At 32.6% G+C, this 288,358-nt stretch overlaps 2 protein-coding genes across 2 annotated transcripts; one reads left to right on the top strand and one right to left on the bottom strand.

The window, feature by feature from the left end:
* Nucleotides 1-78,638: 78,638 nt before the first annotated feature.
* Nucleotides 78,639-87,340, top strand: LOC114328676 (uncharacterized). Its single transcript, XM_028277594.2, has 2 exons — nt 78,639-79,112; nt 86,489-87,340. The coding sequence occupies exons 1-2, from the start codon at nt 78,802-78,804 to the stop codon at nt 87,273-87,275; spliced, it is 1,098 nt and encodes a 365-aa protein (XP_028133395.1). The 5' UTR covers nt 78,639-78,801; the 3' UTR covers nt 87,276-87,340.
* A 2,003-nt stretch (nt 87,341-89,343) lies between these two features.
* Nucleotides 89,344-234,272, bottom strand: LOC126885878 (uncharacterized). The gene is made up of 4 exons (XM_050652671.1): nt 234,266-234,272; nt 232,176-232,404; nt 101,802-102,000; nt 89,344-89,637 (listed from the first exon to the last, which is right to left on the bottom strand). Exons 1-4 carry the CDS (start codon nt 234,270-234,272, stop codon nt 89,410-89,412), a joined length of 663 nt encoding a protein of 220 aa, XP_050508628.1. The 3' UTR covers nt 89,344-89,409.
* Nucleotides 234,273-288,358: the final 54,086 nt, after the last annotated feature.

Below are 288,358 nucleotides of genomic sequence, written 5' to 3'. Positions count from 1 at the left end.
CCTATAGGATGAAAACGTACATGTTTCCTGCCTAGAGTTCGCGTTCGTTTTTTAATTATTAACAATTTAGTGCAATCAACGCAGAAGCTCCCCTTTCACTTACTATGACTAATCATCATTTGAACTACATTTTTAAAAATTCGAGTAAAATATCATCTTTCCGAATACCTATGTAAGAAGATGTTTTCTACGGACAAAATTTTTAAAGTTATTGTAAATGTTTATAAACTAGTATTTTTTACTATATTAGATAATTTTTTATCTTTTCTTAATACATTTTGATAGGATCACTTTTCTACTTTCATTTGCCATAAGCAGAATTGTCCTATCTTCATTATTTTCTGTCATTTGTTATTGCAAAACAAAGGTCTCTGGGATAAAAAAATAGAATACCTAACTTTTAAACTAATTAATGGATCGGTCTCAAATTTTGGGAGTTTGTTAAGTACCCCAATACCCAACTTTGAGTAAAGCGAAACACTAGTTCTAAGTTAGTTATAGGAAAACTTATTAATAAATAACGATTTTCAGTTATTTTGCAGTTTACGAAGCTACAAATTAACTTTTTGATTTTCAAAAATCGTCATTTTGAAGGTTTTCAATGTTCTAAAAAAATAAATTTTGTAATTTTATGTCAACTATTTAGCTTTTTAATTGAGTGCAAAAAATGGAAAAAATCGCGTTGATTGCACCAAATTGTTAATAATTAAAAAACACGAACTCTAGGCAGGAAACATGATGTTTTTCATCCTATAGGTCAAGTCCACAATAACTAAAAAGTAGTCAGCTACCTTGATATTAATTTCATTGTCCCGAACATGGTCTATTTCTTGCGTATTTCCCTGGCTGAAGTATTATATCAGTGCGACGATACGAATATTATCTCCTTGTAATAATTCAGTTTGAAAATCCCAACTCTAACTCGATTTCCCACTGGTAATCTTTAGTTTCTGCAATATGTGCAATATTGATGTGATCAGTCAATTCACCGTCTTTGCGGAGCTTCTGGCGGCCCAATAATCACTAAATTTATGACTTCAGTTTTTTTGGATGAATACTGTTAGGTTTAAGATAACAGAATGCTATGTTTGTTTTATTTTTGATATGAATGCAATTTCTTTTATTTAGAAACGAACGCCCACTTCTATTTCATTGATGGATGAATGATGAATATACATATTTGTTATTCGATTTTAATTTTTAAATACAAATATTTTTTTGTACAGTATTTTTGCCGCCCCAGGGGCGTCATTTGATAGGGTTAGGGGAGGCGGTTGCCCCCTCCCCTGAAACTGAAAATGACTGAAATTTACAAAAAATACTTTCAGTTTTCATCATTACATCATATAATATAATGTATTGTATATTATATAATGCTTGCCCCCCCCCAATCAAAATTTCAAGCCCCTGTGCCGCCCTCTCACAATTTGCCGCCCTAGGCAGCTGCCTATATTGCCTAATGGATAAAGCAGCCCTGTACAAGCGTCTACCATTTAGTACCGTTACCGTTATTTGTACATTTTTTTAGTTTTTAAAAATGTCTCAGTTTTGCTTTATTTGCAATAAACTTTTAAGTGAAACTAAAACAGTTGTGGTTGATCGTGGAATGCCAAATTTAATCGAGGCTAGTGTCGAGAGAGGTGATGAGTTTATTGAGTATTTAAGAACTCAAAAATCCGTTACAATACACGTGAATTGCAGAAAATCATACATTCGGAAAACTTCAATCGCTGCAGTGAAAAGACAACGTGAGGAGGAACAGGTTAGTACTTCAAAAGTATAAAATACCGGTATAAAAGGATAAATACCGATACTTAACTTTTGTAAAAAATACGCGAAACAAGAAACAAGTACAACTATCATGTCTTCCTCCAACATCAGCATCTGCTTTTCAACATTTGTATCGAGTATATTATCAAGTTCAAACATGGCTAGGCAATGAACTGAATCCAGAAGACTGGGGTTGGAAATTAATAGATAATACTCTGGAACCGATTAAAACCTTACTCCCACCTGCTCCAGAAAAACTCCTTAACACTATTTTTTGCAATTGCAAAATAGCTTGTAGTGCCAAATGTGGATGTAAAAAAGTCGGGTTGCTGTGTTCTCTAGTGTGTACCAACTGCCAAGGTCAGTCTTGCTCAAATGTCCAGTTTAGTACAACAGAGGACGACTTCTGTGATTTTAATGAAGAGACCAATGACTCAGTCACATTTGGAAAATTTTTGAACATCCAGCAAGAGGAAGAGGAAGAAGATGAAATCGAAGAAGACTTGATGTTGAAATAGACTTTTAAGAATATGAATCTGATTAAAATATCTAAAGAAATCAAAACAATAGTTAACCTAATAATCAATAGCAATATCAATCATCAATATCAATAATAAGGTAATATCTAGAACTTGACCGGTATTGTTTCCTTAAATTATCCTAAAATTGTCCAAACAGTTAGTGGAGTAGGCCTACAGGGGAAACCACGGTAAAAAAACGCGCCGAGTACACTACCTCACAGGTGGTGTGGAAACGTGTGCATATCATGTATAATGTGACTCTTTGAATCGCGATATCTCAGGAATGGCAACTCTTAGGAAAAAAATAGTAAGGATTATTTTTGTAGAGAATTTTAAGATCTACAACTTTGGTTTAAAGTTTTTTTTTTGATAAAACTTACTGTTTTCGAAAAAAATCCAAAAAATCTCAAATTTTGACCTTTGACCCCGAATAACTTTTGACGCACACATGGGATCGATGGGGACTTTTTAAACTTTATTTGTTATGGTATACCCTAGCTCTCCATCAAAATTTGGCTCTCCGGCAATTTTGGTTATTTGAAATGTCTATATAGACCGGGTTATATTTTAACACGAATTTTCAAATAAAAAAATTTAGCCTGGGCTCATTTGGGACAAAGTTAGCCATATGTTTTTTTTTAATTTACAGCTAATTTGTTTATAATAATTAATTATCTCATTAATGCCATTTTAAAGAATGGGATTTGTATTTTTTCTTAAAAAATTTGCACAAACATTATATCTTCACAGCACCCTCTACGATTTTTCAAAAATGTAGTGAAAACGATTAGTACTAGGGGAAATCTACAAATCCAGCGGGTTAAAATACCGAAAAAGCAATTTCAAACGAATATAATTTGCTGTATCTCCGGATCAACTCAATGGATTTTGATCTTTCTTTTTTTAATTGGTATGTAATTTTTACGTACATTACAAATATGCAATTTGTTTATAAATTTATTAATTAACAAACAGTCTAATTCGTTTAAACAATTCTTGAAAAAATATTTTTTTTACAAAAATCTATTTTTTTAATCATAGTATCATTAATGATCACAGAAAAAGTTTCAAGATCACAAAAAAGAAAAAAGTAAGGTAATTTATTTATTAAAGTATACCTTACTTTTTCTATGATGAATAGGGATAGTATGATTAAAATCATGAACTTTTGGGAAAAAATTATTTTTTCAAAAATTGTTTAAACAAATTAGACTGTTTATTAATTAATAGATGTCTAGACAAATTGCATTTGTAATGTACAGAAAAATGGCATACAAATTAAAAAAAGAACGATCAAAATATATTCATAGTGCAGTCACTGAAGGTTTTCATCTCCGATTTCGTTGAACCTCCATCGATTTTCATGAAAATTGGTGAGTAATTAGAGGATACCTCAAGGAACAAAGGTGACATGATGCCAACTTGCGCTTTTACCCTGGGGGTGGATGCCACCCCTTCTCGGGGGTGAAAATTATTTTATTAAAAATAATACCATAAGTCGATGGAGGGACAAATTATAATCAAAATTTGTTATATAAAGTTATTAAAATAAATTAACACTTTTTGAGTTATTAAAGACTAAAGATTTTATTTTTTCGTTAAAAAATGCATGTTTTAAATCGGTTTTTCACGTATAAATCAAAAACTATAAGCTTTTACAAAAAAGTTATTATTACTGAAATTGAAGATATTAAAAAATTGAATACACTCCTCACATAAAGAACTAAACTAATGTTAGTTCAAAGTGAGTTATTGGCAATTGAATGTGTATTTTTTTCGACGAGTACTCAAATCTAAGTATTCAAGCTTAAATAACGGGAAAACGATACAATGTATAAAATATTCCTGCTAAACATTTGTCAAAGTACTTCGGAATACGTATCAAATGAGTTTCAGAACAAGGTAATAGCGTCCAAATTAAGCAAGTTATAATGAAAATAAAAGAACCGTTTCGAATTTTCTAGGAAAAAGTGAAAAATAAAACATACGCCATTTCCACAAAAATTAAAATTTATAGTAATGCTTACAAGAACTTCTTTATATTGGCATAAGTAATGTTTTCGATAATTTTGACTGGTTTAAAATGCATAATTTTGAAAAAAAAGATATAATTTAAAAAATCATACTTTTTAAAATTATTGTAATTCTCATATTCTTTTGATAATAATTCCAAATTACTCAATATACGTAAAAAATTATATATAACCAAATTTTAGTTTTTTTCTATGTCAAATATTTTACTTGTTTACTATTTCTATAGGGTAAAAAATAACCGAGATAGATACGTTTAAATCTTTAATTTTGTTGTGGGAACCTTGCAACCGGGGTCATTTAACTTCTTATTTTTAAAAAAGTAAGGGGTTTAAAAGATAAGGTTCAACGTGCTTAAATAGCACTTAAAATTAACTTTTAAACAGTTCTTAGATGAACCTGATATCGCAAACACGAACGGAGTTATTAAAAAAAAACAATAACATTTTTTGGAAAAATTTTTAAAAGATAAATTTTGAAAAAATTTTGGAGCATAAATTTTAACGCTATCAACATGTTCGGGGGCTCATTTGATAGATATTTTTAAGTACTTTGACAAATGTTTAATAAGTTTATGTTATAAAATGCATCAATTTCCCGTTATTTCAGCTTGAATACTTATAGTTTTTTACTCGCCGAAAAAAATATACATTCAATTACCTATAACTCACTCTTAGTTAGCATTAAAAGGTTTTTCTAGTAAGGAGTTTATTTAATTTTTTATTAGCTTCAATTTTGATAATAATAACTTTTTTGCAAAAACTTACACTTTTTGGGTTATTGATGAAAAATTGATTAAAAACATGCATTTTTCTCAAGAAAAATTAAAATCTTTGATCTTAAAGAACTCAAAAAGTTTTGATTTATTTTAATAACTTTATATAACAAATTTTGTTTGGAATTTGTCCCTCTATCAAATGATGGGGTTATTTTTAATAAAATAATTTTCACCCCTGAGAAGGGGTGGCATCCACCCCCAGGGTAAAAGCGCAAGTTGGCACTATGTCACCTTGTTCCTTGAGATATCCTCTAACCACTCACCAATTTTCATGCAAATCGATGGAGGTTCAACGAAATCGGGGGTAATAGCTCATATCCACCTTCAGTGACTCCACTATCAGTAGATCCCGAGATATAGAAAATGATAGTAGTTTTAAGTTGCTTTTTATAGTTTTTGAGCTCGTGCACTTGTTGGCTCCCAGCTCCCCCTTCACTTACCACGACTAGTCACCAATTAAACTACATTTTAAAAATTCGTGTAAAATACCAGCTTTTCTAATGTGTAACATGACTTTTTCTACAGATAATATTTTTAAAGTTATTCTAAATGTTTTTAAACTACAAAATTTCACAAATTTGGCATTAGGATTTTTGACTATATTAGATAATCTTTTTATCATTTTTTTTTAGTACATTTTGATAGTATCAGTTTTCTACTTTCATTTGGCATACTCAGAATTGTCCTATTTTCATTATTTTCTGTCTTATGTTATTGCAAAATAAAGGTCTCTGGGAAAAACAATAAGAATATCTCTTAAACTAATTGATGGATCGGTCTCAAATTTTGAGGGTTTGTTAAGTACCCCAATGTCCAACTTTGGGTGAAACAATAAAATTCTAAGATAGTTTTAGTAAAAGTTATTAACAAATAACGATTTTCACTTAATTTGCAGTTTGCGTAGCAACAAATTAACTTCTTAACTTTCAAATAATCAGCATTTTGAAGGTTTTTATGGTCTAAAAAATTAAATTCTGTAATTTTATGTCAACTATTTAGCTTTTGAATGGGGTGCAAAAAATCGAAAAAATCGCGATTTTTGCACTAAATTGTTAATATTTAAAAAACAGACGCGAACTCTAGGCAGGAAAGAGGTAGGTTTTCATCCTATAGGTATACAATAACTAAAAAAGTAATCAGCTAGCTGGATCTTTGAGTGTCCTGAACATGGTCTATTTCTAGCTTATTACTCTGGTCTAAAAGGAACACAATAACTGCAGAAATCAACAGACGTATTTATGTAACAAATAGATGATTGTATATTATATTATACTATGGTTTAAACAAGCTTTTAACATTAATCATAGTCACAAAAAGAACGAAAATATTGATATACAGATCTCTTATCAAGCCCGTACTCACTTGCGCCACAAACGTGGACGATGACAAAAAGCGATAAAGAACGTTTATGCTATTTTAAACGTAAAATCAGCGTACAGGAAAACGGATTATGGCGTAGACGTTATAATTTTTAAATAAAAATAGACGGTTTCGATTTGATTCAATTCGAGTCTCGGACTGTCAAACTAACGTCAGAACGTGTGTGTATCGATCTGTAATTTAGTGCCGAAATTTTTAATTATTACTGTAAATACTAGTTATCAAAATTATTTTTCGCTCAAATAGTGACTAATAACAATTATGTTAAGTGTTGATTATCAAGAACAAGCTGTGGCTTAGGTCAGTAAGAGATTTTTTACGTAATAATCTTCCAACTTAAACACATTCAGTGTGAAACTGTCAATAGTTTTTCACGGTTGCTCTCCGGCCCCAACGGTTAGGCAACCAGTATTGCAGTGATGTATTCCAGGTTGTCGCTTATTTCCAGACATCCAAAGCGTTAATATAAACAAATTCAAGTTAAAAATAAAATAAAATTTTTATTTTTCATTCAGTTGCAATGCGAAGGCAAAACAATCTTACTTTTCAATTAGAATACGGAGCGCAGTCCAGTCCCTTGAATCGCGATTTTCGGCTCTTATTGGAGCCTTCATCGGAAGGAACGTAGGCTTGTTCTCCAAATTCAAGTTACTTTTGACTACATGAGTAACAATTTAAATTAATGTTCCCCCACTGTTAGCAACACCATGTATGGACCCAATTCTTCCAGTAATCTTACTAGTTCATATGCAACTGCTACAATGACTAAAGCACGTCCGAGGTATCCTAAAAAGACCGAAGCTATTTTAATTCATGCAGAACCAAATTTAGTACTACTGGACTATGTCAAGGCCATAGGTAATATTGTTAATCCGAAAAACATCTGCTTATCCTCAAGAATTTCCAATAACAGAATCTGTATCTACCTAACAAATTCTGAACTTGTTAATCAAATTATTACTGAACATCCTACAATTAAAATAAATACAGTTGAACTATCAGTACGGAGACTAGTAACCCCAGCTAAAAGGCTTATAATCTCCAACGCTTGTCCATCAATTCCACACGACATCATAGAAAACATCTCAAGGATCTAGGTCTACAACTCGCGTCACCAGTGTCATATCTAAAACCTGGAATCCCCGGTGATGTATATACCCATATTATGAGTTTCTGAAGACAAGTATATTATGTCACTCCATCCACGGAAAACTTTGAGTTCCAAACTTTAATAATAATCCCTTTTGACAACAACTCTCACAGAATATTCCTCTCTACCGATAAAATGGTATGTTTTCTATGCAAACAACAAGGCCACACAGCAAATAATTGTCAAAGCCCTCCTAGAAATCCTTCCCTAAATGAACAATCGTTTGCTACTGAACCCATCCCCACTTCCCCAATATCAAATAATGACACACTATCAAACCCAACAAATAATCTAGATCTTAGTCAACAAATAAATACAGTCGATGTTCCCATTACTTCCATAACCCCAAATAATGATTTTCTTCCCCCATCCACCAGTCAAACGAAGTCGTTCTGACATCAGTAATACAAGATCTTTAGACACACAAATTTCTGAAAATACACCCACTAAAATCAATGAAATGCCCTCACCAGATGTAATTGTTCCCTCTAAGCATAAAGCCGAAAGATCTAAGAAAGACTCACCGATAAGTCTAAATTAACTAATTCCACAATTCACACTATCCAAAATCTTTTTCAAGAAAATCCAGACTCATTTTCCCTTCCTGTTGAAAGTGTTTCCTAGCCTTCCTTAAAAATACACTCAAAATGTCCAAGCACTCCTTGACGATATGTCAAAAATATACCCCTCACTTGAAGACAGAACAGCGAAAAATAGATTCACAAGAGTCACTAAGAAAATTAAGAAACAGTTAAATATAGACAACACAGAAATAGAAAGTACAACATCTCAATCAATCAATGATGATAACGATTGTCTCTCAGACTCTTCTTTGACTTCCTAAAGCCATTACTTTCACGCTAGTTCAGTGGAATTTCGATGGGTTTTACCCTCGCTTAGAACGCATACAACAGCTAATCAACAATACAGAAGTCGATACCATTTCCTTTCAAGAAACTAATTTTAAAAACTCTCATAAACGAGAGCTTAAAAGCTTTGAAGGTTACCATTTTCTTCGAACAACATTTACTAGAGCAAGTGAAGGAACCTCTATTTTCGTGTCTAACGATTTATTTTCTTTACATCATATTCTAACCACTAATTTGGAGGCTATAGCAGTAACCATCTGGTGTCCTGATAAAATAACTATATGCAGTCCACCTAACTATAACCTCACTGAAACCGAGTTAGATGCTTCATAACCTAATTAGTTTCTTGAAAGACATTCAATTATTTAACACAATATGATCTTTTATCTTTATAATCTCCTCCTGTTATTCAAAATTCAGTGATTAATAATTAATCACTATAATCAACAATTAATAATTATTGTAATAATTAGTTGTAAGTCTCTATATTATCTAATAATTTATGCCGAGTCACATAAATTTAATTAAAAAAAAATTCGAGTCTCTTGCCATCGCCTGATACGTGTTTCTAGGTTTACCCTTTATCAAAGAGGGTTTGCAAGAAGATTGAATTGAACCAAAACGCACCGACTCGTTGGTAAATATATTTAAATATTCTACCAAAGTATGCCTTTAGTGACCTCTTACGGTGTAATTTTGAGCTTTTCTTCTTTTATAGTGAACCTATTATTGATAGGTCCATCAAAATAAACGGGCTGCTGTGGCTAGGCCACCTAGAGAGATGAACGACATGAAGCCATCAAAATACATTTATAACGATAGACCGGATGGAGTGAGGAAAAGCAGTACTATTTATGAACCAGATGGAAAACGACTTAGTAATTAGTAGTTAGGCGATAAGGCGAAGGATCGGAAGGATTGGAAGCTGATTCTAGAACAGGTCAAGACCCACCGGGGGTTGTAGAGCTAATGATGATGATGATGGAGTAGTAGTTCCTACAATCCACACGATTTCTTAGAAACTGGATTACTGTTTTCACCAACATCTGACTATTAAAGCGGTCCGCTATTTAGGATTTTCCATTTTTATTATTGTCAGTGCGTTCCTGCTTATGTGAATAAATCATAAGGTTTTGATAGCAAATAATATCGTTTATGGATTTCCGTCTTACGCATCTTGCGACCACATATTATCTAAATTTAGTGACAAGTTTGCGGGTTAAATAGCAACGATTAGACTTCAATGTTTTTAAACGCTTTTCTTTAGTTCAATCGTTTAGACGTTAACTTGACTGCCTTTTCTTCAATGCAAATAAATGAAAATTTGCAGACATATGCATTCCCGGGAACAATACACGAATAGTCAATAAATTTTTTTTATGATTATTAATTGTTTAAATAAAAAAAAAACGATTTTGATGGAAAATGTATTTCTCTTGTTTTTTACAATAAAGGAAATTAAAACTTTTGCAGATTGTAGCTAATTATATGAACTATACATAATTTCACTTTTTACGTTAATTGTTTACATTATGCTTCACACTATGAAGGGCGCTACAATAGACACATGTCCAAAATGCAACTTTTACAGGAGAGACCTTTAAAGTTTACTAATTTCTTCCCAAATCGAGTTTTTTTTTTATTTTTTGTTATTTAGTAATTTATTTAAGGGCTAAATAAATAAATAAAAAAATTTAAAAAAAAACACGATTTAGGAAAAAATAAATAAACTTTAAAGGTATCTCCTGTAAAAGTTGCATTTTGGACATGTGTCTATTTTACCGCCCGCCATAATAAACAATAAGTTTCAAATTTTTTGCTGATTCCGACCACTTTTCATGTTTGTATATCATTATGTTTATAATACATACAGTGTGTCAAAGGATGGGTGCCGGACCGATTTTCATCAGTTAAAACAAACATTCTTTTAGTTTAACTGAGTTTTTGACCAAGAAATTAACAATACTGTATACAACTGTACGTAATTTGTACTAAATTTACAATTAAGATGCAGTAGAAATAAACAAACCAAGACACGTTAAATGCTACTAGGAGTTAGGAGCACTCCCGAATCATGATTTACAATGTATAAACTTTGGGAATCATGAGTTGGGATTTACAATGTATAAACGTTGTAAATTATGATTCGAGAGTGCTCCTAGTAGCTTTCAACGTATCTTGGTTTGTTTATCAACGAAACCTTTTCGTTTATAAATTTGCAAAAGTCTGTGTGTTATTGCGTTGCCGCTCCTGCAATACTTAGAGCAAGTGTATCGATGGATTGTTATGTAGTTTTGCTTTCTGAATCCAAATCTGAAAACGGCATTTCGATACCTCTAACCGTCTTCGAGATAATCGACCTCAAACTCTAAAATGTGACGTCACAATCCGGTTATCTCCTACCGATGCACTAAACGTCAGCTCAAATGGTTGATTAGGAAGTAGGCTACTTTTTTTTAAATCTCGATTTGTTAAACATAACATAGGTTATTATATAAAATAAATAAGATGTTCAAAAATACAATTTGAGTATCATATTTTAAAAGCAATAATTTATTAACAGCTCTAAAAAGGTTTATACCAGTATACGCCCTCCCCTTTATGATAAATGGACTGTTCCATTTGCTACGAAATATGAAATTAAAATATACCTAGTCGGTTCGCTAAACTCGACATAACGGGTTAGTCATTTTAGTAGGTAATTTTTTTGTTTTTTGAGAATTTTGCCGAAATTGGCAAAATTACTAGATATTTAGTAATTATTAACTATTTAGAAATTATTTTTTTGTCGAATTGGCAAAATTATTGACTAAAATCACTAGCCAATTGTGTCTGAGTTTAGCGAACCGACAGTACATGAAATAATATTGTTTGGTATAAAAAATTATGGTCTGATATGTGCAATTACATCCTTCTAATGGAAAAAAATATTTGAAGATTTTCATTTATAACTCTTTTATTTTTAATTAGACGAAGAAAAGTTATTCTTCATAAAAAGCTCTTCGCATGTTCTAAGATTTATGATGCAACCATCATATATAAAATTTTATTAATTTTATACGAGGTATATAAAAAATATTAAATTCAATCAAGAGTAAACTACCTTTATAGTTCATAACATTTAAATTATAATGATATAATTGCACATTAAAACATAATTATTAATTCTAACCTACTTTTCATAATAGCAATTTTCCATATTATGAATTAAAATACGTAAATATACAAAGTTTTCGTTATTTTCAACTTGTTTCTACTACATCTTGATTGTAAATTTAGTATAGATGTACTGTGCATATTATGTATTTCACGTTTTTCCAATTATAATGGAATTTATTTGTAAGTATACTATGTTTTATTAATTTTTACCATATTCTCCGGCTAACCCGGATTTTCGATTACCCGGATCGGCCGCGGTCCCGATTAATCCGACTTATCGAGGTTCCACTGTAATACAAAATATTTTATTTTTACAATGTATTAATTTATTATGACCTCTGAGTATGTGTTAAATAAATATGTCAAAATGTCAAGTGTTCTATTAATGAATATTTTGATTCGCTATGTATGTAAGAGGTATCACACTCAGAGATAGAGTACGAAACGAAGACACATTGAGAGAGCTAGGCGTTCAGGACGTAGTGAGATGGACAAGAGCGCGACGACGCATGTGGAGGGACCACGTAGATCGGATGGACCCTGAACGTATGGCGCATTGGGCGAAAACACAGAAGCCCAACACCAAGCGACCCATAGGAAGACCCAAAAACGATGGTACGAGAGTTGGAGCTCCGGATCGCAGCAAAGACTGTAACAGAAGAAACAGGACATAGTCCTATTACAAGAAGAAGAAAGAAGAAGAAGAAGCTATGTATGTTTATTGTATTGTTCATAATCCGCACAAGTCCAATTTTCCAAATTTTTCTTACCTACATATCTTTTTGCGTCTCATAGTCTCTAAGCATATACCCGAACTACTATATTCCCTAAAATGACGCTCAATCCTAACTGCAAGACGCAAGAGTCTCGCAGGCTTAGTCTTGTTCTTGCTTAGGTCTTGCACGGTCAGTCTTGGTCTTGGTCTTGCTTAAATAAAGCGGTCTTGGTCTTGGTCTTGCAAAAACTCAAAAACAAGACCAAGATCGATTTTGGGCAACACTAAATATGAGTAATAGACCAGTGCATCTAGAACAAAAAACACCGGAATAAATGGATTTTTAAATACAGTACCTATCCTTGAATTGTCAAGATGGCGCTTGTGGATGAAGTTAGCAAGGAACTAAATAAACTCAACAAAAGTGATTTAATTCGTATAATTATCGAAAAAAAAAAAGTGTCTGATGATCTAAAAATAAGTGACAAAGTAGTGAGATATCTGGAAACTACTGAAATCTTGGACTTTTTTGATGCTGACAACGAAAATATCGAAAAAACTGGTAAGGGCCACACAGAACCGGTGAGTACAATTGCACTTAAATGCGACCTAAAAGTAGCAAAAGTTGAGTTAGATGCGTCAAATCGGATAATAAATGAACTTGAAAGAACGATTAATAACCAAGAATTTATTATTCAACTTTTAAAAAGCCAAACTAATTTTGAGGTTAATAATATCAATAAGGGAACTTCTCCCAACAACACAAAAAGCGACGTTGCCACCTTCAATAATAAATCCTCAAAAGTAAAACACAATGAAGCAGGTAAACAAGAATCTTTTTCACATAATATCACAAAACAACAGGTTGCTACTGCTGTTCTTGAAGCGAAGACCGCTACAAAAATGAATGAGATTCAAAATTTAAATAAAAGTAAGAATAAATGCATCAAAATTGTTGGAGACTGTGACACAAGTGAAGAAGTTTCAGCGGGTGATAGGTGTGGGTATATGCCACAAAATATAAAAATCCTATACCATGGACAATATTCAAGATTATTTGAAAGTAAAGTTTCCTGGACGTGAATTCTCATGCACCTTATATGAAAATAAAGTTACTGGAACCAACTCGTTTAGAATTACAGCTGATGCAGATCTTCATGAACAATTATTTATGCCCACAACATGGCCTAAAGGTATTGAAATCAGTGAGTATTTTTTTCGTAGAAGACGCAATTTCTACAAACCTTCTAAGTTTAATGGATCCACTTCACGAGGACGACATAACTCTTACCGACAGAATTAACGATGCTGTATCCTACAAGTTGTGCCATTTAAATGTACAAAGTTTAGCAAATAAGAGACATTTTTTAAATACGTTTTTAGAAAAATATTGTCCAAATATATTTTGTTGTTCTGAACACTGGGCATCTTCAGATAAATTAGAATCATTAAAGCTGGCAAACTATCATCTTTTAGGAAGTTACTGCCGTCATCAGAAGTCTCAGGGTGGTGTTGCGATATTTATCCGTAGTGAGTTGTATAAGTACTCTACTGTAATTGAACCTTTGTCACAATACAATGTAGAATTTTCATTTGAATGTGTAGGTATTAGCTTGTAAGATGACCGTTGCTGCGTGCTAACAATATATAGATCGCCCAATTGTAGTATAGAAACGTTTTTTAGGTGCTTCTCTCAAGTGTTAAGCAAAGTACATAATAAATTTAAGCAAATAATCATTTGTGGTGACTTAAACATTAACGGGCTTGTCAATACCACCTATCTAAGATGTTTCTCTGATCTCCTTGAAAGCTTTCAGCTAAAATCACATATATCAGTGGCAATCCGAATAGCAAAATACGGTAATATAATAACCAAAACATCTATTGATTACATAATAACTAACTTAGATTTTCGAACACTGAATATATGTATAACGGATCCAGCCATTTCTGATCATTCAGCTCAAATACTAAAATGGGAACTAATAGAACAGTCAGTTACAACTGATGAAAAAATGTCTGTATATTTGGCCAATATATGTGCAAATAATGATTTATATTTAGCCAACTTTCTGTAGCAGAATTTAAATATTTATTAAGTAAAATCGATATTGATTTCTCAAAATTTGTATCGGTAGATGAAATGTTCAAGTCCTTCTGGGATGAACTAACATATGCATTTAATACAGCGTTCCCATTAAAACGTGTTAAACCAAATAACGAAAAACGTAAACATAACAAAGTAAAGTTTTCAGTTGAATTAGAAAATGAAATATCGGAACTTAAACATGATAACTGGGCCCTGATTCTAAATCAAATTTTGACCAAAAACAAGTCGCTTTCAATATGGCGACTGTCGAAATTATTTGACACGGAGATGAATGAATGGCCAAAAGCGAGGTTAGGTTTAGTTTAGATGTGTTTTGTTTATTTCTTGCAAGAAAAACTAAATCAAAAGGTATTATAATATAGCTGGGTTTAATTGAAATTTGCTTGTTTTGAGGAATTAGATAGAATAGTATTAAATTAGAAATATAATAATTGAGAATGTCCACAACATGAATCATCAACTCAATGAAAGATGTGAGGTAATAATCTGGGAAAATTAGTAAAAAACAAGGAAAATTAATTACCAGCTATTTTATTGCTGGACATGCTGAAATCAAATCTTAAGATTTCCTGTATTAGTAATATAGCTGTGCAAAGTCCACAGAAAGTGTGCTATTTTGTTTATAAACAAATTAGCGCTCCGAAATCTTTTTTTTTTATTATTGCTCTATAACTCCGAAAATTTTAATTTTAAACCAAAACACTCACATAAAAATTGACAGTAATTTAATTCTGCACATTGATAATTTATTCCAATTTCCTTCGACGGAAATTTTTTCGAAAAATTCGGGTTTTCCAAACAAAATCTTTAATTTTCAACTAAAATTTGAGGGAAGTAATTATTTATCAATAATTAAATAATTTGGTGACAGTGACATAAATCTTTTTTGTTATGAGTGTCTTGAAGATATGAAAATTTGTATGTACAAAGAGGACCGGAATTAAAAGGTATCTAATGGTTCAAAGATTAAAATCCTGTTGTTTATAACTCTGTCGCAAATGCCGGTCAAATTTGACCGGTTATACCTGGAATCACTCCTCGCAATTCAATTTGTTTTTCTTCGAAAAGGACACAGAAGCCGTGCTCTTTTGAACAGCGTTAACTTAATTTAATTTAATCTAATATTTTCTGAGGGGTTCTATTTGTTTATAAGCCAAAAAATTGTTTCTTTATAACATTCCTGAGACCGCTCAAATGGTCCAATTTCAATCATGTAAGGTACGTTGAATAGGTATAGTGCTTTTTTATATGAAAATCATAGTTATTATGGTGTATCATAATCTTTCTGGTTATTATTTCGACCGAAATTTTTTAATTAACATTTTAATTATTGCTAAACTATTGGTTAGATTGTCGCCGGTCTCCTGATATACAGAGAGGGGCTAAATTATGGAATAAATTCATTTTCTCTAAAATGGACGATTTTAGAGAAAAATCCCGAAACAGGTCGATTTTTATTTTTAAATTAAATTTCTTGGCATATATTTCAAACTAGTGACGTCATCCATCCGAGCGTGATGACGTAATTATTTTTTTAAATAGGAATATGGGTTCGTGTTGTAGCTCATTTACAAAGGCGTTCAATTCTCTATTCAGTATTATAAACATTAATATCAATATTTATACAGGGAGGCCAAAAAAAATTTTGAATTAAATTAATTGACGCAAGAAGAAGAATGCATGTAATTTATTTAACTCAAAATACATTCTATTGCTGCCAGAAAATAGAAAAAAATGTTTATTTTGCAAATAAACATTGCTTTTAGCTTAAATTAAAAGTTCAAACTGCCAATAGGTAGGAGGGAGGCTGTTTGTGATTTAATTTAAGCGAAAAGAAATGTTTATTTGTGAAATAAACCTTTTTTTCTATTTTCTGACAGCAGTACAATGTATTTTGAGTTAAATAAATTACATACATTCTTCTTTTTGCGCCAATTAATTTAATTCAAAATTTTTTTTTGGCAACCCTGTATAAATACCTAATGATATTAATGTTTATATTACTGAATAGAGGATTAAACGCCCTTTCAAATGACCTACCACACGACCCCTATTCCCATTAACAAAATTATCGATTACGTCATCACGCTCAGATGGATGACATCACTAGTATGAAATATATGCCAAAAAATTGTAATTTAAAAATAAAAATCGACCTCTTTCGGGATTTTGCTCCAAAATCGTCCGTTTTAAAGAAATGAATTTATTCCATAATTTAGCCCCTCTGTATAATCTACTATAATAAATCTTTCATGTCTTCAATTATTTAATTATTGATAAATAATTAGGTACTTCCCTAAAATTTTAATTGAAAATGGCAGATTTTTTGGGAAAACTCGGATTTTCTGAGTAAAATTTTTGTTGAAGGAAATCGGAAAAAAAATAACTTTGTGCAGAACTAAATTACGGTGAATTTTTATTTGAGTGTTTTTGGCTCAAAGGAAAAATTATAGGAGTTACAGACCACTAATTGAAAAAAAAAAAAGAAGATTTAGGAGTGCTAATTTGTTTATAAATAAAATAACACACTTTCTGCGGACTTGTCATACCCCATATTACTAATATATGCAATCTTAAGATTCGATTTTAGCAATAAAATAGCTGGTAAATAATTTTTCCCAAAAATGGTACTATTATTTCGATAATTTTCCCAGACTATCAACAAAATCCAAGAAACCGAAGCGCCAACCCAAATTCTGAGCAGTCTCAACATGATAAGGTTAATATCCCCAGTTGCTGTCATGGCGGTGTCGAAATGAAATTGCGACTGTCGAAATGAATTAGAATCAGGCCCCTGGATTAGAAAAAACTCTAATATTATCAGCAACGAAAATTATAGACAATAAAAACAAATGATTAACCACAAAATTAAACTTGAAAAACAGAATCATTTCTCAGATTTAATTAATAACTCCAGTAATAAAACGAAAACAATGTGGCAACTAGTAAACACAAAAGTAAATAGAACGAAGAGACTTGACCTTACAAAAAAACTGGAATACAATAATAGGCAATTAGAGTGTCCTAAAGAAATATCTAATGTTTTTGCTGGGTATCTAATTGAGTCCGTAGAATTAATAGTTCCAAAAAATGGTCAATGGAACAAAGATTTATCACTTTATTTTTACCCAATCATTGAATACGATGTTTTGGAAGTAATCAATTCATTTAACAACAAAAAGTCTACAGGATTTGATGACATGCCAGTTTCACTCCTAAAGGAATGTTCATCACAATTAGCTCCTTTTCTAACCGAATTAATTAATTATTCAGTGAGTACCGGAAAATTCCCCGATATTTTAAAAACTTCTTAAGTAGTTCCGGTTTATAAGAAAGGTTCAAGAAACTTATTATCAAATTACAGAGGCATATCTATTTTAAGTGTTATCGCAAAAACTTTTGAAAAAGTAGTGTATAATATAATTGCGTCATTTCTAAGTAAAACAAGAATCCTTAGTAGTAAACAACACGGATTTCGACAAGGACGATCATGTGAAACAGCTACAGTAGATTTAATTCAAGTTATTCATGAAAAAATAGATCAAAATTTGTATACTTTTGGAATATTCTTTGATCTCTCGAGGGCTTTCGACTGTCTTGATCCAGTATGTCTAAAAGAAAAACTTATAGCTATAGGCATTCGCGAACCGGTCAACTCATGGATATATTCGTATACAACTAATAGACCACTTTTTGTGTCTATTAATAATATTTCATCGGACATCTACTATAGTAAATTAGGAATACCCCAGGGTGGAATATTAGGTCCACTACTCTTTTTACTTTATATAAATGATATGCCTGAATATATCTCAGAAAAACACATATTCATGTACGCAGATGATACCACCATACTTGTTTCAGCGGAATCCTTCGAGTTAGCACATTCTAAGGTCAAGAGTGTAATCTTGTCATTTAAGAACTGGTGCTACCGAAATAATTTGGTAATAAATATAGATACAGTCGGAAAAATGAAAGAATACCCATGAACGAACATATAAAACACGCTGTATTTTCCTGTCACCGTGTCACAAAGAAAATTGCCCAGCGCAAGTACAAGTAATAATAATTATTACATGTACTTGCGCTGGCCAATTTTTGTGTGACACGGTGACAGGAAAATACAGCGTGTTTTATATGTTCGTTCATGGGTATTCTTTCATTTTTCCTACTGTAAGACAGTATGTATTCAGTTTTCTTATGGTGAAAGAAAAATAAGTAAGTACTTCTGCGTTCGAAATTACACACAACGTGATTATTAAATTAGCTGATAGTACTAAGTTTCTTGGCACAATTGTGTACAATATCTACTTTAAATTTTCGTGAACACGTAAACAATACCTGTTTAAAATTGAATCGAGCATATTTCGCGATATTGTCGTTAAAGGACGAAGTTACTGTAAATGCGTTGGTTGCACTATACTATTCTCAAGTGTATTCCATAATCAGTCAAAACATTATTGTTTGGGGACAGGCATCGGAAAGTTTGAGAGTATTTGTCCTACAAAAACGAATAATTCGAACAATATTTGGTTTACGCTTTAGAGACAGTTGTCGACAATGTTTTAAAAATAATAACATTCTTACGCTTGCTTCAATATATATCTATAAGTTGTTATCACGCACGTTCAATAAGTTAAATGATCTTAAAACAGCAAACGACTTACACGCATATAACACAAAAAATGCCAGGATAATATATCTTCCCCGTCATATTCATACTAATTTTAGAAAATCTCCTGAATATGCAGGCTCCCTACTTTTTAATACACTACCATCTAGTTTTAAAAATTTTAATTCACTAAGAACTTTCCAAAAAAATTTAAAGCAATTCTTAATAAGCCATGCCTTTTATTCAGTACATGAATTTACAGAATTCTTAGCTCTAATTATTTAGAAGATGTCCAATGTCTGGGGCGAATTTTAATTTTTATATTGACATGATTAAAATTTATAGAATAATTGTTGGCAACTTATTATGTATTTGTCTTGTACTATCAGTACCGGCGCTAGGGTATAAGGCGCCCGCCTGCAAATCTAGCACAGGCGCCCTTCGGTTTCTTTTAAATTAGTATTTTGTATAGTACCAGCAGAAAAATGCTCATTTTGGCGCCCCCCAAACAGGGCCGCCCGCCTGCAGTGCATCCCTTGCAGGCCCGTTATCGCCGGCCCTGTGTACTATATATTATTTTTGTTTGTAATTGTAGTGTTATAAAAGTTATAATGTTTATTGAATTTTTATTGTATTTTTTTTTGTATTTTTTATTGTATTTTTTTTGACATGCCCTATGCATACGTGTATGTAACCAAGGGTCAATAAAATATCTATCTATCTATCTACCTATCGACTTACAACTTTTGCATTGTGTTGTGGAAGACGTCAGAAAAAAGTCTACAATAGAACAATCTTCTTCTTCTTAAGGTTCCATCTTCTATCGAAGGTTGGATATCTACATGGCAATTCTGACTTTACTTATAGGTACCAGCTCTAAATAGTTGGCCAGAGCTAAGACTAAACCGTTTTCACTTAAATTTCGTAACCAGGAGGTTCGTCTTCTTCGTACATCTCTTTTAGCTTTTATTTTGCCCTCTATAAGCAAACGCAGCAGACTAAACTAGGACCTCTTACTATATGACCGAAATATTCAAGCTTCCTCCTCTTAACCCTTATCCGGGCAAGGTGGGTCCAACTGGCCCGAGACGCCAATTCTTTTATCATAAACTGAAAAAATTTTTTTTTTGAATTTTATGCATCACTGAATTTGTTTAGAAGTATGTTTCCTTCAACATAGTCATGAGCTATTCAAAATATTCATTATCATTTTTGAAATTATTGCGTCGAAAGAATTTTTTCACGCAAAGGGGCAACACGGGCCCGTCGGGCCCGTCGGGCCCTATTTGTGTTTATACCTAAAGTCTAAATCTTTGTTACAGAAGTTAATCTGGCATTCAGGTAATGTTTTTGTGAAGTATCTAAACGACTTTTATGATTCCGGAAATCTAATAATAAAGTCTAAACGTGTGACAAACAATGTAAACATCTCTTTGATGTGAACATCAAAGAGATGCTTACAATATGTGTTCTACTCTAAATGAATTTTAAGAACTGATAATCATTATTGGAATGCAATATTATTGTTAGGTAGGCACCTATACATATTTTGAAATAAATAATGCATCTGCTATCAGTCGTTTGATATCGATGTTAGTGTCGACAACTAAGCTCCTAAAATTATATTGAATTAGTGAAAGTAGATAGTGCGAATAATATGTCCCGAAAACTATTATCAGCTGCAGAACTGCAAGATATTGCTAATAATTTATGGGATTCCGATGACGAAGAATCTCCTGAAGTAGGTGGCATTGAAAGTGACTCTGAAATTAAAGATCATCTTTCGGAAGCAAGTGAAGATGATGATCAGCAAGTAGTATTGAGTGATAATGAAGAAGAATGTGTAGCTACAAGTTTCCAGATTTCAGAGTGTGTAATTTTTGAAACTGAGGATGAAAAGAACTGGAAGCAAAGGGTAAGAAAGTAATGTTAGCCCCTGGTCAAAGTGTAGATGATCCTCTTGATTCCTTTTGTGTGTTTGTGTTCGAAAAAATTGTGAACAAAACAGTGAAGAGTACAAATAAAGAAGCCGAAAAAGTCCTGGGCATAGGGAACTGGAAATATTGCGATTCTAGGGAGCTATATGCCTTTATTGGACTAGTTACTACTAACTTCAGGTAGATCGCACTCTCGAGGTAGACCGCAAACTATAGTAGCACCTTTTATTTAATCTAGACAATTTAAATTAAACTTTAATAAAAAATCAAAAAAGAATATTAGAAATATTCTGTAAATATGAATAGTACACTCAAGAACAGTGGTGGGCCCAACGGACCCGAGTTGCCCGGTTACGTAAGTAAAATATGTTGTCCGGATAAGGGTTAATTATTGTCTGACTTCAATATTGCTAATTTTGTCTACCCATAATATTCGTAGCGTTATTAGATAACATCAACGCTCAAAAGCTTCCACCAATTTCTTAATCTCTAATAGCTTTAATATCCAGGCTTCAGATCCATAGAGCAGTAAAAACGTAGCAGCGCAACAACTTTATCCTTTCAGATCCATTCTTAGGTCTCTACTACATAATAGATGTTTCATTTTCACAAATTTTGCCCTAGCTATTTCTATACGGCTTTTAATCTCTTGTGTCTGTTCTACGTTTTGACTAACCAATGTTCCTAGATATCTGTAATTATCTACCCTTTCTATCTGGATATTATTAATATGGAGTAGATATCTATCTGGATATTATTAATAGAAACATTCAAGAACACAATGCAAAAAGTCTATGAATGATCATCCGTCTATGAATGAGACAGTAGGAATCTCAAAAGATTGCGTGGGTAATATCCTGCATACAATTTTGAGCATAAGAAAGCTGTAGGCGCAATGGGTGCCACGTTTGCTCACTAAGGACAACAAGCACAATCATGAGACCATTTCAGAGTAGCGTCTGAGACTCAGCGTAATCCAAATGAGTTTCTACGTTGTTTCATAACCGTTGACGAAACATGGTTCCACTGGTACACCCAGAGACCAAGGAACAGTCGATACAATGGACGTTACCCCGCGAATGTTCTCCGAAGAGGGCGAAGACCATCCTATCGACCGGAAAGATGATGGTCACCATTTTCTGGGATTCATAAGATATGATCTGATATCAACTTCCTGAAAAAGGACCAAACCGGTCACAGGGCTTTCCTATGCCACATTATTTGGCCGATTCGATGCCGAATTGCAGCCCAATTAAAAAAAAAAAGTACTCTTCCACAGTGATAACGCACCGGCTCACACCACCGCCGCGCTGTCGCCATGGCCTTTGTCGAATTTGATTACAAACTGCTGTTCCATCCACCGTATTCTCCAGATTTGGCCCTGTACGACTTCTTTTTGTTTCTTAACTTGAAAAAGTCGCTTGCTGGGCAGAAATTTAAGTCGAATGAGGAGTTCATCACCCGAACGGAAGCCTAATTTTCAGAAAATGGAGCATCGCTTCTCCACTTTTCCAAAATTTTCGTTTTTCTTTTGAAGGTTAAGTACTTATCGGACCACTCTAGTATATATATTTCCTTTATTAATATGCTTATTTGTGCCGTAATATCCAATAAAATAAGCAATTTCATTTCTTTAATTGTACGATCAACGTGGTCTAAGCATGCTGGGACAAGGGTCGATTTAGGGTCGGCTCAAATTGAAAGGGTAAATATTTCCCAGTCGTGACGAAAATTTTGGAATAATTAAGCGTCTTTTTGGGATAAGGAAACAAACAATCTTTGCAACAGCGGAGGAGGACTGACTTGCTACTCTCCGTAACCTGGGATGTTGTTACAACTGGTTTATTATGGTTGCAGTCAGAAGGTTGGCATGTATATCAAACAAACACTCTTTTGACTTTTTGTCTAGCTTTCGGAATTGTTTGATCTCTTTGCCAAGACTTTGTAATGTAGATAAAACAAACATGTAAATATGTTTACAAAATATTACAATGTATTAGTGCACTTACTAGTCGTGAAATTATTTAAAAAAGCTTGACAGCACTCAACATTTATCACAGAAATATTAAAAAACAAAAGATAATGGACAAAATACATTCTAAAATTTAGTGAGCATAATTATTTTGTGTGTTTATTTTGTGACATATTTGGAACATGTATTTCAACTCTGCTACATATAGAACAGAAAGAAAAAAAATCAGATTAAAATATAATGATATGGTCTTAATATTGTGTTTTTTCAAACTACAGAGACCCATAAAGGGTGTTTTTGAAATTCAAAACTGTCTTAATGTTATGCAACCTATTATACACCAGGTGTATTTTGAATAACAAAGAAGTGTTTTTATTTTTATTGTTTTCCAACTAAATAGCAATAAATGTTACTAAATTTATCTATGTTTGACTTTTTCTATTTATACCAGAATTATTAAATTTTATGTAACACATTTCCAAGAAAATATGTTTAGAGTGGTTTGTTTCTTTTGGCAAAATACAGGAACCATCAAAATTGAACTCATGTTTTAATGTTAACACATGTTCTGTTAGTGCACATGCATTTACTTTACTAGTTTTTGTCACTCCGAGGTGCGACAATCCTATTGTGGAAATTACGGAGGTTTCGCCTATATACACGTTGTTACAATTGAAACAAGGTATGATATAAGCAACATTCAGAGATTCCTGTGTTGTGAAGGGTCGCCCTTCCGAAAATGGACGATTTGTTTCGAAAATCATCCATTCTCAGAAAAATTAATTTCTTTCATAATTTTGCCTCTTACTGTATACATCTAAATTTCTTTTTTTAATATGCTTATCTGTGCCGTAACATCCATTAAAATAAGTATTTCATTTCTTTAATTTTACGATCAACGTGGTCTAAGCATCCTGGGACAAGGGTCGATCTAGGGTCGGCTTAAATTGAAAGGGTAAATATTTCCCAGTCGTGACGGAAATTTTGGAATAATTAAGCGTCTTTCTGGGATAAGGAAACAAACAACCTCTCTAACAGGGGAGGATGACTGACTTGCTACTCTCCGTAACCTGGAATGTTGTTGAATTGTTTATATTAGATTTTAATTGCCTTCTTTAAAGTGAAGATGTCTTTAAAGACATTGTTATAATTTAATTAAATTCTATTTGCTCTCCATCCCTAAAGGTCAGGTATAATTGGTTGTAACTCAAAGAAGACGTTTAAGGGTACATTAAACACAGATATTATCATTTTATTATACAGGGTGTGATAAATGTTTAGATTTATGTTTAGCCTTTGTAGACTATGAAAAAGCATTCGATAGTGTCGAGATATGGGCGATAGAAAAAGCTCTAAATAACAGCAGAATAGACTACAGGTACAGGAAACTCTTGCATAACATCTAAAAAACAGCAACTATGACAGTCAAATGGGAAAATAAAACAAACAAAACTAATCCCATAGAAATACGTAGAGGCGTAAGACAAGGAGATGTAATATCCCCGAAACTCTTCACCTTAGCTCTAGAAGACGTCTTTAAAGAGCTGGAATGGGAAGACATGGGTATCAACATAAACGAAAAGAATCTCAATCACCTTAGATATTGCGATGATGTTATCCTTATTACAACCAACCAAGAAGAACTAGCAACAATGCTGACTCAACTAGCACACGCATCGGAGAAGATAGGATTAAAAATGAACATGAGTAAAACCAAAATCATGACAAATACAAACGACAGAATAAATGTAAATATAAATAATGTCAATATTGAGGTGGTTGACGAATATATATATCTGGGTCAAATAATCAAAGCTAATAAAGAGAACCAAACAATTGAAGTAGGTACAACGAAGAATCCGATTGGCGTGGGCAGCATTTGTAAGGTTAAGATGGATACTAAAAAGCACAAAGATACAACAGTACCTAAAAACCCGTGTATTTGACCAGTGCATCATTCCTGTTCTGACGTATGGCTCAGAAACATGGACATTAACAAAGGCCAACATAAACAAAATTGAAATAACTCAGAGAAAAATGGAAAGATCCATGTTGGGAATAAAACTACAAGACAGAAAATCAATCAAATGGATAAGAGAGAAAACAAAAATAAAAAATGTAACTGAACATATAATAGGGTTAAAATGGAGATTTGCGGACCACAATGCGAGACAAGAAGATAAAACATGGAATGCTGAAATACAAAGCTGGAGACCGTGGACAGGAAGAAGATGAAGAGGAAGACCTCAGAGGCGATGGAAGGACGATATTGTAAAAGCTGCAGGAACTAACTGGAAAAACGCAGCCAAGGACAGACGGAAATGGAAATATTTGGGGAAGGCCTATGTCCAAAGTTGGATAGAAATGGGCTAAAAGAAGAAGAAGAAGTGAAAAAAGAAGTGGGTCGGTCGAATATTCCGCGAATTAAACATCAGATCAAAAAAAACTGAAAAACAGGTGTTCAATATTTTTCAAAAATCTATGGAATGACACCAAACATGATTCCTCATAAAAAATAAGTAGCTTTTATAAGGAACATTTTTTCGAATTGTTGCTAGATGGCGTTATAATCGGAAAAAATTATTTATATAATATCGTACATTCTACAAAACCCTTTGTCGTAGTGAACCCCTTTGTCTTATTCCATTTCCTGTATCTATAGATTCCGTAAGTTGTCCATCTATTGCGTCTTCCATCATGTCGGTTTCAATTGTTTTTATAATATCCATAGGGTTCTTTATTATACAAAAAAGTATTACACCTTTAAGCCTTACTCTGTCAAATGTCTTCTTTAAGTCGGTCAAAGGGTGTAAAGTTGTGTTATAGAGGTAGCACCTTTTATCGGAACGACCACATCGAGCGTCATAGACGGGAGATGGTTCTTGATAACTGGTTCTCATAAGACAACGAACTCTCACTTATGGCTCCACGTGCCACACCCCGGGCAACTGCATTGGTCTGCAGGCTAAACTAAGTGAGGGTAGCCAGATATGGCGAAAACTCCACCGAGCGTTTGCCAATATAAGCAATCCCACACTTGCTGACCAACGGCTTCGGGCGGATGAGTTGGTGAGTGGAAGGGCACTCTTTTGTCCTGGTGCTAAGAAATTGGCACCAAAGGCGAATGAATCAAGTAAATGATCAACGGCATAAGGATACAGAAGGCAAGGAGAAACCACTGTATTAAAGATCCAATTGGATATCTCTAGTACAATCATCATGGCAATGAGTACTAAAAGAAAAAAAGAAACTGATCATGGGAATCGGAGCCCAAGATCCGGCAGGGGAGGAACAGATAAGGACTCCCAGATCGTTAACCGGCGAAACCCTTGTCAAACACCGAAACAAGACAAATTAAAATTAGCGAAGGCAAAGATAGGTACGTGGAATGTCAAAAGCATGTATCAGCCGGGTAAAATGCATAACATCCTCCAAGAAATGAGAAGACTGAATATAAATATACTAGGAGTAAGCGAAACATGGTGGCCTAACTCAGGATGCCTTTCGACCAAAACCGGTACCTTATATTATTCAGGAAACACTGACAACCAACATAGACGTGGAGTAGCAATTATTGTCGATACAGAAGTCAACAAGTCAATAGAGGGTTTTGTCCCAATCTCAGAAATAGTGATGCTACTACAAATAAGGACATCACACACTAAACTAAATTTGATTCAAGTATATGCACCAACGACGGATGCAACAGAAGATGAAGTAGAAAAATTCTACCAACAAATTGAAGATGCACTGAAAATGACAAAGAGCAGGGAAATCACGGTAGTTATGGGCGATTTTAATGCAAAAGTCGGCAAGGGAAGTGCTGGAACAATAATGGGAGATCAAGGACTAGGGAAACGTAACGATAGAGGTGATCGTCTAATACAATTCTGCCAAGAACAAAATCTAATAATCACAAACACGTTCTTTAAATTACCTTTGAGACGGTTATATACATGGCGCTCACCAGCAGATAAACCGGAAAAAGTGGTAAGAAACGAAATCGAATATATACTGATTAAAGAGAGATATCGTAACACCATCAAATCCGTTAAAACATATCCAGGAGCAGATGTCACATCAGACCATAACCCACTAATCGCTAATGTCACGCTTAAGCTTAAACGTATTAGAAAACCCCAAAGAACTCCAAATATAGATGTTAGCAAACTGAAAGAAGTTGATATAAAAAACAAACTTCAACAGAAAATATACGAAAACTTGGATAAATTAGATACTAACAACTACGAGGTAAACCATCAGTGGGAAACACTAAAAAACTGCCTACTTGTTCCATGCAAAGAGATATTAAAAGAACCGATAAGAAAGAGGGACAACTGGATGACCGACGAGATACTCGGCATGATGGACCAACGAAGACAAGCCAAGAACAAAGACAATCACAATTACAAAATAATTAACAATGAAATCAGAAAAAAGATAAGAGAGACAAAACAAACTTACTATGAGGAAAAATGTAAAGAGATAGAAGATCTTCAGAACAAATATGATCTATTCAACCTGCATAAAAAGGTTAAAGAAATGGCAGGGCTGCAAAAAAGAAACCACAACACAACTCGTTTAGACAAAAATGGAAACACTATTATAACGACTGACGAAAAGCTAAAACGATGGAAAGAATATATGGAAGAGCTTTTCCACGACGAAAGAGGAAACCTACAAGACATATCTTTCGAAAACAGGGAAACAAGTGTAGAAATTACAAAGGAAGAAATATTGTATGCACTAAAAAACACCAGTAACGGAAAAATCCCGGGGCCAGATCAATTGCCTATTGATATTCTTAAAATAATAGAAAATGAGTACATAGATGTGCTCTTAAAGCTATTTAATGAAATTTATCAGTCGGGTAACATACCCAATGAATGGTAGACCTCAACATTTATTTGTCTCCCAAAAAAGAAAAATGCTAGAGAATGCACCGACCACCGTACCATAAGCCTGATATCTCACACACTTAAAATGTTTTTAAAGATCATTCATAAACGCATTTACCAAACACTTGATATGGATATTGAAGAAACGCAATTTGGATTCCGTAGAGGCGTAGGTACCCGTGAAGCTCTTTTTGCATTCAACGTACTAATCCAGAGATGCTTGGACGTGAACCAGGATATGTACGTCTGTTTCATAGATTACAACAAGGCTTTCGATAAAGTCCGCCACAAACAGCTAATGGACGTCCTCAAAGCAAAACAAATACAATACAATGACCTTCGAATTATAACAAATCTATATTATAAACAGCAAGCACACATACGCATTAACGAACACACATCAGAAGAGTTCGAAATTAAAAGAGGAGTGCGACAGGGGTGTGTATTGTCACCACTACTATTCAATGCATACTCTGAAGAAATTATGAAAAGAGCTCTTGAGGGAGAAACAGCAGGACTAAAGGTAAATGGAACGCCAATTAACAACATTAGATATGCGGACGATACTATCATAATATCAGACAACCTTACAGACCTCCAAAAGCTAATGAACAAGATAGTTGAGTATGAAGAAGAATATGGATTATCAATAAAAATCAAGAAAACTAAATTTATGAGGATATCAAAAACCCAAAATAATGATGAAAGCCTGACAATTAAAGGTAAAACTTTAGAACAAGTAGAAAACTATAACTATCTTGGCACAATAATTAATAACACAAACGATTACTCCAAAGAAATCAAAGTTCGAATAGAGAAAGCAAGAACAAACTTTAATAAAATGAGAAAGGTACTTTGTGCAAGAGAACTGAAATTAGACTTGAGAGTTAGGCTGGCAAGGTGTTACATTTTCTCGACTCTGCTTTACGGGATAGAAGCATGGACTCTTAACGCATCGACTACTAAAAAGTTGGAAGCATTTGAACTGTGGGTGTATAGAAGAATCCTGAAGATATCATGGACCGAGCATATAACAAACAACGACGTCATGAGAAGAGTCAACAAACGACTGGAAATATTGGAAACCATCAAGACACGAAAGCTGCAGTACCTGGGGCATGTTATGCGTAATAAGAGATACAACATACTTCAGTTGATTATACAGGGGAAAATCCAGGGCAAGAGAAGTGTAGGAAGGAGACGAATTTCGTGGTTGCGTAACTTGAGGGAATGGTACGGATGCACATCAACCGAACTGCTTAGAGCAGCAGCATCTAAGATCAGAATAGCCATGATGATTGCCAACCTCCGTCGCGGAGATGGCACGTGAAGAAGAAGAAGAAGTCGATCAAGCATAGGAATGCGGGTCTATTGTATTCTAATACTTTCTCTGTAGGCTGTTTTATGTTGATTATTGCATCTGTACACAACGATAAAACGAAGATAACTCGAATATTTGTGTCACCTGATGAGAGGTTATAAATACGCATTACTTCAAAATATAATGCAAGGAAAAATAGAAGGAAAACGGAATCCAAGCCGTAGAAGAATGTCATGGTTGCGGAATTTGAGAGAGTGGTATGGCTGCACCACCAATGAGCTCTTTAGATCAGCTGCAAAGAAGGCCAACATATCCTTGCTGATTTCTAATCTCCGATAGGAGTGGCACAAGAAGAAGAAGCAAAATTTCTGGTCGGCCTATGGGGGAGCGGTACGACAAGGAATAAAGGCTTGCGGAACAGTGATACTCCTCCATAGATCTCTACCGGAAAAGCGTTGAAGCCTAAAAACGGTGTATTAGGCCCGGGTAATAAGACAAAAATAAACCCTGTTCGTGACACTCAAGCAGCCAGGGTACTGAAGCGTTTTTTCGACAAGTAATAACTATAGGAACAAATTGTAACTATTTCCTGCGTAGGATCTGGCGGCCATTTTTATTTATAAACAATTAACTGTCAAAAAATGGTATTTTTCCCTTTTTTTCAAATCAATGGAAAACAGTGAAACTTATGGTTTTTTTAGTACAAATATCTTTGAGATTATGGAAAAAGCTTTAAAATGACGTATTACAAAGTTTGATATACTCATTTATTGTTAATATAATTGCGAAAAAAGGTCGGAATTGCAAAAAAAAATTATTTTAGCAATAACTGCTGTAAAAATTAGTGTACAGGTTTAAAATTTTTGTCAAATGAGGGTTCTTTAGTGCTTAATATGTGATAAAAATTTCAAAGCGATTCATTCAGTTGTTTAAATTTTATTCGAATTGTTTATCTCAGTGAGCATTTTTTTTGCACTAACATAAGTCAGAAAAAAATGACGTTAGAACCATTCCACAGGTGTCAAATGGAAGAGCATGAACTATATTTTCAACTTGGTTCAAAAAAAGCGAACAAAAAAATGCATTTATTAGTAATAAATAATTATGCAAAAGTATCGTAAATCTTTCCTTGTAAACTTTTTGAATAACTTTTTCCAAAAAAATTAACTTTTTTACCCTGTTTTAAGTGCACAACTACCAAGTAATGCTATTTATATCATAATTGATAAAAAATTGTAATAAATATATATAATTTCTTATATAACAAAATAAAAAGTTTATAAGGAAAGGTTTATGATACTTTTGCATAATTATTTATTACTAATAAATGCATTTTCTATTTGCTTTTTTTAAACCAAGTTGAAAATATAGCTCATGCCCTTTCATTTGACACCTGTGGAATGGTTCTAACGTCATTTTTTTCTGACTTATGTTATTGTAAAAAAGATGCTCTCTGGGATAAACAATTTGAATAAAATTTAAACAATTGAATGAATCGCTTTGGAATTTTTATCGCATATTAAGCACCAAAGAACCCTTATATGACAAAAATTTCAAAGCTGTACACTAATTTTTACAATAGATATTGCGAAATTAATTTTTTTTGCCATTCCGACCTTTTTTTGCAATTATATTAACAATAAATGAGTATATCAAACTTTGTAATACGTCATTTTAAAGCTTTTTCCATAATCTCAAAGATATGTGTACTAAAAAAACCATAAGTTTCACTGTTTTCCATTGATTTAAAAAAAAGGAAAATGCCATTTTTTGACACTTAATTGGTTATAAATAAAAATGGCCGCCAGATCCTACGCAGGAAATAGTTACAATTTGCTCTTATAGGTATTACCTGTCGAAAAAACGCTTCAGTACCCTGGCTGCTCGAGTGTCATGGAAAAAACCTTATTACCCTGGACTATATATGTTACAGTTCAAGTTGATTCTCAGTTAGAGTTGACTTTTCCTAGTTCGAGTCAACTCCAACTGAAACGGGCAGTAAAAGTTGATTTGAAAAATTTAAATCAACTTTTACTAGTTGAAGTTGACTCTTCCTAACTCTTGTTAGTAAAAGTAGATTATATGATGTAGATTATACAATTTATACGAGTATAATCTCACGTGCATTTTTGATGAGTATGCGTCTCTTTGTTTTGACCGATTCAACTACTTATTAGTCCAGGCTGTAACGCCGCCGCCGTTAGGTAAATTATTCTGATTGGTTTTTTTTGCACAAACTTACTCAAACAAATACATCCTTGTAACAAATACACAGTGTCAGGCGGTACCGCGGTCGAAAAATTGTTTAACCAATTTTTGTTAACCAAATTCACAAAAATAATTTTTATCTACTCTACCTCATATTATGTATAAGTATTTATTGTGTGAAAATTGTAAATATAGATAGCAGTACATGAAGGGTTTAAAGTGTGCCTGAAGTAATAATGTATTTTAAATGGGATTTACTTTAGCACACTTTCATATAATCAAATATCCTTAACTTTCGCCTTGTCATGGTGACCACATGTGAGCAATAAATTACAAAAAAAGTTTTGACAGTTTTGTGGTTTGACAGAAGTTTGAATTTTTAAATGTCAAAGTTCTAAAAAATTGTAAAATAGGAATGTATTCCAGTGACGAAGAGTTGCAGTTTTTTTATTTGTTTTTTGGTTGATAAAATATTGTATGAAATTGTGCGTGAAGTACTTTTTGCGCACTTAGGCGATCGATGTATAGCACTAGGCCCGCTCGTGCTCTAAACATCGCGTGCGTGCGCAAAAAGCATACTTCACGAACTGTTTTATAAATAACTAAGTATTTCACCCCGGACAAATTTTTTTAGATTATTTTGGTCATTCGGAGCAAAAAAGGTCTCTTGTAATTTTTCTCTAAAATTGATAGTTTTCGAGTTATACGCGATTTAAAATTTCAAAAATGCGAAATGACCATTTTTAAGGCTTAATAACTTGATTAAAAATATTATTATGAAAGTCAGAAAGTCACCTAATCAAAGTTTAAAGCCCGCCTACAAGACCCTGAAGAAATTTTTGTCATTATTTTATCACTAAGCTGTTATTTTTAATTATCAACAATGAGCGCTAAAAGTGTATTGAGGTGGCCGTCAATGTGAGTGCGAGTAAGATCCTCCATTCCGACCGTCCAATGGTGCATCTCAGTCGTACTCACATTGACAGCCGCCTCAATACGCTCCTAGGGCTCATTGTTAATAATTAAAAATAACAGCTTAGTAATACAATAATGACAAATATTTCTTCAGTGCCTTGTAGGGGGATCGTTAAAATTTGATTTGGTGACGTTCTGACTTTTATAATAATAATTTTTAACTGAGTTATTAATTAAGCCTTGAAAATGGTCATTTTCGCGTTTTTCAAATTTTAAATGGCGTATAACTCGAGAACAATAAATTTTACAGAAAAATCACAAAAGACCTCTTTTGCCCCGAATGACCCAAATTAATGATGTAAAAAAATGTCCGAAGTGAATTTTTTTGTGAATTTGTTTAAAAAAAATTGTTTAAACAATTTTTCGATTACGGTACCACCTGACACCCTGTGGATTCGTTATAAGGACCTCTTTTTGAGTAAGTTTGTGCAAAAAAATCGAACTGGAATAATTTACCTAACAGGGGCGACGATACAGCCTGGACTATAAATATTACGATTTGAACATAATATACAGTAACATTTAATTTCTAGAATCGATTGGTTGTGTAAATCAACTTTTACTAAATGGCATTGGGAAGGGTATAATTTAACTAGTTGGAGTCTACTTTTATTAGTAAATGTTGAATAAAAATCTTCATTTTAAAATTTAATATAAAATATAATATATAATATAAAATATAATCAACTTTTACTAAAACCAGCCGTTTGAGTCGACTCGAACTAGGAAAAATTAACTCCAACTGGATAATCAACTTGAACTGTAACATATATATAATTCTTTCAATAAATAACTTCTGTTCTTCTTATTTAATTTTAACTGTTGTATTTAAGGGGAAAGACACAAAATGTTTAATGTATTTTAAATGTAGTCATTTTTTTCGAATCCTGAGAAAACTAATAAGTATTTTTGAAAAATTTAAACGCAGAATGAAAGATTACTTTATTACCGAGTAAATGTAAACCGGTATTAAAGGTAAAAGTAAAAGGACCGAAAGTCCCTTAGAATAAAAAAAAGTTTCTTTTGAATGAGATACTTGAAATTAAAATACACACTAAATTTTCTTTTAGTTGTTCACCCCTGTATCTTATTAAAAGAAACATTATAAGTTTTCAGGGACTTTCGGCCCTGGATAATAACGTAATCTTTCATTCTGGGTTTAAATTTTTCAAAAACACTTATTAGTTTTCTCAGGATTCGAAAAAAATGAATTCCATTTAAATAGCATTGAAGCCGAAAGTTCGTACCCATCCCCTTAATACACTATTCTGAATATCCCTTTTTAACTGGACGTTTATGACTGTCAAAAGTTTTGGAGACATAATAACGTGACCCATTCTGGAATATCTGGAAAAAATTATTTACAATTTGCTGTCTGGCAAAAAATTTAAATGTGAATGTTTAAGTAGGATCGTTATTTATCATTCCATGATAAAAAATAATACTGACAGCAAGAGTGACAGGCAGTGTCAGGAAAAGTGATGACTATTTACTTTTTTCCTATTAAAATTAACTTGAATACCTAGTTATTTTTAATAAATGTGTTTTTAAAAAATATTATATCTATAGAATACAGGCGAAATCATTTAGCGTCAAAATGTTAATGTACTGTGTTTACAGGGTGACAATTTGAAAACTTCCCACCATTAATGTCTTCAGTCTTATAAAAACATGAGAAATTCGAAAGATAAGCTAATTTTCTTTTTCAAAGTGGTACCTTGGTGGTAATGATTCCAAAAACACGTTATATTATTTTTAGGCCCCATTAGGTGTCATAGATATTCCTTTCACGATTAGAGTGCAATAATCATTATAAAACAGCCTAACCAGGCAAAACATTTTGAGCAAAGTTTATTATAAATTGGTATTTTTGGAGAATGATAATGAACCTGATGAGAACTAGGAGGTTGACATCTTAAATATAGATCAGGACTATGTACAAAGTGATGAAGAGAAGCAGGTATCACAAGAAGTCAAAATAAGTAGGGAAAGAGACAGTAGTATATTGGAGAAGATGACCTTTCATTGAGAAAAGCTCCAACTAACTTGAGATCAAAAATGGCGAAAGACAACAGTTTTTATTGGTAGTAAAGATCAGAAGGAATATAAATGGTTTAAAATACAGTGCTCAACACTTAATAAGGATCAAAGTAATATTTTACGCACAAAATAGTCGCAGTTTGTGAAAATTTAATATTAATTAAAATAATATTAATACAGACTACTTTGTTACCAATTTTAAACGAAATAAAATAGATTTTGTTATTTTTCCTTTTTTACTATCGTCAGCAAAAAGTTGAATAGTATAGTAAATTCGTATAATTTCATTTGATATTAACCCATGGCAGTTTGGGTTCAGTTGTTTTAAATAGTGGAGTTCTTTTATAAACTATGCCTGGAACAGAACATTATGTAACGCCACTGGAAGAATAATTTCACACCAAACCGTTAGAAGAAGTTTGCATATGACTGACATAAGAGCAAGAAAACGTTAATCTCATCCAGTACTGCCCAGTAGTGATGTTGATTATAGTTACTTTTGAGTATTTGTTACAAATCGTTACTTTTGTATAAAGTAATCATTTACAGTATTCGTCACTTTGATTACTATGATTACTTTTGTTACTTTTGTATTTGAGTACCGGTAATCATATCGAGAATCGTATTTCTCAGGAATCTCATTTCTATTTTGTATAGGTATTGGTATTACGATATAACAACGACCTTCACCGATCTATTTTTAATCGCTGGGATACGATTGGTAGAAAGTAATCAAGTGTACTGGTTGTAGATACAATAGTCGTTACTCGCTCTGATACGATTGGTACGAAGTAATCAAAGTAATCAAAGTAGATACAATAGTTGTTGTTACTCACTCTGATACGATTGGTACGAAGTAATCAGAGTAATCAAAGTAATCAAAGTAACGATTTGCCTCTCTGTATAGTAATCGTTACTTTCGGTATTCGTAAGTAACGAGTACTTTGTAACGAATAGATACTTTTTCAACATCTCTACTGACCAGGAAACATCGCAGTTTGAAAAGATTATGGGCTGAAGAATACCGCAACTGGACAATCAACGAATGGAAAAACTGTTTATTTACAGATGAGTCTAGATTTCGTATAAACAATTTCGATGATCGTATTTTCGTTTGGAGGGAAAGAGGAAAGAGGTATGATGGACATTATGGTGTGCCTACATCTACTTTTAGAAGAGGCTCTATTTGCGTATCTATTCGGTAGGGATACACCGGTCACGGATTAATAAAGAAACAAACGAATCGGCAGGTCGATTGTAATATTTTAGGTATACCAGTAACATAAGCGTAGATCTCGGGTGCGTAGAGGGCCAATATCTATTTAATTATTGAATTTTTAGTAATTTTTTGATTAAAATTTAATAAACAGGATAATTTAAGGAAAAATAATAAGATAAATAATAAAATACAATGCACCCTTGTTAGAAATACCTTTCTTAGCAAAAACTTAATACTAACTTAGGAGTAAGATTATGCAAAACACCTGACTAGAACATTTTCTCGAGCAGATGCGAAGAGACTTCCTTGACTAAAAGAACAATTAGGATTTACCCGCAAGTAATATTTTAAATACGAAAAAATATATAGATTAGTGCCGATTCGATATGCGGTCTACCATCCAATATGCGGTCTACCGCAGAGTAACTAATTCGTTATGTGGTCTATCACAGAGTAGTTATTTCGATATGCGGCCACCACTAAATAATGTTAATGCATTCAGTAAATTTTGCAACTACTCGTATATACAGTATGGTGCAAATGAAAGGAATAAATTCTTTATTTCGTAAACCGATGACATTAGGGAAAATCCCGAAACAGGTCGATTTTTGTTTTTAAATTATGATATTTTGAATGAAGTAAAAGACAGACGTACTCTCAATCATTTATTGTAACTTCCGACGACCGGTTTCGCTCTCTAAAGTATGCAGAGCATCTTCAGGTCAACGGTTACAAGTAACTAAATGATTCGGTTACAAGGAGGTACTACCTCAGTATTCATTAACATGATATATCTGCTTAAGTTATGCTAACGGGATATGGTGGAATAGACGGAGAATGTTGCAAAGGTAAACAAGTTTATGGAATTTGGGAATTTTTGAGGGTGAAGAGATAGTTGGTGAAAGACAACCAACAAATCTGTACCGGTTTTAAAGATTTTTATTTCTATTTATTAAAAGATTTTTGTTTTTATTTATATTTATTAAAGACTTCTATTTATTAGTGTATGTGTTAGTGTAAGACTAACAACGTTTGGATCAAAACGGGTCGATATCTAATATGTATGTTAGATGTGGACGTGCAGCTGTAACCTAAATTGTTAAAGTCAATACTCCTTGATGTTTTCATGAGAGGAGTAGTGGTCGTAAAAAGAATGAAAAATCGGAAAGCTTAAAAATTGTAGCTAAAAGGGTATATTAGCAGTCATATAGTAATAACAGTAATAAATGTGAATTGATAGACAACAATGTAGGTACATGAAATTGAGATATAAATTAAAGGGTGAGAATTAGAGTAGAAAAGAAAAGAAAGGAAGGGATTAAAATTCAGTTGAAAGTAATTGATTGTAAATTGAGACTATGTATTATTGATATAAGCAGTGAAGAAACATTAATAAACTATTGAAACAGATAAAAGAAAGGAATAGTAATAAAATATATTTTGGGGGTATACCTACATTGTGTTTTAAAATCTGTCAATAAACCCATTCAACATATGATATTTTGGCATATATATCATACTAGTGTCGTCATCCATCTGGGGGTGATGACGTAATCGATGATTTTTTTAAATGAGAATAGGGGTCGAGTGCTAGCTCATTTGAAAGTTCATTAAATTCACTATTTAGGCATATAAACATTTACACAATTATTTGTACAGGGCGTGCAAAAAAATTTTTAATGAAATTATTTGACAAAAAAGAAGAATGTATGTAGTTTATTTAATTCAAAATACATTTTACTGTTGCCCAGAAACAGAAAAAATGTTTATTTCAAAAATAAACATTGCTTTTCGATTAAATTCAATGTTCAAGCCAGCTCCCGCCAGCCACCTGTTTCTTAGGAAGTTTGAACATTTAATTTAAGCGAAAAACAATGTTTATTTGTGATATAAACATTTTTTTACTGATTTCTAACAGCAATAAAATGTATTTTAAATTAAATAAATTATATAGATTCTTCTTTTTTTGTCAAATAATTTAAATTAAAAAAATTTTTTGGGCGCCCTGTATAAACAATTATGTAAATGTTTATATTAATAAATAGAGAATTGAATGATCTTCCAAATGAGCTAGCACACGACCCCTATTCTCATTTAAAAAAATCATCGATTACTTCATCACGCCCATATGGATGACGTTACTAGTATGACATTTATGGCAAAATATCATAATTTAAAAATAAAAATCGACCTGTTTCAGGATTTTTCCTTAAAGTCGCCGGTTTACGAAATAACGAATTTATTCCTTTCATTTGCACCATACTGTATAGTATCAAAATATAGCTCATTTTTTGACCTAGGTATTTTAATTACGGTACTGTCTTGGCATTTTAATTATTCAAGTGAAAGTACTTAATTACCCAAATAGGTGCAAAACCAAATTAGAGAAAGTATGACAAACTAATGCAATTTTAATAGGTAATTTAACTAAATGGGTCGACAAACAAATCAGGAATGCTATAAGAAACTATAAGGACATTTGTTATCTTCCAGTTGAATTTATTCTGTCGAATTGGTAACGCCTTATATTGTTAATTTTGTGAGAATCTGTTCGTGCTGTTTAACCGAAAATGCCAAGACGTGTTTTAGATGTAGATACTCTAATTTGTAACCTACATAAGTACTTTATTGCGGAAAAAAACAATGGTGGTCCTTTAAAATCGGTAACGTCTGTACAACAACGCGTGTGCGATGCTTTAGAAATTAGCGAATCAAAATTAAGATCTACAATTAAAAACGAGAATAGTGAAGTGCCGGAAAACGATCACCACCATACTCGCCTGTTATTAAAAACGAACAATATGTTAGAAGGACGAAAATTTCAAATTCGTAATATCATATATCAAATGCGTGCAAATAAGGAACATGTGACTTTAGGTACAATTTTACTTAAGTTAAAAGAGAGGAAATTTGGTGACATCGGCAGAACAAGTTTATGGCAAGTCCTACATAACATAGGATTCAAATTTAAAAAAGAGGATAACAGAAAAGCGCTTTGTGAAAGAAGTTCTGTTGTACACAAGAGAATTGAGTTTCTGAGAAAATAAATATAACATATTTAAAGAAGAAGGGTCAACTTTTGTATATTTAGACGAAACATGGATATTTTCTAAGGGTGCTACCAAGAGAATATGGCAAGATGACAACATAAAATCGATCAAGCATGCTAGTGGAGAAGGGAAGCGACATATAATTCTGCACGCGGGAGGGAAGACAGGCTTTATAGAAGGTGCTGATTTAATATTTTCGTCTACATCAAAAAACAGTGACTATCGTGACAATATGAACACGGAAATGTTTGTGAAATGGTTGCGTGAAAAACTTCTTCCCGGATTAAGTGAGCCCAGCGTAATTATTTTAGACAATGCGCCTTATCATTCAGAAATACTAAACAAAAGTCCAACAAATTCGTGGAATGTAGATAAGATTAAAGATATATATATAGACATATCTATTCCACAGCATATATTAAAGTCTGAGTTGTTACGTTTGGCAAAAGAACATGCAAAACCAAAAATCTTTGTGGTGGATCAGGTTACTGAAAGTTTCGGGCATCAAGTTTTACGTCTTCCACCATACCACTGCCAGTTTAATCCCATCGAATATATATGGGGAATAGCAAAATAATATTACGACAACCATATTGGGCCTAATGGGTATACAGACGAAGCGGTTTGGGAAACTTGGCGAGAAGCACTTTCAATTGCAACTCCAGAAGTATGGCGGAACTGTATATACAAGTGCGAAAAATTAATTGAGGATTGGTGGATTCGTGAAAATAAAATTAACGAAATAAGCCCAATCATAATAACAATTAACGGTGACGACAGCGATGATGATGACAGCGATGGCGATGATAGTGTGAACAATAACGACTAAATCATTTTAGTAAAAAAAATTGGTACGTATATTGACTTAATAATATTTAGCATTTTACTTAAATATTTGATGTTTACATAATGCCCTGCTGTAGGATTTCCGGATCCTTTTCAAGGCGTGATTTGTTTGAAATCGAAACTATTTGTAGATATTGTAGGTACATACGTAATATTATAATATTGTTTTTAATAATTTTTATTTTCGGGAAAAATACCCCATTATACATATAAACTATAAAATATACATGACTAACATAGAAAACATGCGATCTGATAAAAGAATAAAACAAGCTCAAATTAGTTTACAATGTCATATAAACGCTTTTTACACGCGTCAATTGACTTTAATTTAAAAACATCCAACGTCAATATATCACTTAAATTGATTGTGACTTTATAGAAAACCATTTTAGAGATTAAATTAAAACATCAACAATACAGCAACGTTTAGCCTTCTACCTTTTATAAGTTATAATTTGTTTTATTTTTATTATATTGATATTCATGCAACAATTAATATTAGGTATATTGATTTTTGGCTACGGATAATGAACTGTTATAAAGAATCACGAAATTATGTCGTTTAGGCTTCTGAGGCTATACAAACACCTAAAATTTAAAATTATTTGATTTATATAAGAACCTCTTCAAATAAAAAATTACTGCGCCCATGTGTAAATAGTTAAACTACAGCGGACCAGTAAATTCGTTCATTTCTTTCTTAATCCATGACCGGTGTAAGTCTACCGAATAGACTTATATCTATAGCCTAGTCACCAGATAATAACAGCATAGAACATGTCTGAGCCGCTATAACACGACAACAACTAAATGTGTTGTTGGGGAAAATCCTGTGAATACGCTTCACCAGTTAAGCAAAGCTGTGAAGCACATAATATGGGAAACTTTGCATCCAAATTTTTATATGCTTTAATTGAGAATATGCCTAATAGAGTAAGAAGATTAATTAGTTCACGAAGAGATCCAAAAAAATAATAGAATTTTTTATTTAAGTTTTATCGGTCAATTATCTCGTTATTTTGGATTTTGTAGAGCACAATTTTATGTTACTTTATTTCAATAAATTGTTTTTCTTGTTAAAATATTTTATTTTTGCTTTTATTATTAAAATATTATTTATATTAAATATATAATTTCTAACTATAACCAACGAAAAAATAATATGATCGACCTCAATAAGCTTTAAAATATTTGAAATAATAATAATTATGATCCTTATCAACTGTTGAGCACTGGATATCATAATATGTATATCACCCCAAAAAAATTTTACAGACTTATCAGAAACACTAGACTATACCCAAATAGTATCTAGTTTACTGATATAATCCTGGCTCCTGGCAAAATAAAAATTTGGAAATACCTACTTGACGAACAAAATAGTGCAATGGACGATAAAATCGTCCATTTTATCCCATCGTCCAAAAATTTTCTTTGCAAATTACAAAGGTCCTAAGTACAACCTAAATGGTTAAAAAACATTGAATAAAACAGCCTTGTTTCCCCCTTTTTTGTATTTATTTCTATTTTGCAGAAAGGGTAATAAATTAAGATATTTTAACCAGTCGAGTATAATAGGAAATTTAATCATTTTGTTTTTATTTTGCTACGAATTTGTATCTTTATTTTATTTTATCTTATTACGAAGAAAGTAGAAAAAAACGATATTTTTAATAAGTTTTAAATATTTTAATTTTTTTATTGATGTTCTGGGTATATTTGAAAGAGAGCATAAGTCAATTAATATTATTGAGGATATCACCTAACTCTTTCTGCAAAAATCCGAATGCCACCACTCACATCCAAAAATAGACGTTTTTTCACAGATTCGCCCTGGTCTATATTCTATAGTCTATATAATAGACAGTGGCGGCTCGTGGTAATTTAAAAAGGGTGTTCAATTAAGGAATGTAATTAGAGAAACGGTAAATAAAAGTCGCAGGCAATTGAGACACTGGCAAAAATTTTTGGGGAAAAAACCCAGCGGGATCTTAGCGGATTAGTGAAACTATTATACTTTCCTGCTTCTCACCACATTATATAATATATAATGTGGTGAGAAGCAGGAAAGTATAATAGTTTCACTAAGATCCCGCTGGGTTTTTTCCCCAAAAATTTTTGCCAGTGCCTCAATTGCCTGTGACTTTTATTTATTTATTTAAATATTATTTACTTATTGCATAGGCGTTCGTTAAAAAATTATCAATAGTGAGTTCTTCGCCTGTTTAAATGTTGTGGAATATTAACCATTTTTTATTATTTATGTATGGTAGGTATACAAATCTGTAACTAATTTCGATTAAATAATGCATTCATTTCCACACCACCATTGAGGTAAAATGCAAGGCGCTTTTTCCTATACCCAGAATCTAATCGGTAATTGGCGAACATCAATATTGGCGAACATCAATATTGGCAATATCTGAGAGTTGCAATTCATTTTTTAAATGAATTTGGGAAGATTCCGAATGCCCGTTTATGTCCACATTGTCCACGCTGAAGAAATAGTTTCATTCTTTGAAAATACTAAACCTGGAAAACAAAGCAAAGAATGTAGTTTATCACATTCGCACAACCACGAAGTTTTTTTATTTTGTTCAACTTTAAAGCAACATTTGAACTTTTTATTTTTTATAGCACATTCTTGTATCTCTTGTAAGAAGTCGATTTTCAACACTATTTGCATTTTCTTTTATAAATTCCACTGAATAAGACTCCATCATAAAACTATTAATATTGTATTTAAGATTTAACCGTATTTAACTAAATCCCTCAACCTCAACAGAAAATTCCAAACTGTGAACCGAAACGCTGCACTGGTCTCTGTGTGCCCTGCACAAATCCTCACTGTTTTAGATAGGCTAAATGCTTTTTCACCGATTTTAAGATTTCTCTTTCTAACTACAGCGGTAAGTTAGAACTGGCTGGTTCAATTTGAATTCTGCACCAGAGCATAGTAGTAAATATGATTAATAAATAAAGTTATATTTTAATGATTCTATGAGATTAAAAAAATATTTTAATAATATGATAATATTTCTGAGATTTAAAAAAACTGTATTTTAATGAACTTTTATTGGGTGTCCACTGCACAAGTGAACCAATGGAGAAACCGCCCCTGATCATAAACCAGACTGACCAGATAAAACAAAACAATATTTTCAATATCTACCTCAATCTTTATATTCTATTATTTTTTCCCTGTTTTTAATGCATACTTTCTGTTCTAAAATTCTTAGAGGTATCTAACGAATTTCCTTAAATTTTTAAGTGGAGCACCATTCTCTTTATTTCATTTCTAACTCCAAAAGATTATAAAGCGGCACTCTCCACCGATTTGTATAAGTTCCAGAAATCGGTCCGTCAATTACAATAATTTATTATCCCAGGGGAGAAGGTCGATATTTCAGATATTCAACTTGTTTCTATTTCCATTCACCGGAAAGAAGAGGGAAAATTTCCACTGGAAAAGCCGAAAAGAGGCCTAATCGACGAATCCTGAAAAAACCTCACGGGAAAAACATCCCGCCGGAATAAATATCTTTCGTTGGACTTATCTTTCCTTTATATTTCTCAGGGCGCTTAATTGTAGCAAACAAGTCTCTCATAACTACGAGTATGTATATTTACCTAAAATATTCACAAAAAAACAAAAAATAAGTCGTTTTAAATATAATGGAATTAAATTGGATGACATTTTGTCTGATTCTAGTCTTCAAGTTTCATCCGTAACCAAATAAGTTCTACTTTATACTCCATTATAATAGTGTAATCGTTTTATTTCATTTACAGTACCTATGCGGCAAAATAATCAGTACCTACTAAAATGAATATTGAAATGTTTATGATAATTTATATATTTGGTATACATGATATAGTCTTGTAAACATTATTCACGACGATGTTCCCGATAAAACAGATGTTAAAGATGCCCTCTGGCACGAAAAAATCTTTAATTCTAGTGTCCGCAATAGGGAACTTGCACTTTTTTTTTATTACAGAATAATGTTTAGTTTTGTTTAAAAATGAGATTTCCAAAATTTCACGCTTCAAAAACTCGTAATAACTTAGAAATACAAATTTAAAGTCTTCTGCGGTATAAAATAGTTCAACCGACCCGTTTTATTAGTTTTATTATTAGACCGGGCAGTATATTCGCCCCCGCTAGCGAAATTATTGCGATTCGATTTTTTTGCATAAGCTTACTCAAAAAGAGGTTCTTATAACATATTCACAGGGTGCCGGGCAGTGCCGTGGTCGAAAAATTATTTAAACAATTTTTTTTAAACAAATTCACAAAAATAATTTTTTCATTTTGAAAAATTTTTTTTAGATAATTTGGGTCATTCTGAACAAAAATGGTCCCTTGTCATTTTTCTCTAAAATTGATTGTTGTCGAGTTATACGCGATTAAAAATTTGAAAAATGCGAAAATGGCCATTTGCAAGGCTTAATAACTCGATTAAAAATAATTATTATGAAATTCAAAAAATGACCACATCAAGTTTTAAATCCTTTCTTCAAGGTCCTGAAGAGATTTTTGACATTATTTTATTACAAAGCTGCTATTTTTAATTATTAACAATTAGCGCTATAGTCCAGGATGCATCGTCGCCCCCGTTAGTGAAATTATTCCGATTCGATTTTTTTGCACAAACTTTCTCAAAAAGAGGTTCTTATAACATATTCACAGGGTGCCGGGCGGTGCCATGGTCGAAAAATTGTTTAAACAATTGTTTTTAAACAAATTCACAAAAATAATTTTTTCACTTCGAACAATTTTTTTTAAGATAATTTGGGACATTCTGAGCAAAAAAGATCTCTTGTGATTTTTCTCTAAAATTAATTGTTGTCAAGTTATACGCGATTTAAAATTTGAAAAATGCGAAAATGGCCATATACCTAACTCGACAACAATCAATTTTAGAGAAAAGTCACAAGAGACCTCTTTTGTTCAGAATAATCCAAATTATCTAAAAAAAATCGTTAGCAATGAAAAAATTATTTTTGTGAATTTGTTTAAACAAATTGTTTACCACGATAAATTTTTCGACACCGCCCAGCACCCTGTCGATGTCCTATTTTTGAGTAAGTTTGTGCAAAAAAAATCTAATCGAAATAGTTTCGCTAACGGGGGCGACGATACAGTTGGACTAAAACGCTAATTGTTAATAATTAAAAATAGCAGCTTTGTAATAAAATAATGACAAGAATCTCTTCAGGACCTTGAAGAAGGGGTTTAAAACTTGATTTGGTCACTTTTTGAATTTCATTATAATAATTTTTAATCGAGTTATTAAGACTTGAAATGGCCATTTTCACATTTTTCAAAAATTTTAATGGCATATAACTCGACAACAATCAATTTTAGAGAAAAATGCAAAGGAACCTTTTTTGCTCAAAATGACCAAAATTATCTAAAAAAAATTGTTCGAAATGAAAAAATTATTTTTGTGAATTTGTTAACAAAAATGGTTGAAACAATTTTTCGACCGCGGCACCGCCCGGCGCAATGTGAATATGTTATAAGGACCTCTTTTTGAGTAAGTTTATGCAAAAAAATCGAATAGGAATAATTTCGCTAGCGGGGGCGACGATACTGCCCGGTCTATATATACTAGTTATGATTATGTTTATATTTAGGTATATTCTTCTTCTCCTTCTTTAGTTTATTGGCCTCCACCTACTTGGGTATTTGACCAGCTCATCGGCGCGGAATAAGGAAAAATATTTATATTCTAATGACATTTACCGTATGTCATTGTAATAATATACAGCGTGTCTACTTAAGTTGGAAACATATGGGAAACTTTTTTGTTATTCATTTTACGAAAAAAAGTTATTCTTTATAAAAAGTTCTGCATGCTCTAAAACCTAAGATTCAGTCATCAGATATTAAATTTTGTCAATATTATACCAGGCATGTCAAAAAATATGAACTTAGTTTAAGAGTAAAGCACCTTTGTTTCTCTCAATATCAAAAAATTCTTATTATGAAAAGTTGTTTGAAAATAAAAACTAAGATCAAATATGCAATTACATGCTTCTAATTGGAAAAAAATATTTTCCAAAGTTTTCTCATTATTGATACTAACTTCGTTTTTATTTATTACACATACGATAACTCTTTTATTATTACTTTTACGAAAAAAAGGTATTCTTTATAAAAAGCTCTTTATGTCCTAAGACCAAAGATGGAACCATCAGATATCACATTTTATTAATTTTATACAAGGTATGTCAAAAAATATGAATTTCACTCAAGAGTAAAGTACCTTTATTTTTTACAATATTGAAAACGGTTATTAAAAAAGTTGTTTAGAATTAAAAACTATGTTTCAATATGCAATTACATCCTTCTAATTGAAATATTGTGAAATATAAAGGTACTATAATCTTGAGCGAATTTCATATTTTTTGACACACTTATTCGTATACAAATTAATTAAAGTTGATATATCATGGTTGTGTCTTAGGTTTTAGACCATACAAAGTTTTTTATGAAGAATAACTTTTTTTCGTAAAATGAATAATAAACGAGTTATCATATTTGTAATAATTAAAAACGATGTTGGGTATCCATAAATTAAAGAAAAAAAAAATTTTTTTTTTCAATTAGAAGCATGTAATTGCATATTTTATCTTAGTTTTTAATTCTAAACAACTTTTTATCATAAGAATTTTCGATATTGAGAGAAATAAAGGCACTTTGCCCTTGATTGAAATTCATATTTTTTGACATACCTCGTATAATTTTGAGAAAATTTGAAATCTGATGATTGAATCTTAGGTTTTGGGGCATGCAGAAGCTTTTATGAAGAATAACTTTTTTTCGTAAAATTAATAATAAAAAAGTTTCCCAAATGTTTCCAACTTAAGTAGACACGCTGTATACCAGTTTGTTGAGATTGGAGTTTGATACGGTTTTTGAAGGAAAGGGAAGAAGGTTTACTATGGAAAATAAAGCCATTTTGTAAAAGTACAAGTTTTCTATGAATAGTTCAAACGATCAAAAACACTTGTGACGTCATATAACTGTATTTTCTTTTGACGTTTATAATGTCTAATTTCAATTTATATACAATTTTGTTTACTTTGTTGGTACTGAATGTAAACATATAGTCCGATGACGTCACGACGCCTTTTGGGCTGGGTGGTATAATTTGAATTTTTAATCGTCTTTAGGGGCCAAACAAAAGACAAACAAAACTTTTTTTATCTTTGATACATGTTTTAAATTATCTGTTAAATTCTGTTGTGATTTCTAACATTTTTTTCGAATTTAAAATTTTATGCAAGTTCCCAATTCCGGAATGTCAGACGATGGATAAGTCTGTCTCCTTCTGCATTCTTTATATGTATCTACATATCAGGTGGCATTAGATCTGATGAGTGGCAATCTCCCAAAATGATCGAGCAGTGTTCGAAGAGACTCCCTGCCCGTGTGAGAAGTTGCCCCGTCCTGCTGAAACCGTTATTAATTTTAAGCTTGGACCGTTTTCTCGATCTTTTCGTATGACCGAAAATAGTACTCCACGATAAAAATTTTTTCTGCAAAACTGAGAACCATTCTAAAGCACCTAACATTATCACGACATTCACGTTATAACGACGCCGACGCACAGTGGTTCCAAATGATGAAAACGTGGTCATGAGTAAAGCCCGGATTATATGTTTTTTGCATATCGAAAACCATCAAAGATGCAATCAAACGCTTCAGGATGTGGACGAATTATGACTATTAAAGGCGTTTGACACTAGTTTAATTTTACATATTTGGAATATTTTCGTTTTTTTAACATGGATGGTTTGAACATATTTTCAACCGTTTGACATATTTTGGCATATTTTTAACAAATTTTAGCGAAACTTTTGTTGAATCGTTCACAAGAATCGTCGCAGACCTAGGGAAAAACCACCATCAAAATTGAATAGCAGGTAAATTTTTTCTTTCTTTAGGACCGCTTCTGGGTTCCAGGCAATGCGTATTTCCATTTATTTTACGACTATGATTTACGATTCATCATAATTTATGTTATGCCGGCACCTCAAGGTTATTCAAGCTTCAAGAAATATTTCCCATTCAATAATTGTCATTATTCAGAAGCATACAATAAAGTGAGATGCTAGTGTTGTATTATCGAGTGATTCTTAAAAATGTCTAAAGTGACTAAGTGACTAAACTATTTAGTGGCCTCTTGGATCAAAACCGTTCCAGAATTAGTTTTGAATGAAGAAAAATTGTTCTGCAAAGCATGTGCTAAAATAGTAAGTTGATAATAATAATTTTACAATTTTATTTGATATTTATTTTGCGAATTCGATTAAACAAGCTATTTAAATTGCTATAGTTTATGGGGCACATATTATTTTTATTGACAATGAATAAGAGGGTAACTCTTGTTTCATATATGGTTTTCTTTTGTAGATTCCATGTGAGAAAAAAATCCCAAATAACCCAACATCTCTCAACTGGCCTTCATAAAGGAAGATGGCAAAAAACAAATGATTGAAACAGTCAAATTTGGTGCAAATGTCTTTAGGTCAGGCACTTCTTCAATAGTCCAGGGCGCATCTGTTTTGAGATGGACGTTGAGAGGTGACTCAAATTTTTTTGCAGAAATTGCTTGAAAATAAATCAAATAATAATATTTGATTTATCCTCCCTCTCAAAAAGTTCCGGAACATTGTTTAAATAATCAAAATGTCAAAAATTGAAGGAAAAATTCGATTTTTTTCTTGGTTTTTTGATTATAACTTTAAAAGTGTTCATTTCCGAGAAAAGTTGTACTGACATAAAAGTTGCGTAATTAAATTTCCTACAACATAGAATTGGTTAAAAATTTAAAAAATAGTCACCCTAGTTGCAAAATAGCAATAATTGCGAAAAAACCATACAAAAACAAGTATTCGCATTTTACGTTTCTCAACCATTTATGCTACATTTTGGACCTTCATATTTCACCCAGGAAAACTTCATGATACAGTAAAACAATACTGTAAATTTGATTAAGATCGATTCAATAAATTTTGCAAAATAAATTTTGAAATCCAGCTTTCGCAAAGAAAATTCATTTTTTCAAAATGTTACAGGACTGAAAATAAAGCAAATAGCAAGTTGAATTTTTTTTTGCTTATAGAAGTGTACTGTACCTTTTATTTGCAATTTTCAAAATTAAAATCGATTAATTACCACGGCGTCAGAAAATTTTTGAATTAAACAATAATTTTTGGTGCTACGCGCAGGACAGCGGTGTTCGATTCATACAAGTTGATTTCCACCAAAATTTCTTCCAATCATTATCTAATATATTATTATGTTACTCTATATTTTGTTGTATTTTAATATTTTAATTCCACAAAAATCAAACTTATTTTATTATTGTTTGTGAAATATTGTTTAAACAATTGCATATGTTTAAATATAATAAACTTTTATTATTTAAGTTAAAATATATGAACAAAGAAAGTTTTTGCTAATAAAAGTGTTATTTCAAATGATAGAGTATGTGTTTTTATTTTGCAATAAACAAATTTATTTATTTATATCAAAATGTAATAAAAAATAAAATGTATCAATCATTGCCAAAGGTCATTGGAATGCCCAATCAGAGCAAACTATCCGCTGTCCTGCGCGTAGCACCAATAATTAATGTTTATTTAAAAAAATTCCTGACGCCGTGGTGTTAATCGATTTTAATTTTGCAAAATTGCAAATGAAAGGTACACTACACTTCTATATGCAAAAAAATTTTCAACTTGCTATCTGCTTTATTTTCAGTCCTGTAACATTTTGAAAAAATGAATTTTTTTTACGAAAGCTGGATTGCAAAATTTATTTTGCAAAATCTGTTAAACCGATCTTAATGAAATTTAAAGTATTGTTTCACTGTGTCATAAAGTTTTTCAGAGTGAAATATGAAGGGCCTAAGTGTAGCATAAATGGTTGAAAAACGTAAAATGCGAATACTTGTTTTTGTATGGTTTTTTCAAAATTATTGCTATTTTTCAACAAGGGTGACTATTTTTTAAATTTTTAACCAATTCTATATTGTAGGAGATTTAATTACGCAACTTTTATGTCAGTCCAACTTTTCTCGGAAATGAATACTTTTAAAGTTATAATCAAAAAACCAAGAAAAAAATCAAATTTTTCCTTAATTTTTTGACATTTTGATTATTTAAACAATGTTCCGGACCTTTTTGAGAGGGAGGATAACTCAAATATTATTATTTGATTTATTTTCAAGCAATTTCTGCAAAAAAATTTGAGTCACCTCTCAACGTTCAAATGTACTAATATTTTTACAGATGCGCCCTGGTCTACAACTACAATATCTTCATCTACAAAAAGTCAGGGTAAACAACAAGTATTCAATTCCGATTTAACCAAAGCTTTGCTTGCTGCTAATTTTCCACTTAATAAATTACAAAATCCGTGTTTTAAAACGTTTTTGCAAACATATCGCAAACATACTGTACCTGACGAAAGTACTTTAAGAAAAAATTATGTTACTGATGTTTATGTGGACATAATTAAAGAAATTAGGCAAACTATAAATAACAATTATATTATGTATTTTATAGTAGATGAAACGACGGATTCTTGTGGCCGCTATATGGCAAATTTATTAATAGGTTGTTTAAATGAGAGCGCCCCTGGTAAATAATATTTGATTGCTTGTAAATAGCTTGACAAAGTTAACCATGTAACAATGGTTAGGTTTATAAATGATGCTTTCATGAATTTTTTCCTTCCCGACATTGTTCCAACTAACAAAATCTTGCTTATGGTTTCCAATGCTGCGTCATACATGGTCAAAGCTGGCCAACAACTAAAAGTTTTATATCCCAATTTAGTTCATGTGACGTGTTTGGCTCATGGTTTAAACAGAGTGGTGGAAGAAATTCGAAATTCATTTCCTACAGTTAATAGTTTAATTAGCAACGTGAAGAAAATATTTTTAAAATCGCCTTTAAGGATTCAGATATATAACATTTTCTCCCTATAAAAGAACTAATCATTTTAAGTTTTGAAGAAACAAATATTGGTGCGATTTCAAAATGCAAATCAGTTTTAGAAAACAGGTCACTGCACAATGAGCTTTGTTTTATTACATTATTATTATGAATTTGTTTATAAAACCATCCTCAGTCTTGAAACTGAATTGCTTCCACTACAAAAGTCTCTTAATTTAATTCAGAAATTTAAGGAAATCGTCGAGAAAGTTTCTGGAAAAATTGGACAATCAAATAAAAAATGTATCGAAACTTTACAGAAAAATAGTGATTTAAAATTATTACAGGAAGCAAACCAAATTCTTTATGGCGATTTTGATGTTAATACCAATTTAAATGCGGATATTGTTAATGTTTTAAAATTTGCACCAATCACATCAGTTGATGTTGAACGAAGATTTTCAACATACAAATTACTACTAACGGATAGGCGACATAATTTTACTATTGAAAATATTGTAAAACATTTGATTGTGAATTGTTTTTACAAGAAGGAATAAAATGTCGAAACGTAAGTAATAGTAATAGGTACTAGGTAGGTATACATTGGTATATTTAGGTTGATTTTGTCAATATAATATGTACTTATCGTTATTTAATAAAACTTTTATACATTTTTTAATTCATGACTCATGAGGCGAAAAAAGTCCCTATCTAAGAATTTTCAGGTTTACAGTTGTTTTCTTATACTATCGTAGAGTCGTAATAAGCAGATATAAGGATCAGACTGGATGTATTCTGGTTCATAGCTCAGGAACAAGTGAGTCATGTCCGAGGTTATTTTGGCCGACAGAGAAAGCGAAAAAGAACGCGTATATTGCAAACGCTGTAAAACGTTTTGTAGTTTATCAATTTTCTCGTTGTAAAGCAGATTCTTCTTTTTTAAGTATGTAGTAATGTAAAATGTAAGTTAACTTAAGATTTATTAACAATAAATGCCTTAGATTTGTTAATGCATAAATAGTGAAAATATACTTGAAATAATCAAAATTTTGTGAAGATACATTCAAAAAGTACAAAATTTTGCATAATTCTGAGACTAATGTTTATTAATCTTAATACATAGTAAGAAGATACATAATCACTTTGGTTAGGCTACCTATAACTGCCTATGCGTTGCTGGGAGTTGTTTGTATGCAAAAGTGGTAAATGACGCATATTACATGATTCTGACGATTGTTGATTATGTATGGTTGGTTGTACATTAATAGGTTCTGAATATTGTAAAGATGTGTTTAAAGATAGGCACCTGGAATACACGCAGCTTATTTGAAGCCGGGAAGCTGGCTAACCTAACTCAAGAAATGTGCAGAATCGATCTAGATATCCTGGGGATCTCAGAAACCTGGTGGCCTGGATCCGGTAAATGCACCACAGAGAGCGGAACATTCTTTTACTCAGGCAATGACGACCGCGATCATAGAAAAGGCGTCGGGATTATGATAAGTAAAAAATTGATGAGAGCTGTCACAGAGTTTGTACCATATTCCGACCGCACAGCCTTGGTAAAACTTGAAGCGAAGCCAAATAATCTCAACATCATACAGGTCTATGCACCAACTGCAGATGCAGCAGATGAAGAGGTGGAAAACTTTTATAGTGAAATCAAAGAATTGCTTAAATTGACAAAGAAACATGATGTTAACATAATTATGGGAGATTTTAATTCCAAAATAGGGAAAGGCAGCTTTGAAGACGTAGTTGGACCTTATGGTCTTGGAACAAGGAACGAAAGGGGTGACCGACTTGTACAATTTTGTCAGGAAGAAAACATGGGAGTTACCAGCACATGGTTCCAACTCCACCTCCGTCGCCTTTATACTTGGAAATCTCCAGCCGATAGAGCTCAGAACATAATAAGAAATCAGATAGACTTCATTCTCATCAACGGTAGATTCAGCACAACTGTCAAAAGAGCTTGCACATATCCTGGAGCAGATGTGCCTTCTGACCATGTACTATTAGTGGCCGTCATAAAGATCGCTTTTTCATGCAAAAACAAGCCTGAAACTCAACAACAGATCGCATTGGATAAACTGAAAGATCCAATGATACAAGCAGAAATAAGTAATGAAATAAACACACAAATTCAAATATTGACGACAAACATTACCGAAGATCTAACACCAACATGGAATACGATTACAGGTGCTGTAACAGACATCATCAACAAAATCACGAGATAAAAAGACGTATTGAAATTGCCAGGTATACTTTTATAAAAATGAAAAAATTATTTTGTAATCGTGATATTAGTATTCATCTACGAACTAGAATGTTAAAATGCTATGTATTCAGTACTTTGCTCTACGGTGTTGAGTCATGGACTCTTAAACAGAGGAATATTAAAAATCTTGGAAGCTTTGAGATGTGGTGCTACCGCCGTATACTAAGAATAAGTTGGGTGGATAAAATTACAAATGAAGAAGTAATACGCAGAATAAATAACAAGCCAGAAGTTCTACTGAATATAAAAAAAAACTTGAATACTTAGGCCACCTGATGAGGGGACAAAAGTACACATTCCTACAAAACATAATGCAAGGAAAAATCCAAGGACGAAGAAATCCAGGCCGTAGAAGAATGTCCTGGATGAGAAATTTGAGAGAGTGGTTTGGCTGTACCACTAACGAATTGTTCAAAACAGCAGTAAATAAAATTAGAATCGCCCTAATGATATTCAATCTCCGATAGGAGAGGCACTCAAAGAAGAAGAAGAACAGACATCATGAAAAGCAACTTGGGGTACAAACCAAAGAACAAGAAGCAAAAATGGATGACAGAAGAAATACTATTACTAATGGATGAACGACGACGACACAAGAATCACCCAGATGGCAGCAATATGTATAAAAACATTAACAGGCAAATAAAAGCAAAGATAAGAATAGCAAAAAATGAATGGCTTAAGCAACAATGTATCGATCTAGAACATTTACAACGACAGCACGACGATCGGAATTTACATAAAAAGCTTAAGGAGACTGCTGGAATATACAGAAAACGAAGACCAACTATTATAGTTAATCAGGATAACCAGGTAGTGCTAGGTGAAAAAGAGAAAATTCATATATGGGAAAACTATATTCAGGAGCTCTGTCATGACGAAAGACCCTTTCGTGAAGCCATGAGTGAAGTTTATACAGACGACCAGCTGACTGGCCCTTCAATTACTAAAGAGGAAATAGAAAAGGCAATATTATATTCAAAAAACAATAAGGCATCTGGACCTGATGAAATCCCTTCAGAAATACTGAAACTACTAGATGAAAGGGGAATTTCAGCACTACATAAAATATTTAATTTTATTTATGAAACTGGTTGCTATCCTCAGCAGTGGTTGCTCTCTACATTTATTCCCCTACCCAAAAAAGTCAATGCAAAAAGATGTGAGGATCACAGACTCATTAGCCTGATGAGTCACACTTTAAAAATATTCTTAAAAATACTACATCAAAGATTATACAAAAAATGTGAATGGGACATCAGTGATTCTCAGTTTGGGTTTAGGCAAGGTTTGGGAACAAGAGAAGCAATAGTAGCAACACAGGTGTTGGTCCAAAATTGTTACGATCAGAGGAAGGACGTATTCCTGTGCTTTCTAGACTACGAGAAAGCGTTTGATCGTGTCCAACATCACAAGTTAATGCAGATCCTCAAGAAGCTTGATATAGACCAAAAAGACATAAGATGCATTGAAAACTTGTACTGGTATCAGGCAGCACAATTAAAAATAGACAATTCTATATCCAAATCCATACATATAAGAAGGCGTGTTCGGCAGGGATGTGTACTTTCCCCTCTTTTATTTAACATTTATTCGGAAGCCATATTTCAAGAGTCTTTGGAAGATGCAGAGATGGGAATCAAAGTGAATGGAGTATTAATCAACAACATACGATATGCTGATGATGCTGTCTTAATTTGCGACAACATAGCAGATCTTCAACAACTTGTCACTATAATCGGAGAATACAGTAAGCGAATGGGATTAGAGATTAATACCAAAAAGACCAAATTCATGATCATCTCCAGAAACTTGGATGCATTTGAAAACTCCACCATAACACTGAATACTAAGTCCATTGAGAGAGTGAGCAAATTCAAATACCTAGGAACGTGGCTTTTTGAAGACAGAGCATCGGACAGGGAAGTAAAATGTCGCATTGAGCAAGCTCGACAAGCTTTCGTAAAATTCAGGAAGGTACTGAGCTGCTCAGAGTTCGACCTTACACTGAGACTAAGGTTTACTAAATGCTACGTGTGGTCGGTGCTGCTATATGGCATAGAGGGCTGGACACTCAAAACGAGGGATATAAACAGATTAGAAGCCTTCGAAATGTGGCTTTATCGCCGTATCCTAAAGATACCATGGACGGCGAAAGTCACAAATGTGGATGTCCTTAAAAGAATCAACCAAGAACGTCAGCTTTTTGAAAACATCAAGAAAAGAAAAACGGCGTATTTGGGTCACATCATGCGAAACGAAAAATACCAGTTCCTTCAACTTATAATCCAGGGTAAAATTGAAGGCAAGAGAGGAATAGGACGCAAGAAAATGTCCTGGCTCCGAAACATAAGGCAATGGACAGGGATTACCGACATACAATCACTGATACACATTGCAAGAAACAGAGAGTTAATGGAAAATGTGATCGCCAACATCCATTAGTGGATTTGCATTTGAAGAAGAAGAAGAATATTGTACATCATAAAGAAAATGTATTTGTAATCAGCAATTTCAAAAGTCCCTCATAATATAAAATTTTAAAGAAATATGCGTTTAAAATAAAATTTTTGAATTTCTTTCGGCCATATTGGATCCGCCATTTTGTTAAAAAAGAAGGAATATTAGATTTGTAATCAGCGACCTTAAACTACAAAATTTGACAAAAAAATTTGCGTTTTGATTAATATTTTCAATTTCTTTCCGCCATGTTGGATCCGTCATTTTATTTTTCGGAAAAAAGAATATCAAATTCGTAATCAGCGATGCCAAAAACCTTAAAAACGAAAGTAATTCCGAAGTGTATAAACAATATACGATTTTAAAGGTTCATGACCACGTTTTCTCATTTGGAACCACAGTGCGACGCTAGGAAACCATTCAATATCTATGTTTCAGCGCATGACACATACAAATTTGAGGCATTTGAATTTCAGTACTGTTTATTCTGCCGCATAGCGTATTAATAAAGGTCACAGATTATCATGCACGAATCGTTTCCAGCAAGTAGCGTTTAGTTTCCGAAAAATATTGATTTTAATGGTTTTAAATATGAACAATTCACACTGTCCGGAACGTATCGTATCAGACACTTTGTAAAATCAGGTTTTTCGGAGACTACGCTACGTGCCGGAAACGATTCATGCATGATAATCTGCCACGACCTTAACTTTAACATTTATTTTATTTAGTTTTTATTTTAATTTATTTATTCTTAACACTATTTACACTAAAGCATAATTTATAAATATATATCCACAAGGAAAAATTTCCTATAGCTGGATATTAATCCATAATTTATATCGTCCTATTAGAGGCAAAACTCACTAACTACACTTTTCAGAAAGTGAAGAAAAATCGACTTAAAGGTACAATTTTTTAAATTCACCTGACTTGAATATTGGAATTTTTTAATGCAACTTTAAATAATAAATAAAAATAGATATTTTAAGCCATGTTTCGTTACAGGAACTTTGTTATAATCAATATTAGATAAATTTTTGTGGTTGATGAGTTTTTCCTCGAACACAATTATTGGATATTGATATCCTATTAGAAGTAAAACTCACTAACTACACTTTGTACTTGATGAGTTTTTCCATGAACACAATTATTGTATATTGAGAAGTTAATAAATCTGCCTTCATAAAGTATCATTACGTTGGGATTCAAAATGAAAGAAATAGGTAATGAATAAAATGTTAATAAACATAAATAAGTTTATACAAAACAGTTGCCTCCATACAAAATCACATGCGATAGAAACAGAAGTAATGTTATTGTTGAAATATCAACATTCATTTTTAGGCATTTATGTTACCCTTTATGTAAGCTATCTGTTACAAAGAAATTTAAACTAATATTCCTTTAATCAATCGCCGAACAGATAATGCACATAAATATAATATACAGTTTCAACAATACAATATAACACACAAGTCCCCTGTTTATTCGCAAAATAGATTATGTTACACAATTTATGTAAGCTCTCACACAGTTATGTTTACTAATGTATTGTTTGAAAGATCACTAAGTACCGATTCAGCCTTCCAAATTGCAAGGAAAAATTCACTAAGTGCAACAATAAGTTTAATGAATTTTACCCTGAAACCGAAATTCACAATAATGCACTCCAGATTGTAATGAAAAATTCACTTTTATTTAGGCCCGGTACTTAATAGTGCAATAATAAGTCTTAATGAGTTTTACCCTGAAACCGAAATTCCCAATAATGCACTTAGTGAATTATACCATAAATTATCTCAGCAATTAGAAGGGTTAGAGCCCCAGGTGACTTCTTCAGGGCTGGGCAGTATTGTATTGAGTTCAAATTGATGAAAATGTGAAAATCTCAAAAAAGTGAGTGAGTTTTACCTCTGATAGGACGATATAATAAATTTTAAATTAATATTCCCGACTTGTAGAGATCAAAAGAGGTGTTGGGCAGGGATGTATCTTATCCCCACTCCTATTCAATATTTATTCCGAGGAGATAGTTAAAAAATGTTTGGAAAATGCAAATGAGAGCATAAAAATAAACGGTGAGTTAACCAACGATATAAGATATGCCGATGACACGGTGATCCTTCCAGTAGCATAGATTAATTACAACAGGCAATGGAAAGCGTTAATTCAGTTAGTGATGAATACGGCCTGAGCCTCAACTTAAATGTAATGTTTCTCGATTACATGTTAAGCGTTATAAATGGTCGCCTTTGTCGCATTATCGCCTAAAGGATCTAGTGGTTACGACACAAAACTTATTATAGGGCAATCCGAGTTCATATCCCTGTCATCCCAATACTTCTTTTTTCAATATACCAATGTAATTAATTCTTTGTGTCCATCGAAAGTACACTAGATTTTATTCGGAATAGACTGAAAAAAAATATTGGGATGGCTGGTAAATGAACTCGGATTGCTCGATCAAATTTAGCGCCGTAGCCACTACAATACAACTAGACCATTTCGACGGTAATGGTTAAATGGATTATACTTCTGGAGCTCGATAACTTCTAAACGGCTCAACCGATTTTGATAAATAAACATGAGTTTGAAAGGTATTTATAAGTAGTATCTGATGTATACAAGGTCTAATATGACAACTAAAGGTATTATAGGATTTAATGAGCTTGAACCGTTTTTTTCCATAGGAAATAGATTTGATCATACTTATGAGGCCTATAAATTAAAAATTCGAATTTTCCCAGATATGACGTATGCACCGTTAGACACGTCTAGAGTCCTTCTACAAACCCTCAGTTATTCGCGTAATTCATAGGTTTTTCGGTTATACTGAGCCGTGCGTATGTCCGATTCTGACCGCTTAGATACCATTTGAAAGTTTAACTGAATCGCTATTGATGTGGTCTATTTGCGGTTTTCCTGTCTCTCGTTGAAAAAAAAACTCAGATCGGTGTAACTTTTCGACACACATACATACATACATTTCCTCTTTTTAAATTAGTCTGTACTGATTATCGGAGAATAGGCCATTTTTGGGAAAAGTTATTTACCAGCAATTTTATTGCTGGAATCGAATTATAAGATCCTATATATTATTAATATAGGTATGCAAAGTCCGCAGATAGTGTGCTACTTTTTTTATAAACAAAATGGCGCCCGAAAATCGTATTTTTTTCAATTATTGCTCTATAACTCCGAAGATATTAACTTAACAACAAAAACACTCAAATAAAAATTCACCGCAATTAAATTCTGCATAGAGATATGTTTTCCCCGATCTGCTTCGACGAAAATTTTCCTCGGAAAATGCTGGTGTTCCCAAAAAAATCTTTAATTTTCAAATAAAGTTTTAGATAAGTAATTATCTACCAATAATTAAATAATTTGGTGACTTAAAAGCCTTCTTGGTTTAGATTATAGTTCCAGAAGCTAGTGAAAATTGAAAGAAATATTTTAGCAACAATTTAATTGTTAATTAATAACTTACGGTCGCAATAATAACCAAAATAATTATGATACACTGATCAAACTTTAAAATCTTATAAAGATGAGATGCCTATTTAATATTTTGTCGACAAAATATAAATTTTTTATTTTTTTGCGCAATCTTTAAATGTTTAAAAAAAATAGTTCTAAACAAATTAACGTTTCTCAGAAAGTTTTGATTATATTCTAATTTTAAAAAATAGTTAAAATGCGTATTTCAAATATCATGAAAATGAATGCTTTAAAACTTTTTTGCAACCATTTGCAAAAAAGTTATGAAACAACAAAGTAAACATACGATTACTACGTCGTTTATAACTTTTTTAATTCTTTTAAAGCGTAAAAGTGAGTTTAAAGTACAAGCTAATTACTTACAAAAAAGATCGATTATTAGTTTAAGGATTATATTTTAAATAAAGATTATAAATATTTTTCTTTGTAATTTACACGCGCGAAAGTAGACTAATACAGTACCGTAGCTATGTATTATGTATTATACCCGTCCACATACACAACTCGCGCGAGTTTAAAGCGTGTCACTCGCTTCGAGTGAACATCTCCGGCTCTGTATCAAGCCTACTTTCGCGCTAAAAATTACAAAAAAAAACATTTTTAATCTTTGATTACAATATAACCGTTAAACTAATGTTTAACATTTTTTGAGAGTAATTACTTTGTAACATAAGCTCACTTGTAAGCTTTGAAACAATTAAAACAAATTATAAACAACGGAGCAATCGTATATTTACTTCGCAGTTTCATAACTTTTTTGAAAATGGTTGGAAAAATTTTTTAAAGCATTCATTTTCAAGACCTTTGAAATACGCATTTTAAGTATCTTTTAAACTAGAATATAATAAACAATTTCTGAGAAATGTCAATTTGTATATAACTATTTTTTTTAACATTTAAAGATTATGCAAAAAAATGAAAAATTTATATTTTGTCGACAAAATATTAAATAGGCATCACATCTTTATAATCTTTCTAAGTTTGATCAATGTCTCATGATTATTTTGGTTGTTATTGCGACTGTAAATTGTTAATTAACAATAATTGAATTGTTGCTAAAATATTTGTTTAATTTTCACCGGCTTCTGCAGTTATAATCTATACCAAGAAAGCTTTTATTTCACCAAGTTATCTAATTCTTGATAAATAATTACTTGCCCAAAAAATTGATTTGAAAATTTGAGATTTTGTTAGGAAAACCCACAATTTCCGGGGAAATTTTCGTCGGAGCAAATCGGGAAAACATGCCTCTATGTAGAATTAAATTGGAGTGACTTTTATTTGAGTGTTTTTGGTGTAAAGTTAAAATCTTCGGAGTTATAGACCAATAATTGAAAAAAACACGATTTGGGGGCGCCATTTTGTTAATAAAAAAAGTAGCACACTCTCTGCGGAATTTGCATACCTATATTATTAATAATATAGGATCATAATATTCGATTCCAGCAATAAAATTGCTGGTAAATAACCTTTCTTTGTACTTTATTAATTAGACCAGCGTATTATAACTATTTTTTTTTCAAAATTTAAAGATTTTGCAAAAAAACGACAAATTTATATTTTGTCGATAAAACATTAAATAAGCATCTCATCTTTATAATATTTATTAGTTTGATCAATGTATCATGATTATTTTGGTTATTATTGCGATCGTAATTTGTTAATTAACAATTGGATTGTTGCTAAAATATTCGTTTAATTTTCACCGGCTTCTGGAATTACAATCTATAACAAGAAAGCTTTGATGTCACAAAGTTATTTAATTATTAATTAATAATTACTTACCTAAAACTTTATTTGAAAATTCGAGTTTTTGTCGGGAAAACCCGCATTTTCCGAGGAAAGTTTTCGTCGAAGCAAATCGGGAAAAACATATCTCTATGCAGAATTTAATTGTGGTGAATTTTTATTTGAGTGTTTTTGTTGTAAAGTTAAAATCTTCGGAGTTATAGAACAATAATTGGAAAAAATACGATTTGTCGGCGCCATTTTGTTTATAAAAAAAGTAGCACACTATCTGCGGACTTTGCATACCTATATTATTAATATATAGGATCTTATAATTAGATTCCTGCAATAAAATTGCTGGTAAATAACTTTTCCATGAATTTTGCTAATTATCCCAGAGTAAATAGAAATTGAGTCAAATTTCTGAGCTCGGTAACTTTTGAATTTTACAACCGATTTTCAAAATTAGACATGCGTTGGAAAGATATTGATCAATACTATCAGAAACAGCAGAGGTCGAACTAAAATTTTCTAAATTTTTGGGAGTTTTGGGGATGAGAACGAAAAACAGAACAGCCCTCCTCGAATGGGGAGGGGTGTAAACCCACACCCTTGTACAAAATGGATGGGTGGCATATCGATTGGCTGATCTTTTCCTAAACTTTAAGATGTGGTTTGACCCTTTGACCCATTCTTCAATTTAGTCAGGTTGACAGAACCGAAAACTTTGCGTATATATAGTGTGTCATGTAGTGGGGTGTGCGCTACTGGCGATGGCGAGAACTAGAGTTCTCTGGTATTTTTAAGTTCCAACAATTTTGACCTTGATTGGGGGGAGGTGAAATTTCCTTATCCCCCTTGGTCCGCCACTGATTTCCAATAAAAATAGTAAATTGCATTAAGATGTCACAAGAAAATAGATGCAGAACAATATAAATAATGTATATACAACCATACAACGTAGAGTCAAGTATCTAAAAGCAATTTTATTTTTGTAATATGAAAACCGCTTTAAGACATAACTTTTAGCCTTTATAAAATAAATTTATGTCCAGTATTAGAACCCCTTTAACTCTTCTGTTATAAATTGTAAACAAAAATTATTGCCAAGGAATTCAAGTTAAGCACTTAAATTTAATGGCGCCGCTCGTATTTCGAAAAATAATTCCGACCATCTTTTGTCTTATTACGAAGGATTTTACGGCATCGTCATTTTTATTTAATGGTATTACCAGCAATGAATTCTGATACCGAATATAAGTTCTTAATACCGTTTTGCATTTATGAGGAAGGGCTAATTTTGTATGCGGTTGGACTAGGTCCAATCAGAATTAAGATTGATGTAGAAGAGAAAAAGCGTGGAGTTAGATCAATATTTTACTTCAATTTAGTTCAGCTTACTTGTATTTTAGTTTACTTTATTTCCAATCGTCAATAGAACCATGTTATTTAATATCGTCTATTAAACAATGGATTTGATTGCCTCGTGTAAAGAATGTTAATTTTCTGAACATTATTATTGCATGTTTAGCCTACTTTTGGGCTATGATTCAGTATGATTCAATAAAATTGTGTTTTGACTAGGAAAGTTTTGGGGTAGTTCTAATTCCTCTCATTATATATGGATTTTAGGCTGCTGAATCCGAATATGAGGTTTGCGGACAAAATTTCTTGCCGGAGCATTGAAAAAATCGCGAAAAAAGCGAAAAATTTCAGCTTTTTTCCGCTTTTTTGCACAAATCTCGAAAACTATTATCTTTTAGTAAATGGTCTGTTAACAGAAATTAAAGTTCTTAAAATTATCTACAAACATCACTATTTACTTTTTTTTTCAGACGAACCGTTAGGTCTAAAGTACAAGTTGAAAATTGCCAATTTTTAACGGTCTCGGCTTTTTACATTTCAAAACTTTAGTTTTTATTAGAATGCTGTCATTTGATAAATTTCTCCTAGTTTTCTGTACAAATAATAAATGTTAGTTCATAGGTATGGTATGTCTCTTGTGACAGCTTTCATGAGTCCATTCCATCCTAAGAGGCCGGGAATATCTCTGCTTTTTCCTTAGAGCCACAGAAGATCAGGCACAGATGGAGTCACAATTTCAGTTGGTGTGAACATTTCTTTCGGATCTGGTATCTTGATTTCTGATAAACCTTGAGGTTTTGCCCTTTTAAAATGAATCATTTGAACAGCTCCCTGACTTCCATAAATTTTTGCTTAGGAGCTACTGCATGTTTTGGTGCAATACAAGAAAAGCCACATCTGACGTGAAAAGTGTGGTATTCGTCGATTGCATGTACGTTAAAATCAGCGTTATCGTACACCTGCTGTGTAAAGCACGGCAGGTCAATTTTCTGCGGATCGCCTGCGAATTCTGACACTTCCAGGCGAACAGCTTCTGTATAGAAGCCAGAGGTCCTAACGCTTCGAGTCATTAAAAACCGGGTTAGTGTCAATAAAACGGTCATTATTAGGTTTGGTAGTTTTACTTATATCCAGAACTTCATTTCATTCCTGTAAAACCAGAGCTTTATTTCGTTCCTGTATAAAGATTCTGTTCAATGCTTTATAGGTATTCGGAAGTAAACAACACTATGTACGTATACTTCTTTCTTCTTCAAGTGCCGTATCCTAATCGGAGGTTGGATATCATCATCACTATCTTTACTCTATCCACCGCTGCTCTAAAGAGTTCTATATAACTGCATCTAAACCAGTCCCTTAAATTCTTTAACCATGACACTCTCCTTCCTATACTCCTTCCGCCTCTTATCTGTCTCTGTATTATCAGTCTTAGCATTTCATATTGCGGTCCCGTCATTACGTGTCCCAGATATTGTAACTGTCTTATTTTTATTGTGTTTATTATTTCGCATTCTTTACCCATTTCTCGCAATACTTCCGTGTTCGTTTTCTTCTGTGTCCATGCTATTTTAAGCATCCTTCTGTAATACCACATTTCAAATAACTGTAGCTTATTTATGTGTTCTTGCTTTAATGTCCAGCTTTCAAGTTTATATTGTAGTATCGAGAACACCTAGCATCTCAAAGCTCTTACTCTCAGTTCTAAGCTAAGGTCTTTGCTGCAGAGAACTGTTTTCATTTTTACAAACGCATTTCTTGCTATTTCTATCCTGGTCCTTATTTCTGTTGTTTGATCATTTTTCTCTGAAATCCAGGTTCCTAGGTATTTCTATTTATCAACCCTTTCTAGCGGTACATTTCCCAAATGTATGCTTGTTTGTATGTTTGTTTTCTTAGTTATTATCATGGATTTGGTCTTTTTTATATTCATTTTTAGTCCATATTCTTCACAGAAATTGTTTGTTTTGTTTAGTAGTAGTTGGAGTTGTTCAGCAGAGCTTGCCATAATCACGGTGTCATCTGGATATCTTATGTTGTTAATAGATCTTCCGTTGTATGTAGGTATACAACGGAAGTATGTGAAGAATATGTGAGTTTATACTATGTATACACTCACAGACAAAACTATGTTTCTATGTTAATGAAACGAAAAAGACCGTATTTATGAAACGTTAAATGCCATATTTTATGTTACTACTCTACTTCCGGTTTCAGTGGAAATACCCTCAACTTATTTAATTTAAATGGGATATCGTATATATTTTTGCAGATTTTATAAATATTTGTGATTCTTTATTCAGATATACCAAGTTTGGAAGAGAAATTTTTTTAAAACGAGGAACAAATCGCGAAAGTGCTTAATACAAAATATGGAGACACATAGTACTTATTGATCTTCAAAAGGCGTATTAGAGTTATTAGGAGTCCCATTAGCCAAACTGTGGCAAGTGCTATAAGACAAGAAAAAAATCACCGATTTACATTGATGGACTAAAAGAGCTAAACGAATTGCGTATTGGCAACTCACTATAAAAGACAGAATAAGGAATATCAGATCAAAGAGAGGATGAGTATAGACATCGACATCCTGGAAATTATAGAATGCAAAAGGCTGAAACGGTATAGCCATGTCAAAAGGACGATTGAGCAAGGATGACCAAAGCGAATATCACAGTGGGTATTCACCATTCGCAGGAAAAGAAGTAGACCAAGAAGATGGTAGACGAAAGAAGTAGAATGGTAGAACTATGGTTTTGGACTAATCACAACTTTTAAAAAACATGAAATTTTTTCAAAAAAGTAATTATCAAAACCTCAGATGGCTACACTTATCTCCGTTTATGCAGATAATATTGTACTAATAGCTAATAGGATAGGATATCTGACATCTGGTATGACAGATAGCATCTGACATACCAATATGCCTTACTATACAAGAAAAACCTTTAATCAGTATGTTTGCCAGTGTTGACTTACGGAGCGGAAACTTTATTGACAAGGAGAACAGTGCAAAAGATCTGCGTGTCTCAAAGGGCGATGGAGCGTGCTATATTGGGCGTTTCACTACGCGACAAGATCCCAAACCGCCAGCTACGACAAAGTATCAGGAATGGCTGATGCAGTAGAGAGAATAGCAACACTGATATGGAACTGGACGGGTCACGTGGCTCGAATTACAGATAACAGATGGACAAATCGGATACTGGAATGGAGACCAAGAAATGATGTCTACCAAAGCAGAGGTCGTCCACCATCACGTTGGACTGGTGATCTAAAACGTCGTCATAGGAATTAGATGCAAGAGGCACAAGATCAAAATAGATAGAAAATTATAAGGGAAATCTATGTCCAGCAGCGAACAAGCGAAGTTTGGATTTTTTTTTATTTAATAAAACTCCAACAACAGGAATCTTATGATTATTGCTATCTGATCAATCAATGATCAATAAGCAAGTTAGTTCTAACTACAAAATATTACAAAAAACATATCTAAGGTCATATGCAGCAATAATCCTTAGGCTCTAATACATAATGGTACTACTACTAACTAACGTTTACACTATAACCGCACTTTGCTCTGCTTTTTCATGTATCGCACTTATTTAACTTAGCACTAACTCAAACGGCTTCGTTCTCTTAAGTCTTCTTATCTGGTTGGCGTTGTCTAGGAGATCGATGGCCTCGACATTCACATGGTTGGAGAGTCTTTGCTCATGATTCTCGGCAAACTTACTTATTGTCTAACTAACCGTATTCATCTGGAGGTCTCGATGACGATCACAGTTTCTAAAGTACCATGGAGCGTTGACGATGTTCCTTAACACTTTATTCTGGTATCGTTTTATGATTTGGATATTACTTTCTTTTGTACAGCCCCATAGCTGTATCCTATATGTCCATGTTCGTTTAAGGACTTGCTTATACAATAACAATTTGTTATAAGTATACAGAGTAGTCGGACAAAACCACGAGGAAGCAGCAACTATGCTACAAAACTCTGTTGAACAAATTAACATCTGGACCAGGCGATGAAATCAGTATCAAATTGAATGAAACAAAAACTTCCCTCATTTTCCTTAGTCTCAGCATCCGTATGGCTTGCAAATTGTAGAAGCCTCGGAGGTGTAACCAGAGAAGGTTCCCATTGTTTTCAGTCTGGTGGGATGTAGGGTAGCGTTATGTTATTCTATATGCCATTAGAGTGAAAACTTAGTCTTTTGCTAGCAGTTGCCGCTAGGGCATCTATGCCATTTCGTTCGTTGCAATCCGGGACTGCACGCCGGGGTTTGTTTTGGTTGGATCAGAGAGAGCAGCATGTGTGCCTCCTGATGAGAGACTAATAAGTTTCGAAACCAGTAGAGGTGCTTGCTACACTCTCTGATTGGACTAGAATATGGTGCGGCTGTATTTTCGTTTTGCTCCGAAGCCTCGGAGGTGTAACCAGAGAAGGTTCCCATTGTTTTCAGTCTGGTGGGATGTAGGGTAGCATTATGTTATTCTATATGCCATTCCAGATTGACTATATTTTAATAAATAAAAGATTCAAAAACTCTATAACATCAGTGAAAGCCTACCCTGGTGCAGATATTAAGTCAGACCATAACCCACTTGTCGGTAAGTTCCGTCTGAAATTTAAAAAAATCCACAAACCTAATCCTATAAGATACGATCTCAAACAACTAAGAGATGATGACATAAAGCAAGAAGTACGGGAATATCTGAAGAACAACATATCCAAGTCAGAAGTAGTTAATGATGTTGACACAGAAATAAACCACTTAGAAAACATTGGGAAGGAAATATTAGACCAATACCTGCGACCGAAAAAGACAGAAAAGAAAAAACCATGGATGACCGAAGGTATATTACAGATCATGGACAGAAGAAGAGAATCCAAGCGGAAAGACTACGTTGCATATCAGTTTCTAGACAAAGAGATAAAAAAATCTGTCAGAGAAGCTAAAAACAGAAATCTGGAAGAACAGTGTGAAGAAATCGAGATGTTGGAACGTAAACACGATTCCTTCAACCTCCACAAAAAGATCAAAGAAGCAGCAGGCATCTATAAATCAAAAAGGCCGGGACACTTAACAGACGCTCAAGGAAATCCAATAGTTGATATTGAAGAAACAAAAACAACATGGATGAACTATGTGACAACAACATTTGAAGACGATAGGAATGTCACCATCACACAAAATAAAAATGACGATACCGGACCACCTATTCTCGAAGCGGAAGTAGAAGCTGCTATAAACAACATTAAGGAGGGAAAAGCCGCAGGACCAGACGAGTTCTACTCAGAATTTTTGAAAATTATGGATAAAGACGAAGTAAAAAGACTTACCTTGATCTTCAACAATATATACCAAAGTGGAAAAATACCCCAACAGTGGCTAAGATCAACTTTTATAACAATCCCTAAAAAACCCAATGCCAAAAAATGTGAAGATTATCGAATAATAAGCCTTATGAGCCATCTCCTGAAAACTTTTTTAAAAATTATACATAAAAGAATATATAAAAAGTGTGAGGAACACATGACAAACACACAATTCGGCTTCAGGGATGCATTGGGTACTCGAGAGGCACTTTTTGCAATACAAGTTCTCTTTCAAAGATGTAGAGACGTGAATTGTGATATATATGTGTGTTTTGTTGATTACCAGAAAGCGTTCGATAGAATAAAACATGACGAACTGATGAAAATATTAAATTCAATTGGTTTAGACAGCAGAGATCGCCGTATAATCAACAATATCTATTACGAACAAACTGCAGCTGTTAGAGTAGGGGATCAGTTAACAGACGACATAAAGATAAAAAGAGGTGTGCGACAGGGATGTATATTGTCCCCATTATTGTTCAATACATATTCAGAGCACATTATGAACCTAGCGCTAACGGACATAGACGAGGGAATACTTATAAACGGAGAACGATTGAACAACATAAAATACGCTGATGATACTGTCATTTTTGCAGACAGTCTTGAAGGTCTGCAGACACTTGTCTCCAGGGTGGCAGAAATAAGTAGCAGGTTTGGGCTTGATTTTAACATCAAAAAAACCAAATACACGGTTATAAGCAAAAATAGGATACCACCTGGCCAATTACTAGTTAACCAACAACCTATAATACAAATCACCAACTTTTGTTATTTGGATGCAAACTTAAATGAACAGTGGGACCAATCGACGGAAATTAAGATAAGGATCGAGAAGGCAAGATTAGCCTTCGTCAAAATGAGAAAAATCTTTAACAGCCACGATATAAAATTGGAAATAAAAATTCGTTTACTAAAGTGCTACGTATTCTCCGTTCTTTTATATGGCGTGGAGTCATGGACCTTAACTGAAGCATCACTGAAGAGACTCGAAGCATTTGAGATGTGGTGCTATAGACGCATTTTGAGGATTTCCTGGATAGACAGAGTTACCAACGAAGAAGTTCTACATAGAATGGGTAAAGAGCGCGAACTAGTCGTAACCATAAAACGTCGCAAACTGGAATACCTGGGCCATGTAATGCGCAATGAACAACGATATGACCTACTTCGGACCATACTTCAAGGTAAAGTGCATGGGAAAAGAGGTCCAGGACGAAGAAGAATATCCTGGCTGCATAACCTGCGAAAATGGTTTAACTTAACCACTACCGGACTTTTCAGGGCAGCAGTCAACAAAGTCAGAATAGCCATGTTAGTGTTCAACATCCGTAACGGATAGGCACCATAAGAAGAAGAATATGCCATTAGAGTGAAAACTTAGTCTTTTGAAACAAAAACTGTTCATGTCAATTTTACTAACAAAAGAGAACAACATATCCCAGTCAGTATAAATAGAAACCAAATACATTGTGCAAATACGGCAAAATATTTTGGTATGACATTAGATTCAAAGCTACGGTAGAAAGCGCATATCAAAAAAAAAGGAAGAATTAGAAATTAAGTTCAGAAAGATGTACTGGTTAATGGAAAAAAAACAAGTTTGGATGATGATGACTAAATTATAAAAAAAGTTTTTCTTATAGCCCCAATATTAACTGTCAGTACTATCTAAGTTGTTTTTTATATTTTTGCGAATTCCGGTATCGCAATTGTCTCAAATTTGTATTACTAAAGAACAACACGTATTATTGAGGACTCTGTATATTTTGTTAGAAACACAAAAACGTTTTATATGTTTCGTCAAGTAAATGAAAAGTAGATAGAGCTTGATCTGCTATTATCTCAGGAACAATTGTCAGCAAATGAGCCTCCGTACGTTATTTTTAATTTAAAGGGATAAAGTGCGTGGAGAAAAGGTGAGAAAGACAATTTGGCACCTATAGAAGATTACACGCTAATCACCTTCTAAGGGATTTGGGTAGAAAATCGTTTTAATCTTAAATGAGTCCCTTGTTTTCAGGTTTCCTGTTCTCCCTTCAAATGGGAGTTTTCTTTTCTACAGGGTGAAAAACTTCAGTCATATAAATGCTCAATTTACTACGACGACATATACCAACGGATTGGAAAATGAGATTTAATAATGAGAAAAGAGAAAGTAGTTTATATAACTTCTCTTTGTTCCTGTGAATCCTTCATTGTCGATATAATTCTTTATGTTTTTCTTCCAGTTTTTCAATCTATTCTCAAGTACTCACCGGAGAGACCGCAGGCGTTCGGATACAATTACCGTCTCTTTGCAAAGACAATGACGTCGACTTTGCAAAGTAACAAGACACTTACTCAACACACACACTACACATTACTCCTCTGAGTTAGTGATAAGTTATAGTCTAAAAAATCATTATGGAAATTGACTGGCCAGTTGGTTGTAAAAACCAGTGCCCATAAAACACAAAACACACACACAATCTACTCTCATTACCTTTTCTTTAATCGACTTTTCTTTTTTGTTCAATTTCGTTTTTTCTATCTATCCCATTTTATCTTGGTCTGTATGTTTTACTTTTCTTTTTGTATTTTACTTTTATTAACTTCTTAGTTACATTGTTTTGGTTTCTCCTCATTAGATGTCCGCACCATCCAATTGTCTGTACTCATTTTTTCCTAGTAGTGGTTCTTGATTTATATGATATCTAATTTCTTGATTTCTGTATTTATCTACTCTGAAATTTCCAGTAATACTTTTAAGATATTAGATTTTACTTATACTACTAATTCTTATCATACTACGAATTTGTAAACAATTAATGAAACTTTGTTTAAATAAAATAACTTGCTTTGAACAAAGCTTCCAATTGGTCACAATTGGTCTTTCCATGTTTTCTTACAGGTGTATTACTTTTCATACAAGTATATTTTATTGCCTTGCCATAAAATAATCTATATCAGACCGATTTTGTTCACTTTTATGTCTTATACATTGTTTGTATTCCTTCTGGAATAATATGTTGACAATCAATTATCTATTCCTTCTTTTTCTTCTTCTGTAAGTGCCGTCTCCCAATCGAAAGTTGGATATCATCATCACTATCTTTACTCTATCTACTGCTGCTTTGACGGATTATACTGAACTGCATTCAGTCCCTTAAATTTATCAACCATGACACTCACCATGTTTCTATACTCCTTCCTTCTCTTATATTTCCCTATAACGTCAATCCATTGCTACATTTAGTTAAAAAATATCATCTCCAGCAGCATTTATTTTTTGGTTCTAAAAGCCAGTTCTTTAGACATCCCTTATATCCTCTTTTGCATTGGCCTATATTGATTATACTAAACTTGTATTATACCCATATGTAGCTGGGCGGAGGTAAATTCCTCACCAACCAGTAAAAACATATAATCCGACAGGTATTTTCCTCACCAAATTTAAAGATTTCTATTAATCCTGTATCCTCACCAACTCACTCAGGTAATAAAATAAAAATAAAGATTTAATTTAAGAATGTCAATTATGAAAGCATCCGAAATCCGAATACAAGACATTAATTTCCTTACATTATAATAATAGTTTACAATATAGATAATATGCAAGACGTATAAATTATTATTTAATATTTATTATAATAAGACAGTCACTTTACAAAATCCATTCTAGTCGTTTGATTAGACTGATATCTTATTAATAAATTTACTACATTTTTCAATTTAAGTTTAACTTGTTTATTCTTTGATAGGTTTTGCAATATGCAAACTTTAAATATTAACATACCTGAAATTCTTTAATTTTTTCAAAGAAAATATATATGGATGGATGCGTATTACAAAACGATAAATTAAAATGCGAATGAAAAGATTCGCAAGCATTTCTAATACGGATAAAAGAAGAATTTGCCTCTCTCCACAAATATGGGGAGAATATGGCATTTTCGTCTATATAAGTTTCAACTAAATAATCAACATATCTATCTTAAATTTCATTTCCTGGTTTGCATGACATTAAATCAAACACAAAACAATCTGATACGTCTTACGGTTTTATATGTAAGGCCAAAAGTATGTTTGAGCCACGTGCCTCTTTCAGAATCATTTTTATATTCTGCTATTAAATCAAGAGACCAAGACATTTCTATAGGTACTATAGGTTCTATAGGTTTCAAGCTTAGTGTAGGTGAAATTTACAACCATGTATTTCAGTGTTCGGACACATTTCAATGATTGCATTCCTTTTCAAAATCTTCAAAAATTTTACTAGCATTAAACTCAATTTTGAGAGCTTTAAAAATTTCTGATTTTAACAAATAAAAAATATTGTTGTAAATTTCTGTTTTTTTGTTTGGCAGTAAACAGTATAATAAAGAAATATAATGCCCATTAATTAGCCCATGAATAATGACTAATTGCAATGTGCCATCCATATAATAAAATTCAATGTGGCTAAAAGTCTTATATTTGTTTCACAACTAAATACAATTATCTTACTTTTGACACAGTTTATAAAGAGAAAATATTCCCTCTTGGTTGTTTTTTGAGCACACCCCGTCACAAATTCTTGAACCTCATCAATATTGGAAGCAAGTCGACCAGGCATCATTTTTCGTCGATAATTATATATTTTTTCTTATGTAACTGACAACAATCGTAGTAATTGTTTCAGACAAATTAGCTGCAAGTGCTTGGCGTATAATTTTTGCTGGTTTTTCAATTCTCTTCGGCTTTACGTTTACAATAGTTAGAAACAATTTTTCGATCTAACTTCTGACCATCTGGTTCATGATTATGTTGTCGGCTACTTCTAGATATTGTAAAAGTTGCACCAATAGTAAAAAATTTCGCACTACAAGTTGTTTTATCCTCCAGAACACTTCTTCACTTTTTAAAACTTTCACTTTATAAAAAATAAAATTTTCAAATACCAATACCGCGTAAGGTTTACCGCGATCACTTTCTATTAAACATGCCATTTTTGTCAAAATTCCAATTGTGACTAAAAATAAAATACTATAATTAATTAATTAATTATTATAATTATAGGTACCTACTGTAATTTAACCGTAGATAAATAATTCAATTGAATGCCTTTTAGTAAAATCTACCTGAAATAACTGAAATAACCATTTTGGTCTTGGTGAGGAAAATACCTGTGGGATTATGACATACCCTTATAAACGCAGGCAAAAGATTATTTTGGTGAGGAAATTACTACACAAATGTAGCTGTATATATTGTACTTTGTTTAAATTTAACTATTTATTAGAAATTTATCTAAAAAAAAATGTGCAATATATTACAGGGTCATATCAGAATAAAATATCTTAATGCCACCCTGTAATCAACTTCTACTTTAACCCCTAGAACTGTTAATGAAGGACAAAGAGTCGTAGTCTAATTACATAAAAAGAATTCAAGAAGGTATAATTGGAGAAGACGGTTATTTATAGAACGACTTCTTTAACTTTTATTATACACACTTTTTCTTGTATTCTAACGAGTGTATTAAATTATTTTGTTTTCAGTTATAAAGTCATTAGAGTTTGGAGTTTTGGTTAGTCGAATAAAATAAACGGTAGGGTAATTATTGTAACATGTTTTTACTGTTTCTCTTTTCCAACTCTCTTTTATACAATTTGAAGCATATAATTTCACGCTAACGTCTAATGTCTATATACTCTATTCGCCTACAACCAATATGTAAGACCAATATAGACATATGCATCAGAAACAAGACCCGATACAGCCACAACACAAACACTTCTCTACAAACCACAAAGAAGAGAGAAAGAATTACAGAAAATACGCTGACAGATCGAGAGGATTCAAGACATTAGAAGACCATGTAACGTACATTGTATAAACGAATGGACAATAAATAAAAAAAGAATGGAATAACCACATAAGCAAAATGGAGGAGACGTGTGTGGTCAAAATAGCAAGAGATAATTCACCAATCGGTAGAAGAAGTATCGACCGACCGCGCCAAAGATGGAGTGAGAAACCTTCCATATAGGTATCAAACCCTCAATGAACAACCAGAGGGAGAAGAAGAAGACGAGGCTTATAAAGAGGGAGAAGAACAAGACCTACCACTCAGTCAGATAGTCAAGCGAACTAGGCAGACATTCACGTCATTGTGAATGATCTAGTGGATCGATGGTTCAAACCCTGCCTAGCAAACAAAAGCACTAACGTAGCAGTTTAAAATCTAATGGACCTACTACTTAAACGAGAATATGCTGGTGTATCCGATCAACAAAATTATCGATGATTATTATCAGTACGGCAAAATATTAAGGCTAGCGTCTTTGAGTTACTCACTTCATAGATCCCTACCAGACGGAACTGTAAATTTAAAACCGAAATATGTGGAACCTACAGCTACAACTTTATATGAAGATCTTCTAAAAAACTGCTGAATATGTCCACAAACAGAGAGAGCATACAGCACACCACGAGAAGGATCGAGGTCATGGGTGAAAACGATACGTATAAATATCTCGAAGTAAAGCAAGCACTCATTTGACCATAATCAAATAAAAACTGAGATAACTACGTAGTTTATACGAAGGGTAAAACAGCTGCTTCACACCATAAAGCAGCAGTAGAAATTTGTTTAAAGCACTAAACCCCTACGCATGTTCCGCGCTTAGCTATTCATTTGGTATTGTTAAGTGGACAAAAACGAATATAGAAAATCTTCAGCGAAAAGTAAGAACCGACCTCACAAAGGCACAAAAACACCATCCTAGAAGTGCAGTAGAAAGAACAACATTACCACGGAATTTAGGAGGAAGAGGACTTATGGATATAGGTAAGCAATTAGATAAACAGTTTGCTAATTTAGGAACTTATTTTCAGATACAGGCTAAGACGTCTACTCTACATCGCGCTATTTGCGAAAAAGATGACACAACACCGATCAAACTGAGGGAACCAGAAATGTGCATAAACCATCTGAAAAAGGACGGAAAAATGCGCACCTGGATTTTGTAAACCTCTGCACGAGCGATATTCCAATGAGGTCAGCCAAGACCATGTCGATAATACAGCGTCGAACTATTTGTTGGCATCAGGAAAGATGTTCCCTGAAACGGAAGGTTCATTACTCGTAATTCAGGATCAGGTTATACCAACTAAAAATTCAAGTCCAAAATGACAAAAGCCGATATGGATGTCAAGCACAAGAAACCATTCATCTTACCGGGGGCTGCCAGGCATTTGCTGCAAATGAATGTAAGGAACGGCATGACTTAGTAGGAAGATCATTCATCAAGAGATAACCATCAAATTGGGATTCCTTCAAACAAACCATCTCCCATACTATCAATACATTCCGAAGAGTATGCATGAGAATGACAACTACAAGCTATACTGGGACCGCACTGTGCTCACAGACCAAACAGTGGCACATAATAAACCAGATCTCGTATTAGTTAATCAATTAACGAAACAAACTACACTCATTGATGTGGCGATACCTAACAACAATAACCTGAATTCTAAATACACTGAAAAGATCGCCAAATACAGAGATCTGGAAATTCAAATAAGAAGACAAAGGAGAATGGAAAGTACCCAGACAATACTTAGGTAGATATTATTATAGTCTCTACTGCTGGAGTCATTCCGAAGAACCTCCTAGAAAACATAAAAAGCTGGGTCTGAATGAACATCTCGAAGACCATTAAGAAAGCCATACTACTCTCGACAAAACCGAAACAGTGAACAAAAGCATTCTGCAACTGAAAAAACCAAAAACAACACACAATGAATTAGATAAAGAAATATTACAACAAATAGAAAAAAGGAAGATCTTAAATAAATCTAACAAAAAGGGAACCGCAGAATATAGAGAACCTAATACGCAGATTAGAAAAGGAATCAGAAAACAAAAAAGAAAAGAAGAAGAAAAATTAATAACAACAACTATTGAAAAAAATAAGAGTATGAAATGCCTAGACCGACACTAGGACGACGTCAGATAATATCATTAATGGGAAAAGACGAAAATGAAATCACAACTAGAGAAAGCATACTGAAACGAATAGAAGAATTTTACACGGAACTCTACAGAACACATCAACAAGACGATGAAATGAGACCAGCACGGAAATTAATAAAAAATGTTGGATCGGAAATAATGCCAAAAGTAACAATTTCAGAGGTAACTACAGCATTGGGAAACATGAAGAGAAATAAAGCTGCAGGAGAAGATAGTATTACTACAGATATGATATTAGAAGGAGGTAAGGAACTCATTGCAATTGTAACTAAGCTTGTAGACAGTTGTTTACACCAGGGCAAAGTCCCTAAGAGCTGGAACAACTCTATAGTAATCTTATTACACAAGCAAGGTGATAATCGAAAGTTGGAAACTACATGCCCATCAGTCTATTGTCACACCTATTTAAAATACTCACCAAAGTCATAACTACCCGACTAACAAGAAAATTAGATGAATACCAACCATATGAACAGGCAGGTTTTAGAAAAGGCTATTCAACTTCCGATCACCTGTTAACCACAAAAATATTAATAGAAAAATGTAACGAATAAAAGTTTCCAGTTTTTATAGCATTTGTAGACTACGAAAAAGCTTTCGACACTATAGAACACGCGTCCGTAATAAACGAAATGCCAAATTATTGTAGAACAGACAGCAGATATATTAACTTAAAAGAAACTATGAACCAAGCTACAGCTACATACTACCTAAATGAAAATGAATACACGAACCCTGTACCATTAAACAGGGGAGTCAAACAGGGAGACACTCTATCACCCAAACTGTTCACCTTAGTTTTGGAGGACGTTTTTAAAAATCTAAATTGGAAATATAAGGGAATAAACATCAATGGCCGCTACCTCAGTAATCTACGATTTGCGGATGACAATCCTGATAGCTACTGACCTACAAGAACTGCAAACCATGCTTTCAGAACTACACACAGAAACTTCTAAAATAGGACTGAAAATGAATTTAAACAAAACAAAAGTCATGCACTCCGAAGAAACGATGACAATAATAAACAACAAAGTTATAGAAAAAGTTGAAGAATATATATACTTAGAAGAAGAAATAAAAAGAAGAAGAAAGTTAGCATGGGCAGCATTCGGCAAACTGAACTATATACTCAGAAATCAGCAAATTCAACTACATCTTAGATCTAAAGTTTTTGATGCATGCATTATTCCGATATTAACATATGGGGCACAAACATGGACAATCACAAAAAAGAATATGAACATACTCAGAGTCACTCAACACGCGATGGAAAGAGCAATGCTTGGCATATCACTTAAGGACAGAAAAACAAACACATGGATAAGACAGAAAACCAAAGTCACCGATGTGGTACAAAAATCACTAAAATTGAAATGGGAATACGCTGGACATGTAGCTAGGAGCGATCTTAACAAATGGCACAGAACAATTCTAACCTGGAGACCATACGAATACAAAAGACCCAGAGGCAGACCTCCTATGAGATGGACAGATGATCTGAAACGAACTGCCGGGAAAAATTGGCTACAAGTAGCGTACAACAAAAAACAATGGAAAGGAAGACTTGAAGAGGCTTATGTTCAGATGTGGACGTGAATGGCTAGACGAAGAAGAAGAAGAAGAAGACTACTCTCGACAGGCAGATGTGTACAAAAATTTCTGGGAGATATTCGTGCACACCAAGTCACCTAGGGCTCGATAACACGGAAACAGTCCCACCAGAGCTCAATCCTTTTGATACCATAGATACTTGGGGTGAGTGAATTTTCCCTTTAGAGGGAGTGTGGTCCGTATGGCTATATCTGGATAGTATTAATAAAAGCTGTATCGGACCGGTGGAAATTAATATAACCTTAAAATATGAAAATGTGACGTCATACTAATGTGACTGATTAAATTAATACAAAAAAAATAGCTTAGTAGATACTTTATTCCCGATAAAAGTCCCTGATGCATAGGCGCCCATACTTATGAGCAGGGGGGCGTGTTCCCTTGGCTTTTCGGATGCTTTAAACTGTATACTATTGTCATCCAAGATGTAATGTGCAACATCTTCACGTCTGACGCCCTTAACCCCCTAAAAATTTTTATATGGGCGCCCATGCGCTGATGTCAATATTTGTCAAATTAATGCGGACTGTTTATCGTTTGATTGAGTTGATATAGTTGATTTTTCAAATCAATGTAATTTTGATAATAATTATAATTAGAAATTGACTTCTTCTTCTTCTTCTTCAGTTTATTGGCCTCCACCTACTTGGGTATTTGGCCAGCTCATCGTCTCGGAACAAGGGAAAAATCCCTTATTCACTTACAATTTGGAGTTAGTACATTGTACAATTTGTTTCTTCTTTTTCTTCATCTTTTTCTTCTTCTTCTTTAGTTAACTGAAAATTTTGGTTGGTGTCGGACAAACATGACAAGATAAAAAAAATTTCAGGCTAGGGGCAACCTCTCTTTCCTTGTCTAAGGGGGCAACTGTCTATCAATACACAATCTTCTTTTTCTTCTTTGATTTAGGAGAAATTTTGAGTTGGCATGGGACAAATACAAAAACTTAACTTTTTTTTTCAACGACATTAAACTTTTTTCTCTCAAGGGCAACTGCCGACTACTACACAATCTTATTCTTCTACTTCTTTTTTAGTTTACTGGCAATTTTGAGTTGGCATGGGACAAATTCAACAAAGACACAAACTTTACTCTCAGGAGCAACTGCCGACCATTACACAATCTTATTCCTCTACTTCTTTTTTAGTTTACTGGCAATATTGAGTTGGCATGGAACACATTCAACAAAGACACAAACTTTGCTCTCAGGAGCAACTGCCGACCATTACACAATCTTATTCTTCTACTTTTTTTTTTTGAGTTTACTGGCAATTTTGAGTTGGCATGGGAAAAATATAACAAAACACAAACTTTTTTCTCTCAGGGGTAACTGCCGATCATTACACAATCTTATTCTTCTATATCTTATTTACAGGCAATTTTGAGTTGGCATGGAGTAAATACAACAAAGGCACAAACTTCTCTTATACAGGGCAACACCTGACCATTACACAATCCCATGTTGTTGCCTCAGATAGGTATAGTGAAAGACCCAGGTGATTACAGAATGTTTATATAGAGACAAAAGATTATATTATTCGGTTATAGGAATTATATTTTGAATTATATTTTCACGTGTACTTTTGACATATTTTTCAAATTATTTATAATATATTCATTTATGTTATTAATTTATTTTCAATATTTTACTTTCCTCATAACTTAATTTTGTGTATATTCAAAAAATGTATTAAAAGTTTAATAAGAACCAACTTTAATAATAGAAATTGACTTTGTATGACATAATTATGATAGATACTATATAGTATCGTATGTCACATTTTTGTTAATCAAATATTCTGTCAAGCATCATTCAATATATCATTGTAATCATATAATGTGTTTGGCAAACAAAATTTTTGTATCTGACGTTGAATTTGGCGAAAGATGAACGATACCATCATCGAATGTTCCTTCCATTCCTGAATCATGGAAGAAGCCAATCATTGGACCACTATTGTCAAATGCAATTTATGTGACGAGATACCTAACACGGTTCCATTGTATCAGTGTCCACAAAATCATCAGTACTGCATCGATTGTTTTGTTGATCTAAAGAGCAGGTATAAGGGATATCAAAAAAATGGGGCGACTTGTGTAGTATGTAAGGTAACTGGAGCTTTTACTGAAAGTAAAGTGAATGCGGATTTTTTGAATAAAATAAGAGCAAAGCCTGGCATTGGTAGACCCTACAGATACAATGCTAACCAAATTTTTAAGAATGGATTCAATTGTAACAGGTAAATATACACTTTTTTAAAGAATCTTGTTGAGAGAATAAACTATAACAAAATAAATTATTTTTTGAGCGGCTTTTCAAACGATTTCTGTTTGGAAATCTAAAAAACGACCAGTGTGACTCAAAATTTTATTATAACCTCTTAATAACCTGTTTAATCCTCCTATCCGTACTCCCTCTATATTAGGTCGTCCCCCGATCTATTTATTGACTTGAAGACTGAAGCAACACTAGGACAACAAACTATCCGAATTGGGATAAAATAAAGATATTTAATTTAGTCACTAAACAAAGGAGATTATCTATCATAGATCTATAAGGTTTTTGCAATAACTTTCAGAAAATGAACATGAAATACGGCGATACCGTGTAATTTTCTGTGTTAATACCGAATTACATGAAAATTTCGATTTAAGTTCCTCTTACTATCTATGTACTACACTTTTGGACTTATGCCGTTGGTTGCTTTTACTTGAGGGGTGAAAGCAACTCCTTTTGAAGGGGTGGAAAAACATTCGTTCAAAATAAGTCCAGAAGTGGATAAACTGAATAATTCTGAGCAACGTTAGTTCTGTAGTTTTATTTTTTCATTAAGTCAATACTTTTTGAGTTATTTGCGAGTGAAAATGTTCATTTTTCAACAAAAAACTCACCTTTTTCAGGTGGCTTTTCACAAATAACTGAAAAAGTAAGTATTTTATCGAAAAAAATAATCTTAGTAAAAATGTAGCTTATAAAAAACTAGAACTAAAAATGTAGCTTATAAAAAACTAGAACAGTGTATGTATGTATGAGTCTGTAGACCTAGTGGAGGCAAAGTTGTAGTTCATGAAAAGTAAGTTCCTATTCGTCAAATTCCAAATTGAATAGTTCAACGGAAAATAATAACTTTGAGGGAAAAATCATTAAAACTTTAAGTGTTAAAAAAACTTAATTTTTGTTTTTTATAGTCTCTAGCATCAAGACTAGGCAAGTTACGCTCAACATAAAATTGGTTCTTTTTTTCAAATTTCAAATTTCAAATGAAATTAATGACTGGTTGAAAGTGCTTATTTTTTAAGGGGCTGTAGTTAAAAAGGTTTAAGCGAGTCACTAATTACGAGTGTATGCAAATTTTGCACAGCCATATTTTAACCAGTTTTTGTCTTACAGAAAAACAAAAAATCCAAAATGTTCCGAAAAGCAGAAACTACGTTTTTTATTCGTTGAGATTTTTCGTATCACTAACACTTTTTAAGTTATTTTGAAAAAAAAGGCATTTTAGCCCAGTACCTAAATGACCGTTTTGAAGTGAAATTTTCAGGGTCAACTCTGAATTGCATGAAAATATGGTTTTAGGTTCTACTTACCTTCCATTTCTAAGTTGAACTTATGCCGTTGGTTGCTTTTACTTGGGGGTGAAATTCACCCCTTCTTGCGGGTGAAAAAACGTAAAATTAAAATAAGCCCGGAAATGTTTGCGCGTTTGCCCTGTAAATACGAGTAGTATGACCCGTATCCGCGCCAATGAAGAATATAAAATTCTTAATTGCATGTCAAAAAATGCGCAATAATTATGTCTCAAAACCTACCAAATTTCATTTGCATATCTCAACCGGTTTTAGAGAAATAAATAAATCGTCAGTTTATAAGATAAAAATTCAACATCTCGTATCTCGGAAACTAAGCATTTACCTACGGACATTACTCTGGGCTAATTAGCAAAATTCATGGAAAAGTTATTTACCAGCAATTTTATTGCTAGAATCGAATTATAAGATCCTATATATTAATAATATAGGTATGCAAAGTCCGCAGATAGTGTGCTACTTTTTTAATAAACAAAATGGCGCCGAAAAATCGTATTTTTTTCAATTATTGCTCTATAACTCCGAAGATTTTAACTATACAACTAAAACACCTTAATAAAAATTCACCGCAATTAAATTCTGCATAGAGATGTGTTTTTCACGATTTGCTCCGACGAAAATTTTCCTCGGAAAATGCGGGTTTTCCTAACAAAAACTCTAATTTTCAAATAAAGTTTTAGGTAAGTAATTATTAATCAATAATTAAATAACTTAGTGACATCAAAGCTTTCTTGGTATAGATTGTAATTCCAGAAGCCGGTGAAAATTAAACGAATATTTTAGCAACAATTCCATTGTTAATTAACAAATTACGATCGCAATAATAACCAAAATAATCATGATACATTGATCAAACTTATAAAGATTATAAAGATGAGATGCTTATTTAATATTTTATCGACAAAATATAAATTTTTCTTTTTTTTGCATAATCTTTAAATTTTGAAAAAAAATAGTTATAATACGCTGGTCTAATTAGTAAAGTACAAAGAAAAGTTATTTACCAGCAATTTTATTGCTGGAATCGAATTATAAGATCCTATATATTATTAATATAGGTATGCAAAGTCCGCATATAGTGTGCTACTTTTTTTATAAACAAAATGGCGCCGACAAATCGTATTTTTTTCAATTATTGCTCTATAACTCCGAAGATTTTAACTTTACACCAAAAACACTCAAATAAAAATTCACCCCAATTTAATTCTGCATAGAGGCATGTTTTTCCCGATTTGCTCCGACGAAAATTTTCCTCGGAAAATGTTGGTTTTCCCAACAAAATCTCGAATTTTCAAATAAATTTTTTGGGCCAGTAATTATTTATCAATAATTATATAGCTTAGTGAAATAAAAGCTTTCTTGTTATAGATTATAAATTCAGAAGCCGGTAAAAATGAAACGAACATTTTAGCACAATTCAATTGTTAATTAACAATTTACAGTCGCAATAACAACCAAAATAATCATGAGACATTGATCAAACTTAGAAAGATTATAAAGGTGTGATGCCTATTTAATATTTTGTCGACAAAATATAAATTTTTCATTTTTTTTGCATAATCTTTAAATGTTTAAAAAAATTGTTATAAACAAATTAACATTTCTCAGAAATTTTTTATTATATTCTAATTTAAAAAAAATACTTAAAATGCGTATTTCATAGGTCTTGAAAATGAATGCTTTAAAAAAATTTTCCAACCATTTGCAAAAAAGTTATGAAGCAGCAAAGTAAATATACGAAATCTCCGTTGTTTATAATTTGTTTTAATTGTTTCAAAGCTTAAAAGTGAGTCTATGGTACAACCTAATTACTCACAAAGAATGTCAAAAATTAGTGCAATGGTTATATTTTAATCAAAGATTAAAAATACTTTTTTTTGTAATTTTTAGCGCAAACGTAGGCCTGATACAGAGTCGGAGCTAAAATGTTCACTCGAAGCGACTGACACCCAGCATGCATTTTTTATTAAAAGTGTACATCACGCGGCTGGTCGTCGCTCAGAGTGAAAATTTTAGCTACAGTACTGTGTTACTCTACTTTCGCGCGTGTAAATTACAAAAAAATATATTTATAATCTTTAATTAATATATAACCATTAAACTGAGATCGATATTTTTTTGTAAATAATTCGCTTGTACTTTAAACTCACTTCTACGCTTTGAAAGAATTAAAAAAATATATATAAACACAGTAGTAATCGTATGTTTATTTTGCTATTTCATAACTTTTTTACAAATGGTTGCAAAAAAGTTTTAAAGCATTCATTTTAAAGATATTTAAAATGCGCATTTTAGCTATTTTTTAAAATTATAATATAATAAAAACTTTCTGAGAAACGTTAATTTGTTTATAACTATTTTTTTTAAAACATTTAAAGATTATGCAAAAAAATAAAAAATTCATATTTTGTCGACAAAATATTAAATAGACATCTCATCTTTATAAGATTTCAAAGCTTGATCAGTGTATCATAATTATTTTGGTTATTATTGCGACCGTAAATTATTAATTAACAATTGAATTGTTGCTAAAATATTCGTTTAATTTTCATCAGCTTCTGTAACTATAATCTAAACCAAAAAGGCTTTTAAGTCACCAAATTATTTAATTATTGGTAGATAATTACTTATCTAAAACTTTATTTGAAAATTAAAGATTTTGTTGGGAAAACCCGCATTTTCCGAGGAAAATTTTCGTCGAAGTAGATCGGGAAAAACGCGTCTCTATGCAGAATTTAATCACGGTGAATTTTTATTTGAGTATTTTTGTTGTAAAGTTAAAATCTTCGGAGTTATAGAGCAATAATTGAAAAAAACACGATTTTCGTGCGCCATTTTGTTTATAAAAAAAGTAGCACACTATCTGAGGACTTTGCATACCTATATTATTAATATATAGGATCTTATAATTCTATTCCAGCAATAAAATTGCTGGTAAATAACTTTTCCCAAAAATGACCTATTCTCCGGTAATCAGCCCAGACTACATATGTTTATAAAGCAAACGTTCATTATTTTTCATGTAGAATTACCCCTATAGGTTTGTCGCACTTATTTAGAAACACCCTGTACTGAGCAAGAACAAGGATAGTTGTTAAAGTATGTACCTACCTTTATTATTATCCAACATAAGCAAATGAATTAAAAAAACAGAATGTTAAGAAAACCTGAGGATATAGTTGGGTTTTAATTTCAGTATTTTATAAATGCTAGAATATTCCACAGGGTGTTGCGAACTTTAAGAAAAAAAAAAACAAATTTTGATTGGCCCACCCGGTCATCATCATCATCCAGCCTCAAAAGTCCACTGCTGAACATAGGCCTCCTCCCCTCGTTTCTAACCCCATCTATCCTGCGCCGCCCTCATCCAGTTTTTATTTACCTTTCTTAAGTCGTCAGTCCATCTTGTAGGCGGTCGACCGACGCTTCTCTTGTCTTCTCTTGGCCTCCATTCCAATAAGCTCTTCGTCTATCGCCCATCTGTCATTCTGGCTACGTGTCCTGCCCATCTCCACTTCAACCTGGCTATTCTCTCGATGACGTCAGTCACCTTTGTTCTTCTCCTGATTTCTTCGTTTCTGATTTTGTCTCGCAGAGTTATTCCTAACATTGACCGCTCCATTCCGGCAGCATTTGGGTGGGCAGCATTTGGAAAACTGAGAGAAACTTTTAAAAGTGAGTTACCCACATGTGTAAAGAGAAAGGTATTCGATCAGTGCGTCCTCCCAGTCTTGACGTACGGATCAGAAACACTTACCTTAACTAAAGCCTCGGCTACCAAACTAAGAGTCACGCAGAGAAGAATGGAGCGGTCCACCCGGTATACAATGAAAATTTACCTGTTTACCACAGTCATTTGTTTCGAGCTTCTGTCATATGTGGTATAATCCGTGTATATTAATATTATACACAGATTATACAACATATGACAGAAGCTCTAAACAAATGACAATCGATGAAAAGCCCTATTGTTAAAGAATAAGGCTATAGCATATTAAAAAAATCACTTAAATCGGACAACAGGTTTAGGAAATGTGGGTCTCCCGTTTTCTCTGACGCTCTGACGATCTTAGTAATACATATACAGGGTGATTGATTAGTAGGGTAAAGCTCAATAGCTCCGCTATAGTAATAGATAGCAATAAAAGTTAATAACAAAAATTTTAGCCACCTTTGAGCTTCACATTACAAAATTAGTTAGAATGTTACAGAGTGTTCGATAACACAGTGGCAGACCTAACTTATGTTTTTTTTTTAAATGGAACACCCTATATTTTATTTTATATTCGAAATCCTGTTAACTTCTCCATCACAAAAATATAAAGGTTTGTAATGTTATACAGGGTATTTACAAAGTTATAACCAATTTTGTATGAAAATCGTAACAAGTTCAACTCCCTGTATAAATAAAAATAAGCACAACAGCAATGGTTTATTAATTGCTGCTTAATGGTTTATTAATTATTGATATTGCTAATTTTCTTTATATCAAATACAGGGAGAGTCAAAACGCAAGTACATTATTTTCTCAGTAATGTTAAATAGAACACCCTATATTTTATATTATTATTGAAAAGTAACATTAACGTACTTTAATTTTTACATAACATTCCCTATGCCCAAATTTATTAGTTTTCGAGATATTTTCATTTTTCAGAGCAAATTATTTTAGGTGTTTAAATTTATCTAAATTTTAAGTAAGCCATAACTGAATTGTCAATTGAAGATTACCGATTATCAATCCGGTAATCAATGTAACACTGTAGCAAATAAAGAAATAAAAATAATTTATTAGTAATACATTTTACAAACAAAAACACAACTACTACATGCAACATTTTTTAAACAATTAGAAACTATCTTTTTATGTGAATGCAACAAATAAACAAAGAAAATTAGTAATAAATTTTACAAAAAAACACAAACACAAAATACAATATTTTGTGAAGACAATTAAACACTACTTTTATATGTAAATGTAACAATGTAACAAATAAAGAACCAAACATAATTTATCAGTAATACATTTTGCAAAAAAACATGTTTGAAAACATTAGGAGCTACTTTTCATAAAATATTTTTAACATTTAATTACATAAGGTGTTCAAAATTATCTCCTAACACATTTATGTACAAAAACGATCATTGAATGAGCTACTTACTCTACGGAGGATTTGTAAATTAACACATCGAAATACACTTTGTATTCTATTTTTCATCTCATCCCTTGTTGTTGGAGGTATTTTATAAACTTTATTATTAACGTAACCCTAAAAAAATCAGTCCAGTTTATTAAATTCCGGTGATTTGAGTGGCCACTCTACTAGTCCATTGAAAAATGAAAATATCTCGAAAACTAATAAATTTAGACATAGGGAATGTAATCTAAAAATTAAAGTACGGTAATAGTACTTTTCAATAGTGATATAAAATACAGGGTGTTCCATTTAAAATTACTGAGAAAATAATGTACTTGCGTTTTGACTCACCCTGTATTTGATATAAAGAAAATTAGCAATATCGACCATTCTTGAAAATTTTGACAATACGTTAAAAAATATGGCATTAATAAACCATTGTTGTTTTGCGTATTTTTATTTATACAGGGAGTTGAACTTGTTACGATTTTCATATAAAATTGGTTATAACTTAGTAAATACCCTGTATAACATAACAAACTTTTATATTTTTGTGATAGAGAAGTTAACAGGATTTCGAATTTAAAATAAAATATAGGGTGTTCCATTAAAAAAAAACATAAATTTGGTCTGCCACTGTGTTATCGAACACCCTGTAACATTCTAACTAATTTTGTAATGTGAAGCTCAAAGGTGGCTAAAATTTTTGTTATTAACTTTTATTGCTATCTATTACTATAGCAGAGCTATTGAGCTTTACCCTACTAATTAATCACCCTGTAGACTGTAGATATATTTTATATAGGTATAATTATTACACAGTAGTTAAACAAATACGTTTCATCAGTTTTTTTTATTTTAGATTAGATTTTTTATTTATTATATTTTAGGTTAGACTTGAGAGATGAGCCCAAAGTACAAAACGGTATAAACGTAACACTTGAAGGATTATTTAGACTTCCTACAGAAGAAGTGCGACTATTACTAAGTAGAAAAAATGGAATCGTCGACCGAGTTGTCTCAAAGACATCACATGTATTCGAAACCAGTCAAAACACTCTCATTAAAACTAGTAGCCAACGAGTATTACCACCACAGCAGTCTAAAGTTCCCATAAAATGTCCTCATAAACCATGCAAGAAAGTAGTTGCAACATCGACATTCGTCACTCATTTCAAACACGAACATCCAGATATTCCTAAATACAACGTTGAAAGAGGAAAAGAACTTTGTCTTCCGTGCGACGTGTCAAGCATAGAACACGACAGTAACCACTGTATAGCAGTGATAACTGTCTATGAGTTTAACAAAATAGATATAAGAAACTCACAAAGCTCACAGAGCGTTATAAAAACTTGCAGCAAGTTCAGTCAACACATTCCTATCAACTCTTTCTGGCTCATGGTGACGGGTTCTCCAGAAAAGAAATCGAGCCAAGCTTCAGCTCTTTTCTGGCTCTTTTGTCCATGTGAGGATCACTATCGGAGTACCATTGAACTTTGTTCAAAGTCGGATTCTATAGCATTCTCTACTTATTGCGAAGTGCATGTAACGGCACAGAATTTGATGTACAAAGACATCGCAGGTGAGCTAAATTGCTTAATGGTAAGTAAAGCATCGATAGGAGCTTTGCTGAGAGAAGGGCCAGAACTAAATTTAAGAATAACTGTACACTGAGTAAATGGTAGTGAAGTAAACAATTATTGTAATTTAAAATAAATAAAAATATCCATTAAATGGCATTCCGTTGTTTTTTTTTTCAAATCCCTGTTGAGCTACTTAAACTTTTGGACGAGGAAAGCATTACCTACTTGACCACTTTCTGTAACAAAATTTACAACGAAGGAAAAATACCAGTTGATTGGTTGGAGTCACTGTTTATAACATTACCAAAGAAAAGCACCTAATGCAGCGATTTTAGACTTATCAGTTTGATGAGCCATACACTTAAGATACTTTTACGTATTATACAAAACCGAGTATTCCTTCTATGCGAAAGTAGAATGGGTAATAAACAATTTGGATTTTGAAATGGTCTAGGAACTAGAGAGGCACTATTTTGTATGCGAGTTTTATTACAAAAAAGTTGTGAGTTCCGAAAGAACGTTTATTTTGTTTCATCGACTTCGAGAAGGCATTCGACCGAGTACAACATGATACACTTTTCGATTGCCTGCGGGCAGCAGTACTTGACCACTACGATATAAGACAGCTGAACTAGTTATATTACAATCAAGTAGCCTCAATCCAGATTAGAGACAGTCGTACTTAAAAACTAGCCATAAAACGTGGAGTACGACAGGGTTGTGTTTTATTACCCACCCTTTTTAATCTGTACTGTGAAGAAATCTTTAAGGCGGCTTTGGATGATAGACAAAAGGGACTAAGACTAGGCGGAGAAGTAATCAACAATTAACTAGTTTTGATGGGAAATAAGCCACAATTTTACTAAAAAAAATTATTTTATTAACGCTTCGACGCCCAAATCGGGTGTCGCTGTCAAAATACAAAAAATATTAATGAATTAAACAAAAATGTTGTTGCTTAGTAAAAAAATTCTTCTAATAATTTATTTGATCTGACTCATTTATATCGGCATTTAATTGCAAAAATGCCACAAGAAAATAGCTTCAGAACAACATTAATCAACAATATTAGATACGCTAACGATACAGCCATTCTTGCAGAAAAGATCTTTACTAGACTTTTTACAAGATCTTCAGAAACAACTAAATCTAGTCAGTGAAGCAAGTTATCGGAGAGGCCAACAGGTAAAATCAACTTGGCTAAAATCAACATTTCAAGGACAGAGTGGATGGTAGTTGGAAAGATTAATATTGATCAAGGTCTGCTTTCTCTTGCTGGAGAATGCCGGGTAAATCATTTTAAGTACCTTGGCAGCTGGTTAAATGTAAATTGTGACTCTGATGAAGAGATAATAACTAGGATCGAAAAAGCACGGAAGGCTTTTATGACCTAGAAACCAGTTTTATGTAACAGAAACCTGTCGATGAATATCCGCAAGAAGATCCTGAAATGTTATGGGTGGTTTATCCTATTGTATGGTTGTGAGACATTGACGTTAAAAACCACACTGCTAAATAAATTAGAAGCATTCGAATTGTGGTGTTATCGACGAATCCTAAAGATATCGTGGGTTTCGCACACTTCCAATGAAGATGTTCTTCAAACTAATTCAGAACGTCTGCTCATAAGCATCATAAAGAGGAGAAAAACAGAATACTTCGGTGATATAATTAGAGAACCTAAATACCATCTGCTTCGCCTTATAATACAAGGAAAAGCGGAGGGAAAGATATGGATTGGTCGAAAGGAACTGTCATGGCTGCGTAATATTAGACAATGGTGTGGCTCCACAGTAGAAGAATTATTTCGCGCAACAGCCGATAGAGAATGGTTTCAAGAAATTGTAAACATGATGACGGCCAACGTCCGAATACAGTCACGGCACCTAAAGAAGAAGAAGGAGAAGAAGAAGTTTATTTTTACCTTAAAATATTGCCTATTAGGATTTACGAAAGACGGTTATGATTTTATGTCAATACAGAGTACCACCTTTCGCTTTGGAATCAGCAGTACGCTCTCTGAATCGGAACAAAATCTTTCTGTCATGTTAGCAAAAGACGATATTAGCGACATCTATTAAAAACTCGCAAAATCCGAAGATCCGAAGATTTCTTACGTTTGAAATCAATGGTTCTCTTAATCTATTGAAGAAAAATATTGTCTTAATTTATAATAAACGATGAGTCAGGCACTAGAAAAAAACATTTATAATTTTTATAATAACTTACATCATCTGCAGTTTGAAATCGTCATGATCGAAGACAGATGAAGCAGTAGTTGTGGCTGATGCCCCAGCTCTTTCAGCACTTCCTCCACTACTCTCAATCAGCATGCGCTGATCTGCTAACTCCTTCTGTTCTCTTTCGCGTTCTCTCTCAGAATGTCGTTGTTGAAGAAGGTCATTGTCCAATTGTCGTATTTCCCACTGTTCTCGCTGCGATCGATGGTGTTCCTGAAAAATAATGAACTACTGGAGATGTTTTTCAAAAAGACGTATAAATTTTGTAAATGTTAGTAGTGTTCAAACAATTAGATATAGGGTAGTATTGTAGCTCTTTCTCTCTTGTTTCTTTACACTTCTTTTATTTAATAAAAACAATTTGAACTCTCCTTGTTTTGCTGCATCTACCAACTCCGTAGTTCTCTCTTTAAGACTTTCACGTTCCCATTCGAATTTTTCTAGGGTCAATTAATGATGTACCCCCTAAAATAGTCCTCATCCGGAAATCCGAATAGAGACCCTGTTTGCTTCATCGAGTATTTCTTAATCTTTTACCTCAAGTGATGCCATTATTTTAGTATGAATTTTGTTATATTGGAAAAACCTTTTCATTATCATAGCCTGAGAAGAATTTTGAGCAGTTGACACCTGAAAGTCTTTTATATCACCATTATATGGGGGAATAGGATTATAACGGCAAATATCGAAAAAATGACGTCATTGTGGTCGTGGAAGGAGAGTACACTTCAAAAATTTTCTCCCGATCTAAGAAGACCGAGAGAACCCCTGATAAAGTGGCAAGGGGAAAAAAGTAATAGCGTGAGAGAACTAGATTTCATCCAGTGATGGGGATTTAGTTGAACCTAGAACAGGGATGGACGCCGGTAAGCAGTGGCAAGGAAAAGATACCGGAGGCAGTGATGGGTTCGAAGCAATCCCCAGCGGGATTACAAAGCTAAAAAAAGATGAATGGTGAGCTGCAAGAACTGAGGGAGACGGTAATTGAGATGTTTAGTTTGAGTGACGTCGATATCAAAATCAAAGTTAAACTCAATACTGGGGGGTTTAGACAGGCAGCTCACCAGACTCGAGCGGGCTTTTATGAAAATCAAAAGGGGGGTAGTAGAAGTTTCTGGAAATGAGAAGAAGAGAGCTAGTTTCCTTCTGCACTACAAGCATGGGAACAGGTAGACAGGTAGAAGGTAGACATAAACTTGTGAAATGTCTAGGACGTTTCATCGCCGCCAGTTCATCGCCGCCGTTTCGATGCCGCCAGTTCATCGCCGGCCGTTTCGATGCCGCCGGTTCATCGCCAGTCAGTTAATCGATAACTGGTATATTTCCTAATTTTCGACCAATTTTCGACGGTTACATTTATTATTTATTTTTAGTATTAATTAGGAATTCTAGGAAATGCGAGATATGACCATTCCCTTTGCCATACTTAATCTTTTAATAGACTTTTAAACTTTTATAATATAAAATATAATTGAACACTACAAATTTAATACTGTTTAGTATCAAATGTAGGGGAACTAGAAATAGAACAGTAAATTAATATAATAATATTTTTTATCTATTTATTTGTCATAAGTTTTGAACTGAATTTACCGTCGTGTCGTGTCATCTCCCATAATACAAGATCAACTGACTAACTGGCGATGAAACGGCCGGCGATGAAACGGCCGGCGATGAAACGGCCGGCGATGAAATGGACTGGCGATGAACCGGCGGCATCGAAACGGCGGCGATGAACCGGCGGCGATGAACCGGCGGCGATGAACCGGCGGCGATGAAACGTCCCATTCCGAATCAAATATGTGCAGAATTTTATGAAGAATACGATGATTGGATTTCCAATGCGCTTTCATAAGGTAAATTTTGTAAAATTTTGATTTTTTTATTTTTGATATTCAATTACGCCCTTTAGCGGTGGACCTACAATTATGAAAATAATTTTCAGGCTTTTCCCGAGGCAACTTTTGTTATAAATATTTTTTCTCAAAGCTGTACTATAAACGGTTCCTGAGATATGGCCGAGAGCCATTGTTATTGGGACACCCGGTACATTATAATATGGTTACCAAAATTGGATTAGGGAACAATTTTCAAATACTTTTTCCAAATGCTTTCTCGGGTCGTGCAGAACTGTTATTACAAACAAAATAAAATATATACCAAAGAAACGATTTTCAGTTTAAGTTTTGGGTATCAATAAATTCCAGCGCCCAATTTCCATTGTCGGATTCCTTTACCGTCGGATGGGAACAAGTGGAAAACGTAAACGGTCGTTCTCCGACCTCCCTCCATATAGTTTTAAATTGAATCTGTCGACTGGATGTTTTCACTTTGTCTAACTTTAATCCCCTGGAAAAATAAACAGCCAAAGATCTGTGTCTGCCTCAAACTTTGAGTCAATGTTTGTGCGTATACAGTAAGCGACGAATGTAATATGTACGTAAATTTTTGGGAGTCAATTTCAATTTTGTGTGACTTCTTTTCGTATATCTGTAATTTTTGACGTCATTTGAGACGAGTAGGCATATATATGTAAATATTATTCTAACATAATCAACAAAAAAACTTTTGCAGAGAAAAAATCTCTTTATAAAAATGTTTTTCTACATTTTTCGTTTAAAAAAACTGTAGATATGTATATTTCCTGAGCTTCTCCAAGAGGTACTGGAAATAATTATGGGTCCCTTGATCGCAATATTTAGAGCTAGCCATGCTCTGTGATACATTCCCAAAGCTTGGAGAAAGGCAACGGTGGCGTTTATTCCCAAATCAGGAATAATATACAGTGCTAGTCAAAAGTCCGTACCCCCCCTCTTATCTTTTGAACGGTTTTACCTATAATAGTGAAATTTGGATGGAGGAAATTAACTGACGTAAGCTTCTTAACTAGTTATGACAGGTGACGTAATAGTGACAGATGACGTTACAGAGCCACTGTGACCGATAATTTTAAATGGGACCTTATGGCAAGTGATACCTCGTTTGAAAGGTATTCAAAATACCTACTCGGCCATACTAATTTTTTTGTGTTTTAGTTGATTTTGATTTTGGTGAATAAATTAAATAAATATAATATTGTAGCTTCGCATTTAATTAATAAAAATTCAAATGTACGCCTATGGTTTTTTTGTCAAAAAAGTTGACGTTTTTCGATTCTCTAGTAGTTTTTACGTCAACGTCAACCTTTTTGACAAGTAATCATAGGCGGAATTTTGAATTTTGAATTAATTAAATGAAACTAAAATTTTATATTTATTTCATTAATTCGTCAAAATTAGCTTAAACTTAAACAATATTAGTATGACTGAATAGGTATTTTCAATACCTTTCAAACGAGGTGTCACTTGCCATAAGGCCCCATTTAAAATTATCTGTCACAGTGGCGCTGTAAAGTCATCTGCCACTATTACGTCACCTGTCATGACTAGTTAAGAAGCTTACGTCCTTTTATTTCCTATCTCCAAATTTCACTATTATAGGTATAACCGTTCAAAAGATACGAGGGGGGGTACGGACTTTTGACTAGCACTGTATAACAGATTACATATAGCAAAATCGTACAGGCCTATAATAGACGAGAGCATTTAGCACAAAATAAATAATTTTTTAAATACAGCACCTAGAGACTTGCAGTTCTTTGCATTATGTTCAGGATGACGTCAGGAAAAAAGTCTACTATTCAAAAATGGGTGGAAATCCATAATTGCACTGTATAGTGCATAAAATGCATCCAAAATTGCATAAATATAAAAATAAAGTCAAAATTAGTATACTAAGGAACAAAATTTATTATTTGTGGGGTTTTTGGGGTCACTGAATACGATTACGCAATCAGAACTGACCCCCGGATCACCTGGTGCCCAAGATCAGTGCAAGAGACGTCATCTTCTGGAGTTTCGATGGTTTTCGGCATTAAATCGAGACAAATGGATTAGGTACTCACGGGTTTTAGGGGTCTAGTACTAACGTGCCATCAGAATTGACCTCCGATGTACCTGGTGCCCAGGGTCGCTACTAAGGCACGTTATCTTCTGGAGTTTCGAGAGATTTCGGCACTAAATTGATGCAACTGTACTATTCGGGGGGTTTTTGAGGTGGTTAAACACGAATATGCCATCAGAACAGACCTCTGGATCACCTGGTGCTCAAGGTCACTGCAAGGGACGTCATCTTCTGGACTTTCCAGGGCTTTCGGTATTAAATTGGTGCAAACGGATTACTCCGGGGGTTTTTGAGGTCGCCAAACACGAATATGCCATCAGAATAGACCACTGGATTACCAGGTGCCCAAGGTCACTGCAAGCGACGTCATCTTCTCGAGTTTCGAATGCTTTTGGTATTAAATTCATGCACACGGATTACTTACGGATTTATGGGGTCAATAAACACGAGTATGATATCAGAACTGAACTCCGGAGTATCTGGTGACCAGGGTCGCAACTAGGGCACGCCATCTTCTGGAGTTTCGAGGGTTTTCGGCATTTAATTGATGCAAATGGATTACTGGGGGGTTTTTGGGGGTCGCTAAACACGAATATGCCATCAGAATTGACCTCTGGAGTACCTGGTGCCCAGGGCCGATACTAAGTCACGTCATCTTCTGGGGTTTCGAGGGTTTTTGGCATTTAATTGATGCCAATAGATTTCTAAAGGGTTTTTGAGGCCGTTAAACAAGAATATGCCATCAGAACCGACCTCTGTGCACCTGGAGCTCAAGGTCATTGCAAGGGACGTCCTCTTCTGGAGTTTTGAGTGATTTTTGCATTAAATTGATAAAAGTGGATTATTTGGGGGTTTTTGAGGTGTTAGATATGAATATGCCATCAGAACAGACCACCGAATCACCTGGTGTCCAAGGTTACTGAAAGAGACGTCATCTTCTAGAGTTTCGAGGGATTTCGGTATTAAATTGATGCAAACGGATTACTTACGAGTTTTTGGAGTCGCTAAACACGAATATGCCATCATAATTGAATTTCGGAACACCTGGTATCCAGGGTCGCTGCTAGGGCACGTCATCTTCTGGGATTTCGAGGGCATTCGGCATTTAATTGATGCAAATGGATGACAGGAGGGTTTTTGAGTTCGCTAAACACGAATGTGCCATCACAGCCGACCCCTGTGCACCTGGTGCCCAAGGTCACTACAAGGGACGTCATCTTCTGAAGTTTTAAGGAATTTCGGCATTAAATTGATGAAAATAAATTACTCGGGTGGTAAACACTAACATGCCATCAAAACAGACCATCGTAGAACCTGGTGTCCAGAGTCACTGCAAGGGGCGTCATCCGCTAGGTGAGGTTTTCGGTACTATATTGATGCAAACAGATTACTTATAGATTTTTGGGGATGCTGAACACGAATATATCATCAGAACACACACCGGAGGACCTGGTGCCTAAGGCACGTTATCCTCTGGAGTTTCGAGGGTTTTTGGCACTTAATAGATTTAAACGGATTACTCATGGATTTTTGGGGATGCTGAAGACAAATACGCCATTAGAACAAACACCAGAGCACCTGGTGCCTAAGGTATATCATCTTATGGAGTTTAGAAAAATTTTGGTACTAAATTGATGTAAACGAATTGCTCATGGTTTTTGGGTTTGCGGAATACGAACTCTTCTATGTTGATCTATTTATTTTTTATTATGCGTTAACGTTATTAGTGATTACCTTAATCACAAGATACTCCAGAGTTCCTCATGTAAGTCATATTCGTGTTTAGCAACCCCAAAACCAAAAAATAATCCATTCTTTATCAATTTAGTATCGAAAACTCTCGAAACGCTCAAAGATAACGGGCTCTAGGCACCAGGTGCTTCGGTGTCTGTTATGATGGCGTTTTCGTGTTCAGGTACCTTAGAAACCCATGAGTAATCTGTTTTCATCAATTTAGTACCGAAAACACTCGAAACTCCAGAAGATGACCTGCCTTAGGCACCAGATGATGCGTGGGTTTGGTATGATGGTATATTCACATTGTTTTATCATATTTAGAAAGACTGAATTTTTATACACATTTAGAAAGATTATTTTTTTCACCTGTCAAATTCTGACGTTTTTGCTTTTTCAGCCAATCACCACGCGTCGTTCTAGCCAATCATTGAGTGTAATACTGATAAAACAGCCTCTTCCTTGATAAAACAGTCTCTTCCCTGATAAAACTTAAGGTACCCTAAATTTCACATAATACGTACATAATACATACATTATAACTTAGTATTTACTAATAATACATATTGGTTCACAAAATAATCTTTTCAAATACCACTCGTCCTCTAAATTTTGCTTGATAAATTTTTTCGTTTTCATACTTAAACTTCTTTATTTAGGGTAAAATCACTCAAACAAACCGAAATGGATAAAATCACTCGTCCTTCGGACTCGTGATTTTATCATTCGGTTTGTTTTCGTAATTTTACCAAATAAAGAAGTTTTCGTGAAAACAAAAAAATTTATCGATAAAATTTAGAGGACTCTTTAGCCCCTCTTTTTTTAATTCACATGTTCTTGCAAAATTTGCAGTATTTAGAATTATTTTTTGTCTTTTTTTTAATTAAATTAATAGTGTAACTCTTCTTCTTTCATAAACTATCCTAAGTATTACTGTGACTTCATCATTTTCTGACTTATAGGGCCGGTTGTTCGAACGCTAATCAACATTGATCACTATCAAATACCTAATTACTGTCACAACTGTCAATGTCAACTTTGGTTGAGTTGCCGAAAACATAATTATTGATGACAATTATGAAATTAGTTAATCAATTATGTTAATAATTGTTATGTTAATTGACTAAGTAATCTCATAATTATAATTAACTATGTTTTCAGCAACCCAACCAAAGTTGACATTGACAGTTGTGACAGTAATTAAATATTTGATAGTGATCAATGTTGATTAGCGTTCGAACAACCGGCCCTTAGGGCCGGTTGTTCGAACGCTAATCAACAATGATCATTATCAAATATTTAATTACTGTCACCAACTGTCAATGTCAACTTTGTTTGGGTTGCTGAAAACATAATTAATTATAATTATGAAATTACTTAATCAATTATGTTAATAATTGTTATGTTAATTGATTAACTAATCTCATAATTTTAATCAATTATGTTTTCAGCAACCTAATAAAAGTTGACATTGACAGTTTTGGTGAAAGTAATTAAATATTTGATAGTGATCATTGTTGATTAGTGTTCGAACAACCAGCCCTAAGGGCCGGTTGTTCGAAAGCTAATCAACAATGATCATTATCAAATATTTAATTACTGTCACCAACTGTCAATGTCAACTTTGTTTGGGTTCCTGAAAACATAATATGAAATTACTTAATCAATTATGTTAATAATTGTTATGTGAATTGATTAACTAATCTTATAATTTTAATCAATTATGTTTTCAGCAACCCAATAAAAGTTGACATTGACAGTTTTGGTGACAGTAATTAAATATTTGATAGTGATCATTGTTGATTAGCGTTCGAACAACCGGCCCTTAGTGTTGCAAAAAAAATTAATTTGGGATAATCAAATTAAATAGGTTTTAAATTATTTGTCCAATTGCTCTGAAATTTAGGGTATAATTTAAGTACCAGAAGTCTCAGCATTCCGTGTAATAAGAAGGTTCTAAGTTAATTTTTACATAAGTTATGAATATTTATAGAAACTCAAAATTTATGATTTTTTATTTTGCAATTTTCTAAGCAACCAATAAGGATAGACATATTCAGCGAACGCCATTTTTTCTAAGTTTTTTATACGATTTATGAGTTTCTTACTCTCAAATTTGTTTAATATGCTTAACTTTTTGGTAATAGACGAAAAAAGCGAAAATTTACCGTTTTTTGATTTTCATTTGTTTATAACTATGTACCTATATCATCAAAATCGGCTGGAGGATACATATAGGTTATTATTATAGATGTCCATACTACTTAAAAATTTTGGTTTCGGCCTGGAGGGTGTTGTGACACCAACAGGATATTTTTTTTCCTTATTTCTCTGAATTGTATACATTATCGAGGTTTGCTCTTTGACATCCTTTTCCTTTCACTTCTCTGATTTCCTTATTGAAATATTTATCATTTTATATTGATCTGGGTCATTTTTGCTTTTCATCAAGACTTGAGTTAATAATAAGAATATATCGTATTAATGACTTTGATAATACTATGTAAAATATGACTTTGTTATATTATGAGGCATTTGTCCTTCCAGCTTATTTTTTTAAATACATTAACTGAAGTCGTGTAGAACATTTTTCGAGATATTGTATATCCCTACCCCTACCCCTAACAAATGGGATATATGGAACTCGTTAGCTTTTTCAATAATAATTTTTTTACCCTTTGTAACAGGCCTCTTTCACCATTTTATTAACCAATTCTTTAGGATTTTTTAAAGTAATTTATAGATGAAGTTAGAAAAAGTTATCGGTCTCTAGATTTCTAAGAAAGAATCTTTTCGTGGCTAGCAAGAAATCTTCTGACGAAAATACGACAGACGGTTCAAGGATTTTGTCGGTTATTTGGGGATATGTTATACTCATTTCTCGATAGAAAGTCACTGTGCTGTAAATTATTAAGACCATATCGAACGAGACCAATTTACGCTGTTAGGTGTTTTCTTTTCTTTTAAGTTTGTTTTTGTGAAGGACAGTATAAAGCATTTTATTAATTCATTTGTTTTATTCTTAAATCTTTAAATAATTGTGTTTGAGAATATGCTGTGGGTCCTGGAATGCATCATAAATAAAAATTTGCAGAAAAAAAACCCAAAGTTTACTATATGTATAATTAGGCATAGATAGTTTACAGTAAAAATGGTGATTAGACGTCGTAATCATTAGCCTATATTTATCCACTGCTGAACGTAGGCCACCAGTAAAATTTTCCAGCTGTCTTGCTTGAGAGCAGCTTGTTACATCCAATTTTTGATGATACGCTTTATATCATTCGTCTATCTATTCGATTGTCGTCTAAGAAAGATGGCTTGCATTTTGTACATTTTTCTATTAGCGTTTTAATAACTTGTAGATGATCACTTTTTCCGTATCTGGAGCGGAACCCAGCTTGTTCGCAAGGTTGGTAACTGTCCAGTTTGTTCACAAGCCGTTTTGTTATTATCTTCATAGTGTGTATGTAGGGAGGGAGAGCAAACTAATAGATCTATAGTTCTTTAAGTCTGAAATGTTACTTTTTATGTATTGTGGTTCTTATTGGCTAGAAATTATTGGCTAAGAAATAAAAATTAATAAAAGACAAAATATCTGTAGCAATAATAAAAATAATAGAAAAAAGAGAATAAAGGTGAGTGAGCAGGGCAGGAAAATAATAACAACCAGAATTAGAAAACAAAAAATGTGACAAAAATTTCAAAAAATTTAAAAATAACAACTAGAAAAACAATAGAGATCGAAATATAAAAGTATAAGCAAAAGTTGTGCAAGAAAAGGGAGAAAAGTGGGACAAAATAAATGTTTCAATCATTTATTGGTAAAAAATATTTTCGAATTATTACCTTGATGAGCCAGATCTCTTTAACCTCTTAATGCACAATTTTTTTGAAACGGCCAAAAAAAATCAATTTATATTTAATGTAAAAAGCGATCCTAGTGCGAAGGTCAGCCCAATTAGTACTTGCATTTATTCGATTACTGAAGTATTCGTCACAAAACTGTCACTGAACGACCACAATTTCTGTTGGAATAATCGGAAGGTCTATGCGATAAACGATCATTTTTTTTTGTTGGAACGTATTTTGTTTAGTGCGCAGGAGCCTTATATACAGGGTGTTAGTAAATAAGTATGAAAAATTTTAAGGGCTAATTCTACATGAAAAATTAATACCAGTTTGCTCTATAATAGTATGGTATAGTTGATCCAAAAGATGGCATAACCCAGACATCCAAAGTGAAAGTTATCCTTCAACTCCAAATTGTTCTATATGGTCCACATAATGTCCAGAAAAAAGTCACACCATTTTGAGCGTCGGGTTTGGGGGGGGAGAGGGGGGAGAAATCGGTAAATTCGTAGTTTTTTAAGTTTTTCGCCAATATTTCTAAAACTATGCGGTTTAGCATGAACAACCTTCTATACAAAATTGTTCTACATTAAATTTGAAATAAAAAAGGCCCTATGCATAATCTTTCTAAAATGAATGGTTCCAAAGTTACGGAGGTAGTATAGTATAACTGGTCCAAAAAAAGGTCTAACCCAAACATCCAAAGTAAAAGTTTTCCTCCAACACCAAAATGTTCTATATGGTCCAAATACTGTTCAGTAAAAAGTTACACCATTTTGAGCGCCCGGTTTGGGAGGGAGATGGGAGAGAAGTAGGTAAATTAGTAGGTTTTTTACGTTTTTCGTCAATATTTCTAAAACTATGATTTAGCGTAAACAATGTTATATACAAAAATATTCTACATGAAATTTAAAACAAAAAATGTTGTATACATAATTGTTATAAAATTAACGGTTCCAGAGTTACGGAGGGCGAAAAGTCGAGGTTTTCGATACTTTTTATATTTTTTGGGCAATATTTATGATATAACCAGTGCTGTTTTTGTGACGGTACGCGCCGGTACGCCATACCGGCACCTCTTGGGACAAAAAATAAAAAAATCAACAAAATTACAGACAAATGCCTGAATTTTTCCCTTGCTCCCAAATAGCTTTAAAACGCCACTATTGAGAATAAATTTAAAAAGTTTTCCCGGGGGCGGACCCCCCTTATGAACAATCCCCAGACCCCCAGGAGCACTGCGTACCGGAACCATTGCGTACCGGAACCTTATATTGTTACAAAAACAGCACTGGATATAACTATACCAAAAACCCAGACATCCAAAGTGAAAGTTATTCTCCAACACCAAATTGTTCTATATGGTCCACATAATGTTCAGGAAAAAGTCACACCATTTTGAGCGTCGGGTTTGGTAGGGAGAGGGGGGAGAAATCGGTAAATATAAAAAGTATAGAAAACCTCCACTTTTCACCCTCCGTAACTCTGGAACCATTGATTTTATAGCAATTATGTATAGAACCTTTTTTGTTTTAAAGTTTATGTAGAACATTTTTCTATAGAACATTCCTTACGCTAAAGCAAGGTTTTAGAAATATTGACGAAAAACTTAAAAAACTACTAATTTACCGACTTCTCCCCCATCTCCCCCCAAACCGGACGCTCAAAATGGTGTAACTTTTTACTGAACAATATGTGGACCATATAGAACAATTTGGTGTTGAAGGAAAACTTTTACTTTGGATGTCTGGGTTAGGCCTTTTCTTGGACCAATTATACTATATTACCTCCGTAACTTTGGAACCGTTCATTTTAGAAGGGTTATACATAGAGCCTTTTTTATTTAAAATTTAATGTAGAACAATTTTGTATAGAAGGTTGTTCATGCTAAACCGCTTAGTTGTAGAAATATTGACGAAAAACCTAAAAAACTACGAATTTGCAGATTTCTCCCCCCTCTCCCCCCCAAACCCGACACTCAAAATGGTGTGACTTTTTTCTGAACATTATGTGGACCATATAGAACAATTTGGTGTTGGAGGATAACTTTCACTTTGGATGTCTGGGTTTGGGTCTAACTATACCATACTATAAACATATGTCAGCAAATGCTTAGTTTCGGAGATACGGGGTGTTGAAATTTTTATTTCAAACTGCCAATTTATTTATTGCTCTAAGACCAGTTGAGCTATGAAAATGAAATTTGGTGAGTGTTAGGAGGTAGTTATTACGAATTTTTTGACATACAATTTAGAATTTTGTATTCATCATTGGCGCGCCTACGGGCAATGGTCTGAATTTTTTTAAAGAAAAAAATAGTACGCCACTGAGATATTTCGAATTAAAAATTATTTTTAAATTCCACGTCTAATTTATGATAAAAAACCTTTCTTGCCTTTTTTTCATATGATGCACCGTTTTTATGCAGAAAAATAAAACATCTTGGCGCGTATTTTTCATTTCTGTATATTATAACACCCTGTATATTATATATTTTGAAAAATGAGCGAATCAGAATATGAATACGCAAATTTGTCAGAAAGCGGCTCACAAGGAAGAGATAAGTTGTAAGTAATAAGTACAAAAAGAATTATAATATTTTATACTGCAATAAGTAAGTGTTATAGCTTACAATCCCATGTAAATGATAAATATGAATAAAACAACTGTTTTTTTTGCTTTCACATTATTATTTTCAATTCTCAATTGCATTTGAGTGTGAAAAATTATAGTAATATTAAAACGACGCCGCTCGAATTATCTCGAGTATACACAGTTTGGCCAGTTTAGCGCACTCGCGCTTACACGTTATGGGGTTAATAATAAAATAAATACGACGAAGAGCTTACCTTGATAGCAATATCGTACTCCAACTGCCGTTGTTCCTTGCTAGACACTTTTCTTTCTTCTTCGAGAATTTTTTCTTTTTCCTTCTCTTTGGTACCAGTAGAGCTACCCGCCGCTGGTGGCGGGTAGGATATCCAAAACTGATGAGCCAGCTTGAAATGTGATACCGATAGCCACCTTTTAATATGAACCAGCTTTATACTGAAACAAAAGAAAATTTGTTATTTAAGGTTATCAAATTTTGCTATTTTACCTTTAATTCTGTTGTCTGTTTAATGTTATAGGTTAATATATTTTTGTTCATTTATTTAATGGATATAAGAATGAATATAATAGCCTAAAATAATAACAAACAATTAATTTAAAGCCAGTTTCGTAATCATTTTATGTTGTCTATAAATTAATTTTCTTATTATTTCTTACATTTATTATTTATATGAATAGCCACCTCTTTAAATGTATTTATCTATCCTTTTCCAATAAAATTTAATAGCTTAGAAACGTACATATTACATATACAATTTTTCCAGGTACCAAATGCTAATTATTAGTGTTTGTTATGGTAGGGGAGCAAAGTATGCTAAATGTGCAGTCACTCGAGCGCTTTGGGGACCTATTGGGTTGTGAAGAGTAGGTCCTAAAACCAAAAAAAGTTAAGTAAAGTTTTCTATTTTAGTGGGGACTTGTCCATTTTTAATTTAATTTTCCATTTCCGACAATGGTTTTTTTAGATTATAGCGCCATCTATCCATAATTCGAAAAAATATCTCGAATAAAAGTTGCTTATTTTTAAGTAAAGAATCCAAATCTGCAATAAAAATTTCTAGGTCCGATTTAAGATTTTAAATTAAACCCCCACCCCACTTCCGTGGGGGTCGTGTGTGGTGCCATTCGATAGATTTTTCAAAAATATTGAATGTGTATTTTTCAGTTTTTTGATCTGATGTTCATTTCGCGAAATATTGCGGGATTCGTATTTAAAATATTAAATTTACCCCCTCCCCTCTCCGTGGGAAGTCGTGTTTGGTACGATTCGATAGATTTTTGAAAAATATTGAGTACGTATTTTTTAGTTTTTAGATCTGTCATTCATTTCGCGAAATATTAGCTTTATTCTTGTGAAACTTTGGGACTCACCCATTTCCTTACGCCCCGCTCAAATAGTTAGATTTTTGAAATAAACACTGTTTTGCATGTACTTAACTTACCTTATCTTAATCTGACGATTTCGAGTTTTTTTAAGAATAGATTTTTTTCGGCCCCCCTTACCGAACTCCCCTGCATTAAGAGCCAATATGGTAGAGGTACATTTTCAGGGTACAAGGTTTCTCCCCATGTAATAATCTGACGCGCTCGAGTAACTGCAAAAATCCCCGCTTGGGCTCCCCTACCATTAACATAAAATATTGACTTTTTCTAAATGTTACTTATGTCAAGAATTAAACGGAATTGATCCTGAATCCTGACCTGACTTTATTTTGCCTTGCCAAAAACAATTTAGTAAAGTGCCGAGTGCTTTTTTAAATAGATATAAGGTGTTAAAAGCTTCATAATTATACTACTCTGATATCAATAAGTAAACAGATCTGGTTAATATTTAAGGAGGTTGCGTTCGTTCTTCCTGCTAAATCAATATCGGTATGGAACTTTTAATAAATAAATCACCTGAACGTTCTACACTGATAAACATCGCTTTTTGAATGCATACACCTCTTTTCTCGTGTTATAAAACCATTGAATAATGGAATAATTTAACGGAACAAAGTGAAATAAATCTGAGTAATTTACAGAAGTAATGGTGTATGCACACATTTCATTGTTTACGAAAAGCTTATTACAAAACTAGGTTTAGAGGAGTAAAAGCAAACAACACAATACAAGGTATCAAAAAGATTGGTCATAAACTATACCACGATACAATGAGTCGATTTGGCCTGACTTACGAACCCAGAAAAGCTTCTTCGTATGCCTCATCATTTTACCCTTGCAGGACCAACGTTTTATTTGACACAACGAGGACCAAGGGGGTCAATAAATGTTCGCACATAGTGACAATCGCGCTAATAACCGCAAAATACCGCAAAAGATGGAAAACATATTAAGTCCTGAGATAAAAAGAAATGAAACTAGTGGAGGTGGAAAGTTTAGCGATAAAAACCTATAAATTTACATTCTATTTATTGTTTCCCATCTTTAGACGTATCAGAGGAGTATGTAAACTAAAACTGTCACAGTGGCAGTTGCCAAACTCGTCCGATACGTCTAAAGGTGGGAAACAATAAATAGAATATAAATTTATAGGTTTTTATCGCTAAATTTTCCACCTCTGCTGATTTCATTTCTTTTTATCTCACAACCTAATATGTTTTCCATCTTTTGCGTTATTTTGCCGGTTATTAGCACTCTCATCAATGAATATTAATCAAAAACGTACCTACTTATTTCATCATCATCATCATGGTGCTGCAGCCCTTAGAGGGCCTCGACCTTCTCAAGCGTTCTACGCCATTCTGTTCTGTCCCTTGCCTGCATTTTCCAGTTGCCGACTCCGATCTTCTCGGCATCTTGTGTTACCCCGTCCATCCACCTCAACTTTGGTCTACTCCGTCTTCTCATTCCCACGGGTTGAGCTGTTAGAATCCTTTTTATCATGTTCGATTCAGGGGCTCGGGCTACATGTCCTGCCCACTGCAGGCGATTTCGCTTAATTATAGTGATAATATCTTTTCCACCAAACGTTTGCTTGTAGATATTCTGCAGTTCAAAGTTATATTTACGCCTCCATATTCCGTTCTCACAAACCGCTCCGAATATCTTGCGTAGTACCTTTCTTTCAAAAATTGATAGAGCGGATTCATCTGTTTTAGTTAGCGTCCATGCCTCTGAACCATATGTGAGAACGGGGACTATCAATGTTCTATACAGCCTTATACGAGTTTTTTGAGACAGACGTTTGTTAGATAAGTACTTTGATAGACCATGATAACACCTGTTTGCAATTATTATTCGCCTTTTTATTTCCTCAGATGTGTCATTATTGGGGTTAACCGATGTCCCTAAATATATGAACTCTTTGACCGCTTCGAAGTTTTGGTCATTGATGATTAGGTCTGTATCAACATTTCCAGCTCTTGTGTTTGTGTTGGTCGCCATGAATTTTGTTTTATTTTGATATATATGTAACCCCATTAGTTCTGCTGCTGTTACTAGATCGGTTAGGATTTCCACCTAGTTATTTATTAAAACTAATTTAAAAATAAAACTTTCACAAATGAAAAAGAGTATTCATAGACGTTAATGGAACAGTTAAAAGATAATAATTTATAACTAACCCGGAGTTTTATTATTCTAACCCTTAGAGGTTCAATTGGTTTAAACCAAGGTCATAAATTTAAACACACACACAACCTTTAGAGGGGATCAATAGTGTGTTAATTTTAAATCGCGACTGAATTCCATTGCTCCGTTACGGAAAGGAAGTTTGTTCATTTCAAAGCAAATAGTCTAGGCGCCAAATAGAGGTCACCGTGTCATTTTCAATTCTGATGGACAAACTCAACGGTTTCTTATGGATTTTGGGCTGCTGATTACGAACTTCGAGGGGGTATTTCGATCTGAGTGGTCAAAAAATTGTTATAAACAATTTAATTGTTTATTAATTGTTTATAAGGCTCTGGCTCATAAACTAAAAGAGATAAAAAAATGTTTCAAATAAAATTTGTTCCCTAATAAAAAACAAGGACACAACCGTTTACTAAACTTAAATCCGACAATTAGAACTCAAGATATTGTAAAATTAGTGCACAATGCAAATTGCAAATTGCAAAATAAGTATTTTTTCGAAGGTTTACCGATCGTAACTCGGCTTTTACGCATGCAGATGAGCCTTTTAAGGTGTGCTTTTAAAGCTTAATTAAGAGGCTTCCAAACAAAGTTTGTTAAATTATTTGATCTTCATTTGTTTTAAAGTTATACCCGTTTGAAGTTATAATTTTCTTTAAAAAATTGTACATTAATTTGTTTATAAAGGTTTCAAGCAAACTTGAGCTATAAACATTTATACTTTAATTAACAATAATGATAAAACAACTCAAAAGGAACAATTTGAGCTTACGAAAATGTTCGTAAGTTTATTTTTGGCTAAGATGTCGATATTTTAATGGCGCGCTATGAGGCGCAAGATTGGCTCACAGTCAAGTAAGTATGGTATTCTTCGACGCTTTATCGATCGTAACTCGGCTTCTACGCATGAAAATGAGCCAATATGTGATATCTATATAAAAATGGATCGGGTTCTTTTGCAGCATCATCATTGCATATAAAACGAGCATTTATGATGTGGCGGCATACACACAATTGACGGGACTTGATGATGCTGCAAAAGAACTAGATCCACTTTATATGGATATCATATAGATAATTAGACTCTGAAGCCTCAAAAAGTTTTAGTTTTACTGCCTATAAGAACAGACTTGTACCACCATGTAACTGTTAAAATTTCGCTAAGAACTTATGCAGATGTAAAAGAGCTGATATTCCCTGTATATCTCTATGCAGATTTGCAGATGCATGAAAAAAATGTTTGTAAAAATAGTATTAATAAATAATATCAACTTACTTTTTAGTTATACTTCTGAAATATTAGTTTTTAATGTTTTTTTCTCATTTAGTGCAAAAAATAGAAGACAATGTAAATAGAATGAAAGGTGATACGAGGTACAGTATGATAATTTAATTATAAGAATTATATGATAAAACTCTATTAGGATCTTCAAAAATGAAAAATTAAGGTAACGTATGTATACATAGAAATTATAATTTGCATCGAGAAATTAGCGCGTGAACCTTTACGCGGTGAGCCGATCTTGCGCCTCATAGCGCGCGCCATTAAAATATCGACATCTTGGCCAAAAATGAACTTAGTAACATTTTCGTAACCTCAAATTGTTCCTTTTGAGTTTTTCTATCATTATTGTTCATTAAAGTATAAATGTTTATAGCTCAAATTTGCTTTAAACCCTTATAAACAAATCAATGTACAATATTTTTAAGAAAATTGTTATTTCAAACGGGTATAACTGTAAAACAAATGAAGATCATGTCATTTAATAAACTTTGTTTGGAAGCTTGTTAATTATGCTTTAAAATGACATCTTCTAAGACTTATTTGCATGCGTAGAAGCCAAGTTACGATCGATAAAGCTTCGAAAAATACTTATTTTGCAATTTGCAGTTTACATTGTGCACTAATTTTACAATATCTTGAGTTCTAATTGTTAGATATAAGTTTGGTAAACGGTTTTTTCTTCATTTTTTATTAAGGAACAAATTTTATTGGAAACATTTTTTTTATCTCTTTTAGTTTATGAGCCAGAGCCTTATACACAATTTATAAACAATTAAATTGTTTATAACAATTTTTTGACCACTCGGATCGAAATCCCCCCTCGAAATTCGTAATCAGCAGCCAAAAATCCATAAGAAACCGTTGAGTTTGTCCATCAGAATTGAACATGACACGGTGACCCCTCTGGCGCCTAGACTAAAAGCCAAGATAGCGGTTTTGCGATTTTTGGTCAATATCTTTACAATTTTAAACTTTTTGTCAAAAATGATCCTCCTCCTCTCTATTGAAGTTGGAGATCAATATGGCAAATTTCTCTTTGTTCTACGCTTTATGAATTAAGTCATTCCCTGTTGTGTGGGTCCAATCTCTGATGTTTAGGAGCCAGGATATTTTCTTTCTTCCTATACCCATTTTACCTTCGATTTTGCCTTCTAATATTACCTGGAGCTGCTCAAATTCTCTATGGCGCATTATGTGTCCTAGATGTGACGTCTTTTTAATTTTGATTGTAATGACCAGATAAGGATGTATGTTCATTATTTCAAGTACTTCTTTATTCGCAGTTCGGCTGGTCCAGCTAATTCTTAGCATTCGGCGGTACATCTACATTTCGAATGAATTCAGTTTGTTGACGTCATACTGTTTTAATGTCCAGGTCTCACAGCCATATAGTAATAGAGACCACGTATATCACTTTAGTGTTCTCAATCTTATTGTGACTGATAGCTTGGAGTTACAGAGCATTTTACGCATGTTCATGAAACCAGACCTTGCTATTTCAATGCGTCTTCTAATTTCTTTTGAGTGGTCTAGCTATTTAGCTCTCTGCCCAGGTATATGAAGCTTTGGGAACTCTGAAGGGTGATATCATTTATTTGAATGTTGGGTGTAATTTGTTCATGGGGGTTCTTGTGGAATACTATGATTTTGGTTTTGTAAAATTTAATGTCCAAGTCCAGCCTGTGACTTTCTTTTGATAATACTCGTATGCTCATCAATATTTTTAGTTGGTCTTCTGTTTCCGCTAATACTACGGTGTCATCGGCATATATTACATTGTTAATGATGATCCCATTGACTGTGGCACCTTCAGGGGATCTTCAAGAGAAACTCTGATGATATGTTCGGCATAGACATTAAATAATAGAGGGGGCAGACTGCATCCTTGAAGCACTTCTCGCTCTATGTTTATGTAATTGGTGTTTCCGTTGTCTGCTCGAACGCATCCTGTGTGGTTCCAGTACACTGGCGAAGCGTCCATGTAACCACTGTTACCATTGGTAACAGTTAAAAATCTAGCAAATAAATATTTTATGACAATGAATAATTCCATTTACCAATAGAAATATATTATAATATTATATGTGTTAATAGTACCTACTTAATTCAGTAAATAGCCAACTACTCGTAGACACACGAAAATATTGGCGAGTTTATGTGACTCAGTTACACTTTATTATACTCTGTTACCTGTCTCATTTGTGGTTACAATGGTTATATCCTCGCTATCGCTCGGAACCGGCTAGTGTCTGAAAATTTTAAAGGAACGACGGCGCGTAAGCCCGTAAGCGCGCTGTGTATATCAGTAGCCCTGTTACCACATTTGAATTTGGTTACAGTACGTATAAAAAGTGTGCGGGCAGTTAACCATGGATGAGTGTCGCTGCGTAATCAATCAACTACTTGAAAAGTAATTCTCCTTGTATAATTTTGAAGAAAAAAATGAGATTATTGAAAATGAAAGACCTATTTTAAACAATTTAAAAAAGGAATAAAAAAAGTAGTTAGATATTTTAAATTTAGTTGGTACAGTGAAAATCCTTGGTTATGTGGTTGCAAGAAAAATATACTGTATTGTTGGCCATGTCTTCTGGTTTCTACAGAAAAAATGGGTGGACCGGGTTCACGATTTAAATAGTTTTAGAGTTTTAAAAAGGAGACATGAAATTTCTCCGTTACCTACATGTAAGATGTATACCCAATTTAATTCAGTTTGGCAAAACAAAAATTGAAAGTTCTCTTAACCAAGCTTTTAAAGCAAAGTTCTCCGTTACCTACATGTAAAATGTATACCCAATTTGATTCAGTTTGGCAAAACAAGAATCGAAAGTTCTCTTAACAAAGCTTTTAAAGCAAATATTGCTAAACATAATGAGTTTGTTAAAAAATAGATAGGTATGTCCTTAGCACACTTATAATAGATACCGTATGTTTTTTGGCCAAACAAGAATTAGCGTTTCGTGGTCATTTTGAGGGCGACGACTCTGAAAATCGAGGCAATTACAGGGAATTGTTAACATTAATTGCCAAAAAAGATCAAACATTTTGCCAGCATATAGAAACATCAACTGTTTTTTCGAGAGTTTCAAGTGATATACAAAATGATATTATTGAAGCTATATATTGTTCGTCCGCTATAACTTTTCCCATGCGTCACGATTCATTTTCAAACAAATTAAGTCAAAACATAAAGTGAAACGTACGTCGATGGTTATAGCACATAGTAGACAGTATACACAATGTATATATATATATATATATATATATATATATATATATATATACACATCGACGTACGTTTTACTTTATGTTTTGACTTAATTTGTTTGAAAATGAATCATGACGCATGGGAAAAGTTATAGCGGAGGGACTATATACATTTAGCCATATCTTCATTTTTTTAAATAAGACTTTTTGCATCTGGTTTAGGTAACACAGTATGTATTGCTTATTATAGCTATGTCATGTCCGTCCAACCCTACTTTACTCCAGGGAAATAAGGCAAAAATATACCATGTTCGGGACACTTGAGCAGCCAGGTTGCAAATGGGTTTTTTGGGTACTATATGTTTAATACATTATACATTATACAAAAATGCCCGTCACAGCTCGGACGAGAAATTTAGTGTGTCAAATGTGAAAATTAACAAATAAGTGTCAAAAATGGCAGTTTTTTCGTTTAAATCGCTACGGGTAAAAATAGTGTAATTAAATATCTTATTTATACTGTTATTCTTTTAGTAGATGAGCCAAGGTTTAAAATGGCAGTTTTTGAATTTCGGTTCGATCATTTGTTGCTTCAGAAATTGCAAAATAAAACTAAAATTTCGAAAATAAAAAAATTGCTTTAACTTTTGTGAAAATGACCTTACAACTTTCATATTGCACAAAAAGTTGAGACAAATAGTCCGTATAATGCACAAAAAAATTTAAGACGATTCGTCAATTAGTTTAAATTTTATTCAATTTGTTTATCCCAATGAGCTTTTTCTTTGCAATATTGTTGTTCAGAAAATAGTAATGTAATAGCAATTCTGTTAAAGCCATATGAAAGAAGAAAAGTCATGTTTTCAAAGTTTTTTAAAAAAATCATTAAAAAGTCATTTTTATCATTCCCAAAATATTTTACTAAAGTAGGGTCATTTTTAGTTCATAAACAATTTGAATAACTTTGTTAATATTGACTGTAGATTAAAACTACTTTGGGATTTCAAAATCTGGTATTTTTATACGAATTTTCAAAAAAAAACACTTTTGGCCTAGGTTAATTACAGTCAAAGTTAACCACTTTTTTTATTTAATTGACAGCTACTTTGTTTATAAAAATTAAGCAACCCAACTAGCGCCATTTTGAAGTGGAAGGTATATAGTTTATGTGTAAAAGTTTGAATAAACTTTAAACTTCAACAGAGTTGTCAATAAAGCTTTAAAAATAACATTCTAACGAAATCGATTTGTGGTCGGTAGAAATGAATATTAAAATCCGTGCACTCAAAAAATGAAACTGATTCTTCAAACATATGCTGCGATTAATATCTCCAGAGCTTGCTGATGGATTTTGATCAAAATTTTTTAAAATTGTATGTACTCGTAGTCTTGTAGAGTACGTTATGTACGTAAATCCCCACCTAACATTTCAAAATGTTAGGGGGAGTTCCCCTTATCACTCAGGGATATGAAAAATAGATTACGACCGATTCTTAGACCTACCGAATATACATATATAATTTCATAAAAATCGGTCAAGCGGTCTCGGAGGAGTATGACAACTAACACTGTGACAGGAGAATTTTATAGATGTAAATATACAGATGGGTATTAACAAATAGGGGTTGGTGATGGAAAAGTGTAAATTAAGGGTTGTATGTATTTTTAAGCCTACATAATATAAAATTAAGATAGACAATATTGCCCAAAAAATTTAAAAAAATATCAGGGGGCAACCCCCCTTATAACTTATGGGTATGAAAAATAGATTAAAACCTATTCTCAGTCCCATAGGATATACTTGTAAAATTTCATAAAAATCGGCCAAGCCGTTTCGGAGTAGTATGGTAACTAACACTGTTACAGGAGAATTTAATGTATATTGAAGTAACTGTGAATTATAGTATATTAAGTATGGAGAACGGTAAGGGTTTTATACCGATCGAAGACAATTGTTTGGAAGAGGAGCGGAGCGACGACTCCAATTATTGTCTGAGATCGGTTACCCTTAACGTTCGACATGCTTATAACGTTTTTTGCACGATTGATACCATTATAAATTATAAAATTAAACATTTTCGTCATATTGACTAGTTTCATTCATTTTATCAAGATAGATACTTTGGTTGTTAGGTAGTAACTAGGGTGCATAACAACAATGGAGAATTGAGTTTTTATTTAGTTGTCAATAATTTTAAGTACAATTTTGATTATTATAAATTAAAATATGAGCGAAAGTGAATTTGAAGAAATTGAACGGGCTTGGGAAGAAGGGTGTTCCGCAATTATTCCCGAAAAATCCAAAATCCGTTATCAAAATACCTACCAAAGTTTTAAAAAATGGTGCGAAGGCAAGAATTTAAGAATCGAAGAAAAGACTCTATTGGCATATTTCGTTCAAAGACATATGCAGTTGAAAGCTCCTGGAAGCCTCTGGGCAGAATATTCAATGATTAAATCCACCGTTTTTCTTTATGATGGCATTGATATTTCAACTGAAGTTTTCAACTTTGATCGCGTATTTGAAGAGAAAAAATGTTGGATACTACTAATGTATGCGATTCTGCAGGAGTTTCTGTTAGAAGTGAAACCACAGCCCAAACAAGTGGGATTTCATTAAATAATTTAACAAGTTGTACCATAAGTTTCAATATTAATAAATAATTCGTTAGTTTTCTATATTATTTCAAAAAATAAATTAAAATTAAGAGATTTTTTAACTCGACGGTAAGTGAATTACTTACCGTCGAGTTGGAGTACTTACCGTCGAGTTGGATTACTTACCGTCGAGTTGCTAGTAAATGTCACCTACTGACGTAAAATCTGTCACGGTAAACAGTCAAAAATGATCAATCGTGCAAAAAATAATAAAAGTGGCTAACTTTGACCGTAATTAACATAGGCGAAAAGTTTTCTTTTGAAAATTTGTGTAAAAATTCCAGCTTTTACTCTACAATACAATACATTACAATTACATTTACATTACAATACTCTACAGTCAATATTAATTTTGTTAGTCAAACAGTCAAACAAAGCTATTCAAATTGTTTTCAAGCCAAAAATGACTCTACTTTAGTAAAATGTTTTCGTAGTGACAAAAATTACTTTTTAATGATTTTCTTCAATAATTTGAAAACAAGACTATTGTTCTTTCATGTGGTTTTCACAGAATTTCTATATAATTATTGTTTTCTGAACAATAACATTACAAAAAAAGCTCTTTGGGATAAACAAATTGAATAAAATTGAAACTAATTGACGAATCGTCTTAAAAATTTTTTGTGCAGTATATGGACTCTTTGACTCAACTTTTTGTGAAATATAAAAGTCGTAAGGTCACTTTCGCGATATTTATAGCAAATTTTTTATTTTCGAAATTTTAGTTTTATTTTGCAATTTTCGAAGCAACAAATGATCGGACCACAATTAAAAAACTGCCGTTTTAAACATTGGCTCATGTACTAAAAGAAGAATACTATAAATAAAATATTTAATCATCCTATTTTTACCTGTAGCGATTTAAACGAAAAAACTGCCATTTTTGACCCTTATTTGTTAATAACTAAAATTCTCGTCCGAACTGTGACGGGCATTTTTGTATGTATAATGTATTAGGTATATAGTACCCAAAAAACCCATTTGCAACCTGGCTGCTCAAGTGACCCGACAAAAACCTTATTTCCCTGGAGTACTTCTTTTAGCACCTCGAAGGTCTTTCTATAATCGACAAAAGCACACATACAGCCGTTTTTAACTTCAAGATACCTTTCTGACTTATAATAATAACATTGATATTATTACTAAAATTAACGAAACGAAATAAAAAATTCAAAGTTAAATCCACAAAACATTTCTACTAAAAGGGTATGTCCAATCTTATTTATAACTAAAGCTCCATCTTATTTGCTAGTATTTTCTGGCATTATCCTTTAGAAAACTTAGGAAGGTCCTTTACAACTTGGGAATTCCATTTTCTCTGAGAAAGCGTAATCTCAGGCCACTCTTTCGGGAATATTTCATTTGTTTGAAGTCAAAGTATGCCTGGATATTTATCAGAACAACGTCCTGAATATAAATTAGGGGTCCTTTTCATTAATACTCCCCATCGCCAAGTCGGCTCTCCCCTTCAAAATGTCTTTCTGGGCCATCTACTGATTATTAATTAAATCAAGTATCAAAAAGTAACAGAGACTTTTTAAAAACTCTTTTGTTGTGGTGTATAAGATTAAATTAATTATTTTAATAATAAGATTATTATATTTGTTATTATTTTTAGCATATATTATTGTTTACGTTGCTTTGTTAATAACAATTTTTATCTTATAACTTAATGGTTATATGGTGGTAGGGGGTTGTTACCCCCGATGATGGGGTTGATTTGTTAAAACACTATTTACCAGAATATATTTATTTAAAACATTAAATACGACAGTAACCAGTTGGTGGACAACGTCTCTGATCTAACCACGTCGATGTCTGAATAATGAATAATCTCTTCTTTACTTTCTCCGCATCTATAAATAAATCGTAATTGTTTTGTTATGATTGACTACACCCGAATATGACCGTGAATTCCTAATAGTAACATAATTGCTGACTCCGGTGTTTTCAATCTCATTGCTTCGTTAGGTCCCTTTCGTAAGATGGAGGCCTGTTTAAAATCAAAGGCTGAGGCGTAAGCCTGTTTAAAATCAATAGATAATGTAAGACTAGATTTTGGTCATAAATATTGTTTTGTAATAATTGTAGAATAAAAAATTCATCGGTTGTTGTTCCCTGCCTGAAACTAGCCTGGTATTCTCCTATTATCTCTGATTCATAGGTTTGTATTTTAGTTCTTATAATTTTTGCCAGTACCTTAAGCCGGCCATTTACGGTACTGCAGTGTCGTTTGACAAAATCGTCGATGATATCAATTCTGCAGTACTGCAGCAGACAGGCCAGCCTCTGTGTGGTCAAATTGTACGATTTTGTAACCGTGTTCAGCTGCTCCCCCCCCCCCACTTGCAAAAATTAAAAAACAAATTGCGCTGATTTATGAGTTATTTATGAGCTCTCATATTCCGAACATTAAAAATTTTGAGCTTGTTACCCTGGGCAGGAATTTAATATTTTAGTGGGGGGAGGGCTGAGTAGCCCCCTCCACTACTTAAAAATAGGGATATTGAATCGATTTTTGCGGCAGAATTACGAGCTATTTATGAGCTCTCAAAGTGACATTGTTTCGATTTTTGAGCTCATCCCCTTCACCCCCAAACAACCCTTTAATTTAGATTAATTATTTGGCGACTACATATCGTTTAATAATTTATGAGCCCCAAAATACTAGCATTTAGATCATTAAATTGCAATTTCTTTTGTATAGTGCAGTCACTGAAGGTAAAAATCAACTATTACCTTTAATTTCGGTGAACCTTCATCAATTTTCACGAAAATTGGTGAGTGGGTAGAGGATACCTCAAGAAATAAAGGTGAAATGGTGACACCTTGCGCTTTTACCCTAAGGTGGATACCACCCCTTCTTGGGGGTGAAAATTATTTTATTAAAAATAAATTCAAAAATCGATCGAAGGACAAATTATAAGCAAAATTGGTTATATAAAGTTATTAAAATAAATTAATACTTTTTGAGTTATTAAAGATCAAATATTTTAATTTTCGTAAAAAAATGCATGCTTTAAAGCGATTTTTCATAAATAACTCAAAAACTGTAAGTTTTCCCAAAAAAGATTTCATTATGAAAATTGAAGCTAATAAAAATATTTTAAATTTCTTACTTGAAAAACCTTTTAATATTAAGTTATAGGTAATTGAAAGTACATATATATTTTTTTCTGCGAGTACTCAAATCTAAAGATCCAAACTTAAATAACGGGAAAACGATGCATTTTATAACATACACTTACTAAATACTTGTCAAAGTACTTAGAAATACCTATCAAATGAGCTCCAGCAGAAGTTGATAGCATCAAAACTTATACTCCAAAAATTTTTCCATAGTTTGAAGAGATATAAAACTGTATTATATCTAGTCTTTCAAATAAATACTTTATTTTTTAGGATAATAGGTTAAAGGGCTCCAGTTACATTGTTTTCGCAGTAAAATTTAGGCTTAAAGTGATGAGTTTATTCAATGGTTAATTAGCTTCAATTTTCGTAACGATTACTTTTTCGTAAAAATCTTACAGTTTTTTAGTGATTTACGAAAAACCGCTTTAAAACAGGCATTCTTTACGAAAAATTAAAATCTTTGATCTTTAATAACTCAAAAAGTATTGATTTATTTTAATAACTTCATATAACAAATTTTGCTTATAATTTGTCTTTCGATCGATTTGTGAAGTTATTTTTAATAAAATAATTTTCACCCCCGAGAAGGCGTAGTATCCACTCTCAGGGTAAAAGCGCAAGGTGGCACCATGTCACCTTTATTTTTTCAGGTATCCTCTAACCACTCACCAATTTTCGTGAAAATTGATGAAGGTTCACGGAAATGGAAGGTAATAGTTGATTTTTACCTTCAGTGACTGCACTATACAAAAGAAATTACAATGTAATGATCTAAATGCGCATATTTTGGGTGCTCATAAATTATTAAACGATATGTAGTCGCCAAATAATGAATTTAAATCATTTTAAGTACAACTCTCTCTTAAGCCGGGAAGATGGGGTGGTTTTCTTGCGAAGGGGTTGTAGCTCAATAATCTAAATGCGCGTGAATTAAAAGTTTATTGTTAGAATATATAAGCTATACGAATTATATCCGCGATAAGATGTATTTTAATTTTTCTCAGCATATTTCTCTTAAGTTAAATCGATTAAAGGGTTGTTTGGGGGTGAAAGGGATGAGTTTAAAAATCGAAACTATGTCACTTTGAGAGCTCATAAATAGCTCGTAATTCTGCCGTAAAGATCGATTCAATATCCCTATTTTTAAGTAGTGGGGGGCTGACTCAGACCCCCCCAATAAAATATTAAATTCCTGCCCAGGGTAACGAACTCAAAATTTTAATTTGCGGAATATGAGAGCTCATAAATAGCTCATAAATTAGCGCTATTTGTTTTTTAATTTTTGCAAGGGGGGGCAACTCAACACGGGTCAATTTTGTTGGATGCACTCTACAATTTTCATAGACAGTTTTGTCATCTTTCTTGTGAATTGGCAGATGGGTACTATATTCCATTCTACTTCTTAACGTGCCCTATCAAGTCCCCTTGACGTTGGCAATTAACATGGCGAAACTGTCTCATATATTCCATTACTCTGGCATTTTTTGTTTTCAGATGCAATTTGAGTTGAGTAAAACAAATATTGGATGTTTATTCCATTCCTTCTTACGATTCCTATTGTAAAAAATACCTAAAAATACCTATCTAAAAAATTGTGTTTTTTTCTATGGATGGTATACTATGTGCAACTACTCTCGCTACTTACATACATTCAAAAGGAACAACTTCTCACGCAGTGAGAAAGTCGGCCATTGCAGTCAGAAATATTTTTTCTCACGGGTTCTTCATACATATGATCGTCGTTTCTATGGTAACATGCACAATACAAACACAATTTTCTTTCTATGGATGCTATACTATGTGCAACTTCTCTCGCTACTTACATACATTCAAAACGAACAACTTCTCACGCAGTGAGAAAAGTCGGCCATTGCAGTGAGAAATATTTTATCTCACGGGTTCTTCATACATATGATCGCCGTTTCTATGGTAACATGCACAATACAAACACAATTTTCTTTCTATGGATGCTATACAATGTGCAACCTCTCTCACTGCTTACATTCAAAACGAACAATTTCTCACACAGTGAGAAAAGTCGGACATTGCAGTGAGAAATATTTTTTCTCACGGGGTCTCCGCCCGTTTTCCATCATACATATGATCGCCGTTTCCATGGTAACATGCACAATACAAACACAATTATTGTTGTTAAACCAAATGTGTTGAAGCAAAACTTACCAGAAATTACCTTTCAAAACAGTTCAAATATAACTGCTAATTATAATTTTAAATAAATAAAGTATATAAATATTAAGAATATTAAATACCTACAATATGTGTATATATATTTTATTTCAATTTAGGCATATAATATACCTAAAAGCACCTAATTTATTTAATTTTGAAGTTTGAACTCTTGGCAAAAACGCATCCACAGAAAATGTACAGTGTACAACACGTGAGAAAATGACATATTTCTCTCTCGCTTGATTTGCAGCACTCGCCTCGTGCCTCGGCTCGTACCAACAAACTTTTGTGCTCGTGAGAAATATGTCTTTTTTCTCTCTTGTTGTACAATATACTATTGTCAAACAAAATGTGTTGAAGCAAAACTGACCAGGAATTACCTTTTAAAACTGTTCAAATATAACTATTATAGCTAACTGTTAAGTATAATTTTAAATAAATTATAGTTATTAAGCTACCAATGGTATTATAAGGATAATAAAGCTTGAGGTCAATGGTGTATATACCGAGGGCCTATGGGCCGAGGTATATACTTTGACCAAAAGCGTTATTATCTGTAATACCTCTGGTGCCTTCAACATTTAATGTCCGACTTAATTATTCTTTATATGCAAAAACTTTGAATGAATTTTGAATTAATTAGTTTTCAAATAAGTACATTTACTAGCAATAATAGTCGTAACGTAATTGTGGTAACCTTAGTTTTACTTATTATTTATTATTTGTTATTCTTGGTTATTATTTGTCAACTTGACAGTATTTAACTAGATATTTAAATTTAATGCCCTTGGGCGTTATATCATATTTAACTGACTTCGAAATCATGTCATTATTTGTCAAATAATATACCAGTCGGACATTAAGTATATAAACTTTAAGAATATTAAATACCTACATTTTTATGTATTTTATACATTATACCTAAAAGCACCTAAATTATTTAAATTTGAAGTTTGTACTCTTGACAAAACCTCATCCATAGAAAAAGTACAGTGTACAACAATATGAGAAAATGACATATTTCTCCGTCGCTTGATTTGCGGCACTCGCCGCAACAAACTTCTGCGCTCGTGAGAAATATGTTTTTTTTTCTCACTTGTTGTACAATATACTATTTTCTTCGAAGGTGTTTATAAAAATCTTTCGTTCGAATCAATTATTACATTATGAAGTTATATTACATTATTATAATATAATATGGTTTATTATAAAATAATATAATATATATTATATTATTAGAAGCATTGTGCAGCATCGTATACAGTGATGAGCGCACTAATAACCGGCAAAATAACGCAAAAGATTGAAAACATATTAAGTTGTGAGATAAAAAGAGATGAACCCAGTGGAGCTGTTAAATTTAGCGATAGTAACTTAATTGACATTATATTGATTGTTTCCCACCTTTAGACGTATCGAACGAATTTGAGAAATGCCACTGTCACAGTGACAGTTTTAGTTGACATACTCCTCTGATACGTCTAAAGGTGGGAAACAATCAATATAATGTCAATTTATATGTTACTATCGCTAAATTTAACAACGCTACTAGTTTTATTTCTTTTTCTCTCACAATTTAATATGTTTTCCATCTTTTGCGCTATTTTGCCGGTTATTAGCACGCTCATCGCTGTATTAGTACATTCTTTCACGGTTTTTGCTCTAAATTTTAAAGAAGCGCTTGGATTGACATGAAATTTGGCATACGTATAGCTTACATGTCAAAGAAAAAAAAGTGATATTGTGCCGATGTGTGCTTTTGCCCTGGGGGTGACTTTCACCCTCTCTTGGGGGTGAAAAAATAAATGTCCCAAATAAGTCCGGAAATGGGTAAACTGACTAATTTTAAGTAACTTTTGTTGTATAGAGCTTTTTCGCCAAGTCAACACTTTTAGATTTATTTGCGAGTGAATATGTTCATTTTTCAACAAAATAACCACATTTTTAGACGGTTTTTCGCAAATAACTCAAAAAATAAGTATTTTGTCGAAAAAAACGTTTTAAGCAAAAATATATCCTATAAAAAATTTAAAAAAATGGTGTACGCGTTAGGTCTCTGGATCTCGTAGAACCAGAGTTATAGCCAATGAAAAATAGATTCATATTCACCAAATTTCAAATAGAATATTTCGACGTGAAATATCCAAAAACTTAAGCACTTTTTGGGGAGAACCCCTTAAAATTTTTTTAAAGTGTTTAAAAAAAGCTTTATTTCTATTTTTACTAAAAGTTTCTAGCATTAAATTTAAGCAAGTTACGCTCAAAATAAAGTTGGTCCCTTTTGTTTTGGCAAAAAAATCGGGAAGACCACCCCCTAATTAGCAACTTAAATGAAATTAATCGTTACCGCTCCACAAATTATTTTACTTATGTTGTTTTTATATGATCTGTAACTGTAAGTTTCATTGATTCAAAGTGCTTATTTTTGAAAAAATTTGGTTTCAAAGTAAAATTTTTAAAAATTTTAATTTTGAAAAATATGCTTGCCAGTTTATCCATTTCCTGACTTACTTTGGACGAATATTTTTTCACCCACAAGAGGGGGTGAAAACCACCCCCAGGGCAAAAGCACATATCGGCACAATATCACTTTTTTTCTTTGACATGTTAGCTATGTGTGTGCCAAATTTCATGTCAATCTAAACGGTTCTTTAAAATTTAGAGGTTTTGCGATATTTTACCGTTAAAGAACGGACTATATATCGTTACTGCTTTCTGAAATTTAAAAAAATTATAGAATATGTTTAAAGCCTCACATAATAACAGTATTATTACTCCAATATTGTATATTCCAATAAAAAGTATCTCAACTTTTACATTTTTGACGTTATTAGGTACATTTACTTGCACTGGTGATTGTACATCTTGTCATAAAAAATGTACACTTTCTCAGAAATATTTTTCGGGAACAGCAATAAACACAGACTTTGCATAAAAGTCTGTTTTTACCTCCCTTACAAAAATATTTTTTAAAATGTTTCATAATATTTATCATGTTCTGCCGACTACACTACGTTAACTTAAACATGGGAACAACTTTATGCCGAAGATATATTTCGTCATAAAAAAAGTTTACACTCTCTTAGCGGCATATTTCGAAAACAGTAATACCCTATTTACAGAGAACTTTGCTGTAAAAAGTGTAAAAAGTGAGTACATTTTTCCAATCCCAAGCCTGGAAACGTCTCCTCGTAAAATACGAGCAAAAATATTCAAATGTCTGAAAAAAATCTGTCTCCCGGATGTAATATTATAGGTTAGGGATATTGGATTTTCAACTCGGAAAAATCATTTAGAGGCTCTTCAAATTGCTATTTATAGACTTCTGGAGAGGAAATAATAAAAGACCTAGACGTATTATAAAACTCTATTGGTGAACTCTTTATCTACTATTTAATACCCTTTGATGATCTATTAATATCCATTTTATTAAAATTTCCATAATGAAAATAAGGTACACGAAAATGAAATTTGATCTAAAACTAAAAAAAGTTAATTTGTAAGCTTATTGCCCAATATACATAAAAACTTAACAGTTATTAGGTAATACCCAGTGATATAAAAATACCCAGGATAGAACCTATGAACAAAATTCTTGGGTTCAAAGTAGCCGATAAAAAGTAGCCGATAACATGACATAACAATGGCCGACTCTTGGTTTCCGGAATGGTTTCTTGATTTATCAACAGGAATGCATTAAATTATTGACTTACCTAATACTTGCTTAATCAGTGGCGTAACTAACGCCAATGCTACCAATGCAGTGCATTGGGGCGCAGGCCTTAGGGTGGTGCAAAAAACTGATATTCTGGAAAAATTTTAGCAAAAAAAATATGTTGAAGCAAAACATTCGTGGTATTTTATTCCGTTAGCGCCATAACAGACGGACGACTGTGGCCGGGCACTCTGTGGATCCACAAAAATACATAGTTTCCGATGATTGACCGTGGGTTCTTATGTGGAGTGGACGTTGCATCACAGACGAGCGACTGTGGTCGGCCACAAATACCCCTAGTTGATGATATAGAAAATAACTTATATTTCAATAATAACTTTTAAATTTCATGTTTCAGGGTCTCTATGAGTCCCAATCACAATCACTGCAGCAGTGGAGCTATGGTTTTATTTTCACGGTGCAAGTAGATGGCGCATAAATCGTTTAATTTTCGATATTTTTTTATTAAAATTATTTTACATGTACTTATTTTCATAATAAATGCTCATGCACATTTTTAAAACAATTGGTACAGTTCTTTTTATTTTAGAAATTAACAAAAAAGTATTAGAACGTTCTTTAAAGGTAAAATATTGCAAAACCTCTAAATTTTAAAGAACCGCTTGGATTTACATGAAATTTGGCATACACATAGCTAACAAGTCATAGAAAAAAAGTGATATTGTGCCGATGTGTGCTTTTGCTCTACGGATGAGTTTGACCCCCTTTTGGGGGTGAAAAATATATGTTTGAAATAAGTCCGGAAATGGATAAAATGACTAATTCCAAGCAACTTTTGTTCTATAAAGTTTTTTTCTCCGAGTTAATAGTCTTCGAGTTATTTGCGAGTGAATATGTTAATTTTTCTACAAAATTACCACGTTTTCAGACGGTTTTTCGCAAATAACTCAAAAAGTAAGTATTTGGTCAAAAAAAAAATCTTATCAAAAATGTAGCACGTAAAAAAGTGAAAAACATGGTGTATATGTTAGGTCACTATACCTAGCAGAAGCAGAGTTATAGCTAATGAAAAATAGGTTCATATTCGTCAAATTCCAAATCGAATATTTTAACGTACCATAATCAAAAAACGAAGCAATTTTTTGGGGAAAACTCATTTTAACTTTTTTAAAGTGTTTAAAAAATGCTTATTTTTGTGTTTTAAAAAAAATTGTAGCATCAAAAGTAAACAAGTTGCGCTCAAAATAAAGTTGGTCCCTTTTTTTGGTAAGAAATCGGGAAAATCACCCCCTAATTAGCATTTCAAATGAACTTAATTGTTACCACTTAACAAGTTTTTTACTCGCGTAATTATTGATCATATGATCTGTAAGTTTCATCGGTTCAAAGTCCTTATTTTTGAAACAGCTGTAGTTAAAAGGGATTGAACGAGTCACTTATCACGAGTGTATGCAAATTTAGAAGAACCGAATCTTATCAATTTTTGTCGTACAGAAAAATAAAAAAATACAAAGTATTCAGAAAAATAAAGCCGACTTTTTTTATTTATTAAGATTTTTGGAAATCTCTAACAATTTTTAAGTTATTTCGAAAAAAAGCATTTTTTTCAAAATTAAAATTTTTAAAAATTTTACCTTAAAACCAAATTTTTTCAAAAATAAGCACTTTGAATCGATGAAACTTACAGATCAGATAAACACAACATAAGTAAAGTAACTTGTGAAGCGGTAACGATTAATTTTATTTAAGTTGCTAATTAGGGGGTGATCTTCCTGATTCTTTTTTGCCAAAACAAAAGGGACCAACTTTATTTTGAGCGTAACTTGCTTACATTTGATGCTAGAATTTTTTTTATAAAAACAGAAATAAATATATTTTTTTAAACACTTTAAAAAAGTTGTAATGTGTTTTCCCCAAAAATGCTTCATTATTTGGATATTTCACATTGAATTATTCTATTTGGAATTTTTCGAATATGAACCAATTTTTCATTTGCTAACACTCTGCTTTTGCCAGGTATAGAGTATAGAGCCCTAATTTATACACCGTTTTTTTTTACTTTATTATAGGCTATAGTTTTGCTAAGAATATTTTTTTCGAGAAAATGTTTACGTTTTGAGTTATTTGCGAAAAACCGTCTAAAAACGTGGTTATTTTGATGAAAAATGAACATATTGACTTGCAAATAACTGGAAAAGTATTGATTTGGTGAAAAAACTCTAAAGAACAAAAGTTGCTTAAAATTAGTCAGTTTATCCATTTCGGGACTTACCTTGGACATATATTTATCACCCCCGAGATCGGGTGAAACTGACCCCCAGTGCAAAATCACACATCGGCACCATATCACGTTTTTTCTTTGATATGTTAGCTATGCGTATGCCAAATTACATGTCAATCCAAGCGGTTCTTTAAAATTTACAGCAAAAACCGTGAAAGAATGTACTATATCTGAATTTCGTACTTTTACGCTAGGATAGCTCCTTAATTTTACTTTCAATTAATTTTTTAATAATAATGTTTTTTAATAATTAACTTTAAAATTACTCTTATATTTCTTTGAATAATTTTTTTCTGATTGGATATGGCTTGTACAATGTCGTGTGTACTGAAATTGAAATAGTATCCCCTGGAAGTACGGAGAAATGTCGTTGTTAGTTTCGTTGGAGGTTGGGGAAGGGAAGAATAAGTCTGGGAATAGGGGCGCACGAACGAGGAATACTTGCATTGGGGCGCAGGTCAGACTAGTTACGCCACTGTGCTTAATACGAAATGTTACCTATTTTGCAATGTTTTTTAGATTAAAATGTGTCACCAAATAAAATATTTATTATTTATTAAATTCATACTTCGACTTCACGTCAGAAATTGTAAACAGTATGTGAAGTCAGTTCCGTCGTCTATCATATGCATGTAAAAGTATACACAGACCGCTTGGTAATATCGATCCATCGACAAAAAAATTATAACTAGAAGCTATGCAATAAATATTTCTTAGATTATAATATTGGAAGGTTAGAAATCATAATACTTCCACCAAGATATTAGAAAGACAAAGAGGAAAATCTATTAAATCGTTCAGTTTGGGTCTCACAGAGTCACCTAACTGTGAGTGTGGAAAAGAAGGTGATCTACTACATATTCTCCTCGAATGTTCCCATCAATCAGTAAATATAAACAAATTTTATAATAATCTTAATATTTTAAAAATTCCACTTCCCGTCTACCTAAAGAATTTGATTTTTTCTGAAGATATTAATACATTAAAAATAATTTACGAACATATCAAAAACTGTAAATATAAATTGTAGCAATATAATTAACCCTGTATTTAAGTAATTTTGTTAAAACAAAACAGGCATGTTTGTTAAAACAAAACAAACATGTTTGTTTTGTTGTTATTTTTTTAACCCTGTAGATTTAAGTAATTATTGTATATTAAAATTGAAAAAAAAAAGAACACGAAAAAAAAGAGTAAAAAAAGAGAAAAAAAAAAGAGAAAAAAAGGAAAAAAAACTAAGAAGATGTAAACCTCCGAGAAGTTAAATCGGGTTTATGTCTTAGCGTAGTAAAAAAAACAATTAAAAAAAAATTAAAAATATAATAAAAAAATAAATATATACAAAAAAATATTTACATCCAAAACAGTGTATTTATGTAGATAGTAGTATGTTAGTTTCTTATGTACATATATTTAGAGTTAGAAATACAGAAAAAATTCCTCTGATTGAAAAAAAAATTGTTTGTTTTTAAAATAAAATATCTGGCTAATTGGCTCAGCCAAGGCCATCAAATTCACACAAAAAAAAATATTAGATCGTCTTAGTATATCTGTACTTCTAGCTGTCCCATGGTGTCTTACCATCGATTTTCTAAGCCATTTTATCTCTTCTGTTTCCATAATTCTTTTGTTTTATATTATATTTTATGTTTATGTCATTATTGATCTGATACGCCAGTCAATGAGAGCAAGAATAGGATATTCTCCTAATTCTATCCTACTGCATGGAATTTAATGAAATTTTGGGCCTAGCCTCTACTTATCTCCTAATTCAAAGTCTACCCTATGCCGATGTGTGCTTTTATCTTGGGGGTTCTTCCCCCAATTTTTTTGGTTGAAATAACTACGGAATTCGTTAGAGACCCTCTCTCTCGTTCCATCCCTCCTTCTCGTTCCAAAGCGCACATCGGCATAGGGTAGACTTTGTTTCTTGAGCTATTCCCTACTTACTGTGAAAATATCAATTAAATCGATGTAGTAGGATGGAATTCGGAGCCAAAGACCCTCATTGACTGCCCTATATTTAGATATTTTGTAAAATAATAATTGAAGTATGAATAAATTACGAATGGTGCCGAAAATAATAAAATCGCCCTGTACTATATCTATTCTCGTGCAAAGCACAATGCAACGTCCTCTTGTCGTCGCCACCACCATCTCAATGACATTGTTCCAGGCGTAAAGGAGGGCGCCGAAACGCCATCATATCATATTATTCGACGTCGTTGAATGTGCACCAGGTGTAGGACCTTGTACGACCCAATTCCCCATCCAGCCTACTATCATAGTCGGCTTTGACACAAGAATCGAGTAAAAATTCAAGAGATTTCTTGTTGAGAACGCTGCTGGTGACAGGAATAATATTTATAGGTCTACTTTATCTTTCTTTATCTTTCTAATGGGCTTGTAGCTCTACTAAGAAAGAAATGAAGGCGGGTAAGGACTGTATCGCTTAAATTTATTAGAGCCGTGTTTTTTACTTATAAATATTACCAAGATCTTCATTGTGTATCTACTCAACTAGGCTTTTTTTCTTATATCTGTTTTTATGTTTTTATCTATTGATTGGAAATAACAGAAACTACACGAGTCAAACACTTCCCGAAAAGGGGGAAAAATTAATCTTAATCCAAAATCCCAAGAAGTTTGGACGAAATAAAATTAATTTTGTATTGGGACGTGTGTTGCAGAATGTTCACATACTGCTACAATACAACCCCTAACGCGTATCATGGCTACACACCGTTTGAACTGCTATATGGCAGTAAGGTTAACCTAACGGAAGACCTTACACAGGAGATTCAACCATGTTACAATATAGATGCCTACTATAATGAGTTACGGTACAAACTACAAAGCGCACACGAGAGAGCTAGAACCTTCTTACTAGAGCACAAAAAAGAGCGGTAAGAAAAGCATAAGCCCAAAGCAACACCACAACACTTTAAAATAGGAGACCTGGTCCTGGTAAAAAGGGAAGAGAATGGTAAGTTTGATAGTCTTTATGTACGCCCCTTCACAATAACATAGGTAAATAACGTTAATTGTAAGATCAGAATGGAAAACAGTAAAATCAAGGAAATACATAAGAATAGATTATATGCTTACAATCCGAGAACACAGTTAGTGACAAGTGAAACGGGGCCAATGTTGATAAAGAACATTTTTTTCTTTGTATTTAATTATTAGTTATAGGAAATAAATATTTAATTTGTATTGATTAATACGCAGTAATCAGTTGGTGGTCCTATCTGAAAATTTTCTTCCTTTTCCGAAGTCAGAAAATTTTGCCAGGAGGGGAAAGATGTATTGGGATTCACAGCATCCATTATTAAGCATCCAATTAAGAGCAAGACACATTCTTTTAAAATTTAAATGTCCTTGGTAAACAAACACACGTTTGTTTATTATAGATTTTACGTGACCCAGATTACTCCACACAAGTGTACCAGTTGTCAATCCTGCAGTGTCGGCGATTCAATATTACATATTCCTAATTCATGGCCAAAGCCGACTCAGCATAAATAATATAAACACTTTCTCTTTTATTTATATACACAGGAAATATCGGGAGGCATTCTAATTTCATTGCGTGATCAATTATCACTGATAGTTGAGATACACCAGAGGGTGAACGTACATTAGCACACCAACTCTTTACAGTCGTACTCCGAGTTGATAATAAATGAGTATACTGTGAGTAGTGTTTACTTCATCAACCCATATCGTAGGGGGTAACTACCCCCAACCACTCTGAGATGATTCAGAAGATGTAGAACTAATATTCAGAGAAGACATTATAAAAACATTCCCTACCATTTTAACCTGAGACTGACATGACAGAACGGAAGTCAAGACTTGCCAACTGACAAAAAGAGTGTGGCATAGTACCAACTAAATTGTATGTGTCTGTGATTAAATGAGCTATTAGATAGTTTTAAATGCGGAGAAATATAAGGATATCAGATAAGTGAAACATCAAGCAACATATCATTTAGTTAATAAGAGAACTGTAGGACAACTATATATAAAATAATTATTTAAATATAAATTAATAAACATATGCCGTTTATTCTTCTTTTTCTTGTTCCTCTTTATAAGCAATTCTGCCTGTTCATTAAGGATTTATGCCTCTACGGAAGGTTATCACTCCATATTTTGCGAAGTCGGCACATACTTCCTCTACTGATTGGTAATTTATCTCTTATTTTGACCACACGTGTCTCCCTCATTCTGCTTATATGGTATTCCATTCTTTTTTTCTATTTAGTGTCCATTCCTTTATACACTGTACGTTATATTGTCTTCTAATGTCTTCACTCCTTTTTCTATCTCTCAGCGTATTCCCTATAATTCTTTTCGATACTCTCATCTCTGCCGTTTACAGTATAGTCCTTGGGCCCACATATGAAATTATTATTTATGACCACACCGTCGAAACTTTTTGTACTTGTTATTTGGGTGGAGTCGGACAAATTTGGAGCTTGACGCATTATGGTAGTGGGGTGTTTGTCTGTCAAGCTGTCACGAAGTTGTCAATTTTATGCAAGAAAAAAATTTATAACCACATTGGTCATTTTATTTTAATCAATAGTTTTTATCATATAAACAGCGAAAACAATTTTGTCGGACAAAAATATTGGGCCATATGACGCGTCGGACACGCTAAATATGTCAAATTTATGAAAACAATAAACTTATTACCACATGGCTAATTTTAACAGAATCTGCCGTAAAACCTTTTTACAATAATGTGGTAACCTTGTCGGACAATTTTCACGGGACATATGGGCAGTCGGATGCGCCAAAGATGTCAATTTCCTGGAATTTTTATATTTATTACCACAGAAGTCATTTTTATTTTGTACTGTTTTTTTACATGTGTAATGCATATTGGATCACTTGTCGGACAAAAATAATGGGTCCAAAATTTTCAAAAAATTTTCCGAAATTTTCCCTCTTGTCCGAATTTTTTTTTGAAAATTCGAGAAAAATAACTACAGAACGATGTTTGTCATTGTTCAAGGAGTATGTACACAAATTTTCAGATCAAAATTTTTCCAAAATTTTCCCTCTTGTCGAAAAATTTTTTGGAAAATTTTGAGTACAACTCTACGTCACGCCGTTTTAAATGTTGTACTTAGTGCGTGTACCAATTTTCAGCTAAATCGATTCAAAAGTAACCGAGAAAAACTGTTTTAGATTTTTTTTGACAAATGCCTCCTCTTAAGGACGTCGATAACCTAATAGAATTAAGTTTTCTGTTCGTTTGCCCCAACATTTTTGTCAGACAATTACATTTTTTGTTTAAGATTATAATTACTGGTAACCTACTAATTTTGTCGGAAATATGGTTGTGAAGATAAGGGATGCACGAACCCAGCAAAGTTTAAAAGTATAGTTTACTAATAAGAATTAAATTTTTTGTCCGACTGTCGATTAGTCCCAATATTTTTGTCGGGCACTTAAATTTTTTTATTTAGAATATAATTACTTATAACCTCTTAATTTTGTCGGAAAAATGGTTGTAAATAAAAAAATTCCAGGAAATTGACATCTTCGGCGCATCCGACTGCGCATATGCCCCGTAAAAATTGTCCGACAATGTTACCACATTATTGTAAAAATATTTTATAGTAGATTCTGTTAAAATTAGCCATGTGGTAATAAATTTATTATTCTCATAAATTTGACATATTTAGCGTGTCCGACGCGTCATATGGCCCAATATTTTTGTCCGACCAAATTGTTTTCGCTGTTTATATGATAAAAACCATTAATTAAAATAAAATTACCAACGTGGTTATAAATTTTTTTCTTGCATAAAATTGACAACTTCATGACAGCTTGACACACAAACGCCCCACTACCATATTGCGCCAAGCTCCATATTTGTCCGACTCCACCCAAATAACAAGTACAAAAAGTTTCGACGGTGTGGTCATAAATAATAATTTTATATGTGGGCCCAAGGACTAGTAGTCTTTGTGTTGTAGCTGTATCGGGTCTTGTTTCTGATGCATAATATTATGTCATTATTGATCTTACACTGGCTTTATAAATTCTTGACTTCATCTCAGTGTTAATTAGTCGGTTCCATATTATATGGTATATGGTTTCACTATAATAGTGGTATTAAGACATCCTGTCAGTCTATTTGCTTTTTGTACTTGATTTCTCACTTCTTTGTCCAGATCTCCGTAGCTTGACAACGTAATTCCAAGGCCCAAGGTATTTTATTTCCATTACTTACCATATTGAATTTTGCTCTTAAATTAAATCTGTGGACTAATCTTTGCATACTATCTTCATCTTGGGCTATCAGTATTACTTCAGGGAAATAAGTCAAAAATATACCATGTTCGGGACACTTGAGCAGCCAGGTTGCAAATAGGTTTTTTGGGTACTATATACCTAATACATTATACATACAAAAATTACCGTCACAGTTCGGACGAGAAATTTAGTTATTAACAAATAAGTGTCAAAAATGGCAGTTTTTTCGTTTAAATCGCTACGGGTAAAAATAGGGTAATTAAATATCTTAGTTATACTATTATTCGTTTAGTACATGAGCCAAGGTTTAAAATGGCAGTTTTTTAATTTCGGTTCGATCATTTGTCGCTTTAGAAATTGCAAAATAAGACTAAAATTTCGAAAATAAAAAATTTGCTATAACTTTCGCGAAAGTGACTTTTATATTTCAGAAAAAGTAGAGTCAAAGAGTTCATATACTGCACAAAAAATTTTAAGACGATTCGTCAGTTAGTTTAAATTTTATTCAATTTGTTTATCCCAATGAGCTTTTTTTCGCAATATTATTGTTCAGAAAATAGTAATATAATAGCAATTCTGTGAAAACCATATGAAAGAAGAAAATCATGATTTCAAAGTATTTTTTAAAAATCATTAAAAAGTCATTTTTATCATTCCGAAAACATTTTACTAAAGTAGGGTCATTTTTAGTTCATAAACAATTTGAATAACTTTGTTAAATATTGACTGTAGATTAAAATTACTTTGGGATTTGAAAAGCTGGTATTTTTATACGAATTTTCAAAAAAACACTTTTTGCCTAGGTTAATTACAGTCAAAGTTAGCCAATTTTTTTTATTTAATTGACAGCTACTTTGTTTATAACAATTAAGCAACCCAACTAGCGCCATTTCGAAGATCAAGGTATATAGTTTATGTGTAAAAGTTTGAGTAAACTTTAAACTTCAACAGAGTTGTTAATAAAACTTTAAAAATAACGTTCTAACGAAATCGATTTGTGGTCGGTGGAAATGAAATATTAAAATCCGTGCACTCAAAAAATGAAACTGATTCTTCAAACATATGCTCGATTAATATCTCCAGAGCTTGTTGATGGATTTTTATCATAATTTTTTTAAATTGTATGTACTCGTAGTCTTGTAGAGTACGTTATGTACGTAAATCCCCACCTAACATTTCACAATGTTAGGGGGAGTTCCCCTTATCACTCAGGTATATGAAAAATAGATTACGACCGATTCTAAGACCTACCGAATATACATATATAATTTTATAAAAATCGGTCAAGCGGCCTCGGAGGAGTATGACAACTAACACTGTGACAGGAGAATTTTATAGATGTAAATATATAGATGGGTATTAACAAATAGGGGTTGGTGATGGAAAAGTGTAAATTAAGGGTTGTATGTATTTTTTAATCATACATCATATAAAATTAAGATAGACAATTTTGTCCAAAAAAATTAAAAAAGAAATGTCAGGGGGCAACCCCCCTTGTAACTTATGGGTATGAAAATTAAAACCTATTCTCAGTCCCATAGGATACACTTGTAAAATTTCATAAAAATCGGCTAAGCCGTTTCGGAGTAGTATGGTAACTAACACTGTTACAGGAGAATTTTATGTATATTGAAATAACTGTGAATTAAATAATAAGTGTGAATTAAATAATAAGTGGCTTACTTTGACCGTAATTAACATAGGCGAAAAGCTTTTTTTTTGAAAATTTGTGTAAAAATACCAGCTTTTGAACAAAGCTATTCAAAATGTTTTCAAGTTAAAAATGACTCTACTTTAGTAAAATGTTTTCGTAGTGACAAAAATTACATTTTAATGATTTTCTTCAATAAATTGAAAACAAGACTATTGTTCTTTCACGTGGTTTTCACAGAATTTCAATATAATTATTATTTTCTGAACAATAACATTACCAAAAAAAAGCTCTTTGGGATAAACAAATTGAATAAAATTTAAACTAATTGACGAATCGTCTTATAATTTTTTGTGCAGTATATGAACTCTTTGACTCAACTTTTTCTGAAATATAAAAGTCGTAAGGTCACTTTCGCGAAAGTTATAGCAAATTTTTTATTTTAGAAATTTTAGTTTTATTTTGCAATTTTCGAAGCAATAAATGATCGGACCAAAATTCAAAAACTGCCGTTTTAAACATTGGCTCATCTACTAAAAGAAGAATATAGTCCAGAAAGCCACTGCGCATCCGCTAGGAAAAATATTCTAATTCGGATTTTTTGCACAATCTTACTCAAAAAGGACCCCTTTTAACAAATTTGCATGTTGCCAGGACCAAAAGTTGGTAAAAAATTTTTTAAACGTTTTTTGTTTTGTTTTTTTCCTAAAATTATTTTTTTTTGCATGTAACAAATTTTTTTTTGGTTTTTTGGATCATTCCAAACAGAAAAGGTCTTTAGTGACTTTTCTCTAAAGTTGATAGTTTTTGACATATAAGCGATTAAAAATTGAAAAATTGCGAAATCGGCCATTTTTTACCTTCAAAAACTATGTGAAAAACTGAAAATTTGAATGTTGCCAAGGTAGGTAGATATTCTTTAAACATCGATTGATGAAATCCCGAAGAGTTTTTTGCAATACAATATTCAAAACTCCTTTGTTTTTTAATTGCTAATCAAGCGAGCGCGACACTATTTTCCACCGTTGCATGTGTATGCAGTATGGTGCAAATGAAAGGAATAAACTCGTTATTTCGTAAACCGGCGACTTTAAGGAAAAATCCCGAAACAGGTCGATTTTTGTTTTTAAGTTATGATAATATGACATATATGGTATACTAGTGACGTCATCCATCTGGGCGTGATGACGTAATCGATGATTTTTTTTAAATGAGAATAGGTGCCGTGTAATAGCTCATTTGAAAGGTCCTTCAATTCTCTATCCAGTAATGTAAACATTTGCATAATTATTTATACACGGTGTCCAAAAAATTTTTATTAAATTAAATCATATGGCAAATTGACAAAAAAATTAAATTATTGGACTCCCTGTATAAATAATTATGCAAATGATCTTTCAAATGAGCTAGCACACGACCACTATTCTCATTAAAAAAATCATCGATTACGTCATCACGCCCAGATGGATGACGTCACTAGTATACCATATATGTCATAATATCACAACTTAAAAATAAAAATCGACCTGTTTCGGGATTTTTCCTTAGAGTCGCCGGTTTACGAAATAACGAATTTATTCCTTTCATTTGCACCATACTGCATACACATGCAACGGTGGAAAATAGTGTCGCGCACGCTTGATTAGCAATTAAAAAACAAAGGAGTTTTGAATACTGTATTGCAAAAAACTCTTCGGAATTTCATCAATCGATGTTTAAAGAATATCTACCTACCTTGGCAACATTCAAATTTTCAGTTTTTCACATAGTTTTTGAAGGTTAAAAATGGCCGATTTCGCAATTTTTCAATTTTTAATCGCTTATATGTCAAAATCTATCAACTTTAGAGAAAAGTCACTAAAGACCTTTTCTGTTTGGAATGATCCAAAAAAACCGAAAAAAATTTTGTTCCATGCAAAAAAAATATTTTAGGAAAAAAACAAAAAAAAAACGTTTAAAACATTTTTGACCAACTTTTGGTCCTGGCAACATGCAAATTTGTTAAAAGGGGTCCTTTTTGAGTAAGATTGTGCAAAAAATCCGAATTAGAATATTTTTCCTAGCGGATGCGCAGTGGCTTTCTGGACTAATACTATAAATAAGATATTTAATTATCCTATTTTGACCTGTAGCGATTTAAACGAAAAAACTGCCATTTTTGACCCTTATTTGTTAATAACTAAAATTCTTGTCCGAACTGTGACGGGCATTTTTGTATGTATAATGTATTAGGTATAGTACCCAAAAAATCCATTTGCAACCTGGCTGCTCAAGTGTCCCGACAAAAACCTTATTTCCCTGGAGTATATTGCGTCGTCTGCGTAACATAGTATTTTTACTTCTTTGTTTCCCATTCTGTATCCTCTTCCTTTGTTGACACTTTTGATGATTTCATCCATGATTAAATTGAAAGCATAGCACTTAGTGAGTCTTATTCCGCTGCCTATGTAGGTATATGGGTTCTGTAAGTTGTTGTTTTGGTAGATCTTTTCAATAGTTTTATGATATCCAAGGGAATTACTCTATTATACGAACGATGGATTACATCTTTAAGTCTTTTTCTTCTTCTTCTACCTCTTTATAAGCAATTCTGCTTGTTCATTGGCGGATTGGGGATTGATACCTCTATGGAAGGTTGTCACTCCATCTTTTGCACGGTCGGCCGATACTTCTTCTACCGATTGGTGATTTATCTCTTGCTATTTTGACCACACGTGTCTCCCCCATTCTGGTTATGTGGTTATTCCATTATTCTTTTCTATTCAGTGTCCATTCGTTTATACACTTTACGTTACATTGTCTTCTAATATCTTCGCTCCTCTTTCGATTTCTCAGTGTATTTCCTGTAATTCTTCTCAGTACTCTCATCTCTGCCGTTTTCAGTAGTATTTGTGTTGTGGCTGTATCGGGTCTTGTTTCTGATGCATATGTCATTATGGGTCTTACACTGGCTTTATAAATTCTTGACTTTATCTCAGTGTTAATATGTCGGTTTCGCCATATAGTGTCATTAATGCATCCTGCCAATCTATTTGCTTTTTGTACTTGATTTCTCACTTCTTTGTCTAGGTCTCCGTAACTTGACAATGTAATTCCAAGGTCTTACTTCCATTATAGTATAGTTGATCCAAAAGATGGCATAACCCAGACATCCAAAGTGAAAGTTATCCTTCAACACCAAATTGTTCTATATGGTCCACACAATGTCCACAAAGAAGTCACACCATTTTGAGCGTCGGGTTTGGGGGGGAGAGGGGGGAGAAATCGGTAAATTCGTAGTTTTTTAAGTTTTTCGCCAATATTTATAAAACTATGCGGTTTAGCATAAACAACCCTCTATACAAAATTGTTCTACATTAAATTTGAAATAAAAAAGGCCCTATGCATAATCTTTCTAAAATGAATGGTTCCAAAGTTACGGAGGTAGTATATTATAACTGGTCCAAAAAAAGGCCTAACCCAAACATCCAAAGTAAAAGTTTTCCTCCAACACCAAAATGTTCTATATGGTCCACATATTGTTCAGTAAAAAGTTACACCATTTTGAGCGTCCGGTTTGGGAGGGAGATGGGAGAGAAGCTGGTACATTAGTAGTTTTTTTACGTTTTTCGTCAATATTGCTAAAACTATGCTTTAGCGTAAAGAATGTTATATACACAAATGTTCTACATGAAATTTAAAACAAAAAATGTTCTATACATAATTGTTACAAAATCAACGGTTCCAGAGTTACGGAGGGTGAAAAGTCGAGATTTTCGATACTTGTTATATTTTTTGGGCAATATTTATGATATAACTATACCAAAAACCCAGACATCCAAAGTGAAAGTTATCCTCCAACACCAAATTGTTCTATATGGTCCACATAATGTTCAGAAAAAAGTCACACCATTTTGAGCGTCGGGTTTGGGGGGGAGAGGTGGGAGAAATCGGTTAGTATAAAAAGTATCGAAAACCTCCACTTTTCACCCTCCGGAACTCTGGAACCGTTGATTTTATAACAACTATGTATAGAACCTTTTTTGTTTTAAATTTTATGTAAAACATTTTTCTATAGAACATTCCTTACGCTAAAGCATAATTTTAGAAATATTGACGAAAAACTTAAAAAAACTAATAATTTACCGACTTCTCCCCCATCTCCCCCCCAAACCGGACGCTTAAAATGGTGTAACTTTTTACTGAACAATATGTGGACCATATAGAACAATTTGGTGTTGAAGGAAAACTTTTACTTTGGATGTCTGGGTTAGGCCTTTTTTTGGACCAATTATTACTATACTACCTCCGTAACTTTGGAACCGTTCATTTTAGAAGGGCTATACATAGGGCCTTTTTTATTTCAAATTTAATGTAGAACAATTTTGTGTAGAGGGTTTTTCATGCTAAACCGCTTAGTTTTAGAAATATTGACGAAAAACGTAAAAAACTACGAATTTGCAGATTTCTCCCCCCTCTCCCCCCCAAACCCGACGCTCAAAATGGTGTGACTTTTTTCTGAACATTATTTGGACCATATAGAACAATTTGGTGTTGGAGGATAACTTTCACTTTGGATGTCTGGGTTTTTGGTATAGTTATATCATAAATATTGCCCAAAAAATATAACAAGTATCGAAAATCTCGACTTTTCACCCTCCGTAACTCTGGAACCGTTGATTTTGTAACAATTATGTATAGAACATTTTTTGTTTTAAATTTCATGTAGAATATTAGTGTATATAACATTCTTTACGCTAAGGTATAGTTTTAGCAATATTGACGAAAAACGTAAAAAAACTACTAATGTACCAGCTTCTCTCCCATCTCCCTCCCAAACCGGACGCTCAAAATGGTGTAACTTTTTACTGAACAATATGTGGACCATATAGAACATTTTGGTGTTGGAGGAAAACTTTTACTTTGGATGTTTGGGTTAGGCCTTTTTTTGGACCAGTTATAATATACTACCTCCGTATCTTTGGAACCATTCATTTTAGAAAGATTATGCATAGGGCCTTTTTTATTTCAAATTTAATGTAGAACAATTTTGTATAGAGGGTTGTTTATGCTAAACCGCATAGTTTTAGAAATATTGGCGAAAACTTAAAAAACTACGAATTTACCGATTTCTCCCCCCTATCCCCCCAAACCCGACGCTCAAAATGGTGTGACTTCTTTCTGGACATTGTGTGGACCATATAGAACAATTTGGTGTTGAAGGATAACTTTCACTTTGGATGTCTGGGTTATGCCATCTTTTGGATCAACTATACTATACTATTACTTGTTCAATACTGATACCATCAATTTCTATTTTGCATCTGATTGGTTCTTACTGATTACTATTGTTTTGTTTTTCTGAGATGAAATTGTCATATTGAATTCTTTTGCTCTGCAGTTTTGTTTGGTGTGATCGAGTAGCTCGACAGAACTGTTGCCGGTCCAAACCCGGATAAAGGAGGAGGGGGTCTACAGCCAGGTTAGCACCCTACTGATAGACGTTAAAACCATAGCTCATAGAAACAGGATTATGCCTCGGAACAGGAATCTTTAAGTCTGACTCTGTCAAATGCTTTCTTCAAGTCAATTAGACATAGAAATGCTGGTCTATTATACTCTAGTGATTTACGAAAGTATCTACGAAAACCCTGTTGTTCATCTGCTAAACTTATCCTCTGATTCATTAGTTATTGTAGAATTTTGGTTGTAAGTTTTAGGGTAATATTTAACAAGTTGACAACTCTGTAGTTTTCCGGCTGCTTTTTACCCCCTTTTTTGAATAGTAGAATTAGTTCGCTCGTTCTCCATTCTTCCGGTATTTTATTGTATTTTATGATTTTGACTACAATTAATGTATGATTTTGACAACTTATTTTATTAATGTTGTTCATTGTTATGTCATTGCTGCTCCCAATATTTCAGTAATTCGTCTGGTATTTCGCCCTTACTTTCTGATTCAGTCAATTTGTACTCTACGAGCTCCCTAGTGGGAAAGTTTTGGGGTAGTTCTGATTTCTTTCATTATAGATATACGGATTTTGGGCTGCTGAATCCGAATATGAGGTTTGCGAACAAAATTTTTTGCCGGAACATTGAAAAAATCACGTGAAAATCGAAAAATTTCAGCTTTTTCCGCTTTTTTACTCGAATCTCGAAAACTATTAACTTTTGGTAAATGGTCTGTTAACAGAAATTAAAGTACATAAAATTATCTACAAATATCACTATTTACTTTTTTTTTTCAGACGAACCTTTCGGTCTAAATGAAAGTTGAAAATTGTCATTTTTTAACGGTCTCGGCAAAACCCACTTTTTACATTCTAAAACTTTAGTTTTTATTAGAATGCTGTCATTTGATACATTTCGCCTAGTTTTCTGTACAAATAATAAATGTTAGTTCATAATATGAATATGGTATGTCTCTTCCCACAGCTTCCATGAATCCATTCCATCCTAAAATACCGAGAATATCTCTGCTTTTATATATGTGGCTTTTCTTGTATTGCACCAAAACATGCAGTAGCTCCTAAGCAATCCATTCCTCGGATAAAAAAGAAACCCGCGCCTGAGGTTTATATGGAAGTCAGGGAGCTGTTCAACTAATTCATTTTTAAAGGACAAAACCTCAAGGTTTATCATAAATCACGATAACAGATCCGAAGAAAATGTTCACACCAACTGCAACTATGACTCCATCTGTGCCTGATCTTCTGTGGCTCTAAGGGAAAAGCAGAGACATTCCCGGCCTCTTAGGACGGAATGGACTCATGGAAGCTATCACAGGAGACATACCATACCTATGAACTAACATTTATTATTTGTACAGAAAACTAGGAGAAATTTATCAAATGACAGCATTCTAATAAAAAATAAAGTTTTGGAATGTAAAAAGTGGGTTTTGCCGAGACCGTTAAAAATTGGCAATTTTCAATTGTACTTTAGACCGAACGATTCGTCTGAAAAAAAAGTAAACAGTGATATTTGTAGATAATTTTAAGTTCTTTAATTTCTGTTACTAGACCATTTACTAAAAGTTAATAGTTTTCGAGATTTGAGCAAAAAAGCGGAAAAAAGCTGAAATTTTTCGATTTTCCCGCGATTTTTTCAATGTTCCGGCAAGAAATTTTGTCCGCAAACCTCATATTCGGATTCAGCAGCCCAAAATCCATATATAATGAAAGAAATCAGAACTACCCCAAAACTTTCCTAGTCAAAACACAATTTTATTGAATCATTCAGTTTTTCTGTATTTATAACGTTACAAATTTAAACATGAAGCGAAAAAAGACAAGAGAATTAAAGAAAAACCACAAACAGTATAAAAGTATAATTAGAAGTTTTCTGGCTTATCAAAAAGTTTAAAATTTGTCAAAATAAACAAGAAGCCGAAAACCAAATACTTGTCTTGTGTGCCTCTAAAATAAATGGTCGTGCGAGTGGAGCGCTAAAGTAAACAGTTTATACACTAGTGGACTAGGCCAAAACGAGGCTTTATCCGTTGGCCATCTCTCAACCAAACTGGGGAGATATTAAAGGCTATTCGCCAGTTAACACCACACAAACAATTATTTCCAAGTCCTTTGATGCACATTTGCATGGGGATTAGTTGCCCAAGAGGAAAGTGTACACAACTAAAAAGCGAATGTTATTTTATCTAACTTATACTTATCCATGTAAATAATTTTTGTACACAATAATTGTTCCGGAGCGAAATCAGAGCTGCTGAAACCCTTCAGTCCACCGTCGGATAAAAAAATTATTAACAAAAAATTTTAATTTGATTAAACAAAGATTGTTTAATTAATTAGGTACTTATACAGTTTTCAAATGAGAATATTTTTATTTAGAGAGTTAACCGGTACAGGTGTGGTAAGTTTTAATAAAAAAGTCTACAACATAGGAAAAAATAATGTCAATTCGATTCGCCTTTCTGAGACACAACTGTCTAGTGACGTTAGTAATTTCTTTTTTGGGAAGTTCAGTTGCTAGACGTATCTGTAAATTACTACACAACCAAAATACCTGTTCTTAGCCAATTGTATTAATAGTAAACAGACATAAATAACGTAAACCTTACGCCAATCAATAATTATTTATTTACACCATTATAATTTATGGATAACAAATAATGAGAAAATTATTTATTGTACAAAATAAAAATATTTTGTAGAAATAAACTCCACAAAAGTTTATGAGATTAGTATACACTCCCACTATTTCTAATAATTCTTCTTTTTTAATGAAGATTAGCGAAACTTACGCGATGTATAGCACTAGCTCCGCTGTCGCTCGTGCTCTAAACATCACGTGCGTTCGCGAAAAAGCATACTTCACGAACTGTTTTATAAATAACTATATTATACCAAGACTAAAGTATCTTTAGGATTTGGTAATGCGTTAGTAAGATGGTTCTACTTGAGTTACTTAGGATTAAAAATAAAAGAAAATTGCTCTACTGGAAATTACCGATAAAATACTTTTTTTGCGTATAGGGGAGTTATCATCATCACTGGATCGACAGCCCTTTCTGGATCTTGGCCTGTTCCAGGATTCTTCTCCACTCTGATCTGTTTCGTGTTTTTTTTCTCCAGTTTTTTATTTTAAGGTTATTATATCATTTTCTATTTGTTCTAAACTTTTTTACCATACAACAATTTTGAAATGAAATTCGTCTAATACTACCTATATAGGGGAGTGCGTATAGATTTTCACTTCGGAAAAAATCAAACAAGATAGAACTTTTTGTAATTTCATTAAGAAAGGTTTAATAAACAACATATTAAAAAGTTCTACTCGAGAAGTGGGTGCTTCATTTTTTATTAAACAAATGAACTGCTAAAATAGATGTTTCTTTAAATACCTCCGAAAACATAAATTTTTGAAAAAAACTGACTTGGCCAATGAAAAATTCAGAAAATTTTACAAAAAAAACCTTATATAAAGATTTTTCTAAAATTAAATCTGTAGCTTCTATAATTTTTTATTTATAACGCTAAAGTCACCCTTCTCACAAACATTGGCGCACTGTAAACGAGCCTACGGCGAAGTGCACGATTGAGTTTTTTGTATGTAATTCTTGAACTAATCGATCAAATGAAATTTTACAAATTGAGCATGAAAGAAGAATAATTAAGCTATCTTAGAGTTATAATAAAAAGAAGCAAAATGTATGAGCATAAGTACGGTGTGGGCTGAAAGTGAGACTTACATGAATTTTATTAAAAATAATTTAAAAATGTGTAACTAATACAATTTTTCGTATAAAACTCTCAATTTTGCACAATTTAGCTTTCAATAACCCAGAGGCAGCTCTAGCCCATGTAGCGCCCGTGTGCAGTCGATGCCCTGGCGCCCTTTGGTAGACTTGCAGTCAAAATGGAATGGTCGAATAAGTACCTACCTAGTACATACTGGTACCTATATACGGTATTAGAGGGTATTAGGTACGCTTATAATGTAAATAAAAATCCATATGCAAATAGTGCAATATTATATGATATCGGGAGCCAATAGGTATTCACGGCGTCAGAAAAACCTACCCAAATCTGTTAAAAATATTTAATTAAAATTGAACTTTTTTATCTATGAGGTAAAGGTTGAAAATTGGTTGAGGAAATTTGACAGGTTTGAGTACACGAGTAAATAGTACTTTTAGGAAGGAACAAATTGTTAATATGGATAATCTTTAGGAGCTCTGACTCCGCTGAAAGTAGCAATAATTGTGGTAGTAATAAAAGAAAATATTCCTTTTAAATAATTTTAATTAAAAGAAAAGCTGCTTTACTTTATATTTACATGTTAACTTAAATATAATACTTAATCCGTCAAAGCTTATTTCGCAAAATTACCCCGCGACACGTGTACAAACGCATTTGAAAATGCTCGGCAAGTCCCAAGCAATTTGACCTTTATGGGTTCCACAACCGATTTCGGAATCACTGCCTGTATGTCTTCAAATGAATCAAAAGATTGCCGCCCGTCCGTTGGACAGACAGCCGGGCGGGCGGCTATCTATAAATCGCACTTAAGTGCCAATGTAATTTTTCATTAATCGTTTTAAAGCATATTTTAGCTTGAAACAAAGTAAAGGACCCGCTCTTTGGCGCTCGGCGCCCCCAAAATCCCGGCGCCCGTGTGCACCGCACACCCTGCACAATAGGTAAAGCCGCCTCTGTCAATAACCTTACTAAATGATGTTTCATTAAAACAAAATCTCAAAAATTTAATTCAAATGATACGACGTCTCAAAAAATGTAATTTTTTTATTAGAGTTTTATAGGTGTTTTTTTAAAGCTCAGGATGTAGTCTTTAAAATGCACTAAATTATTTTAGTTTAGAAATGAAATAAACTATTTCTTTTTGAGAAAATTAAGAAAAATAACAAAAATGTACCTAATACAAAAACCGAAAATTACCAGCTAAAAAAATGTTTATACAAAGTGATCAAAACTTTTTTCTGTAAAACTTATCTAAAATACATTTAATAATAGGCTTCAACAATAATAAATGTTCAACAAAAAAAATTTTTTTAGCGCTTATACAGTATGTCTGCGTAACTTAAAACCTATTGATAACTTTTTTATTATCAGTCTTACGAAAAAAAGGTATTCTTTATAAAATACTCTACACCGTATATAATCTAAGATGCAATCATCAAATATAACATTTTATTAATTTTATACGAGATATGTCAAAAAATATGAATTTCACTCATGAGTAAAGTACCGTTATATTTCACAATATCAAAAATTGTTATAAAGAAAAGTTGTTTGGATTTAAAAAATATGTTTCAGTGTTCAACTACATCCTTCTAATTAAAATATTGTGAATAATAAAGGCACTTGACTCTTAGAAAAATTCATATTTTTTACATACCTCGTATAAAACTGAAAAAGTTTGATATCTGATAGTTGTATCATAGATTTTAAAACAGGTAGAGCATTTTATGAACAATAACTTTTTTTCGTAAAATTGATAATAAAATATTTACAATAATTGTAGTAAAATGATGATGGGTATCCGTAATTTGAGAAACAATTGGAAATTTTTTTTTCGATTAGAATAATGTTATTGTATATTAAAACATAGTTTTTAATTTCAAACAACTTTTCATAATAGCATTTTTTGGAATAAAAAGGTACTTTACTCTTTAAAGAAATTCATATTTTTGACATAACTCGTATAAAATTGATAAAATTTGATATCTGGTGGTTGAGTTTTAGATTTTTGACTATCCAGAGTGTTTTATGAAGAATAACTTTTTTTCGTAAAAGCGATAATAAAAAAGTTTTCCATGTGGTTCCTAGCTACGCAAACATACTGTATAAGAGCTTCTGTATAAGAATTTTCAAATATTAATGCCATATTCGGATTCAGCATAACCAAAAACAAAATAGAAATATATTTGATCAAAGTAAAATGATGAATTCAACGATATTTTTAAATTATTTATTCAAAACAATTGTTATTGTTTAAACAATTAATAAACAACTAGCGGCCAAATCTGCGAGTAGAACTTTTTGCTTTAACATGTATTTTTTTATAGCCTTTTTTCTATTCGAAATGTCGAATAAAGGCCTCTCGAATAACATGTATATAAACTAACAAAAAAAGTTTTAGAAAAATATAAGCTTGTTTGAATTATTCCGAAACAATGCATGTTTTCGTTCTAATTGCACTCCCCTAGTATAACGATTTTGAACTTAGAAGTTCATTTTCTCTAACCTAGTGTTTTTGATATTTTTCGTGCGTAATACCGATCGTTTTTATTATTATAATCTATGAGTATCTTTAATATATGAAAAGTTTTATGGAAATAAAAAGTTGTTCAAATATTATCATCCTATTGATTATAACTTCGTCGCAAATGCTGGTCAACTTTGACCAGTTGTATCTCAGTCTTTTCCGACACTATTTTTTGTGAATTTAATTTAATCTAATAATTACTGAGATAATATATTTGTTTATAAGCCAAAAAATTGTTTATAACTGTAAAAAATTCCTGAGGCCCGCCAAATATACCTTTTGTGTAATGTATGTTAGATAGGTGGAGTGCTTTTTATACGTAAAAAAATGGATAACTTCTACGTTGTCTAATTTTTGTTGTACAAGATTTTAAGAAAGTTCAATTTAAAAAAAAATATATTGCAAAATTATTATGCAAAATCTATTAAATGGATTTTAATAAAATATCATGTACTATTTTACAATATTATAAGGATTTTCTAGACGAATTATAAATAGTCCAGGGCGCATCTGTTTTGAGATGGACGTTGAGAGGTGACTCATATTTTTTAGCAGAAATTTCTTGGAATTAACTCCTATAATAATAATTGAGTTATCCTCCCACTCAAAAAGGTACGGAACACTGTTTAAATAATCAAAATGTCAAAACATGAAGGAAAAATTAGATTTTTTTCTTCGTTTTTTGATTATAACTTTCAAAGTATTCACTTCCGAGAAAAGTGGTACTATCATAAAAGTTGCGTAACTAAATTTCCTACAATATAGGATTGGTTACCAATTTTAAAAATTGTCACCCTTGTTGCAAAGTAGCAATAATTGCGAAAGAACCATAAAAAACAAGTATTTGCATTTTACGTTTTTCAACCATTTATGCTGTATTTAGAACCTTCATATTTTACTCAGAAAATGTTTATGACATAATAAAAGAAGAACACAGTAAATTTCATTAAGATCGGTTCAGTATATTTTGCAAAATAAATTTTGCAATCCAGCTTTCGCAAAAAAATTCATTTTTTCAAAATATCGCAGGACTGAAAATAAAGCAGATAGCAAGTTGAATTTTATTACATATAGATGAATACTGTACCCTTCATTTGCAATTTTTAAAATTAAAATCCATTAACTTCCACGGTGTCAGGAATTTTGTTAAATAAACATTCATTTTTGGTGCTACGCGTAGCAATAATTGCGAAAGAACCATAAAAAACAAGTATTTGCATTTTACGTTTTTCAACCATTTATGCTGTATTTAGAACCTTCATATTTTACTCAGAAAATGTTTATGACATAATAAAAGAAGAACACAGTAAATTTCATTAAGATCGGTTCAGTATATTTTGCAAAATAAATTTTGCAATCCAGCTTTCGCAAAAAAATTCATTTTTTCAAAATATCGCAGGACTGAAAATAAAGCAAATAGCAAGTTGAATTTTATTACATATAGATGAATACTGTACCCTTCATTTGCAATTTTTAAAATTAAAATCCATTAACTTCCACGGTGTCAGGAATTTTGTTAAATAAACATTCATTTTTGGTGCTACGCGCAGGACAGCGGTGTTCGATTCACACAAGTTGATTTCCACCAAAATTTCTTCCAATATTTATCTAATATATTATTTTCTTACTCTATATTTTGTTGCATTTTAATATTTTAATTCCACAAAAATCAAACTAATTTGATTATTGTTTGTAAAATATTGTTTAAACAATTGCATATGTTTAAAAATAATAAACTTTTATTCTCTAACTTAAAATATATGAACAAAGACGTTTTTTCCAAAAAAAGTGTTATTTCAAAGGACAGAGTATGTGTTTTTATTTTGCAATAAACAAATTTATTTATTTATATCGAAATGTAGGTACTAAAAATTAAAATTTATCAATCATTATCAAAGGTCATTGGAATGCCCAATCAGAGCAAACTATCCGCTGTCCTGTGCGTAGCACCAAAAAATAATGCTTATTTAAAAATTTCCTGACGCCAGTGGTTAACCGACTTAAATTTTGTAAATTGCAAATGAAAGGTACAGTATTCTTCTATATGTAAAAAATAATTCAACGTGCTCTCTGCTTTATTTTCAGTCCTGCAACATTTTGAAAAAATGAATTTTTTTTTGAGAAAGCTGGATTGCACTATATATTTTACAAAATCTATTGAACCGATCTTAATGAAATTCACAGTATTGTTTTCTTTTCTTATGTCATATAGTTTTTCTGGGTAAAACATGAAGGTCCTAAGTGTAGCATAAATTGTTGAAAAACGTAAAATGCGAATACTTGTTTTTTTATCGTTTTTTCGCAATTATTGCTATTTTGCAACAAGGCTGACATTTTTTAAAACTTTTAACGAATCGTATATTGTAGGAAATTTAATTACGCAACTTTTATTTCAGTACAACTTTTCTCGAAAATGAATACTTTTAAAGTTATAATCAAAAACGAAGAAAAATATCGAATTTTTCCTTCATTTTTTGACATTTTGATTATTAAACAATGTTCCGGACCTTTTTGAGTGGGAGGATAACTCAAATATTATTATACGAGTTATTTCCAAGCAATTTCTGCAAAAAAATATGAGTCACCTCTCAACGTCCAAATGTACTACAGATACAAATATTTTTACAGATGCACCCTGGTCTAAAAAGTGCTACACTAAAATCACAATAAAGATGCACTAGAAATAAACAAAACAAGACACGTTAAGGGCCGGTTGTTCGAACGCTAATCAAAACTGATCATTATCAAATATTTAATTACAATTATATTTGATTAAGCGTACTCTTGACAGATGTCGCATTTTGAGGTTATGTTGACTGATTTATTTTATTATTTTGGTTTTAATTTAAAATAAAACATAACTAAACTCTTTCTGATGTTAATTTCTTGTTTTTACTTACAAATCAATAATAATAATAATAAGCAATTTTTAATAATTTAAGAGCTGCGGCTATATTTTAATTACTGTTTTACTTACAATCAATAACTGATTAGTGTTTTACATGTATTTTTCATGTCGCGATTTGATTCCCATCAAGAAAATTGATTACAATAAATGATTGGTAATAATCAACTTCTTGATTAGCGTTCGAACAACCGGCCCTAAATGTTACGAGGAGCACTCCCGAATCATGATTTGCGATGTATAGACATTGTAAATCCCAAATCATCATTTACAAAGTTTATACATTGTAAATCATGAATCAGAAGTGCTCCTCGTAACATTTAAAGGGTCTTGGTTTGTTTATTTCTAGTGCATCTTTATTGCGATTTTAGTATAATAGTCGAGGAAATGAAGCATTTTGGCTCGCAATTTTTTCGTCCAGCATGGATTTACTTGAAATTTTCACAGAAGGTAGGGAATAGTCCAAGGATCATTTTCTATATCATGCCGCTGTACGCTAAAACCTTGGGGGTGGTTGCCACCCCATCTCGGGGGCGGGAATTTTTTATTACATTTTAACTATGTAAATCGATGTAAAAAGTGATTATAAGAAAAACATATTTTTTACATTTTCTTCGTAAAACTAATATTTTTCGAGTTATTCGCGCTTGAAAGTAAGTTTTTCGATGAAAACATCGACTTTTTTAGAGGGTTTTTTGAGAATACCTCAAAAAATATGCATTTAATCAAAAAAACTGTAGATATCAAAATTGTATCTTTTAGTAACACAAACCAAACTATTTTTCTGTAATATCGCTACAACCAATACAAACCGAGATACAGCATGTTAAAAGTTAGCTTTTTTCGTCAAATGCGCAATTTGAAATATTAAAAGTAAAATAACGGAAAAACTTTGCATTTTTCGAGGAAAACTTAAATAACCTTTTTTCAGGTATACAGTTAAGGTTTAAAAAAAAAATACTAGAAAGATTCTAGTCTGAAAAGTAAGCGACTTATGACCAAAAAACGTCGGTACCCTGCTTTTCTCTATGAAAAAATCAGTGAAAACATCCTCCTAACTACCCTCCTGATTAAAAATTGGTCTTCACCTTTCTGTAATTCCTTTTATATTTGTATTATCAATACACCCAAGAAGTTTGATCTATTTAAAAGGACTAACTTTAGAAAAATTGGAGTTTAAAGAAAAATTAATTTTTTGGAATTTCCCATTTTTCACCTTTTACTACAACATATCTCCGAAAATACTGGAGATCGGAAAAAAATGATACATTACCAAATTGTAGCTTCTTTAATAACTAAAATTCCTTTGTGCACAGATTTTCGGTACAGAGAACAGTAAGCGAGATATAACTGTTTAAAATCTCTATTTACGAGCAAACTCCCCCTTATTCGATCATTTTAAACCCACCCTAATGAAAAACTGAGGGATCTTACGAAATTTAGTTTACACCGTCTTATAACTCTTCAAAAATCCTACAAAGTCATTTTTGAAAAATCTTTTCACCGCCAAAAATGAAGGAGCTATGTTTATAAAACGAATTTTTTTTTTCGAAAAATTCGGATAGTCCGCTTATGGATAATTTTCAATGTATGTATAATACCACAGAACCGGTTCGTATACTAGAAGATGACTAAAAAACTATCTGTATATTTTTGGATTTGTACGTATTTTTAAATTGGTATTTTTGTGTAAATAAATGTTTGTGTAATTCATTAATTCTACTTTTTTTCTGTATAGACCTATTAAAATATCTACTTATAAAAATTGTTATTAAGGGTGGTTTTTAAGGGTTGAAGTATTATCATATTATACCCTAAAGTATAAAACAATCATTATTTAACCAATCAAAACCAAATTTTACCCATATTAAAGTATACAATGTTTTTATATAATTTTTGACAACAAGGGGTTGTTTACACCCTTAAAAATAATCAACGCCCTTAAGCATGATATAGAATATGAAGTACAGGGTGAGATGATCCTAATCTCAAATTTTTATGTAAATCGATGCAAGCCGAAATTATTCTTTTAGGATAAGTAAATTTTTTATATATAGCTCCAACAAGTGTGGTTTTAAGGGTTGAACTATTATGATAGTATATCTTAAAGCATAAAACATTAATTATGTAACTAATAAGAACCAAATGTTGACAATATTAAAGTTTAAAATGTTATTTTATAATTTTTTAAAACTAGGGGTAGTTTTCACCCTTACAAAACCAAAAGCGTACAACGGCCCAATATAGAAAATGAACTAGATGGTGTAATGAGCCTAATCCCAAATTTTTGTACAAATCGATGCTGGACGAAAAAATTGCGAGGTTTTGCCATTTTTTCAACTTCATTTCCTCGACTATAAGTGCAATCTAAGTACAGTGGAACCCCGATAAGTTGGCCCCCGATAACCCGGAACTCCGGCTAACCCGGACCGATTTTTATCAGACAAACATTTCAACAATAAAAATGTATTGCTGTTACAAAATCTCGTGAACCTAATTCATTCATTTGGTGACGTCAATATACGAACGAAACGATTGATGAATCCGACATTACTGAAAATATCAGGGTGCAGATGGGACCCTGTCGCGCAATTCGCAGCAAATAAAATAGTCGTATGTTTTTGGCTTCATTTTATTTCGGTTATACATACGCATTTTCAAGGTTCACGAGGTTTTGTACCAACTCTATGTAATATAATATTTGAGAGATAATGGAACCGGATTGAACTACATATAACATAGTAAAAATGACTCATGGTACACCACATTCATTGTCGAAAACAACATGCACCTGTATTATCCTTTATTTTTTTGAAACTGTCTGTGTTAGCATTGTTTAGAAAAGACTATTAAAATTCTTTTTTTAACAATGGTCTTAGTAATCACTTTTATTAAATAACATAACATCAGAGACGGTATTATGTGTAGTAAAGTCGTATTATTGTTCGCTTCCGTTTTGTAATCGTTCGTAAATTTATTCAGATTTTGTGTTTGCGTGTCTTTTGTCTATAAGGGCAACAAAACGTAAAAATGTTGTAGTGACAATGGAAAAGAAACTAGAAGCATTAAGTAGAATTGATAAAGGTGAATCTTGCAGCATTATATTATGGTGTCGGTACATCTACAGTATCGGATTGGAAGAAAAATAGAACTAAAATCGAAGAATTTTTTTTTCAAAATGATAACAAAAGACAGTTTAATCGGTGCAAAGCTAATAAAGCTAAGAATGAGACTTTTGACGACGCTTTGTATGTCGTGTGGTTTTGTGTGGAATGCGAACGTGGTTTACCAGTGTCTGTGTGACAATTATAACGGAGTTTATCTGTAAGCATACCATATTTTATTAATTTTTACCATTTTCTCCGGCTAACCCGGATTTTCGATAACCCGGATCGGCCGCGGTCCCAATTAATCCGAGTTAACGGGGTTCCACTGTAGTTGGAAAACATTAAATAAAAAAAGGCTTGTGTCCTCCACTTTTTTGTATTTATTGCTATTTTGCAGTAGGAATAACAAATAAAAACCTTTCTAATTTGTCGTATCTCATAGAAAATTCAATTAGGTATATTTATTTTATTTGTGTACGACTTTCTTTCAAAATAAATTGTTTAAGTTATATCTAAGCAATCTTTACGAATACTATGTAAAATCTTCAATAATATCTATGGCACAGGTAATATCCCAAAAGATTGGCTAGTTTCAGAATTTATTACCTTACCAGAGAAACAGGGAGCAAAAAAGTGCGGAGAATATTATAGGCTAATAAGCCTAATGAGCCATACATTAAAACTTTTTCTTAAAATTTTACATCGTAGAATATACAAACTATGCGAAGAGAGAATACAAGACACACAGTTTGGATTCATGAAAGGCGTAGGTACAAGAGATGCACTGTTTAGTCTACAGGTTTTATTTCAAAGATGCAGAGATACGACTTGCGATATTTACACCTGCTTTGTGGACTACCAAAAAGCATTTAATACAGTTCAACACCGAAAAATGATGGATGTTCTAACAAAAGCCCAAATGCATGATAAAGACCGACGTATAATACAAAATTTATACTGGAACCAATCAGCCACAATAAGAACGAATCTTGGAGGTGAACCAACGGAAGCGATCCAGGTGCGGGAGCACGCCAAATAGAATTCTATTTTAGTGACGTCACGTTGCCTAGCAACCGTCGATTCTCCCATTATAAAATTCTATTTTGTGACGTCAGTAAAATAGAATTCTATTTGGCGTGCTCTGGGGCCAGATTCTACGAGGAGTTAGACAAGGTTGTATACTTTCACCTATATTATTTAACCTATATTCAGAGGAAATATTTAGTGAAGCCTTGGAAAATTGCGAACATGGAATACTTCTAATGGAGAACGCCTAAACAACATCCTCTATGCAGACGACACCGTTATTTTTGCAGACAGTTTGAACAGTTTACAGCAACTAATAAACAAAGTAAATGAAGTAAGTGAAACATTTGGACTTCAAGTAAATATATCAAAAACTAAATTTATGATCATCAGCAAAAATAAAATTAGAGACGCCCAACTACTTATCAATAATACACCAGTGGACCGAGTAAAACAGTATACAACTTGTACTCTGGGCTAATTAGCAAAATACAAGGAAAAGTTATTTACCAGCAATTTTACTGCTGTAATCGAATCTTATTATTGTACGTATTAATAATATAGATATGCAAAGTCCGCAGATAGTGTGCTACTTTTTTTAAAAAACAAAATGGCGCCCGAAAATCGTGTTTTTTTTTTCAATTTTTGCTCTATAACTCCAAAGATTTTAACTTTAGACCAAAAACACTCAAATAAAAATTCACCGCAATTAAATTCTGCATAGAGATGTGTTTTTCCCGATTTACTTTGACGAAAACTTTCCCCGGAAAAAGCGGGTTTTTCCAACAAAATCTTTAATTTTCAACTAAACTTTTAGATAAGTAGTTGTTAATCAATAATTAAATAACTTGGTAATGTAAAAGCCCTTTCCATATATATTATAATTCCAGAAGCCGATGAAAACTTAATGAACAGTTTAGCAACAATTGAAATGTTAATTAAAAATTTACGGTCCCTATAATAACGACAATAATTATGATGCATAAGAATAACTATGATTTTTTCATAAAAAGACACTATACCTATCTAATGTACTTTACAGAATTAAAATTGGACTATTTAGGCGGCCTCAGAAATATTTTAAAATTATAAACAATTTTTTGGCTTATAAACAAATAGAATATCTCGGGAAATATTAAACTAAATTAAATTTTGGAAACGTTATTCAAAAGGCAGTGGCAGGATACTTCTTTTAAAAGCAAAAACGTTTAATTATGACGAGCAGTTCCTGAGATACAACCGGTCAAAATTGACCGGAATTTACGGCAAAGATATAAACAATAGGATCATAATTTTCAAACCATTACCTTTTTATTTTTGTCCTCTTTCTCTACACCAATTTTCATATCTTTAAAATCCTCATAAAATATATTATTATAATAAAAACTATCGATAATACGTGTGAAAATTGACAAAAATAGCAAAATTCTAATCAAAAATTAGGTTGGAGAAAATGTAACCCTCAAAGTTCAAAATCGGTATACGTTAACAAAATGCATTTTCTCTGCTTCCCATGGAGCAATTTCCTTCATTCTTTTTTTGTTCCCTAATAACTCGAGTAGAGCCATCGAACTAACGCATTATTAAATGTCAAACCTGCTTTTGTTTTGTTATAATAGATTAATTTATTTATAAGAACAGAAAATTACATATTTTTTCCAGTTGTAGGCTTTTTTTAGATAAACTTACTACAAGTGTACCTTTTAAAGTTAAAAACATACATATTCTCATTTGAAAGCTGTATAATTATTTAAACAATTTTTATTTAAACAAATTAAAATATTGTGTTATAATAAATAAATTAATTTATTATAACAAAACAAAAGCAAGTTTGACATTTAATAATGCGTTAGTTCGATGGCTCTACTCGAGTTACTTGGGAACAAAAAAAGAATGAAGGAAATTGCTCCATGGGAAGCCGAGAAAATGCATTTTTTTTAACGTATACCGATTTTGAACTTTGAGGGTTACATTTTCTCCAACCTAATTTTTTATTGGAATTTTGCTATTTTTGGCAATTTTCACACGTATTATCGATAGTTTTTATTATAACAATATATGTTATGAGGATTTTAAAGATATGAAAATTGGTGTAGAGAAAGAGGACAAAAATAAAAAGGTAATGGTTTGAAAATTATGATCCTATTGTTTATATCTTTGCCGTAAATTCCGGTCAATTTTGACCGGTTGTATCTCAGGAACTGCTCGTCATAATTAAACGTTTTTGCTTTTAAAAGAAGTATCCTGCCACTGCCTTTTGAATAACGTTTCCACAATTTAATTTAGTTTAATATTTCCCAAGATATTCTATTTGTTTATAAGCCAAAAAATTGTTTATAATTTTAAAATATTTCTGAGGCCGCCTAAATCGTCCAATTTCAATTCTGTAAAGTACATTAGATAGGTATGGTGTCTTTTTATGAAAAAATCATAGCTATTATCATAATTATTGTCGTTATTATAGCGACCGTAAATTTTTAATTAACATTTCAATTGTTGCTAAACTGTTCATTCAATTTCCATCGGCTTCTGGAATTATAATATATACGGAAAGTTATTTAATTATTGATTAACAACTACTTATCTAAAAGTTTAATTGAAAATTAAAGATTTTGTTGGAAAAACCCGCTTTTTCCGGGGAAAGTTTTCGTCGAAGTAAATCGGAAAAAACACGTCTCTATGCAGAATTTAATTGCCGTGAATTTTTATTTGAGTGTTTTTGGTCTAAAGTTAAAATATTTGGAGTTATAGAGCAAAAATTGAAAAAAACACGATTTTCGGGCGCCATTTTGTTTATAAAAAAAGTAGCATACTATCTGCGGACTTTACATATCTATATTATTAATATATACAATCATACGATTCGATTCCAGCAATAAAATTGCTGGTAAGTAACTTTTCCCAAAAATGGCCTATTCTCCGATAATCAGCCCAGACTATTGGAACAATAGTAAATGAACAATGGGATCACTCACAAGAAATAAAATGTAGAAGGCTAGGAGTGCATTCAATAACATGGACAAACTCTTTAAAAGCCACAACTGTATTACGGAGTTGAATCCTGGACACTCACTAAAGCAATGGAGAAAAAACTTGAAGCCTTCGAGATGTGGCTATACAGGCGAACCCTAAGGATATCATGGACGGACAAGATAACCAACGAGACCATATTACGAAGAGTGGGCAAAGAAAGAGAGATGATGTATACCATTAAAAGGAGAAAGTTAGAATATCTCGGACACATAAGGAGAAACGGCACTAAATACAGATTACTGAAGGTAATCCTTCAAGGTAAAAGTATTCGGAAAGCGAGGAATTGGGAGAAGAAGAATATCATGGTTAAAGAACCTGAGGAAATGGTTCTCCACAACAACAACTAATCTATTTAAAGCATCAGTTAATAAAATAATTATAGCCAGAATGATCGCCAATATTCGAAACGAATAGGCACTAAAAGAAGAATTTCTAAGCAAGGAAAGTAGAAAAAACGATGTTTTTCGAAATTTTTAAATATTAAAATTGTTTTATTATGTTCAGGACATATTTGAAAGGGAGGATAAGTAAATTATTATTACTGAAGTTATCATCTAACCTTTTCGCAAAATCCGAATGCCACCTCTCCAGTGCCGGATTTAGGATACTTGCGGCCCTACGCCAAATTACCCCGAGCGGCCCCCGATAACTTCACGATAGCATAACATAAATGAAGAGAAATGCCACTAATGTTTATTATTTGAATACGGTATATAAATAGGCTGAAAAGATTTATTCAGTAATTGAATATTCTTGGTTTACAAAGGCTAAAATTCCAAAACAGCTTCAACAACAATTTCTATAATTTATAGAAAATATATGCCTAACTCAAAAAGTTAACAACCAGCAGTTATTTGTAAAAATATTAATATTGCTAAAATTATTAGGTGTGAATTCGAGCTGGAGGGTCAAATAATAGAACAAGTCATGGATTTTAAATATCTAGGCATCACACTATGCAGCTACGGAAAGCTCGAAACAGAAGTGGAAGATCAGGTGAATAAAGCAAACAGAGCCGCAGGTTGCCTGAATGAAACAATATGGAGAAATAAAACATCGAAAAAGAAGTGAAAGGCAGAATTTACAAAACCAATAATGACATACGTGGCAGAAACACGACCTGATACAGAAAGGATAAAAAGAATGCTAGAAACAGCAGAGATGAAAACATTGCGAAAAATCGATGGTAAGACGCTGTGGTATAGAGCTAGAAGTGCAGATATACGAAGGAGATGCAAGGTGGACAACATTAATAACTGGGTGAAAAGCAGAAGAGTAGAATGGAACGACCACATAAGCTGAATGACAACAAATAGAGTAGTAAGGACGGCGAGAGACGGTTCCCCAATAGGAAGACGATCAGTGGGAAGACCACGTGTTCTTCCAATTTTTTCCAAAAAAATTGCACTTACTGGAGGCTCATTGAAAAACAGACAGAGTAATGTCTATATAAAAAGAAGAAGAAGAAAATTATTATATTATACCTAAATAGCCCAGTAAATGAACGGGAAATACGGTGATACCCGATACCGTGGAATTTTTAGGGGCAACTCTGAATTGCATGAAAATTTGGATTTAGGTTCTACTTACCCTCCACTTCAAAGTTGAATTTATGCCTTTGGTTGCTTTTACTTGGGGGGTGACAGTAACCCCTTCTCGGAGGTGAAAAAACATACGTTCAAGATAAGACCTTCTTCTTCTTCAGGTGCCATCTCCGCTACCTAGGTTGGCAATCATCATGGCCATTTTAATTTTTAAGGCAGTAGCTAAGATAAGACCGGAAATGGATAAATTGACTGATTATAAGCAACTTTCATTATACAGTCGAACCCGTTTATTGCAATAGCCTTCGTGACATGCAAAATTATTTCTATATTCTAAATTCTAATCGATCATTGGTGGCTAATATATAATAACGTTCCGGGACCTCAAATTTTTATTCCTTTAAGCGGGATATTCCTATAAATGGTATTCTAATCCATATAGAGTTTTTATGTAAGTCAAAACTTTTCGAGTTATTTGCGATTGAAAATATTTATTTTTCGACAAAAAACTACGTTTTCAGACGGTTTTTCGCAAATAACTCAAAAAGTAAATATTTGATCAAAAAAACTATTTTTAGCAAAAGTGTAGCTTAGAAAAAACGAAAAGATTTGTGTAGTCGTGAAGTATATAGATCCATCAAAAGCAAATTTGTAGCTCATGAAAAATACGTTTTTATTAGTCCAATTCCAAATCGAATATTATTTCATCGTGAAATAACCAAAAAATTAAGCACTTTTCGGGAAAAACCCATTTAAATTTTAAAAAGGTGTTTAAAAAAGCTTTATTTTAACTGTATACAAAAGTTTCTAGCGTTAAGAATAAGCGAGTTACGCTCAAAATAAAGTTGACCCCCTTTTTTTTTTGGTAAAAAAAAATCATGAATATTTTCCCGTGTTTAGCTGGTGTTTTTTATAATCTACACTTTTGCTAAGAATATTTTTTTCGATAAAATATTTACTTTTTGAGTTATTTGCGAAAAACTGTCTGAAAACGTAGATTTTTTGTCGAAAAATAAACATTTTCAATTGCAAAGAACTCGAACAGCATTGACTTACATAACAAATTCTATAGAACGAAAGTTGCTTAGAATTAGTCAATTTATTTTAAACACGCGTTTTTTCACCCCAGAGAAGGGGTGACTGTCACCCCCAAGTAAAAGCAACCAATGGCACAAATTCAACTTTGAAGTGGAGGGTAAGTAGAACCTAAATTCAAATTTTCATGCAATTTGGAGTTGCCCCTGAAAATTACACTAAAAATCAGTCACTTACTGGGCTAAAATTAGGATTGCAGTTAATTGTTAAAGTTAAATAAAATTTGTTTCATTCGATGGGGAAAAGTACAGGTGACAAAAAAGACTAAAAAAAGCCGAGTTGAAAACACATTATAAGTAAAAGAACAAGCAAAATAATACGAATTGTAATAGTAATAGGCTACGGTACTGAAAAATAAAAATATTAAGAATACAAAAATTTAAATTAAATTAAATTAAAAAAAAGTTTTTTTACAAAACGCTGCGGCCTACTTTTGCCTGCGGCCCTAGGCCGCGGCCTAGTCGGCCTAGTAATAAATCCGGCACTGCACCTCTCACATCCAAATAAAGACGCTTTTTCACAGATCTGCCTATGTAAAATCCACCAATACTAAATTTACAATCAAGATGCACTAGAAATAAACAAACCAACACACATTAAATGCTACTAGGAGCACTCCCGAATAATAATTTACAATGTATATACATTGTAAATCCCAAATCATGATTTCCAAAGTTTATACATTGTAAATTATGATTCGGGAGTGCTCCTAGTAGCATTTAACGTGTTTTGGTTTGTTTATTTCTACTGCATCTTGATTGCAAATTTAGATAGGTACTATTTATTGCTTCTTAAAACCTATCACTTAAGTTTTTTAGGTGAACAATTTAATTTTTAATATTAAAAATTGTGTATTTTACATATAGAGGGGGCATATAATTTTACAAAGCCTAAAGTGGAGCATGGCACAAAAAAGGTTGGGAAATACTGCTCTAGACTAAATATTTGTACCATATAACAAAAATCGACAATAAACATAAACTACTACATACCAAAACAATGCTAACCTTCACAACGTTGAGTCGGAACAGTTTTAAAAATATTCGAGGATCAAATGTGGAGCGCTCTATTGTTTGGATAATCTACTTGGATAACTGCCAGCAGATGTCGCCCGATTGATCAAACGACGAAACTTTTGCCAAATAGAAATAACTTACGGAAAACTAAATGCACCGCTTTTGCATGTTTTTTACTTCAAAGGATGCTTTAGATTTAATAGATACATCATTGCCTACACAGTTATCCAGTATACCGACGAACATTTAAATTAACCAAAAATACTTAAAATTTATTATTCAGTTTATCTTCATCACTGATATTAAGAATTTACTTGTTTTTAATAATTCGAAAATAATAATTAGTCCAATTACTTCTTCTTCTTGTTCTTGTTCTTGTTCTTCTTCTTCTTCTTCTTCTTCTTCTTCTTATTATTATTATCCAGATTTAGCCATACGGCTCACACTCCCTCTAAGGGGAAAATTGACTCATCCCAGATACCTACGGTATCAAAAGGATTGAGCTCTGGTGGGACTCTTTCCGTGTTATCGAGCCCTAGGTGACTTGGAATGCAGGTGTATCTCCCAAAAATTTTCGTACACTTCTGGCCGTCGCAAGTAGTACAGCTTTCTGCATGGTCTTATAAAGATGTTCATTGAGACCCAGCTTTTTTATGCTTTCGAGGAGGGTCTTCGGAATGACTCCAGTAGTAGATATAACAATAGGTATCGTCTGGGTACTTTGCATTCTCCATTGTCTCCGTATTTGAATTTCCAGATCTCTATACTTGGCGATCTTTTCAGTAAATTTACTACGTAGATTATTGTTGTTAGGTATCGCCACATCAATTAGTGTTGTTTGTCTTGTTAATTTATTAACTAGTACGAGATCTGGTCTATTATGTGCCACTGTTTGGTCTGTGAGCACACTGCGGTCCCAGTATAGCTTGTAGTTGCCATCCTCAAGCATACTCTCAGGAACGTATTGATAATATGGGAGATGGTCCGTTTGGAGAAGTCCCAACTTGTTAGCTATCTCTTGATGAATGATTTTTCCCACTGCGTCATGCCGTTCCTTATATTCAGTTGCAGCAAATGCCTGGCAGCCCCCTGTAATATGTTGGATGGTTTCTTGGGCTTGACATCCATATCGGCATCTGTCGTTTTGAACCTGAGGGTCTTTGACGATATATTTCAGGTAATTTCTGGTTGGTATAACCTGATCCTGAATGGCCAGTAATGAACCCTCCGTTTCAGGGAACATCTTTCCTGATGTCAACCAATAGTTCGACGCTGTATTGTCGACATAGTCTTGGCTGACCTCATTGGGATGTCGCCCGTGCAGAGGTTTACCTATCCAGGCGCGCAGTTTTTCGTCCTTAGTAAGGTGGTTTAAGCGCATTTCTGGTTCTCTCAGTTTGATCGGTGTTGTGTCATCTACTGCGCAAATTGCGCGGTGTAGAGTAGATGTCTCAGCCTGCATCTGAAAATAAGTTCTTAAATTAGCAATTTGTTTATCTAATTGCTCACCTATATCCATAAGTCCTCTTCCTCCTAAATACCGGGGTAATGTCGTTCGTTCTACTGCACTTTTAGGGTGGTGTTTTTGTGCCTTTGTGAGGTGTGTTCGTACTTTTCGCTGAAGATTTTCTATATCCGTTTTTGTCCACTTAACAATACCAAATGAATAGCCAAGCGCGGAACAAGCGTAGGTGTCTAGTGCCTTAAACAAATTTTTACTGTTAAGCTGTGAACGAAGCAGCTGTTTTACCCTTCTTGTAAACTCAGCAGTTATCTCAGTTTTCATTTGCTTATGGTCAATTTTCCGTGCCTGCTTTACTCCAAGATATTTGTACATATCGTTGTCGCCCATAGCCTCGATGTTCTGGCCATTTTGCATATCGAATCCACCGGGCTGTACCTTTCCTCTGACTATATTCAAAACACGGCACTTGTCTAGACCGAACTGCATACTAATATCATTAGAGAATGTTTCTACAGTTTTTAGCATCTCTTCCAGGTGTTCTCGAGTGGAAGCCATTAATTTCAAATCATCCATATACAACAGATGATTGAGCTTCGCTACCACAGTATTATTGCTTTTAATGCTAAAACCTGAGTCAGTGGAGTTTAATAGCTGGGAAAGGGGGTTCAAAGCTAAACAGAACCACAATGGACTCAACGAGTCTCCTTGAAATAGGCCCCGGTTGATTGCGATATTTTCGGTTTTGATATTGTTTTCACCAGGTATTTGGAGGTGAATTTTAGTCTTCCAATCTCTCATTATATGCCTTAAAAATTTTTATTATTATTATTATTATTATTATTATTATTATTCTTCTTAGGAGCAGCAGCTTTTTTAACTTTTCGTGAACTTGCGACAGCCTTGGCTATCTTTGGCTAGGTGCCTTTGTTTTTTTCGTATGACTGCCATTATTTGATTTCTCGCCTTAGTTGGTGATTTTACATTGGCCTCTGCGGAATTCGGAACCGAGAGTGAAGATGATGCAGTTTTAGGTACTGACTTCTTCTTAACTTTCTTCGCCTCGGCCGGCTTTTTCTTTGTTTTTGATGCGGTTTCTTTAACCTTACTTTCCTTACAGATGTAGCCTTTTCGTCGCTAACAGAATGTTTGGCAGCGGCGGAAATTTTTTCGGTTTAATTGTTACTCCAGTTTCCTTTTTTTTTTTTTCTCCTGAACTGGGCTTTGCAGATCCAGGAGAAGACGATTAGGTAGATGCTAACTTGAAAGATCATGATGCTCATTTTCTCTTTGTTTGCACCAGCGATTTAGTAGTAACTGCAGCTTTTAAATATTTTTTACTGAATGGTATAACTTTTTCCGTATCTAGCAGCCATGAATATTTTTCCTACCAATTCCTCTTTTTCCGTCGATCTTTCCGTTGAGAATTAACTGCAGTATCCTGTATCTGCTATCTCTCATTATATGCCCCAGATATTCAAGTTTTCTCTTTTTTTATCATCTTCATTAAGTCACCTTCGCCTTGTCCTACTCTGTTTAAGACTTCTCTGTTTGAAATGCGTTAAACCCATTATATTCTGAGCATTCTCCGATATGACCACATCTCCAAGGCTTCTAATTTGTTCATCATGTTAACCTTCATGATCCAGGTTTCACATCCATATATGTAGTAATACAGGATACACATAATATTTTAGGAACTTGATTCTTAGTTTTAAATTCAGCTGAGAACTGCTCAGAATAGATCTAAGTTTCATAAATGCCGCCCTCTTGCAATTTCTATACGAGTTTTAATTTCTTCATCCGGATTTAGTGTCTCGTTTATCCAACATCCTAGGTATTTAAAATGGTTAAATTTTGTTATCGGTTCATTACTGACAATTAGTTGCATAGGCCTCCACGTATTGTTTGCTAACCACAAGTAACTTAGTTTTTGTTGTATTTATGCTAAGTCCGTTATTAGAGCGTTCTATATAGTGACTCGATCTATAAGGAATTAAAGATCTTCGATACTTTCAGCCATGATCGCGGTGTCATCTGCATATCTGATGCTGTTAATAGTTTCTCCCCCGATTCGAACTCCATTGCCCTTCCAAGGCTTCGTTAAAAATTATTTCTGATTAAACGTTAAACAAAGTTGGCGATAACACACAACCCTATCTGACACCTCTTTGAATGCAAATTTTTTCTGTTTCTTTGCCGTCTACCAGAATAGAAGCTTCTTGATTCTAATATAGATGTTGTAAAAGTCTCAGATCTTTATCATCTATCCCAATTATTTCTAGATATTCAAACAGCCTATCATGTTGAACCCTATCAAACTCCTTCTCAAAATCTATAAAGCAGACGTAAATTGGTTTCTGTACTTCCCATGATCGTTGAAGTAATGTTAGCATTGAGAACAAAGCTTCCCTTGTTCTCAATCCTTCTCTAAAAACGAATTTTTTGTTTCCCATGGTCTCTTCACATTTCTGTTAGATCATCATCACTAAAAAACAAAATCGACAAAATTCTTAAACCAAGAGGAATAAAGACAATTTTTACCCACATCAAAAACGATCATCTCTCGTCCGATCAGTCAAAGACAACATCCCAAATGAACAACAAGGGGTTTACGAAATTCCCTGTTCAGACTGCTCCCGACCTTACATAGGCCAAACCAACCGTAGAATCCAAAATAGGATTTATGAACATTCCATATCTGTTCGCATCACCTCTCTTTCTTTCCCCATTCTTCGTAGTACGGTCTCGTTTGGCTATCTTGTCCGTCCATGATGTGCTTAGGATTCGCCTGTATAGCCACATATTCAAGTTTTTCCTCCATTGCTTCAGTGAGTGTCCAGAATTTAACTCCGTAGTATATTATTGAGAAGATATAACATCGTAGGAGCCTTACTTTTATCTCCAGATTAAGGTTGCGGTTTTTAAAGAGTTTGACCACGTTGTTGAATGCACTCCTAGCCTTCTCTATTCTACATTTTACTTCTTCTGAGTGATCCTATTTTTCGTTTATTATTGTTCTGAGATAGGTAGTTATACTGTTTTACTCGGTCCCAACGGCGGATCCAGCAACCAATACCAGGATTCATTTTCGGTATGGGCTGTTACTTTATTTTTCTTCATGTACCATGTCCTTTCAGAACGTTGGTTACTATCATAGCTATCGTAATTTTATTCACTGCCACCCTAAATCAACCACGAAGTGCTTTTTCGTCCTGGACTGCGTTTGCCTTCTATTTTCACTTGCATAATATTTTGTAGCAACCTATATTTGAAACTTCTCATTACATGTCCAAAATACTCCACTTGTCTCTTCTTGATGCCTTCTATAATCTTAGTAGTCTTGCTGAGACGTTCTAGTATTGTGCAGTTTCGAATCTTCTTCGCCCAAGATACTTTTAAAATTCTTCTATAGAACCACATTTCGAAAGCCTCAAGGCGATTTAGGTAAGTAGATCGATTTTATTCACAGTCCAAGACTTGACACCATACAGTAAGTCCGAGAACACATACTTTGGAGAAGGAATTCTGTTTTATGTTTCATTCCGTTATTCAGTTGTCAACAGGACACAAAACTCACTATTTATTTTCAATCGTAATTATCTCTTTTTTTTAAGGCGACACCAGGCTAAGTCTCAAGAAGGGGGCAATTGATCCCATTGACCCCCCCTTGGATCCGCGCCTGCTCGGTCCACTGGTGTATTCTTGATAAGCAGTTGGACGTCCCTGATTTTATTTTTGCTGATAACCATAAATTTAGATTTTGATATGTTAACTTGTAGTCCAAATCTTTCACTTATTTCATTTACTTTGTTTATTAGTTGCTGTAAACTGTTTAAACTTTCTGCAAAAATGACGGTGTCGTCTGCATAGCGGATGTCGTTAAGGCGTTCTCCATTTAGGAGTATTCTATGTTCGCAATTTTCCAAGGCTTCACTAAATATTTCCTCTGAATATAGGTTAAATAATATAGGTGAAAATATACATCCCAATTGGTAAAGTACGGACCAAAAATATTACACGAGATGATGGTTCAAGTATTTAATAAATGCTTAAAAGGACAAAATATCCCTGATAATTGGAATGTTGGATACATCAGCTCAATATACAAGAAAGGGGATAAGCGCATATGCTCTAATTGCAGAGGAATAACTGTTACCAGCTCAATAGGGAGGTTGTACAGTCGAATAATAAAAGAAAGAATATAATCAGAATACGAAGACATGGAAGAACAAAGTAGATTTCGTGCAGGAAGATCGTGCACTGATAATATATTCGTTCTGTAGCAGGTAATAGAAAAACGGAAGGCAAGAAATATATCTATCTGTTTGTAGATTTAGAGAAGGCATACGATACGGTACCTTTGAAAAAACTGTTTCAAACATTGACGAAAGTGTCTTAGTAGAGATTATTTGGATTCTATCGAAAATATATACAAAAATGCAAGAAGTGTTGTTAAAGAAGAAAACTTTATATCTGAATCATTTCCAATAACAAAGGGACTTAAACAAGGGTGCTGTCTGTCTCCGACTTTATTTAAAATATATTATATTCAATCATCGCTAGAGCAGTGGAGGAAATAAGTATCCGGAATGGGAATAGACATAGTCGGTGGTAAATGTCTAACAACTTTGTTTTTCGCAGATAATCAAGTAGTCGTAGCGAATGATGAGGAAGACATGGACTACATGTTTAGAAAATTAAAGAAAGAATATGAAAAATGGGGCCTTAATTTGAATATGTCAAAGACAGAGTATCTTAAAATAGGGGATGATGAAGAAGATCCAGATTTAGAAATTAGAACCACAAAAACATGTAAAGAATGTAAATATCTAGGATATATAATATCTAAAGCAGGCACTACCAAAAGAGATATCGAAAACAGAACGCAGCAGGCCAAAAAAGCGGTTAACATTCTAAACTCTCTACTATGGTCTAAAGATATAAGACAAAAACCGAAATTGACAATCTGTCGTACCTTGGTAGAGCCTATTATGACTTATGGGGCAGAAGTTTGGCAGATCACGAAGAAAGATCGAAACAGAATAGAAGTAGTAGAAATGGATTATCTAAGGAGAACGTGAGGTACATATTATGTATATCCAAAAAAGATCACATCAGGAATGAAGATATTAGAAGGAAGACAAATACTGTATATTCCAGTGTATATAGAATTGAAATGAGACAACTAGTGTGGTATAGTCACGTAAAACGAATGAATGAAGATAGATGGCCAAAGAAAGCTTTAAATTACATACCACAACAAAGAAGAAGGGGAAGGCCTTCAGTTGCCTTCGAAGAAAATGTACGGCACATCATATGAGATAGAGCCATCAAAGACGACGAATGGATAGACAGAAAAAGATGGCGGTCGAAATGCGAGAAGCGGCAGAGGCTGTAGGAACCTCGCTTATAGATAGATAGAAAGTATACATCCTTGTTTAATGCCTCGCAAAATCTGGATCGCTTCCTTCGGTTCATCTCCAAGATTTGTTCTTATTGTGGCTGATTGGTTCCAGAATAAATTTTGTATTATACGCTGGTCTTTACCATTCATTAGGGCTTTTGTTAGAACGTCCATCATTTTCGGTGTTGAACTATCTCAAATGCTTTTTGGTAGTCCACAAAGCAGGTGTAAATGCCGCAAGGCATATCTTTGCATCGTTGGAATAATACCTGTAGACTAAATAATGCATCTTTTGTACCTACGCCTTTCATGAATCCAAACTGTGTGTCTTCTATTCTCTCTTCGCATAGCTTGTAGATTCTGCGATGTATAATTTTAAGAAAAAGTTTTGAGAAACAGTGTAGCAGTGTCTGAGAACTCAGGAGACTGAGATCCCGAAAGCCTTGAAGATGACGTCAAAGAGGACGTCGAAAGCTCGACCGAAAGAAGATCGATGCTGTTTAACCCGTAAGCCCAGTGAGTTTAATTTTAATATTAATTCTTGTAATAATATTGTCGGTTCTGTGCCACTAATTCTCATTGTCGCACTCTCATTTTCTCTAGATCTTCTTTGACTGCATCTTTCCACCTTTTTCTAGGCCGTCCTACAGACCTTCTTCCATCTGGCCTTTCCCAGAACACATTGTTTATAAGGCGATTGTCGTTACTGCGTATTACATGCCCTGCCCATCTGAGTCTATTAGCCTTAATATATCTGACTAGATTTATTTTTCCGAATAGAGACTCTAGTTCGTTATTGTATCTGCGCCTCCATTCGTTTGTCACGCTGTCTCTGCAAGGGCCATATATAATTCGAAGGATTTTACGTTCCCACACCAGCAATTCATTTACTTCTCTTTTTGTTAGCGTCCATGTTTCGCTTCCATACGCGACTGCTTGTCGTATTATGGTCTTATATATCTGAATTTTTGCACTTCGTGAAAGAACTTTTGACTTCATTAGATGTTTCATTGCAAAGAAAGATTTATTCGCGTTTCTACTTCTCGCTCTAATTTGTTGTCATTTGTGATTGTTGCTCCTAGATATTTAAATTCTTTAACCACTTCGAAGTTATGATCGTTTATAGTAATATTTTGCCTTATTCGCCGTCGTTCTTGTTTTGAGACGACCATTTATTTTGTTTTGTCTTCATTTATTTTTAGACCGATGTTTACTGTAGCTTCTTCAAAGCTTGAGAAAGTATCCTTAATTTCTAATGTTGATTGTGCTACTGCGTCTACGTCATCGGCAAAGGCGAGTATGATTTTTGCTCCCCGAGCAGTTATGTCTGGTTTGAGTTTTGGATACATTTTTGCGCATGACATATTCTAAGGTCAGGTTAAACAACAATGGGGACAACGGATCTCCCTGTCTTAGTCCAGAATTTACGCAGAAAGCTTTTGATATTTTCTCCCCTATTCTAACTTGTGCAAAGGAGTTACTTACACACATTTGTGTTACCGCAGCTAGTTTCTTTGGTACGCCGAGCTCGATCATTGCCTTCCATAATGTTGCACGATTAATTGAATCATAAGCCTGTTTGACGTCTATAAAGATCTGATGAACGTCCTGATTATATTCCCAATACTTTTCAAGCATTGGTCTTATTGTAAATATTTGATCAACAGTCGATCTGCCCGGCCTGAAACCACACCGGTAGTCACCAACTATTTCTTCGGCGTATGGTACTAATCTTTTTAATAATATCAAAGCCAATATTTTATACGTAGTGCTGATTAGTGAGATTCCTCGGTAATTCATGCATGATTCCTTCTTTTCTTCCTTGTGTATTGGTACAATAATACTACCACACCATTCTTTCGGCATCATTTCTTGTTGCCAGGCCTTTTCTATTAATTGATGGATTTTACTTATGAGTTCATGACCGCCTGTTTTAATAAGCTCGGCTTCAATATTGTCCAGACCAGGGGATTTATCGTTTTTAAGTTTTTACGTTTCGTCCTTTTACGTGTTTATGGCATGCGTAATTTCTTCTATGCTTGGTGGGGGTATCTCTAATTCGGCTGTTTGATACTCATGTTCTCCGTTGTTTCCACCATTTTCATTGTTTTCATCAGTGAAATTTTGGATATTCAAGAGCTCTTCAAAATATTCAGCCCATCTTATGTTGTCTTACCTCTCTGTAGAAATTTTTACTTTGGTTACGTCTGTGTTCTCCTTCTACTTTTTCAATTTGTTGTTGTAGATATTGTCTCTTTTTTTGCCTAAGTGTTCTTCTAGCCGTAGTCTCTCTCTGTGGAATCGTGTACGATTTTCTTCTGATGGGTTCGACAGATAATCAATTCTTCTTTTGTTTGTTTCTTTTAGGGTTCTTTCACATTCCTCGTCGAACCATTTTTTCTTTTTTGTTTTTTTCGTTCTTCCGATAGATTTCTCTGCTGCTTCTGTAATAGTTATTTTTATGGAGTTCCATCGCTGATCTACATCTTCCGTTTCATTTTCACTTATTTCCAAAACTTGAAACCTATTTCTTAATTACTGTCTTTGATTACTTAGTTACTGTCTTTGATTATTTTCTTCTTTCAGCTTCGCCACATTCCATCTTTCGATCTTTGTGTGTTTATCTATTGTTTGTGTTGAAATTCTTGTTCTCAGCTTGGCCTTTACGAGAAAATGATCTGTGTCGCTATCTGGCCTTCTAAAGGAAAAGGTGGTATAAAAATGATTTCAATAAGTCATGAATATTCTTCTTCTTTTTCCTCGCAGCACTACAACCCGAGGTGAGTCTTGGCTGACTGCAAAACTCGCTTTAGCCATGAATATGTCTTGTTAAAATTTAGAAACCTATCTCAATTTAGCTTCAAATATGGTATGCGCCAAAACAAAGGACACTGAAATCAGGAAACCTGTGAAATATAATCGCGTCATATGAAACAAATGACAATAGTTGTCATGGTATTTTTAAACATTGTTTATCCTAACAAACTGTAAAAAAGATTCGAAATTGTGCTTACAACGCAAGAAAAAATATTTATTATTGAGTATTATTTCCGCTCATACGGGAATGGATGATAAAATGAACCTAGTTTGTTAATGGTTGCCAATCAATTTCGGGAAGAGTTTCAGAAGCCTGCACGACTAATAAGGACTTGTTAAGAGTCGTTGCGAAATTTCGACGAAAGGAAGCGTTCTAACTCAACGCAAAAGCTGTACTGGTCGTCCAGATACCGTGACAACAAATGCGAATCAAGGAAGGCTATTCCAACAGGTGTTAGAATCACCAAAAAGAAGTCTCCGCAGAACTTCTTCTTTCTCATAATCCTTAGTGCCCTTCAGGGCGTCGGATAAAGCATCAGAACATCTCTAAAAATGAATTTGAGTGAAACGTCTACCCAAAGAATATTTAAGAAGATTGGTGGTTTTCCCTATAAAATACAGATTGGGTAACACTTGACAAGACAAGACAAGAAATCAAGAGTTGATTATTGTGCTTCAGTGTTGGCAATGGTTTATGAACAACCCCTATTTTTTTCTAATGTGTGGTTTACAAGCAAATGTCACATCCATCTGAATGGATTTATCAATCGACAGACAAATCGTTTTCTTGGTTTTGAACGACCAGACATCATTGTAGAGAAACCTCTTCATAGTGACCGTGTAACAATTTGGTGCGCAGTGTCAGGTAATGGATTATTGGGCCCTTACTTCGTGGAAGACGAGCGTAGAAGACCCGTTACACTAAATCAAGTGCGATATAGAGAACAAATTTTGACAACATTTTTTATTGATCTCAGACAATTCTGTGGTGCCAGAAACAAACAGTTTAATACCCAATGGCTCCAACAGGATGGGGCTACTTGTCATACCACAAGAGCATCCTTAGATCTGATTCGAGAAAATTTTGAAAATCGCATAATTTCCTGAAACACGAATTTTCCTTACCCTTCTCATTCACCTGCTCTAACAACTCTTGATGCTTACGTATGGGGTATGCTAAAACAAGCCGTTTTTACAGAAAACCCACCGACAACTATTGATGAACTCCATGAAAAAATTTTGACCTTTTTCAGAAGAATGCAGCAGCCTATTTTTAATAACATTCTTAGCAATCTTGTTAAGCGTTATGAGTACTGCTTGGAACGCAATGGCGAGCACTTTGAACACATTTTGTATAGACGCAAAACTTAAAATTCGCATTATTTAAAATGTTGTTATTTAATTATTCATGTTTAATAAAGCTTTAGTTTTTCAGTGTCGTTTGTTTTGGCGCATACTGTATTATAATAAACAGAAAATATAATAAATAAAGTTTGTCTTGAAAACACAAACCTTTGTAGTACTTGAAAATAGGGAGCTTGTTTACTTACGAGGAGGTACAGACGAAAAGGAAGGTTGAAATGTAACTTTCTTTCTTAACTTTTTAATTAGTCCTGGGTTGTAAGCCGTCTACAATTGTTGCATGTTGCAAACAACTGTTCAAAAGACTTATTGATCCAAAGTTATAGTGTTAGCCAACTATAGAAGTTCTCTCAATTCAACTCGTCTTCGTCGGGCGTAGATATTTCCAACTTGAAACAATTTTGTAGTATTTTGTAATTCTTCTGGAAAAATTACCGGTTGATGAGAATCATTTTTTAGTCTTAAAATCTTAAGCAATTCACTTTACCTGTAATTATTTTTAGCGTATCTCTCAAATGATTTATTTATGTAATTTAAATATATTTTATATTTAATTAAAGCACTTTCAGAAATTTATTCAAATATTCTAAAGCAACATGTAATGCAATTCCCCTGAGAAGTGTCAGCTTCTGACTAATTAATATTTTACCTTGGAAAACTTGGCAAGACTGTTTTTAGGCCAGGCATTCAAAATTTCAATTTATAATCAAAATATTTCCAGACACAAATATAGACTTCGACAGACAGATATCGTGCCTTCTATTGAACATTGCCCTAGAGAAAGTTATTAGAGAATCTTAAATAACAATAAGAGGAAATATTAATAATAGATGTGTGCAAAAATAGTACTATGTATGGATGACATCGATATCACAGCAAGAAGAAAGGCGGGCCTGCTCAATCGTTCACGGCATTATAAGCATCAGCAAAAAGAATGGGGCTGCAAGTAAATTCTAGTAAAACAAAGTCTATGAAGGTGACAAATAATAAGCAAGTATCAAAAACCGAAGATTTAACGGTTGGAACATATACTTGCGAAGGAGTAAGAGAGTTCATATATTCTTCATATTTACAGTACCGTCTTCTATAGGAGATTGGCTACCATTACAGCAATCTTAACTTTGTCGGCTCCAGCTCTGAATAATTGTATTGAACTGCATCCTTAAATTTCGCAACCAGAAAATCCTTCGACGTCCGACATTTCTTTTTCCCGAGATTTTTCCTTTTATTATGAGCCTTAGCAGGGAGTACTTTTCACCTCCCATTATGTGGCCTAGATATTTCAGTTTTCTCGTTTGTATGGTTTTATGACTTCGCATTCCTTCCCCATCTTCTGCAAACCATCTTGATTTGTTACTCTCTTTGTCCACGGTATTTTGTACATTCTCCTGTAACACCACATCTCGAATGCCTCAGTGTTTTTGATATTTATCTTTTTTAGTGTCCAAGCTGCCATACCGTACATCAGAACGGAGAAAACATAGCACCTTAACATTCTCGTTCTTAATTTCAGATTTATGTCTCGGCAGCATAGAAACTTTTTCATTTTGATAAATGAAAAAGTTCGTATATCTAGGCTCACAAATCAACCAAAGTAACACAATAACTGCAGAAATCAACAGACATATATGTATATAGGATGTCCCAAAAAGATTGGTCATAAATTATACCACAGATTCTGGGGTCAAAAATACGTTGATTGAACCTCACTTACCTATATACAATAGTGGCTATATACGATAAAGTTTTTAAAAATTAATTAAAAAGAGGCAAAAAAGTTATAAAAACGTTGTGTTTGACTAATGGTACCACAATAATAAATTAAATGGAAGGCACACAAAAGTTTGGGAGGGTCTAAGAGAACAAAACCCCTTAAAATTATATGGGGTTGACAAATTTTACTATAATTTTGTTTTAAGATGTTCCTGCCATAAGAATGATACATGTCCATTTTCAATAAAAAATCTGTAATAGTTTTTGTTATATTGAAAAAAATCGATATTAATTTTGTAACCTCAAAGGGCTGTACCTTTTTTATGAGCACATTTGTACTAAGGTAAGTTAGGTTCAACCGAAGTATTTTGACCCGATGTGTGGTATAACTTATGACCAATCTTTTCGGGACAAATGTATATCTAGCAAATAGAGCATACTATGGATTAATACTTAACTACTGACGTGGATGTTTCAGGACAGGTCAGGATGTCATACCCTTGCCTATTTTCCTTTGTTTTTAATATTAGTTTCTCTTATATTACTGTATTTGTTTTTTACATCAACTGCGGAATGATTTTTCATACTGCTATAAAATAAAATACAAAAGGCTGAGACGATTAGCGAAAAACACTATAAGGAAAGCAAAAACAAAGACGTAGGAAGAGTTTGGAGAAGAATTACAGCAAAACTATGTAACAAATAATAGAAGCTTCTGGACAACAATCAGACATATGAAGAAAGGAAAACGTAAAGAAATAACAGCCGTAAGGGATACAACAAACCAAATCCAAACAAATCCAGAACAGATAGCTAAAGTATAAAAAGAATACTATGAAAACAAATTTAGAAATGAAACAATAGATGATAGAAATGAAATATATCAAGATAACGAGAACAAAGAAATAGAGCAAATAAGTAGAGAAGAAGTAATAAAGGAAGTATCAAATGTAAAAATAGATAAAGCTGGAGGGGATGATGACATAGACCCGGAAATGATCAAGTACGTGGGAGAAGAAGGGATAAACTGGTTGTTGAAAATATACAAAGAGGCATGGGAAAAGCAGCAAATCCCAAAAGACTGGCAAAATAACCTTATAGTGCCAATATACAAAAAGGAGAACACGTCAACTGTGAAAATTATAGAGCAATATGTTTATCATCGGTATGTTTTAAAATATACACGAAAATAGTAGAGATGAGGCTAAGACAAGAGGTAGAAAAAGAACTGGGAGAGGAACAAGCAGCGTTTAGACCAGAAAGACGGACAAACGATAACATTTACATCATTAGAAATATAATAGAAAGAAGTATTGACTCGGGGGGAAAGCTCATTCTAGCGTTCATAGATCTAAGGGCAGCATTCGACTCTATAGAAAGACAAATTATACGGAAATGCTTGCAGAACACGAAAGTACCAATTACACTGATAAAAATAATTGAAAGTAGATATATATAGAGTAGTAAAAGGGCGTGTACAGATAGCAGGAGAAAGATCTGAAGAATTCAATTGGGAAAGAGGTATCAAACAAGGAGATAGTCTTAGTCCGCTACTATTCATAATAGTCATGAATGAATTGACTAGAAATACTGGAGAAAGAACGAACCAAATACAGACAACAATAGGATACCAAAGACTACAGCCAATAAAAATAGAAGCCTTATTATATGCGGATGATATAGTCCTTATAGCAGATTCCGTAACAAAAATGCAAAAACTTATAAACATATGGACAGAAGAAAGCGAGAAATTAAAAATGGAAATAAACATCGAGAAAAGTAAAATAATGATCATCGACGAAAAGGAAGAAAATGAAGTAAATATAAAATGCAAAAATACTCAACTGGAAATAGTTACCGCATATGATTATCTTGGAAGTATAATTACCAATTATGGGAAAATAGACCTCGAAATGAAATAACAAACAGACCCAAAAAATCAAACAAACTGTACTACGCACTAGCGCCAGTTCTGAGGAAAAAAGAATTGTCCCAGGAAACAAAAATTAAAATATATAATACGATTGTGATACCGACGATACTGTATACGAGCAAAAATTGGACTTTACAGAAAAAGCATAATAGTAGGATAAATGCAATTGAGATGAGACATCTACGAGCTATAGCCGGAAAAACCAAATGGGATAGAATAAGAAATGAGACAATAAGAGGGATAACTAAACAGGAACCGATAATGAATAAAATAATAAAGAGACAATTAACCTGGTATGGACATCTAATGAGAATGAAACATAGTAGACTAACAAGGAAAGTTCACGAAACAAGGAATATTACAAAAAAGAAAAAAGGCAGACCGAGGAAAAACTGGATACATCAAATAGTAGAAGCAGGAAAAATTAAACAGAAAACGCTAGAAGAAATGAAACTAATAGCACAAGACAAAAAAGAATGGAAGAGATGGGTGAATATGTAGCTAAACTTAATCCAAATCCGACACCTGAAAAGGTATAAGGAAGGGGAGAAAGAAAGAAAGAAAGATAAAATAAAATACTGCTCCAAATAAAATAAACTTTATTGTTTCAAGAAAATTATGAACGCATGCATTATTTAAAAAAATGGTGGAGGTTCTATAAAATATTCGACTGCAGCAGTTAGGAGGAGGTACACGCCACGATTATTACACGCCACTTGAAGGTACACAGATGGTGTTCGAAATAATCTTGTATAAAACAAGAAATATATTTTCGGCGAAGGGTGGCATACCGCATGTCAGTAGTTACGGGTCACAGAACCTTTTAACATCCAACATAGACACAAAAAGAACAAAAATATAGATACAAAAATATAAGATAGTTTAAATATAGAACCAATTTCAAGTTCGTCCTCACTTTACGCATAAGAAACGTGGACGATGACAAAAAGCAAAGAAGAACGTTGAGGCTGTTTTGAACGTAAAATCTTCAGACACTCAGACAAGGTATCAGGGCATAAGGACAATCATAAAAGCGTGCATGAGAAGGGATTATGGCGTAGGTACTATAATTTTGAGCCTTTTCGCCTTTATAGTGAACCTAGTATTGGTAGGTCCATCAAAATAAACAGACTGCGGTGTCTGGGCCACTTAGAGAGAATGAACGCCATGGAGCCGTCAAAATACATTTATTTATAACCGGACAAATACATTTAAGATCGGATGGAGGGAGGAAAGGAAGCAGGACCATAGTCCGATTTAAGGACCAGGTATTCTTTCTACTATTCTTTGTTAAGAATATATATATATATACAAGCTATACGCTCCCGAGGAAGCTGAAGCTGTTTTCACTTGAAGATCCTTTTTGTGGGGGATCATCCCATTCTGACTTTGGTTTTACAATTGCTGGTGTGACTTCGCTGTTTCCACTACCTTTCTCCATTCTTCTCTCTCTCTGATTTTGCTTCCTATATTTCTAATTTCCATACTTCTTAAGTCTTCTTCCACTTGTTGTCACCATCTGAGTTTAGACCTGCCTCTGGTTCTTGTACCTGGTGGTATCCATTCGGTTATAACTCTTAACGGATTGTTCTTCTCTCTTCTCATTATGTGTCCATACCATCTAATTCTCTGTGCTTTTGTTGCTCTTACTATGTTCTCTTGACCCATCCATTCTTGTATTTCGTGGTTTATCCATTGCCTTGCATCCTCTTCGTTTTCCCTCTTTGGTCCCAGAATTTTTCTCATAATTTTTCTCTCAAAAACTTTCAGCTACTCTTCTTCTCTTGCTGTTAATGTGAATGTCTCCAAAGCATATAGCACTATTGGTCTTATGGTCGTTTTGTAGATTTTCATTTTTATATTTCGGCTTATCTTCTTATCTTTGAAAATTTTTTTATTTCTGTAGAATGCTTTGTTTCCTGCTTGAATTCTTCTTTTCATATCTACACTTTCATTTCTTCTGTTGACTAATACTCCCAAATATTTGAATGTTTCAACCTCTTCGAAGCTGTGTGCGTCTATTGTCATTTCTGTCAGTTGCGTCTTCTTTTTTTTACTTACATTCATGTATTTTGTTTTATTTTCATTTATTTCCAGTCCTCTTAGTTTGGATTCGTTTTCTATTTCTTGAAAGGTTTTCTTTAATGCCTTTTTATCTGTTGCTACTATGGTTATATCGTCCGCATATCCAATTATTTGTACTGTATTTTTATTTATAGTTCCTGCGTTTGACAACTTTTTTATTATCTTATATAATGATAGAATAAATAATACAGTTGAGAGCGCATCTCCTTGTCTTACTCCATTTTTAATTTTTATTATTTCTGTTCTCTCTCTTCCGGTGTCTATTGTTGCTTGGGAATCTCGCATTGTCATTTCTATCATTCTTATAATTTTATTTGGTATTTTGCTCTCTTGTAAGTCTTGGATCATTTTTCTTCTACTTAGTTTGTCAAAAGCCTGTTTAAAGTCTAGAAAAAGTATATGTGCTTCTCCGTCGTACTCGTATGTTTTCTCTATCGCTTGTTTTAGTGTATGGATAGCATCTATCGTGGATCTTCCTTTTCTGAAACCGTACTGGTAGTCTCCTATGCTTTGTTCTGTGTATATTGTTAGTCTGTCTCTAATTATACCAGTCAGTACTTTATATGTTACATTCAGTAAATTAATTGCTCAGTAGTTTTTACATATCCTGTGGTCTCCTTGTTTTGGGATTGTCACAATAATTCCTTTCTTCCATTCTTCGGGCATTGTTTGCTTATTCCATATATTCTATATTAGGTCATAAATCTTTCTGTATAGTGCTTCACCCCCGTATTTTATAAGTTCTGCACATATTCCGTCGTCTCCCGCTGTTTTCCCGTTTTTCAGTTTGCATATTGTATCTTTTACTTCTGTATAAGTCAATTCTTCTTCTTCACCTTGTTCCGGGTTCACTATTGTTTCTCTTTCTTCTTCTACATCCGTTTCTTGATACATTTCTTCGAAATACTTCTGCCATGTTTCTGCTTCTATGGCTACATTAGCTGTCCGTTTTCTACTACCTAGCTTTAAGTATTGGTACAGTGGTTTTGAATTGTGTCTCTTATTTTCTGTTTCGATCTCGTTCATAATTTCGTCTACTTTTTTATTTTTCTTTGATTTAAACAATTTCTTTGTCTTTTTCCTTTGATCTTGGTATTTTTCTCGTTCCTCTTCTTTACCTGTGCTTAGCCCTTTCAATCTTGTTTTATTCTTTTCGTCCACTGCTAGTTTGCACTCTTCGTCAAACCAATTGTTTCTTCTTTCTTTTTGCATTTTTCCAACTACTTTCTCTGTTGCAGTGTTTATTCCTTGTTTGATTTTTTTCCACTGCTCCTCCATTTCTTGTTCCTCCTTGAACTGCATCTCTACATTTACTTCTTTTAGAAATCTTCTTTTTACTCCTTTATCTTTCAATTTATCTACGTCCCATCTTCCCTGTGCTTTTCGTCTTTCATTCTTTGTTGTTTTTATTTTACATTTTGCAATCACTAGCATATGGTCCGAATCGATGTTTGCCCCTCTGTGAGATCTCACGTCATTTATCGACTGTTTGTGTGACTTTTTAATAAGTACATGGTCTATTTGATTCCCCTCCAGACTGCCTGGTCTCATCCATGTTATCTTGTGTATGTTTTTGTGTTTATATCTCGTGCTACTTATGTCCATGTTTAATGCCGCTGCTAAATTACATAATCTTTCTCCATTATTGTTTGTTGTGCTATATAATGAGTTTTCCCCTGCAACCTCCCTAAAGCATTTTTCTTTACCTATTTGTGCGTTGAAATCGCCTATAATAATTAATATATCTTCTCCCGGGATTTTTTCGGCATTTTCTTCTAGTGTTTCATAGAACTGTTGTTTTATTAAGTCATCACTGTTTTCTGTGGGTGCATAGACATTTATTATGGACAACTTGTTCGGTTTGCTGTTTACTCTTATGTATGATAATCTTTGACTTATGGGTTTAAATTCCATAACTTTATGCCTCATTTCCCCTAACCCAATAAAAGCAGTTCCTCCATATCCTTGTTTTTCTTCTCCAGCATACCATACTGTATAATTTTCTTTTTCGATTTTTCCATGTCCCCCCCACCTGGTTTCTTGAATTCCTGCAATATCTATATTGTACTGTTTCAACTGTGTCGCTAGCTCTTCCATTTTTCCTTCTTCTAGCAGTGTCCTGACGTTCCATGTTCCAATTTTTTTTTGTCATTTTTTTAATTCTCTTCCTTTTTTTTTGTATTTTTCTTATTATTTTGAATATACCGTGACTCATTTACCTCTTCATTTGCATTGTCTGTTTCCTTTTCATCCATTGTTAAGAATACGAAATTTAAAAAAAACAAGGCGAAAGATAGGAAGGAATAGAACCTGATTCTAGAACAGGCCAAACTCACCAGGGGTTGTAGAGCCAATGATGACGATGAATGAAAATATCGTGGGCGTACTGGGAAAATCCACTAACTCAAAAGTAAAGTTTTGAGAAAAACGCATTTAAACATTATTATACCTTATGGCTTACCTCTTAAAAATCGAGTACACTGGCTATTCAAGTTTTGGTACCTTGATATGATTTTGAAGGATGTTAACCACAGGTGGTGTGCACATACATGTACATAAAGATATTATAAAAAACATTATTTTATTCATGAAAACTTAAAAAAAAGATGGAGTTAGTTGATTGTCTGTGTCATTGAATGTACTTATTTAAGCACGGTGGAGGACGAATTTGGAGATATACGGTTTTTCCTGTTAATATATTGATGTTTGTGGATAGAATAGTAATAAAATGTAAAAATTGAAAAAAAATGGAGTTAGTGGATTTTGCCAGTACGCCCACGATATTTAGGACTAAGTTGTAGTATGTTCATTAATATGTAATGGGAGTCCAGGGCCGGTTCTAGGGTTTTGAGCGCCCCGGGCAAAATAAAATTTGGCGCCCTTTCATACAAAAATACAAATTTCGGCAAATATAAAAAAAATAGAAGAAAATTCAAGAAAAAAAAAATTTCACTATAAAGAACTATGTGAAAATATATTTATTTAAAAAATAGGACAGTAGTTATTATTTATAACTGATCCAACATATGGCATAGCATAAGGAAGTTCAAACGACGAAGGGGCTAGATAAAAGATAAAGATAAATGCACATTGTCAACAAGCAGAAAAAAATGTTAATAATATTGTACAATACCAAAAAAGATGTTGATTGTGCGCAAGAGATAGCTGCATCCCCAATGACTAAATTGAGGGAGTGGCATCCATATGGCATAAAAAAAGTAGGACTATAGTCTTTGCAAACACGAGCTTGTACACCTTTATTTTATCCATTCATGTTAGAGCCACTGTCATATCCTTGACCTTACAATCATCTAAATCTAAATTCAATTAGAATCATTCATTTATTTTTTATTTATCTCATACAATGAGTAGGACTATGATTCGATAATCAGAACCAAACTATGGAAAGCAATGGAAGACATCGAAATTCCACTAATATTAATAAGAGCAGTCTACAAGAATAAAAAAGTAGCTATCCAAATGGATAATAGAATATGTAGTCCATTTAATTCAATACAGTGAAAACTGCTTAAATCTTTAGTAATATGCAGGGTATTTCTAAATAATTGCGACGAAGTTTAAGGTCTGCATGAAAAAATAATGACAGTTTCCATAAACGTATGTCGGCAAATGCTTCGTTCCGAGATACAGGATGTTGAATTTTTTGTTACAAACTGACGATTTATTTAGTGCTCTAAAACCGGTTGAGATATGCAAATGAAATTTGATGGGTTGTAAGAGATAATTTTTGCGAATTTTTTGACATGAAATTAAGAATTTTATATTTACCGTTTGGCGCGAATACGGGTAATGGTCTGAAATTTTTAAAGAAAAAAAAAGTACGCCACTGAGACATTTCAAATAAAATATCATTTTGGAATTCTTCGTTCAATTTGTGATAAAAAAATTAATCTTTCCTTTTTTCATGCAACGCGCCGTTTTTATGCAAAAAATAAAACATCTTAACCTTACAAAGTATTCGAAATAAGTTTCTATAATATATTCATATGAAAAAGAACTTGTCATTTCTAATTCGTTCATACCCAATTTATTGGCAGAAAAAATTGTCAAAAGAAGAAATAAATCACTTTTAAATGAAAGAATAGGTAAATTTATTTACTAACAAGGATGAGAATAATAATTTTAAAAAATCACTTCAAATGTTCAAAATTCTGTTTACCTCCTGACAATGTGCAATTTAATATTATTATGTTTCCTACCAAAAATTTTATATATTTTTTTACGTCGATACCTACTTACCGAAATTTATATAACGTAAAAATAAAAAAATATCTAATTAATACCACACAATACCACAAATTCTCAATATCTAACAAATCTTTGTTTTATTTCACTTTAATTATTGCACCCCCACGGGCACACGCCAGTCTTGTTAACGGAAGTTTATAGAACAAAAAGACAAAATTATTTATTAACCTTAACCATTGAGGCGTATGTAACATCTTTGACATAATATACAAGCGCCAGTATTATAATATCCCTGACTATTCATGAATTTGATCTTTGTCGATTTTTTTAAGTATGTATGTATTACATTGTTACCATAAGTGATAGGTACGTGACAAAAATGTCCTTTTAAAAACTGAACAAACTTTTTAGATCGTAAAAAACATTTTTAGTCTGCATTAATATTGCATGGCCGATAAAAATTCTTAGGTTGCATTACATTGATTAGAAAATTTTTGTTTTTGTGTATTATTCTTTTTTTGAGTTACTGATTCTGATTATAGCTAGCCATTGTTTTCTTATTATTAAAATTATTATTCAAGCATGTCTTATGAATAATGCTCAAAGCTATAAAAAAAATAATGTAAAAAATATTTTATTTTTATATCAGCATCCCTCAAAATTTGGCGCCCCTCAAAGTTCGGCGCCCCGGGCGGTCGCCCGCCCCTTTATCCGGCGCTGAATGGGAGCTAACTATCATTGTTAAATTATTCTACTTACTATGATACTATTCGTTCCTGATAGCATCAAAGCAATTACTATTTTGAACGGTTTTCTTGTAAACTTTTCTTTATAAAAATTATAAAGACTGATATGATTTGTGCAGACTTATAACAACTGAGTGACTGTATTTTTTACACACCTCAAAATCTTACACACTTCAGAAATACTTTTCTTTTCTGAGTCACTCAGTTTTCCTTGTAGACTGTTTAAACCTCTGTTCGTTTCTCTTAACATAATTCCAATTTACATGTTTTAATCATATTGAAAATCTCGCACACTTTTCCCATTGTTCTAAAGACTTTCATGTAAGACTCTTTTCTTCATTCCAGGGATTAAATATTTGTTATTGTTTCGGCATTATACTTCGGAACATCTTGTCAAGGAGCGTTCTACAATTCTTATTCATTCACTTTGTAATTTAAAATTTGTATAATTAGTCGCTTTTCATCCATTATATTCATTAGACTTTTAGTCCGTTCTTTAACGGTAAAATATTGCAAAGTTTCTAAATTTTAAAGAACCGCTTGGATTGACATGAAATTTGGCATACACATAGCTAACAAGTCAAAGAAAAAAAGTGATATTGTGCCGATATGTGCTTTTGCCCTGAGGGTGGTTTTCACCCCCTCTTGGGGTGAAAAAATATTCGTCCAAAGAAAATCAAGAAATGGATAAACTGGCTAATTTTAAGTAACTTTTGTTCTATAGAGTTTTTGCACTAAGTCAATACTTTTCGAGTTATTTGGCAGTGAATATGTTCATTTTTTCAACAAAATAACCACGTTTTTAGACGGTTTTTCGCAAATAACTCAAATAGTAAGTATTTTGTCGAAAAAACATTCTTAGCAAAATATAGCCTGTAAAATTTTTTAAAAAATGGTGTATATATCACGTCTCTACACCTAGTAGAAGCAGAGATATAGCTAATGAAAAATAGGTTCATATTCGTCAAATTCCAAATGGAATACTTTAACGTGAAATAACCAAAAATGAGGCACATTTTGGGGAAAACTCATTACATCTTATTTAAAGTGTTTATAAAAAAAGATTCATTTTTGTTTTATAAAAAAAATTTCTAGCATCAAAATTAAACAAGTTACGCTCAAAATAAAGTTAGTCCCTTTTGGTTTTGGTAAAAAAATCGAGAAAATCACCCCCTAATTAGTATCTTAAATGAACTTAATCGTTACGACTTCACAAGTTTCTTGACTCGTGTATATATTGTTTATATGATCTGTAAGTTTCATCGGTTCAAAGTCCTTATTATTGAAAGGGCTGTATTTAAAAGGGGTTGAACGAGTCACTGATCACGAACATATGCAAATTTAGAAACACCAAATCTTAATCAATTTTTTTCTAACAGAAAAACAAAAAACACATGATATTCAGAAAAGCAAATCTGACTTTTTTTTGTTTTTAGAGATTTTTGATATCTCTAACAATTTTTAAGTTATTTTGAAAAAAAGCATATTTTTCAAAATTTAAATTTTTAAAAATTTTACTTTGAAACCAAATTTTTTCAAAAATAAGCACTTCGAATCGATGAAACTTACAGATCATATAACCACAACATAAGTAAAATAATTTGTGGAGCGGTAACGATTAATTTCATTTAAGTTGCTAATTAGGGGGTGGTCTTCCCATTTTTTTTTTGCAAAAACAAAAGGGATCAACTTTATTTTGAGCGTAACTTGCTTAAATTTAATGCTAAAAACTTTTGTAAAAACAGAAATAAATCTTTTTCTAAACACTTTAAAAAAGTCATAACGGCTTTTTCCCAAGAAGTGCTTAATTTTTTGGATATTTCACGTCGAAATATTCTATGTGAAATTTGGTGAATATGAATATATTTTTAATTGGCTATAACTCTGGTTCTACGAAATCCAGAGACCGAACGCGTACACCATTTTTTTACATTTTTATAAGCTATATTTTTTCTAAAAACCTTTTTTTCGACAAAATACTTACTTTTTGAGTTATTTGCGAAAAACCGTCTAAAAATGTGGTTATTTTGTTGAAAAATAAACATATTCACTCGCAAATAACTCGAAAAGTGTTGACTTGGCGAAAAATCTCTATAGAACAAAAGTTACTTAAAATTAGTCAGTTTACCCATTTACAAACTTATTTTGGACATATATCTTTTCACCCTCAAGAGGGGTGAAAGTCACCCCCCGGGCAAAAGCACACATCGGCACAATATCACTTTTTTTCTTTGACATGTAAGCTATACGTATGCCACATTTCATGTCAATCCAAGCGGTTCTTTAAAATTTAGAGCAAAAACGGTGAAAGAGTGGACTATTTGTAAAATTGCTAAAACAGGTCAATATTTATTCCAAAGATGACATTTTTAACGATATAGGATTATTATTATTTAGGGGATGGGTACGTAGTTTCGGCTCTAATGCTATTTAAATGGGATTCATTTTTTTCCAATCCTGAGAAAACTAATAAATATTTTTGAAAAATTTAAACGCAGAATGAAAGATTACGTTCTTACCGAGGGCCAAAAGTCCCTGAAAACTTCTGTAATGTTTATTTTAATAAGTTACAGGGGTGAAAAACTAAGATAAAATGTAGTGTGATTTTTAATTTCAAATATCTCGTTCAAAAGAAACTTTTTATTTATTCTAAGAGACTTTCGGCCCTCGATAATAATTTAGTATTTTATTCTGTGTTTAAATTTTTTTTAAATATTTATTAGGTATCTAGTTTTTTCAGGATTTGAAAAAAATGTACACCATGTCCGTGGTGATATTTTCCAAACCGAACATTTGCTATCTTTGTCATACAACGCACTGAGTCAAAAATAGAATATGATGACAAGACAGTGACAATTTTAAATAATTGACAAGGCATCGGGAATATTTTGACTTGTTGATTAAATAACGATTAGTTGATTACCCTATAGTGTATTTGATAAATAATTGATTTAAGACGTGAAATTAATAAAAAGGTAATTGTTTGTTATTTATAGGGGAGTGCAATTATAACGAAAACATGCATTGTTTCGGAAAAATTCAAACAAGTTTATATTTTTCTAAAACTTTTTTTGTTAGTTTATATACATGTTAAAGTAAAAAGTTCTACTCGCGGATTTGGCCGCTAATTGTTTAGTAATTGTTTAAACAATAACAATTGTTTTGTATTAATAATTTTAAAAATATCGTTAAATTCATCATTTTACTTTAATCAAATATGTTTCTATTTTGTTTTTGATTATACTGAATCCGAATATGGCATTTCAATTTGAAAATTCTTATACAGAAGCTCTTATACAGTATGTCTGCGTAGTAGACATAGACGTAGTATACTGCGTAGTAAGTAAATATGAATTTCGTTAAAGAGTAAAGTACGTTTATATTTCAGAATATCAAAAAATGCTATTATGAAAAGTTGTTTGAAATTAAAAATTGTGTTTAAATATACAATTACATTATTCTAATCGAGAATTTTTTTTCAATTTTTTCTCAAATTACGGATACTCATTATCATTTTATTACAATTATGATAACTATTTTATTATCACTTTTACGAAAAAAAGTTATTCTTCGTAAAATGCTCTCCCTGCTCTAAAATCTAAGATACAACAATCAGATATTAAACTTTTTTAATTTTATACGAGGTATGTAAAAAAGATGAATTTTTCTTAAGAGTTAAGTGCCTTTGTTATTTACAATATTTTAATTAGAAGGATGTAGTTGAACACTAAAACAAATTTTTTAATTCCAAACAACTTTTCTATATAACAGTTTTCGATATTTTGAAATTTAACGATACTTTACTCTTGAGTGAAATTCATATTTTTTTACATACCTCGTATAAAATTCATTAAATTTGATATTTGATGATTGCATCTGAGATTATATACGATTCAGAGTATTATATAGAGAATAACTTTTTTTCGTAAAACTGATAATAAAAAAGTTATCAATAGGTTCCAAGTTACGCAGACATACTGTATAAGAGCTAAAAAATTTTTTTTTACTGAACATTTATTATTGTTGAAGTTTATTATTAAATGTATTTTAGGTAAGTTTTCCTGAAAAAAGTTTTGATCACTTTGTATAAACATTTTTAGCTGGTAATATTCGGTTTTTGTATTACATTTTATCTTTCTTAATTTTCTCACAAAGAAATAGTCTATTTCATTTATAAAGTAAAATAATTCAGTGCATTTTAAAAATGACATCCTAAGCTTTAAAAAAGCACTTATAAAACTGTAATAGATCTGTTCAAACCTGAGTAATACCGTCTTAAAGTGGTGGTAATTCTATAAAACTACGAAGATTTCAAAAATTACATTTTTTAAGACGTCATATCATTTCAATTAAACTTTTGAGATTTTTTTTAATAAAACATCATTTAGTACGATGCTTGAAAGGTAAGTTGTGCAAAATTGAGGGTTTAATAAGAAAAATTGTATTAGTTACACATTTTTAAATCATTTTTAAACAAAATTCATGTAAGGCTCAATTTCCGCCCCCACCGTACTTATGCCCATACATTTTATTTCTTTTTATTATAAGCATAAGATAGCTTAATTATTCTTCTTTTAGGTTCAATTTGTAAAATTTCATTTGATCCATTAGTTAAAGAATTACATTAAAATAACTCAACCGGGCACTTCGCCGTACGCTAGTTTACAGTGCGCCAATGTTTGTGAGAAGGGTGATTAGCGTTATAAATAAAAAATTATACAAGATACAGATTTAATTTTAAAAAATTCTTTATATAAGGTTTTTTTTGTAAAATTTTCTGAATTTTTCAATGGTCAAGTCAGTTTTGTTCTAAAATTTATATTTTCTGAGTTATTTAAAAAAAACATCAAATTTCGTAGTTCATTTTTTTAATAAAAAATGAAGCACCCACTTCTCGAGTAGAACTTTTTGATATGTTTTTTATTAAACATTTCTTAATGAAATTAAAAAAAGTTCTATCGTGTTTGTTTTTTTCCAAAGTGAAAATCTATATGCACTCCCCTATTATGGATGATCCAAGTACAGAATTGACCAGGATATATTTTGTGATCCAAGTATTTTGTTGTTAAGACCATCGGTACATAATTCGCAAATATTTTACGGCTATCCCTACTTTTTCTGTCTTTACACGGCAAATTACGTCTAGTAAAATTCACACTGGTATGGATATGTAAACATTACTAGAATGTCATTCTACTTGACAATGTAATCATTGACTTTAAAGAGATGGCTTTTGGATGTTCTTGGATAACTGTTATTTCTATAATTGCAAATTATTAATTCAGTTAATAAATGTGATAATTTTTTCACTAACTATGTATTCAGTGATTGTAATAATTTATATGTACCGGGTGTCCCAATAAGAATGGCTCTCGGCCATATCTCAGGAACCGTTTATAGTACAGCTTTGAGAAAAAATATTTATAACAAAAGTTGCCTCGGGAAAAGGATCGAAATTATTTTCATAACTGTAGGTCCACCGCCAGAGGGCGTAATTGAATATCAAAAATTAAAAAATCAAAATTTTACAAAATTTACTTAATGAAAGGGCACTGGAAATCCAATCATCGTATTCTTTATAAAATTCTGAGCATATTTGGTTTCACAAGTTTAAGTCTACCTTTGCAAATAAGAGGCGGGGTGTGAGTGGGAACTTTCTTATGAAAAAATGGCTGTAAGTCCGGTTCTGCTAAATTGAATTTTGCATACTTGGTCTTGTTAAAAACAGCTTTTTTTGTCAATGTAAGAGTCTTATTTTAGAAATAACCTAATAAGTAATATGCCAGCTAGTACGCGGTTTTTAATTATTTTCGGAAATCTAGTTTTCTTTGGAAAATATTAAATACAAGTATGCATTTTTAATCCCGTATTAGAAAATTAGACCAAATTAGTAACATAATACCGAAAACCGTATGTCGATACCTGTTTTTTATCTCAAGATATCTTAAGAAACGTGTAAATTTTAAATAACTGTTAATGTCACCGGTAAACGAAGTTGAGGAAAAGTAGTGTGCTATGGAAAATACAAAGAAACATTTTCCAGATGTAAACGTATGTCGATACCTGTTTTTTATCTCAAGATATCTTAAGAAACGTGTAAATTTTAAATAACTGTTAATATCACCGGTAAACGAAGTTGAGGAAAAGTAGTGTGCTATGGAAAAAACAAAGAAACATTTTCCAGATGTAAACGTATAAAATTAATTAAAATAACAATAAGACAAACACCACTATAAAATATAACAAATAAATAAAAGCAACTACTTACTTAGTGACGACCTAAATGTTCAAATTGTTTGCCATAATTTTCGATACAAGCATTTACTCTTTCAAGAGTAGATTGAACAGTAGTCCTAATTTCTGCTTTGGCAATGCTTTGAATGGCGTTTCGTATTCTCTAGATTCTAGATCATGTTAAAATAAAAGTCTAAAACAGTTAAATCTGTTGCTATTTAATCTACTCGCATCAAAAATGATGGGCAACAATTTGAACATTTAGGCACATTAGGCAGTCACTAAGACTAAGTAAGTAGTTGCATTTATTTCTTTGTTATATTTTATAGTGTTGTTTGTCTTATTGTTGTTTTAATTAATTATATACGTTTACATCTGGAAAATGTTTTTTTCCATAGACACTACTTTTCCTTAACCTCGTTTACAGGTGACACTAACAGTTATGTTTAAAATTTGCACATTTCTTAAGATATCTCGAGATAGAAAAAAGGTATCGACATCCGGTTTTCGGTATTCTGTTACTAATTTGTTCTAATTTTGTAATACAAGATTAAAAATGCATACTTGTATTTAATATTTTCCAAAGAAAACTAGATTTCTGAAAATAATTAAATAACGCCTTCTAGCTTGCATATTACTTACTGCGCTATTTAGAAAATAAGACACTTACATTGACGAAAAAGAGCTCTTTTCCACAAGACTAAGTATGCAAAATTCGATTCAGCGGAACCGGACTTACAGCCATTTTTTCATAAAAAGGTTCCCACTCACCCCCACCTCTTTTTTGCAAAGGTAGACTTAAACTTGTGAAATCAAATATGCGCAGAATTTTATGAAGAATACGACGATTGGATTTCCAGTGCCCTTTCATTAGGTAAATTTTGTAAAATTTTGATTTTTTTAATTTTTGATATTCAATTACGCCCTCTAGCGGTAGACCTACAATTATGAAAATAATTTCCAGGCTTTTCCCGAGGCAACATTGGTTATAAATATTTTTTTCTCAAAGCTGTACTATAAACTGTTCCTGAGATATGGCCGAGAGCCATTCTTATTGGGTCACCCGGTACAACAAAAACTAATACTCAATCTAGAAAAGAGGAAAAGTGTTAAAGTGATTTTTTAATAATATATTATTACTATGGAACGCTTACAATTTTGAACATCTTTAACAAAAAAATACTTGGATCACAGAATATATCCTGATGTATTATCTGCTTGGATCTTCCATAAATAATAAGCAATAAATAACTTTTTATTAAGTTCACGTTTTAAATCAATTATTTATCAAATACACTATCAATATTATTTAATCAACTAATTGATAGTATAAACGTCACTGTCAGTGTCGAATTACCTACGCACTGTTGCCTCACTTTTGAAAGTTCGCAGAACTTTCACAATCTTGGACCGCGTTTGTTGCTACCTGTTGATCGCTACTGTTTGATCTTAAGTTCACGTCTTAAATCAATTATTTATCAAATACACTATAGGGTAATCAACTAATCGTTATTTAATCAACAAATCAAAATATTCCCATTGCCATGTCAAATATTTAAAACTGTCACTGTCTTGTCATCATATTCTATTTTTGACTTAGTGCGTTGTATGACAAAGATAGCGAATGTTCGATTTGGAAAATATCACCACGGACATGGTGTCAATTTTTTTCGAATCCTGAAAAAACTAATAAATATTTTTAAAAAATTTAAACGCAGAATAAAAGACTGAATTATTATCGAGGGCCGAAAGTCCCTTAGAATAAATAAAAACTTTCTTTGAATGAGATATTTGAAATTAAAAATCACACTACATTTTCTCTTAGTTTTTCACCCCTGTAATTTATTATAATAAACATTATATAAGCTTTCAGGGACTTTCGGCCCTCGGTAAGAACGTAATTTTTCATTCTGCGTTCAAATTTTTCAAAAATTCTTATTAGTTTTCTCAGGATTCGAAAAAAATGAATCCCATTTGAATAGCTTAAAGCCGAAACTACGGCTCTAATTGCAATAACTAATATTTATAATATTGGCAATATCATTTTAAAGTCTTCTACTTTAAAATGTATAATATGTGTCTGAATTGCCGATATATAAATGAGTCAGATTAAATAAATTATTATTAGAAGAATTTTTACTAAGCAACAACATTTTTGTTTAAATTAGTAGTATTTTGTATTTTGACAACGACACCCGATTTGGGCGTCGTCGAAACGTTAATAAAATTATTTTTTTCAAGTTAATTGTGGCTTATTTCCCATCTAAATAGTTAATTATAAAAATGCCACAAGGAAATAGCTTCAGAACAACAATCAGTATCATTTGTTTAAACACACTGTATACACACTAAATTGATAAAGTGTATCCTTTAATTTACATTGTGGTCACGGCTATGTGCAAAACTGATTTTGAGAACAAAAACGAATACGCTGAGGCAGCAGTTCGAGCATTTGATTCGATAAAAAATGAGAAAAACTTCAACTGCAAAAAGTTCGAATGGGCAAGCCTGTTGTTGTTGTGGAAAATAATTTATTTTGTAAAACGCTCGCTGTATGCGTGACAGATGCGATTAATTTGCTTAGATATACCAAGTGGAAAATAATATGTTGGGTCAATGTTACGATGTGGCAATATCGTAATTAAATTTGAGTATGTAGGTATAAATAGCTATGATTACTGTAGTCAGGCAAACTACATTTATTTAGAAACAATGTGAAAATTGCGATGTTCTATGAGTTGGGGAAAGTTTATAAAGTTTAGCAAAAACAGGAAGAATAGGAAGTCTAGAAACAGTAAGACGCGTTTGTTAAGACGCCAAGACGCGTCGAACAATATATCGCCTGTACTATTTCGGCTACTTTATAACAACACTTCCGGTTGCTCACAACTTCCGAACTGGAAGTCTGAGGTTTCTCACATTCCTCACAAATTTCTATGCCAATAAATAACGGACATAATGAAACCTCATTATATAGCAGGGGTGGGCAAAGTGCGGCCCTCGGGCCGCATGCGGCCCTTTATACATTTTTTTGCGGCCCGCGAATAAAAAGTGAATTATTTTCATTTAAAGTTTTTTTTTAATTATTAGTCAACGCAACGTCATTTCAATTATAACTAATATTGTTAATTATTCGTTCAATAGGATTAAATCATCGTGCATATTTTTATATTATTTAATTCTTTCAAAGAAAACAAAAACAATGAAGGGAATCTAAGATTTTTCAAAATTTATAACTTTGTTTATTTTGATTTAAATGACGCGTGTTGCATATTACGTATGAAGCGTGTTTGCATCTATTTAAGCATTTTAAGCATGGAATTTCCCTTAAAATATTTAAGTAACTAATAGCAATGTGAAAATAGAATTTACTATTTATTTATGAAAAAACCACAAATTAAGTTTGAAATTAAATTTATTTGACGTTTCCATTTCCACTTCGGAAATCGTTATCAAAATACAAAACATTAATGAATTAGACGAATTAAATAAATGCTTAATTTATTAATGTTTTGTATTTTGATAACGATTACCGAAGTGGAAATCCAAACGTCAAATAAATTTAATTTCAAACTTAAATTGTGGCTTATTCCCAAATAAAATAGTAAATTGCATAAGATGTCACAAGGAAATCGTTTCAGAACAATATTAGGGAAAAAAGAAATAGGTCCATAGATAACATAAAAATAAATAAATATATAGATACACATATATTTGAGGGAAATACCAAGCTTAATTAAGTGCGAATGCTGTTTAGGGGGGAGGGGTACGGTTTGTAAATAACTATATTTATTTTAAACTTTATTTTAAATGAAAGTACCTAAATAAATAAATAAACTTCAAGAATAATCTCTAAAATTTTCAGCTTGACCGGAGTAAAATTACCGGAAGTAAAGCATGTTTAATATCCCTACCTTCGACTCGATTTACAGTAGCTTGAGCGTAGTGAGAAACGTTTAACAGCTGTTCCCGTTTCTTTTATAAATTACTCTGCGATTCAAAAACATATTTCGGCGTTCATCACTTTACGATTTGACAGACAAAAAACAAATTGAAATAAAAGTTGTCAAACCAAACGTGTTTTTCTCAAAATTGCTTTTTTCAAAGGCGGTGGACATTGTAACTCAAAAACTACCTACTTAACAGATCCACCTGAAATTTTTCATAGTTTTCTTTAAACATTTCGTGAGGTAACTCTGTCGAGATATGTTTTGGTTAACAACAATAAATATGTTGAGTTTCACCCTATTTTACAAAAATTTCGTTATTTTGACTTGTATTTTGAGTGATATCAAAACTCAAAAATCGTTAAAACTAAAAACCTCAACAGCGTTACCTCGAGAGACTCATAAGCTAATACCAAAAACATTTTTGAATTTTTTGTTTCATATGATCCATTGACGAGTTCTACTGCAAAATCCATTTTTTAGAGCTTCCTGTAAAAATTTTCCACCGTTAGCTTATTTTTCAGTATATATTTGGTCTTGATTTTTTTTTTTTTAATAATCTTTGAATTGTACTGAATATGTTTATTTAATTTAAAAATAAAATAATTCTACCACAATTTCAAACAAAATTCAAGAAAAGGTGCTTGAAATGTTGATTTCAAAATTAAACAAAATTAGTAAAAAGTTAAATATTCGAATATGTTAAGGATGGTTAAGGTAACAAATATTGCGGCACTCGGTAATAGACCAAGAATATTTTGTGGCCCTTACTAAATAAAGTTTGCCCACCCCTGTTCTATAGGGTGGCCGGAAAGTCCCTTTACACTAACGAATTATTTTTTTATACAACAGACGGAAAAAATAATAACACAATTTGGTTTGTAAGTTATTTATTAATTATTTATTTATCTAAAACATGGGTGTGAATACCTGCATGGCCGCAACACAACTTGGTACGACGCCATGTTCGTATGCTCATCCATCTCAGCATGTTCGGAGGTACTGACGTAAAAGCTGGGCGCACTCCGTTTCGCAAGTCCTCATTCGAAACATATCTGCATTTCTAACCTTCTCTTTAATGAAATTCCACAGTGAATTGTCCGGCGCTGTCAAATATGGACGTCTTGGAGGCCGAGAAATTGGATAACCACGTCCAATCCATCGGTTCGGGAAGATTTCATTCAGTCGTTTGTGAACAACGAGAGGAAATGGGATGAGGCGCCATCTTGTTGAAAAGAAATAGTGTCAGCAGTGCCCTGAGCTGTCAATTGCAATAATAACCTTTCTTTGATTATCTGCAGATAAATAAGTGTGGCAAGTTATGGAGCCTTTAAAAAAATATGGCCCAAACAGATAAGTTGAAATAATTGTACCCCATGCCATAACACGAGGTGGAGTTTTTTTCACTTCCTCAAAGAAATGAAGGTTGCCATTTGCCCAGAAATAAACATTTGATTTCGAGAAATCGCCAACTTATCGGTGAACAGAACATTTTGTTTGTCACATGCTCTCGAAAAGTGTTGAAGCAGTAATTGACACGATTTAATTGTAGACTCTCTTGTAGCCGCCATCATGTTTCAATCGCATCTATTGTTGTCTGTCTGTCTGTGTGACCAGACAGGTACCTTTGAAGATGCGCATGCGCCGAAACGCAAATAAATATTGGCTAGATGTTGAAACATTATTATTATTAGTGTAAAGGGACTTTCCGGCCACCCTATAGTAACGGAGGAGTTGTGTTCACTGACAGACGGACGGACAGATACATGGATAATTAGGGGTTTTCAAACTTTTTAAATGTTGTAATAGGGCTGTAATGTTGTAAATGTTATATTTAGCTTAATGTCACAATTATTGAAAACATTTTTAAAGGTAAATGTATTTTTTACTCAGAATATTCAGAAGTATGAAGCGGTTGGGAGTAATAGACAGTTTGGCTTTCCTAATGACTTCGGAACACTAGAAACTCTGAAAGATCTTTTTGTCGCATTTATAGACCATGAGAAAGCTTTTGATTAAGTTAAACATACATTCTCATGGATAGTCCAGGGTAATAAGGTTTTTTCCATGACATTTGAACAGCCAGGGTACTGAAGCGTTTTTTCGACAGGTAATATCTATAAGAGCAAATTGTAACTATTTCCTGCGTAGGATCTGGCGGCAATTTTTATTTATAAAGAATTAAGGGTAAAAAAATGGTATTTTTCACATTTTTCTTCAAATCAATGGAAAACAGGGAAACTTATGGTTTTTTTAGTACAAATATCTTCGAGATTATGGAAAAAGCTTTAAAATGACGTATTACAAAGTTTGATAATATATTATTATGTATTATTGTTAATACAGGGTGATTGATTAGTAGGGTAAAGCTCAATAGCTCCGCTATAGTAACAGATATCAATAAAAGTTAAAAACAAAAATTTTAGCCACCTTTGAGCTTCACATTACAAAACTAGTTAGATTGTTACAGGGTTATCGATAACACAGTGGCAGACCAAACTTATGTTTTCTTAAATGGAACACCCTATATTTTATTTTAAATTCGGAATCCTGTTAACTTCTCCATAAAAAAATATAAAGGTTTGTTATGTTATACAGAGTATTTACAAAGGTATACCCAATTTTATATGAAAATCGTAACAAGTTCAACTCCCTGTATATATAAAAATAAGCAAAACAACAATGGTTTATGAATGCCATATTTTTTAGCGTATTGTCAAAATTTTCAAGAATGGTCGATATTGCTAATTTTCTTTATATCAAATACAGGGTGAGTCAAAACGCAAGTACATTATTTTCTCAGTAATTTTAAATGGAACACTCTGTATTTTATATCACTATTGAAAAGTACCATTGCCGTACGTTAATTTTTAGATAACATTCCCTATGTCTAAATTTATTAGTTTTCGAGATATTTTCATTTTTCAATGGACCAGTAGCGTGGCCACCCAAATCACCAGAATTTAATAAACTGGACTGATTTTTTGGGGTTACGTTAATAATGAAGTTTATAAAATACCTCCAACAACAAGGGATGAGCTGAAAAATAGAATACAAAGTGTATTTCGATGTGTTAATTTACAAATGCTCCGTAGAGTAAGTAGTTCATTCAATGATCGTTTTTAAGCGTACATAAATGTGTAAGGGGATAATTTTGAACACCTTATGTATTTAAATATTAAAAATATTTTATTAAAAGTAGCTTCTAATGTTTTCAAACTTGTTTTTTTGCAAAATGTATTACAGATAAATTATGTTTCGTTCTTTATTTGTTACATTGTTACATTTACATACAAAAGTAGTGTTTAATTGTCTTCGCAAAATATTGTACTTTGTGTTTGTGTGTTTTTTTGTAAAATTTATTACTAATTTTCTTTGTTTATTTGTTGCATTTACATAAAAAGATAGTTTTTAATTGTTTCAAAAATGTTGCATGCAACATTGATTACCGGATTGATAATCGGTAATCTTGAATTGTCAATTCAGTCATGGCTTACTTAAAATTTAGATAAATTTAAACACCTAAAATAATTTGCTCTGAAAAATGAAAATATCTCGAAAACTAATAAACTTGGGCATAGGGAATGTTGTATAAAAATTAAAGTACGTTAATGTTACTTTTTAATAATGATATAAAATACAAATTTTTTTACTCATTCCTTAATACCATCATAATCAATGGCATTACAACTTCACGTGAGTCTTTGCCGCGTTTAAAGGCAAACCTTCCATGTTTGCATCACTTAATAGCACATAAATATCAATGAGCTTCATTACTTTTAACTTGGTAGGTACTACTAACAAAATGACATCCACAGCATAATCCTATATAGCAAGGTAACTTATATTCTTATGCAAGAAGAAATGAGCTGTGAATTTGGCTCAATGTCCCTGTGTTTGTTCTGGTGCAGTTTTCCACCATTTCAGACTTTTCTTGTACCTACCCATTTATCAATAGCTGCTGGTTTGTGTGTGTTCGTAACTCCATAACTTTGACATTTACTAGCGGTCATATTCTTCTCTCAGATTTGATGTTATTCATTCAGTCTGTTTTACAAAAATGACCATGGATTATATGGAGAAATGCTCCTCTCACAGATGTCTGAAGGTGGAAAACTATGTAATGTAATATTAATTTATACGTTTATAACATTAATTTCCACCTCCACTAGTTTTCCATCTTTTGCGCTATTTTCCCGGTTATTAGCGCGCTCATCACTGTATTCCACTCACCGCCACAAAATTTCGCCAATAAAATTTTTTATGAAGTTTGACAATTTATAACATTATTATTTGTACTCCGATTTTCAAGATTCTTACATCAGTTTGTAGACACATGTATTTATATTAGTCCTGTCGCCAGGGGGGTACAACACCCTCCTTAATTAAGATGGACTTACCCAAGTTTTTTTATGTATTTTGACCCGTAGATCACGAATTTTTTGGGTAACAGTTGATCTGGATGTCGATAAGATTGTTATAAATAAAGAACTTGAGGAATTACATAACAGCGATTTTTCGCAAAACAAAACATTTTTTATATTTCTTGGGTGATTCTCAGCAAAAAATGTTCTTACAAGTTTTTTCATAGGATGCATAGCTTTCGGGATAAACGCGGTTGACTTTTCAAAAAATCAAAAAAGTGCAATTTTTGAACCCGACTAACTTTTGATTAAAAAATAAAACAGCAATTCTGCTTACTGCATTTGAAAGTTCAAGTCAAATTCTATCGGTTTTGATTATTTGCATTGCTAAAAATTAATTTTTTTATTGTTAAACAAAGCTATAAACGCATAGTGTTTCCCGTGCCCAATGCATGCGTTTTAATGTACTTAATCTACGTAGAAATTGTAGTATGCGCGCCTACTCTACTCGTTACATTTCAAATGAGAAATGCATTGAAAACATCATTCAAGCACTATGTGTTTATGGCTTTGTTTAACAATAAAAAATTAATTTTTAGCAATGACAATAATCAAAACCGATAGAATTTGACTTGAACTTTCAAATGCGGTAAGCAGAATTGCTATTTTATTTTTTAATCAAAAGTTTTTCGGGTTCAAAAATTGCAATTTTTCGATTTTTTGAAAGTTCAACCGCGTTTATGTCGAAAACTATGAATCCTACGAAAAAACTTGTAAAAACATTTTTTGCTTAAAATGACCTAAAAAATAAAAAAAAATGTTTTGTTTTGCGAAAAATCGCTGTTATGTGATTCCTCAAGTTCTTTGTTTATAACAATCTTATCGACATCCGGATCAACTGTTACCCAAAAAAATTCGTGTTCTACGGGTCAAAATACATAAAAAAAAACTTAAATAACTCCATCTGAATTAAGGAGCCCGTTGTACCTCCACTGGCGACAGGACTATATCGGTTGTTATTATCCCGTTAAAATTTTTTTTTGCTTAGATGGCATTATACGGGGCTGAATGGTAGCCTTGTATTTTCTTTCAAATTATCCGAATATCTCTTTCATTGTAAGAGCTACACAATTTTTTATAAATATAAACACTGATTGACTCATAAACATAAATATTTAAATAAAGGTTGGATTGATAAGATTAGAATGGCCCGCGCGCAGCCCAGATCTCAGGCCTATTGAGCATTTATGGGATGAATTGAAAATAGCTATTCGCCGTCATTCTAGGCCTCCAGAAAATTTAGTACAATTATGGCCCTGGTAGAGGAATATCGAGCTATTCCCCAGGCAAGGCTAACACATCTTTATTCGATGCCAAACAGATTGCGAGCAGTCGTTGCTGCGAGAGGTGAACATAGCCGCTAGTGAATTGTTTTGTTTTGTTGTTAATTTTGTTTGGTGTTGTTTATTTTAGCGCGTTTGATATTTTTAATTAAACAAACCTTCAAAGCAGTATTTTTATTTACAGCTTTAACAAGAGATATTCGGATAATTCAAAAAATAAAATCATAGGGATGCCTCCGAGATTATACGAAAGGAGTATGAAACAAAATCAGCCCTTCAATGTTTCCACAGAATTTTTTAAAGTTAGGAGAAAATCTTCTTCTTCTTCAGGTGCCATCTCCGCTACGGACGTTGGCAATGATCATAGCTATTTTAATTTTTGAGGCAGTAGCTCTAAATAGTTGTTTTGAGCTACATCCAAACCATTCTCTCAGGTTCTTCAGCCATAAAATTCGTCTTCTTCCGATGCTTCGTTTGTTATTTATCTTTCCTTGCATTATGAGTCGCAGGATGCCATACTTCTCGCTCCGCATCACATGTACGAGATACTGTAGCTTTCTTTCTTTAATTGTAAGTTCAACTTCATTCCCTTTACCTATTCTTCTCAGTCATAATTCTTCTATAGGTCCACATTTCAGAGGCGTTAAATCGTCCCATTGTCTCCACATTGAACGTCCATGATTCCACTCCATAATATAGTAGGTACACTGTAGACGTAACATTTTGTTAGGCGTACTTTAAGAGCTAATGTTAAATCTTTGCTACATAGGACCTTTTTCATTTTTATAAAATTAGAATGTGCTTTTTAGAATCTGACTTTTATTTCTGTAGTGTAGTCATTATTTCATGTTACATGTGTTACTAGGTAAGTGAACTTTTTTACTCTTTCGATCTGCTGCCCCTCTACTATCAAGATTTCGTTAGTATTATTGTTGTTTTTACTAATTTTCATAAACTTCGTCTTTTTGATATTGAGAGAGAGTCCGTACTCCCTACTACACCTTACTATTTTACTCATGTGTCTTTGCAGGTCTTGTGAATTATCAGCTATTATTACTGTATCATCTGCATATCTGATGTTGTTAACTGACTCCATTTACTCTTATGCCGACTGTTTTATCTTTCAGAGTTTCTCGCATTACCTCTTCAGAATAAGCGTTAAATAATAGAGGTGATAGTATGCAGCCTTGCCTGACTCCTCTCTTTATTTCCATTTCTTCAGATGTTTCCTTTTCAATTCTTACTATTGCTCGCTGATTGTAATAGAGGTGTGTTATTAGTCTTAAATCTCTTTCATCTAGGTTTTTCTTTTTTAGGATTTCCATGAGTCGATCAAATTTTACTTTATCAAGCGCTTTATTGTAGTCTATAAAACAGACGTAAAGAGGATGGTTAACATCCAAACATCTCTGTGTCAGCACGTTGAAAGAGAATAATGCCTCTCTGGTGCACATACCATTGCGGAACCCATATTGAGTGACACTAATATCCAGCTCCAGTTTAGAGTGTATTCTGGCGTGGATAATTTTCAATAGAATTTTCAAGGTATGTGACATTAAGCTTATGGTTCGGTAGTCACTGCATTTTTTGGCATTCACTTTCTTTGGCAAACACACAAATGTTGATGTCAACATTTTTCTAGGGATGATTCCTTTAGTATAGATAGCGTTGAACAGTTCTACTATTATGTCCAGGTTTTTCTCGTTGACCAACTTTATCAGCTCGCTAGGTAATTCATTTGGACTAGCAGATTTATTGGTTTTCATAGAGTTTATTGTCTGACTAACCTCTGATTTGGTTATCTCTAGGCCTACATCTCCCGTTTGGCTATCTACGGATGTACTAGCTTCTCTCTGGTCATGAAATAGTTCCTCGACGTACTCTTTCCATCGTCGTAGTTTTCGTTCTGTCTCCATTATAATATTTCCATTTTTGTTGAGCAATATATTTGAGGTTCTTCGATTTCCTATTTCGGCTAGTTCTTTGACTTTTTTATGTAGGTTGAAGTTGTCATATGTGTTTTGCAGTTCTTCTATCTCTTTACATTTTTCAGAGAAGTAGGTTTCTTTAGCCTCCCTAATTATTCTTCTTATTTTTTTTTTTGAAGCTGTTTACAGCGGGTCTTGTTAATGGTTTTGTTTTTTCTTCTTTCATTCATTAACTCTAGAATTTCCTCCGTAATCCATTCTTCTTTCTTACATTTGGTTGTAGTAAGTACTTTCTTACTTGGCTCTAATATAGAGGTTTTGAAGAATTGCCACTGCTGTTCTACGTTGCAATTATTTCCTGGGTTTCTGTCTAGATTTGCGTTGATTTCGTGTTTCAGATTTTCTTTTGTTTATATATAATAATAAAGTTATAAATTGTCAAACTTAGTAAAAAAATTTTAGAAGGAATTTTGTGCCGGCGAGTGTATATTTTTTTTCATTTTACTGGATTTCTTATTTAAGCAATGTATTTTATATATGTACATTATCTTTTAATGTATGCAGTTACATCAAGTAAGGTCGTTTTTTTAATTTAATATCTTGCGCACTATGTGTGTTGTGCATCGATCTGCGACTTACTTTACATCAAACAAATTTTAAAAAGCTTTTAGCCTTTGCTCCGGCTAATGTAAAACATTACTCGTAAGTTTACATTTGCACAAGGTCATTTGTGTCTTTCGTCCTTACGGATATACATTTTCACACTTCCTGCTTTAATTAATATATATATATATATATATATATATATATATATATATATATATATAATATTAATATAGTATATATAACTAATATTTGGGAATGCCGAAAGTCTTTTTAAAAAACTTTATAAGAGCTTAAAATAACTAGTTACAATGAAAACAGAATCTAGACTAACTACACTCAACGACAAAGGTACGTAATATCAATAAAAATGTTAATTCAGACAACAAACGCAATACTTAAAATTTGTCCAATTCTTGGTTTTATTGGAACAATAAAGCGATGTTCATCAATTCATTATTTTCGTTAGTTGAGCCAATGTATTACGTTTATTGAATGAATGAGCATTCATTATGTACACCATAATATCACTTTATTCATATTACGAACTCTGTTCATTGAATCAACGAACACTATTCATTGAAACAAACGTCGTTAATTGACCCACGAAGACTATTCGTTGTGTCAATAACAGTGTTATTTCTCCTAACGTATTTCGTTTATTTCTACAATTATTTCCGTTTATTCTTACAATTAATTCCGTTCCTTCCCACAATAAATACGGTTATTCTTACAAGCAATTATATTCATTCTTACAATCAGTTTCGTTCATTCCTACTATGAACGTATTTTATATTAATAATTACTGAATGCATTAGCCCAATGTATGATATTGATTACTAATAATTTTCTAAATCCCGCTTTTTTGTCCTAAACCTAATGGACTTTACACTGTGTGATTTCTCATAATATGAGAAATCATATTATGATTTCACTTATACAGTGCGCTGGAATAAGTGTTACACTCCCCAACCCCTATTAACTTATTTATTTTTAGCACATAAGCAAAACGCTCGGACAGGTCGATTTTTAAAATAATCAAATTATATTATAACATCAATGTTTCCAACTTTACACTATCCCTCTTCAGGTGACAGGCATAACTTTGATTTTTTTTAATGGGAAAGTACATCATGTGACCGCTCATTTAAAAGCGTTTGAAATAGTGATTCCAAAAATGTATACCTATCACTTAAATCCTTTTTGAGAGCGCAGGTGTAAAATTTCGATCGAATTTTTTTTAAACGCATTCATTTTTTTGGAATTATGAGAAAACTAATAAGTATTTTTGAAAAATTTAAACGCAGAATAAAAGACTACATTATTACCGAGGGCTAAAATTCCCTTAGAATAAACAAAAAGTTTCTTTTGAATGCTATATTTGAAATTAAAAATCATACTAAATTTTCTCTTTTTCACCCATGTGACTTATTAAAATAATCATTATAGAAGTTCTCAGGGACTTGATAATACTGCAGTATTTTATTCTGCGTTTAAATTTTCAAAAATACTAATTAGTTTTCTCAGGATTCGAAAAATTTTTTAAAAGAATTCGACCGAAATTTCGCGATAATAAACACACGAAAACTTCCTTCTACTACGGACTACACTTGGAAACGAAATGAAATTATTATTCGGCACTTCGGCAGAGGTAACAACATTGTTTAACAAAGAATTATTTTTTAAACAATGGTAACACAGAGAAGCTAGGGGTATCACGGTAAGGAAAAGCCGTTACATTTCAAATGCTCAAATGGCAAAAATATATCCAAAGCAGTTAAATTAAGAACGTATAAAACTGTGATACGACCAATAGTTACGTATGCCTCAGAAACCTGGACTATGACAAAAACCGAGCAATCAATGTTACAAGTATGGGAAAGAAAAATACTTAGAAGGATATTTGGGGAAAAAATGATCAACAATCAGTGGACACGAAGAACAAACAAGGAGTTGAAAGAATTGTATAAGGAGCCTAATATAATTGCAGTTGTAAGATCACAAAGACTTAGATGGTTAGGACATGTCCAAAGAATGGCCCAAGTTAGAATGCCTAAAATATGTTAAGCGCTACAATAGGTGGTAAAAAGAGAAAAGGAAGACCTAGGACCAGATGGAGCCATGAAGTTAATGATGACCTGAGGTATCTCAATGCAACCAATTGGAAAGAAAAAGCAAGAATGGAGGAAGATTGTAAACAAAGCCATGAGCCTGCTTGGTTTGAAGTGCAATTTATGGGTGAGATTTTTAGTAGATAAATACTAGTTCTTGGTTTTTGAAAAGGATGGTACACTGAGTATTCTTGATCAGGAAGATGCCTGTCAGTGTTTTAATTTGGACTTTTTCGGAATTTGAAAATTAGTTTTCCTTCCATAGGAAATATTGCCAAAAAATGGTTCATCTCTGCTATGATTTCGATGTGGTTGTCTTGCCATTTTCCAACTCCCATCTTCTAAGGTCCTTAACTATCTGGTTCTCCCATGTGGTTTTGTGGCTTCCTCGTAGTCTACCTATGGCGACACGCTTCATTGATTATTTTTTTAATTGCTAATTTTAAATATTAACTTTTCTCAAAACGAAAGAATACGTCTCATGTTAAATTCACATGTCTTACACAGATGTCACATACAAAACCAGATTGTATAAAATTAATGGTTTTTTCAGGGAAACACAAATAGATTACGAAGCCATGTAAACTTCTTAAAAACTACAGAAAGGTTCTCAGCTTTTAAAACGCCAGATTTAGTAATTTATCGCCTTTTCTGGCCACATGGTAGAACCGCATACATGATGACATAATAGCGTTTGTGGTCTCGGTCAGTATCGACACAGCGGGCACGCAATGCATTCACACCCTCGCTAAAATAACAAACCCTTACGCGATAAACAAAGCACGCTTGTTTGCCCAAAATAAATAAATATATTACTAAAAATGAATAACCATTTTCAATTTCGTTGCAAAACGAAAATACAGCCGAACCATATTCTAGTCCAATCAGAGAGTGCATCAAGCACCTCTACCGGTTTCGAAACTTATTAGTCTCTCATCAGGAGGCACATATGCTGCTCTCCCCGATCCAAACAAAACAAACCCCAGCGTGCAGTCCCGGATCGCAACGAACGAAATGGCATAGATGCCCTAGCGGCAACTGCTAACAAAAAGACTAAGTTTTTACTCTAATGGCATATAAAACAACATAATGCTATTCTACATCCCACCAGAATGAAAACAATGGGAACCTTCTCTGGTTACACCTCCGAGGCTTCTACAATTTGCAAGCCATACGGATGCTGAGACTAAGGAAGATGAGGGAATTCTACAATTTACAATTCACGTCCCATCTGCTCAGCGCGGTAAAGTTCCAACGAGAATGGTTCCCTTTGTACTCTAATGAGAGTAAATGTAAATCAAAAATGAATAACCATTTTCAATTTCGTTGCAAAACGAAAATACAGCCGAACCATATTCTAGTCCAATCAAAGAGTGCATCAAGCACCTCTACCGGTTTCGAAACTTATTAGTCTCTCATTAGGAGGCACATATGCTGCTCTCCCCGATCCAACCAAAACAAACCCCAGCGTGCAGTCCCGGATCGCAACGAACGAAATGGCCTAGCGGCAACTGCTAACAAAAAGACTAAGTTTTCACTCTAATGGCATATAAAACAACATAATGCTATTCTACATCCCACCAGGGATTAAATATATTACTGTTCGTTGTTTTACACTTATTTTAATTTTATTTAATCGTTACCGTGAACACCACCAACGGATGTACTGGTCTCCATTTAGTAATTTTCTTGATAACTGCTTCTGGATTTTTCCTTTCTATCTGTTTCATCCATCTACGTCTATGTGCCTTTATAAATCTGACGATGTCTTCTCCTTTCAAAAGTTCTTTTACTTCGTAGGTCATCAGTTTTCTAAATTCATTATTACCTAAGTTTAGTGGGCCTGCTATCCTTCAAACTATTTTTCTCTAGAATCCTCAATATTTCTTCATCATTCTGTGTGAAATACCTAAATTCAGTACCATATTGTGGTTACTGGTGTAATTGCTGCTGTGTAAATTTTTAGTTTAGTATTCTGAGTAAGCTTCTTATCTTTGAAGAAGCTGTTGTATTTCCAGTAGTGTTCTTTTTCCTGTCTGAATTCTTTCATTGATTACTATCATCTATCATTAGTTTTATTAACTAAACCAGAATAAAGCAGAGCGATCGCTTTAAAATTCATGGGATACGCCTCTTAAACCTCGAAACAGAGCAAAAACATCACAACCATCATCATGGCATCTACACTCCTAGCAAAGTGACTGCTGCCTTCTTTGGGCTCTTTCATTTCATTTGTCGCTGAGAATCAGTCCGCATTAACATTAACATTTTGGTTTTACAGTTGGTTGTGTGACTTGGCATATTCTACAATTTTTAAACGCTTTTATTTAGTTCAATAGATTGCGTCAAATCTTTGGATGTTAATTTGACTACCTTTTCTTCCATGCAAATGAATGAAAATTTGCAGACATATGCATTCGCGGGAATAATACACGAATAGACAACAAAAAATTTTTGTTTATGTTTATTAATAATTGTTTAAATAAAAAAAAAACGATTTTAATAGAAAAAGGTCTAAATTCTCTTGTTCTTTACAATGTAGAAACTTGAAACTTTTATGGATTGTAGCTAATGATATAACCTATACATAATTTCACTTTTTACGTTAATTGTTTACGTTATGCGTCATAAATAAACAATAAAGTTTTAAATTTTGAACACTCATATATTTGTTTATACAGTACGATGCAAATGAAAGGAATAAATTTGTTATTTCGTAAAAAGGCTAATTTAAGGAAAAATCCCGAAAGAGGTCGATTTTTATTTTTAAATTACGATATTTTGGTATATATGTCATACTAGTGACGTCATCCATCTGGGCGCGATGACGTAATCGATGATTTTTTAAATGAGAATCAGGGACATGCGATAGCTCATTTGAAAGGTCATTCAATTCTTTATTCAGTAATATAAAAATTTATATAATTATTTGTACAGGGTGTCCAAAAATAATTTTTTAATTAAATTATTTGACAAAAAAAAATGTATGTAATTTATTTAACTCAGAATACATTTTACAATTGCCCGTAAACAGAAAAAAAAAATGTGTATTTCAGAAATAAACATTGCTTTTCGATTTAATTAAATATTCAAGCCAGCTCCCGCCAGCCACCTGCTGCTGGAAGTTTTAACATTCAATTTAAGCGAAAAGCAATGATTATTTGTGATATAAACATTTTTGTCTGGTTTCTGACAGTAGTAAAATGTATTTTAATTTAAATTTAATAAGTTACACACATTCTTCTTTTTTTAAACGTCTTTTTAGTTCAATACAGTTTAGTTACACACATCTTCTTTTTAGTTCAATAGTTTGCGTCAAATCTTTAACGAGGTTAATTTTCCTGCCTTTTCTTCAATGCAAATGAATGAAAATTTGCAGACATATGCATTCGCGGGAACAATACACGAATAGTCAATAAAAATTTTTTATTTATGTTTAATAATTGTTTAAATAAAAAACGATTTTAATGGAAAATGCTTAAATTCTCTTGTTTTTTAGAATGTAGAAATTTGAAATTTTTACGGATTGTAGCTAATGATATGAACTATACATAATTTCACTTTTTACGTTAATTGTTTACGTTATGCTTTACAAATAAACAATGAAATTTCAAATTTTTTGCCGATTCCGACTACTTTTTATGTTTATACATCATAATATGTTTTATATACATATTTTAATAAACATGACGATATATTTTAATGTTTGAAAAATGTAAGACTAAAAAGTAAAAAATAAAAAAATATGAAACAAAATTTTTAGGAAACGCTTTTCTTTAGTTCCGAGTGACTAAAATTAAAAATATTAGAAAATCAACTAAAAAGGAAAAAATAAAAAAAAATGGAAAAATTCAACACATTCGTTAATGAAAAGCGTGGGGCAAAAACCGTTTATTCGATGAAGACGCACCATGCTTTTCTTTGACGAATGTGTTGGATTTTTTCAATTTTTTTTATTTTTTCCTTTTTATTTGATTTTCTAATATTTTTAATTTTAGTCACTCGGAACTAAAGAAAAGCGTTTCCTAAAAAATTTTTTCATATTTTTTTATTTTTAACTTTTTTTCTCCATTCGTTCCTGTTTTTGCTTATGGTTACCCATTCTATAACTCCCATCTTCTTAAGGTCCTCAACTATTTGGTTCTCGCATCTAGTTTTGTGTCTTCCTCGTGGTCAGCCTGATATTGGTCTCCATTTGGTGATTTTCTTGATAACTGCTTCTGGATTTGGCCTTTCTATATGGCCCATCCATCTGAGTCTTCGTGCAACTACACTCATTGCGGAGTGATTGCCGCCCTCTTTGGGTACCTACTTCCGATAAATGTCCTAGGGAATCAGTCCGCATTAACATTTTGGTTTTACAATGGGTTGTATGACTTGGATTCTTCTACAATTTTCTGTATTCGTTTTGGGGTCTTCCTCGTGGTCTGCCTGATACTGGTCTCCATTTGGTGATTTTATTGATAACTGCTTCTGGATTTCTCCTTTCTATATGGTCTATCCATCTGAGTCTTCTGCCTTGATAAATCTGACGATGTCTCCTTCTTTCAAAATTTCTCTTACTTCGTGGTTCATCAGTTTTATAAAGTCACTATTACCTAAGTTTAGTGGGCCTGCTATCTTCCGAATTATTTTTCTCTTTAATATCCTTCCCTAACAACACAAAACATTCCAGGAATGTACTATCAAAGTTCTATTAATGTTTGAATGTACTGGACATTCAAGGAACATTCGTTGAATATCTGATTAAGTTATTCGTGGAATGTTACCACAAGGCATTCTTTGAACATACTACCAATGTCCTATATTTTAAGAGAGGCCATTTTACTATTCAATTTGCATTCATTTTCAAATTTGCTGCGCTTGTATATGTATTTAGGCAATCCAAACCACGTGACTTCTGGTTCTGGTTGGCATGGCATATAGGTTACAGAGGTTATGTTTGTAATATCATTTCATTTTCATCATTTCACTGTTTATCGTCATATTTTGGATTCATTTGGATTTCGTTTGCTGTATTTTGTGAACTTTATAAACTTTACCACACTGCAAAGTGATTATTTAAGGAAATTATTATTGGAGACACCAGATGTTTGGAGAAAGGTAGGGCAAACAATTTTTATCAATGTTCATTTTTCTCTGATATTTATCAATATTGATGAATTTTGCAAGAAATAACATTATTTCTTTTATTGTTTTAGATATTTATTGAAGCTGAAAATAATTGTGGATTTAGATCCATATACAATTCAGTCAGAATTGGATTTTACCATAAAGTGCATTCCACCAAATTACTATTATAGATATTGTAGATGAAAGCATACAAAAGCCTTCAGGCATATAAATATTTTACAGCTGGATTTGTTTTTAACGTTGGAGTAAAGTTGGAAGTCACAAGCAACAACTTCGTAAGTACCTACAAGAATATTGAGGAAATCGAGCTCCTGGATACTACTGGGCAAACTAGAAGATTGAAGAGGACAAAGCCTTTTGAACTAGTTTGAGTGATAGTGAAAAGCAGAGTATAATGCTTGTGTGCATGTGTATGTTAGAATAGTGCGGTTGGAAAAGCAGAGCATAGAGCTTGTGTGCCTGTTAGATTAGATAAGAGACGCTATGGGTAAGCTCTTCATTTTAAGGAACAGTAGTAATTTAGGTTAAATTAAAATTGCTCATTGGTCAGAGTTATGACCAGATTGTAATTCTAATGAATAATTCAATACAATGAATCGTCATCGTAGTGATGATTATGGAAAAAAATATATGACAAGATTTTGTGCAATAAAAATGTTTATATTTATCAAGGATGTATTATTTGGTGTGGCTACATATACAGTCGGAAAAATGAAAGAATACTCATGAATGAACATATAAAACACGCTGTATTTTCCTGTCACCGTGTCACAAAGAAAATTGTCCAGTGCAAGTAACAATAATTATTACATGTACTTGTGCTGACCAGTTTTTTGTGTGACACGGTGACAGGGAAATACAGCGTGTTTTATATGTTCGTTCATGGGTATTCTTTCATTTTTCCTACTGTACTTCTGGTATATCGTCGGTAATGTGACAATACCTCCTATCTGCTTTTTCATGAATTTTGTAGGAGATGAAAAACTTGTTTGGGCGACCTCGTGTTTTCATATATTTTTTTATTTGTTTTGTAGTAAATTCAACTATCTATTTACTACAAAACAAGTCAAAACTTACGTATGAAAACAGGAGGTGACCGTAAAAAATGTTTTTCGTCTCCTGCAAAACTCATGAAAAAACATATAGGAGGTATTGTCACATCACTGACGATATATTTCAGAGAATGTCTAAAAAATATACTTTGAATGTCCTAAGAACATTCATGGAATGTTTCAACAAGACATTCAGTCTAAACAATATACTGTGAATGTTCAAAGAACATTCGTAGACATTCATGGAATGTTCCAACAATACATTCAAGGAATGTTTAAAATGCTGACACAGCACTTTCCTGGGACTTTCCAGGGACGTTCGTGTGCATTTGGGGACATTCCAGGAATGTTTTCAATGTCCTGTGTGTACCTTCTAGGAACATTCCTGGAATGTTTTGTGTTATTAGGGTTAATCTTTCTCTGTGAGACACATTACTTCAGCACCATATGTGATATATATATATATATATATATATATATATATATATATATATATATATATATATATATATATATATATACATATATATATATAACCAGGGTGTCCCAGACTAATTTACCCACGCTATATCTCTTAAACGAATAGAGATTTTCGAATGGTACAAAAAGTAGTCTATTCTACTTGTAATACACTTTAATATGGCGTAGAAAAAAATCATCCCCTAAATATTCATCCCTTATTTACAACCCCTAACTTTAATTTTTTTAATAGCACCCTGTATATTCTTTTATAGTTTTGGATGTGGTCTTCTATCGTCTATTTAATACATTTTTTGAAAATAAAATCGGTTCGTAGATAACCAAGAAAATATCAGTTTATTTTGGTTAATTATGTGTCCCAGACTAATTTATCCAGGCTATATTTCTTAAACGAATAGAGATTTTCGAATGGGACAAAAACTGATCTATTACATTTGTAATACACTTTAATATGGCGTAGAAAAAAATTATCCCCTAAGTATTCATCCCTTAGTTACAACCCCTAACATTATTTGTTTTAAATAGCACCCTGTAAGTTAGGGATGAATATTTAGGGGATGAATTTTTTCTACGCCATATGAAAGTGTATTACAAATGTAATTAATCAGTTTTTGTCCCATTCGAAAATCTCTATTCGTTTAAGAGATATAGCGTGGGTAAATTAGTCTGGGACACCCTGTATATGTACGCACCTTCAAAATATCCGTTAATTTTTAAAGAACACCAATAAATCCAAAATCCATCTATATGAACATGAACATATCACGCCATCTTGACAAACACTTACAAATGGAATAGAACAGTTTTTGTCCCATTCGAAAATCTCTATTCGTTTAAGAATTATAGCCTGGAAAAATTAGTCTGGGACACACAATTAACAAAAATAAATTGATAGTTTCTTGGTTATTTACAAACCGATTTAATTTTCAAAAAATGTGTTGAATAGACGATAAAAGACGACATCCAAAACTATAAAAAATATACAGGGTGCTATTAAAAAAATTTATGTTAGGGGTTGTAACTAAGGGATGAATATTTAGGGGATGATTTTTTTCTACGCCATATTAAAGTGTATTACAAGTAGAATAGACCACTTTTTGTCCCATTCGAAAATCTCTATTCGTTTAAGAGATATAGCGTGGGTAAATTAGTCTGGGACACCCTGTATATATATATATATATATATATATATATATATATACACCGTTTTTAGGCGTCAACGCCCTTAGGTAGGGATCTATGGAGGAGTATCACCAAGCCGCAAGCCCTTATCCCTTGCCGTACCGCTCCTCCACAGGCCGATCAGACACTAGTTTATTCCAGATTAACGATAATTTCATAGTTTATTCCATATGTGATTACTGGTCTAATTCCTATTCTGTAAATTTTCAGTTTAGTATTCTGAGTAGGCTTCTTATCTTTGAAGAAGTTGTTGTATTTCCAGTAAGGTCTGTTTCCTACCAGGATTCTTTCATTGATTACTATGCTTCTAGCATGGTTATAAAAACCATGCAGATTATAACCAAGTGCTGTACCCTTTCAAACTCATATTCACCAATATTTGTCACATTAACTGTATTTTTTTCTTGAACACCTTTTTCTTGTAGCAGTTGCACTCCAAGTACTTATGCCTGTGCTTGTTTAGTTAGAGCAAACCTCATAATCGAATCAGATGCATCTGCTTTCTTTTTATTGTACACACAAGAATAAAATTCTTTAATGTGCTCATCCTTTTGTTCCGTATTAAGTACTGAAAGAATCAAGTAATTCAAGAAAAACAGAAAATTAGAGAAAGTTTTAAAGTAAATCCAAAGCTAAAATTAACGATAATTAAACCAGTTAAACCAGAATAGAGCCGAGCGATCGCTTTAAAATTCATGGGATACGCCTCTTAAACCTCGAAATAGAGCAAAAACATCACAACAGTGATTTATATTCTAAAGTTGGGACATTGATTAATACCCGATGAAAGTGATAGAGTTGGGATTAAGATTTTGCAAATTTTCTATAAATTGAACGAGGCAAAAACAATTACTTTTTGCTCAAATTACTTTTCGTCGTTTATTTTATATTGTGCATCTGAATTATGTGGAACTAAAGTTATTTTAAGTTAATTGGTTATTTTAAGTTAACTAGTTACTCTAGAAGTGTTAGTGTTAGAAATAATCCTTTTCGCTAACAATTATTGGCCATTGCATAAATAATTGAGCAGTTACTTTTGTGTCAATTTATAACAAATTATTTTCTATGACAGAGTATGTCATATCTTGCTTCCTCCAGAATATTCCAACACGTTTGAGTTGGGAACCGTTATACAGGGGTCGGTCAAAAGTACTCTTTTGTTACAATATTTTATTTTTGTTATTTCCTGCCAGCGAATTATTTTTTACAAAGCAATTATAGTAGGGGAGGAAATTATACTAAATTTGCAGTTACTCCAGCATTATGGGGACCTATTGTATTGTGAAGATGGGGTCCTAAAATCAAAAAAAGTTAAGTACAATTTTCCATTTAAGTGGGAACTTTCCATTTTTTAATTTAATTTTCCATTTCCAACAATCGTTTTGTCCGATTATAGCGCCATCTATCCATAATTCGAAAAATTGTCTCAAATAAAAGTTAATTATTTTTACGTAAAAAATCCAAATCTGCAATAAAAATTTGGGGGTCCATTTAAAATTTTAAAGTAACCCCCCGTGTTTGGTACCATTTGATAGATTTTTCAAAAACATATTGAAAGTGTATTTTGCAGTTTCCCGATCTGATGTTAATTTTGCGAAATATCGCGGGGTTTGTATAATTTTAAATTTCCCCCCCCCCCTCTCCGTGGGTGGTTGTGTTTCGTGCTATTCGATAAATTTTTCAAAAATATTGAGAACGTGTATTTTACAGTTTTTCGATCTGATATTCATTTCAAGAAATATCGCGGGGTTCCTATTTAAAATTTTAAATTTACCCCCACCCTCTCCGTAGGGGTTCTTATTTGGTGTCATTTGGTAGATTTTTGAAAAGCATTTTTTAGTTTTTCGATCTGACATTTATTTTTCGAAATATTTGCTTTTTTCTTGTAAAACTTTGTGACTCACCTATTTCCTTACGCCATGCTCAAACCGTCAGATTTTTAAAATATACACTGCTCTGCATGTATTTAACTTACTCTATCTTAATCTGACGATTTTGAGTTTTTCTAAGGACAGATTTTTTTTCGGACCCCCCCCCCCAAAGGAATTCCCCTGTATTAAGTTCCAATATATGGTCAGGGTACATTTACAGGGTACAAGGTTTCTCCCCATATGATAATCTGACGCGCTCAAGTGACCTGCAAAAATCCCCACTTGGGCTCCCCTACCACTATATTCATATCTGTTCACTATTTGCTTTCGTCATTTTTTTTATTTCACGCTTTGTTTACAATCTATAGTGCACTGGTTACAACAAGTAAATGTTTCGTAGTTATAAAAAATAATACTTAAGAGGAAACAGTAGCGATCAACAGGTAGCAAAAACGCGTTCCAAGATTACGGCTGTAATTTTGAATATTTTTTCGAGATATTTGGCACACGTATTCGTAATATATTAAAGAACGGCGGTACAGAGCCCAATTTGAAAAATATATTAATATGTGGAAATTACTCTGTAATTAAATACAATATTAAAAAAAAACGAGCCTGTACCGCCATTAAGAAGAACAAAAAAATACACTTTCTTCAAATAAACTTTTTTATCCAATGCCTAGATTTTGTGTCATTTTGGAACTACTAAAATTTTTTATTTCATTAGGAGTTCCAAAATGACACAAAATCTAGGCATCGGATAAAAAAGTTTATTTGAAGAAATTGTATTTTTTTGTTCTTCTTAATGGCGGTACAGGCTCGTTTTTTAATATTGTATTTAATTACAGAGTAATTTCCACATATTAATATATTTTTCAAATTGGGCTCTGTACCGCCATTCTTTATTATATTACGAATACGTGTGCCAAATATCTCGAAAAAATATTCAACATTGCAGCTGTAATTACAGCCATTTAAATCGAAAAAATATTCAAAATTACACCCGCAATCTTGGAACGCGTTTTCGCTACCTGTTGATCGCTACTGTTTCCTCTTAATTGACCTAAAGGAAATGGTCATCTGACGTTAATTGATATTCATTGCGCCGCATTACTTATTATGTTAAGTCTGAATTATAAGCGTTTTGCTTAATTTCCTTTTTAATCATTATTGTTTATAATCCTGGTTGGACCAACACATTTTAGCAAGTTCCAGCTTAGCCCAGCTCAGCTGATAGATAGGGCCGCTTTTTAAGTTTCACTTACTTTGCACCATAATTTTCTATTCTTATTGATCCAATCCTAAAATAAAAGGAAAGGGAAAATTATATAAAAAGTGGCAAGAAACCAGATCGGACATATAGCGTGTCTACTTAAGTTGGAAACATATGGGAATCTTATTTGTTATGCATTTTACGAAAAAAAGTTATTCTTTATAAAAAGTTCTGCATGCTCTAAAACCTAAGAATCAATCAGCAGATATCAAATTGTGTCAATATTATACGAGGTATGTCAAAAAATATGAACTTTGTTCAAGAGTAAAGTACCTTTATTTCTCTCAATATCGAAAATTCTTATTACGAAAAGTTGTTTGGAAATATAAACTAAGATCAAATATGCAATCACATGCTTCTAATTGGAAAAAAATATTTTCCAAATTTTTTATCAAATTTATTGATACTAACTTCGTTTTTATTTATTACACATACGATAACTCTTTTATTATTACTTTTACGAAAAAAAAAGGTATTCTTTATAAAAAGCTCTGTATATCCTAAGGCCGCAGATGCAACCATCAGATATCACATTTTATTAATTTTATACGAGGTATGTCAAAAGTATGAATTTCACTCAAGAGTAAAGTACCTTTATTTTTCACAATACTGAAAACGGTTATTAAAAAAGTTGTTTAGAATTAAAAACTATGTTTCAATATGCAATAACATCCTTCTAATTGAAATATTGTGAAATATAAAGGTACTATAATCTTGAGCGAATTTCATATTTTTTGACACACATCGTATAAAATTAATAAAAGTTGATATATCATGGTTGTGTCTTAGATTTTAGACCATGCAAATCTTTTTATGAAGGATAACTTTTTTTCATAAAATGAATAATAAACGAGTTATCATATTTGTAATAATTAAAAACGATGTTTTTAATTTAATAAATTTGAGAAATTTTTTTTTCCAATTAGAAGCATGTAATTGCATATTTGATCTTAGTTTTTAATTCCAAACAACTTTTTATCATAAGAATTTTCGATATTGAGACAAATAAAGGTACTTTATCCTTGACCGAAATACATATTATTTGACATACCTCGTATAATATTGAGAAAATTTGATATCTGATGATTGAATCTTAGGTTTTGGGGCATGCAGAACTTTTCACAAAGTATAACTTTTTTTTCGTAAAATTAATAATAAAAAAGTTTCCCATATGTTTCCAACTTAAGTAGACACGCTGTATATCTTCAAAACTATATGGTCGCCAAAAAGGAAGCGAAAGTAGCAGTAGCAAAAGCTAAAGCAGAAGAGTATTCAAAACTATACGATCAACTTGATACCAGGGAAGGCGAAGCAAAGATATATAAAATAGCCAAACAGAGAGCAAAGAAAGCAAGAGATTTTAATCAGATTAGATGTATCCGAGATGAAAATAATAAAATACTAATTCACGAAAAGGATGTCAAAAAGAGATGGAGAAAGTATTTTGACAGTTTATTAAATGAAGATTTTGACAGACAGCCTGTGGAGTTAACGGAGACAGTAACAGCAATGGTTACCAGAATAACAAACGAGGAAGTGGCTCAAGCGCTTCAAAAACTAAAGAAAGAAAAAGTAGTCGGACCAGTTGATATTCGTGGGGAAGTATGGAGAGCATTGGGAGAGACAGGAATAAGTTAGCTAGCAGGTCTATTTAATAGAATTGTGGAAGTTGGACAAATGCCGGACGAATGGAAAAGCAGTATATTAGTGCTTGTCTACAAAAACAAGGGAGATATACAACAATGTACAAAATACAGGGCTATAAAACTACTTAGCAAAACCATGAAAATATGGGAGAGAGTAATTAATAGACGGATACGTAAAGAAACCGAAATATCCGATAATCAATTTGGCTTTATGCAGGGCAGATCAACAACAGATGCAATTTTCATTGTAAGGCAACTAATATACAGGAATAAAGAGACCAACGCTCATATGGTATTCATTGATCTTGAGAAAGCATATGATAGAATTCCTCGAGAGATTATGTGGTGGGCACTCAATAAGAAAGGAGTCCCTGGCGAATATGTAAAGATTGCGAGAGATATGTATGAGGAAGGAACGACTAGTGTTAGGACAGGTGTGGGAGAGACTGATAAATTTCAGGTGAAAGTAGGATTGCACCAAGGCGCGGTGCTTAGTCCTTATTTATTCTCATTAGTTTTGGACCAGATAACAGCGAAACTAGAGGGTAGCATTCCATGTGCCTAATGTATGCTGATGATGTAGTGTTAATAGGAAATAGTGAAAGAGACTTAGAACAAAAACTGGAACAGTGGAGACAAGCTCTGAAGGAAAAAGGTTTAAAACTTAGTAGGACAAAAACAGAGTATTTAGAATGTTCATTTAAAGATGGAGTTACTACAAATAACATGGTATCTTTGGATGGTGAACTGATTGTAAAAAGCAATAGTTTTAAGTACCTGGGATCGGTATTACAGAGTAATGGATATGCATGCAGTAGAATTAGGGCTGGATGGATGAAGTGGAAGGAAGCTAATGGTGTGTTGTGTCACAGAAAAATGCCAATGAAGCTGAAGGGAAAATTCTATAAAACAGCCATAAGACCGGCTATGATGTACGGAACTGAATGTTGGGCAGTGAAAAAGAAAGAGGAACAACGAATGCATGTGGCGGAAATGAGAATGCTTAGATGGATAAGTGGAGTGACAAAAAAGGATAAAATTAGAAATGAGTATATTAGGGGACGTCTAGGTGTGGCACCAATTGATGCCAAAATGAGAGATCATAGTTTAAGATGGTTTGGTCATGTTCAACGTCGAGACGTTAATCACCCAATACGAAGAATAGCTGAAGTGCAGATTCCTGGAAGGAGTAGGAGAGGAAGACCAAAGAAGACCTAGTGGGGAGACGATAGGGCAGGACATGTTGGTAAAGGGGATTATCATTGATATGACCCAAGATAGAATTGTGTGGAGAAATGTAATTAGGGAAGCCGACCCCACATAGGGATAAGGCAAAGAGAATGATGATGATCGATCCAATCCACGTGGCAATCCATTGTGGCAAGCTGAAAATTGATCTAAGGCTCAATGGTGTAAAAACACTTATGCATAGTTGCACCAACAGATCTTAAGCTTAAGACGTGCCTTAAGCTCAGCTTACGAAACATAAGCGTTGTACCATTGAGTCAAATCAATTTTCAGCTTTCCACAATGGATTGCCACGTGGACTGCAACGAAAATATTAATCGAAATAAGAATCGAAAATTATGGTGCAACGTTAGTGAGACTTAAAACGGCCCTATATATAAGCTGAGCTTGGCTAAGCTGAAGCTTAAGATTTGTTGGTGTAACCGTAACCAGGAATAAGACTCAATGGTGTAACGCGTATGTTTCGTAAGCTGAGCTTAAGGCACGTCTTAAGCTAAAGATGTGTTGGTGCAACCAGGCATAACAGTTTTTTTTTTGAGTTTAAGTGAATTTTTTAGTGTTTAATGTCTGGTTGCACTAACAAATTTTAAGCTTAAGACGTGCTTTAAGCTCAGCCTACGAAACATACGCGTTGCACCATTGAGTCTTAGATAAATTTTCAGCTTGCCACAATTAGTGTTGCCCAAATGCAAGACCAAGACGAGACTTAGAGAATATTGGTCTTGGTCTTGCACCAATACAGCTGGTCTTGGTCTTGGTCTTGGTATTGCACTCCCGGTCTTGGTCTTGGTCTTGGTCTTGCAACAAGAGTCTTGCAAGTCTTGCAGTTACCCACTAGCATATTGCTATTTATTAAAAGTTACTTTAGATTTTAGAACAACGTAACAGTATAGGTACATTTTCAGCTTGACTTAACATACAGGGCGAGGCAGATAAACTTCCTATTAAAAATATCTCGAGAACTAAAGACAACAGAATCATGAAAATTTGAATGAAGGGGTTTTGAAAATTGATTTATTTAATGAAAATATTTTTATCTATTTCCTACTTCCAGTTATACCGGAAGTTGCTTATAACTTCGTTTTTTTTAATGGGATACCCTGTATATTTTTACATCTCTAAATTCACTTCCATGTCTTCTTTCTAAAAATATGAGGTTTTGTAACGTTATATAGGGTAGTTTAAAAGATAATTACGTTTTCTTATTAATTTCGTAGCAACTTTCACACCCTGTAGAATTGTAGTTATTTGACATCAAAAACTTTATTTATGTTCAAATGATTTTTAATATAGTCTACTATTGTTAAAAGTTATTAGTATAGCTAAATGTTGAATTTGGTATGCAGGGTTGGTCGAAAATCGGAATGAGTATTTTCTGAGTTTTCTTAAATGGAACACCCTGTATTTTAGTCTTGTAATGAAATGATATTTTATGGTACTTTTTTATTTCTTAAGCATTCCCTATACCTAACTGCCTTAATTTGTGTTTAATTGTTAATCGCACCAACAATCTTAACTGTGTAGTTATTTTGACAGCTCAACCATTATTGGTAATTTTTAGGATCAGTCTAGATTAATATGTACTTATCTACTTCCGAAAAAGTATTTGCGATTGAATATATTCACGGCCAACCTAATAAAATTTCACGTATTTTTTGTTGCAATTAATATTTGGCTTGAATCACTAATAAGTCACAAACTAAAGTAAGTAGTTAGGTATAGGGAATGCTTAAGAAATAAAAAAGTACCATAACATATCATTTCATTACAATACTAAAATATAGGGTGTTCCATTTAAGAAAACTCAGAAAATACTAATTCCGTGTTTCGACCAATCCTGTATTCTAAAATTAAAAATTTAGCTATACTAACAATTCTTAACAATAGTATGCAGACACTATATTACAAATCATTTGAACATAAATAAAGTTTTTATTGTCAAACTACAATTCTACAGGATGTGAATATTTGTACGAAATTAAGAAAAAAAATGTAGGTAATTTTCTTTTAAACTACCCTATATAACATTACAAAACCTTATATTTTAACAACGAAGACATCGAGGAGAATTTAAAAATGTAAAAATATAAAGGGTGTCTCATTCAAAAAAATGAAGTTATAAGCAACTTCCAGTATAACCGAAAGTACGAAATAGATGAAAATATTTTCATTAAATAGCTCACTCTTTAAAACCCCTTCGTTCCAATTTTCATGCCTTTCGTTGCCTTTAGTTCTCGAGATCTGTGGACATAGTAAAAACCAGTGATGTGGGAGAGAGGATCCCTCACACATCACTGGTAAAAACCAACCAAATTAATAAATGTCTAAACAACTCACATCGGGTGGGGTTTGAACCCACGATCTAAACTATTCCTGCCTATACTCTCAGTAACTGAGCTATCTATCATGCCCAGCGTGAGTCCGACTGTTACTTAATAAACATTTTCATTTAATAACCTTAGATGTGCTAAAACATGGTTAAAACAAAAAAATCAAATAAATGGCATATTGAAGAACATTTTCTGCCTAAATAGAAATGAATTTTGTTTGAACAATTGATATAATAATTGCACACTCTTCAGAAAGTTCATAAGAACGTTGTTGAGTTTTTAAGATGTGGTATTTAGAACCCTACTCACTGATAAGGAAAAACAATTGAGTGGGTGTCGTATTATATTTTTTTTTTTCGACATAATATCTTTAAAATGTTTCAATAGTCAATAAGATATTACTGTCGGCGTCACAACACAAGATTATTTTATGAAAGGACAGCTATTCTTAAAATCTAGACAAATAAATTAATTTCAGAGCGAAGGCGTCGTCTGCTAGGAAAGAATTCATTACAAAATATTTTATTTCTACATTGTAATAATTTATTATGACCTCTGAGTACGTGTCAAATAAATATGTCAATGTATTGTTCATTTTCTTCTTCTTCTTCCTACTTTATAAATAGGCTCAATGCCTATTTAACTTCGGTTGTTAGCCTAAATTGACATTGTCTGACCATCTTTTCCTCGGTCGTGCCAATGATCTTTTCCACTTGGAGATTTGTCTCTTGCTATTCGTACTATTATATTTTCTGTTATTATTTGCATGTGTCGGTTCCATTCTATTTTGCTTCTTTTGGTCCACATGTTTATTTCTTCTATACCACATCTCACTCGTATTTGCTCACTTCTTACTCTGTCTCTTAGAGTTTGGTTCGTTATTTTTCGTAAGACTTTCATTTCTGCTGTTTCCAGCAGTCTTTGTGTTTTCGCCGTATCTGCTCTTGTTTCCGCTGTGTACGTCATTATCGGTCTTATTGTTGATTTATATATCTCGGTTTTCGTTTCCATTGTGAGGTATTTGTTTCTCCAGATCATGTTGTTTAGACATCCTGCTGCTCTGTTCGCCATGTTCACTTGTTTTTGTACTTCTTCTTCCACTTTTCCATATCTTGACAGTTTTATTCCCAAGTATTCCGTTTCCATCACTTGTTCTATTATTTTGTTATTTACGACCAATTTATATCGTCTCGGTTCCGCTGATATTGCTTGTATTGTTCATAATGCGGATAAGTCCAATTTTACAAATTTTTGTTACATATTTGTTGCGTCTCATAGTCTCTAAGCATATACCCGAACTGCTATAATTCCTAAAACGACAGTCAATCCTAACTGCAAGACGCAAGAGTCTCGCAGGCTTAGTCTTGTTCTTGCTCAAATCTTGCACGGTCAGTCTTGGTCTTGGTCTTGCTAAAATAAAGCGGTCTTGGTTTTGGTCTGGGTCTTGCGAAAACGCAAGAACAAGACCAAGACTGCAAGACCAAGACCGATTTTGGGCAACACTAGCCACAATGGATTGCCACGTGGATTGGATCGATAAGAATCGAAAATTATGGTGCAAAGTAAGTGAGGCTTAAGGCGGTTCTATCTATAAGCTGAGATGGGCTAAGCTAGAGCAAATAGTTGTTTACTGATTTCTGATTACGAGATACTAAACCTATAGGTATTACATATATTCTGAAGTAAATCTAGTATCATGTGCAGGGCCGCCGCAAGGCTCATTGGCGCCCGCGTGCGGGACATATTTTAGCGCCCTTTAAATCTACTATACAGGGTGAGTTGGGAGGAACGCGCCAAACTTTAAGACTGTATAATATACGTAAAAATAATCATATGTTATCATAAACTCATAAGTTGTTATTCGATTTTCATTTGTTTCCGAGATACGGGGTGTTAAAATTTTTCTTCTTACAAACTGACGATTTATTTATTGCTCTAAAACCGGTTGAGGTGTGCAAATGAAATTTGGTGGGTTTTAAGACATAGTTGGTGCACATGTTTTGACACACAATTAAGAATTTTATATTCACCATTGGCGCGCGTACGGAAAATAGTCTAAAATATTTTAAACAAAAAAAATAGTATGCCACTGAGATATTTGAAATTAAAAATTATTTTTGAATTTCCTGTTCAATTTCTGACAAACAATCTATCGTCATGTTTGTTCATATGACACTTCGTTTTCATGCAAAAAATAAAATATCTTAACGCTTACAAAGTATTCGAAATAAGTTTCTACACAATCATAATATAGAAAGTTCGTCGAAAACTTTGTAAGCGTTAAGATGTTTTATTTTTTGCATGAAAACGAAGCGTCGCATGAAAAAAAGGGAAGATAGATTTTTTGTCACAAATTGAACGATGAATTCAAGAAATATTTTTAATTTGAAATATTTCAGTGGCGTACCATTTTTATCTTTAAAAAAAATCAGACTATTACCAGTACGCGCGCCAATGGTGAATATAAAATTCTTAATTGTATGTCAAAACATGCGCAATAACTATGTCTTAAAACCCACCAAATTTAATTTGCACACCTCAACCGGTTTTAGAGCAATAAATAAATCGTCAGTTTGTAAGAAAAATTTTAACACCCCGTATCGCGGAAACAAATGAAAATCAAATAACAACATATGAGTTATTTTTGATTATTTTTATGTAGGTATATTATACAGTCTTAAAGTTTGGTGTGTTCCTCCATACTCACCCTGTATAAAACTAATAAATATTTTTGAAAAATTTAAATCCAGAATAAAAGACTACATTATTACTGAAACCGAAAGTACCTGAAAACTTCTATAATGTTTATTTTAATAAGTTACAGGGGTGAAAATAAAAGAGAAAATTTAGTGTGATTTATAACAATTGCAAATATTTAATTCAAAAGAAACTTTTTATTTATTTTAAGGGACTGTCGGCCCTCGGCAATAACGTTATCTTTCATTCTGCGTTTAAATTTTTAAAAAATACTTATTAGTTTTCTCAGGATTCGAAAAAGATTAATACATTTAAAACACATTGAAAATTTTAACAGGCGACATTTTGCGCCTTTCCCCTTAAATTTTTTTCAACATTAATGAAACACCCTGCATATTAAATTCAAAATATACATTTAAGTCAATAAACAATAACATTTTGTCTTTCAAAGTTTTCAAAGAAATTTTATAAAGAGTGTCTACATAACTAGGAACCATATGGGAAACTGTTTTATTATTAATTTTACGAGAAAAAGTTATTCTTCATAAAAAGTTCTGCATTGTCTAGAGTCTAGAACTAAGAATCCAACCATCAAATATTACATTTTATGAATCTTATACGAGGTATGTCAAAAAATATGAATTTTGGTCAAGAGCAAAGTATGTTTAGTTTTCACAATATGGAAAAGTTATTATGAAAAGTTGTTCAGCTTTAAAAACTATGCTTCTATATGCAATTACATCACTCTAATTGAAATATATTGTGATCTAATAAGGCACTTTACTTTCGATCAAAACTCATATTTTTACATATAGGTATCTCATATAAAATTGAAAAAATTTGATAGGATTTGATGGTTGCATCTTAGATTTTAGACCATGCAAAGCTTTTTAGAAAGAACTTTTTATCGTACATTAATTGTAGGTACTTTTCAACAACGCCTTTTCATTTATTAGAAATAATGTGATAAGTCTTTTATTATTAATAATTAGCCCTTTTCAGTTGTTACAAATAATGTGATAACTCTTTTATTACTAATTAATTAATTAATCAATAATAATAAAAGAGTTATCTCATTATTCGTAGTAAATGAAAGGGGCGTTGGATATCTGTAATTGGAGAAAAAAAAAATTCAATTAAAAGGATGTAGTTGCATATTAAAACATAGTTTTTAATTAATTCCAAACAACTTTTCATAATAATAATTTTCGATATTATGAAATATAAGGTACTCTTGATCGAAATTCATATTTTTGATACTCATAAGATTGACACAATTTTATATTTTTGTTTTTGTTGAAGTAAAACTGCTAAGTTGCGTTTTATGGGTGTTAATTTATGTTTCTACTCGTCAAGGAGTGTGATTTGCTGTTTATTTGACTATTTTGAGTGTCGATTTAGTTTACAACATAAAATCGATTGGATGGTATGCCAAGCGTAATTCAATCAACTTCAAAGAAAAAAATTAGGAAGGAACAACAAAATGTAATATATTTTTGATGGAGTAAGTTCAAAATTTCAGGACGGGAATAATTATTTTTTCAGTAATAACACAATATTTGATTTTTGAGATTTCTCTAGCTGTCCATGAAATGATTAAAATTGGATATAAAAAATGATTATCTCATTTAAAATAAATATTTCGTATTTACCAAACCTTCGGTTTGGCGCCCCTTTGGGGTTACGCCCGCGTGCGCCGCACGCGTTGCACGCCCGGTTACGGGGGCCCTGATCATGTGTGGGTGTAGGTACAAGGTACATACTATAATGTAAATTATATTACACTATTTAGCTCTAATATAATAATTATACCATAGTTCCCAGTGCGTGGCAAGCTTTATTTGTATAAGAATATATTTACTGAGGATTCCACATGTAACACGGATTAATTTTCTGAATGTCCAATTAACTCACACGACCGCTAAATAAACAAACCACCTGGCGATACAACTTCATTCGTTAAATGACAATTAAGCTGTCATTTGTCTAAATTCTAAATTCTAAATTTCTCTATTGTGGAAATCTGGCCGTGTTCCAACAAATTACAAACAATCAGACTGGCAACACTATTTCAAATTGCTCCGCCTTTTTGTAAAACAAGAGTTAATTTTACAAAGTCTTGGTAGACACGAATTGTAAAAATAAATTCCTAATTTGTCGTGGAAAATGCTGTTTGCAAATAAATTTACCGTTTATACTAATGAAGTATGACATGCTGATAGAGTTGGGGACAGAGCCGGTTCAACGGTCAATTGAAATACTAATCGAATAGGGGCTCTATGTCCAGCGCAGGATTTTACACATTCTCTTTGAATATTTGGTCTATAATAATGCAAAACGACGCAAAATCTGGTAGAAAAGCTTTTTTCAAACATGTATCTTTAACAATTTTTGTAATCCAATCCGAAAATCCACTTAAACACGAAAAATTACTGGTCTCTATTTTTTAGTGGGAATATCTAGGGGAAGTCAATAGAAAAGAAATAGTCAATAGAAGTCAAAAAACAACGCATGATAGATGAAAACGTTAAACAAACGACATGTGTTGTTTCACATTATAAGAATTTTGAACGTGCGAGGGTTTTCTCGTGCGATAGTTTTGACGCACGTATCCTTTTCACACAATAAGAATTGAGTCTCACGAAGATATTTTGCTATGTTGTTTGGTATATTATTTTTATTTACACTTTGTGGCTTAGGTAGGTACATGATACGATGTCTGATATGTATCATTACGATGTATCATTACACATGGGTATTTTTTGTCCATACTTTTTTCCCAATGTACTGTAATGCGTATTTAATTCATTTGCAATTTCTATTTTGTCAGTTATTATTTCCTATGTTTTTAATTAAAAGCCTTAATTTGTTTTTATAATCATTGTTTTACTAAGTTATTTGTGGGATCTTGGATTAGCTCATCTAATTAGCTCATACAATCTATGTAATGAACTATTCTAAATGGGAATAAGCCACAATTGAACTAAAAAAATGATTTTATTAACGTTTCAACATCCGATTTGGGACTCGTTCCCATTTAGACTAGTTTATTATAAAAATTCCACAAGGAAACATTACAATCTATGTTTTTCATGTACAGAATTTAAAAGACCCTCTTTCATCCATTCATTTTTATATGTTGTTCCCCTCGTTTTAACTGTTGTTTTTAGATAATTTCACGCAAGACGTGACAGCAGCCTACTCCAGTTTTCACCGAGTTGTTTACCCTATAAAACTAAATATAATTTCGTGCACTGTTAAGTGCACGGCATACACCATTCCAAGCATTTCTCGTCAAGTTTCTATCTTTATATATTTCGATTGTTTTGTCCCAATGAACAGGTCTTGCTTCAATTAATGTTATTAATATTTCACTATCAATCTGAGACATCATAATATAAAATATATGCACCTACTTTAAACAGCCACAAAGTGTAAATGAAAATAACGTACTAAATAACCAAAGAAACTACCTTCGTGCGACTGAACGACAGTATCATGTGAAAGGATGCATTAAGTCTCCTAGGCTACTGTTGTCACGGCTGCCGTCTGTTGTTCTTCGCCGAACGTTCCAACCACGCACCGTCTAGTGGGAAAGGCTCCATATGATTACATGGGCCACCATTGGAATGTCGTCGTGCGTTCTATCCCTCTCACGTTTAAATTCTTATAATGTGAAACAGCACACCTTGCTCTTTAAAATGATTGTTTAGGTATCCCATTTGAGAACAAAAGAAGGGAACATTCAAATGGCTGTACAGATGCTTTATCAATATCAGAAGGGTTTTTTTGGTCTATTATGTGCGCCGTTTTAACCTTCCTTAGGCTATGAGCCTCACTTTAACCTTAACAAAGAAAAGAAAACAAAATGCACCTCTGAAACCGCAGATATTTTTAATTATTCAACAAATAAAAGAATTCTTTTTTATTTGAAACCAATTTATTCTTTCGTTTAAGCAGGTTCTTGTGGTAAACTTTGGAAAAACTTTTTTTGTGAGTTAGAAAAAGATTTAGGTTGTGGGTAAGAAATAAACAATGTGTTTCGAACGTTAAAAGTTCATATCAGACGTTCGTCAAATCTATATATTCTGCAACGCAGCGGTATATCAATTTGCTCATGAAATTTTTAAACTGACATCTGCAAGATAAAATCCAAATAGAATTGTACATGTTAAAACCACTTGACTTTCGATGTTCAACCCATTGAAAAATGGCATCAAAAAACGCTAAAATTGTCTTTTTTAAAAAGTCTTTTTACAAGGCTCAAGAATAACTTTCACCATAAAATAAGCTAAGTTATTAAAAAAAGTGATTGATTTCGAAGCGAGAGTAACAGTTTCTAATAATAATTGACTGCTTTTACAAATCCACCCCCCCCCCCAAACAATTATTGCTCTGTGAACTAAAAAAATATTTTCAGTATTTTCAGTTCTATGATGACAAACTTCTTTTTTTTAAGATGTGTTTCTCATAATCTTTCAGGTTTTTTTGTAAAGGTTTAAACGGCGCAGATAATTAATTAAATTATTTTTCAAGCAAAAAAATGGTACTTCATTCTGCATCAATTATTTGTAAGTAAATAGTTTAAAATGTAGGGCCTACATACTTTTTCGAAAACATAAAAATTTGAGGCCTCACGTACAGAACGTGATCAAAAAAGCACTTCTAAATATTGACAAAACACTTTACTTGTACAGCCATTTGAAAATGACTTTTTTTTTCTAAACAGAGTTTTTATGACTTTTTGGTGACTTTTTTGACTTTTGTTTATAAACAAAAATAGAGTTGTTTAAAAACTAGACCGATCATTTGTATAATATTATAGTAATAATTAAATGAAAACTGATTATTGTGAAATGATATGTTTTAAATATTTTTATTGTTTATTTTAACAAGAATAAAAAACCGCTAAACTCCGTAAAAATATGAGTGGCGCATACAATATTCCAGCTACAAATGAGCTGATATGAGTATTACGTAGCGCGAAAATGTATTTTCATTTTGATGGAAAATAAAATTCTAGTTTTATTTTGAAATATTTTTTTCATAATATTTGCTAAATTTGAAATAAAACGCGCCAAAAAAAGAGTAACTTTGATACAGTTTGCATTTTGAGGCTCTTTTGCAAATTTAGCAAATATTATGGAAAAAATCTTTCAAAATAAAACTGAAATTTTATTTTCCATCAAAATAAAAATACATTTTCGCGCCACGTAATACTCATATCAGCCCTTTTGTAGGTGGAATATTGAATGCGCCACTCATTTTTACGGCGTTTAGCGGTTTTTTATTCTTTTATCAGGAGTTTTTCAAAGTTTTTTTATAAATTAAATGTATGCAGTTAAATGAAATGTTTCTTGATTACACGTTAAGCGTTATAGTAGTTACGACACCAGACTTGTGATAAGACAATCCGTGTTCATATCCCAGCGATCCTAATAATTATGGACTGCAAATAAACTCGGATTGCACGATCAATCTTAGCGTCGTAACCACTACAACTACATAAACCATTTTACTTTTGGGAGCGCGATTACTTCTGAACGACTTAACCGATTTTGATCATTAAACATGAGTTTGAAACATATTTACAAGTAGTATCTGATGCACCCAAGGTCAAGTATGATAACTGAATGTATTACAGAAATAATTGAACTTCAAAAACCGTTTTTCCCATAAGAAATAGATATGATCATACTTATGACGTCTATAATTTAAAAATTCGAATTTTCCCAGATTGAAGTATACACCGTTAGACGCGTCTAGAGTCCTCCTACAAACGCTCCATTATTGACGTAATTCATAGGTTGAAATTTTGAGTAATTGTCAAAAAACCAAAATTTTCAAAGTTTAGTTTTTAAATTTTTCGGCTATACTGAGCCATGTGTATGTCTGATCCTACTTGCTTAAGCACTATTTGAAAGATTAACTCAACGCTATTGATTTGGTGTATTTTCGGTTTTCCTATCTCTCCTTGAACCCAAGATATATACGCCCAAAAAATATGCAATTTTGTATCTACCAAGCCCTAGAGCTGGCTTATGGGTGATCAAAAGTCACAAACTACACCGGTTCTGAATCCGCCCTGATCCGCTCTTGAAACGCAGAAAAAAATTCAGATCGGTCTAACTTTTCCACAAACATACATACATACATATCCACAAACATTTTCCCCTTTTCCCCAAATAAAAATGGAGTCATACTTCTGAGCTCGGTAACTTTTGAATGGTACAACAGATTTTCAAAATTAGACATGCGTTTGAAAAGTAATGATCAGTACTATCACAAGCGGCAAAGGCCGGACTTAAATTATTGAAATTTTTGGGAGTTTTAGGGACGAGAACGAAAAACAGACCCTAAATGGGAAGGACCGTAAAATCCACACCCTTGGACCAATATGGAGATTTGACATATGGATGGGCGAGTCTTTTCCTAAACTTTAACATAGGATTTGGTCCGATATTCAATTCAGTCAGATTTAGAAAATCGAAAATTTCGTGTATATCCTATATAGTGTCGTATGTAGGGGTATTGTGCGCCACTGACAACAATTAAAAAAAATGCTTACTTTCGGATTTATTTGCAATTATTGTATTGTTTATAAACATTTTTTAATTTAGATCATCTCATATTAAAGAGCAACAAAGTCGTCTGTTAAACGTTTTTATCTACAATGTGTAGTTTTTTCTACAATATTGACATGAATAAAAAAGTCTCTTTTTTACTAAAATGTTAATAAAAAACCATGACGCAGTAAACATTTCGATGTCCACGAGATGCTACGTTTTTTCTATTGACTTCCCCGAGATATTTCAGTTTAAAAATAGCTACCAGTAATTTTCCGATTTTTAAATGCTTAGTTTACTGGGGTACTATTAGACCTGTATCGTCGCCCCCGCTAGCAAAATTATGTCCATTCGATTTTTTTTGCACAAACTTACTCAAAAAACTTACAGGTTGCCAGGCGGTGCCGTGGTCAAAAAATTGTTTAGACAATTTTTTTAAAACAAATTCACAAAAATATTTTTTTATTTCGAATATTTTTTAGATTATTTCATTCATAGGAGATTCTGACCAATAGAAAGCTACAGAAATCTAAATTAAATTGATTATTTTTTAATGTTTTTAACTTCCAATCGTATAGTAAGATATTTGATCACGTATTTAATTCTGTCCAATCACATTAAAATTATACTGAGAATTATCTACTGTAGAAAATTACCGATAGAATTTTTTTAATTAGATTGTTTGTGTTTAATGGCAACCAGTTTCCTAATTTTGACAACTGTTACATTTAAGAAAATATCCATAATATACGTATTAAAAAATAATCTTACGAATATCACGCGACAGTAATAATAAATAAGAAAATAATGCTTCATTTTTACTCAAATTTGTTGTCATTGGGCAATAGCCACTCGAGCCCTACGGGCTCTCTGGTCTATTGCCAGACAACAAATTTTCGAGAAACTGTCGCATTATTTTTAATTTATTCTCATTCTCTTGTGGTATTATACCCGATAATTTTCGATAATTTCCCGTCGTCATGTATATTACGTCAGATGCCCTTCGTTGCTATGAAAAAATACATTCAGTGACATTAATGACAATTAATGTTTTAAAAATTATAAAAGTGATGACTTTCAACCGTAAAATATTTATAACAACTGTGTGTTTAATTGTACTAATTTGTACTTACATAAATAAATTACAATAAAATTTTGGTTTTGAACAGTTTTATTCATGAAATAATCGCAACAAATTGCACTCGATCTCTAAAATTAATATAGAATGTTTGCCCTCGTGACACTTTGACGAATTTCATTCGCCTTCGGTTCGTGAAATTAAAACTGTCAAAGTGTCACTCGGGAAAAATTCAATAATTTTAGAGCTCTTGTGCAATTACTACTGATAATTTGGGTCATTCTGAGCAAAAAGGGCTCCTGTCATTTTTCTCTAAGATTGATTGTTGTTGAGTTATATGCGATGAAAAATTAGAAAAATGTTTTACATATATAAAATTTGTTCAAAGGGAAACAATTATTTTTGTGAATTTGTTTAAAAAAATTGTTTAAACAATTTTTCGACCACGACACCGCCCGTCACCCTGTGGATATGTTATAAAGACCTCTTTTTGAGTAAGTTTGTGTAAAAAAATCGAATCGGAATAATTTCATTAACGGGGGTGACGATACATCCTGGACTATAGCGCTAATTGTTAGTAATTAAAAATAACAGCTTTGTAATAAAATAATGACAAAAATCTCTTCAGGATCTTGAAGAAGTAGTTTGAAACTTGATTTGGTCACTTTTTGTATTTCATAATAATGATTTTTAATCGAGTTATTAAGCCTTGAAAATTTCTTTTTTCGCATTTTTTAAATTTTTAATCCCATATAACTCGACAACGATCAATTTTAGAAAAAAATGACAAGAGACCTTTTTTGCTCAGAATGACCCAAATTATTTAAAAAAAATTTCGAAATGAAAAAATTATTTTTGTGAATTTGTTGAAAAAACTCTAAACAATTTTTCGACCACGGCACCGCCCGGCACCCTGTGGATATGTTATAGGGACCTCTTTTTAAGTAAGTTGGTGCAAAAAAATCGAATCGGAATAATTTCGCTAGCGGGGGCGACGATACAGCCCGGTCTATATAGTTTTCCAGATATAATAGCAGTGAATACATTCAAAAGTATAACTAAGATTTATATTATTATAAAAACTAATAATAAACGTACTCTCATTTACGATTCAATTACGTTGATTTTGGCTTCAGTTCAAGATATTACTAGTTACTGTCAGAGTTTACTTTCTATAAACGGCTTTTATGTTCAATAAATCTATTAGTTTGTTAAATAACGAATATTCAAAGCAACCTTTTAAAACATTAAACTATATGATGGAAAGTGGTAGGTAGAATGTATAAATTAAAAAAAAATAAATTAAAATAAATTACAAAAAAAAATAATTAAAGGGTTGGAAGTTCTGGGGGTAATTTGGGGGATTAAAAGGTATCGAAAGTTTTTATTTTTTTATTTCCGGCAAAATTTTATATTGTGTAACAAATTTCAAATAAGTACGAAACTTGAATTAAAAATTAAATTAAATTAAAATGTATCGGCAAATTAAAAAAAAAACTTTTATCATCCCCTTTTAACTCCTCACCAAATCACCTCCGGAACTTTTTAGCTGTTTAATTTATTTTCATTTTATGTATTATAACCACGCCTATCACTTTCCATAATAATACTTTAGATAACATTTTTCAATTAAAATTAAACTAATCTGCCTTTTTGATCATTCCAACCGTTGCGTTGCGTTGTTTTAAAATTATTATTCAACCGGTTCTGCTCTTTTTACTCTGCTGCAATTCACAAAAACTATTTTTCATGACAAATTAATAATTTGTTAATTAATTAATAAACATTTAAAGTAGTCATGTTCTCACAACTCGGGTTTAGAAGATTTTGGATTGTTTATCTTAAAATAATATTGTGATAATTAAGAACATATCAAAATATATTTTCACCTAGATACATCAAAATTGAGTGCCTTTTACAGAAATAAAAAATAAAAAGGAAAACATCGAAAAAGGACGATTTTCTTCATATTTTTCGGTAATTTTGAAATTATGTCAATATTGTTAGATAAAAATTTATATATTTTTACGTTATCTACCAGTTTATTTTGATAGGTTTTGTTTAATTAATTTTTATTTTGTACTCCCATGTAGCACTTTCCATCATAAAACATTAGACAACATTTTTTTTTTTATTAAAAGCGAGCTAATTTACCTATTCCATCATTCCAACCTTTGTTTTAAAATTACTATTCAACCGGTTCTGCTTTTTTTTTACTTTTACACAAACTGTTTTCCATGACAAATTAATAATTCATTTTGATTATTCATGTCCTTTCGCAATTCGGTAAATTAAATTAAGAAGAGCGGCCAAAAGAATTAAATTTTTATGGCTACTCTTAATTTCTAACGTAATTAACGAAACGTAAGGTAGACGTATAATGTAATTTAAACATTTAAGGAGTAACTTTTTCCGTGACTTGGCTTAAATAAAGAGGTTATAACAAAGGTTTACAAAGAGGTTTTAACAAATTAAGAATGTAGAAATAGTATATTGTGCAACAAGTGCAGAAAGCTACCTACTAGTTTCTCACGATTTTGAAAAGTTGCGGTACGAGCGCAAGCGAGTGCAGCAATTCAAACGAGTGATAAATTATCGTTCTGCACGTGTTACATACTATACTTTTTCTACAACCACAGTTTTTGCTAAAAATAAAAATTACAATTTCCAAACGAAGAGTTATTTTAATAATAAATTATAAATTTTAAACTGTAATTAATTAATACTTAGCAATTTAAATTCCTTATACATAAACAAATTACACAGAAATCAGTTAAAAACTTAATGCACTACCTTGACGGATTTCCACCAGACCTACTTCATTTGACGTACCTTGCTGAGGTTGCTAAATCCTTATTAGTTAATTAATGATTATAAAATGTTTATTAAGAATAAAATTGTAAAATAAAACAGTTGTAACATCCATAATTTAATTTCTATTTGATAATTAAGTACCTATAATAATTGTCTTACAGGTTGTATATTTGTCTACATCTTAACCACAGATGTAAACAGAATATATAACGTTACTCAAAATGAAGTAGTCATTTGTAAAATACAAAATGTAAGGTTCAAAAATAATGTGTTAAAGTAGCGAATTTTATAGATTTCTCGGACATGAGTTAAATCGGTTCTTTTTTGAAAAGCACTATCAAATCTAATCTGCGCCATGTGTACTGGCGCAAGACCAAGACAAGACTGTCTAAGTCTCGTCTTGGTCTTGCATTTGGACAACACTAATTTAGACAGGAAATTTAACCAGGAACAATTTTTATGTAGATATGTTTGTACCAAAACTGCATAGAACTCACCCTAATGTAACCTGTGGCCAGGGACTAATTCACCCATTTCTTAAAAACGCGCCCCTTTAAATGGTAGCACTCCGCGGTTTTTTCATATATAGATGTCCATTGACCATATGAAATAATGAAACTCCATTAACGTTGTAGTTCCTTTTAGCTATCTTATTTTGAATATAATCAATAGCCTATACATACAGAAAAGCCTTTCTTAATTTTTTCTTATATTTTTTTTTATTTTTTACTTTTTAGTCTTACACTTTTCAAACATTAAAATATATAGTCATGTTCAAAAAAATTATGTATATGATAGACACATTTTTTGCATTTATTTCAACATTTGATACATATATTGTACATTTTCTGTATTTTCGTCATACATTTCTTAAACCAAAATCACTATTTACACCTATTACAGTTTTCGCAGTCTTTTCATCTCTTCTAATACTTTACTATTGCACGGTGTAGACTGTAGACCCTTTTAATTTCTCGCGAATAACGATTCTAATGTAAATTGTAGCACAAAACGTCTTTACCGGTGGTTTTTCTAAGACTACGTTAAAAACACGAATTTTTTGAATTCGAGTTTTGGTTGAAGTTTTGTTTCGTATCGTATTGAAATTTGACACGAATAAGCGCCGATGTTTATATAAACAAAGATATGAGCGTTCAAAATCGTTGCCGCTTAGGATGTTTATAAACATGATACACAAACATGAAAAGTAGTCGGAATTGGCAAAAAATTTGAAACTTTATTGTTTATTTATGAAGCATAACGTAAAAAAGTAACGTAAAAAGTGAAATTATGTATAGTTCATATAATTAGCGACAATCTGTAAAAGTTTCAAGTTTCTACATTGTAAAAAACAAGAAAATTTAAGTATTTCCATTAAAAAGGGTTTTTTTATTTAAACAATTAATAAACATAAAATGTTTTTATTGAATATTCGTGTATTGTTCCCGCGAATGCATATGTCTGCAAATTTTCATGCATTTGCATTGAAGAAAAGGCATAAAGATTTGACGCAAACTATTGAACTAAAGAAAAGCGTTTAAAACTAACAAATAAGGCAAATTATGTTTATCTACTAAAAATAGGTGCCAAAGTGAGAGAGAAAGGTATATATGAGAAAAAAAATTCTTTTACGGACGGGAAATGTCATAGGTTATTGCGCCCGGTCCTGTATTTAATCGAATAATCTAGTCGGAGGGAGCTCAGCTGAATTCAACTCGTTTTTAGCTTCGATCGGGTATGTCGCTATTTGCAATCTCCTGGATTATTTGAAGGGATTCTGGGATGTTTGTTACAGCTAATTACTCGCGATTAATAATCAATGACTCAACTTTAATGATTCTGTTGAATAGGAAAAGGCAATTTCCTTCATGATATACATATCGGAAGGACAGCATGTTGAATGAATCGTGTTGATGTTTTAAAAAAAGATTGTACAGATAATATTCTAATAAACACCGGAAGGTTATGCTCATGCTTAAAAAGAGATATAAAAGTAAGATATTTTTTAACGAACATATAATTAGGGCTATTAATCACATGGAAGAAGTTGATGACATGAACCATTGGCGAGTGTATGAATTATGGCTATTGTATTCAATTAGAATACTATGATGAAACATCGTAGATAAAGCTCACTCTCTAGAAGACCTTGAAGGTTCCGGCCATTCAAATCTACTGTCAGATCTTTTATTTGCAAAAACTCATCAACATTAGTTATCTTTTTTAACAAAGAACGCCAAAAATAAGCTAAAACGATGTCAAGTTTCCCAACCTTTTTCAAAAGGGAGCTAGCCGCCTTCATAGTTTCAGGTGCTGAGATATCATGGTTTTGAAGATCCTCTAGGGCCTGTACAACTTTACTGTAATGTTTATACACATTTTAGACAGGGAAATAGAAAGTTTGATACAGCTTGACCTACTGTTCAAAGTTTCGAAAAAATTCTTAGCCTCAATAGTAGCACTGGCCACATTCATCATCATAATTGGCTCTACAACCACTGGTGAGTCTTGGCTTGTTTCAGAATCAGCTTCCATTCTTTCCTATCCTTTATCTTGGTTTTCCAATTTCGTATTCTTAACACTCTTCCGAAGTCGTCTTCTAACTGGTCGTTAAATCCAGCTCTGGGCCTTCTTCTCCTCACTCTATACGGTCTTTGGTTATAAATGGGTTTTGACGAATCCATCTTGTTCATTCTCTCTAAGAGCCTGATAAACCTAACAATACTAGGTTCGCTATAAAGGCAGTAAAGCTTAAAATTATAGCGTCTACGCTATAATCAGTTCTCCTGCACGCCTTTATAAATATGGCTGAGGATTTGACGTTCAAACAGTCTAAACGTTATTTTTTGTGACTATGTTTGATGCTAAAAGGTTCTTTAATCTATGGTCTATTTGCTAGATATATGCGTCTGTTCATTTCTGCAGTTTTTCTGTTACTTTAGTTGATTTGTGAGCCTAGATATATGAACTTTCTTACTCCTTCGAAAGTATATGTCCAACCCTTAAACCCTCGGGTCTTACTACTTGCTTATTGTTTGTTATCTTTATATACTTTCTTTTACTATTATTAACGTGTATCTCCAATATTTTTACTGCTGCTTTTAATGCCGTGAACGATTGTACCAGGTCCATTTTTCCTCTTGTTTTGATATTGATGTCATCCGCATTTGCTAATATTTGTACACTCCTATTAATAATGGTTCCTTTTGTTGTTATTCCAGACTCTGTAATAACTTTCTCTAGGGCAATTTTGAATAGAAGGCACGATGAGTAGTCTCCCTGTCGAAGTCCTAGTTGCCTCTGAAGAGTTCTTGATACAGCGTTCTGTACTCTAGCCTTACAGTCAGTGGCGTCGGAAGGTAAATTTTGATGGGTGGGCTCAGATAAAACATGTTAAAATAGTATGAAACGAACAAAAATGCTTTATTTGCATATAAAATTTTTACATATAAGTCTACACTCGACCAAAAACACGTTTTCTTTCGTCATTTCTGGAAACGAATTCACGCATTATGTCCTGTAGTTTGAGTTGGCCTGCCAAGTTTTCATGTACATGTAAGACGTTTTTGGGTCATAGTACTGCGAAGGTACGTCTTCAAACGTCGCAAAGCGCTGAACGAACGTTCCGCTGAAGCAGCTGATGCCGGAACAGTCAACACGATAATTAGCAGTTGAATGACTTGCTGAAGCATCGATTTGACAGTTTTAGATTCTTTGGAAAGGAATTCAGCTAAATCTTGACAACATTCTGGGCGTTGGTCCAATTGAAGACTTGACAACATCTTCAGCTCTGTTCTGAGAAGATCTGCATCGAAGTCGTCTGAAAAAGGTTTCAATAACTCTTGGATATCATCCAAGCTCGGAATGTCTTTTCCATGAAGAGCATCTAGAAGTAGATTTTCAAGTCGGATGAGGGTCTTCAGTCCTTCTTGATCGAAACGGTCTTTCAATTAGGTGATCATCAAATCAAGAACTTCGAAATAATTTTTTCTGAAAGTTGTTACAGCGTCGAGTTCTGTGGATGGGACGGCATTTGTCGTGTGTTCCAATCTTTTGGGTACTTTTCTTGCTCTGGTGGTAGTTGGGGAATTCAAACCAACTGCTGTTCCTTCGTCTGTTGTGGCTTTATGAATCTTCTGAAACGCGCTTGATGTTCTCATGGCCTCCAGTTGCGAAATTAACATTTGTACTGATCGAAGCACACCAGCTGCTGTTTGTTTTGGAGATTGCAGCGCTCTAGCAAGGGTTTCGCACGGACCGAATATTTCGATTGTTGCATTCAAGTAGAACAAAGTTTCGAACTTACATAATTTTTTGAGCCATCCACGTACTGTCACTTTTCTTTCGGGTGATATTGCACCTGGTTCATCAATGATCTTCTGTAACGTTTCTCGGACCCTAGGGTATTCTTTTTTGTACCTTACAAGAGCTCTAACACGAACGCACCAGCGAGTAGGACACATTGCAATTAAATTATGCAATTTTTCTTTAACCTCATCTTCTGTTGCATGTACTACAGCGTTTTCGTAGACTTTTCTTCTCTTAGAAGATTCCAAAATAGCATTAGATGAATCCTTAACTATGCAAAGAATGTCACAGATTTTATCATTTTCTTTGGCAACTTCCTGCAGTGCGAGATCAAGAGAATGATTTGAGCAATGTACATGTATTGACTTTGGTTGCTCATCGTGCAGAATCTTTTTAACCCCTTTGTTATTTCCCGACATATTACGCGCTCAGTCGAAACATTCCCCACATAGCATTGAAAGGGGTAAAGTGAGTCGTAGCAGAATATCTTTTATTGCTGCAGCAAGTGTAGAGCCTCGGGAGTCTTCTGGGTTGTAAAGTCCAACAAACACTTCATTTATAGTGAGTAGGTCTGGATGAACGAAACGTATACACAATGAAAATTGCTCTTTTCCAGAACAGTCAGTTGTACCGTCAGCGATAATAGAAAAGCGTGGTGATACTTTCATTTCCTCAACAAGTCTTCTCAAAAGTATGTGTGCCATTATCTGCAAAATTTCATTCTGAATATCAGCACTGAAATAATTATCCCGTTTTTTTAACCATGGAACATGAATGAATTTACATGAATTACGAATAATTCGTAATTTACGATAGATCTGACGTAACAATATAATAACTATCTCATTCTTACCTTTGAAGTTGAACTAGCGACGATCTCCATCAAGGAAAAGATTTTACTGAAAACACTCTCTCTTCAGGTTGCTTGGCAATCACTTAATCGACAGTTTATTTATAGGTTATATGATGTGCATATAGCCACAGAGGACTCAGGGATACTCTTCCCCTCTTTGCCGCCGCTGCCCCTCGTCTATGGTTCGAACGTTCCCGACAGAGACGAAGCAATGCGATGTGCGTCGAAGAGAAACTGTTGATGAGGGGCAGCAAGAGAGAGAGAAGGGAGAGTATCCCTGAGTCACGCACACACAGTGAGTGAAACATGAGCGCGCGAAACTGTTTGAAATATGAATGTTGAAATGAAGAGTGATATCAGCTTTATGATATCATCTTAACTGATATCAAATATTCTATAGAAAATGTAATGTAAAAAGAAAAATCTCATGCATTTTAATGGGTGGGCTGCGCCCACCCATCAAAATCCATGGGTGGGCGCAAGCCCACCCAGCCCACACTGTTCCGACGCCACTGCTTACAGTCCATTGTTGAGAGGGTCGCTTTCACCAATTTGACTAAATGTTTTGGGATAGTGAGTTCTACCATGGCTTTGTATAGTGCATTTTTGTCTACACTGTCATAGGCACATCTAAAATCCACAAACAAATGGTGAGTATCAATGAATTCAACTCGTTTTTAGCTTCGATCGGGGATGTCGCTATTTGCAATCTCCTGGATTATTTGAAGGGATTCTGGGATGTTTGTTACAGCTAATTACTCGCGATTAATTCAATGACTTAACTTTAATGATTCTGTTGAATAGGAAAAGGCAGTTTCCTTCGTCATGTTATACATCAGCAGGACAGAATGTTATCAATATAAATTAGTGTTTTAAAACATCATCGTGTTGATGTTGATGTTTTAAAAGAAGATTGTAAAGATAATATTCTAATAAACACCGGAAGGTTATTCCCATGGAAGAACTTCACGACATGAATCGTTAACGAGTATACAGGGTTGCGAGAAAGTCTGGCAACACATTTTTATGGATTTCAATGGGTGAGGGTCTTTTAATACGTCCGATATTATAGTGGTAATTACATTGTTATCAAATCTTCCGTCTTCCTGGAAATCTGATGAACTTTCTTATTTCAAATGGAACACCCTGTATATTTTTTGCGTTTGGGAATTCTTAAGGGATACTGATTATTTTTCAAATGATATTCTCTATACCTAAATGCCATAATTTCGGAGTTATTGCTACATTTATTAAAAAAAAATGTTTTAAACAATTTATAAAAATCAATTTCTTCTGCCCGGGTAGACATTATTTTAGGTTCATTGGATCATTGTGAACAGAAAAGGTCTTTTTTAATTTTCCTCTAAAGGTAATCGTTTTCGAGTTATAAACAATTTAAAACTGAAAAAAATCGAAAAATGACGATTTTCTAGGTTCAAAAATACAAGTAAAAAATATTATTTTTGAAACTACAAAGTGCCTAAATTTAAGATAAAACCTTATTTTATCAGTTACCGATAAGAAATTTTTCCTTGTTTCATTTTAAAATATTATTTTTGTTAGTTGTTATTGCAGCCCGATCGCCCGTTCTTTCATATGCGCTTCTTTAATTAAAAAAAAACAATATTTTAGAATAAAACGTGCCAAAAATTCTTATAGGTGTCTGATAGAAGAAGGTTTGGTCTTGAATTTAAGTAGTTTGTAATTTCAAAAATTATTTTTTTTTACTTGTGTTTTTGAACCTTGGAAATCGTCATTTTTCGTTTTTTTTTTTAGTTTTTAAATTGTTTATAACTCGAAAACGATTAATTTTAGAGAAAAATTACAAAAGACCTTTTTTGTTCCCAATGATCTAAAGAACCTAAAATAATGTCTACCCGGGCCGAAAAAATTGATTTTTATAAATTGTTTAAATTTTTTTTATGTAGCAATAACTCCGAAATTACGGCATTTAGGTAGAAGGAATATCATATTAAAAATAACCAGTATCCCTTAAAGATTCCAAAACTTAAAAAATATATCTACATTTGAAACAAGAAAGTTCAGTAGATTTCCAGAAAACGGACGATTTGACAACAATTTAATTACCACTTTAATATCGGCCGCATTAAAAGACCTATAAAGACCCACCAAAATCTATAAAAATCGTTCTAGCGGTTTCCGAGAAAATAAGGTGTTGCCAGACTTTTTCGCAACCCTGTATAAATAATAGCCATTATATAGGATTCGATTACTATATTTTTTCTACAATGTTAGGTATTTATTAAATTGCAGGTATTGAGACATACAAATAATACTTTTAATGCTGTTACGGGAGTTCTGTGTTAGGTTGGACCAATTACAAACAAGCATTACAACGCGGTAAATTTGAAATACTATTTGTAGTATATAATAGAAATTGTATTTGAGTAGTATATAATTTAGTAGTATATAATAGTAGAAATAATAATTGAAGTATTAAAACCACGTAAATATTTAGTTCGTGTGTTGTACCGCCGAATCCGCTTAGCAACAAATGGATAAGAAAGTCCACAGTCCACACTAATATCGCTGTGCGGCGCAAATTTCTTTGAAGTCGACTGAACAACCGACAGCACGACGGATAGCGTGAGTTGTTCGTCACGAAAATATTTTTGCGTTATTCTATGCGGCGAACAGTCCACATCGACAAAAAGTTCAGCGCACACGAGCAAATTTGCGTTAAATACAACGCAAAACATGAATTTTTAATGATGTGAATCCGCCCTAATGGATACAAATACACAAAAAGGACCCGAAATGGGCAGCGACCATTACATGGTAACGTGCACCTTAAGGGTGCGTCCAAGGTGCACGCAATGTTCAAGGTCTTTCAGTAAAACCTTTACTTGGTGTATTCTCAAGATTTTTTTGATATTTTATTTAATACAATAACTATTTATTATGACAATAACTATTAATCTTATTATGAAAACCGAACCTCTTGTTGACCTTCACCTTCAGTAGCCAGTTTGATAATTTCATGGAACAATATGTAGTTTTGTTATCCTGTTTATATTTCTATCGAAACTCTTCCTGTTTTACTGATTTATACTTCGGGAAAGCCTTCACTTTTCCCATTATTTTTATATTTATACGCTATCGAGTCATATTTGATAATGTAACGTTTACAGTTGGCCGCTTTTGAACTTATATCGACTAGATGCCACCAGCTGAAACGTATCTCTAAGAAAAGTTTTCTAATATATAAAGTTTCACTATCGGACGAGCACCAGCAACGGGCGCCATTATTTTTGTCGAATAGATACTTATGTAACTTCCTGATCACTGATAAGCTCTATTAAACGGTTTTGTCGCAAGCGTTTTCACTTCACAAACTTATCACGGCCGGTTTATCTGGAAAAGTCTAGTAGAAACAAAGCAAACGGAGGCGCAAAAAAGAACAGTGGACGTAAAAAAGAAGGTCGGGGTTGATAAAAACTCGATAGCTGTGTTGACCAATGAAGGAACAAAAGGCGATCTATATTCGAAATATTTATAGAGGGTTACTGATTACACATGAAAATGTTATATAGTACGTAAATCTTATTATTTCAGAAATTTATTTAAAATTTGACAAAAGGTCTCTTACATAGAAGTGAGTTGGGCTCTTTGAATGGTTCTTTTCAGGTAAGATTTAGTGAACTTAAATCTGAAATTCGCTCTGAAATATCCAGTCTGAAAGATATAAGAGTGCCTCAAACAACTGAACCCATTGAAAAAATCACAACAAACCAATCAGTGTTAAGTGAAATGATCGAGAGACAGAAAATATCCAACATCATGATTTTTAATATGCCTGTGTATGGTGAGGATGACGATTTAAACAAAGCCACATCCCTCGTGTCTGGATTAATGAACTCAGCCATTGATATTGCTGAGGCTACACGAATTGGAAAAAGGAACAAAAATGGATATCGTTCATACAGAATTGTCCTTCGTAACCATAAAGACTATCTGGCAATACTCAGAAACAGAAGAAATATTGACATGTCAAGAGCGAACTCAAGGAAAGATAGAGAAAGGGCGAACAAAACTTATTTATTTCCTTTGGGTTTATTTCCAAACTTTTATAAACCTGTGGGTTTATTTCCAAAATGTAGGTCTAAGAACTAAGCTTGACGATTTGTTTATGAATGTTTCCTATTCTCACTATAGTATCATCATATTCAATGAGACCTGGTTGACATGCCGATGAAGAGCTGCAGTTGTTTGACCTCAATATATATATATATATATATATATATATATATATATATATATATATATATATATATATATATATATAACAAGGTTGAAATATTGGGGTAGCAGCAATCTCAAAGAAAACTCTTTATAATAATTCCAAGTTTTCGATAATGTTTATTATCATCTTCAGGAAAATTATTTGAGGATGTAGAGCCTAGTTGTTAAATACTGACATAACAATGAAATTTTGTCTTGGTAAATAGTAAATAATATAAATTAAAGTAAAAACTATATAAAAACTTATAAAAATCTGAGTATAAAGCGATAAAAGCTAAAATATTTTTTAAAAAATTATGTATGTCTAATTGGCATTTTACAAAATGTCTAACTATTAGTTAGACATTTTGTAAAATGCCAATTAGACATACATAATTTTTTAAAAAATATTTTAGCTTTTATCGCTTTATACTCAGATTTTTATAAGTTTTTATATAGTTTTTACTTTAATTTATATTATTTACTATTTACCAAGACAAAATTTCATTGTTATGTCAGTATTTAACAACTAGGCTCTACATCCTCAAATAATTTTCCTGAAGATGATAATAAACATTATCGAAAGCTTGGAATTATTATAAAGAGTTTTCTTTGAGATTGCTGCTACCCCAATATTTCAACCTTGTTTCCTAACTGTTCAGCAAAGATTATATACCTGTTATATATATATATATATATATATATATATATATATATATATATATATATATATATATATATATATATATATATAGAAGTGATCGCTCCAGTGAAACAAGTTCATTCTCAAGAGGTGGTGCAGTCCAATATTGCAGTTCATAAGAGCTTAAGCAGTAGATTTTTACAAGTTAACCGGGCAATCGAACAACTTTTTGTCTTGGTGACCGAAGTTGCAAATCAGTTTATTGTAGGAACAGCATATTTTTCGCCGAAGTCTACATTTGACAAATATTCCATATTTTGTGAAACCTTGGAAAAATAGCTGAAGATTATCCATCTGCACACCACTGTTATCTGGCTGCTGACTTCAATTTACCAAGCTGCGAATGGTTTTCAAATGATGTGTGTTCTACAATAATTCCTCTACCATATGCCACAGCTTCTGAAGTTGAAGCCCTGCAGGTTGTGTCTGGTATGTGTGCATACCATAATTTGATTCAGTCCAACATTATTCTGAATACAACTGGTAATATTCTGGACTTGGTGTTGGTCGATGATGCTGATGTAACTGTGTCCAGAGCTGATGAAGCTCTTTTGAGGGAGGGTATGCATCACCCACCCCTAGACTTTGAGATAAAGATGACCAAAAGGCACCCCAATGATAGTGGTTTGGTTAGTGACGGTTTCTATAGGGACTTCAAGCCGGCTGACCATGTGAAAATAACTGATTTTTTGTCACAGTTATGTTGGGATAATTTATTTTTAGGAAAAACATTGAATCAAATTGTAAATATTTTTTATGATATAGTTTACTTAGCTATAGAATTATTCATCCCCCTAAAAAGGTATTCAAAACGTAGATTCCCTCCTTGGTTCTCTTTAGAGTTAAAGAACCTGATAGTTGAGAAAAAGAAAGCTCACAAAAAATATCTTTTATCTAAATCAGTTCTGGATTATCAGACTTTTTCTCAGCTGAGGGCTAATTGTAAATTGTTAAAAGCTGAAAGCTACAGAAATCATATTTACTCAACATAATTTTCACTAAGAAATAATTTGAAGGGATTTTGGTCATTTGTGAATTCACGGAGGGGAAAGCCCTCATTGCCCGCTGTGTTAAGGTATAGTAGTGTTGAATCTATAATCACGGACCAGATATTGTAAATCTTTTTGCAGAATATTTTTCTACAGTATATTCCACTCAAATATGTGTCATACCCAATGACTCACCTACATTTGGTCTTACTAACCTGACTGGTTTCAATATAACTATATCTGATATTTATCTAAAACTCAACTGGATCTGAATAAGGGTCCTGGTCCTGATGGATTGCCTCCCAGCTTTCTCAAGAACTGTTGTTTCATATTATCCAGACCTCTTTTTCACATCTTTAATCTATCCTTAACTGAGGGTGAATTTCCAGAATGTTGGAAAAATAGTTTTTTAATACCTATTTATAAAGCGGGAGATAATTCATTGGTGAATAATAATTGCAGGCCCATTAGTATAATTAGTGTAACACAAAGATATTAGAATGTTTTGTATGTGACTATCTTAAAGCTTCACTTGAAAAATAGCTAGTAGACCAACAATTTGGATTTCAGAATAGCAGATCAACCGAATGTAATATACTAGTTTTTGTGGACTTCCTGAGGAAGACCTTGGAGAGGGGCTGTACGGTACATGCACCGATTTCTCCAAGGCGTTCGATCGGGTCAACCATAATATTTTAATATTTAAACTTAAACAAATGGATGTTAATGGTCCACTTCTTGAGTGGCTGAGAACATACTTGATTGACCGAGTTCAGATGGTGCGTATCAGAGATTTTGTTTCCAGTGAAATTAAGGTTCATTCAGGAGTACCTCATAGTTCGCATTTGGGCCCCTGTTATTTAACATATTCATCAATGATATACACCACTGCTTCCGGCACAGTCACCTCTTCCGGTACCTCTTCTTTTTGCAGATAATCTAAAGTTCTACACAATTATCAACAATACAGAAGATTGTATTAATCTTCAACATGATCTTGATCGGTTGAGTGAGTGGTGTATGTTGAATGGCATGGCCCTGAATGCATCCAAGTGTCATGCTATTTCTTTTGGACGATCGAGAGACCCAATAGAATATAATTATAATATACAGAATATTCCTGTTGGCTGGGTTAATGAAATTCGTGATTTGGGAATTAACTTAGACTGTAAACTTTTATTTGAATCACATTATATGTCAAAAATTTCCAAATTTTTACAAATGCTTGATTTTATAAAAAGATGCACTAGAGACTTTCAGAATATTGAAGCAATTAAAGTACTATATTGTTCTTTAGTTAGACCTCATATAGAGTATTATTGTTCTTGTGTAGGTATGGTCTCCATCTTATAATATTTACATATCAAAAATCGAGAGAGTCCAACACAAGTTCTTGAAATATGTAGCATATAAACTGGGTATACCTTTTGAGTTAAATCAAATAAATTATCATCTAACTGAAACCCAACTTGGCATTTTCTCATTGCGAAACCGACGAATAATTAAAGATGCAAAGATGCTTTATGGCATAGTTAATTCAATAGTTTTGTGTCCTCAGCTACTTGAGCAGGTTGGTCTCCATGTACCTTTCCGCAGAACACGATTAAACCAAATTTTCTATGTTTCTATTCACAGAACCAACTATGCTTATAACAACTTTTTATCTCGTCGAGCACTAAAATGGCCAAATATTCACCCTGATCTAGATTTTTTTGCATCGCAAGCTGAATTCATTTCGGGCCTCAGGCGTATGTTTATTTGAGTAGTTGTGGAATAGATAGTCATTGTTGTGATATTGTAAATCTGTTTGTGATATTTATATTTTATTGTATTTTAATAATTATTGACACACATAAGTGTATTGAAATATTATATTATAAACTTGTAATCATATGGGGCAGCAGCCCGTTGAAAATAAATAAATAAATAAATAAATAAATTATTTTTAGTTTAAAATCGGCTCACTGGACTCTGAAAAGTAGCTCTTCAAATATTATAGAGTAAAAAGGGCTATTTAGGACACTTTCGAGGGCCGTATCTCAGACCGAAAGTCACCTAGATGGCTAAAAAGATAGATATTTGCCACATTTTTAAGGTACAATAATTACTACTTAAATACGTACATACTAAAATTTTTTATTGAATTTCCATGAAACTCCAGGAGGTGAAGCCCATTCTGGTCACCAGGACCATCGCCGTCATCATATTCGTGTTCCGCAAGTCCAAAAATACCCGAATAGTAATATTTAATTATTTCAGTCATTTTTGTTACTTCCGAATTACAAATTTATCATTTTTCATCACTTTGAAATGTATTTTGGAAAATGCATTTTCCTTCAATAATGAAATTTTCATGTCGATATTTAGTGATTCGTTGCCTCGCCTATTAGAAACATGAATATTTCCCAACGCACAGTACATAAAATGATTATTCCGCAAATAGTCTTCTTGGTTGATGCAGATAATCCATAATTTAAAAAAAGATAAACAAAAAAATAAAGGCAATGCCTTTTACAGTGAGGTAATAGATTAAACGGATAAACAACGATACCAGAATAAATTATCCAGCGAACTAATTAGAAAGAGAGAAAACAAAAAAGCAAAAACCATTTTTTCTCAAACAAAAACAACAAACACAGCTGTCAATTTTTTATAACAACGACTAAAAATAAACTTTTTAATATGCAAGTGTTTAGTCCTCCGTGATTTATTGCAATACAAAGAAAAAAAGTCAGCAGAAAATGAAGTGCTTTCAGTTTTTTTTTGCAGCCGGAACGAAAATTCATTCTTTCGTAAAACAATTGCAGGTCAGATGAAAATTTTACAAAGCCGTGATGAAAATAGAGATTGGAAAAGTTTTTCTATTACTAACAGAATCGTAAAATTTACGACTTGCGCCTGGAAACATAGTTTCTTTTATTCGATGATAAAATTTCGACTATAAAATTCAGAAAAATAAACAATATTCCAAATTATATACTATAAAACGAAAATAAAGGAAGTTGATGTATTATTGCAGTAGACATTTTTATCTGATTGATCAAAATTTAATTTTCGTTTCTCTAATAAGGTGTCACATTAGATGATTTTCTCTTCTTCTTCTATTCGAAGAAATAGAGGAAATATTTCAGAAGAAATAAATACTTACGGTCATTTTCTCAAGCAGTTAAAAAACTGAAAGGGGATACCTACCAGAATTTTATTATAATTCATACATGAAAAAAAGAAGATGGAACACTCACGAGTGAAGAAGAATCAGTGATGAATAAGTATATAGGAGAGACATTTTAGTGAACTACTTATAGTAGGAGTGGAAAGTATGCTAAATGTGCAGTCACTCGAGCGCTTTGAGGACCTATTGGGTTGTGAAGAGTAGGTTCTAAAACCAAAAAAAGTTAAGTAAAGTTTTCCATTTTAGTGGGGACTTTCCATTTTTTATTTAATTTTCCATTTCCAACAATCGTTTTTTCCGATTATAGCGCCATCTATCCATAATTCGAAAAAATGTTTCAAATAAAAGTTACTTATTTTTACGTAAGGAATCCGAATCTGCAATAAAAAATGGGGCAATTATTTAAAATCTTAAAATAACCCCCCACCCCACACCCGTGAGGGGTCGTGTTTGCTGCCATTCGATAGATTTTTCAAACATATTGAATAAGTGTGTTTTTCAGTTTTTCGATCTGTTGTACATTTCGCGAAATATCGCGAGATTCGTATTTAGAATTTTAAATTTACCCCCACCCTTCACCGTGGGCAGTCGTGTTTGGTATCATTCGATAGATTTTTAACAAATATTGAGCACGTATTTATTGGTTTTTAGATCTATCGTTCGTTTCGCGAAATATTCGCTTTTTTCTTGTGACTTTGTGACTCACCCATTTCCTTACACCCCGCCCAAATCGTCAGATTTTTGAAATATACACTTACCTTATCTTAATCTGACGATTTCGAGTTTTTCTAAGGATAGATTTTTTTTCGGCCCCCTCTTAACGAACTATCCTGTGTTTAGAGCCAATATATGGTAAAGGTACATCTACAGGGTACCAGGGTTCTCCCCATATGATAGTCTGACGCACTCGAGTTACTGCAAAAATCCCCGTTTGGACTCCCCTACCATTAATGGCCAAGTACCTACAGATGAACCCTAGTCACCTCTGATAATAACGTAGCGGAGGAAGTGTAGTATTTATTGCCAATAAAAGATTAAAAGTTACCATGGCTTAATTCGGTAACAATGTCTGGTTGCACCAACAGATCTTAAGCTCCAGCTTAGCTAAGCTCTACTTATAGATAGGGCCTCCTTGAGTATCACTTACGTTGCACCATAATTTTAGATTCTTACCTTATTATCAATTATATCTATTATTATATTATGGTATTCCTATTGTAATATATTATAATTCTATTTAATTAATTCTTATGATATTCTCGACTTAAGCCTAAGATCTGTTGGTGCAACCGGGCATTAGATCAGATAACGTCGCAAGAAAAACAAAATGCCAAATATACAAAACCTTAATAAGACCGGTACTCACAGACGGCTCAGAAACCTGACACTCACTAAAAGAGAGGAAACATTGCTAGCCACCTTTGAAAGAAAAATCTTGCGACACATATATAAGGGCACAAAAGAAAACGGAATTTGGCGAAGAAGGTACAACTTTGAACTATACAAAATATATCAGGATCCGAATATCATAACATTCATTAAAATAGGACGACTGCGTTGGATGGGACATGTAGAAAAAATGGAAGAAGGCGAAATACCAAATAAAATATTCAAACAGATGCCAGTAGGAAAAAGAACAAGGGGAAAACCGAAGCTGAGATATTTAGAACAAATAGAAAATGATATAATAACCTTAAACAAAAAAAACTGGAGAAAAAAGCACGAAACAGATCAGAATGGAGAAGAATCCTGGAACAGGCCAAGACCCAGAAAGGGTTGTAGAGTCAGTAGATGATGATGATGATGTACCTACAGATGAAAATAAAAATAGGAAGATGATATCATGATGATGATGGCATAATAATAGAACTACATAGTGAAGGAGAGATTAAAAGTATAATCAATAGGCTCAAAAATAACAAACGACCAGGAGAAAACGAAATAGCTGCGGAAATGCTAAATAATCGAGGGGAAGAACAACAAAAAAGATGCATAGCCTTTCAACAAACTGAAAATACTGTAGCAGGGACATTAAAATTTCTTTAATGATAAGACTTCTGAGATGGTACGTACCTCCGTATTATTTTTTAGGTTGGAAGCTTGGACATTAAAGAAAGATGTTTCTTTAGATAGAAGGAAGACAGATTAGAAGCCTTCGAGGTATGGGCCTACGGCCTACAGAAGAATATTAAAAATAAATTAAGTGGATAGAGTCACCAATGTCGAAATGTTGAGAAGAATGGTAAAGGATAGAAAGGTTTCAATACAATTAAAGTTAGAAACCTGCAATATCTGGGATGTGTCATGAGAGGCGAGTGATATAACTTGTTGCAATTAATAATACTAAGAAGAATGCAGGTTAGAAGGAGACGTGGAAGAGAAATCTCCTGGTTAAATCTGGCATCTCCTGGTTAAACAATTTGAGAGCTTGGTTTAACTGCCTTTCTGCTGATCTCTTTAGGCAGTATCGAAAGTGCGAATTACCATGATGGTTGCCAGCCTTCTTAGAGGAGATGATACATGAAGAAGAAGGGCTAAACTAGAAGACGAAATTTATCATCAAGGGTATATTCATTCAAAAGTTTTTTGAAGTTGGCTATTAAAACAGCGCAAAATTAATCGTTTTTTCTGATTATTTCACTGGATGTGATACAGTTTCGACGTTTTACAGTAAAGTTAAAAAAAAATTTCGGTTTAATTATACTTACACTTATACTTCTTCTTCTTTTTATTCTTCTATAATCTGTTTATTTGTTGTATCCATTTTGTTGTGTATTATTTTGTGTTCTCAGTTGATATTCATTACTTATCTTACATTCCTCTCTTATCTATCTCAAATCTATTAACGTAAAATAATAAAAACCCATTTCTAGTCTCCAAAAATAAATATTGTACGATCTTCACGTCAACAGAATAGCAGTGAAACATTTACACGCTCATTAATTTAATTTTATTGATGGTGATTCACGTCTAGTTAAAATTAAACAGATACTTAAAGTATATATTTTCTATATAGTTTACTATTTTCCATTATTATTTAAGATTTCTCATACAATTTTCATGAAGTATCTTTGTTCTATATCAATATAATGTTCAATAGAAAATCCAATAGGCCAGGAACCGAAGCTTTTCACCTCGCAATTTTTACAGAATGGATCGATTTGCTTGAAAATTTGAGAATAAGTAGTGGATAGTCCAAGCATCAAAATCTATATGATTCCGAAAGGCGCTTTTACCATGGGGGTGGTTGCCGCCCCATCTCGGGGTTGGAAATTTTTTATTATATTTTGACTGCAAAAGTTGATAAAAACATTCATTCTAAGCAAAAAATATTCTATACATTTTTTTGATAAAATTAATAGTTTTCGATTTATTCGCTATCGAAAGTGTTAGTTTTGTACCAATAGAAAAATTCAATGTTTTTCGATATACTCATTATACGATTCACTCAATTTTTGCCGTAGAAAAAATTTTTTCAAACCAATTTCTTGGAAATTAAATAACCTATAATTTTATATTGAAATATTTTTCGTATCTTTGATGCTAATCTTTCTATTCTGAAGAAAATGCCATTTTTTACCAAATTACAAAAATTCGTTATTCGCTTTTAACTCCAGTTTTTTAAAAACTAATCATTCTAAGCTAGTCAAACTTCTAAAATCTATTAATGGTAGGGGAGCAAAGTATGCTAAATGTGCAGTCACTCGAGCGTTATGGGAACCTATTGGGTTGTGAAGAGTAGGTCCTAAAACCAAAAAAAGTTAAGTAAAGTTTTCCATTTTCCATAAAGGCCATTTTAGTGGGCGCTTGCCATTTTTTAATTTAATTTTCCATTTCCAACAATCGTTTTTTAGATTATAACGCCATCTATCTATAATTAGACAAAATGTTTCGAATAAAATTACTTATTTTTACGTAAAGAATCCAAATCTGCAATAAAAAATGGGGGCTCCTATTTAAGATTCTAAAGTAACATTCCACCCCACCTCCGTAGGGGGTCGTGTTTGGTGCCATTCGATAGATTTTAAAAAAATATTAAATAAGTGTATTTTACAGTTTTTAGATCTGATGTTCATTTCGCGAAATATCGCGGGATTCGTATTTAAAATATTAAATTTACCCCCCAACCCTCTCCATGGGAAGTCGCGTTTGGTATCATTCGATAGATTTCAAAAAAATATTGAGCACATATTTTTTAGTTTTTCGATCTGTCATTCATTTTGCGAGATATTCGATTTTTTCTTGTGAAACTTTGGGACTCACCCATTTCCTTACGCCCGGCTCAAATCGTCAGATTTTTTAAATATACACTCATTTGACTGTACTTAACTTACCTTATCTTAATCTGACAATTTCGAGTTTTTTTAAGTACAGATTTTTTTTTCGGACCCCCCTTAACGAACTCCCCTGTGTTAAGAGCCAATATATGGTAGAGGTACATCTGCAGGGTAACAGGTTTCTCCCATATGCTAATCTGACGCGCTCGAGTGACTGCAAAAATCCCCGCTTGGCTCCCCTACCATAATAATACATAAATAAATAAAAATGAATAAGGCCAATGACTCAAACACCGCTAACTTACATTATTATGCTCCCAATTTGATTTTTCCTTTTTTTTTTTTTCAAAAAAATATACCTATTGATTTTTTAACCGTAACTTTTTTATTTTTTATCTTAGAAAGTTTGGTAAAAAATAAGTTTGTAGGTGTTTACATGGTCTATAAGCCTATTAATATTAAATGTTTTTAAAATCCTCAATCGCAAAAAGAGGTGACTTTGAAAGTGTTGGTAAAGGTGGTTTTTGCATGTTATTACAAGATTTAATTGTCAATAGCTCACTCAATTTTTGCCATAGGAAAATTTTTTTAAACCAGGTTCTTGAGAATTAAATAAGCTACAATTTCGTATTAACACAATTTTTCGTATCTCTGATGCTAATCTTGCTATTCTGAAGAAAATACCATTTTTTTTTCAAACTACAAAAATTCGTTATTCGCTTTTAACTCCATTTTTTTTAAAACTAATCATTCTAAGCCTGTCAAACTTCTGGAACCTATTAATAATATATAAATAAAAAAGACCAAATAAGGCCAATGACTAATTTTAATTAGGGTGGTGATTAGGGGGTTGCTTGCCATCACTTTTTCGCTGAAAAAAATGGGGACTGACATTTTTTTCATTATAAGTCACTTAATTTTTGAGCTAGAGACTTTTTTTTTATTTCTGGAGATAGATATTTTTAAGTGCTTTAAATTAGTTAAAATAAGTTCTCCTCGAAAAATGCGTAGTTCTCCCGGCTTTTGACTTTGAAACTACAATATTTAGCATTTGACGAAGAAGAGCCAACATATATAAAGTATAGCTCGAGTACTAGTGGTCTTAAAGAAAATTTTACAAAACGGTTTTGTTTATTTTTTTAAAAGGTACATTTTTGTTACGTAAAGGTGTTTTGATAAAACGAAAACTTTTGGAGTTATTAGCAGAAAACTTATTAAAAACATTGATCTTTTCGATATAAAACTAACACTTTCGATAGCGAATAAATCGAAAACTATAAATTGTATCAAAAAAATGTATATAACGTTTTTCGCTTATAATCAACGTTTTCACTAACTTTTGCTATTAAAATATATTAAAAAATTTCCACCCGCGAGATGGGGTGGCAACCACCCCCATGGTAAAAGCGCCTTTCGGCATGATATAGATTTTGATCCTTGGACTATCCTCTACTTGTTCTCAAATTTTCAAGCAAATCGATCCATTCTGTAAAAATTGCGAGGTTTTTTTCCTATTTTACGCTTCATTACTTGGACTACAATAAATATCGATTTAATAGAAAACACCCGATTAAGGATTAAGGATGGAGGAGACTTTCGTAAGGTTCGAGAAGGAAGCAGAGAAGATGGGGCTCCTAATCAACGAAAATAAGACCAAATACATGAACGAACATCACCATACAGAACATCACCATCGATGACTTTAACTTTGAGCGCGTTAGAGAATTTAAGTATCTTGAAACAACAATAACTGAAGGCAATATTAGATCACAAAAAATAAACAGTAGGATACAGGCCGGCAACAGATGTCTTTATGCCCTTCAAAACTTTATAAAATCGAAATTACTAACAAGACGTACCTACAAAGGTAAAAATATATAAAACAATCATACGCCTCCTTATGATGTATGCAGGGCCGTGCCGTGCTATGATGCGGCGAGGCAGTCGCATCAGGCGGCATCACAAGGGGGCGGCATAATCAGTAAATTAAAAAAAATGTCAGATTGTGTAAAAATGTTGTCAGAAACTGTAGAAAAAATGAAAAGTTACAGATAATAAATATGGCTAATGACCAAATGAAATTTTAATGAAATTGCAGAAAATTTTGATATAACTTCCGAATTTCCAGCTGAAAATGAAATTCGAGCCAGGAGAAAAAAAAGCGTTTATTTGACTAATAAAAATCTGTGGACGAGCTCTTAACAGATGAAGCTAAATTTAAAATAAATTTGTTCATCTATATTTTAGACATTACCGTTAATTCTTTGATTGATGGATTTTCGTTTCTATAAACTCATAATAAAAATTTTAAATTTGTATATGATATTTTTAAATTGAGGGAAAGAAAAAAATTTTATGAATCTTCATTCAATATTTGCAATAGAAAAAGAAAAAAATATTTCAAATGATACCATACACCATGAAACCTTTAGAGGTTTTGAACTATTTGTGCCAAACTGACCTAATTTCTTTAGACATAGATGTAGTTGTAAATTTATAAACACACCCTGTCTCGGTTGCTAGTGAGGAAAGAAGTTTTTCAAAATTAAAAGCCAGTTACGAAGCTCCATAAAACGAACAAAACTAAAAAATTTATCACTTAATTCAATAGAGTTCTGACTAGCTGCTATAGCTATCTATCCCCACTAGACTACACCAATCTGATTGACGAGTTTGCCAAAATTAAAGTCAGAAGGGTAAAGTTATATATTTTGTAAATGTTACTTAAGTGCATAGGCGAAAAATTTGCTTACAATGATTTTTAAATGCATTCACTATTTTTGCAATCCTGGAAAAACTAATAAATATTTTTGAAAAATTTAAACGTAACTTGAAAGATTACATTATTACCGAGGGCCGAAAGTCCCTTAGAATAAACAAAAGTTTTCTTTTGAATAAGATATTTGAAATTAAAAATTACACTAAATTTTCTCTTTTTTTCACCCTGTAATTTATTCAAATAAACATTATAGATAATTTCAGGACTTTCGGCCCACGGTAATAATGTAATCTTTTATTCTGCATTTAAATTTTTCACATATACTAATTAGTTTTCGCATTGTTTTAATGCATTTAAAATATGTTTTGTTTTTAAAATAAAAGTTTTGCAATAATAGTTTAAATTGAATTTTAAAAAACATTCTAAAAAACCTTTTTCAAATTGCACAAGTTGTACTGTTAATATTAATGTTAATAAATGAAATATAAAAAATATTTTGACGTTTGTTTTCAAAATTTGACATTTCAATTTTAACTGCAGTGCCTTAAAATTTTTAAAGCACTATAGTGCTTTAAAGTAACATTTTTAACGCTCCTATCGAGTGCTAAAAGTTGCATTTTTAACACGTTTGTAGAAAAATATACTTTAAACAGTTTGTTTTAATTTTTTTTAAACACCAAACTAATTTTGTGCTTACCGCTTTCAAAAAAATAAAAAAAAGTATAGGATTGCTCCGGAATCGAACTCAAGACCTCTCGAGCTCTGGCCGAATGCTATACCAAATACGCTACGAGGACTGTGTCTGTATCGGTTCGGACGTACCTAATTACAATTCACGGTAGGGTGAAGTATAATAAATAAACAATAAAATGTTTTAATAATACACATCTTACTCCTGAGGAAGACAAATCCAAAGACACTAAAAGTTATAATAAATATATTTACTAAAAACACTAATATATTCTTTTCACACCTTATCTTGCACTGATATAATTTATACATAACTTGAAAGATAGCAACTAAACGCCATATTTTCTGTGTGCGCATGCGCGCAGTATTATGAAATTTTACTCTCAATCGCGCCTAAAGAAATATTACTTCAATAATATTTAATAGATATATATTAATACATATTGAAAAGATGTACCGCACGGCTCTGGATGTATGGAAGCGAAACGTGGACAATATCAAAGGCAAATGAAGAGAGACTACGTGTTTGGGAAAGAAAAATTCTAAGGAAGATGCATATGCTGGATGAAGCATCAGGACAATATAGAATAGGAACTAACAAAGAGCTCGAAGAATTTTACCCAGACGCCAACAATATAAAAGAACAAGAGACCTCAGAAGATATTCTGACAAAATAACAGTAAGACTGGTGTGGGAGGAAGTCTTAACTGGAAGAAGACCACCCGGATGCCCTCGACTTCGGTGGCGAGATAATATAGCAGGAGATCTGAAAGCTACGGGAGTGGAAAATTGGAGATTACAAAGCCAAGATCAAGAGTTTAGCTCCAACGCTACGTTTTCTTAATATATTTACCTGAATGATAACTTGTAGAACCTGGTATTGTGTCTCTCTCTTTATTTCATATCTTTCGCATTCGTATCTTTATTTCATTTTCCAATTCTGTATCTTTCAAGAGTCGCATTTTCTGTATCTTCGCAAACGCAATAGAAGTCTAATTAAAAGTTGTACATAACCAAATGTATAAAAAGTACACCGAGAGAAAAAAATTCTTGACATAAAGAAACTTTATTAATATTTAAGAAAGATCGACTTGGCATATTGCCTAAGAAATATATCTTTGTATGTAAGATATAATTTTCTAAAATATTTCAAATAAATTCTACTATAGCCAAAGAAATATATCTTAAACATGATTGAACTATCACTTTCTGGCAAACTTCAAACCCATTTATCAGAAAGAAATTACACTTGATGTTAATTAATTTTATTAGTCATAAAAATATATTTTCTACACATTAATAAACTATTCTTTCTGAGCATTAATATTTCTTAGTAAGGAATATTATTATTTTATTATTAATAATTAATGTATTTAATGTTAATAAATATATTTCGCAGAGATAAACGTATATTTAGAGTTAAGTTAATATTTCTTGAAAATAAAGTGATATTACATACGGCGAAATAAATCATTGTGTTAAGGTAAAATCATTATTTATTAATAAAACAAGATATTAAACGTTATTATTACATACAAATATTTTCTTCACTCTAAAACCACTGGCTTCTACACAACAATAAGAGGATGGAGAGGCAAATCCAACTTCCTCAAATTTTCCTACTTTTGTTAATAGCACTTTGTATCTATATCAGCAATTTACTAAAACAAAATCGTTATGTAGAAAGAGTAAACTTACTTTAATAAAAATTTTTTTATAAAGATATATATATTTATTTTGGCAAATTTAGGAAATACAAAAAAAAAACAAATACACGGCCCCACATAAGAACTATGAATACTAATAATAATCAATCATATTTAGATCAAACATGGCATTATTTAATCTACACATTTTTTCTTTTTGTTAATGAAATATTAATTATTTATCTGTATAATATTAAGTCACACAATAAACATTGTAAGACGATACATTCAAGAAACCTATTATAGTTGATACATAAGTATACACATTTTTTAAAAGGTACTTACATGTATGAAGTTCTACCATTTCTGGAAGACCCCGCAGTTGGTTAATAACTCCTTTCTTAATATTTTTCTGAAGCTATATATTATATCATTCTATCGCAGCTTTAAATTGTGGCATATTTCCCAGTTAGAATAATAAGCTCCTTTATTTCAGAGTCGTTCATCATTATACCTAAAAAGCATATAAAGATACTATTATGTTTCTTTTTTAACCATTCGGATACGCAACAATATTATTATTACATCTTAAATTACTCAATTTACTTTTATTTAATACCTATAAATGTACGTACCTTCAAAATATCCGTTAATTTTTAAAGAACACCAATAAATCAAAAATCCATCTATATGAACATAAACATATCACGCCATCTTGACAAACACTGACGACTAAATCATAAATAGTTAATCTGCGCAATTCTTTTGTGGAAGAAAATCTCTTTGCAAGTAACATTTCGGCATTAATGACAAAGTTTTTATTTTATAACCACAGTTACTACAGAGGGTATTTCTGAAGAATTATTTATTGTGGTTTAAAATATTTATTTGATTGCAAGAAAATTTCTTGTTCACAAATATAAATATGGATTAACTTAACATTATATTTCTTATACTGCAAAATATTTGTAGTTTTCAATTTAAGAAATAAAAACTTTAGGATAAAAAAATTAAATGTAACCATTAATGCATTTCTTAGTATTGAAGAAATTATCTGTAAGAAATTATTGAGTTGTGTTTAAAAAACTCGTTTCTTTATATGTGAACCGGTATGTTTAAGTTAATAGGATATGTTAACTTTTAAGAAATATTGCTCAAAGACATCGTTGTTTTAGGAGAAAAGAAATTGTTCTCTCGGTGTACGAAACAATCATCGGAGACGATCAGTTTGGATTCAGAGACGGCATGGGAACGAGAGAAAGAACTGTTCAGTTTACTATGGTCCAAAAACACTACGACCAACAAAAAAAAATATATTTATATGCTTTATAGACTTCGAAAAAACATTTGAGAGAGTAAGACATGACCTACGGTTAGAACTTAGAAGTAGAAATTAGCAGAGGAGTTAGATAAGGATGCGTTTTGTCACCCTTGCTATTTAATTGTGATTCCGAGTTTCTATTTAGAGGCACTAGAAGAATCCAAGGATGGAGTCAAGATTAATGGAGTAAATATCAACAGCATCAGATACGCCGATGATACGGTGTTGACTGCGGATGCCAACTTGAGTCTACAACGACTCATTGATAGAACCAACTTGATCTGAGAGCAATTTGATATGAAAATAAACATTAACAAAACCACAATGAAGTCAATCCAAGAAAACCAAAATGTATCTCAATATTGCACAATAAACGAACACATTTTAGAACAGGTCAAGTAGTTGGATGTTGGATCGATGGCTGCATAAATCCTGATCTAGAAATCAGATCGAGAATAGAACAGGCCAGAAAATATTTAAAAAAAAAACCAAAAGACTGTTATGTGACCCATGAGTAAAACTCGAATTAGACTACATTTATCAAAATTCTATGTCTGGCCGACTCTACTCTATGCAGTTGGGACATGGACCTTTAAAACATTAACCGTAAATAAATTGGAGGCTTTTAAAATGTGGATCTGCCGGAGAATCCTTAAAATTTCATGGATATAGCATACCTTAAACGAAGAAGCGCTGCATATAATAGGCAAAGAATGAGAACATTTCAATACAGCGAAAGTTAGAAAAACACCATTAGTGTAGGAAACAGAGGTTGAACCACGCAAAATGGACACAAGTCCGGTTTTATTTTTTTTCTCTGGTATATCAAGGGGTACTTATTATGAGACTAACTTTTTCTTAAAACATTTCGGCTCGTAACCCCCTTTTTAATCCCTTTAACCCTTAAACGCCCAACCTTTTTTAGGTTCCATGTACGCCCAAGGGTGGGTAAAAAATGTCCACCTCGAAAATAGCTAATATATTTATTGAGAGTTGTTGAAAATGGATTAAACTTAAGAATCTTATGCTTAATAAACACAGCATCTTCTAAAATATTAATATAAACAATTTACAAACCTTACAACAAAATTACAATGTACATCAAAATTAACATACCAGTAAAAGCCAGTAATTCAGATTTGTCGATTTTCTCCATATTCTTTCTTTCAGCCTCCTCATTGGCGGATAATTATGTAGATTATGTAATTATACATCGATAATTATATGGATTATCTTCCTACCAACGAGAAATTATATAGAAACCTTTAGTAACAAGTTTTGCCAAGGGTGTACTTTTTATGCCTATCCATATTTAACTCAAGATGCTGCTTTTATTTTTAAAAATATTGGTAGAACCAAATTAACATTCGATAATGGGCTTGTCTTTTTAACAATAAATAATTTTTAAAAAAATTTAAACACGTAATAAATATGTTACAAGGGAATACGCATTAGGTGGACATTTTTTACCCACCCTTGGGCGTTTAAGGGTTAAAGGAGGTAATTTGTGGTTTTTGCGAAACGTAGCCCTTTCTGTACGTTTTGAAAAAAATTTACTTAATAGTAAAATGAAGAGGACAGTATTTCTTACTCTTTATTTCCCGACAGCATATAGATTTTATTTAAGGGAAATTGCAAATTTTTTAATTACAGGGTGTTACATTTTAAAAACCTCCTTTTTATACCATCTGAACCGCCTATGCTAGAGTAAAAAAACTTTCAGCGACTATCCATGTACTGGTTTTATTTGCAAATTTGTATAATTCATCCCCATTTCTTTTTCGGAACCACCCCAAAAAAACAAGAATTAATAATGAAAGTGATTTTCTTGGAATCCTTCACACACCATGCCCTTTATTAAAATGCTTCATACACCATTTTGTGCACGATCTTATTACACATGCATGGACATCAAAATCGATTTCTTGATACAACCCCTGTAGCCAAAAAATAAATAAATAAAGGAGGGGTTAAAAAAAATGTTTTTTTACTTTTTGACCCAAATGAACATATGCTCCATCAATAGGGTTTTTCATAATTATATATTATTATGATTATTGCAACACATCTGCGAAAACTACCCCTATCCTTGAAAATAAACTGCAGAAACTACCCCTATCCCTTAGAGAGCATGTTTTTACGATTTTCTCATTACCTATGCATTTTTTTTAAAACAAAGCTGATACAGAATTAAACACCACTATTTTCTCTACAAATAAGGTCCTATGCATTTTTTTCGTATAAATAACCGTTACGGCACAGTGGCGCCGTAAACCTAAGAAATAATTTGGCGAGCTCCAGTTTTTGTTTTTTTTTTGTCGTCACCTATTTATTTTATTGATTACGTACTTATGAAAAATAAATGAACACACAATTTTCTTTATTAATTCTCCTTTTTTTGGAGGTTCTGGAGAAAATATGGGGGTACATTATATAAATTTGTAAATAACACCAGTACATGGATAATCGCTGCAGGTTTTATTTACTCTAGCATAGGCGGTTCAGATGGAATTAAAAGGGGTTTTTTTAAATGTAACACCCTGTAATTAAAAAATTTGCAATTGCCCTTAAATAAAACCTGTACCGAAAAATCAGTCACTTATTTGTGAATAACTGCCGTTGGGTTTCTTCTTAATTTCCATTACGGTTAGGGAAAAATAATTTTTTTTAAAAAACGTCTTTTTTAAAAATTTGTCAACTTTGGGGCGCCACCACCGCTAAACGGTGGGTGATAAACATATCCTGTCGGGAAATACTTACTTAGTCCTAAGCCTTTCTACCTTTAGGTGTAAAGCTGGTGGAGTTGAGTTTGACATTGTAGTCTCCATGCTTTCCGGTCTTGCGTTAGGTTTCTTGCACTTTCCAATGTCAATCCCTTCTTCTCGATTTCTTTCCTGATTTCATCTACCCACATAACTCTTGGTCTTCCTCTTTTGTTTTTCCCCTGCACTCTCGTTTCGAACACTCGTTTTGTAAGCCTCTCGTTCGACATTCTACACACGTGCCCGAACCATCTAAGTTGTCCCTCCACTATTTTTTCATTAATTGGTTCCAGTTTTAGGTTTTGTCTAATTGTTTCGTTTCGTATTTTGTCTGTCCTCTTTCTGTTTGCTATTTTCCTCAGGAACCTCATTTCCATAGCACTGACTCTGGATTTTTGTCTCCCCGTCAATGTCCATGTCTCGCTGCTATACATGATTGTTGGTCTAACTACTGATTTAACGACTGCCGTTTTTACTTTCTCTGGTATCTCTTTTTTCCCCAAAAATGTTGTTTTCATAGCGTTAAATAAGCTTCCTGTTCGTCCCATTCTCTCGTTTATTTCCATGTCTTGTTTACCATTTGCTTCGATTATTACTCCTAGGTATTTAAAATATTCCACTTGCTCTAGTTGTTTCCCGTCTAATTCTATTGCGTGTGTCTTCCTCGTATTTGAAATTATTTTTTTTTGTTTTCTCTGTATTAATTTTCATATTTATGTTTGATAGTTCTTCTTCTAGGATTTCAAGATTGTTCTGTAGGTCTTCTCTGTTTTCTGCTATCAATACCATGTCGTCTGCGAATAGTAGCTCCGATAGTTGAGTCCGTTTCATTTGCCAGTATCCTAATGTTAGTTTTCTCATTCTTCTCTTGGCGTTCTTTATCGCTTCATCCAGTACCACTGAGAATAGCAGTGGACTCAGCACGCATCCCTGTTTGACACCTTGACTTGTAGTAAATTCTCTGGATTCCTCGTTATTGGTTCTTATTGTATTTGTATTATTTTTGTACATATCCTTTATTACTTCTATTATGTGACTGTCGACTCCCTAGATTCCTGTCGGGAAATAAATAGTAGAAAATATAGTCCTCTTCATTTTAAGTAAATTTTTTGCAAAACGTACAGGAAGGGCTACGTTTCGCAAAAACCACAAATTACTCCCTTTAAAGGGATGAAAAGGGGGGTTCCAGGACGAATTTTTTTAAGAAAAAGTTAGTCTCATAATAAGCACCCCTTGATATACCAGAAAAAAAAAATCGGACTTGCGTCCATTTTGCGAGGTCCAACCTCTGTTTCCTATACTACATGCCTAGACTACATACTAAGAAATAATTAGTACCAATATGCTCAACTAATAGCGACAGGAAAGATTGAGTGAAAGAAAGGACTAGGAAGGAAAAGACTATCGTGGCTAAGAAACATCCGACAATGGACAGGGCTAAATTTTGAACAGCTAATAAGAACAGCTGAAGACAGAGAAGAGTTTGCAATTGTAGAAGCCAACCTCCATTGAGGAGATGGCACTTTAAGAACAAGAAGTTTAAATCCAAAAAGTGTTAGTACGTTTACCTAAACCAAATAGAGCCTCTCTAGTTCCTATTCCATTGCGAAAATCGAGCTGGGTGATGCTTATTATGTCATTCGTTTTTGTATATACATATACGGTTGTATAATTGACTAAAGTTCTAATTTTTAACTCAATATTTGCTGTTTTCCCCCGATTTTTGTGTTATAATGTATATTTTTCATTTATTTAACGCAAATGGGTTTACCGCCAATGCTCCCATCATCTCGATAAGCATAACATCTAATTATAACCATAACTGTGACGTCTAGACATGTATTCTGACGTTCAAAGATTTCCATAACAGTATGCTCAGAATTCCTCCACGACAGATACCTCGTCAGTTGTAATTAACGTCGTGATAACAGCTAACACTGATGTTATCAATTTATCTCTGTTATCCGTGAATGTCCTATCTAGCCTTTACGTGTGCCAGTTATGATTACTAAATGATTGAATTATAGCACAACTTAAAGGGAAGCCTCAGTCACGGCATGACCTAAAACCGGCTTGAAACATCCAAATCATGAGTATTTCATGATATGAATTAGAGAAAATCGATGAAGAAACGTTACGTCGATAGGTATATAACTGATGTTTCTATTTTGATAATAGGTTACTGTTTTTATCGACACAAGATTGGGAATCGTAATGTATCAACCGAACTAACACAAATCTGGATTCTAAAGTTAAAAGCCCATTTATTTTAACAATCTTTTCCTTCCGTGGGAACAGTAAATTGAATGCATGTCTATTACTTATACACCAGGGAAATAAGCTAGAAATAGACCATGTTCAGGACACTCAAAGATACAGGTAGCTGAGTACTTTTTTAGTTTTTATAGACCTATAGGAAGAAAGTCTACCTTTTTCCTGCCTAGAGTTCGCGTCCGTTTTTTAATTATTAACAATTTAGTGCACAAATCGCGATTTTTACGATTTTTTGCACCCCACTCAAAAACTAAACAGTGGTCATAAAACTACAAAATATAATTTTTTAGAACATTGAAAAACCTTCAAAATGCCGATTTTTGAAAGTTAAAAAGTTAATTTTTTGCTACGCAAACTGCAAAATAAGTGAAAATCGTTATCAGTTAATAACTTTTACTAAAACTACTTTAGAACTTTAGTGTTTCACCCAAAGTTGGGTATTGGGGTACTTAATAAACCCTCAAAATTTGAGACCGATCCTTTAATTAGTTTAAAAGTTATTCTATTTGTTTATCACAGAGACTTTTATTTTGCAATAACATAAGATATAAAATAATGAAGATAGGGCAATTCTGCGTATGTCAAATATAAGTAGAAAAGTGATACAGTGGAACCCCGTTAACTCGGATTAATCGGGACCGCGGCCGATCCGGGTTATCGAAAATTCGGGTTAGCCGGAGAAAATGGTAAAAATTATTAAAATATGGTATGCTTACAGATAAACTCCGTTATAATTGGCACACAGACACTTGTAAACCACGTTCGCGTTCCACACATACAAAGCGTCGTCGAGAGTCTCATTTTTAGCTTTCTTAGCTTTGCACCGATTGTCCAAACTGTCTTTTGTTATCATTTTGAAACAAAAACAACATTTTAAGTTTTATTGCCATTACGTAGACGCAAACACAAAATCTGAATATATTTACGAACGATTAAAGAACGGAACGAACAATGCGACTTTACTACACACACACAATACCGTCTCGCAACGAGAACGAACTTATGTTATTTAATAAGAGTGAAGACTAAGACCATTGTTTGAAAAATAATTTTTTAATAGTCTTTTCTAAACAATGCTAGACAGTTTCAAGTAAATAAAGGATACTACAGATGCCTGTTGGTTTCGATAACACGACAAAAGAGCGTTGTCTGCCATGCCAGTCATTTTTACTAAGGTATATTATGTATCAAATTACACAAATACGCATTATCTCTCATTGTATAATGTGTTTGACATTGAAAATTGAAACGAATGAACTACATATAGGAATTCGCTAAAGCGACAAATTTTTACGAAGAAAGTTTATTATGATAAATAAAATTAGCCTGAAAAATATAAGATATTATAGTATTCCAACAATATGTTTATAAGGAAAGATAAAAGAAAATATTTTAAGATGTTGAAAAGAAATTGGAAAATCCAGCATAAAGGACATACATTTTTATTGTTGTAATGTTTGTCTGATAAAAATCGGTCCGGGTTAGCCGAACTTCCGGGTTATCGGGGGCCGACTTATCGGGGTTCTACTGTACTATCAAAATGTACTAAAAACAGAAAAACAAAAATTATCTAATACAGTCAAAAATCCTAATGCCAAATTTTTGAAATTGTGTAGTTTACAAATAGTCCTGTCGCCAGGGGGGGTACAACGGCCTCCTTAATTCAGATGGACTTACCCAAGTTTTTTTTTAAATATTTTGACCCGTAGAATACGAATTTTTTGGGTAACAGTTGATCCGAATGTCGATAAGATTGTTATAGACAAAGAACTTGAGGAATTGCATAACAGCGATTTCTCGCAAAACAAAACATCTTTTACTATTTTTTGGGTCATTTTAAGCAAAAAATATTCCTACAAGTTTTTTCGTAGAATGCGTAGTTTTCGAGATAACCGCGGTTGAACTTTCAAAAAATCGAAAAATTGCAATTTTTGAACCCGAATAACTTTTGATTAAAAAATAAAGTAGCAATTCTGCTTACCGCATTTGAAACTTTAAGTCAAATTATATCAGTTTTGATTATTTGCATTGCTAAAAATTAATTTTTTATTGTTAAACAAAGCTATAAACACATACTGTTTCCGGTGCCTAATACATGCGTTTTAACGCATGCTACGTAGAAATTGCCTCGCTTGCACTTGTAGCTACTCTACCTACTCGTTCAATTTTAAATGAGAAATCATTGAAAACATCACTCACGCACTAGGTGTTTATAGCTTCGTTTAACAATAAAATAATAAATTTTTAGCAATGCAAATAATCAAAACCGATATAATTTGACTTAAACTTTGAAATGCGGTAAGCAGAATTGCTACTTTATTTTTTAATCAAAAGTTATTCGGGTTAAAAAATTACAATTTTTCGATTTTTTGAAAGTTCAACCGCGGTTATCTCGAAAACTATGCATCCTAGGAAAAAACTTGTCAGAACATTTTTTGACTAGAATGACCCAAAAAATACAAAAAAATGTTTTGTTTTGCGAAAAATCACTGTTATGTAATTCCTCAAGTTCTTTGTCTATAACAATCTTATCGACATCCGGATCAACTGTTACCCAAAAAATTCGTATTCTACGGGTCAAAATATATAAAAAAAAATTGGGTAAGTCCATCTGAATTAAGGAGGCCGTTGTACCCCCCCCCCTGGCGACAGGACTAAAATATTTAGAATAACTTTAAAAATATTGTTCGTAGAAAAAATCAATTTACATATTCGAAAAGTTGGTATTTTACACGAATTTTTAAAAATTCAGTTCAATTGGTGACTAGTCGTGGTAAATGAAGGGGGAGCTGGGAGCCGACAAATGCACGAGTTCAAAAACTAAAAAAGGCAACTTAAAACTACTACCATTTTCTATATCTCGGGATATACAGAATATATTTTGATCTTTATTTTTTTAATTTGTATGTAATTTTTCTGTACATTACAAATATGCAATTTGTCTATTTGTAATTTGACATTTATTAATTAATAAACAGTCTAATTTGTTTAAACAATTTTTGAAAAAATTTTTTTCCAAAAATTCATGTTTTTAATCATACTATCATTGTTAATCATAGAAAAAGTTAATATATACTTTAATAAATAAATTATCTTCAATAAATATTTATCTAATAAAAATAATTTATTTATTAAAGTGTACTATAACTTTTTCGATGATCATTAATGATACTGTGATTAAAAAATAGATTTTTGTAAAAATATATTTTTTCAGGAATTGTTTAAACAAAGTAGACTGATTATTAATTAATAAGTTTATAAACCAATTGCATATTTGTAATGTACGTAAAAATTACATACAAATTAAAAAATAAAGATCAACATCCATTGAGTTGATCCGGAGATACAGAAAATTGTATTAGTTTGAAATTGCTTCTTCGGTATTTTAACTCGGTGGATTCGTAGGTTCCCCCTAGTAACCGCTTGAACTACATTTTTGAAAAATCGTAGACGGTGCTGTGAAGATACAATGTTTGTGCAAATTTTTTAACAAAAAAATATAAATCCCATTCTTTAAAATGACAACAATGAAATTCTTAATTATTATAAACAAATTAGCTGTGAATTAAAAAAAAACACATGACTTTGTCCCAAATGAACCCAGGATAATTTTTTTTATTTGAAAATTCGTGTTAAAATACTAGTTTTTCGAATATATAAAAAGATTGTTCCTAAGGACAATATTTTTAAAGTTATTCTAATTGTTTATAAACTACAAGATTTCAAAAATTTGGCATTAGGATTTTTGATTATATTAATTAATTTTTTTATCTTTTTTTAATACATTTTGATATTATCAGTCTTCTACTTTCATTTGGCATTCTCAGAATTGCCCAATGTTCATTATTTTCTGTCTTATGTTATTGCAAAATAAAGGTCTCTGGGATAAATAAATAGAATAACTTTTAAACTAATTAATGGATCGCTCTCAAATTTTGAGAGTCTGATAAGTAATAAAATACCCAACTTTGGGTGAAACCCTAAAATTCTAAGTTAAATTTAGTAAAAGCTATTAACAAATATCGATTTTCATTTATTTTGCAATTTGCGAAGCAACAAATTATCTTTTTAACTTCCAAAAATCGGTATTTTGAAGGTTTTTTAATATTATAAAAACAAAATTTTGTAGTTTTATGTCAACGGTTTAGCTTTTGAATGGGGTGAAAAAAATCGAAAAAAAATCGCGACTTCTTTTGCACTAAATTATTAATAATAAAAAAACAGACGCGAACTCTAGGTATGAAACAGGTAGGTTTTCTTCCTATAGGTCTACAATAACTAAAAAATAGTCAGCTACCTGGATCTTTGAGTGTACTGAGAAAATCCTTATTTCTCTGGACTATTAATAGTCATGAAGGGAGCACGTTCAATGAAGTTTTCTTTTAAGAGCGTAGACGCAAACATTTTACGGCTATCAGGCCCGCCGAGAGGGGGGTACAGCTGGTTCATTTTACCGGGGCCCGGCAATGTAAGGGGCCCGGCGTGGACCAGACCAAAGACGTAATTTTTCTTGTTTTTTTGCTCCTCACTTTATGTGTGTAATGCGTTTAGTTAATAATACTCAGCTATATTTAATATGACCTTTACCTCTAGTTTGAAATATAGGGCCTACTAGTATTGAGGCAACTGATAATTATTTTGAGCCCGACGCAATATTTCGCTGTGAAATATTTAATATTGTCATAGATTGTATAATAAGCCACTTAACCAGAAGATTTAATGCAGCAATTGAAATTCATTTGCTATTTAACATGTTATGGACATTTTGAGATGAAGATAACGACAATATAAAGAAAAAAAATTTATATATTGAGCGAGTTTATAAAGAAGACGATAGAGCGATATACAAAGAGAATATTTGTGAATCTCAACTTTCTCCAATAGATTTACTTAATAAAATTAAACATCCCAAATTGGAATCATTATTTCACGTCGTTATAGCGTCAAGAATATTTTAAACATTACCGGTGGAAGTCGCAAAAAGGGAAAAGATCCTTTAGTTTTCTTTCTCGCATAAAAATGCTATGAGATCGAAAATGAAACAGGATCAGTTAACTGGCCTAGCAACTTTGTGTATTGAAAATGATTTGGTAAAATCATGCGATTTTTCGAAAATTATAGACATCTTTGCCAATCAAAAACTCAAAAAGCACCGGTATTGTAAATATTTTCACTATTATTAAAATATAATTAAAATTAATTATTTATAAGGAAATAATTAAATAAATATTTAAATAATAAATAATATTATAAGTAATATTTTGTATTTTGACAACGGCACCCGATTTGGGCGTCGAAACGTTAATAAAATTATTTTTCATTTTAATTGTGGCTTATTTCCCATATAAATAATTAATCATAAAAATGCCACAAGGAAATAGCTTCAGAAAAATATAATTAAAATTTAATAAAAGTTATATTGGAAATGTTTCTTATTATTTATTATTAATAATTTTATTTTCATAAAAATTAAACAATTTTTTTCGCTCTTCACTTTTTGCCGGGAGCCCGCTCATCCCTCTCGGTGGCCCTGACGGCTATCACTACTTTTTCTTTCTTTACACGGCAAATTACGTGTAGAAAAATTCTCACTGCTATTACAAACATTATTTGACAATGATATTGTCATAATAATTCATTTAGAGATGGCTTTTGAATATTCTTGGATAACCGTTACTTGTATAATCCCTGTTAGCGCAAATCACTTTTGCCTATAATAGTCCAAGTAATGAAGCTTAAAATACGACAAAACCTCGCAATTTTTACAGAATGTATCGATTTGCTTGAAAATTTGAGAATAAGTAGTGGATAGTCCAAGGCTCAAAATCTATATGAGGCCGAAAGGCGCTTTTACCATGGGGGTGGTTGCCACCCCATCTCGGGGGTGGAAATTTTTTATTTTAATTTGACCGCAAAAGTTGGTAAACACATTCATTCTAAGCAAAAAACGTTCTATACATTTTTTTGATAAAGGTAATAGTTTTCAATTTATTCGCTATCGAAAGTGTTGGTTTAAATCGAAAAAATCTTTGTTTTTAATCAGTTTTCTGCTAATAACTCAAAAAGTTTTCGTTCTACCAAACAAGTTTGCTTAACAAAAATGTACCTTTTGAAAAAATAAACAAAACTGTTTTTTATAATTTGCTTTAAGACCAATAGTAATCGAGCTATACTTTATTATATGTTAGCTCTTCTTCGTAAAATGCTAAATATTGTTGTTTCAAAGTAAAAAGACGGGAAACTATGCATTTTTCGAGGATAACTTGTTCAATCTAATTTAAAGTATCTAAAAATATCTATTTCCAGAAAGAAATAGTCCCTAGCTCAAAAATTAAGTGACTTATAGTAAAAAGAATGTTAGTCCCTATTTTTTTCAGCGAAAAAGTGAACGGAAACTTCCCCCTGCTCTCCACCCTAATTAAAATTGGTCATTAACCTTATTTGGTCTTCTTAATTGATGTCTTATTAATAGGTTCCAGAGGTTTGACCGGCTTAGAATGATTAGTTTTTAAAAAGAATTGAGTTAAATGCGAATAACGAATTTTTGTAGTTTGGTAAAAAATACCTTTTTCTTCAGAATAGAAAGATTAGCATCAGAGTTACGAAAAAAATATTTAAATATAAAATTGTAGCTTATTTAATTCCCAAAAACTTGGATTGCAAAAATTTTTTCTACGGCAAAAATTGAGTGAGCTATTGAAAATTAAAACTTGTAATAACATGCAAAAACCACCTTTACCAACCCCTTCAAAGTCACCTCTTTTTGCGAATGATGATTTTAAAAGGACATAATATTGATAGCGTTATAGGTCCTGTAAAAACCTACAAAATTCTTTTTTAACAAACTTTCTAGGATAAGAAATAAAAAAAGTTACTGTTAAAAAATTAATATATTTTTTTGAAAGAAAAAAAAGGAGATATTCAATTGTAAGCATAATAATGTAAGTTAGCGGTGTTGTTAGTCATCGGCCTTATTCATTCTTCTTTATTTATGTATTAATATTATATTCCAGAAGTTTGACTGGCTTAGAATGATTATTTAAAAAAAATGGAGTTAAAAACGAATAACGAATTTTTGTAGTTTGGTAAAAAATGCCCTTTTCTTCAGAATAGAAAGATTAACATCAGAGATACGAAAAAATATTTAAATATAAAATTGTAGCTTATTTAATTCCCAAGAACCTGGATTGAAAAACTTTTTTCTAGGGCAAAAATTGAGTGAATAGTAAATGAGTATAATACCGAAAAACATTGATTTTTCGATATAAAACTAACACTTTCGATAGCGAATAAATCGAAAACTATTATTTTCATCAAAAAAATGTATAGAACAATTTTTGCTTAGTATGAATGTTTTTATCAACTTTTGCAGTCAGAATATAATAAAAAATTTCCAGCCCCGAGATGGGGTGGAAACCACCCCCATGGTAAAAGCGCCTTTCGGCATCATATAGATTTTGATCCTTGGACCATCCACTACTTATTCTCAAATTTTCAAGCAATTCGATCCATTCTGTAAAAATTGCAAGGTGAAAAGCTTCGGTTCCTGGACTATAAATATTTAAATTTAAACTTCAAAAACACACAGCTGTAATTTCTACACAAGGTACAGAAGAGCCGTTATTGTGCATAAGCGGAAGAGTACCAGCAATTCGAAAATGGCGAAGAACATACATCGTCGTGTCCGCGAATATCAAAAATTTCAATTAAATTAATAATCAGCGTGATACAAAAATTGTAAAAGTTGCTGATTTGGTGCATGAAAGAGTGCAGAGGTGACTGGGGCCCCAGATTCGGAGAGGACAACAAAAAACAGTGAGTACCCTCTTTTTCATCAGTTGTGTGTTTACCGGTTCATCATCGTTATATTCTTATCAATGTGTTTGTTAGTTGACGAATTTTACATGTATGTTAGTTCACGAAGGAAACAATCATCATCTAAATACCGTGTGCTAACAATCGCTTAAATCATTAATTCTGTTAATTAATATGAATATTTTTTTAGTAACTATCTATTCAGTGATTACAATAATTTATATACTATACAATAAAAATGAATATTTAATCGAGAAAACAGGAAAAGTGATACAGTGAATTTTTTAATGATATATTGTGACTACGGAACGCTTAGATACATAATATTATTGAACACATTTAACAACAAAATACTTGGATCACAAAATACATCCTGGTGTATTATCTGCTTGAATCTTCCATAAATAATAAACAATAAATAACTTTTTATTAATTTCACGTCTTAAATCAATTATTTATCAAATACACTATCAATATTATTTAATAAACAACTCAAAATATTTTTTATTTTTTTTTTATTTATTTATTTATTTTATATTCCTGAAGCATGTCGAATATTTAGTAGCCGTGTTTGTCACTGTCTTGTCAGCACCATTCTGTTCGACTGAGTACGTTGTTTGAAAAATATAGCGAATGTTGGATTTGAACAATATCACCACATACATGGTGATCACTGAATCCTGAAAAAACTAATAGATGTTTTAAAAAAATTTAAACTCATAATAAAAGATTACATTATTACCGAGGGCCGAAAGTCCCTTAGAATAAACAAGAAGTTTTGAAGTTATACTACTTTAGGCGCGATTGGAAGTAGATGTAAATGTGCGCGAATTCATCAAAAATTGTTAGTGCTGCGAGGAGATACGTTATACGTCTACTCTGATTGGGCATTCCAATGACATGTCAATGTCATTGGAATGACGGCTATTCAATATGGCGGCTGTGGTTTAAGAATGTGTTGTTGTCATTTTTATTTATAGTTAGGGTTGTGTTTTCAAAGTGAGTTTATAGTTGCACTGCCTTTTTAAATAGTTTTTATATGTATTGTTATATTTCTATTTGATATGAAAATTAAAATTTGATAATTATAAACAAAATTCAATTTAATATAAAATATTTTCAATTTTCTCAACCACGGGCATATAAATTTAGAACAACCTGTATACAACAAATTGTTATATTTAATTTTAAGAAGTGATTAGAAGAAGCTTACGAAACTCGGGACAATGCGCCGAGAATAAACAAAGTGAATGGCGCGTACCATTATCGTTGTTCGCGGAAGGTTCGATCATTAGCCTATGCTAAATAAGACTCAGTTGAAATAGATAATAGGTCATTATCGTTGTTCGCGGAAGGTTCGATCATTAGCCGATGCTAAATAAGACTCAGTTGAAGTAGATAATAGGTCAATAAATTTTGTAAATAGTAGAAAGTAATTTTAGAATGGGAATTAACTATTTTTTTTGAGAAAGATTAAAAATTGGTTTTGAGGAATACTGCGAATGAGAGTTGGTGGTGGAAGGTTGATTTGTGAATCTGGAAGGGATATTTAGAAAGTAGGGGAATGAATGACAAATATAGATCAGAATGTTTTGAGCTGTCGAGAAGTGAAGTCCAGTAGTAGACGGTAGTGTACGGAGAGTGAGAAAGCCGGTGTAGTTCCGTGAGTGTGGAGTATCTATCGTGGAACGAGAGGTAGGCCAGGTTGAGAGTAAAAGAACCTCCTTGAGCCAAGAGTGTCCCGGTAGCTGATTGCAGTTTCGAAAAAGGTAGAATACGGCATCACGACAGAAGCAGGAACGGGAGCTATACGAGCTAGTTTTCAAAGGAGAACATTACTGGAAGCCAGGACGAGGTATTGATCACAGCCAAGGATAGCAGGAAACGGGTCTTGTGTGAAGACATTCTCAGTTCACCAGAAAAGGTCAGTCTCATTTGTTTGGACATGAATGTATGGGTTTTTCGTATTAAATACCACATTTAAAATTGAAGAACATAATCAATAATATCAGAAAAGCTTCATCAAACTTAAATAGAATTGTTGCTAATAAATCATAATAGTTAAATGTTAATAAAAACTTTCAATTGGAAACCAAAAGGAAATAAGATTCCCATGTGTAAATGTTATGTTTAAGAATAATAAGATATAGCAAATATTAAGCAGTGATTGCCATTTAAATAAAATAAACAATATTTTGATTATAATTGTAACCCATATGTGTGTATTATTTTACTCTTTTCTTTCCTATCCCGATTAGGAACCATTGAGAAATACTTAGAAGCCACGTAAGTAAGTAATTAATTTTATAAAAAGCCCTGAGATTGAAAACATATTGATATGTGATCTGGTAAATTAATTAGATTATTATTAATGCATTGATTAAATTAAATGACATATAAGAATATTATCTCATATCAATAATCAAGATCACAACAGTATATATTTTTGGACTTATTAATATATAGGGTGTCCCAAAAGTAGCGGAACTGTCGAATATTTCTCTAAATAGACATAGTATCGAAAAACTGAAAATACGTGTTCAATAATTTTTAAAAATCTATCGAATAACAAAAACACGACATCCCACTCTACCCCCTAGAGGTGGTGTGGGGGTAACTTTGAAATCTTAAATGGAAACCCCCAGTTTTATTTCAGATTTAGATTCCTTACGTAAAAGTAAGTAACTTCTATTCGAAACATTTTTTGAACTATGGGCAGATGGCGCTATAATCGAAAAAAACCATTTATCCTGATGTCATAGGTAAATAATAGAAACGGTCTAAGATTCTGTAGAAATACACTTCCAAATGAAAAACAAAAAAATACGTGTTTAATATTTTTCAAGAACCTATCGAATGGCATGAAACACGACACCCCACTCCACAACCTGGAGGTGGGGTGGGGGTAACTCTAAAATCTTAAATAGCAACCCCCAATTTTTTATTATAGCGCCAATTATAGCGTCATCTATCAACAATTCTAAAAAATGTTTCAAATAAATGTTGCTTAGTTTTCATGATTAATCCAAATCTGCGGTAAAAAATATAGGTTGCCATTTAACATTTTAAAGTTAACCCCCACCCCACCCCCTGCAGGTGACCCCACCTGCAGGGGGTGGGGTGGAGGGTCATGCTTAATGTTATTTAATTTTAGATTTTTGAAAAATATTAAAAATGTGTTTTTTGGTTTTTTGTTTGAAAGTGTATTCCTCGAGATATTAGAGCGTTTCTATAATTTACCTATGGTATCACAATAAATTGGTTTTTTCCGATTATAGTGCCATCTATCCATAATTCGAAAAAATGTCTCAAATAAAAGTTGTTTACTTTTACATAAGGAATCCAAATCTGTAATAAAAGCTGGGGGTTTCTATTTAAGATTTTAAAGTTACTCCCCACTCCACCTCCAGGGGGTGGAGTGGGGAATCGCGTTTGGTGTCATTGGATAGATTTTTAAAAATGATTGAAAACGTGTTTTTCAGTTTTTCGATCCGATGTTTAGTTCGCGAAATATTCGACCGTTCCGCTACTTTTGGGACACGCTGTAGAAAAAAAAGAGTGTGTGTACTTTGTATCCATGTAAGAAGTTCATACTTCTATTATTATGATTTCAATAAAACAAATTTAAATATTAAACTATTTTTCAAGGTTTCTCCCCACGAAATTTTCTGACGCGCTCGAGTAACACGCAAAATCCCTGCTTGGGCTCCCGTACAATAACATAAATATAATACAAATTTTCATCAAAAAACTTTTAAACCGTTTTGGAGTAGACTTACTTTCTTCTCTAAAAATCGTGGTATAATTCGTGGCATGACTAATTTTTTTGAGACACCCAGTACTTGCATATATTCGCATTTGTCCCACAAACTTATTTCACATTGTTATCGGTGTATTTTTGTGAACGTTTATATTCGTAATATGTAGTCGATAAGTACTCCTTAACATAAAACTCTCCAATCATATCTGTTCCAAATGTAGGAATTTAAATTCATCGAAATTTATAAGCACCAATAAAGGAAGTTCATAAACTTCCAGCTACTCCAGTTAATGGGCTTTTCGGTTAGAATTACTCAGATATAGATAAAAGTGGTTTTCCATGAATAAGTATCCTTATCTTCTTCTTACTTCTAATTACCTACCAATCGATATTCCTTCGAAAACTCCAGTTGCAGTAAAAAGCCAGCGGTTACACGCTATTAGGTGAACTAAGGAAAATATAGCTGCATTTTCTGCTCTGTAATAATTCTGAAAGTAAGAATAGTCCAGGCACAACGTGGGTCAAAATGCTAAAAACGTGGTCATGAGGTAAAAAAAGTCCCTGTCTAGCGATTTTCATGTTAACAGTTTTTTTCTCATATTACTGTAGAGTCGTAATACGCAGATATAAGGATCAGACCAGATGTCTTCTTATTCATAGCTCGGGGACATGTGAGCCATCCTACGACGTTATTTTGGCCGACAATAAAAATGAAAAACGCGTATATTGAAAAGGTGTTTTTACTTTGATCAAATATGTTTCTATTTTGTTTTTGGTTATGCTGAATCCGAATATGGCATTACAATTTGAAAATTCTTATACAGAAGCTGTTATATAGTATGTTTGCGTAGCTAGGAACCACATGGAAAACTTTTTTATTACCAATTTTACGGAAAAAGATTATTCTTCATAAAATACTCTGGATAGTCAAAAACCTAAAACTCAACCATCAGATATTAAATTTTATCAATTTTATACGAGTTATGTCAAAAATATGAATTTCTTTAAAGAGTAAAGTACCTTTATATTTCAGAATATCAAAGAATGCTATTATGAAAAGTTGTTTGAAATTAAAAACTATATTTTAATATAAAATTACATCCCTAATAGCACAAGGACGTCCAATGGACGTCCATTGGACGTCCTTCACGGACTTTAGGGACGTCCTTTGGACGTCCGTTTTCGTCCGAGGAACGTCCTTTATACGTCCTATTTTGGTCCAAATGTCGCGCTACCGAACGTCCATTGGACGTCCATCTAAGGTCCGAGGGGACGTATATTGGAACTTAATCGGACGCAAATTGGACCTTAATCGGACGTCCTAGGGGACGTAAATTGGACCTTAATCGGACGTAAATTGGACCTTAATCGGACATAAATTGGACCTTAATCGGACGTCCTAGGGGACGTAAATTGGACCTTAATCGGACGTAAATTGGACCTTAATCGGACGTAAATTGGACCTTAATCGGACATAAATTGGACCTTAATAGGACGTAAATTTGACCTTAATCGGACGTAAATTGGACCTTAATCGGACGTAAATTGGACCTTAATCGGACGTAAATTGGACCTTAATCGGACGTAAATTGGACTTTAATCGGACGTAAATGGGACCTTAAGCGGACGTAAATTGTACCTTAATCGGACGTAAATTGGACCTTAATCGGACGTCCTAGGGGACGTGAATTGGACCTTAACAGGACGTCCAATTTTGGTCCAAAGGCCAAGTTGTTAAACGTCCAATGGAGGTCCACCTAACGTCGGAGGGGACGTTCGGTGGACGTCATTTGGGCATTCATAGGATGTCCCAGTTTGGTCCAATGTCTTGCTGCTGAACATCCATCTAACGTCCTGGAAGGTCATTCGGTGGACGTCTAGCGACGATATTTAGACCTGTGGAGAATGTATTGTGGGAAATAAAAAATATATTTTTTAAGGAACTTATATTTCATCTTATATCAAATTACAATTATTGGATATTACAGTATTTACATTAAATTACAATACACTTCTCCAAGAAATTAACGCACCACCTTAAATATGGGGTATATTTGATGTCTCGTATTTCCTAAACCTGTTGTCCCATCTAAGTGATGTTTTTATAATATTATAGCCTAGGCTATAGGTTACCTCCTTAAGCTTGTCATGCTGTAATATATGTATATTATATCATATCGCTCTCTATAGTAATGTGATATAATATATATTACAGTATAGCTCCCTGTGCATGACAAGCATAAGGAGGTAACATATTCTAGGGCCTAGGCTAGAATATTATAAAAAAAATCACTTAGATGCAACAACAGGTTTAGGAAATTCGAGACATCAAAAATGCCCAATTTTTAAGGTGGTGCGTAATGGGCTGTATATACAGGGTGTAACAAAAATACAGGTCATAAATTAAATCACATTATTCTGGGACCAAAAATAGTTCAAATGAACCTAACTTACCTTGTACAAATATGCACATAAAAAGTTACAGCCCTTTGAAATTACAAAATGAAAATGGATTTTTTCGATTATATCGAAAACTATTAGCGATTTTTTATTGAAAATGGACATGTGACATGTGGCATTATTATGGCAGGAATATCTTAAAGAAAAATTATGGTGAAATTTGTGCACCCCATAAAAATTTTATGGGGGTTTTGATCCCTTAAATCCTCCCAAACTTTTGTGTATGTTCCAATTCAATTTTATTATTGTGGTACCATTAGTTAAATTCAATATTTTTGTTTCTTAGTATTTTTCAGATAAGGCAGTTTTTATCGAGTTGCGACTTCTTTTTTAATATGTCCACGTAAAAATTTTATGGGGGTTTTGTTCCTTTAAACCCCCCAAATGTTGTATGTTCCAATTAAACTATTACTGAGGTACCATTAGTTAAACAGAGTGTTTTCAAAACTTTTTTGCCTCTTTGTATTTTTTCGATAAGGCACGTTTTATCGAGTCTGGCTTCTTTTTTAATATGGTTCAAAATATACCTAAAAATGTAAAGCATAAATAATTTTGCATATTATTACCAAGTCTCCATAATCGTACTTAACCATATACAAATATGTGGTGGATTTGACAAATATTCACAATATTTCGATAAAAATTGACTTTTCGAAAAAGCAATAAGAGGCAAAAAAGTTTTTAAAACGTTGTTTAAATGGTAGGTACTACAATAATAATTAAATTGAAACGTGCACAAAAGCACATTGTTTTCGATACATTGGAAAAAATCACTTTTCATTTTGTAACTTCAAATGAGTGATAAAGGCACAGAGACTTAGATCACGAGGTCACATTGAAAGGATGCCAAAAACGAGGACTCCGAAAAGGGTACTAAACTACACTATAGCTTCAAGAAAGAGAAGAGGAAGACCGGAAAATAGATGGAAGCAAGAGGTCGAAAAAGATTTGGAAAGAATGGTGTTACAGGGTCAGAAAAGAAAAATGAATAAGAGGAAGGAATGGAGAAAAATCACATATCAAGCCAGAGAAGATCTCAGTACATAAAGAAACGTGAAAATGAAGAAAAAACAAACTTTTCAAGCCATGGGCCTCTAAGGCCCTTGGTGCTATTAATATATAACTTCAAAGGGCTGTAACTTTTCTTTTGTGCACATTTGTACTAAGGTAAGTTAGGTCCAATCAAACTATTTTTGGTCCCAGGATATGTGATTAAATTTATGACCTGTATTTTTGTTACACCCTGTATATATATAAAGGTTATATTTGGTTCTTGGGACATCAAAGTATATTTTTTAGACATTCCCTGGATATAGTCACTGATGTGACATACCTCCGATTTGTTTTTTCATGAGTTTTGTAAGAGAGACTAAAAACTTTTTTATGGTTACCTCCTGTTTTCATATATTTTTTGACATGTTTTGTAGTAAATTCAACTATCTATTTACTACAAGACATGTCAAAATTTACATGTGAAAGCAGGAGATGATCCTAAAAATGGTTTTTCGTCTCCTACAAAATTCATGAAAAATCAGATAGGAGAATTTGTACATTACAATTCTCTGATGTTTGGGAAAAAGGGCTTAAGTCAGAAATGCACATCGATAATGTTTTGATGATTTCTGGACCAGAAAAATCGGCTCTTTTTATTGGTACATACAGTTTACGTCTACAACAGTTTTTTGCTGGTCCAGAAATCATCAAAACATTAGCAATGTGCAATTCTGACTTACGCCCTTTTTGCCAAACATAAAAAAAGCAATCTGGTCATAACTGACCAATGAGCAATTTTAATTTAACCTAAATTACTAATGTTTCTTAAAATGAAGAGCTTACCCGATAGCGTCTCTTATCTAATCTAACAAGATCGTGCACTATTCTAACATACACAGCCACATCACGCACTATGCTCTGCTTTTCACTATCACCTATCACTCAAACTAGTTCAAAAGGCTTTGTCCTCTTCAATCTTCTAGTTTGCCCAGTAGTATCGAGGAGGATTTCCTCAATATTCTTGTACTTATTTAAGTTGTTTGTCGGGATTCCTGCTATCTTCTTGATGATTATATCCAGGTTCCATTCCTAGGTATTAATATTTGTTTATAAAGTAATAACTTATTATGCATGGACAATGTTGTTTCTTCCAATTAGCCAATACACTTTTTATATCTTTATTTTGGTTATATCTGGTTTTTTGTAGACCACTTTCAGCTGATTCTAAAAAAAATTAAAATGAACGGTAATTTTTCTATTCTTTACAATTAAAAATCAAAATATTTACAGGTAATACATGCATAAATGATTCGTTTCATAAAGAAAATTGAAAACGGATTTTATAATACTTACATAATTGTTTAAGAGATCCAGCCATAGCCAAAACTATTAGCATACTAAGGCCCGGTTGTACAATCGAGGTTCAACTCCGGCTCAGCGCCATTACCGAGTTCAGGGCAAGAAGTGCGTTGTACATACAAAGTTTAAGCTTGAGCTCGGTTTAAGCCCGGGTTCAGCTGAGCGGTCGATGTTCGGCGGTTTAACGCTGGTTCAAGCATTTTTAACCTCACATTTTTGTCATTGTCAACGGAAATCATAATATTTACACCTTAAAAATGAACCTCATTGAAAATTTAACTAATAATGAAGATTTTCTGGAAATGGTAAATATTCTAGAAGGAAGGAGAACACAGAAACAGTGTAGGTCTAGAGAAAATCATTTTGAAAATGGAAGGATAATGCATTGTTGCAAAGATTTTGGATATCTGTTCACTGTTCACTATTTGTATGAAACTAATATTGCTCATAGAATAAAAAATCGAACAGATAGGTAAGAACGAGAACGAAAACAAGTGGCAAATTTGTTATTGACATTTCAAGAACCAAGCTGTATCTTCTAAGAACATGGTTTTTATTGCCTTAAATTAAGGTTTTGTGCAGTGAAGTGGGCCCATATCACTGGTTTTAAGCAACAGGCTCCTTTTTGCAACTTGTGAATGATTTTGAAGCAAATGTAGAAAACGATTTTGTTAATTTATTAAATTAGATGTACATAATTTATTAATAAATCTTAAATTAATTATATTTGTACCATGCTTATGTAGGTACATATTATCACTTTATTTAATAATAATTACAAACTAATTTACCTTCTAAAATTATTTAAATTACCTACCTACTTCCCTAGAATAAGGCAAATATTAACATTTTTGAGTGAATTTGAAATCATAGCTGTAAACAGTTAAATATTTATGAGAAGAGAATGTGAAGATTGAATTAGTATCTTCTTTGGTGATAGTGGTTACGGAGTCAAGAAAACCTGATAACACCCTTACGCAATCCTTCATCACAAGCTGAAATTTTATTTAATGAGGCACAATGAGAATGCAGAATGCATAGACACAGTTGAATGGGTCTACCGAATAACAATTGTTAAGTGCCATGTGATTCGTTTTTAAGAAATCGAACAAAAACTGTTAAAATTGGAATATTGGTAAATTTACACATTTAAAGGTTAGTTATTAATACAGTTTGTAAATAACTGTACTGTATTACTAATCCTTTTTTAATGGCATGGACTATATGTCAATCAGCCAGTCAAAGCATGACGAATATATTAAGAAGAATATAGGTACATTTAAAGACTGTAAAGTCCATAAAATATCAATGACGAAGAAAAGTTAGTTCAGTTGAGATGTAATTTAAGTACTGAAATTAAACAGATGGTACTAAGCTGAAGTAATTAATTACTAATCCTTAAAATGTATAAATTTACCATTATTATAATTTTAACAGTTTTTGTTCGATTTCTTAAAAACGAATCACATGGCACTTTTATTCGGAAGGCCCATTCAATTGTAATTGGAACATCAATGATACACAATATTGCAATGCTTTTTAATAACCCTTTGCTTATACTACATAAAGAAGAAGAAGTAGCAATAACATTAGCCAAAAATGTAGTAAATCTAACTGTCTATAGTCTAGAGAATCATGAGAAGTACAATTTGTCAAACGTAGGAGGAGGTTGAAAATCTTATGCATGAATACTTTGTTAATTTAGAAATTTAAACTAATACATACAACAACTATTAGATATTTATAAAAATTTCTTACTATCTGCTACAATCAATGGCTTTGATAAACTTCTTTAAAATTTTGGGGGTTATTTGTTTCATTCTATTTTGTACAATTCTGCTTTATTATTTGGCCAAAGATACCAATATTTCTTTTTGAGAAGTGAAATTGGAAGGCTTTTTTGCGTCCAGTGTAGAAAAAAACACTTATATAAAAACAGTTTTTTACAAAAAGAAAATAAACACATTGCAATATCCTAATACTTATAATACCTATTCAAATGGTCTGTTCACAAATTTAACGTAGGAAATTGATTAAACTGATAAACTAAACGATAGAAAATACCGATTAAACTAATAACAGTAATAAAAGAATTATATTGACAAAAACCAAATAATAATACATAAATGGCGGGAAAATTTATGTCGAGAATTGACGGGAATTGCTTTGAATACGCATGCCTTACGTTGCCAACCTTACCAAAATTTGTATGAACCTCGGCTTAACTGAACTCGGCATTGAACAACCCGAATGAAGTTAAACCGACGCTCAAAATTGAACCCGGTTCAACTAAGCCATAGCTTAAGCCGCCAATGTACAATCGGGCCTAAACAGTACAGTTGAGTACAGCAAAAAAAGCCACTAATTTCCATTTTTCACCCCCTTATCGATGCATTTTTTTCCAATCAAAATTTTTACTAAATTTTTAGGTTATCTTATGATGAAAATGAAATAATTGATGACTTGATGACCAATGACCACGCGACGCTACATAGATACTCGCGCGGCAAATTTGAAAATGAACGCAAATTGAATAGTAAATGGCCTCTCTTTAGAGTATGGAAAATTTTACCCCTCCAGGAGGACATTGTACTCTTTTCATAGAATATCTTGTGGTAACTTTCCAGCCATAATTTAATCAGATGTTCACGGAATAGAACTTTGATAGTAGAATTCCTGGAATGTTTTGTTGTTAGGGGAAACTTTTATTTTATTTATTCTTGAATATTTCCTGTTGTTAAACATTGTAACCAATAATTTACAAATAAGATTTTCATTACATTACATGAAATCAAAACATGTTTTGGATATTAAACTATATAGTTTTATAATTGTAATAATTTAGTATACAATTTTGAATTAAGATTTAATCTTTCGATCTAATCGATTTAAACTACAGTAAAACTTGTGTTACCGGCCCCCTGCCAACACCGGCCACCTGTACTAACGGCCAGTTTAAAAATTCCCCACACTAATTACAGTAAAACCTGTCAGTAACGGCCGCTAAAAATGAAAAAGCTATTGGCCGATATAGAAAGGTGACCGGTATTGCCAGTTTTTGTAGTCTAGATATAATTGGTTTGGGGAATTTTTAAACTGGCCGTTAGTACAGGTGGCCAGTAACACAGGTTGTACTGTATATCTAGGCTACAAAAACTGGCAATAACGACCACTTTTCTATATCGGCCAATAGTTCTTTCATTTTAGTGGCCGTTAGTGACAGGTTTGACTGTATTTCATTAACGTAAAGTTAACGCAAGTTAATATTTTATTGAATTATTTTGCTATTTGATCTCGTAATTGGTATAATGTGTCCAATATAAGCGTTCATAAAACGTCCGTATTTCGTCCAGTATGGACGTCCAAAGTCGGACGTCCAAAGGACGTCCATATTTATTCCGTCCGAAGGACGTCCATATTTATTCCTTCCGAAGGACGTCCAACATGGGACGTCCGTTTATAGTCCATGGACGTTAGGACCAAAAATGGACCTATTTTGGACGTCCAAATGACGTCGTGTGCTATTAGGGAATTGTCCGTATTTCGTCCAGTATATATACGTCCATATTTGTTCCATCCGAAGGACGTCCAACGTCGGACGTCCATTTTTATTCCGTCCGAAGAATGTCCAACGTCGGACGTCCATATTTATTCCTTCCGAAGGACGTCCAACGTCGGACGTCCATATTTATTCCTTCCGAAGGACGTCCAACGTCGGACGTCCAAAGGACGTCCATTTTTATTCCGTCCGAAGGACGTCCAACGTCGGACGTCCAAAGGACGTCCATATTTATTCCTTCCGAAGGACGTCCAACGTCGGACGTCCAAAGGACGTCCATTTTTATTCCGTCCGAAGGACGTCCAACGTCGGACGTCCAAAGGACGTCCATATTTATTCCTTCCGAAGGACGTCCAACATGGGACGTCCAAAGGACGTCCATTTATAGTCCATGGACGTTAGGACCAAAAATGGACCTATTTTGGACGTCCATTGGACGTCGTGTGCTATTAGGGATCATTCTAATCGAAAAAAAAAAATTCAATTTTTTTTCAAATTACGACTACCCATCATCATTTGATTACAATTATTGTAACTATTTTATTATCAATTTTACGAAAAAAGGTTATTCTTCATAAAATGCTCTACCTGGTCTAAAATCTAAGATACAACTATTAGGTCTGGATCCCGCGTATGAAAAAAAAAGTTGATTAATAGCAAGCTGAAAATTTGTTAATAGCTTAAGGGTGTCTAGTCGGACAAACTTTGATATATGGGAACACTGGAACAGAGGAAGTTTTAATTGTGGAACAGGTTAAAAATTTGGAACGGTCACACCACGAAAACGTCACATGTATTTTGTCCGACAAAACTTCCAATTGATTTGTTACCCTATCATTAAACTCTCATCCAAAAATCAGACTGCTATTTATCACCTGTCATAATTCCTGTCATTTGACATTTTCTACGTGTTCCACTCATTACAATGCCCATTTGGTGATAAATAGCAGCCTAATTTTTGCATGAGAGTTTAATGAAAGGGTAACAAATCAATTGGAAGTTCTGTCGGACAAAATACATGTGACGTTTTCGTGGTCTGACCGTTCCAAATTTTTAACCTGTTCCACAATTAAAACTTCCCCTGTTCCAGTGTTCCCATATATTAAAGTTTGTCCGACTAGACACCCTTAAGCTATTAACACATTTTCAGCTTGCTATTAATCAACTTTTTTTTCATACGCGGGATCCAGACCTATATCAGATATCAAACTTTTTCAGTTTTATGAGAGGTATGTAAAAAATATGAATTTTTCTTAAGAGTTAAGTGCCTTTATTATTCACAATATTTTAATTAAAACGATGTAATTGAACACTGAAACATATTTTTTAATTCCACACAACTTTTCTCAATAAGAATTTTCGATATTGTGAATTATAAAGGTACTTTACTCTCGAGTAAAATTCATATTTTTTGACATACCACGTATAAAATTAATAAAATTTTATATTTGATGGTTGAGTCTTAGATAATATATATGATGCAGAGTTTTTTATAAAGAATAATTTTTTTTCGTAAGACTGATAATAAAAAAGTTATTAATAGGTTTCAAGTACGCAGACATACTGTGTATAAGAGCTAAAAAATTTTTTTTTGTTATTTATTATTGCTGAAGCTTATTATTAAATGTATTTTAGGTAAGTTTTACAGAAAAAAGTTTTGATCACTTTGTATAAACATTTTTTTAGCTGATAATTTTCGGTTTTTGTATTACATTTTTGTTATCTTTCTTAATTTTCTCAACAAGAAATAGTGTATTTTATTTCTAAAGTAAAATAATTTAGTACATTTTAAAGACTATATCCTAAGCTTTAAAAAACACCTATAAAACTTTGATAGACCTGTTCAAACTTGAGTAATACCGTCTTAAAGTGGTGTTAATTCTGTAAAACTATGAAATTTTCAAAAATTACATTTTTTGAGACGTCGTATCATTTGAATTAAATTTTTGAGATTTTTTTTGAATAAAACATCGTTTAGTAAGATGTTTGGAAGGTAAGTTGTGCAAAATTGAGAGTTTTATAAGAAAAAATTTATTAGTGACACATTTTTAAATCATTTTTAAACAAAATTCATGTAAGTCTCACTTTCAGCCCACACCGTATTTACATATGCCCATACATTTTATTTCTTTTTATTATAACCATAAGATAGCTTAATTATTCTTCTTTCATATCCAATTTCTAAAATTTCATTTGATAGATCAGTTAAAGAATTACATTAAAATATCTCAACCGTGCACTTCGCCATACGCTAGTTTACAGTGCGCCAATGTTTGTGAGAAGGGTGACTTTAGCGTTATAAATAAAAAATTATATAAGCTACAGATTTAATTTTAGAAAAATCTTTATATAAGGTTTTTCTTGTAAAATTTTCTGAATTTTTCAATGGTCAGTTTTTTTCTAAAACTTATATTTTCGGAGTTTTTTAAAAAAACACCTAATTTCGCAGTTCATTTGTTTATTAAAAAAGGAAGCACCCACTTATCGAGTAGAACTTTTTGACATGTTGTTTATTAAACATTTCTTAATGAAATTACAAAAAGTTCTATCTTGTTTGATTTTTTCCAAAATGAAAATCTATGCACTCCCCTAATGTTTCAAGTACATTCGCACCTTTAATAATAAAGTGGCACAACTCAAAATTCTTAAATTTTGAGTTTTAGTCATAAAACGACCGAACATAGTGCCCTCTATTGATCTAATGCTAACACATGTTAAAATCGGACACCCTTGTAGGTAGATTTCTGCTTGGGTCAGTTTAGTACCGCACTGTTCCACTTTGGCGGTTCAGTCATAAACTGATCGGTTTTAGAGTTACTTCAGCAGCGAAAGGAAGAACATCGTCGATCGTTGAAATATTCAGAATTGTGTCAGTTTATTACTTAAACTTAAGGTACGTAATATTTTTTAATTTCAATCATAAACAGTGATATTCGTAGTTGTATCAGTTTATTGCTCAAAATCCTTTAAATATGGTAGAACTTCTACCAATTATGTCAGTTTATTATCAAATATTTAGCATAAAGAGTAAAAAGCGCATTCGTCAACCAAGTAAATGGAAACAGAATACAGCAAAAAGATTAAGCAATTCTGGTAAGTCTAATGTTTCAATGTCTAAATCTCAAAGAGTTGTTGAGGCTCGAAGTATTAAACCACCTTGCCTGGAGAAATGTCGGCTAAAGTGCAGGAAGAAAATCAGTGAGGATGCAAGAAATATAATTTTTAACAAATTTTGGGAGCTGGCAGATATTAGGTAATAAACAGAGATTATTTATTAATTCTAATACTAAAGATCTCATACCAAGGTACAAATATACGAATGCCGCAAATCCAAGAATTAACAATAAGGCATTTTTCTTTACTATTGATGACGAACAAAGAAAAGTATGTAAACTTTTTTTTAAATACTTTGAGCATTACGGATCTTATGGTACGAACAACTTTTAAAAAAGTAGACCAACATGACTTCATAAAAGATGATAACCGAGGAACGCATGGCAGTCATACCGAAATTAGTGGAGAACTTGTACAAGATATAAAAGATCACATTAATTCGATACCATGTATCGAATCCCACTATCTCAGAACTAATACTTCACGTGAGTATATCGATGGGGGAAAAGTGTAGCAGAACTTTTCAGAGACTTTAAAGAGAGTCAAATACAGAAAAATAGATCATTTGGCAAATACTGTACATTAAGGTTTTTACGACTCATTTTAATATAGGGTTTTTTAAGCCCAAGAAAGATCAGTGTGATCTGTGTCTTTCTTATAATAATACAAATGAGGAAGCAAGACAAAACATACTTAAACAATACGAAACACATCTTGAAGAAAAAGAGTTGTGTAGGAAAGAAAAATATATTGACCGCCTTCATATAGAAGACAATAAAAAAGTTGTTATTTATGACTTGTAGGTAGTGCTTCCGTGTCCAAGGGGTGATATATCTGCGTTTTATTACAAGTCGAAACTTAATGCATATAATTTTACTTTGGTTGAACTAAATAAAATAGATCATAGTCAAAGTTGGCCTAAGATGGTTGATTGAGGTTTTGGTAGGGTTTCACCATGTTCCCATAGGCTATATCCTGTAACATCGGCGTTTAGCCTGTTTAATATTATTTTTAAATAATGTAAATTGAATTTTAAATTCAACCATTGTTTGGTTCTGGGGCTATTTAGCAAGTATGCACATTCACTGATGATGGACCGATAGGTCTGAAAACGTTCTGAATTGGACATATTTTATTCAATCCATTGGGATTTTTAAGTTTTAATAAATATACCAATTTACATAGAAGTGGTTTTACTTCTTGTTAGAGTTTTTTAACTATATGGTATACAGCCAACCTAGGGAACTTCCCTTTTAGTTTAAATAAAATAGATCCAAATAATGAAAAATAAGCAAGCCTATAGTGATGTTCATTGTTTCTATTGGAACGAAACAGATGCAAAACGTGGTTGCAGTGAAATCGGTTCTTCTTCTATCCTATAATGAAGTATTTTGAAACATTATCCAAAAATGCCAACTTTTCAGAGAGACAACCGGAAGTAACCTTTTTCTCGGACAACTGCTGTGGACAAAATAAAAATAAAATTATTGCCACCTTATATTTATATGCAGTAACTCTAAAATATTAAAGTTATAACACATAAGTTTCTGATTAAGGGTCATAGACAATGTGCACAGTCTAATTGAAAAATAGATTAAAAGGAATCTAAAATCTGGCCCCATATATTCGCCCCATCAGTACGTGTCTATAATTAAAACTGCAAAAAAAATTAAGTCCTCCATTAACAGTTCACGAGCTTACTTTTGAGTCATTTATGGATCTAAAAAAGCTTCAAGAAGAATGGGGATACAACTACAATATTAATACTCAAGGAAATACCGTAGTGTGGAACGATATTAAAGTCCTGTTGGTTAAAAAAGGAAATCCATTTAGCCAATTTTTATAAAACGTCGTATAAACAGGATACTTTTCTTGAAATTAACGTACGAAACAAAAGAAAGAAAATGCCTCTTTTGATGGATATAATTCCAATACGCGCATATGAGAAAAAATAGAATTAGGTGAAAATAAGAAGATAGATCTCCAAGAGTTAATTGCCAAGAAGCTGATTCCAAATTATTATGCAGAATTTTACAAACTTATGCTTAAATCAATTTTTTTACTGTTGCCAATTTTTTGTACACACTTCTTTCGTGGATGCCCAATGTTTATTTAGTCTACAGAAATAAACAATTTTTGATTGTCTAACCTTTTCGTCTTTTATTTCATGCACCTATGATAAAACCTTTATTAATTTTTGTAGGTACTAAAAACCTAACATTAATTTTAGTGCATTGATGTAGTAGTAAACTGACACATTATATTTTATAACAATAGATAATTTTAAATTAAAATAATAAACAGCAGTATTTCGAAACCGTCCTTATGTGTAGCTTTACTTTAAATCATAAATTGACACATTTGTTAATAATACTTTCATATTAAAAAAGTTTTTAGTACTAAAGTGACACAAGTTTTTTTTTACTAAAAATATCAAAATTTCATTTATAACAAAAGTATTACATTACACGAAATTTGCACAGATTACACTGAAAACTACAAGGTTCCTTTCAGTGCAATATATTGTCTCAGAAGTATTATAGGTTCGGCACTAACAACGATACAAAAGAGATAACCCTAATTATAGAAACGTTTTTTGCGTTTTCTGCAAAATCGAATTTTTTGAGTTGTGCCACTTTATTATTAGGGGTGCGATATGTATTAATGTAGGGCGACTGCAAATAAGATTAAATGGGCAAATGTAACGGCCAACGTCCTTAAGGATAAGTCACCGTAAGAAGAAGATTAATGTAAACTATAAGTTGACTTAAGATTTGATAACAATAAATAAAACTTGAAAGAAATATACTTGAAACTTGAAATAATCAAAATTTTTTGTAAAGATACGTTTAAAAAGTAAGGTACAGAATTCTACATAGTTCTGCGACTAACGTTTATTAATCTCAAAATTGTACATTAAAGAAGTTACAGAATCACATTGGTTTAGCTGCCCTTAATTGCTTTTGCATTGCTGGCAATTGTTTGAATACAAAAGTGTGAAATGACCAAAAGGTTCTGAATTTTGTACTTCAAAAAAAGTTGTAGTTGTAATAAACAATTTCAAGAGTCACTTATAATAAAAAATTTCTTAAACATATTGTGTTTAAAATAAAATTTTCAAATTTATTTCCGTCATCTTGGACCCGCCATTTTGGAAATTTGGAAATTCCGCAAATTTGGAAAAAATATTGCATTTTGATTGATAATATTTTATTGTAGTAAAGAAAAGAGAGACGTTCTCACAAACAATTTATTTTACAACTGACGACCGGTTTCGCTGTCTACAATTATCACAGCATCTTCAGGTCACGGTAAAAGTAAAATTAAATGCTACAAATAACAAAAACCAGAGTTAGTTAAGTGGTCTGGTTGAAATCAAAGGGTAATGATCAAGCCAATATTAAAGTATATATATTTATGCAGGGCCGTAACTACCATTGGGGCCCCACAGAGGCCTCCTTTTGGTTGGCCGTGCATAGATTTTAACGAGGAAAATTAAAATATGTAATTAAAAAGCCGATATCAACGAAATATTTTCAAATGAAACAATTTTAAAAAGACAGCAACATAAAGTCTTAATTTTTCACTGGGGAAATTAGTCTTTTCGACTAAAATGCAATTGGAAGAGAACAGGGGCCCTGTGGCCTGAGCTAAGCTGGGACCCTCGAGACCTTAACATAAAAATTTAAATTATTAGTTAGGAAATTAGTTATTTCGGCGTAACAAAACCTAAAATGCTATTGGAAGAGGGGAACCGGGCTAAGCTGGGGCCCCCGAGACCTTTCGTAAAGATATAAATTGTTGCTGAGGAAATCAGATATTTTGGCGAAATAAAAATTAAAATGCAACCGGAATAGGAGCCCCAGGTCCCAGCCCAGCTAATTTGTCTTAACCAATTTTCCCAGACCACATCTTGGTATGTGAATGGAACCACATGGTACCACATTTTGAAAAGAAGGGTAAGGGTAAGATAAAATGAGCACATTAGGATCAATCCCACAACTACACTGACCAGCTTCACTGACTGTGTTTGGCTCACATTGCAGTTGCTTAATGCTTAAGGCACCTTAAGGTGCATTTACGTTTGCTTGGTAGTTCGCTTGGCTATTCGTTCGCTACAAAGTAAGACCATTTACATTGTAGCGTACGAACGCATTCGTTGATGATCCATCCACAATGCAGATACAGATGAAGATGTATTCATTAGCGCTGCTAATGTTATAATTATTGCAGGACATGCTGAAAAAAAAAGAAAGAAGAGAGTGTTAAATATTAAACATTTTTCCGGACCCCCTTGCGCTGGGGGGTAGGGGCCCCCAGATTACCTTTGCCCCGGGGCCCCCAACATCGTAGTTACGGCCCTGTATTTATGCATACATATAAATACTCACATGTACTTAATATGGTGTATAACAATCACACTCACATACATGCACGCATTCAAATGTAGTGGCAACAAAAGTATGTCAATTATAAGAATAAAATATACACTTACTTTCCGGTATAAGGAAAGTAAAAACCGGTTATTAGGTTTTTACGGTGATTAGGTTTAGGTTAGGTATTATTTTGGATCACAATCATAATTATTATTCTCAAGTAATTATTCCAAACAAAACCATAATTCAAATTTTATTTTTTAAATACAGAAGCAAACTGAAAGTGAAAACTTACATCAGCCAGAAACAATTAAGTTTTATTATAATATTTCCTTGAAAAGGTATTTGTAATCATAATATTTACAAAAGAAGTGATCTGGTTGGGTTGAATTAGACGCAAACATCATCTATTTTTCACACTTAACTCTTGACATTGAAAGTGGATGAATGACTTTTTCTGATTACCAAAAATAATGCTCTGCCTGTGAATATCGAATTACCGATTACAAATACGAATTTCCAAGGATTTCCCTACGTTTTCAAAACGATACACCTATTCCGTTGGTGGGTGTGTTGACGGAAACAGTTATATAAAATATTGTTATGATCTGCTTCTTATTAATTTTATATTAATTATTATTTATTTGATTAATTATTTAATTGTCGCAAATCATACATAAAAAATGAATAAAAAATTCTCAGGGTGCCTTTTTATAATATTAAAAAATGTCTAAAATTATCTTACGTTATACTTATCTTCTCTCGTGGTTTCAGTATCTCTTAGTTGATCCTAATCGGGATAAAATAGGAAAAAGAAATAAAGCAAAATATAAAATAAACATACAGAATTGTCTTTTATTTATCAAAATCAATACTCTAAAAATCTATCAAATCTAAAACCTGTGGACACAGATGTCCGAATGAAATTTCTACCACTTAAATTTATTCTAGTTAAAAAAAAAACAATTTATCGGTTTGTTCCCGATGACTTTGGTAAAACAAACTAACCAAAACAAATTTATGTATTCGCAAGAATACCTATACTTCCTATTTACTTTTTGAAATATTGGAATTTTAATTCATATGCTTTCTACTCAAAATTTTAGTTTCCGAACATAAAAATATCTTTCACATAAATTGACTGACCTTTTGCTTCACTCACTCTGATGTCTTCTCGTGACCCAAAACAGCTCTCCCTCGTTGACTATGTTAAAGGCTACTCATCAAAGCCCTCTCCGTTCTCCAGCTTCAAAACTATCAGCATATCAGCACCAATTCTCCAACAAGCCAGGCCTCTTTTGACCAGTACTCGATTCAAAAAGAACTCCAAAAATTCTCTGCTCTCCTTCTCACAATAATACAGAATCAAAGAGGTATTTCGTCTCAATTTGATCTGTCTCTCGTTCCACTTTTCAGCACTATTCTCCACCATCAAACAACCACTGGTACTTGCTAACTATCTATCCACTAAAACTTCGAACTGCTCCTCAGCGATGACAATAACATACTGCCTTCTTTTTCAAATTCACTCAACATCCAAACCACTTTTCCCCTTCCAAATTGCCAAGAATCAAAAACATTTCTCTTTTCCATTCGACAAACAAACAGTCATTCTTTCAAAATTATTCCGACCATCTTAATTACTTTCGGGGAAACCTACAACATTTACTCGGGGTGAAACAAATATATTAAAATTCCAAACTTTCTTTTAAACCATTTTTCTAGAAAATGATAATTACCTCTACCTGTGGATTCTATAGTTCCCGTAATAAACAATCTTTTTCCATTTTAAACCTAAATACATCGTCCTTTTCACTTTACCTATTCACAAAAGTCTTTAATGGTTCATCGGAAAGCTCATTTAAAGAGAAATCCACTTACATCCAAACTAAATTCTAATAAATATTTATAGATCAATATACAGGGTGTATCAAATTTATGTGCCCGCGTTATTTAAAAAAAAATTTAATTTAATTTTCATTTTGCCTTTGATTGATAAATTGAAAACACAATAATATATTATTTAAAACGCAAACAATTGTCAATAATATGCTCATTTATTTTTGGGTAAACAAGCGTGCTTCGTTTATTATCTCGTAAGGGTTTTGTTGTTGTCTTAGCGAGGGTGTGTCTGAACCGTGCGCGTGCTGTGTCGATACTGCAAGACCACCACACTCTATTATGTTACCATGCTTGCCGGTTTACAATATGGCTAGAAAGGCAATAAATTACTACATCTGCGTTTTAAAAAGATGAAAATCTTTCTGTATTTTAAGAAGTTGACATATAGAGCGTGGCAATCTGGCCTCGAAATCTATTAGTGTTTCCTTGAAAAAAACATTAATTTTATACAATCTGCTTAGGGATACATTTCGTTTCTTA

The sequence above is a fragment of the Diabrotica virgifera genome, chromosome 6 (assembly GCF_917563875.1).
Source record: "Diabrotica virgifera virgifera chromosome 6, PGI_DIABVI_V3a".
In the NCBI taxonomy this organism is placed as follows: Eukaryota; Metazoa; Arthropoda; class Insecta; order Coleoptera; family Chrysomelidae; genus Diabrotica; species Diabrotica virgifera.
This window is presented reverse-complemented; position numbering and strand designations above follow the sequence as displayed.

What these genes read in the sequence shown, in the direction of transcription:
- LOC114328676 (XM_028277594.2), top strand. Translation starts at nt 78,802, where the DNA reads ATGGAAGAAGCCAATCATTGGACCACTATTGTCAAATGCAATTTATGT. An exon ending in AATGGATTCAATTGTAACAG is followed by an intron (nt 79,113 to 86,488) that starts GTAAATATACAC and finishes ATTATATTTTAG; the next exon opens with GTTAGACTTGAGAGATGAGC.
- LOC126885878 (XM_050652671.1), bottom strand. An exon ending in GCTTTGCGACGTTTGAAGAC is followed by an intron (nt 102,001 to 232,175) that starts GTACCTTCGCAG and finishes CTTTTGTTTCAG; the next exon opens with TATAAAGCTGGTTCATATTA. An exon ending in AGTACGATATTGCTATCAAG is followed by an intron (nt 89,638 to 101,801) that starts GTAAGCTCTTCG and finishes ATTATTTTTCAG; the next exon opens with GAACACCATCGATCGCAGCG.